Source organism: Ursus maritimus, unplaced genomic scaffold, assembly GCF_017311325.1.
Source record: "Ursus maritimus isolate PB19 unplaced genomic scaffold, ASM1731132v1 scaffold_15, whole genome shotgun sequence".
Taxonomy (NCBI): domain Eukaryota; kingdom Metazoa; phylum Chordata; class Mammalia; order Carnivora; family Ursidae; genus Ursus; species Ursus maritimus.
The window spans coordinates 31,648,092-31,895,597 of NW_024423897.1; the positions used below are offsets into that span (position 1 = coordinate 31,648,092).

The 247,506-nt window shown below is 39.3% G+C and overlaps 2 protein-coding genes and 1 pseudogene across 2 annotated transcripts; 2 read left to right on the forward strand and 1 right to left on the reverse strand.

Annotated features, from left to right (window-relative positions):
- Window positions 1-6,973: 6,973 nt before the first annotated feature.
- Window positions 6,974-167,871, forward strand: PLCXD3 (phosphatidylinositol specific phospholipase C X domain containing 3). Its single transcript, XM_008692591.2, has 3 exons — window positions 6,974-7,282; window positions 115,233-115,941; window positions 167,582-167,871. Exons 1-3 carry the CDS (start codon window positions 7,180-7,182, stop codon window positions 167,733-167,735), a joined length of 966 nt encoding a protein of 321 aa, XP_008690813.1. The 5' UTR covers window positions 6,974-7,179; the 3' UTR covers window positions 167,736-167,871.
- A 41,976-nt stretch (window positions 167,872-209,847) lies between these two features.
- LOC103664847 (40S ribosomal protein S4-like) lies at window positions 209,848-210,674 on the reverse strand. The gene is given in 2 exon segments (XM_008692758.1): window positions 209,848-210,623; window positions 210,626-210,674. Coding segments are annotated over 2 exon segments (825 nt in total).
- Window positions 210,675-230,170: 19,496 nt separating this feature from the next.
- Window positions 230,171-232,872, forward strand: LOC103664848 (annotated as a pseudogene).
- Window positions 232,873-247,506: the final 14,634 nt, after the last annotated feature.

Genomic DNA, 247,506 nt, shown 5'->3' on the forward strand with positions numbered 1-247,506 from the left:
CAGAACAGTTTTGAACCAACTCTTCCTTCAAAATATATTTTCAAAACTAGGTTCTAAGTCTTTTGGTACTCAGTGAGGTGCTAAAAGATAGGCATACTAAAGGAGGCTTATTGACATTGAGGTGAGAGATATAGCCTTGTCATTTCTTTACTCATCCATTAAGCTGTCATTTGCCACTTTCTGCTGGAATCAAGCTCAGGGACTTGCGGCTCTATCTTCTCTCTCTAAGACAGAGCACATAAGAGACACTCAAGAAATATTTATGAAATGAGGAAATGAATGATTATTATGAGCCCTTATTCCTTAGGCATTGTGAGAGGCATTACAGGGTATCAAATAGCACCATCCTTGTCCACATAATGCTTTAAGACTAAGTGAAGAATTGGAAACACACAAGATAGCTGTAAACAAACTGCGGTGGGCATGCAGAGAAAGAGATTACTTCTACTGTGGATAGGAAGGGGAGTTGCCAAGCTGAGTTTAAACAGGAAGAATTTTGCCAGATAAAAGCATGAAAGCGCATTCTGCAGGGGTAGCAAGAAGCGTCACTATAACTACAGTTTACTGAGTTCCCATTCTGTTCAATCAACTTAACATTCTCCACTTCATTTAAGCTTCGTAGTGCTTTCCATTTTTCCACCCCCGGGAGGAAATAATTTCTGTCCACACTTGAGTTCAGGAAACCAAGAAACATACGATAACTAAGCAGGAAAACATGGATTTGAACCCAAGCCTTCAGGTGCCGGAGCCTGTGATTCCAACCCCTAGATTATATTTAGTGGGCGCTAATTAGCTTCTTCTGGGCTGTCGCATAAGGTGCAGATGTGGGGGAAGAGAGGAGAGAGAAGACTGCCCACTGCAGGGTTAAGACAGTGGAGGGAAGTGGGGGTTATCGCTTCTTTTTCTACTTTGAACTTAAGTACAGAAAGCATTTTTATACTTGAAATACAATAAAGTTCTTTGAATGGAATATTGTAGAGAATAGTAAAACAGCATTGATTATTGATAGTTACTTTTACAAAGTTTCTTCATTCTTCTTTTTATATGCCTTTTCTTCAAGTTTGAGTCTATAAATGTATATTTTCAAACGTGTTTTTTAATGATCTGGCTGAGGTCATTAAACAGAGTTCCTCTTTTAAAATATTGCTCAGTTGAAATGTGTTCTAATGTTTTCTGACCTAGAATCTATGTTTTTCAGAACATAATTTGAGAACAATTTAATTGTAAAAATAAAACACATATATCTCCAACAATTAAGGAATACTGTGAACTACTGAAAGAAAATACATAGCAAAAAGCCATGTATATTTTTTCCTCTAATATATTTTACTTTCTTAATTGAAGTATGATTAACATAGAATGTTGTATTAGTTTCAGGTGTACAACATCTTAATTCAACAATTCTGTATGTTGCTGAGTGCTCACCATAAGTGTAGTCACCATCTGTCACCAAACAACATTGTTACAATATTATTTATTATATTCCCTAGACTGTTTCATCCCCTTCTTTATTTTATAACTGGAAGCTTGTATCTTTTAATTTCTTTCAGCTATTTCACCCGTCCCCCTACCTACTTCCCTTCTGGCAACCATCATTTTGTTCTCTGTGTTTAAGAGTCTGCTTTTTGTTGTTTGTTCATTTGTTTTGTTTTTTAGATTCCACATATAAGTTAATCACATCATATTTTTCTTTATCTGACTTATTTCACTTAGCAGAATACTTTCTAGTTCCATTCATGTTGTCACAAATGGCAAAATCTCATTCTTTACTATGCCTGGGTAATATTCTATTATAGTATATATGGTATAATATATATGTGATATGATATTACATTATGCCACAAATTCTTTATCCATTTATCTCTCAGTGGACACTGGGGTGCTTCATTTTATTGGCTATTAAAAATAATGCTGCAGTAAACATAGGCATGCATATATCTTTTTGAATTAGTGTTTTCATTTTCTTTGGTTAAATACCCAAAAGTGGAATTACTGGATCATATGGTATTTCTATGTTTAATTTTTTTAACGAACCTCCATACTGTTTCCCACAGTGGCTGCACCAGTACACGTTCCCACCAACAGTTGCATGAGGGTTCCTTTTTCTCTACCTCCTTATCAACACTTGCTATTTTTTCTCTTTTTGATGACAAGTGTAAGGTGATCTCTCATTGTGGTTTTGATTTGCATTTTCCTGATGAGTGATGTTGAGCATCTCTTCTCTTGTCTGTTGGCCATTTCTATATCTTCTTTGGAAAAACGTCTATTCAGGTCTTCTGCCCAGTTTTTGATCAGATTTTTTTTTATGGTGCTGAGTTGTATAAATTTTTTATGTATTTTGGATATTAATCCCTTATCAGATATATCATCTGCAAATATTTTCTCCCATTTAGTAGGTTGCCTTTTTGTTTTGTTGATAGTTTCCTTCACTGTGCATAAGCTTTTTATTTTAGCGTGGTTCCAATTAGTTTATTTTTGCTTTTGTTTCCCTTGCCTGAGGAGACATATCTAGAATAATGTTGCTAAGGCCAATGTCAAAGAAATTACTGCCTATGTTTTCTTCTAGCATTTTTATGGTTTCAGGTCTCACATTTAGGTATTTAATCCATTTTGAGTTTATTTTTGTGTATGGTGTAAGAAAGTGGTCCGGTTTCATTCTTTTGCATGTGCTGTCCAGTTTTCCCAGCACCATTTAGTAAAGAGACTGTCTTTCCCCAGTATATATTCTTGCCTCCTTTGTCGTAGATTAATTGACCATATAAGCATGGATTTATTTTAGGAAGAAAGAGCCATGTATGTTTAAGAGCGGAAGAGGATATGAAGTAAGGAAATGTTCCAAATAAGTAGTGATGTGTATAAACTGGGCATAGTATGATTTTAATGGAGAGCTAAAGATTGCATGAATAAGTTTTCTTAGTAGCATGAAACCACTGCAACAAGTCATTGTGCTCTTTCCCCTTATGCTTAAAACAGTTTTTTAAGGTTAGCTATGATTGACACCACAATTAAAAACCATTAGTATTTTCTCATCTCTGTTGCAGAGATGAAAATATTATTCCACATCTTGAGTTGTCTGGATAGAGTAAAAAAAAAAAGAAAAGAAAAAGAAAAAACAAAACAAAAAAACAAAGGAAATATTTTCATTCTTCCTCTTGCTATTTCCAGAAATTATACACATGAGAAAGAATCATAAAGGAAACCGAGCTGTAGAATAATAGAGTCACGGGGGGCCCTAGAGATCAGTAACAACTTCTAGTTTAGTTTACCAGTGGTTGTGATGGTTAATTTATGTGTCGACTTGGTTAGACTATGATGCCCAGTGGTTTAGTCAAACTCTAGATGTTGCTGTGAAGGTCTTTGTGGATGTGATTAGCATATATAGTTATTTGACTTTGAATAAAGCAGGTTGTTTTCTATAATGTTAGTGAGCCTCATGCAATCAGTCAAGGTCTTAAGAACTGGGATAGGTTTCCTAATTCAAGACTGCAACATAGAAATCCTACATGAGCAGGGGTGCCTGGGTGGCACAGCGGATAAGCGTCTGCCTTCGGCTCAGGGCGTGATCCCGGCGTTCTGGGATCGAGTCCCACATCAGGCTCTTCCGCTATGAGCCTGCTTCTTCCTCTCCCACTCCCGCTGCTTGTGTTCCCTCTCTCACTTTTCTGTCTCTTACAAATAAATAAATAAAATCTTAAAAAAAAAAAAAAAGAAATCCTACATGAGTTACCAGCCTACTGGCCTGCCTTTCAGGTTTTCCAGCTCTCACAATCACATGAGCCAATTACTTAAATAAATCTGTCTCTTCCTCCTTCCTTCCCTCTTTTTCCCCTCTCTCCTTCCTTTGCTCCCCCCACATATATTTATAAATATAAGTATATATGTAATACATATTTATTAATATTTTATATTTATTCATACCTTATTTTATTATATACATTTTATATAAATAACAAAAATAAAATATATTTATTATATAAAATTATTTATATTTTATATTTATAAAAATATATAATATATATTTATAAATAATAATATATATGTAATATATATAGATATTTCTCTAGAGGACCATGTCTAATACAGTGGAATAACTAAAGCACAGTGAAATTACATGATTTTCTTTATGTCTTTTAGTAAGTGGTGGCAGAGCTGGTAATAGAAAGATGGGGAAACTGGGTCATAAATTTGCCTAAAATATTGATTATAAGGCTAGGAAAGAAATTCAGAACTATCAACTTTCAGCCCTGTCTTTTCTGGTGGATTGTGTGCTGAGAAAAGTGAAATTTTAGGCAAAACCAATATATTAAAAATTCTGAAATTTAAAGCAGATAAAACAGGAGAGGAATTATTTACTTCACCAAGAGATACAGTGCCTTCCATTTTATTGTTTAATTAACAGCATATAGTACAACATCAGTCTCAGATGTAGTGTTCAATGATTCATCAGTTGCATATAACACCCAGTGTTCATCACATCATGTGCCCTCCTTAATGCCCATCATCCAATTACCCCATCTCTCCCCAATCTCCCCTCCAGCAACCCTCAGTTTGTTTCCTGTAGTTAAAGTCTCTCAGAGTTTTTCCCTCTCTCTGATGACTTTCCATTCAGTTTTCCCTCCCTTCCCCTATTATCCTCTGTGCTGTTTCCTATATTCCACGTATGACTGAAACCATATGATAATTGTCTTTCTCTGATTGGCTTATTTCACTCAGCATCATTCCCTCCAGTTCCACCCATGTCAATGCAAATGGTGGGTATTCATCCTTTCTGATGGCTGAGTAATATTCCATTGTATATATGAACCACATCTTCTTTATTCATTCATCTGTTGATAGACATCTCAGCTCTTTCCACAGTTTGGCTATTGTGGACATTGCTGCTATAAACATTGGGGTGCAGGTGCCCCTTCGGATCATTACATTTGTATCTTTGGGGTAAATACCTAGTAGTGCAATTGCTGGGTCGTAGGGTAGCTCTATTTTTAATTTCTTGGGGAACCTCCATACTGTTTTCCAGAGTGGCTGTACCAGCTTGCATTTGCACCAGCAGTGCAAGAGGGTTCCCCTTTCTCTGCATCCTCATACAATTCTTTATAAAGACAACTTTCCTCAACATTTAAAGTGGTTTCACTAAAAAAAAAAAAAAAAAGGCTTTGTAACTTTTTAGAGACAGGTAAGTTCAACATAAACAGGGCATGTTTTTAAAGTGTATCTTATTAAAAAATATTCTCAAGATCTAGTAATTATTTCATTCTCCTGAAGATGAATGCTCTGTGAGGATAGAAAAGGCAATAAACATGTTATCCTAATAAACATAAATCTCACATTTTGTATGATGCTTTGCTGATAACAAAGCTTTTTCATACACACTCTTTCCTGGAAGCTTCACCACAAATCTTTGAGTTATTGTCACCATTCTATAATGGAGATAACCAGGGCTGAGAGACACTAGAACACTTGCCCAAAATATTTAGACAGAGCAACTGATTCCCAGGTTTGAGCTCTCCTCTCGTGGCCCTACCATGATGCCGAGAGAGCACCAGCATTAGTCAGATGGGTGGTATTTGTAGGTCTCTTGACCTAGAATCTTAGAGTAAGCCAAATTTTCTCTCTAATCAAAAGGATTTGATTATTGGCTCCTACTGGGCTAGCAAGAATATTAAGATTTATCTTAGGAAAAAAATATCCCAAGACATTTCTTTCAAGATAACCCTATCTTGTTCTCTTGAAGCTATGAATTGATTCTAGGAAGCAATGGAAAATTTGATCACTAAGGATGAAGAGTGATCTCTTCTCTCCACCTTTCTCACAGTGCACCCCGTTTGGAGTAAATATTCTGTGGGCTCTGCATCCTCCTGTAATAAGCAAGCTTTAGTGCTGTATGGTTTACTGACGTGAAATGATTATTCCCAGGTTTTATAGCTCTCTCTCCTACCTTGTTTTCATCTCCCCAACCTAAAAGCACCTACGTTAGGAATAGGATTCACACATCACTGCATCTACATTCTTTGGGTTGCAAAGACCTAGCATATTTTCAGTGCGTTACTTGTGCATTCCTCAGGCCACCCCTGGACTCATCACATTTGTAAAACTTGATTTCTCTTCTCTTTCTCATCTGAGAGCAGGTGGACCAAGACAGTTCTCTGGAGGCTCAATGAGTGATTTCTCCTGAGAGAGATACATCTCTCCAGTCTGCCAAGGAATGAAAAATCAGACAATCTCATAAATCATTTTGAATGTTGCCAAATAAATTCCACCAAATGCTACTGGCAATAATTACAGTATGTCACTGGGAAATGTGATTTTCTTGTAGCGTCAGGCTTTAGCCTTGTCCTAAGTGCCACGAAAACAACACAGAGGACATAGGCAGCTCTCTCCTTAGCAATATCTGATTTCTCACGATCCAGGAAAGGAAGGGGTTGAAGTGCTTCTTTACCTTGATATGTCTAGAACAGGATACCAGGGATTAAGTAGGAACCACTAGAATTTACTGCTCTTTACCGACAGCACACTTGTCGGCACTACTCCAAAATTAGCACTACTCCAAAAATTAGGCGAAGTGGTGGTTAAAGACCACCATTTTGTTGTAAGTAGGGCTGTGGGCTCTGGCCGAGGAGAGGCACAACCTGTTGTAGCTTACAAAAAGGAAAGCTCTTTCTTTGGTAGGAATGGAAAGTCCTGAAAGCCAGTATAGAGAGTCTGCTCCCCGGGAAGGGAATAGCAACCCAAGTCTACTAGGATTTTAGGTTCAACCACAAGACTGTCTTTTATACAAACAGGATCGGGAAGTCACATCAAAGCGCCGAGCAAAACCATGGGCAAAGCAGCTGGGTGAGCCAAGTTAAAAAGAAGACAAGGAAAGCTGCAGAATGGCGAGGAAAGGCAGAGACGCATAGGAGGGATAAGACGGGAGGGGGGAGGCGAAGAGGGAGGGGAGAGGAGAAAGCCGAGCGCGGACGTCAGGAACAAAAGCTCCCGCGGAGTCTGGCGGAGGCACTAGGGGAGCATGGGGTGTTTGAATAATTATTAAAATTAGCATGTGTCTGCGCCATCCTGTGGGTGTGGCGCAGAGCGGAGTGTAAACTCTAGCGGGGCCGGAGCAAACATTGGATTAGCGGCAGCAGCCTGCCAGCCTGCCGAGGAGTGCGGGGACCAGCGCGCGGCACGCCGACCGGCACGATGGCCTCGTCTCAGGGGAAGAACGAGCTGAAATTCGCCGACTGGATGGCAACTCTTCCGGAGAGCATCCACAGCATCCCCCTCACCAATTTAGCCATCCCAGGTAGGCGCGCGGAGGCTGCCGACGGGGCGCTCCGCCTGCCCCGCCCTGCATTATCTGCCCCGAAGCGGTAACTTGCCACGCTGCCCGAGGGAGGGAAACTCGTCCCCAGGGGTGGCTCTCCGGCCAGGCGAGCGCGTGCCGGGGAACCTCGGGCCTCTGGCGTTTTGAGAACCTCTGGGGACCGTGGCGCGGCGAGTCAAGGTGACTGCCGTTGCCCTGGGCTTTGGAAGCAGGCAGGCTGTGCGAGAGGGCTGGGGCAGGGGGAAGCCTCGGCTCTAGGATCCGCCTTGCGCCCCCTCCCGCGGTTTTCCTCGCAGACTTGGGGGTGCAGGGCCGATTTCTGGGTTTGTGGGGTGACAGAGCGCGGTGAGCGCGAGCTGGTGTCCTGAGGGCTCGGCTTCGGCTCGTGGACCTCCGACTCCATCTCTGTCAGGGATGGAGCGGATTTGGTAGATCTCTCGGTTAGAACCTACCCGAGTCATTAATATTCGTCCCCAGTCTCCTTTAAAGAGACAAAGCGTTTCCCTAAGAGCGAGGAAAGTTCTGGGACCCGCGGCGGCGTGATCTCTGCCCTTGACCGGGAGCTGAAGGGAGCGAGGGGTCGAGGGCGCCGCTTCCCGGTCTGCGTGGACCCGGCGGGCTTGGCGGGGTGGTCACCGTCTGGATTCTGTTTCTAGTGCTGTTGGCTACGTGCAGCGCCGGGGTCAGGAAAGCAAACCCTTGCGGACCGTGCGTCTGTTGCTCGGGACCCAGCCCCAGCGGGGGAACCTGCCTGAGCAGCGGCGGAGGGGTGGGCTTCACAGGCAAACCAAAGGAGAAAGGGGAGTATGCGAGTGTCCAGACAGCCTAGAAGGAAGGAAGTCCGGGCAAAGCTAGGAAGAGACGCGAGGGATCCAGAGGCTTCAGCATGGCGCGCGCGGCTTAGATCAGAGGACTAGGCAGGTTTCTGGGGCGGGAGCGTGCAATAGCCCCTAGCTCAGGTGTGCGGGAGAGAGGGACGTTTCAGGGCGGAGTACTACAGTGACAGCTGGGGATACAGCCATACTTCGTTACCAATTTGACTTTCCACTTGCGCTGAGGGTGCAGATGCCTGATTCTCCCAGGAGCCGGCTAGAGGGCAATTTACCCACAGGTAGTCCACCCCCTGCCCCGGGCTCAGCTCGGTTATCAAGTTCAACCTTCTGGTCTGTCTCCTCTTTACCCCATCGAGCGCCCCCTCCCAGCCACTGGAGGAAGACATAATACAGAAGAAAGAAAAAAAAAAAAAAAAAAAGGAAGATAAGGGTTCCTTTGAAAAATCCCAACAGGCTCTAATCAGCAGCTCTGGAATTGATCAGTAACTCAAATCAATGGTCATTAGTCAAGTGGATGTTTGGCTACTATGACAGACACTGGCTGTACTGTGAGCGCCAACCCCTGAAGGAAGGGTTTGTTTCCTTTTGCCCTTCTTCAAGAGGTAGCTTCCCAAGAGTCCAGGTATCTCCAAGGAAAAGAACAAACCAACTTCTCCACTGTGCACTTACCCTGCTACCTGGGTGAGCCTGGGGATTGCTCTTTTGAAGGAGACAGTAGAAAGTACACAACTTTGTTGGCAAAATTTCACTCTCACTTCCACAGGTGTTCCTATCTTCTTTGCTTCCTTTTTATTTGGTTTTTAGACAGTTGCTTTCATAAGATCTCACCTGAGCATTTCCGTACACATAGAAAGTAATAAAAGCAAGGACTCTGATGCCAGCCTTCTGATAGGTGACCCGCCAGATACATAGGGAGTTAAGAAGCCTAAGTTCACATTGCTAGTTCTGAGGGATGGTATGATGCTATGTCAGAATCTATATTACATTTCTGTAATTTTTCACTTTTCGAAGTCCTAATATGTACACCAGATCACAGAACCCTTCCCCAAACCTCATCAAGGGGGCAGTGCTGGTACTATTAACTCCATTTCATAGGTGTAAAAATTGTAGCTCAATGAAGGCATATGATTTACCGTCAGTTCAGTGATCTGACCCCTAAAGTGGTCCTTAGGGAAAGTCTCTTAGGAATTTTCGAGGGAAATGCATTGGGATTTGTATCTGGATGGCTCAGTAGCAACAGCTACTAACCAGGGTGAGGGGACAAGGAACTAGGCATTAGCAAGATACAGGGCAATTTTCCTTTTCTCCCCATGGGACAAAGTGAAAACCTGAGGTCAGAGCCTTTGGTATTCTGCTTGTCTTCCAGTAGACGCACTGGGGGTAAGATTGGGAGGCTCTGCATGGCATCTACTTTGAGTATAATACCGAGAGGGGTTGTGGCATTGGATGCAGTGGGAATTTTCACTGCTTTCCCAGCCCTTCTTAATATTATATTCAAAGTGAATCCCCTGCAAAGCCTCCCATTCTTATCCCCAGTACTTCTGAGAAGAAGAAAAACAACAACAACAACAACAACAACAAAACAAAACATGTCTCACCAAATCCACACCCTTGAATTTTCCCATGATTTTGTAAAGTCGGTTTGGTAGATCCATAAATATAAATCTAGGTGTAAACATGGGTTTGGTACTTTTCTGCATTACTCAACTGTGAGAATTTTTGGAGGAAAAAAGACATTCAAAGTTTGATAGAGAAAACTAATTGGAGACTATTAAACACTAATGGAATAATTGCCTTAAAATCATGCTAATAGCTTCCTGGCTGATACATGTTTACTTGGCCAGTTGCTACAGCTTGAATTAAGTAATTATCTCCACCATTTAAAACCACTCCTGATGCACCATACAAGTGTTTCTGTGGAAGGGAACGACTGCTCGGTCATCCTCAAAGTTCAGGTTTTCTTAGGTGAAGCAACCAAAGAGTGAAGAGCTGCTTAATTACGAGGCCACCCCCTTGGGGCAGCTGACCCAGATTACCCAGGGCTAGTGCAAAGAACAATCTGCAGGTGAGTGATATTCCCCACCCCGAGTGCCATTCTGTCTTCTCTAAACATTTCTCAAGTGTCTGCATCTTGAATGCTTTCAGAACCAAATCGCTTACTGGCTGCTTTGCATTTAAATGGCCTCATGATTTGGTATTGACTGGCCTAACGAATTAAGTTAGTAATCTGTATTAGTAGTTTTACTTCCAGTTTATTTTACAAAGGCTTGGTGCTGTCAGACTACATCGACAGTTACTCAGATTTTCCTTTCCTTCTTCATTTCTTCCAGTCTCTGATGCCACCAAACTAAATTTTCATTCATACATGTTTTTTAAACAGTATCCTGGCATTTTGGGTTATGAGAGATGCTTCCTGTCGCTACAGGCAGGTGAGAGAATAAACAGAAATGGAAGCAGGAAGACAAATGGTAAAATTCAGGGGAAACCGAGTCTGATGAATTTCTGGCATCTTCGCAGAAGAGTTCTAACCCTATAATCATGGCGCCTCCAGAACCATGGCAAAGAGTTCCATCATGGGAGGAAGCGAGCTTATTGCTTGATCTAGGTAAGGTGTTGGTGATCTGGGTCTATGATAGGGAGTCATTCTGTGCAAAATCTGGAAAGATCAGGAAGGGTTTTTTTATTCCACGAGAGGGTTCTGCCATACATTTTCTGATAGGTGATGAAAATCTTTGCATAATACAGCAAAGTGACCATGTAATAATGAAAGATTGGCCAAAATATTGTGGTATTGGAACTCAGAGAGAGTGTATGTTTCCTTGGAGTTCATAGAGAGGCCAAGACCTCCAGCTGACCCTAAAGACAGACTCCAGCAATCAGAGGCCCCTCTCCCCCTCCCCTATCCTTGGAACCTGCATTCCACCCACTGTTCCCACAGCTGGAGGCCTTTCAAGGACGCTGCCTTATGAGAGTAAGTCGTTACTGAGACCATCTGGCGGTCCACGTGACTGAACCCAGGCACGGCCTCTGTATAAAGTCTTAAGGTTGCAGTTGGTGGGTGTGAAGATCTTCTCTTCCTGTGGCCACCCCGAACAAGCCTCGTATGTAAGTTTCCTTGCTTATTAAACCTGCCACCCACCAGTCTGGGGCGGCCTGCTTCTTTCTCTGGTCTCTTCATTTCCTCTGTGTACAGGGGTCAGTTTTCGAACCGACAGTTAAACAGGAATTGTTGATTGTGCTTTAGATAAGGGACACAGAAATGCTTTGGAAATCAATAATTATACCTGACAATTTTGTTCATTTTTTCAAGAAAATGCCAACGGCAATGAAAAAGAGCAGTTTTACTTAAAGAAACTAGATGTTTATACAGCTCTGATTTCTGTGTTCTTGTGTCTGCTTTTATTAGTTTTTCATTTCTTTCCTCACGACAATCTTTTCTTTTTCTTGCCAGTATTTCTGGAGCCAGCTGTCTTCTTCCTTTTCCTTCTAACTTACTATTTCTATTTTGATTGGGATGAGACCATCTACAGGACAAATCTACCATTGGGTCTAATTGTACAAATTTCTTTTAAAAAGCAGGGTTTTGGTTTTTGGTTTTTTTTTCACCATTTTAGTCAGGATGGTGATACAGAAGTTAATCTTTGAAAGCAACCAAAAAGTAACAAAATTGCTTAGGATGAATACCTTTTTTGTGTTGCCTTTCCAAGTCACAGTTTTGTTTTTGATTTTGCTAAGAAGGAAAAATTAAATATCTGGAACATCATTTATTCTAGGACTTTTTCTTGAGGAGTTGAACTGAATCACCACCTATTAATATAAAGTGATACTGATGCCATTTCACAGCTTACAAAATGTTTTCTCATGTACACACATGTTTTCTACATGTTCTGTCAATAAACCTCCAAGGCCTTGCTACTCAAAGTTGGTCCAGGGACCAGGAGAGGTAGAAATGTATCTCTGATTCCACCCTTCAGACCAATTTAATCATAATCAGCATTTAACAAGAGCCCGAGGTGACTTATATACACATTTAAAGTTGGAAAAACACTGCTTTAGGGTAGCTCTAAGGGGATCCTTTATGTAAGTGGCAGAGCCAAATTTAAATATACATCTTTGACTAAGCTCTTTCTTTTGGACCATGCAGTCTATTTATGAGTGTTCAAATTTATAATCAGGCTTAGAGCCAGAATGTGGGTATTTGACTCAAGGCTAATGGCCCAGGTTGGGAACATACTGAATAACTCATATTATAGTTCATCATGCACCTTGAACATAAATGTGACTTAATTGCTACCTAAGTGTTCAAATTAGGCCGCTGTGATAAATGTAAAACCTTTCCCCTCATTTCCTTAAAGTACTGCTATCAGCCATCAACAGCACTTAAAATCAGCCTATTTGGTGATGCTAGTGGTCGCTAATGGCAATTTAGGAAACATCCCTGTGTTGCTTCTTTGTCCATTTGGTCTCATTCTTTGTTGTGTTAAAGGCCCAGCTACTATTGTTGTATTTATAGGTTACAGAGTCATTCAATTTATCTATAAGCTAAACTTTTCAATATTGCTCTTGAGTAAAAGTGGTATCATGAAGGCAAAATCAGCATCAGAAAGCCATCAAAAACAAAGGTAAACAGTAAATTGATTTTTTTTTAATTAAAAAGGAAATGACCAATCTTGTTTGTATTTGCAAACCATGCCTCATTTATTTGAAGCATGGTTGACATGGAATGGAAACATAAATGTGGTTTTTAGCTCACTTAGTTGAATTTTAGTTATTAAGCATAATCAGTGTTCCAAAACAGTTAACTTAAAAAAAAAAAACCCTCAATTTGCTAAAATGGATAACACAATGTTTATATGTTGAGGCTTACACACTTTACCCTTACAAAAATGTCTCATATCTTAGAGTTTCTTATGCTTAATTCCAACCCCACCCAATCAAAATGGAAAGCGTGAATTACAAACAAGAGGAATGAGACGGTTGAGTGCCGTACATCAGCAGTAATATAGGGAATATTCGTGAGGGAAGGGTAAGAAATGAAGACACAGGGACACAGAAGGTAGGTTTTCCTAAACTCTGCCACCCCAGAGTAAAATCAAAATCATGTTAAATTGTCCATTTTTACCCTTCCCAAGCACTTCTTTAATGGACTTCCAAGTAGTTCTAGAAATCTTTGGACAAATTCTTAAGTATGCATTATAAGCCGATTTGGGGAGGGCTACCACATACCTGGTATCTGCCATTTTTCTTGCTTCCTGTTTTGAGGAAGCTTTGAGGAGTTGTCACTTTTGCTGATGGGACATCTAGAGGAACTGTGTTTCCATAATTTTTATACCTAAAATACCACTGCTACTGGCAGTCCCACCAGGGCCTGTGCTATATCTGCAGAGACCCAACATTGAGATGTCAGTGTGTAACAAGAGTCCTGGATTCCACCGTGGTCAAAGGCTCCCAGGGCTGGGTTCCACATTGTGGAAGCTGCAGATACCCACCTCTGCTGACCCTGTCTGCCATCGCTGCTAGAACTATGATTGCCAGCACTGACAGAACCCTTGAATCTTTTTGTGTAGGATGAATGTCCACAAAAGAGCTTTTTAAATTTATATTGATTCTTTTGTTGTTGCACCCTTACCCTAGGACTCAGGTATGAGTTTGTGAGGGCTGGATGGAGGATATTATGTAGAATAGACTTTGTTCTGTACTCTGAATTATTCTCAATTTTAGCCCACTCTCTATGTGCACATGTGTGTGTACATATAGTGTGTATTGACTTTACTTTTCCAAGGAACTTGTTTTCCCCCTGCCCAATAAATAGACCTCTGGTGGGTGCTACCTAATTAATCCTACCTCCAGACAGGTCCAGAGTAGGAATGCAGCTGGGGTCCGTATTGTTCCTGGTGAGCAGCCTGGGACAACCTAAATAGAGCCAAATAAATGGACATACCTAAAGTAATTGCTAACACCTCCATTGTTTGAAAGCAGAATAGTAGAGTAATAGATGTGCTCTGAGCCTTAAAGAAAAGGTTAAATCTCATGCATACATGCATATATATGCACAGATTTTAACTATTGTTGATCAAAGGGGTTAGCTCTGCTAATCTAGAAATTTTTGCCTATAACTACGGATGATGCTGCCTCTTACATAAAAGCATTCGTTTTGGGAAACCAGAGAGCATGTCACCTTAGTGGGTACTCAAGGAACTTCTAGACACAAGCATTTGTTACCCTCAAGAAGCTTATATATTCTCTTAGGTTAGGATTCGTCTTAGAAGATTGGAGGCCAGAAAAGTATCTAAATCATATATTCCAAAGGCAGGGGAGAGTGAGAGAGAAATTTACCATGTTTCAGATGGAATTTTGCTGCCAGAAGCTTTGGCCAGAGCCATATGCTTTCATTATGCTCTCTTAAGAGAGGAAGATGGGTCAGGAAGCGGGGCAGAAGGAGATGGTTAGACATTCTTGAGAAGCAGCCAGGATTCGTCACCTCCGGAGACCAGGTACTGAAACAGGTGGCACATAGATTCGTTAGCTGTGCTCTTGTTATGTCCCTATATTTCATCACAGACCCTGGAAATGGACAGCTCTCTTACCACTGTATCTTAAATGCCAGCTAATACAACGTTTCCCATAGAATTCTTCCTGTGAATTCATTTTTAGGAAGCAGCCATGTTTATGCTTAGTCAACGTTATAAATGACGGTTGTGCTTCTTGATTCACTTGGAGAATTTACTTCATGAAGAAAAGTGGGCTAGGATGAATGGCAATTTTAGTTGCCTGCTAGGCTTTCCTGGAAGTCCGCTCGGCTTGTGGGGTGGTGAAGAGGAAGATCCACTCAGAGGCATCCTAACGGGCAAATGGGAACCTATCTCAATGCATGTGTCAGTCCATATTCCCCTGTGCAGGGGGGAGGAGAAAGAGAAGTAAGACCAGGGCTGTCTTTAGCAGAGCTAGCTCTAAACACACTCCTGCCATGTCCTGCCCCGGGCTTCTCTCCAGGGGAGAGGGTGGTGAAAGGTGGTCAAGGGGATGTAAAAATACTGACTTGAAAGTTGCTAGAAGGGAAGGCTACAGAATTAAGTTTGGTTTAGTCCTTATCACCCCCTCATGTCCTTATTTCTCTTTATATCTGCTCAAATTCCTTGGGTCTGGCATTAGAGTCCCAGTCTTGAAAATATCCTTAATTCTCTTATCTCCCTCTTTTTTTGTTCTGCTTACCTGGAAAAACTTCAACTCCATTAGTCTCTCTCTCTCTCTTTTTTTTTTTACACCTATTCTAATATCAGAAAACTTCAGTGGCTAAACCTTACTGGGGGAAAATTACACAGCCTGGATGCCTCAACTCACTAGAAATTTCTGACCATATATCTTATTGCACATCCCCAGTAAATTCATTTTCCTGGTCTCTGAGATGACAATTTCATAGCTCTTCTTGCTCCTCAAATCAACACTCCCCCCCCCAAACTTACGATCTAACCTTATAATTTACATAGAAAAATACATACAGAGAAGAACTTCCTCGGTTTCCCACCATTAACCCAGTAACTTACCTGCATCTATTTCTGCATGTTCTGCATTTTCTTTATGTAAGAGAAATTCCCAGATCCGCTCCACCTTCGCCAGTTGGGGTCTGGCTCCCATCCACTCAAATCTCCTCAGAGTTTACTCCCAAATTCATCGCCTCTCTCTCGTGTCATTATTTTTCTTTACTTCTGCTGGATCACTTTAGTCAGTACACAAACATATTATTGCCCCTGTTTAAGAAAAAAAAAAAAAAAGGCCGTATCAGCCTTTCTCTCCACTGTACTAGATCTCTCTGATATTTGTAAAAACATCCCCTCTGTTTCCTTTTCTCTGGCTAGCCCATGCTAATCTCATTATTTCCCTACCACTGCACTAAAATCGTTTTTATCAAGGTGCTAGTGATCTGTATTTTGCTTAAGCTAATGGTTAATTCTTTATCATCTTATTTGATCTTTCAGCATCATTTGATGTGTTTGACTACATTTCTGTTTTTGTTTTTTTTTTTAAAGATTTTATTTATTTGACAGAGATAGAGACAGCCAGCGAGAGAGGGAACACAAGCAGGGGGAGTGGGAGAGGAAGAAGCAGGCTCACAGCGGAAGAGCCTGATGTGGGGCTTGAACCCAGATTGCCAGGATCACACCCTGAGCTGAAGGCAGATGCCTAACCGCTGTGCCACCCAGGCGCCCCTACATTTCTGTTTTTAAACATGTTCTTCCTTTGACCTTTTTATGACCCTTTAAAATATTGTGCTAAAAAACCTACCATGAGATTTACCCTGTTTTTAAGTATACAGTGTTATTAGTTATTAGTATAGGGTTGTATAGCATATCTCTAGAATGTTGTCATCTTGCATGACTGAAGCTTTATATCCATCAAATAACAGCTCTTTGTTTCCTCCTCCCACCAGCCTCTGGCAACCACTATTCAACTTTTTGCTTTCATGAGTTTAACTTCTTTAGATACTACTGAGTGTAATATTTGTCCTTCTGTAACTGGCTTATTCACTTCCCATAATGTCCTCAAGGTTCATTCATGTTGTAGCATATGACAGTATTTCCTTCTTCATGGCTGAATAATATTCCATTATGTATATTCCACATTATATGTATCTGTTCATCTATTGGTGGACATTTAAGTTGTTTCTGTATCTTGACAGTTGTGAATAATGGTACAATGGACATAGGAGTGCTAATAGCTCTTTGATATCCTAATTTCAGTTTTGGGTTTTGTTTTTTTGTTTTTTGTTTTTTTGTTTGTTTGTTTTTTTTGGGTAAATACCCAAATATGGAATTGTAAGGTCATATAGTAGTTCTGTTTTTATTTTTTTGAGGAACCGCCATATTATTTTCCTCAGCACCTGTATCATTTTACAATCCCATCAGTAGTAAACAAGGGTTCCAGTTTTTCCACATCTTCACCAACACTTGTTTTTTGTTATTGTCTTTGATGATGACCATTCTAATAGGTATGAGGTAGTATCTCACTGCAGTTGTGATTTTCAATTTCCTTGATGATTATTGATGTTGAACATCTTTTCATATACCTGTTGGCTATTTGTATGCCTTTTTTTGAGAAATGTCTATTCAAGACTTCTGCCATTTTTAAATTGAGTTATTTGGTATTTTGCTATTTGGTTGTAGGAGTTAATTATATTTGTTGGAAATTAATCCCTTATAAATATATGGTTTGAAAATATTTTCTCCCATTTCATAGGTTTCCTTTCTACTCTATTGATTGCTTGATTGCTTTCTTTCTGTGTGGAAGTTTTTTAGCTTGTGGTCCCACTTTTCTATTTTCCTTCTGTTGTCTGTGCTCTTGTTCTCCTATACCAGAAATTATTGCCAAGACCAATGTCCAGAAATCTAAGAGCTTTACTGTTTCAGGTCTTATGTTTAAATCTTTAATTCCTTTGAATTAATTTTTGTGTATGGTGTTAAGGGTCCAGTTTCATTCTTTTGAATGTAGATATCCAGTTTTCCCAACACAGTTATTGAAAAGCCTATCCTTTCATCATTTTATATTTTTGGCAACTTTGTCAAAGGTCAGGTGACTGTAAATGTGTAGGTTTATTTCTGGGCTCTCCATTTTGTTCTGGTGATCTATGTGTCTGTCCTTATGCTAGTACCATACTGTTTTGCTTACTATAGCTTTGTAATATGTCTTAAAACATGAAGTGAGTCCTCCAGCTTTGTCCTTTTTTCTAAAGATTATTTTTGCTATTTGGGTTTTTGTGTGTGTGTGGTTTCATGTGAATTTTAGAGTTGTTTTTTCTATTTCTATTAAAAAAATCATTGGGATTTTGATGGAGATCACTTTGAATCTGTGGATCAATTTGGATAGTTGGGACATTATAATATTGTCTTCCATCCATGAACAGGGGATATCTTTACATATATGTGAATCTTCAGTCTGTTTCACAAATGTTTCACAGTTTTCTGAGTACAAATATTTTACCTCCTTGGTTAAGTTTATTACTAAATGTTTTATTTCTTTAAATGCTGTTATATGGGATTGTTAATTTCCTTTTTGGATAGTTTATTTTTAGATACAGAAATGAGACTGATTTTTGTGTATTGACTTTTGTATCCTGCAACTTTACTTACTGCATTTATTCAAACAGTGTGTGTGTGTGTGTGTGTGTGTGTGTGTGTGTGTGTGTGTAATCTTTAGGGTTTTCTACATATTAGATCATATTATCTGCAAGCTGAAATCATTTTAGTTCTTTCTTTCCTATTTGAATGTCTTATTTTTCTTGCTTAATTGCTGTGTCTAGCTCCAGTACTATGTTGAATAGAAACGGTAAGAGTGGGCATACTTGCTTTGTTCCTAAGAACTTTTAGCTTTGAGTATGATATTATCATGGACATTTCATATATGACCTTTTTAATGTTAAAGTCATTTCCTTCTATTCCCAGTCTGCTGAGTATTCTTAACATGAAAGGGTTTTGAGTTTTCGTCAAGTGCTTTTTCTGCCTCTGTTGAAATGATCATGTACTTTTTATCTTTTATTCTGTTAATGTGATGTATCACATTGATTTTTTTTTTTTTAATATTGAACTATCCTTGCACTCTTGGGTTAAATCTGACTTGGTTGTGGTGTGTGATCCTTTTAATGTGCCGTTGAATCTGGTTTGCTACTATTTTATTGAGGAATTCTTTAACTCATCAGGGATATTGGCCTGTAGTTTTATTATCTTGTAGTATTTTTGTCTGGCTTTGACATCAGAGTAAATCTGGGCTCACAAAATGAGTTTGAAAGTGTTAGTTCCTCTGATTTTTTGGAAGAGTTTAAGAAAGGTTGGTGTTAATTCTTTAAATGTTTTGTAGAATTCAGCAGTGAAGCAATCTGATCTCTGGCTTTTCTTTGTTCAGAGGTTTTTGACTACCAATTTAATCTCCTATTAGATATAATTTGTTCAGATTTTCTATTCATGTGTGTTTCTAGGAATTTATCCATTTATTCTAGGTTATACAGTTTGGTATATATTGTTCATACTAGTCTTTTTAAGTCCTTTTTATTTCTATGGCCTCAATTGTAATGTCTCCTTTTTCATTTCTGATTTCATTTGTTTAAGCCTTCTCTTTTTTATTATTTGGTCTTGCTAAAGGCTTGTCAGTTTTGTTTACATTTTCAAGAAACCAGTCCTTAGTTTTGTTTTCTATTTTTCTATTCTCAATTTCATTGATTTATTCTCTAATCCTTGTTATTTCCTTTCTCCTAACTTTGGGCTTAATTTGTTCTTTTCTTTAGTTTCTTGAGGGTCTAGAATTAGGTTGTTTGAGACTTCCTTTTTTTTTTTTTTTTACATTTAATTTATTTGAGAGAGAGAGAGAGTGAGAGAGCACATGTGTGTGTGGGGGAGGGACAGAGGGAGAGAGAGAATCTAAGTAGGCTCCACACCCAGCACATGAGCCCCATGTGGGGCTTGATCTCACAACCCTAAGATCATGACCTGAGCTGAAATCAAGAGTCAGACACTTAACCAACTGAGCCACCCAGGCACCTTAAGACTTCCTTTATTAATGAAGGAATTTATTGCTATAAATTTCCCTCTTAATAATGCTTTTGATGTATCCCATGTGTTTTGGTGTGGTGTCTTCATTTTCCTTTGTCCTGAGATATTTTCTAATTTCCCTTTTAATTTCTTATTTGACCCAAATTAACCAAATTTCTTATTGGTTATTAAAGAGTATATTGTTTCCATGTATTTGAGAATTTTTCAGTTTCATTCTACTGATTTCTAGTTTTGTTCCATTGTAGACAGAAAAAACACTTGATGTGATCCTAATCTTTTAAATTCCTTGATCTGTTTTGTGGCCTAACATGTAATCTCTCCTGGAGAATGTTCCATGTGTGCTTAATAAGAATGTGTATTCTCTATTTCCTTACTGATCTTCTGTCTGGATGTTCTATCCATTCTCCAAAGTGGCATATTGAAATTTCCTATTTATTTCTCCTCTCAGTTTTGTCAATGTTTGTTTCATATATTAGGTATGTGTTAAGTACATGTATGTTTATAATTTGTATATTTTCCTTGTGAATTGACCCTTTGTGGTTGTATAATATCTTTGTCTCTTGTGAAAGTTTTTGACTTAAAGTCTGTTTTCACTATTGCAAGTGTGGCTACCTCTGCTCCCTTTTGGTTACCATTTATATGGAATATCTTTTTTGATCCTTTCATTTTCAGCCTATCTGTGTCCTTAAATCTAAAGTGAGTCTCTTTTTTTCAACAGCACGTTAAAAAGATCATGCATTATTATCAAATAGATTGTATTCCTGGGATGCAAAGATGGTTTAACATATACAAATCAACAAATATGATATACCACATTAATAGAATCAAGGATAAACATCATCATCTGATCATCTCAACAGATGCAGATAAAGCTTTGACAAACTCAATGCCATTTCATGATAAATTCTCTCACCAAATTGGGTATGCAAGGAACATAATTCAACATAAAATAAAGATCATATATAACAAAACCACAGCTAACTTCATACTCAGTGGTGAAAGCTGAAAGCTTTTCCTCTAAAATTGGAAACAAGGGTGCAAATACTAACCATTCCTATTGAACCAAGTATGGAAGTGCTACCCATAGCAATTAGGCCGTAAAGAGAAATAAAAGGCATCCAAATCAGAAAGGAAGAAGAAAAATTGTGTGCAGATGACCTGCTCTTATATACAGAAAATCCTAAGGGCTCAACTAAAACCTTGTTAGAACTAATCAACAAATTCAGTAAAATCGCAACTTACAAAATCAACACGGATAAATCAGTTGCCTTTCTATACACTAACAACAAAATTTTTGAATGAAATAATAAAAACAACCCCATTTATAATAGCACAAAGCACCAATAAAATACTTAGGAAGAAATCAAACCAAACAGATGAAAGATTTATGCATCGAAAACTATGATATTGATAAAAGAAATTGAAAAAGACAGATTAATGGAAAGGATAGTCTTTTCAATAAATGATTTTGGGAAAACTGGTATTTGCATGCAAAAGAATGAAATTGGGCCTGTATCTTAATCATACACAAAAACTAGCTCAAAGTGGATTAAAGACTGAAACGGTAACACTCCTAGAAGAAAACATATGGAAAAAGTTTCTTGACAGTAGTTTTGGCAATGACTTTTTTGAATATGACACCACAAGTATAAGAAATAAAAGAAAAAATGAGTAAAAATAGAACTACATCAAACTAAAAAGCTTCTGCACAGCAGAAGAAGTCAACAAAATGGGAGAAAATATTTGCAAACTGTATCTCTGATAAGGGGTTAATTTCCAAAATATAAGGAACTCCTCACAACTCAATAGCAAAAAAACAATCTGATTAAAAACTGGACAGCAGACCTGCATAGACATTTTCCAAAGTAAACATACAAATGGCCAACAGGTACATGAAAACGTGCAAATTCACTAATCATCAGGGAAATGCAAATCAAAACCACAATGAGATATCACCTAATACCTATTAGAATGCCCATTATCAAAAGTACAATTAACCTAGCTAGAGATTCTGGAGGCCTCTTAAACCTTTCTTTTGTGGAACTATCTTCTCTGGGCTTATCTTTGTAGTAGATACTTCATTAGAGGGATTTGTTGGTCCCTCCCCTCCACTCTGCCAGCATCTCATAATCTCTCACTTCCTCTCCTGTCTGTTATCATGCCACCCAGCCCTTGTTTTGTTCTCAGCAGTTCTCAGGCATCTAGAATGTGCCAGGTCCCATCAAGAGGCAAGCAAGGCAGCAGTCAGTTCCTTGGGCAGTACCTTGAAAAGCCAGAACACTGGACACATGCTCTACTCTTCTTTACCCTCAGAGGGGAAGGCTGCCAAGCTGTATTGGCCTCTGTCTGTGGTATTGCCAGTCCTCTGGAGCAGCAACAAGCCACCCAGCTTTCTTGTTCTCAGTGGCTCCCAAGCATTTCAAATGTGCTGGATTTCCATTAGGGCTCTGAGACAGTTGAGGCAGAAGGCAATTGTTGGGGCAGCCCCTCCCCCCAAAGTCAGAACATTGGAAATACTGTCCAATCTTATCTTCCCCTCTTCAAAGAGAAGCTGGGAGTTTACTCTCAATCATGTGGCACTGTGTTGGGGGAGGGACTAAGGCAAGAGTGTGCCACAAATTTTCCTACAAGCTTCAATGGCTGGTATTGCACTTGTGTGGGGTGTAGGAACCTCTGAACTGGTGTCTGGATTTCTTACAAAGGGAATTAACTCATGTATTGCTGAATTAGTGTCTCCAAGGAGGGAAGAAGGGTTTGGGGTTTCCAATTCTGCCATCTTGCCGATGTCACTATTACTATCTTATTTTTTCAACTTTACTGGCTATTTCCTTTAGGTCATCTTTGCTAGCTATGCATCCTTTTCTTTACATCTAAGGAAATGTTGGAGTACCTAGTACCTTAGGCCTTGATCTCTTTTTCTTTTTTTCTATAACTATTCTTTTCCCTAAGGTGACAATATATAAACCAATGGCTTGAGATAATATCTATGTGAGGATGACTCCTAAGTTTATGTTATTAGCCAGACATCTCTGCTGATCTCCATCCTCAGATATCGCACTGCCTTCCCATCATTTGCATTTGAAATCTCAAATTTAACATGACCTAAAAAGAACTCTTGAGTTTACCATCCATTGCCAAGTTTGTTTCTAATGAAGTTTTCCTCATCTAAGTATTTTGCATCACTGTCCATCAGTTTCTCAAACCTTGGAATGGTTCTTCATTCTTCCCTCCTCAAACCCTAAAACCACCCAACAGTAAATCCTGGTGGATCTTTCTCCAAATGTATGTCAAATCTTCTCATTTCTCACTGTTTGCACTATTACAATCCTAATCTAATTACTGTCCCCTCCCGGGGGAATTACTCCAAAGGCTGCTAACCCATATCCCTGCCCCCAGGGATTTGTCCCTCTACACAGAGTAGCCTTCAAAAGTATAAATCTGGTATATTATTTACCTGCTAAAAATCCTCTGCATGTACTTACTCAAATTACTGGTCCCTGTCTATCTCTCTGACCTCAAATCATTCCACCTTTTTCTTACTCACTGATCCTAGCCTTTATTTTTGTTTCTTTTTGGCCCTCATGTCCTCCGGATTTCTTCTTGTTTTAGAGATTTGAACTGTCTTCCAGATTATCATCAGTCTGCCTTCTTCCTCTTCTAATGATGTCTTCTCCTCAGGAGACATCCCTTGACCATGCTAGCCAATGCAGTTTACCTCTATCCTCATAATTTTTCCAACAATTGCTTGATCTATTGTCTTCATAGTGCTTAAGTGGTAACAATTAACTCCTTTAGTTATATATTTATTATATGTCAACTGCATATAATACAAGCTCCTCAAGAACAGGACCTTGTCAGTCTTTCCAGGTACCCAGAATGTGTCTGGGCTACAGTCAGTGTGCAATAAATATCTGTTGACTAATACATGACAGTATAGAGGGAGTCTGATTTTGCATGAAGACCTCTGTTCAGTTGATTTGAGAACAAGGCAACCCAACAAAAGTATTCAAGGCAGATCCATTATTTGAATTCTTTATAAAGTCCTGACCAAAAACAGGTTAATTTCAGCAAAGGAATGATCTCCATGAACACTAGTTAAGATTATACTGGGCCCAATCCAATGTTTTTGTGAATAGGACACATGACAGTTGAACAAAGTGAAATAGGAATTTGTTTTATATAGCAGTTTCTAGCCATTGCGGCACTACATGTTCAACCAGTTTTCTTCTATTTTTATATACTAAGTTGATTGGTTATAATAAAGACTTCGAAGAAATATCAGATTGGACTGTGACTTTAGGAAAAAAACAACTGTGCTGTCTTTAATACTGCTCAAGTTTCGGAGTTTTGTATTCTAATCATCCTAATCGTCTGTAAGTTGGTCACTTAAATATGATCTGTATAGTGACTTCTTTAACCAAACTATAGTAATAATACTAGATTCCACAATTACTTTGAGTGTATTCTTTATTAGCCTCCATAAGAAATTTCTTTTAAAATTTCTATTGGAAGTATTCAGAATATAAAGAGCATAAACCATCCTTGAAGAAAAAAAAAAGTATTCAAGATAGCCACAGGCAAAAAACGAGGATCCAAATAGGAACCAATATAACAGATTTTAAATGCCACGTACAAAAGATGTCAGAGCTGGCATTTAATTGCAGAAATGTGTCAGCATGGCTGAAGTCCAGAAAAGGCAGAGACTGAAACAAACAAGACAATACCAAGATCTCTCCTCACCATGCTTAGGAGCTAAATGTAGTACAAGAGAGCCTAGAACATTGCTTGGGACAGATCATGTAAAATTAACAAATGATTACAAGAAATAACCATTCCCTGATTCAGGCACAAGATACATAGTTTAAAAATTCAGGTTCTAGTTTGCACCCTGGCTTTGCCATTTATTAGCTCCGTGAATTTGGGGAAATTACTTAATCTCTCCATGCTTCCGTTTCCTACACTAAAAAGTACCATAGGTTGAGTACTTTATAGAAATAGTATTTCTTGGGTTGTTGCAAGGGTTAAATGAGGATACACATAAAGTGCCTGACAGAGCCTGACATACATGGTGCTACCTATTCACTTTTTCATACCCATACCGTAGGATAGAAAGCGTTCTCTATCATTCTCCCTACCCAGTTTAGACTGCCTTGTGCCTGACTGTGCACTCTCTCACTGATTTATGAGAAAACTCCTAGGTGTTACAAGTTGGTACATTAGGTAACAGAGCCTAAATTTTAAAATGACTTATAAACTTGAAGATTAATTGAAGTTATTCTGATGAGTTTTAAAAAGAATCAAACTAAAAAAAAATTAAAATATAAAATATGTAACAGTTGGTCAACAGAAACCTATGCTTTGTGAATAAAAGACCTAGGAAGATCACCGCTGGAAGCTAACTATAAATTAATAGTGTGACATGGCACCCAAAATATCTATACGTGCTTGGGCTGCGTGGCTAGCTAGAGTTTACAGAACTAGGGATGTGATAGCCCGGCTGGCTCTGACTGAACTCAGCCATGTGCAGCACGGTACTCTGTTCTGGGCTTCAAACTTTCACAGAGATTTTTGGAAAGCTGCAGTGTTTCGGGGTAGCAAAGGAGTGGGGATTGTGGGGAGCGCTTTACCAAGCCATTGACTCTGACTTTCTGGAAGCCAAACCCTTCAAACACATGAAGGAGAGGTCTCTGAAGTCCTAAATTAAAGCAACCATAAAACAGAATTTAGACGTATGAAGGTTTTGGCAAGCTGAAAGGAAAGGGGGGAAGCCTTTATCAATGTGACTTTTAAGTAGTGAATTTTCCCTCTCCAGTGTTAAGTATGTAGAGAGGCTAGACGTGTCATCTTCAAACATCTGCATTGACACAGAGTTTGGCCAGATGACCCCTAAAGCGTTGCCTGGTTCTAAGATGTTGTGTGGTTTGGAGTATGTTACTTAGTCTTTTTGAACACTGGTTTCTTATACGAAAATAGAGATAGGAGTAGGGCCCATCTTCATGTGGCTGTTGGGCAAATTAAGTGGAGTAATTGACGTGAAACATTAGCATAGTGTCTGACTGCTAGTAAGATCTCAATGCAGGGGTTGTGAGTTATATAAAGTTACCTAATGAATTCTTCACAGTCAGAATAAATCAAACCTTCTCATAAGCACTATTTCTACCTTATCTGTCCTCCATCTGTAGCATAATTTTTGGTCTTTTGCCTTCATTTTTTATAGTTTTACGTATTGTTTAATTGCCTAGAAGGATTTAGCAATCTCTTTTAGCAGGCAGGATATGAACTGAAAATTGAATACAGCAAGAACAAAGCCCATTTTAATTTAGGACCTGAATATTATTTCCAAGGCTATTAGATTAAGAACAATATTTTGGCATATCAGTAGATGGAACTTATTTTTCTCCTGTGTCAATGTAATTATTGAGACTGACCTCCTGTGATAGAAGATGTGCAGACTTAAGGCTGTGATCATTCCATTACCCATATACAGACTGGGATCTCCTGGGCCTTTCCTGAAGTCAGGATGCCAGAATGACCCTTAGGGCCTGACTTCGAGCAAAGTTCTTACAGGAGAAAGCAACAACCCTGACTTCAAAATTTTTGAAGAATGTTTTCCTCCCTAAAGCCAGCTTATTCTTCATTTCATTATGTTAGTGGACAATTCATCTAAGGGCCATTTAAACAATTTAATGGGGGCACACTATAGTATTTGGCAATGGTATTTGCTTATTCAATGTTGATAAAATGAAAGATTGGCAATAAAAAAAACCTGCCGGACTTGAGAGCTAGAAATGTATGAACAAATATTTTGCAAGAAGTTCCTAAAAAATAAAGGTGTGTGGAGGCGCCTGGGTGGCTCAGTGGGTTAAGCATCTGACTCTTGATTTCAGCTCAGGTCATGATCTCAGCTCAGGTCAGGATCTCAGGGTTGTGAGATCAAGCCCAGCTTGGGGCTCTGTGTTGGGCATGGAGCCTGCTTGGGATTCTCTCTCTTCCTCTCTTTTTGCCCCTCCCCCTACAACTCATGTGTGTGCATGCACATGCCTCTCTCTCTAAATCAATCAATAAAAAGTGTGTGACTTATGGAGACAGTAACTTAAACATGGCTCACCTACTTTGGTCTCAATAATTCAATGAATGTTCATGTAAATATTAGAATACTATAGTGTGTATGTGTGTGTGTTTTAGGATCTTAAATCACACATTTTATAGGTATCAAATATTACCACGTCAACCCGATTAAGCATTGGAAATCAAACATATAAAATCAACTTTCCATCCTTCCCCCACCATCCCATGCACCTGATAAAATGGGCATTACTTTTTTTGGTGACTGCTGGCAGTCTGGACTTCTGGGTGGAGCAAGTCACTCAACCTCTTTGTGTTTGTTTTCCTCCTACTTAGATGGTGATATGAATAACTGCTTTCTCAAAAGGAGAGTGATTCCATTTTAATGCATTTGAAGCTTTCACAAAATGTGTATGATAATACCAAGATCAGTAAAATTAGACTAAATAATTATGTGTGCATTTGCGGTGCTGACAGAATTTTGCATAGAGGAGGGTGTAAAAATGGCAATTCAAAATCTAAACACACATGACTATGAATTTATATAGGACAGTAATGTGATTTTTTACTTCCAAAATATATAATCTAATTGACCAATCATTTTTCAAGATGTAAATAGTGTTTTACAGATACATAAATTCAAAGGTTTCTACTTTAAAAATTATGGTAAAATGCACATAACACAAGATTTGCCATTTTAACTATTTGTAAATGTGTGGGTCTGTGGCACTAAGAACATTCACACTGTTGTGCAACCATCACTGCCATTCATCCACAGAACATTTTCATCTTACAAAACAAATGTATTAAACAATGAGATTTAAACATTACTTTAAAAATAATTGTATCTTTCACCTCTAAAGCACTTTTGAGATTGCAAAGACATAGTATATATTTTATCATATTTGTATCAACAATCTTTTAAGAAAGATGGGGACTCAAGGTTCAGAGACACTTGGTAGTTTGCTAGCTCTCACTCTTCTGACTAATTGGAAAGTCAGAACTGGAGCTCAGGACATCTGGCTTCCAGTGCCATATTTTTCCTGCTTAATCCATTAATAATGCAAAATGAACTCATTGATGTTTTCACCTGTGCTCAAGTAACTCGGCTAATTTTTCTTTGTGCTAACCCATTGTAAACTTTGTATTGCTTTCTAGGTTCTCTTTTAATCCCTTCTATTTGAGGTTTGTGTTTTTTTCCAATGAGATCATATTAGGTTCACTCTAATTGGGAGCATTTTTGCTTTCAATGATATATGTAGAACCTGATGTTAAGTGAACCTGCGCCGTGGATGGATCTTGAGAACATTATGCTAAGTGAAATAAGCCAGTCACAAAAAGACAAATACTATGATTCCATTTGCATATGTTATATCTAAAATAGTCAAATTTATAGAATCAAAGAGTGGTTGCAGAGGCCTGTGTTGGAGAAAGGAACTGGAGAGACCTTGGGTATTAACAGAGTTCCAGTTATGCAAGATAAAAAAGTTCTGGAGATCCATTGCACAACAAAGTGAATAGACTTAACACTATTGAACTGTAACACTTAGAAGTGGCTAACAGATGGTAAGTTTTATGTTGTGTGTGCATATATTTGTTGTTGTTGTTATTGTTGTTGCCATAACTGGTGGGGGGAGCAGAACTTGCCCAGTCAGATAACATTTTATAAGCACCTGGAGGTTCGCTCTGCAGTTTCCTGCCGTGTTGTAATTCTTTGAGGCTCTAACACCAAGAAACAGCATCTTCTTTAGCTTTGTTCCTGGCTATGAGACTAATAATTTGCTTTTCCCTCTTATTTCATTCACAATTTCACTGATTGGAGATGGCCAAGTCACATTACCTTCTTAGGTCTCTGTTTTAGTGTGATATCAGACTAATGTACTTTGGCGTCTTGAGTGTCCTGCTGGTAAGGATTAGCAAAATAATATATGACAAGCTTTCAAATTCTTTCCATTGGAAACATCTTTCTGAGTTTGTAAAACACATTAGGATTCACATTGCCCAGAGTTACCTACCAAGGACAATTTCTCTTCTTGGATGGAGTGACTGGCACATATTACAACTTGGACAAGGTCAGGATTCACTCATTTAGAAATAATCTACCAAATGATGTATCACAGGCTGTTCTCAGGGCTGGAAATGGAAGTCAACAAGCTAGATCAGGCAGTTGCATTCAGTAGTAGGAAGGAGACTGTAAACAACTACAGGGAAGAAGAGCCTTTGAAAGAATTGTCAAACAACTGTAAGTTGTAAAATAAAATGTGTGTTTATTTGGGGCCTTAGGGATTGCAATCCACCAGACAGACTCAACGAAAATCCAAACTGAACTGGAGGAAATAGTCCAAGATGGCAGAGGAGTAGGAGACCTCAGTTTTGTCTGATCCCAGGAATTCAGCTAGATAGCTATCAAATCATTCTGAACACCTGTGAACTCAACTAGAGATCTAAGAAAAAATAGCTTCAGCTCTACAAATAGAAAAGCAACCACTTTCTGTAAGGATGACAAGATGGAAAAACACCTCAAAAAAGGGAACAAAAGGCAGTGCTGACCGCCAGGAAACTAATCAATATGGATATAAGTGAGATGTCAGAACTAGAGTTCAGAATAATGATTATAAAGATACTAGCTGGGCTTGAAAAAAGCATAGAAGACACTAGAGAATCCCTTTCTGGAGAAATAAAAGAACTAAAATCTAATCGAGTTGAAATAAAAAAGGCTATTAATGAGATGCAATAAAAAAATGGAGGCTCTAACTGCTAGGATAAATGAGGCAGAAGGGAGAATTAACAATATTGAAGAAAAAAATGGAGAATAAAGCTGAGAAAAAGAAAGAGAAACAACTACTGGATCATGAGGGGAGAATTTGAAAGATAAATGATACCATAAAATGAAACAATATTAGAATAATTGGGATCCCAGAAGAAGAGGAAAGAGAGAGAGGGGGACAGAAGGTATATTGGAGCAAATTATAGTGGAGAACTTCCCTAATCTGGGGAAGGAAACAGACATTCAAGTCCAGGAGTCACAGAGAATCCCCTTCAAAATCAATAAAAATAGTTCAACACCTCGATGTATAATAGTGAAACTTGCAAATCTCAGAGACAAAGAGAAAATCCTGAAAACAGCTAGCTCAGGAGAAGAGGTCTATGACCTACAAGGGTAGAAGCATCAGACTGGCAGCAAATGTATCCACAGAGACCTGGCAGACCTGAAAGGACAGGCATGATATATTCAGGGTGCTAAATGAGGAAAAACATGCAGCTGAGAATACTTTATCCAGAAAGGATGTCATTCAAAATAGAAGGAGAGATAAAAAGTTTCCAGGACAAAGAGAGACTTAACGAATTTGTGATCATTAAACCAGCGCTGCAAGAAATATTAAAGGGGATCCTTTAAGAGAAGAGAGAGCCCAAAAGTAACATAGACCAGAAAGGAACAGAGACAATATACAGAATCAGTGACTTTACAGGTAATACAATGGTACTAAATTCATATCTTTCAATGGGTACTCTGAATGTAAATGAGCTAAATGCCCCAATCAAAAGACACAGAGTGTCAGTTTAGATAAAAGAGCAAGACCCATCAATATGCTGTCTGCAAGGGACTCATTTTAGACCCAAAGACACCTCTAGATTGAAAGTGGGGGGTTGGAGAACAATTTATCATGCTAATGAACCTCAAAAGAAAGCTGGGGTAGCAATCCTTATATCAGAGAAATTAGATTTTAAACCAAAGACTGTAATAAAAGGTGAGGAAGGACACTATATCATAATTGAAGGGTCTATCCAACAAGAAAATCTAACAATTGTAAATATCGATGCCCCTTACATGGGAGCAGCCAATTATATAAACCAATTAATAACAAAATTAAAGAAACACATTGATAAGACAAAAATCATAGGGGACTTTAACAGCCCACTCACTGCAATGGACAGATCCTCTAAGCAGAAGATCAACCAGGAAACAAGGGCTTTGAATGACACACCGGACCAGATGGGTTTCACAGATATATTCATAGCATTACAACCTAAAGCAACAGAATACACGTTCTTCTCTAGTGCACATGGAACATTCTCCAGACTAGATCACATACTGGGTCACAAATCAGGTCTCAACCTGTACCAAAATATTGGGATCATTCCCTCCATGTTTGCAGAGCACAGTGCTTTGAAACTGGAGCTCAATCACAAGAGGAAAATTTTGGAAAGAACTCAAATACATGGAGGCTAGAGAGCATCTTACTAAAGAATGAATGGGTCAACCAGGAAATTAAAGAATTTAAAAAAAATCATGGAAACAAATGCAAATGAAAACACAACTGTTCAAAACCTTTGGGATGCAGCATAGGTGGTCCTAAGAGGGAAGTATATAGCAATACAAGCCTTTCTCAAGAAACAAGAAAGGTCTCAAATACACAACCTAACTTTACACCTAAAGGAGCTGGAGAAAGAACAGCAAATAAAGCCTAAATCCAGCAGGAGAAGAGAAATAATAAAGATTAGAGCAGAAATCAATGAAATAGAAACCAAAAGAACAGTAGAACAGATCAACGAAACCAAGAGCTGGTTCTTTGAGAGAACTGATGAGATTGATCACCCCCCGGCCAGACTTATCAAAAAGAAAAGAGAAAGGACCCAAATAAATAAAATCATGAATGAAAGAGGAGAAATCACAACTGACACCAAAGAAATACAAAGAACATATTATGGGCAACTATATGCCAACAAATCAGGCCATCTGGAAGAAATGGATGCATTCCTAGAGATGTATAAACTACCAAAACTGAAACAGGAAGAAATAGAAAACCTGAACAGACCCATAACCAGCAAGGAAATTGAAGCAGTAATCAATACTCTCCCAACAAACAAGAGTGCAGGGCCAGATGACTTCCCAGGGGAATGCTACCAAACATTTAAAGAAGAAATAATACGTATTCTTCTGAACTGTTTCAAAAAAATAGAATGGAAGGAAAACTTCCAAACTCTTTCTATGAGGCCAGCAGTACCTTGATCCCAAAACCAGACTAAGACTCCATCAAAAAGGAGAATTACAGACCAATATCCCCAATTAACATGGATGCAAACATTCTCACCAAGATACTAAACAATAGGATCCAACAGTACATTTAAAGGATTCTTCACCATAACCAAGTGGGATTTATTCCTGGACTGCAAGGGTGATTCAACTTCCACAAATCAATCAGTGTGATACAGTACATTAATAAAAGAAAGAACAAGAACCGTATGATCCTCTCAATAGATGCAAAAAAGAAAAAGCATTTGACCAAGTACAGCATCCTTTCTTGATTAAAACTTTTCACAGTGTAGGGATAGAGGGAGCACACCTCAATATCATTAAAGCCATATACTAAAAGCCCACAGCAAATACCATTCTCAATGTGGAAAAACAGAGCTTTTCTCCTAAGGTCAGGAAGATGACAGGGATGTCCACTATCACCATTGCTGTTCACATAGTACTAGAAGTCCTAGTCTCAGCTATCAGACAACAAAAAAGAAATTAAAGACATCCGAATTGGCAAAGAAGAAGTCAAACTCTCACTCTTTGTAGATGACGTGATATTCTATGTGGAAAATCCAAAAGACTCCACCCTAAAATTGCTAGAACTCATACAGGAATTCAGCAAAGTGGCAGGATATAAAATCAATGCACAGAAATCAGTTGCATTTCTATACACTAACAATGAGACAGAAGAAAGAGAAATAAAGGAGTCAATCCCATTTACAATTGCACCCAAAACCATAAGATACTTAGGAATAAACCTAACCAAAGAGGTAAAGGATCTGTACTCAGAAAACTATAGAATACTCATGAAAGAAATTGAGGAAGACACAAAGAAATGGAAAAATGTTCCATGCTCATGGATTGGAAGAACAAATATTGTTAAAATGTCTGTGCTACTTAGAATAATCTATACATTCAATCAATCCCTATCAAAATACCATCAACTTTTTTTTTTTTACAGTACTAGAACAAATAATCCTAAAATTTGTATGGAACCAGAAAAGACCCCAAATATCCAAAGGAATGTTGAAAAAGAAAACCAAAGCTGGTGGCATCACAGTCCTGGACTTCAAGCTCTATTACAAAGCTTTAATCATTATGACAGTATGGTACTGGTGCAAAAACAGACACACAGATCAATGGAACAGACTAGAGAACCCTGAAATAGACCCTCAACTCTATGGTCAACTAATCAACAAAGCAGGAAAAAATATCCAGTGGAAAAAAGACTGTCTTCAAAAAATGGTGTTGGGAAAATTGGACAGCCACATGCAGAAGAATGAAACTGGACCATTTCCTTACACCACACATAAAAATAGATTCAAAATGGATGAAAGACCTAGATGTGAGGCAGGAATCCATCAAAATCCTAGAGGAGAACATAAGCAGCAATCTCTTCGACCTCGGCTGTAGCAACTTCTTGCTAGACACATCTCCAAAGGCAAGGGAAACAAAGGCAAAAATGAACTATTGGGACTTCATCAAGATAAAAAGCTTTTTCACAGCAAAGGAAACAGTCAACAAAACCAAAAGACAACCGACAGAATGGGAGAAGATATTTGCAAATGCCTTATCAGATAAAGGGCTAGTATCCAAAATCTATAAAGAACTTATCAAACTCAACACCCAAAGAACAAGCCTTCCAATCAAGAAATGCGCAGAAGACATGACCAGACATCTCTCCAAAGAAGACATCCAAATGTCCAAGAGACACATAAAAAAATGCTCAATATCACTTGGTATCAGAGAAATACAAATCAAAACCACAATGAGATACAGGCTCATGCTAGTCAGAATGGCTAAAATTACAATTCAGGAAATGACAGATGTTGGCAAGGATGTGGAGAAAGGGGAACCCTCTTACACTGTTAGTGGGAATACAAGCTGGTGCAGCCACTCTGGAAAACAGCATGGAGGTTCCTCAAGAAGTTGAAAATAGAGCTACCCTACGACCCAGCAATTGTACTACTAGGTATTTACCCCAAAGATACAAATGAAGTGATCTGAAGGAGGGCACGTGATGTAATGAGCACTTGGTATTATATAAAATTGATGAATCACTGAGCTCTACCTCTGAAACTAATATATATTAATTAATTTAATTTAAATTAAAAAAATAAAAAATTTGAGAGAGAAGAAAAAACTGAGCTGGGGAGAGACAAAAGAAGGTTAGAGTTTTTAAAGAGGAGAGAGGGGATTTACATAAATTCTTTTGAAGAGAAGGTAATTGGTGCTGGCTTATCTACAGTTACATTAATCTATGTGTGATTGGTTGCTGGGGCTAGTGTTAGGCAGAAAGTCCATTTATGCCCATTATATCATAAGTGGATGCCTTGGCTTTCAGCTGAATTCAGAAAAAAAAAAAAATCTAAGAATTTGAGACCAAAAATGTGCATAAGTCCCACTTCCTCAATGTCCTCTCGGCTACATTTTGTAAATAACTCTCTTAGCAATGGTTACTCCATTTTATTTTTTTCATTGTCAGAATTCACCTAAATCAGAGGATCATATTGATTTTTATCAAAATATCTGTGTTCTAGGTGAAAACAAGTCCTCTTGGAGGATTTCACTCATTTTCACATTAAAATATAGAGCATGGGCACAATGGTTGGGGACCCATACTATGCTCCCATAAGCACTCTTAGGTCATTAGCTGAGGCCCTGAATAGACAATTAAAGACTGAAATTTTCACTATCCTAAATATTTTCAAATATCCAGATGAAGGCCTGAACTTTTCACCTTTCTCAGGGATGTTTTTGTGGACTCACTCTGATCTTCATGCTGGAAGGTGGAAAAAGGGAGGGAGGCCGTGGCTAAGGTGCTCATCCCAGAAAGCTCTCTGTCTGCCTTTAGCCTCATTCCCCACAGGGTCTCAGTTTCTTTTAGTCTTCTTCCAGGCCTACAGACAGCTGCTTGCAGTCGTATTACACTCCAGTTACCTGCATCTTCAGTTTCAGGCCCTGACCACAGTAATATCAAAAGACAGCATCTGTTCTTTTGCCTGGCCCTTTTAGAAGCTGTCCATGTGGTTGGAGAACACTTGCTGAGTTCTGGGGTCACCCTGCTCAAAGAAGTTGTTTCAGAAGTGATGGAAAGGCAGTTGTTGGTTTTGTTCCTTATGTGCAAATCCAAAAGTGCAATGTGACTCATCTTCAGTAGGCTGGAAAGCTCTCACACAGGCAGAAGTCAGTTCTGGGAGGTCTAGCTAGAAGTCCTATAGCAGTACGTTCATAGGAAGAGATTGGAGTGATAGCTGCCGTTTATCAAAGGCCTGCCTTCTGGCAGCCACTTACATATATTAACTCTAAACTTTATAACAACCCTGTATGGTCAGTATTATTCCCATTTTACAGTGGTGCAAACAGAGATTAGATAGTTGGGCTCACAGAAGTATTAGGTGATGAAAACAGTGCTGTCAGATTTCCAAGTTCGGGTGTTTGGGTTTTTTTCTTTTTCTTTTTTCTTTTTCAATTAGGTCTTCTATCCTGAATAAAACTCCTAGGTCTTGAGTAGCAGTTCTCATTATTTGTCCAGAATTATTTACATTGACTTTTATAAATTACATTTTTCTGTGTTTTTCTGTTTTAAATAAAGAGCTTCTTTGAGCCCTTTTAAAAACAATCACTGTTCACATATTTTAATGTTTTAAAACTTACTTTCTCGTTGGGCTATAACTTTAAAAATGGACCTAGATATTTTCTTAAATCCTTAAACAAGTAAAGCACCAAACCTAATGGAATTAAATTCAGCAAGAGCAAGATTAAAAGTTTGCTTTATGCCCAAATTGTGTTTTTTCTTTACGCCCTATCCCTGGCTGCAAATGTCATCATACCATTTTCTATCAGATGAGAAACAGCAAATGTTATAAATGAGAAAAATGTTCAGTGCAGCTGCATCAGCCTCCCAAGTGCCTAAGTGGAACTTTAAATCCCAGGGTTATATTCGAAAGGACATTGCTGCGTAGCACAGCTCCGAGAGCCTCTCAATGGGTGATGCATTGGTCCTTGACCCTGAGAGATGGCATTTTGATTTTGATTACTTTTTTATGGAGAGTTTAGAACCTTTCCCAGAATATTGCTTTTAGGGGATTTTTCTTGGCTAATGTTTGGGCAAAAATCATTTTTATTCCCGCTGAAAGTCATCTTTTTAATCAGAATTCAGAACAGAATATGGCAAAGCTTTGGCTCCCAGCTACTTAAAATTGTTTGATTTCATTGTAACATTTGCTGATGGTCATAACAAATGTATTTTCCCAAACTTTAAGACAACATTTTAATTGAAAATTAAATGAAAGAAATGCATTTTACTAGATTTTTTTTCTTCCATTAAAAAAAAAGAAACCTATGTAAACAACATTTAATGATTACTTTCTATATTCTAGGCCATGTGTTAGATACTTAGCCACATATTGGCTAACATTTCTATGTCATGAATTCATGGTTTTTTTTTTTTAATTAGAGAATTTCTCCCTTTAAGGATGATACCTTGGTTAATTTCAACTATCGTGGACAAAATTTTTTAAAACGACCAGACTTTCTTTTTTTTCCTCTTTTTCTCTTATATTAAAGACCAATATGATTTTTTTTTTAAAGATTTTATTTATTTATTTGACAGAGATAGAGACAGCCAGCGAGAGAGGGAACACAAGCAGGGGGAGTGGGAGAGGAAGAAGCAGGCTCATAGCGGAGGAGCCTGATGTGGGGCTCGATCCCATAACGCCGGGATCATGCCCTGAGCCGAAGGCAGGCGCTTAACCGCTGTGCCACCCAGGCGCCCCCCAATATGATTTTTTTAAAGACCGATATAATTTAATCATTTTTATGGTACAGGATAATTATTAGCATCAATTATTGAGCTACGTACCATACAGAGCTATTTGGAAGAAGCTACAGGTATGTGCACTGCTGTTTGCACATATACTCACTGGACTAGGCATCTCTTTTTTCTTGCATTTGAATATTATAGTTTTTTAAAATTATGGTAAATAAACAAAACATAAAATTTACCATTTTAACCATTTTCAGGTGTAGAGTTTCTACAGCATTAATTGTATTCACACTGTTGTGCAGCAATCGCCATCATTCATCTCCAGAACCTTCTCATCTTCCCAAAACCCATTAAACACTAACTCTCCATTCCTCCACCACCATCCCCCGTTCCCTGGAAATCACCATTCATCTTACGGTCTCTGTGAATTTGACTACACTAGGAACTTCATATATGTGGACTCATGCAATATTTGACCTCTTGTGAATGGCTTATTTCACTTACTGTAATGTTTAAAGTTCATCCATGTTGTAGCATGAGTCAAAATTTCTTTCCATTTTAAGGCTGAATAGCACTGCATGGTCTGTATATACCACATTTTGTTTATCCTTTCCTTCATTGACCGACACTTACGTTGTGTCTACCATTTGGCTCTTGTGAATAATGCTGCTACGAACATGGTTGCATTAAGTGTGTGCACAATCCCTGTTTTCACTCTTTTTGTGTACATTCCCAGAAGTGGAATTGCTAGGTCATATGGTAGTTCTGTGTGTAATTTTTTGAGGAATGTGATTGCTATAGTTTTGGTCTCTCTTCTCTTGCTGCCATTTCTTTGTATGGTTAGGGTGCTTTTCTTTAGAAACCTTTTCCTACCTAATTACACCTCTTTATTTGCTGTTTATTTTCTCTTAGTTGAAGAGGGATTTAGCTAAATTGATTACAATTGTGCTTAGAATAGAAGTAAGTAGGCTCTGAGGGACATTTAATTAAGTAAGGTTCATCAGCTTTAGTATATAAATGTTATCACATCTACTTTAACACTGAAAGGTCCTTTTATATACTTTCAATGTATATAATTGAAAGTGTTATTGATGGTGTTTTAGATAATTAAGACATAGGAGTTGTGACTTCTAGATAAGCAAGCTATTATAGTTACGTGGATTAAGATTCCTTAGTCTAGATATTATATGTATTCTTATGATGAACCAAACATTGGATGTTATCCATAACAGAAAATTTTTTTGGAAATTCATGAATTATTATTATAGATGCTTATTATGTATTTATGTCAGTCTCTAAGCACAGTTTCAGATTAGCATGTGGAAATAGTCTAGGTCTTGAGTATAAAATGCAAATATAAGCCTTTGTGCACCTGCCAAAACAAAACAAGACATAATTTACTGGTGGTACAAATGACTTTAATAATGGCCAATAATTTCACTAAAAATAAATACATACCAATAAATAATACGGCCACATGGAAAGGGGATTTGTTATGACAGTCAAATATTAGATCTTTAACTATGATATATGCAAGTCATCCTAAGATCATTTCTCAATGGTGTGCTTTTTTGAGGGATTACCATTACTACTGCAGCATTTTGGCAAATTGTCTTCCCTGACTTCTTTCCTTGTTTAGGCAAGCCAAGCTACCCAGCCATCACTAAGCACCTCAAAGCCCAACCCTGATCAGGACCTTTATCTCGGAACCTGTTTTTTTGTCATCATTCCCACTTGTACTCTGAGTCCATGTTTCCATTTAAAGTCTATTTGAATTCTGACCCATTTGGTTTGTCTCCCATTTCTACTTGTTTCTCACACATGATGATGGGAAAAATAGGCCTCTGGAAAATAAATAGGAAGAATTATCTACATTAGAAACTTTATCAGAACCAAAACCAAAATGGAAAAGACTTTTTTCTCCTGAAATGGAGAAGCTTCTTTATTGAGGATTAGTAGTAGGAAATCAGTATACCCTTCCTCCTTCTCTCTCTTTCTCCCTCCCTGTCTTTCCTTTATCCAATGACCATTTACCTTAATAGAATTTATCAGACACTGCTGGGTTCTATGCACTTAAGTAGTTCATAGCTTTCTGGAGGAAGCACACATGTCAAAAAATAAAGATAATACAGTATGATTGGAACCAAAGTAGGGATCTGCCTAGCTTCTCTGTAATGTATAAGCTGTAGGGGGAGTGGATAGAGATTTACCATAAGAGGTAATGTTGAGGTTGAGTCTCAAGGAATTAGTTTTCTTTGCAGAAAAGGAAACCCAGAGAAATTCCAGGAAAAAGGGTCAATATGTGCAAAAACATCAAGGTGTCAAGTAATATGGCACATTCAGGAAGTCATTAGTTGTTCGACACAAGGAGACCTATTTGGAGATGAGATAGAATGGGTAAGGCCTGGATAAGAACTAGAGGGGAATGGGGCATTTTTAGCTAGAGCTGAGAAAGAAACATCCTGGCATCTATGCTTGGGGAACAATTCTAAGATAGTATGTAAATATGACATGGTGAAAAGAACTGCCAAATAAGCCTTCATATTAGAACAGCTATAAGTCTGGGGAATCCCATATTCCTGCATTCCTTGATCTTCAGAACTAGGACTACTCAGACTTCACTTTATAGTGTTCCTAGCTCCAGACAATTAATCCAAGACTGTCTTTGGGCAGTGGTGATATCTCTCCCAATGGATTAGTTACTTAACATTAATTTAGCTTCATTTCCCTGTACATTAATTCTCAATATAAAAGAGGCTTTGGATTGGCTTCTCGACCAGATTGGTGATCTCACTCCAACTTTTTGTACAAGGTACAAATGGGCTTCTTAGTACAGAATCCTAGAGTTTGCCTGGCTGATTCTTCAGGACTCTAATTGTCATAACCTGGCAGAGAGGGAAGCATAACACATTTCCTGGTAGGATAGGATGTCTAGCAAGAGAAATGGAAATGCTATATGTGATAGAGTCATTCCTGTGCCCTTGAAGGGAAGAACTGAGAAAGTAGGCATAGAGAGGAGGAAGGAATTTCTCCCCTCAAATATTCTCTGCTCAGGTTTCTATAGGATTTGAGTTTTGTCCTTCCATAGAATCTCCAGAGGACTTAAGTTATGCCTTGAGTCATGGTTCCCGTATCAATCCTGCTATCCAGTTGGACACCAGGAGACTGCTTTCATCTTGGCTTTCTTTACTTGCCTCCTATTTAAATTTCCCCTAATTGCCTTTTTGGTTTGTCTCAGCTTTATAACCTGTCAATAAAGCCTAACAGCCAAGTATTGTTTATAATGGATGATTTTACTCAATCTTTCTAAGCTCTTATTCCTTTAGAGGGCAGATCATGGTATGTGTGATTCATTGTGTGCAGAAAATGTTTCCTCTGGCTAGCTGTCCTTTAACTTCTCTGGTATTCAGAGTTCTTGTTTTTAAAATCTGAGGATTGGACTAGATGATCCTAGGATCCAACAGGCTATCTTATCCTGCAACTTCATAGTAAATTGAAATTTTGACCCCTTTCTTCATCTCTCCATTCATCCACTTGATATAGCCTCATTATGAGCAGAGGATACTTCTGAGAATAGGACAGAAGGTACAGTTTGCTAGTTCTGAGCCTAAGCTGTAAAGATGCCTCTCTCCTGCACTTCTGCCATGATTATGAGTGTAGCTTCTCTGCGTAGCCTGCCAGTCCCAAGACGAGGATGAGAGACATGCGGAGCAGAGCCACACAAGCCACCATTGCCTCATGTCAAGCCTTCTTGGGCACTTCAAATTTGTGAACAAGAAGTGAATATTTATTGTTGTGTGCCACTGAGATTTTGAAGTTTTTTATTACATACTATTATTATGGGAGTATCTAACTGATTCAGTCTATATGGCTGTAGTGTTTTGCATATAGTAGACTTGATAAATATTGATTGATTCTGTTATTGAGAATTGTCTTATAGTTTTTGCATGAAGTGCAATGGTCAAAATAAAATATCCCCTTCATTATAGGTATTATAAATCTAAACTGCAATGATTTAGGGATTCTTAAAAAACTTTTCTGTGAGAGGAAGTGGAGTAGTAGTTATCAAGTGCTATACCTTTCAGATACTTGTGAAAGTACTTTCACCCTTGCAACTACACCCAGCTGCACTCCTAGTCAGTACATGTCTGTTATCAGTCCTTAGAGACACCACTCCTTGCATGCTCCCTTCAGAAGGTTCTCAAGTGACTATGTAATTTCCCCAGCTGGTTGTGTTGGGCCATGCTGACCTAGATCATCTGGGGGAGAAAAGAGCAGCTGCTGAAGAGATGAAGGTTTATAATGAGACTCTTTTCACTGGAGTTTTTACAAATTAGGTCAGTTATAATCTGATAAAAGGAGGAGATAGTCTAGCAGATAACTAGGAAATTGCACTGAGATATAGGACAGCCTCTTCAAAATGACTTCTAATGCTGAGAAATCTAGAGTTTGGGAGTTACTTTGGTGTAAGGGGACTGGATCTTAGGTATCATGGAAGACACCTCTTGATTCTGAGTACCATTTGAGACCGAGTGCCTGAGAAAAGAGGTACCTGATCCTTTGAAGGACCCTTCAGAGAGAACCAGGTAATGTCACAGGCCTTTTAGCAATGAGAATGCAGAAACTCAGAAGGTAGGAAATTGACCCAAATTCTTCCTACCCTCCAGTGATACCCTGGTTGTTTGGTATAATGCCATGCTAATAAAGTATTTAAAAAAAAAAAACTGATTATCCACAGTAACCTCTGCATTGTACTAAGAGATGAAAAGATTATTGGATATTATAAAATCTACAACTATTACTAGTAGCAAGTACCATTTCTTGAGTTCTTACTTTGAACTAGATCATTGTATCTATAATATTGCATTTAATTTTTATAATTTTATTCTAAGGATGATAGTATTATTACCATTTTTCAAATGAGGAAATGAAGCCCAGAGAAAAGAAGTGATTTTTCTTCAAGTTCACAGGACCAGAAATATAAAACGTAGGCGCTTTGGCTTTTAGGAGATTGAGGGAGTTTTCTCGGGATAACAGGGCTAGAAAAATGATACGTGGGGGATGATAGCAGTACAAGTGGCATAAGATTGGCTAGGAGAGAAAGGCCTTGACATGAAGGGTCTAGAGGAGGATGCTCAATCTTTTTCTATAAAGGGCTTTGAGGGCCATATGGCTTCTGTTGCAATTACTCTGCCAGTAACATTCAAGCAGCCATAGATATATGTAAACTAATGGGCATGGATGTGTTTTAATAAAACCAGATATGAACACTCAAATTTGGATTTCTCAATTTTAATGTCACCTTGTATTATTCTTCTTTTGCCTTTTTTTAATCATTTAAAAACGTGAAGCCATTGTTAGCATGCAGACTATACACACACAGGTGGAAGGCTAGATTTGTCCTGTGGTCTGTAGTTTGCTGACCCCTGGTCTGGTGTCCAGAAGTATGTATGTATCCATATGTATATGGTTTTATTATTTACTGAAGCAGGAAATGAGAACAACACTGTCACTGAATACTGGTAAGACAGGGAAATCTGTGGAAACCTCACTCTGTAACCTTCTCAAAAGCAGTGGAAGATTGGAAGGTTCACCACTGTTACGTCCCCTAGAATCATCTGACCTTTACTAAAAGCCTTGATGAGAGCTTTGGGATTTCCTTAACCTTTCTGTACTTCAGTTTTCTCTTCTGTATAATGTGGGTAATAAGAATACACTCTGTATGTCAGATTCCCTGAAACCAACCCCAGGTTCAGCAATTCACTAGGAGGAATCCTAGAACTCAGCATTTGGTCATGTTCATAGCTGTGACTTACTATGGTTGAAAGGATACAGACCAAAATCAGGAAAGGGAGAAGGTACTTGGGGCATAGCTAGGAAAACCAGGTGCAAACTTCCAGGGGTTCTCTCTCAGTGGAGTCACACAAGACATGCACAATTCTTTCAGCAATGAGTTGAGACAACACCTGTGAGGTGTTGCCAACTAGGGAAGAGCATTAGAGATTCAACAGGGTTTTTACTGGGGGCCGATCACAGAAGATCCTCTGTCTGGCATGTGTCAAATTCCAAATACCCGGAAGGAAAGCAGGTGTTCGGTGTAAACTGTATCATTTGCACAAATAGTTTAGGCATAGTGAACTACTCCTATCATTTCTGGGAAAGATGAAAACCCCCTGAAACCCACATTCCTAGCCAGCCAAGTGAAGCTTGTAGGTAGGCCTTTCAAAGGATAACAGTCAGGCCTGTTACATTAACTCTCTTCTGTACATTTTCTCAAAGTGGTGAGGATTAAATGAGTTAATGTATTGTGCTTAAATAATGCTTGGCAGAGAATGATCACACTAAGCTGCACATTTCACTCTCAGAAGATTAACCAGGAGGCAAGAAGGCATCATGAGAAAGTCTCATAGGGTTGCAGATAGTCCACATTCTTTCATGGATATATTTTTGTGGTATGAATCATTATCCACTCATATAAACACATGGGAGAGTGTCATTAATTTTACCTCTTAAATTATAGCAATTAAGAATATGCCTCCCCCCAGTAATCTCTTCAGTGTTATGCCTTATAGGCCAAACAGATACTTAGAGAGGTCCACACACAAGAGACAATGTCATTCTGCTGTTCAGAACTCCTTTGATAGTGGAGGACACTCATGCTCATGGACTCCTGAAGATTTGTTTGAAATTAACAAAGAAGAAAGGGCATTTTGTTGTAAGTTTCCACTGAAGCATTGGAGGGGGCATCCAGATCATTTTACAATAGTAATTGACAAGGTTACCTCTATGGATTGTTCTACTATGTGCCTTTCTCTCTACTAAGGAAGCCTGAATGCAGAATGGTTCTTCTACTGCTTCAGTCATTGTATTGCTCACAATTGGTACCAAGAAAGGATGACAAATGTGCTATCAGTTTGTAGGAGGGAGCAAGTCATTACTTTGTTTTGTGCAGCAGAAATCCCAGTGATCATAAATTGATTCATTAAAGGCCTAAGATGTCAGAGTTCCTCTTTTATTCTGTTGAGATACTGTTAATCCTCAATTACCCGCCAATGCATTTTCCACTTTATGGCTAATTTAGATGCTAATTTTTAATACTGGGCAGAGTTTCCCCTGCCATCCAGAATATTTTCCTTTATGTGGAGATATTTTTTTAGATAATAAAAATGCTTTAAAAAGTAAAACACTTAAATATCTTCTGCATAATGCATCATATACATTAAGGAGATAGACATATTCTTTACACATAATAAAACAATTATCTTTTTATAATGGAGATGTTACTTAAGAAACATGTTAATATCTACAACGAGCAGTTCTTCCTTTTTTTAAATCTCCTGAGTGTTGAGCAATTGATACCAAGCTAAATATCATCAATTCTCTAATAACCCAGTGCTTTTCTGACAAAACCATAACCTTCAAACCATCATTACTTCTTAGAAAGCAGAGCCTTAAGCCCCTGCAGTGTTATCTCTGAAAGAGGACAATATGGCCTGCCCACTCAGGATGAGAATTCATATTATTTTATTATATAGAAATTATGGTCTAGATCGTTTCCTTTTGAAGAGCCTGCTTTAATTACTGCAGGTCTTTAAAAAAAAAAAAAAAAAACCCTTGGGTAAAAACTAAAAAATGTAGCCATTTCTGATTCTATCATGTACAATTTAATATAGTTTACAGGTTTCTTCGTCACCTTAAGTATCTTAATGAGTTTTGTAGGCCAGAGACTCTTAAGTCATGAGAAAAATGGTATTTAGTTAGATAAGGAAGACGATGCATAATTTACCCAATTTTTAGGCCAAACTCTATTTACCAAGTGGTTCAGAAACCAAGCAGGGCAGCTTGGATGCAGCTACTGATGCTTAAGATTAACTTGCCTGTTCCTGAAACGTATGGGATGACAGAAGCATTACAGTTAGAAAAATGAAAAGAGAAACTGCCTCAACAATGGATCTTCTATAACCAGAGAGGGTATCCTTTATGCCATAGGCTTGTTTGAAGCTTTAAATTGTGGACTCATTACATTTAGCAACTTAATTTTAAGTATGAAATAGATCCAGATTTTAATTCTGTGGCATTGTTCTGAGATTGGACCAGCAGTTTAAAATCTTGGTTGTCAAGGGAGGAGCAAAGGGGATGAGAGCATCGTTAAAACCCATCTACCCACAGTAAGTAAGACAATAGGAAGAGGGAAGGGTATAAGCAAATAAACCACCTTTTGGTTTTGCTAACAAACATTTCTATGTGTAGTTGTAGGAAAGACCATCTTTAGTTCTGATAAACAATCTTATTGGTATTTAACCTTGGTGACGAATGTTTAAGCCCAGCCAGCAATTCGAAGCTCAATCTTAATACCAGAACGTTGGTTAGTGAAGTAGGGAAGGGGTTTTCATTTACCTTCAAAGATGGGCTTGAGGAAATGTTCTGTTTTCATTGATTCAACTAGACTCATTGAAATGCTCATTTTATTAAAATTCATATAGGTTTTTTGCAGGTGTTCACTTAAGTTATCCAGTCAAAATCTGACATTAGGTTAACTTTAACTTTCAGTATGAACACACTTTGAAACTTGCTTTTACCAAGAGAGTCCACTTCTAGGAATGTACCCTACTGATATATGTGTACCTTTGCAAAGTGATGTTATGTACCAAGATGTTTCAACATTGTTTGTGGTAGTAAAACATTGGAAACAATCAAAATATCTATCAGCAGAGGTCTGTTTAACTTATGAACAATGAAATACTCTGCCAGCATTAAAAAAAATACTAAGACAGCTCTATATGTCCAATGTGGAATGATCTTCACGGTATTTTAAATGAAAATTATCATGCAGGAATACGTATTATGTGCAACCATTGGTATGCAAGTATATTTTTAATGCTTACTTATGATATATATTTCTATTCATGCTAAAAATGCATGGAACATCTTTGGAAGGATACAGAGTAATTGGTAACAATTGTTGCCTCTTAGAAGATGTAAAGTTGTTGGGAGTGGGATGAGAGGAAGATTTAAATTTCACCATATATACTATTTTATACCTTTTGACTTTTGCAATATGTGTGTATTATCCATGTAAAATGTTGTTTTAAAAAATTTACCTGCTTGGGAAAAGCAAATGGATTTGTCCCCTGTTCTCCAGAATACTTTGTTCATACTACTATTATCACATTTATCAAATTGTCTCCTGTTAAGAATTTTCTGTTGAATTCCCTTGCTAATTTGTGAACTCCTGAAGCTTAAATTGTTTTATGCATTTTAACATCAGATCTAACATATCTGGCATATGGCAGGGGTTTGATAATGTTTTAATGAATAAATGTACTTTTCTATGACATGATTTACTTTAGTTATCTTGGTTTTTACTTTGTTATTTTATGATAAATTGTAAACAAAGTAATAGTTAAATTATATGGTACAAAAAAAGGCTTATATTTTAAAAAGCAGAAGTTCCCTATCCCCATCCAGTTTTTTTCCCATAGAGAAAACTACTCTTAACTTCCTTTTTACTGCATTTTCTGATATTTACCTCTATACCTCTAAATAATAAGCTTATCTTGTTTCTTGCTGATTTGTCCATTTTAGGCAGCATCTGTTGACTTCTTGGTATAGTACTTGAGGACTTAACTCTCTTACTGACTCCTACCTCCATCTCTATCATCCTTTCATTATAATTATATTATGATTTTTGGTTAAATCATATAGTTAGTGTCTACATTCCTACAACCAGGTATCTGTTGTTCATTCCTATGACTGGGTATCTATTGTTCACTACTAAGCCAAATAATGTACTATGATTATATTTCATACAGTTTTTTTTCTAAAGCTAAAAATTGCATTTAAAAAATTGTTTTCTTTATGCTTATGGTGGTTATGCTCCAAATGCTCACAAAGATTTGTCATTTGCCTATAATAATTTTTCCAAATCCTTGCAGTTCCCAATAGTGCATAGGTTTATTTTTCCCTGGATACCTCACTCCCGAGCCCTTCAAGCTCCTGTTAAGTATGATTGCTCTCTAGGTAGATATGCAGCTGTCCTCTCTACTTACTTTTCTGACACTGTGTAGAATTTCTTATATCCTGGATTCTAAATTCGTATCTTCTGTGATTTGGTAAAGTTAATAGTGATCCTAATTAACATTTGTTATGTGCCAGGCACTGTTAACACGCATGGACTTGCTGAAACCTAATATGCTTACATTAGGTTGGTACTACCTCCTAATACTACCTACCGTGGTAGATACTATTACCTCCATTTTACTGATGAGGACATTGAGGTCCACAGAGGTTAAATGGTTTCCTCAATGGCCCACAGCTAGAAAGTGAAAGGATTCAAACTGAGGAATCAGATTCTAGGATCTGTGCCTAAATCAATTTAGTATACTACCTCTTGTTCTCAAGATGTGTTTTCATTATATGTGAAAGGGCATTTAGGAGGTAAACTTTTGAGTCCTTGCATGTCAGAAAATATAATTTATGCTCATGATTGATTGACACATTGGCTAGGTATAGAAGTCGAAGTTGAAAATCATTTCAACTGAGAATTTTGAAGGCATTTGCTTTTAACATCAGTGTTACTTTTGAGAAATAAAATGCCATTTGACTTCCCGTGTTTTGATCTGTTTGTAAATAACCTCTGTAAACTCAGAAACTCCTGTTTATCTCTAGTATTTTCAACTCTCATGATCTCTGATATCCTTTCATTCATTCATTTTGCTGGGTAATTAATAGCCCTTTCAATCTATTAATTTATGTTTTTAGCACTCAGAAATCTTCCTTTATTGCTTCTTTGCTAATTTCCTCCCTGTTCTTTTTGTTTCTTTTAAAAATCCTATTAGTTTGTGTCCTTAGAGTTCCCTTTTCTCATTTGTTCCTGGTCTTTTTCATGTTGGTGATCCTTGGATGTCCACTCATATGTAGGCGTGAGACCAGACGAAAGTTTATGGGAAGTTTGGTAATGATGGTGATGATGATTTGTATGTGTGCTGGAGGGAGATAGGGGATGCAGTTTATCAACTCTTAGGATTCATTTTAAGGTGATCAGATGGTAAGCATGACTGTTCACTGAGGTAGACACCGCCCCTTGTTGTTTTGTGGAAGTATTTTAAGGACATTCTAGGACGTTTTTTTTTTTGTCTTTTTGTTTTTGCTTTTGTTTTCTTTTTGTTTGTTTGTTTTCTTGTTTTTGTTTTTGCCTGTTTAGGCTTCTAACATCAGGGAAAATAGGCCAGTAAGGGAGCTGGGATTTCCATTGTTGAGTGCCATTTACCCACCTTCAGTTTTCGCCATACATGTGCCCCTCCTGGATCAATTTCTCCTGAGCAAAATCTTTGTTCTTCCACTTTGTGGAAGGAGAAATTCTTGTGCAGTTGTATGGGGTGGAGGAAGAGACCTAGGGGTCTAACTTCTGATTCATAGACTTTTGACTAAAGCTTCCCTCATTTCCACCTTGTCTCGTTGCATCTTCCATCATACTTAGTTCTTCTAGATCCTGTGCATTTTCAGGTGTCTATGGAAATGTCTTTCTTTCCATCAGTATCCTCTCTTCAGGCCCTTGGGTTTCAGCTTCCTCTGCTCTTCTAAGTCATTCATAAGTCATTCATTCATCCACTTTTTATCTTCCAGATATTTGTTGATGTCTCTTTGTTTCTTTTTACATTCTCATTATTCTTGTAATTTTTAAATTTCTTGGGGTTTTTTTGTTTGTTTGTTTGTTTTTTAATTTGGGGAGAGGGTAAAGATAAACACATATTTAGTTTGCCATATTTCCTAAGTTTATTACACATTGTCCATTTTTTAAAAATTGAAGTATAGTTGACATACAATGTTACATTGGTTTCAGGTGTAGAACATAGTGATTCAACAAGTCTATACAGTATGCTATGCTCACCACACATCATATACTTTTTATTGATACCATGGCTAGCTGCTGGTCTGGATCACACCAAAGAGGCTTTGTTGAGTTCTTCTTGAACTAACTCCTTTCAGCTCATAATCACCTTGGTCCCACCATTCTTATTTTCTACCTCCCTGAAGGAAAGCAGGGTATTTAAGAAGATAGAGATGGTAAATAAGGCCGTTGGTGCCTAAGACCTTTCATTAGGGTGAAAGAATATGGTAGATGAATTTGTGACTCACACCACTAAGAAAAGTAATGAAAACAGCATATGTTTTGATATAGAAAGAACATTTTCCTACCAAGCTAATATGTAAGTATCAAGATGAAAATATATCCTAATTTTTTTCTCACTCATTATTTCAGTGATGGTAAGTTTTTAAAAACATAATTACTGCTGTTTTATAAAACTCTAACTGTGATACCTTTTATAGTACCTATGCTGCTTCTTCCCACATTGCTAGATTCAGTTATTAACTCGACATCCATTTTTAGATCTGCTTTTTCTGTCCAGTGCTCAATTTTCTTACACATTTGAAAGTACTTTTCTTTTAAAAATTTTTCTCAATTTTTTTTGAGTAACATCTATACCCAATGTGAGGCTCAAACTCAAAATCCTGAGATCAGGGGTCACATGCTTTACTGACTGAGCCAGGTAGGTGCCCCTGAAAGTACTTCTTGGTGAAATCTTTAAAAAACTATTTTCTGACCCTCAAAATCTTTTTTTATTAAACATGTAATATTTTAATATCAAATTCTTATTATAATTTTAATTCTATTTGTAGACGACAACTCTTTAGGAGATTAGAAAAAGAGGGTATGAAAGAGAACAATACTTTTTAAGTGTTGGTTAATGAGATCCAGGGCACAAGATGAAAGAAGTAGGTTTCCTTTTGTGTTTGCAGGAGGATAAGGGAGAAGAAGAAAGAACAGACTTAATTGAGTAGTCTTTTTTCTTACTCAAGATCTTGTTTTCCATGGGTTAGGAAAATTTGGGGCTTAAAAAACTCTTAGCCAGTTTCATAGCAGAGGTATATTTTTAAATTGAATTGAGGGGAAAGGTCTTTTGAGGTTAGTAAGAAGCATCAGTAGGGAGCTGAGACAGCAGCTTTTACCCTACGCTATTTCAAAAGCCAAGAGCAAAGCTAAGAATAGATGTTTGTAATGGCCTGTCCAGTTTTCAGACCACAGATCCATGTTCCCTGGTCCCCCTGCCTGCTTGGAGTATCATTTTAGAATATGAAGTGGTTGGATATCTCAAAAGAGAGTGAGTCACTTGCTTACTCAAGCTCAATTTTTCTTTTACTCCCCTGGTTGGCTATTGGACTGAAAGCAAAGCTGAGGCAAGGACCAAGAACAAGACTTCTAGATCAAGAGAGTAAATTGAGAATTGAGCACTTGCTGACTCTTCTCTCATCTGCTTCAGGCTCATAAAAAATATTGGGTACATACTTAAAAAAATTAAGAAAAAGAATAAATTTCAAATGCTAGGAAGGGGAAATCTCTGGAGACCGTAAGCNNNNATGCTTTAAAAAAAAAAAAGAAAGAAAGAAAGAAAAAAGACAAGCTTCTATGGGGATGAGTGGAAATTGAAGCTTAGGAACATAAAATGCTGTTCTTAAGCTGAGTTTCTCTGACAAGTCCTGAGTGCTGGGCACTACACTGTCAACACTGGGGATTTCATGAAGCTGTATGGGGTTTACACAGAAGACAGTCTCCCTGAGTATCTGAGAAGGTCAATACAATGAAAAGCACATGGTACGTTTAGCAAGCTTAGGAATTTATATTTCCCAAAATGGGAGCATTAAACAATCTGAAAAACACTTTTAAGTAAATACTTTTTATGTCCCTTAAAAGATAAATAGCAGAATAGGGACATAAGAAAGTACCAGTGATTAAAAAAACAAAAACAAAAACAAAAAACCAAAAAAAAAACCAAGAATGAGTGACAATGAAACAAGCAGATGTATTGACATTAACATTAAAGTTCTTAGAACTTCGTAAAATTGTTATACAAATAAAAAGAAAACAGATACATTGAATAGAAGACCAGAAACAACTGAGAAGAGAATAATGAACTGAGAGAACACTGCACAAAGATCTAGAAATGGAAAGTATGAGATAGTTGGGAGACGTAGAAGATTCAGAAAGTCCAGCATACATGTGCTACAAATTGAGAAAGAAGAAAATACAAAAGAATGGTGTAGAAACTATTTCAGGAGATAATGGTTGAGAATTCCTCAGAACGAACATAAAAACATTCGGATTAGAAATGCCTTCTGAGTACCGAGCAAGATAAACAATGACCAGAAGAAAATAAAGGAGTGATTTTTGAAAGTGAACACTGAAAACACAATTTTTACTCATATTTATTATACCTCATCTCTTCTCTTTTTATTGTATGCATTATATTGTTCACAGTATACAAAGCAGTGGTATACACAAATAATTTTTTTTTGCTAATCATCGTGCATAGTCAATAAAGTTTGGAACTCACTGATATTTATATCTCATAAGTATAATCTTAGAATTTTTTAAATAAATAGGTAATTAAGATGAACCAAAACTGTGGGAACTTGATAAACGGGTCCTCATATGTCCTGAAACTACATCACAGAGTTCTTCATATTAAAGCTGATTGATAAGTCAACACAGTGTACACCAAGGGATCCTGTCAGACTAGAAAGAGAGAATAAGGGTCGTTTTGCATTCAGTACTGGGCATGATGTTGGACTCGTCTGTGAGTGGCAGTTGAATGGCTCAGTTATGGAAGCCAGGTGATCAGCAAGAACCTGACCAAAAGTGTCTAGACCAATGCTTCTAGCATAATTGCTAATAAAACATTTGCATTAAAAAGTGTTCTCACTGATTTTGTTGAGCTCCCAAGGATTTAGGAAGCCTAACCCTCCTTGAGAAGGCAAGTGTTCAAAGAGGAAGGGTAGTCCTGAATGTGAATGTTATGATTGGTAGAATAAGGAAGCTCAAGGAGAACCAAGCCAGCAGTCAATGCCAATGCCCAATACACAGAGGCATGGAGATAATAGTGCAGCAGCTAGTTAGGGACACCTGCCATGATCAGGAATGCAAGCCTTATGGTAGGGTCATTTAATTCTGGGGAAAATTTAACTCATGGAACATTTGCATCCAGATAACAAGATCTGGGAAAATCCCTAAGAAGTTGCAAATAGGGATTGAAGTTGGAAAGCAGACACTCAGACAAAGACCAGAAATGTGAATCTCCTACCAGTAGAAGCAAGTACAAATTCTTCTTGAGGTAGGATTGGTGTTTAGGTGAGACTACAGTTATTTTATACAATTGTTGTAAGACACACAGTTTATAAACTTTTCTCAAAGACAAATTTGCTCAGAGTTCTACACATGCTGTTTCTAGTTTCTGACTTTCCACTCATTTTCTCACTGAAGTCAATCTAGTTGCTGTCCTCACCATTCGACTAAAAATGCTTATTATTAATCACTGATAACTTTTGATTGGCAAAGCCAAGGCACACTTTTAAATTTTTTTATTTATTCATTTTGATTTTATTCCTCTTTATTTCTCTTTCAATTCTCTTTTTAAAATTATGTTCAGTTAGCCAACATATAGTACATCATTAAATTTTGATGTAGTGTTCAACGATTCATTAGTTGCGTATAACACTCAGTGCTCAACACAACTGCCCTCTTTAATACCCATCACCTGGTTACCCCATCCCCCCACCCCTCTTCCTTCTGTAACCCTCAGTTTGTTTCCCTGAGTCCAGAGTCTCCCATGGTTTTTCCCCCTCTCTGATTTCTTCCCCTCCCTTCCCCTGTGGTCCTCCACACTATTCCTTATGTTCCACATGAGAGTAAAACCATATGATAATTGTCTTTCTCTGCTTGACTTATTTCACTTAGCATAATCCCCTCCAGTTCCATCCATGTCAATGCAAATGGTGGTATTCATCCTTTCTGATGGCTGAGTAATATTCCATTGTATATATGAATCACATCTTCTTTATTCATTCATCTGTTGAAGGACATCTCGGCTCCTTCCACAGTTTGGTTATTGTGGACACTGCTGCTATGAACATTGGGGTACATATGGCCCTTCTTTTCACTACATCTGTATTTTTGGGATAAATACCTAGTAGTGCAATTGCCGGGTCGTAAGGTAGCTCTCTTTTAAATGTCTAGAGGACCTCCAAAATGTTCTCCAGAGCCTCTGTACCAGCTTGCATTCCCACCAACAGTGTAAGAGGGTTCCCCTTTCTCTGCATCCTCGCCAACATTTGGTGTTTCCTGTCTTGTTAAATTTTGCCATTTTAACTGGTGTGAGGTGGTATCTCATTGTGGTTTTGATTTGTATTTCCCTGATGGCTAGTGATGTTGAGCATTTTTCATGTGTCTGTTGGCCATTTTTATGTCTTCTTTGGAGAAGTGTCTGTTCATGTCTTCTGCTCATTTCTTGACTGGATTATTTGTTTTTTGGGTGTTGAGTTTGAGAAGTTCTTTATAGATCTTGGATACCAGCCCTTTATCCGTAATGTCATTTGCAAATATCTTCTCCCATTCTGTGGGTGGCCTCTTAGTTTTGTTGACTGTTTCCCTTGCCGTGCAGAAGCTTTTTATTTTGATGAAGTCCCAAAAAGTTCATTTTTGCATTTGTTTCCCTTGCCTTTAGAGATGTAATGCACATTTTTTAATCATCTCAGCATAGATTCACAAAGTTGAGCATATTTTCTTTCTTTTAAGAAGAACCTTCTCCCACAAGCTTCTGCTACAGGTACTCTCATGGATTTTCCTCTTACCTCTTAAGCCACTCCTGCTCAGCTGTCCTCTCCTATAAGATTTCTAAATGTTAGATTTCAGCTTTATCCTGCACCCTGTTCTCACCGCTCACTCTAGATGAGATCACTGAACACCACCTATATGCAAATAACTCCTGACTTTCTCTATTTAGTCAAGATCTCTCATCTGTGTTCCAGGACTATCCAACTCCCCACATGCTGTCTCCATTGGATGGTCTCACAGGTATTGCAAATATGTTCAAAACTGTACTTCTCAAACCCCATTTCCCCTGCAATATTAGAATCTGACCTTTGGTTAACTTGCTAGCTCTGTTCCCCTGGTAACCTGATCAGAGCAAAATGTCAACCATATTTTTAGGTAGAATTGCTTATGATAAAATGACCTTGGATTTCTAAGCTGAATCTTGACTAAGAACAGTGCCATACACTGGATGTGGTCATCATAGCTTTGGGCTTTCTGAATATGGTGACTCTTATAACTGGACATGTCCCTTGCAGAAATATGACAGTGACTTGCCTAGGCTAAACAGCTTGCTAAAGAACGAGCCTGAAATCACATGCGACCCTGAGGCTCTCTAAAGCTGCTCGATGCAGTGTTAATATTGTTAGTTTCTCAGGGCTGTGGATAAAACAAAGTTATTGATTGTGAGGCATGTACTTCTTCAGTGGATTTGAAACCTAAATTACAATCAACTCTGTTAATGTAAAACAGAGATATGGACATAATTTATCACAGCCCAATTTCTACGTAGTTGTCCCTGTGATAGGAGCGGGAGTCTGACGTGTTGGTGTGGAACCCACTTGGGTTCTGACCACGACACTGAATTTGGCTGCTGCTGCTGCTGATTCGGGAGCACAATAAGCTACTTCATCCCCCTCTTCTGAGCAGCTGCTGTGGCTGACGTTACCATCCTTTCCTTTCTTGATGGTCTTATCACTTAATCATTTGAAAGATGATCAAACACCTCTGAAATACTGTAAAAATAAAGCTAAAGTAGAAATATCAGTGTAGGTTAACAAGTGAGGCAGTGATGAATAAATATTTCTGTAACCCAGTGTCTTGAAAGAAAAGAAAGAAGGAAAGGAAGGAAGGAAGGAAGGAAAGAAGGAAAGAAAGAAAGAAAGAAAGAAAGAAAGAAAGAAAGAAAAAAGGAAGAACGGAAGAAAAGAAAGAAAAGGGAAGAAACCACCACAGTTGTGCAGCGTACTTTATAGAGGCGAGAAAACTAAATTCTCAAGTGTGCGTGAAACCAATTGCAGTGACTTAGAAGAGAGTCATTATTTCAAGAAAACTACATTATTCCTCCTCCTCTCCTCTTTTGCAGAATTTAAGAGGTAGGAGGGACAATTTCCTGCTCTTTTGTAGGATACCAGAAAAAAAAAAGGAAACTATTTCAGTCATGCGTTACACTGTTCCTGTAGGCTTCTCTAGCTGAGAATCCTATTGCCTTCATTCTTAATGCATAACACGCTAAGGTACCCCTTTTGGTTTTATCTCTTGAGTCAATGTATGGATTATATAGAAAAGTCTGTTCCAATATCGAGAAGAACTGTTTTGCTTAATTTATTTATAAGTAAACCGATATAATACTGAACTGTATTATATAATTTGATTATCCAATTCAGTTTTTAGATATAGTCCGGATAATTTTTGGTCCTTTCAGAATATAACAAGCCAGTGGTTAGAGGACAAAAATGTGACACTACTGAGAATGCATTTACTGGTGAAATATTAAAAAAATTCACCTTATACTGAATTTAGAAGCCAGACTTATTATAATCCCTTTGATCACAGACAAAATATTTAGGCAACAACAGTAATTGCACCAAGAATAAAAACCTGACAATTCCAAAACAAGAATAGCTTCAATAACTTTATACATTCAAAATAAGACTTTTAAATAACTTGCAGAATGCAGACTATAAGCCACTTGTTCATGATAACACATGAAATCGAATTATCAAAGATTTCAAATGAAATTTCATTTTATAAATACATTTTAAAAAATCTATCTTAAAGAGAGCAATAAATCTTTCAATTCTTGTAGGGTAAAGAGGACTCACTAGGTAAAATTGTTTGTGTGAAAACACATTTAATTTCTTGGTTCCCCATAGTACAATGGCACAGAAGTAGAAGCATACCTAAACCACCTGATTCCTTTCAGTGTGCCAGGCACTCTGTTCTAAATGTTGATGAGCTGCAAGAAACCCTGGCGTTTCCAAGCTGGGATTTGATCCCTCACGTTCTTATGTTTCTTCAACATAAAAAAAAAAAAAAAAAAAAAAAAAAAAAAAAAAAAAGTAAATCTGGTGAATCCCATGTCTTAGTCCATTAGGGCTGCTATACCACAATTAGAGGCAAGGTGGTTTATGAACAGCACAAATTTATTTCTCCCAGTTCTAGAGGTTGAGAAGTCCAAGATTAAGGGGTTGGCAGATTCTCTGTCTGGTGAGAGCCTGTTCCCTGGTTCATAGACTGTTATTTATTTTTTCAGTGTCCTCACATGCAGAATGGGAAGGAAGCTCTCTGGGGCCTCTTTTATTTATTTTTATGATTATTATTTTTTAATGTTTTTTTATTATATTATGTTGGTCACCATACAGTACATCCCCGGTTTCTGATATTATAAGGTCACTAATCCCATTCATGAGGCTTCTAGCCTCCTGACCTAACACCTCCCAAAGCCCCATCTCCAAAGGCCATCACATTGGAGATTAGCTTTCAACATACGAATTTTGGGAGTACATACTCAGTTTATCGCAACACATACTCTAACAGAAGATGAGGAACACAGATGTATTACCTGTGCACCTCTCTTTAGCCACATTCGGAATGATTGAAGTACAGTGCAGCAGGAGCAAAAGTGAGGTGTATTAAAATTCAACCAACATCATCGAGAACTAGCAGTGTGGTCACCACTGTGGTAGGCATTGGTGTACTGAAATGAAAAGCCCCTGTCTCTGAAAGGCTTGCAATGTAGATGCGGAAAGAAAGCACCCATAAAAGCACCTTTTAGTGGAGACTGGGAATTATTATATTTTATATACACATATCTTTCTCGGAATACATAGTTCAGTTAACTCCTTTAAATTGGAGTTCCTTTTCTCTCTGTTAAGCCTTTGTTGCATATGATCTTGACCTGGGTTTGTTTCTGGAAGCTATACTTTGACCTCCATCATTAGTTCCTCGGCAAGACTTGTATTTATATATCTAATCATTTCTCCTTCCCTTCTCCTCCATGACATCTTAGCCCACGCAGAATAGATGATCAGTCATTACTTGTCACTTGCCTGATTTTATGCTTGATGGAGGTAAGCCTTAAGTTGGGCACAAAAGAAGTTGGTAGGGAGAGGTCAGAATCTGACAGGTAGTCGAGAGTGCATTATTGGCAGAGAACATAATGGAAGATGGAGAAATTGTAGGAAAGTGTAAGATGGAATGGAGTGGGATGTGTTAGGAAGCAGTAAGAGATAAGGCCCTCTAACCAGCTGGCAGTCTTGAAGCCAGGGATATGAAGTCTTGCTATTAACTTTATAAACATGGTATTTTAGGAATATTCACTTGACATTGATATGCTAAAGGGACTTATGTAGTGTGATGTAGTTGGACATGTCCCATTCATTCATGTGAATACACCATTTTTTCAAAATTAGTGAGATTAAGCTGGATTTGTAGTATGTATTCATTGTGCTGGGGTTTTTTTGTTTTGTTTCATTTTTTTGTCTTGGGTTGTGTTGACTGATTCCTCACCTCCATTTATAGTAATGGAATCTAATTGAAGGACTTTTAAGCAAGCAGCTCTGCCACGCTGATGTGGGTGATTTGTTATAACATTTCTGAAATCCTGAAGACTATTTTTTCCTTTTATCTAGTCTGAATGCCATTTACATTTGGAAGAATCAAGACATGAAATCCTCCTAACCTCTTCAAACATGAAAGTGGCTGTGGATGTATTTTTGTTATTTGTCTTCTTAAGCCATATTTTTCTCTACAGCCTTGAACTTAAGTGAGGAGACTTAGAAAAAGAAGAGAATGTTTAATCAATAACTTTACTGTTCTTTTATTTAGTCATTTGAAAGAGTACTTGGCATTTAAGGGAAATATTTTTCTTTGAAAAAATAGGTAAGAAAGAAAAAACTCAAGCAATACTCCATGGAAATGTCTAAACAAAAGATGCTTTTCATAAGGAAATAAGTTGTAGGAACAGACACTCTGAAAAAAATATAAATATATCTTTTTTTATTTGAAAACGTGCAGCTAAAATGTAGCATGGGTGGCATGTGTGTGCCTAACACCACCCTGTGTTTCTGTATAAATTATTTCACGTTCAGATAAGGGACTTTCCCTGTTGAATGTGTATGTAGCTCCTGAAATAAATGCAGTTTATGTAGGTGACCTTGCATGTTTTCCCTCTGGACCCTTGTTTTTCACTTCCTAAAGAAAAGCGTTCATATTTCCGAGGGGAATATTCTGACCTCTCCCTACCAACTTCTTTTCACAGCCTAAAGAAAAGCATTCATATTTCCGAGGGGAATTCAGCATGCTGTGAAATGACCCGACCCTCTACTCTGGCCACTTGCTTTAATCCACTGCTTTGCCCACCACCGGATCCCAGCAGTTAGCCCAGCACCTGGCACAGAACTGCCGTTCAGTTAACACTTATTGAAGGAAAATTATTAAAGTTCCTTTTATTTGCCCCAACTTGCCTCGTCACTGATAAACTTCTGCTCTTTCTTTTTTAAAAAGATTTTTTATTTATTTATTTTGAGAAGGAGAAAGAGAGAGAGCAAGAGAGAAAACAAGCTGGGCGGGACGGGGGGGGGTGGAGACAGGGAGAAGCAGTCTCCCCACTGAGCAGGGAGCCCGATGTGGGGCTCGATCCCAGGACTCTGGGATCATGACCTGAGTCGAAGGCAGACACTTAACTGACTGAGCCACCCAGGCGCCCCAATAAACTTCTGCTCTTCAACGTAAATGACTATAATTTCTTATTCATCCTGGTCACATTTCCTCTTCCCTCTTACTCTGCAGAATTATTTTTGCATTACTTCCGGTTTTTTTTTCAACTTTTCGGTTTCACTGTCTAACCTTTCATTTCCACTGAGGATTCTCAGGCTGTTCACTGTGTCCTTTATTCCTTCTATATTCAGTTCTTTAAATATTGAGTCCCTAAAGCTTCATCCAGTTGGGTCATACCTAAATCTGTTTTCTAAATTATTGCACCAACCACCCTCTACCCTTTCATCTCTGATCTAGTTAATTTTTTAAGAATTGAAGTATAATCGGCATCTAACATATTAGCTTCAAATGTACAACATAGTGATTCGATATTTGTATTTATTTGACCTGACTAACTTTTACCACCATGGATTTTATCTAGAATGGGAAGATAGAGGAGGAAAAGCAACTGATGGCCTGTAGTTAAACATTGCTCCAGTGACAACACACATTTGTTCCCTCCCTTTGGAAGTTGTCGTGTTTCAAACATATTGTATATAATGACGGTTGATTCTTCCCTAAATTAAAGTTGCTGCCTCTTTTGGTTCTTTCCACTCATATATATACAGTTTTTCTTTGCAAACATCCGCAAACAGCATTATATTTCTGTGATTTATGAACCGTTTTCTTTCTTAGAACTATAGAACATCACTTTTTGGGAGAGTAAGCTGAAACACAATGGTCTACAGAGATGGGGAAGACTCCGTCTTTTTGGTTGTTACACAGCCCTGTGCAGAGAAAGCATCTATGTTCCACTGAGGAAATACGTTTAGTACCTAGTACATGCCCGGAGCTATACTAGTCTCTTTATAGAAACATAAGTAGTTCATCTATTCCTCAAGACAACCCTGTAAGATATTTATTAGCTCCATTTTACAGAGGAGACAAAGGTATTATTAAGAAATTTAAAAACATTTTGTCCAAGGTAAATAGTCCTAATGAATTATTGGACTAGGATTTGTACCCACATTTGTCTATCCTTAATGCCGTTCAATAGAAACACAACAAAGCAGACAAACTCCAGGGAAGTGGCTAGATGAGGGAACATACCTATGAAGAACACAGATCTCTAGGAAACCAGTTCCCATGTGGTAGGAGAAAGAAGATAGAAAATAGTGGGCATAATAGCAAAACATTCAGCCAAGAGTCTGTGACACTTATATCAGTTCTTAGTTATGAGAATATTTAGACTCTCTGGCAGGAAAGGGAAGGTCGCAGGGCTTGTAGACCAGAGTTAACTGTGGGAGCCTCAGAAATGTGTTGCTTTAAGTGTAACTGCTTTTAAATTTCTGGTATTTGCTGGGAGGGCCAACATTCCTCAACAAAATAATTAAGCATTGTTTAAATAAAGATGTCTCTGCCCACACCGATCTTGAAGTTGACTACACAGAGATGCCCGGGTGGAGGGCAGCTCAAGGATGTATCACTGCCTTGTGTGTCTACTCTCGAGATTATTCATCTGGAGGTCGTATTTGACACTATCTTTGTTGTTGTTAGTTTTTCCTCTGTAATCTGTGGCGTTGTCTCCTTATCAAGAGCTACACAGGTCTCTGGGACTGAGTTCCACGTGCTCTGGGAGATCGCGATCTACTCATTTTAGGTACTGCTCTGGATGAAAGCTTTATAGCCTCTATTTATAAAGTTTAGACCTCTCAAGTATGCCTTATAAGTTTGGTGAAAATCTTACCAGCTTCTTTTTATGAATGTAGATTTTTCTCAGAAAATTTCCCCTTTATTCTTCTTTAATACTTAGTATGGTTCCGTTCTTGTGAAAGTCTTAGGTAGAGTAAGAAAGAGAACCAAAGGAAGTCTTGTCCAAACTCTGGTAAGCAATTTAATAGGAGACAGTGCCAGCAGAATTTGGGAGAAGAGAATACCATGGGAAGGGCAAAGTTGGGAGTCCAAATCAGGGCAGCTCAGTCTGCTTTCCCCATCCAAGTCCTTCAGGTACCAGTACATTGGGCACTGGTTTTACTTCGATAAGGAATGTGATCCCCATGAGAGGAAAGAAGAAAACTAGGCTGACAGGACAGCCATCAAAACATCACTGTTTCTCAACATAGCCACAAAATTGTCCTCATCTGAGAGTTGGGTAAATATTCCACTTCACGTGTCAGGCAGGCTTCGGGAAGCCTGTACACCAACAAGAAAATGATATTTTATCTTACTGTTCAGTGAATCAGTTGATTATATTGTTTAAAGAAAATTGCTAGCTGAAATCTCTAGAATAAAGGAATAAATGTGAAAAAAGAAAGAACCCCAGGGAGAGTCAGTTCTTAGGGTACAACCTCCCTCCAGTGTCTTTCATTCAGTGAGTTCATCTGGTCCTTTGCTGATAACAAGGATTAGGAGTTGATGCCTGATGAAAAATAAAGGGAGCCCAGCTCTACCTGACAAAATAATCACTCTATTCCTCTTCTGAGGTGTTTCTGCAATGTTCTTGACAAAGCAGTGCTTCTTTGTCTCTGTATAAATGTTTGGGGCACACCACCTTTATTATCATGGTGGTCTATATGCATCTTTTTGGCTAGACTTTGACCTTGTTGACACTGGGGACAGTTTTGTGCTCACTTGTGTAATAATAGGCACATAAATGTCTATCAAATTGAATTGTAAGTATAATCCTACCATTTTCCTCCTCAAGCAGAGATCTTTTATAGCATTTCCCAACGATCGTCATATGGCTAATATTCTGTACATTTCTTCTGACAAGAAATCCACTGGCTTCCATGATATTCTGTATGTGTATCTCAGGAGCCAAAAAATAACAAAACAAATTTAGATGTGCACTTCTTTTCACTGAGACATCTTAGGATACCTTGAAGTATTTGGAATCTTTGAGCCTTTGGTAGCTTCTGAAGAGTCTGCCCCAGAGTAAAATGTACCAACAGAACATTATTTTCCCAGATTCCACTTATTTCATCTGAAGCTTACACCAGAAGAACATTGTCCTGACTCAGACCTTCTCCAAGCTAGAAACGAGGACACAAAATTGCATTCCAGGGTCATACTAATTTGGTATAGAGACAGCAGGAAGCTCCCCCTCCAGTTTTGCTAATTGGCTTCCTGTTCTTCTCCGTTTTTCTGCTTCTGTCCTCCCCAGGGTAGGTGGGTTTCTGCTGCAAATGATTTCCTTCCGTTTGTCTCTCTTCTCTCTATCCATCTGGGGAAACCTTTGAACGGAGAAGAGGGAATGGGTTGATGCCACCCTCTTTCTCTACATTCCTCACAGAAAAGGATCTGTATGCACACATGGGAAGTAGCCCAAGGATTCAGGAGACCTGCATTTAGAAAATGTGCCACTGATAACTGACTTCTATAGACATTTTCATCTCCCCTTAACAAGTAAAGGATTCTTGGAAGATGAGAGTTAAATGGGAAGACAGTAAATTTGCCTCTCTTTGCTAGTGGGGAGACCTGAAGCCTGAGGTCAGTTTGTGTCTTTGCAAAAAAACAAAAACAAAAACAAACAAAAAAAACAAACAAAAAAAACCAACCTGTTTCGTCAGTGTTGTAAGTCTTGTAAAGTCTGTGTAAACTGCCAACAGCTCTCCTGACATCCACGTTTCCTAGGAAGTGCCCAGAGAACTTCAGCTTTAAGTTGTTGAGGAATAGAAGGTTAATTTTTAATTCTCTGTCAATCGAAACTTGCCAATTAAAATTTCATGTTCTTTTCTCTTAAAGACTTTTGAAAAATGGAGTATAGAAGCTTCTCTAGAGATACTATAACTACTACCTGGCTTAAAGCTTTTATACATAAGATGCTCTAAATGTTAATTTCCTATCAATTACAACTTGTAAGAAATTCCACAGCTTTTCTGCTTTCTTTGCATCAGTCTTTTATATGGCATCTACTCAGGCCTATCCTCTACCCCCATCTTTACCAAGCTCCTCTACAACTTGATCCTGGGAAATCTAAGTAAAACCAAGGGCAGCTTTGCAGATTAAAGAAACGATGAAGTTCTGTAGGATTGAGTCACTTTTTGTTTTCAGGGTACCATTTCTGAATGTAGGCGTATTTACTGCATTGTTGCCGTCTTGCATACTTCTCCAAAGAATGCCATTGACATCTCCTTTAGAATGACAATTATGAAAGTGTTTGGTGTCAATACCATTTCTCTGCTAACAGTTATACTTATGCTTTAAGATACACTGTATAGCAGACACTATTGATGTCCCACATGTATCTCCCCTTGGCCCTCCCCATTCTGTGCCTGCCAATGGCTTCTAAATGCAAGTCTTCTTAATGAAAGTTTGATTGGGGGGTGGGATGCCAGCAGAGCTTTGATCAATGGCAAAAAGGAAGTTGGTAGATAAATATCCCAGTTCCCTCAACCACCACCATCCCCACTCTAGGTGAGACAGCTCTGAGGCATGTTCTATGTTATACATTAGATGGTCCCAGTGGGAGGAGGCTGGGGTCTCACAGTGAATCCTGCTCATTACTGCACCTTGCATTGGCTCCTGTCCCTTTCTTGTCTCACTTCCCCACTTTCCTCCTGGTGCTTCTGCGATTGTTTCCCACATAAACTACTTGAGCAAAATCTTAGACTCAGCCTCTGCTTTTGGGCAATCCAAACTCAGCTATAAGCAGAGAGAATACATTTTTTTCTTTGAAAGTGAAAATGTCATTGATAATGGTAGAAAAATCTGTGTATAATTTAGAAAATTAGAAAGTTATCTTGAAAATAGACCAGGACCTATGCTCTAAGATTTCTGCTTTAGAATCTCAACACAATCTTGTTTAGTCACTCTTTTAAAAATTTTCCTGAGCTTCAATATAAAAGATATTAATGCAAATTGCTATGAAGATATCAATAAATGTAACATCTTTTCCTATGTATAAGAATATTAGATTACACATTTGAAGAGATTAGGGAAAACATAAAAAGTTAACAGATAATAGATAAAATAATATGCAGAATGTCAAGGAGTAAATGTTAAAATGTAACACGAAAATGGAGACAATATATACCAGAGGAATTCAGAAAGAAGGAAATGTGTATGGAAAGTGTCCTGGAAAATACTATGGAAGAAGATCCCTAATGGGCTAAAGGATGTTTTACAGGTGCAGAGAGGAGAAAGTACATGTGTGTGGCATTCTGGGTCTGGGTGAAATGGAAGATTCTTTTAGAGAAGTGCAAAAGTTAGAAATACTTAGGTACCTTGTCCTGGTTAAGAACCTAAATGGGGGTACCTGGGTGGCTCAGTCGGTTAAGCAGCTGCCTTTGGCTCAGGTCAGGATCTCAGGGTGCTGGGATTGAGCCCCACCTCAGGCTCCCCACTCAGCGGGGATTCTGCTTCTCTCTCTCCCTCTGCCCCTCTCCCTGCTCATGTGTTCGCTCTCTTTCTCAAATAAATAAATAAAATCTTAAAAAAAAAAAAAGAAGAAGAAGAACCTGAATGTGTCTAAGGAGTTTGGAAAGTGAATACGATTTTTCTTTTTCTTTTTTTTTTTTAAATAAAGTGTTAACAATTTATTCGTTTTCTCATCTGTTCATTAAACACATACTGAACTGCTGTATTGAAAGGCATACACTTGCTTTTGTAACCTTGTGAAAAGAAGACAGGAGAAAAGGATGACTCAGATAATTTAAGAAGTTAGGAAATTTAAAAAATAATTGAGCTTGGTTTTAGACAAATTTTGTATTTATTTGGTTATTCACTAACTTTTCCAGAAACATTTAAGTCCACACTGAACCCATGTACCAGTCCCATCTGGCTTTTACAATATGAGAGGTCTTCTCAAATTTATCTTGTTCTCTGATTCTATCCATTTTTCTCAGTTACTTTTTGAAAAACCTAATTGGCACCAAGTCTTAAGATATTTTTCAAGGGATTATGGTATTGGCCAGTGGCCAGATTGGGATGTGGGATGCAAGAAGGCTCCAGCCAAAGTAATTCCCCCGAAGCTTGGCCCCTTTCCTCTCCTCTTCAAGGGCAGGTGGCATTTCCATCCTACTCAGTTTGTTGAAGTCCACAGGGTTCCTGGCTCGGGTCAGCTCCACAGGCTCCTGGAGTGACGGCAGAAATGGGCTCCAGGTGCCAGTCAAGAGCACCTTGTCAGATGCATTGATTTTACAAAACCTCTGGTGACTCTTTTGGTCCTGGAGATCTGGGGAAATATGACTATAGAGCCGATGTTTCAACATTTATGGCATGTGAAGAGCTATTATGAGGCTTTCAGTTACAGTTGCACTGCTGTCTGAGGGTAGGTTTCTCTCTTGCCTCCCCCCTTCTCCCTCATCATTTTGGTGTATGAATGATTGGTGATGTTTGTACTGTTACATTGCACATCAGCCGACAACAGCCAGAATGTTTCTGAATCCTCATTTAATTCATTCACAGCACTGTGTGCAACCAGAGGGTGATGGCAAGTTAATGGGCTTTGCCTTAATGAAATAACTACCTCCCAGGTTTGGAGGTTTATGCTAGTTTGTATTTGTCAGCATTATCTAAGTGGATACAAGCAGAAATTGTAGCTTTATGCTGACATATTATCAGGTCCATTTGCAGCGAAAGACAGATGTTATGGCCTCCTGCCACTGCTCTGTTCTTTGAGCCATTTCAAGTTTTATCCCCTTTCATTCCAGGCAATTAAATGCGACATCCCTTGGGGCTCACCTGTGTGGCTTAGATGAAGAGGCTATTCAAACTGTGTATTCCAAGGAGTTGCATCTTAATTCCAATATGCTGTTATCAAGCAGGGTCTATTAAGTGTACTGGCTCTGTCTCTCTGTCTCTGTCTTCCCCTTCCCCTGCCCTTCCTCGTTCCCTCTCTTTTAATCCATCAGCATTTAGTATCCGGGAAATAACATGACACAAAAACCAATGCCTCCCAAAGAACAAGAAATTGACAAGAGGCTTGGCCTTAGCTTTTTAGATATATTTTGACTTAGTCCTTTTTCTCTCAAATTCTTTTTTCTCCATTCACTTCAATTACTACTGAGTCTTTAACCCCGGCTAATGACTACGCCTTTCCCAGTCTGCCTTTCTGGTAACTTATTAATGCTTAGCAATGAGAAGAAAAGGGCAACAGCTCTATTAACACAACCAAATTGATTCATAATCAGACATGAACCAGGAATGGGTAAGAGTTTTACAAGCACTAAAGGTTAATAGAACCATTCTCCAGCCCATTTTCCAAACCAACCTTCCCGAGGTTTGCTGACCTCCACCCCCAGATATACAGCCATTGCATAAGAGCTTTTGGCAAGGGTGGCATGTAGATGGAAGTTATTTATGAACATTAATAGCTTTTTCAACTATTGTACAATTATTAGAGCACCCCTCCATGTAGCCCTCGCTAGGTTCAGAATAAAGCAATTATATAGTTAATTTAGCATTTATCTGGAAGACTGGGTTCCAAATTAAAAAGCTTGTTCAGTTGAAACTAGCACTTACTCATCTCATGGCGATTTTTACACAGCCTCTATTGCCTGTATGAAACACCCATTTGAAGCTCTTTTTTGGAATTGGCTGGTTGAGTTAGATCACAGTCCAATCAATTTCAGATTGAACAGCCAGTTGGATAGAAGCCATACTTTCCATTACCGGTTAATTGCATTGGTATGAACGTGATTGGCTAATTCATCGTCCAAAGCCAAGGAGGCTCTAAAATAGTTTGTATGTGGTAAATTCACTGGTAGGGAGGAAGCAAACAACGTCACTCCCCCTCAGCCACCCTATATATGCTATTCTCTGATTGTTCTGAAGAACAATTCCTCCCTCCAGCATCCCCCTCCCAAATATAGTTTCTCTTGCATTTTAGTTTTTGGAGATATTATTTTGTTGATCTTTTTCTCAAGAAAGACGGTGCCACGGTATCAGAGAGGAACTCAAAGAAGACTTTCCCCATTGAATTCAAGCCTTGCTTCCTAGTGAGAATCAGTGGCAATATTGCCATATTCCCATTGAAGGAGTTTTAAAGACTTTAATAATCCTTTACCTGCTGAATGACTCGCTTGTTGAGATTCTGTCATGCACTCGAGGAGTGATATTAGTTTTCCTTTGACTCATTGGATAAAATGTGGCATAATAAGGACACCCCAGTCAGCGTAATTCCTGTGTTTGGAGCTGGGATGATCTGGTCTATGTGCCCTTCCTTAATAAGAGACCCTGAACACTGGATATAAATAAATTGATACTTGAAAATAGTCTGTCGCCAGGAATTATTCTCCTCAATGCAATAAACCAGCCTTGTTATGAATTCAGTTGGCAGGATCCTAGCGTCACAAATCAAAATTGACCTTACCCCTGTCAACTGTGCTCAGCACATTAATATAAAGAAATGGGTTTCTCTTCAGGGCCGTGGACTTAGATCCTCATCAGTGGAGAGTTTTTCTGGAGCTATGTCCAGGGAGAGCATGTGACATATTTACATGTTGTTACTAGCTGTCTCTGTGACAAGAGCTTATTGGATAATCTCCTTCTCTTCCTTTCAGACTATGGACCAGTTATTACTTCCTTCTCTCCTGTTTAATTCTTTGAAATAGAATACCCAAATAATATACAAAAATACTAATTCCACTGCCAAAATTAATACCCATACCAATAGCAGACTCATATAGCACTTACTATATGCTACCGTAATCCAAAAGCCTACCAGGTGCTAATAAAATAACTTCAGGACAGATCGCCTATGAGTCATTTGTTTGTGTCTGTTTGCTTTGATGCACAAACAGTTAATGGGCTTCAGCCCACGATACCTATTTAAAATTGAACCAGACATTTGATGATTCATTTTTATTAATATCATTATTTGCAGTTATGAAACCAACTGCTTAAAAGGTGTCCTCTTTTATTAATTCATGTATTATTAACCTTCCAGCATAGTATTGTAGCTTAACTGGTATTCTAGGACCCTTGGGTTTGTTTAAGAAATTTGGACATTTAAGAAATGAGGACAAAATAAGAAGAATTGGGCTTCTATTTCAGTAGGAGGCATTTAGTTCAATTATAGGTAAACAGGCTGTTCTTGGCAGACAACGTTGATACTACTGCCCAGGTGGAAGATATTGGCTAATGCTATCTAAAAAACACTGAATGAGTCCCTGTCACCACAACCAAAAATGGGCCTCCACCTGTTTCTGCTGGTGTCTGAAGTGCTATCATTAGGATTTCTTCCCTTTGATTCTAACTTTGCCATCCTCAGACAGAAATGTTATAGGATTAGTTTCCTAAGAAAGCTTGAGGAGTCTTGGGGACCTGTATGATGAAAGCCTAATGAGAGGGAGATACCCCTGGGCCCACTATCGGACTAAAATAGCAGACGAATAACCAAATGGTTGTTATGGGAGAAATACGCTGTCATCACTGTTCACTTGGAATTAAGGCCACCAAATTACAGGGTGGAACGTAATACTGGCCTAGAGATGAGCAATAAAACATGAGAAGGAAATATATTCATGGACTGATTTACACTTCACTATCTTTTCCATTTAAAAGAATGCCTGCAATAACTAGGGGGGAAAAAAAGCAGATTCTAACCTCTTACCAACGAAATAGCTCAGGAAAAGTACTGAAACAGAACAGGGTTAAAAAAACAAAAACTAAAGGTGCAGGAGAATATATGTGGATTCTCAGACAGATTTGTTATTTTCTAGTACAGTCACAAGGTGTCCTAGTACTGATACCTAAGTATGTCTGCGCATCACCCAGCCTGCCCTGAAATATTTGTCAAAAAAGCTAATAATTTTGTTTTATCAACACCTTCCAAGTTTCCTTAAAGGGAAGACGTAGTTCAGATTTCTTCCCGAAGACTGCTGCCCTACTCAGCAATCTTGTAGCTCTCCAAGCTGTGCTCCTTCTAATAAAAAAAAATAATAATATATTGAATACTTCCTAAGTCCTAGGTCCTCTAATGACTGATTTTATCTATCTATCTATCATCTATCTATCTATCTATCTATCTATCATCTATCTATCTAAATTACTGGACAAATATTAATATGTGAGGATTCCCTGGATCGCCTCCTACTCATAATAAGGAGAATTCTGTCTTTGCTGACTTCATTTTTGGGACTCGTGCAGGTTGGAGCAAAGGGAAAGACAAAAATCAGCCATGGCATATTGAGTCCCACTGGAAGATAGAGAAGAAGGGACAAGCAAGACAAGAGGGGTGTTTGAGGGGTTTGTGTGAGGGCAGGGGATTTCGGGGCTGCTAATGAGCTAGGGAAAGAGGACTGTGCAGTTTTCTCCTGTGTGGTGAGTGGAAGCCCTCTTTGGCATTGTTTCGCCCCTACAACACATTTATGTTTTTGAAAGCTTGCTTAGTTTCATTGTTTTTGGATGTTGGAGAAGTGTTATTTCTCAGTGGTACCGTGCACTCAGGCAAGGCATTAAACAGCCCAATGATACATTATATACAGTTTACACATTCATTATCTCATTCATTCCTCTTAATCTTCACAATGTTGACTTTTATTTTTCTTCCATTTTACAGATGAGAAAACTGTGGCTTAGAAACATGGTGATATGGGCAGGTTGGCAGCAACCTAGTCCTCAGGTACATTATGATCTTAATGTGTGTCAGGACACATAAAGTGTTGGGATGCATCAATGTATAGCAGAATGTGCTAAGGAACTCTGTGAGCTTTGGAAAGTGTCAGTGAACATGGAAGGCTGTAGAATATTGTCAGCTAGGTCACACAGTGGGCCTACTTTGTGCATCCAATTTCCCATGAGCTAACATCTGTCTCAGTTGCTTATTCATTATTACATAGGGATTTAGAAGGTAAATTCACTATTATCCTGGCCATGGGAAGTTTGCTCTTTTTAATAGTTTGAGCTTATTAAAATTGCAATATGATTATCTAAATAAGACTCTGGTATCTATGCTGGTCTGCATAATGTTCTTTAAGGGACATCAACAATGGAGTTGACTCAGGGAAGAATCTAAAATGGTCTGTTACTCAAAATTTAAATTTCGTTTTCACAAACACAGTATGAGCGTTCAAAAAGAATAATTTAAAGCCAGATACAAGAGCTCCACAAAAGTTAGTTCTCATATAGATTTAAAGAATTTTTTTTAGATTTTAGAGTTGGTCAAAGCAAGCATCTGTGTCTTCTGTGTGGAGACACTTCTGTGTTGTACATTTCTAGCATACATATTTCATTTTATAGGCAGGGAGCTTGAAGCACAAGGTAAGATCATCTCTCATGTTCATTTGGCAGAACTGAGATCATCGATAAGGCTTGGCCGGGACTTCTCCTACAGGTGATACAAGGGACATGCAGAGAGACAAAAGAACGAAGAAACTGCCTTAGAAGTGTATGCTGCGGTCCAGATTATGTCAATGTACACCATACATGGTGATGCCTGTGGGCAAATGGGGATGTCCTGGAACAGCCTCTTGGATCCCCCAGAGAAGATCCCCCAAGAGAATGCTTAGAGAAGCTATCTCAGAGGAGGAACTTCTCTTGGCCATAGAAAGAGAAACTGGCGTTCCATGAGAATGCAGAGAAGGGTAAAAATCAGGGTAGAACTGTTGGGTTCTGATGCATTTGTACTTTTCCTTGTGAGAAATAGTGATCTTGCAGATGGTGGCAGAGATGCCTTGTCTCAGCTAGAATTGCCTCACATGTAATGAGTGGTGACATTGACGTTGCATGAATGGGTTTTCTAAACCAGTTCTTGTCTGTGTCTTAGCTAGTGCCCTTCCTTTTTGCCAGATGTCCATTTCTCTTACCTTGCACCTCTCTTTAAGACGAGTTTTTGGTCTGTCATCTTTTTGGGTAGCTTGAATGATCTTAAGTAAAAATGAATGAATGAACGGACAAATGGACAAGCTTTCATGTCAAGATATTAGAATAATTCATAAAACATGAAAAAATGTTCACAATCATTAGCCATCAGGGAAATTTAAATCAAAACCACATTGAGATACCACCTTACGCCAGTTAGGATGGCAAAAATTGACAAGGCAGGAAACAACAAATGTTGGAGAGGATGTGGAGAAAGGGGATCCTTCTTACATTGTTGGTGGGAATGCAAGTTGGTACAGCCACTCTGGAAAACAGTGTGGAGGTCCCTTAAAAAGTTAAAAATTGAGCTACCCTATGATCTAGCAATTGCACTTCTGGGTATTTACCCCAAAGATACAGACTTAGTGAAGAGAAGGGCCATATGCACCCCAGTGTTCATAGCAGCATTGTCCACAATAGCCAAATTGTGGAAGGAACCGCGATGCCCTTCAACAGATGACTGGATTAAGAAGATGTGGTCCATATATATAATGGAATATTACTCAGCCATCAAAAAGAATGATTTCACAACATTTGCTGCAACATGGACGGGACTGGAGGAGATAATGCTAAGCAAAATAAGTCAAGCAGAGAAAGACAATTATCATATGGTTTCACTCATTTATGGAACATAAGAAGTAGGAAAATCGGTAGGAGAAGAAAGGGAAGAAGGAAGGGGGTGGGTAAACAGAAGGGGGAATGAACCATGAGAGACTATGGACTCTGGGAAACAAACTGAGGGCTTTGGGGGGGGGATCGGGATAGGCTGGTGATGGGTATTAAGTAGGTCACGTATTGCATGGTGCACTGGGTGTTATACGCAAGTAACAAATCATGGAACATTACATAAAAAACTTGGGATGTACTGTATGGTGACTAACATAACATAATAAAAAATTTTATTAAAAAAAACTAAAGAGTAAACTAACTACAATAATCAGGCAACTCTGATTCTGTGGGCCTGAACTATCATTAGAATTGCCTCTGTTTTTGTCTCTGCATCTCCCTGTATATTGCCTGATCTTGTGTTTTTCTATGAGGAAAACCACACTGGGCAGAAGGAACATGAAGCCAGGGCCTGGGTGTGGGGCCCTGGAATGACCATATAGGCACAAATATCAGATGTTTAACCCTACTTGCAGGGCTAGTGAACCTGAGAGCATTCCAGAGGGAAGAAACAGGGAACAGGTACACACAGGTCCTCATCCAGGTGCAGGACCCACCCATATGAAACTGCTAGACCCAGCTGATGCCAGACACCAGAAGGGCCTTAACATGTAAGGGGAAGGCACTCCAAAGTATAGGGTCCCCAGAGGCACATGGCCTGGGGCAGTGGCCTTGCTTGCTTTGGACCACTGGCTTTTTCCTCTTAAACTCACTCACCAAGTCTGGACCCATAACTTCTAGGTTTGTCTCTTCCCAGTCTCCCTAAAAGAGGAGACTTCAGTTCTAAAAGTTGTAGAGAATACCCTTTCTGCCTTAGGTTAGGTCACATGTTTACTTCTTAGAATAATCAAAGTGGCCAGAGGGTGAAGTATTCTTTGGCCCAGCTTGAGTCCTCTTATTCACCTGTGAAATGATCAGGGAGAGAAGTACCATGATTACCATGAAGTATGGACAGATTGCCAAAATCAAGAGAGTGATGTTACTAGAAGATGTGTACAAATCAGAATCAGAATCATAACAGCTAACACCTATAGAACATTATTATATGTCACTATGTGTACTTAACATACATTAACTAATAGAATCATTACAACTCTCTGTAAGGTAGATATTACTTCCTCTATGTAATGGATTAGAAAACTGAAGCATGAGAGATTACATAATTTCCTAGGATCTGAACCCAGGTAGTCTGGTTCCTGAATCCAGGGACCTAATCATTGTATTCCGCTGCTCTTTATAAAAGGCCATCATATAAGCTGAGCCCATGACCCACCTGTCTATGACTCCTTCCCCTCCTATCCTTGCCCCAGCTGACTTACTCCTTTCCACATCTTGAAAGTCATAGTCACTGCTATCCAATTTAATACTAATTACTATTGGTTTTTTTACTCTTTATTCTCTAAATTCTCCCTGCCCACCTAGCCTGAGCAAATATATGAAAAGAGACAACGTTGTATGGTTCTTTTATGTCTCTGGAGAATCTAGTTCTTAAAAAGGGACCAATATACAACTCAATGGAAACTTGAGATACTGGAAGTTTTAGAAATTAGGTTTGGGGCATCTGGGTGGCTCAGTCAGTTAAACATCTGACTTTCCATTTCAGCTCAGGTCCTGATCTCAGAGTCCTGAGATCGACCCCGCACTGAGCAGGGAGTCTGCTTCTCTCCCTCTCCTTTGCCCCTCCCAGGCTTGCACACGCACACGTTCACACATGCACTCTCTTTCTTAAATAAATAAATAAATCTTAAAAAAAAAAAAGAAATTAGGTTTAGACATATGGGAGATTGTCAATTTAGGAGTAAGTTTCAGTGCATAAAACAGAAAAGAAAATTCAAATCATACTAGCTTAAACAAGATTTTTTTTTTCTTTTTGCCTGAAGGAAGCTTGGAGGGAATTAGTACAAAGCTGAAATGGGAGTTTTATGATGTCTTCAGGGACCCAGGCTTTATGCTCTGCCATTCTTAGTACTTAGTGTCCATCCTTAAGGCCACTTTGGGGTCAGATATTACATCTGCATTTCAGACAGCCCAGAAGAGGAAGGGCACTCCTCAATGGGAAAACTTCTTTTAAGGAGACTTCCTGAAGGTCTCAAATTATACTTTAGTTTACTTCTCACTGGATGGAACTCTTCATATAGCTACTCCTAGCTGCAAGGGTGGATGGGAAATGTAGTCCTTAATTTAGCCTATCAATGTGCCCACTTAAAAATCAAGGTTCTAGTAATAAATTAGAAGGGGAGAATGGATATTAGATTGGCAACTAGTAAGTTTTGCCACAAGAAGAATGAGAGTAATCTTCTATCAGTTTCTTCTCTGCTACCTTTTATTTTTTATGAAAAGATTTTCCATTCATGACCCATGCAAGAAATTAAAATGTGTTCTGGGCATCTCCTGGGAGGGGTATGGACACCTGCAGAGGAGCCTGGTCCCTTTTCTATGGAAACAGGTATCAGGAAATATCCCTGTGTGCCACTGCCAATCACTAATGGTGCTGTTTTTGTTTGCTTAGATTGTTAAAGATAAGGGTTTACTTGCATTCAGACAAGCAAAAAGTCTTGCAATTTACCTTGATAAGTGTACTTTTATAGTTATAGGAATGAATACATGTAAAACTTTGCTTTCTTTGTCTCTTTTCCAAAGAGAAAAACATTTGGCTGACCACTTAGGGTTTTTCTGATGCTCTGATTTTCATTGGTATAAATAGCTTGTAAAGTTGCTTTTCTAATCAGAAGTTCAATATTAAATAATCATTTCCGAAGGCCACTCCCCAAGTTAACAACCTTGGATATTCTTAACGGAGAGACTTGCTCCTGAGTTTGCGTGGGGCTCGTATTACCTTGTGTATTCATTAAGGTAATGACTAAGCTGTGGAAATAAGAAGCCCAACAATACTTTGACTTAAAAAGTGAGGAATTTAATTTCCCTCTCGTGTAAAATTCTGATGTGAGTGTTCTAAGTCAGCAGCAGCTTTGTACCACACAGTCATTCAAGGATTCAGTCATAATTGGTCTAGTGGTCACCTTTCCGGGCAACCTAAGGCAGAACAAACCAAAGCCCAGAGCTAGGGATTTCTTTCTAAATATTACTTGCCTCATATTCCATTGATAAGCAGTACCCATGGCTGTAAGAGGAGCTGGGACATGTCTTGTAGCCTTGTGTCCAAGAAGAAAAAACTAGACTTGAATGAATGGCTAGCAGTATTTATCTCAGATTAATGGATAGTAGTTAGTCTCCCTTCTTTCACATCTTTCTTCACATCATAACCCAGTCTCCCCCAATACCAAAGAGGTCTTTTGAAAAAGTAAATTAGATCACATGGTTCTTCTTCCAGTCTCTCTGATGGCTGCCCCAAATACTTGAATAAAGTCCAAGCTTTTTGCTGCTCTCTGCCAGACAGGGCATCATCTGGCTTCTGGCTCTTCTTCACCCCACCCCCTCCATTCTTGCATGGTTTGGGTTCTGCCACATTGGCTTCTTTCTTTTTTTTTTTCTCCTTTTTTTTTACCTCACCCAGTGCTTTTCAGCTTTAAAACTCGTGAATGTGCTGTGTCGTGGGTCTGGACCAGAATACCTTGAGATGATCACATTGTTCTTCCTTTTCATGATTTCACTTTTTCCTCAACTGTCACCTCCGCAAGAAGGCCTTCCCCAGCCACTTCCCACTACCACCAATTACTATCAGGAGACTCTCTCATTATGGTCTTCTTTAATACTTAATATTTTTTGAAATTGCCTTTTCAAAAATCCATTTACTTATTTGTCATGTTTGTTTATTTGCTACGTGTTTACCACCACTTGGAATGAAAGTTGATTGTGGTCAGAGTCTCTGACTGGCTCATAGCCCTTTCCAATGGGCCTGATGTCTCAGTAGTTCATATTTCTATTTGTTTCATGAATGCTGCCTTGTTCACTGTATTTAGATTATAAGCTCCACAAAGACAGAGGTGATGTCTTCTAGTTTAATTATGTATTTAAATTTCCAGTAGGGTGAGTTTATTAAATCAAAGATAAAAGGGAATAATATAGAAGATTTTAAAGAGAAAATGGCCCAAGGGGCTAACATTTCAATCAGAGGATCAGATTTTACACCATTTTCCTTTCTGACCTCATGAAATTCTGGTGACAAAGCTTATCCCTATGATGCTTAAGTAAAAGAGCTTTCAGAAAGAATTAAGGGGCGCTTGAGTGGCTCAGTTGGTTAAACGTCTGCCTTCAGCTCAGGTCATGATCTCGGGGTGTTGGATCGAGCCCTGCGTTGGGCTCCCTGCTCAGTGGGGAGTCTGCTTTTCCCTCTCCCTCTGTGCTCTCTTTCTCTCCCAAGTAAATAAATAAAATCTTTTTTTAAAAAAGGAAGGAATTAAGGTGACACCTCCTGTTAAATTCATACTTTTTCCTTGACTCTACATACTAAATATCCCAGAGGATAGAATCCACACAATAAAAAATAACTGAACTTTAGTCAACATGGATGGATGGGTATAATAAATATCTGTCTTCATTGAAATGATGACAACATTGTACACTTGTTGAATTAAAGAGATGCCCAGATTATTATTTATCATTATTTATTATTATTTAGTCAATATAGATATATTATTTTGGTTTTCAATACCTTAAGTTTGGTTGTTAAAAATCTCTTCTGAAGTAGGTTTATATCTTTTGTCCTGTACAGCTCATAGCAATGTGCGGGAGTTTTCTGCATTTGCAAGCTCTGGATTTAACTCTCTATACCTTCTTTCTGTGCACCTGCTGAATAATATTGGATTGAATTGAAAGATGTCATGTCTGCCTGTCATAGTAGGTAGTAGAAGGTCACAACCTTTGACTGTCAGAATTTCTTAGTAGAAAACCCGCTGATGCTATTGCAAAGAGACGCCTTATAAGAAGTTGTCAAGTAATTCAACAATAGTAACAGCTAAAATTTATTGAACATATTAAGTCACAAACTATGAATTTGTGTGTAATTTAACTATTTAACCAAGTCTCTGGTTGGAGATGAGTCAACCGAGGGTTAGAGACGTTAAGTCACTTGCCAATGATCACACAGCTGGTGAGAGATGAAGCAAGGATTTGAACCCAACTCAATGTGATAGCAGATCCCATTCTTTTAAACAATGCTAAATTGCCTTGTATTAGTAGGCATTTAGAGGGATGGTGCTCAGATATCTTAGAAAATCTGATATTAGGTAATTGCCCAGGTAGTTTTTAGGGTCGACATTTATAAGCCTAAACAGTTGTAATATTCAAATTATGTACCAGGCATTCAGTCAGAATGGATACTGAACTAATTTAAATAGATGCCAGCATGTCTTACCTGATTCATGCTTCCTGAATATCATTCCTGTTCCAACTACTCTTTCTATATTTTCCCCTTCCTCAGAGAATACACCGAGAACCTCTCACCCCTAATCAATGTGTCGGGACCGATTGGTATCCACAGGGCAGGCCGAGCTGTTAGGGGCAGGATGCCATCCAGAAGGTAGTATAGAGTGGCTTCAAAGGCCCTACAGAGGGATCTCTATAGTATGACGCTGAATGATGCTTCCTGTTTCTTCGTGGCAGAAAGGGAGTCTCCTTTCTCTGCTAAATTCCGAATAAGAAACTTTGTTCCTTTAACTTGTCTCCATACATATTATTTTCCAAAATTTACCCAGTGTTTTAAAACTTATTTTGCAACAGAACCATTATGTTTACCAAAGAACACCTATTAACTTTGCTCTGAATTAGTGTTGTGGGAAGTGTGTAATCTGCAAGTGTCTTCCCCTCCTGTGCATGACCAACCCTTCCTCCCCACCTCCACCACACCCCCTGCCCTGCCTCAGTCACCTATGACCAGAGAGGCTTAGTGACTTTTCGAAGATTTCTCAGGCAGAAAGTGAGACTCTTGAGTTTTCAGAGTCTTTAGCATCTAGCCCAGTGCACTTTCCACTCCATCCCCCTGTTTGCACACCACCGCTGCCCAGTGTCCATGTGAGCAGCGCCCGATGAACCGCAACTGTCAGATGGTAAAACCAGACGCTCATCTTGGGTGTCAATGGCAGGCTGACGTTTTCTGCATACTCTGGCTTCTCTGAAGATGTTGTTCAGAAGGTTACTAATAATAGTCAAAACTCGGAAAATAATATCCATCAACATGGGACTAGTTCTATAAATTCTGGTGTAACCATATAGTGGCATCCACCATCTTCACGGAAATGATGACAACAGTGTACACTTGAATTGAAGAGATGTCCAGAGCATATCAGAAAGGGATAAAGGCAGGTTACAAAATAAGATTCTCAGCATGATATCATTTAAAGTCGTATTGTATGTCTTTGTGGACACACATCTGTGTGCCCCCCAAATCTAAAATCTGTATGCCAAAATATTAATAGACAATTATTTGAATAGTGGCATTATATGTAATTTTTATTTTCTTCATATACCTTTTATACAGCTGGAAATATTTTATAAAGAGTGTGTACTACACTTTGCGAAAATTAAGAGGAAAATCTATGAAGCTCTTTTCATTCAGAGAAACAAAACGTTAGCTGCTTTTCATTCCTTCTTTACCAATTCCAAACCCACATATTGTCATCCCCCTCCCTCCGCCCGGTCCTCCACAGTGTAAGCTAACGCCTGCTCCAGGTATAACCCCAGGAGCACTCTAGAAACAATTCCTCCTGCCCCCTCTCTCACCAGCTTCCCTTTCCCCAGGTCCTTGATCATTGGTTTCCTTCTTGTCTACACAATGTCTGCCTCTTCACCTTTCACCATATTATCTCCATCCACCAAACATCTATCCATCATTCAGGGCCCATTCCAAGATTCACCTCTGGATAAACAGATTCTTGGTGCCTTTGAAATCATCCCATCTGTTGTATTTTTATGCTGCTTTTACAAGATTACATATCGGAGGATTGGATACAGGGCTCTGTGCTCATCGTGCCCTGCATAAAGCCATGTGATGAAGGGAGTGAGTAGAGAATGAAATCCAGGCTGCAATCTGATCACCAACCTGAGGCCCCCGAGCTCCGTTACTAGGTCATATCCCTCTGTCATTATAAAAGCAGTGACAGCCAAGCATTGTGCCACCTGCGACTATACAGTATCAATACTCATCTCTTCATTACCCAACGAGGAGACCGTTTGGGTCTGCTTTTGCTCACCGTCAGAGCCCAGCACCTAGTACAATGTCTGGCACACAGAAGGTACTCAATAAATAGTCACTGTGTGAATTAATAAATGAATAAAAGGTCAGTGACTTGTCCAAAAATCACACACAGGAATCAAACCTAGGGTGCTTTGTAATATAGCACCTTGGGTAGCTGCCACCAGAACAAATAGAGGTAAGCAATGATATGTAGGAGAGCCACAAGCGTTTCCAGCTTTTGGCAAGTGCCCCCAGGGACTTTCTTGAGCACTGTCCCCCTCCTTTCCGCGCAGGGGGAGAGGAGCTCACGGCTCTGGCACTGCTGCTGGATGTGTTTGCACGGTGTGGGCTGCCCTCAAACACTCCATCCCATTGGCTCCAATCACATCATATGACATCACAGCTACACAAGTGACCCATTCATTTTCTCTTCCCACCTCTAGGCTTTTGATGGAAACAGATCAGAGGAGGGGGAAAAACCAGATCACCTCGAGGGAGATGAGTCATTTTATGTTTTTGTTTCTGTGCATTAAAGAATTGATTCATGAGGTTTTAATGTATTACTCGGTTTTGCAGAAATTTTCTCTCCCTACTGTGAGGGTGCTGATTTGATCAGCTGAGACGAGCAAGGCTGCGTTCACACCACTTTAATCATTCTTAGGATGAGCATTTTATTTCCTGATTTCTACTGTCATCCTTGTGAGTCAGTAATAGAAGAAACACTTTGGCACCAAGAACTCAGGTCTTGTATCTTCTGTGCCTGAGCAAATATGGAAAAAATCTATAAAATTGCTCTCAGAGGTTACTGAGAAATTAATCTAGCTGCCTCCAGCTTGAGACTGAGGAAAGGGGTGTTTTAGCCGTTATTGAGTGGGATACTTTACAACAGGGAGATTTGGGGAGCCAATATCAGTCCATTTTTTTGGCTTTCTCATTACCACTACTGAGGCACGTAACAGGTGGAAAAAGGGGGAATAGGGAAAGAGATAAGGAACACTTAATGAACACGGGGCATATTCTGGGTGGCAGGTGTTAAGGATTTATTGTCATATAATCCTCAACCAGAGGCATGACGTTGGCGTGGTTGTTTTCACTTAAGATGTGGGTTCTGAAGCTCAGAGAAGCAGATTTGCTCCAGGTTACTTGGTTGGTAAGTAGCAGAGTCCAAATTCTCATCCTGGTCTGGCTCTCACAGGGGAGCAGCCACAGAGGCAGAAAAGGCAGGCTGGGGACTGTGCGGGTGTCATCCCTGCCCCCCCCCCCCGACCCAGCTCCTCTTTCCTGCGATGGTGAGAGCCCAGCTGGCCGGCCGGCCCGCCACCGAACATCGCTTCCGCTGTGCGACGTGACCTCACTAGCAGCACCCGCTCGCAGCTCCAGGACCTTGAAAATAAGGTCGAGTTCCTTGTGAAATAAGAAAATGATTCTGGGCTAAAAGAAAACTTGAGGCAAGACAGAATGAGATGAGGACAGAGTCGGCAGCCCTTTCTGTCCTTTCTCGGGAAAAGAAAACGCACCACTTAGTGGAACCTGTAAGCAGGTCAGCTCAACAAAAAGATCAGGAAAAGTCACCAGATTGCAGCGATTTATTGGAAGCATGACAACTGGTTGGTTACATTTTTTCTTTTCATCTACTGGCTGTGCTGTTATATTAAGTGGAATCTTGGTTGTGCTGTTCTATTAAATAGAATCTTCTTGCTCTCTTATTTACTCAACAAATATCCATTATGCACAGACAGTGGCAGATTTTGCTGGGTGCTGAGATACGACAGATGTGATGTCTTTCCTCTTGGAACTTGGTTCTCTTCCTTGCTTTTCTTTGGCAGATTGTGCTTTGGAAAGTCCAGTTTTAAAGTACTTTCTGGAGAAGTAGACATTGAAAGAACACCTTGCCTTTATGTCATTTATCACTGAAATTTTAAGACCTGATGAAAGAAATCAGGAGTAAACAACATCAGTTCAGTACATCTTCCTTCCTCTCCCCTCTTCCCCCCTCCTCTTTTCTTCCCTTCTTACTTTCCTTTATCTTTTGACCAAACTCTTTCTGGCCACCAGAAAAGTAGTGGTAGCCAAAGAACTGAGAGTTTTTCAGCTTTGACCAACTTACCCAAATTACACAATGGAAATATTTAGAAAGAAACTCTACTTTTAGCACCAGTATAAGAATTGCAATTTCTGCATTAAAATTGCTTTTATTTGGAATTACGTCGTAGGGTGAGGGAGGCTTGTAACATTATCCAGGGTAGGGGCCTTCCGAAAGTCTCAGTCGGCTCTGGATTATAAAGTCAGTTTAAACAATATCATAGCATCCAATGGCAGGAAACTAGGGAAAGTTGGGTCCTTTGTGGGGAGGCCCAGGGTAGTTAGAAAAAGCCCCTCTTGTCTCCCAGAGAGATCTCTCACTTCATCTTTCTGTCTCCTGTATTCTCTTCTGGTCCGACTGGCTTCTCCCTCTTGTTCCTCTTGCTCAAGGTCCCATGTGGCTGCCTTGGGCTTTTTATGTGCAACAAACCACACGGGCCTAGCACCCATCCTGGACCAGTTATAAAGAGATGGCCTTGAAATTGGAGGTAATTGCATTATTGTTCCTCTCTTGAATTTCTGAAAACAGAGTGTCATCTGAATCCCACCGAAATTATCTGCCTCTCACCTCCAACACCTTGTTTTTATTAGAGATTTGTGAGTACTGGCTCAGCAAGACAGCCAGGTCAATGAGACCTCCCTTTGTGGGTTTTAATGTAAAATACTCCACATTTAGTGTGAAAACAATCAAACAAAAAAGATGATTGGATTCTGTTCTACTAGTTTTCCTTTTGAGTGAAGAACAGAAAGGTGAAATACATAGACAGGCAGCCAGCCACTTAATGTTGTATCTAGTGACTAGTTTCCTCCCAATTCATGTTGTATGATTTCTAGGACCTCTAAATCTATAAAACCATCTGCCTTGTAAGGAAGATTTAGGATAAATTTCTTATGAAAGTGATTGTGTTATATGAATAAATCTATAACCTAATATGAAAGTCACCACCAAGGAATGTGTAAGAATTGGTAACTCTAAATATTGGGAATTTTATAGATACGTGTATGGCAAGGGTTGTGATAATGGTTTCACAGATATAGACTAATCTCCAAACTCTCCCAGTTGTTTTCGTTATATATGTATAGCTTTTTGTATATAAGTCATACCCCAACAAAATGGTTTAAAATATAAATATAAAAACATGAAAAATAAATATCAACAATTTTATATACTTGGTGTGCTTTTTACCTTTGCAAACTCTTAGCACAGTCTCTCGGATGCTCAGAGAAGTATATATAAATAACTTTTCCTGATTCCTATTCAAATTAGAGAATAAGCCAGTAGTTCTATGACCATTCTTTAATTAATTAAAATGCTTGGAATTCAAAACATCGTTAATGAGAGGAAAGCTCTACATAGAAATAAATTAATTTTCTTTAGCCTGTTGGGGGTTGGGCTTGGCGTGGATCTTCTCTAACTCTGACACTCTGTGCATCTGCTTGGTGACTCTTGCCCATGGTATAATGAGCTCTCAGTGAAGAATTTCTTTCTTGGGTATTTCCAAGTGAAGACAGTTTGGTCAAATACCCAGTAGAGGACAACCAATGGGTCAGCCATGCCTGGGGGACAATAGTGGTTCCTAGAGCCAGCTTGGATAAACAGCACATGGAAACATTGTAATGGGCTGGAGTGACAGCTCCGGGATAGCAATGTTTCCTCGTTCATGGTCACTTTCCTATTTCCTTTACACCTGACAGTACATTTTTAAGGATTTAAATATTTCATTCCCCCTCCCAAAGCTCGTAGGTAATTTATATCTTCGAATGATGTGAGCCTCAAGGACTACTCTGGCCCTTGAAGGTGTTCTGGAGAGAGACTGGGGAAGGTCAGCCACTCAACAAATAAGTGCGTACTTAGCACATATCAGGTCAGAGAATTCTCTTGTAGGCTTGCCAAGTTAATTTTGGAAAGGCAAAGGCCCAAGCAGAGAGGCCGGTGAAAACCTAACCACGCTTGTGAGACATTTTGTGTCTTTTCTAAATATTCCTGCCTCATTAAATTCCGTTTTTTCAGGAAGATGTGGAAATTTTTGCTGCTTCAAGCTGCGGTTATTTTCAATAAATCGAATTAGTGCTGTTTTCATACTTAACCTTGGAAAACTACAGACAGGTCAATTCTTTATAAGTTCACTCTTTTGGTTTTATAATCTCATCCTACCAGAATTCCAAGCAACTGTTTGATTCATTTCAATTTAGACCTTTCTTGGATTCATTCCTCTCTCATGGAAAGCGAATTGATTAAATGTATGTATTTACTTTATTGACAAACATTATACATCCTTTGCTATGTGCTAGAAACTGTTAAAAGTGCCTTATTAACTCATTTAATTCATAATAACCTATTGAGGTGAGTACCGTTATTATTCCTATGCTATCTGTGAGACAACTAAGGCACAGAAAGGTTAAGTAATTTGTTCAAGGCTGCACAGCTGGCAAATAGCAAAGCTAGGATTCAAACTCAGACAGTCTTGCTCTAGAATTTGCTCTCTTGATTTAGATCCCTGAGCGATGCCTTACCAAATTGGCATTAGGACCTGTCTTTGACATTTGCTTTCCTCTGATATATAAAACAGTATTTACAGAGTCATGAAGATTCATGAGAAGTTGAATATTGTTCTAACATTATTATACTGGTAATTAACTGGTGCTGAACGAGAACACTAAACATAAGTTAAGGGGCACCCGGGTGGCTCAGTCGGGATTGAGCCCCATGTTGGGCTCCCTGCTCAGCAGGGAGCCTCCCTCTTTCTCTCTCCTTTTGTCCCTCGCCCCATTTGTGTGCTTGCGCTCTCTCTCTCTCTCTCAAATAAATAAACTCTTTAAAAAAAAATAAACTTTAGCTTATGTGACTCCTTAAAAGACTTTTATAGATTTTTGGATCAATGTGGATGTGAAGAGATGTTATCTCTTAAAGAAAAGTCTCAGATCTGAACTTCTTTCTTCCTCATCCTTTTCTTTCTCCCATTCTCCTTCCTTACCAGGTTTGCTTGTTTCTCTTTTTGAAAGACATTTATTTCCTAAGACATCCACACATACACAGCATTCATTCACAATAAACCTGACTGTGCTCTTTTTTTTTCTTGTGTGAAATCATATGAACACATTCATATTCAAGATGACTTGGATCCCAAATTCAGTGACATAAAAATCCCAGTTCAGTAAGAGACAAATCCACAACATTCCCCTTATATCATTTGGCCCATACTCATGTTTAATCAATCTTTACAATTCAGTTGGACCTGGCAGTTGCTAAGATAATACAAGACAACATTACTGATGATCTCTCTCTTTCTCCCTTTCACTTTTCCTTCCATCCTCCCTCAACTTCCCCCAAAGTATCATTTCCAGATATTATATGTATCCATCCCCCCCTAGTAACAGTGTTGTCTTTGTCCCATTCCATTCAGTTTTCTGTCTCATCCATTGTCATTGGGGGATCACTTGGTCACTAAGCAAACCCTAGCAGAGAACAGGTCATGCATGAGTCCAGTGGCTTTTCTGAATGGGGAAGGTTTTCATAGGTAATATTGCAGTTTGTTTTGGTGATTGCTTATATGCCTCATGCGATAGATAGAATGAGTGATTTCCCCTTTGAGGAACATCCCGAAGTCTGGGCTGTTTGGGTGTATCCTGAGTGGTATAGATACAGAGACTTTCTAGGAAGCTGGAATAATTCAGTGCTTCTCCGAGGTAGAAATGCCCTCTTCCAGCTCTCCCAAGTCAATCTGTAGTCCGGCTATTCCAGTTTCTGGAAATAGTCTGAACTCAGGGAATCTTTGAAATAGTGTGTGGATAAAACTGGCAGTTCCTTTTTTTTTTTTTTTAAAGATTTTATTTATTTATTCGACAGAGATAGAGATAGCCAGCAAGAGAGGGAACACAAGCAGAGGGAGTGGGAGAGGAAGAAGCAGGCTCATAGCAGAGGAGCCTGATGTGGGGCTCGATCCCACAATGCCGGGATCATGCCCTGAGCTGAAGGCAGATGCTTAACCGCTGTGCCACCCAAGCACCCCAAAACTGGCAGTTCTTGAGGGCGCCTGGGTGGCTCAGTTGGTGAAGCATCTGCCTTCGGCTCAGGTCATGATCCCAGGGTCCTGGGATTGAGCCCCTATCGGGCTCTCTGCTTAGCAGGGAGCCTGCTTCTCCCTCTCCCACTGCTTGTGCCATCTCTTTCTGTCAAATAAATAAATAAAATCTTTTTAAAAAATTGCAGTTCTTTTACCCATCCTATGTATCTTACTGTGATACCAGTTTTTTAAAAACTACTTTTTGTCACCAACTGTTTGTTTGCTTTTTAATGGCATTTGAAGCCTCTATAAAGCATTTGCTTTGTGTGGAAAAGTGCACTAAATATTATGGAGTGGAAGTTGGGAGGATGAGGGTATTGATTTTAAAAATTAAGCAATTTCTGAAAATAATATCTGAGTAGACTAGGATGGAGATAAATGTGTTAAAACACTATAATGGTCTGCCAGGCTGTCAAAACAAAATAGCGCAGATGAGTGGCATCAAAAACAAATTTATTTTCTCATAGTTCTAGAGACTGGAAGTCCAAGATTGAATTGTCAGCAGAGTTGGGTTCTTCTGTGGCCTCTCTCCTTGGCTTGCAGATGGCCCCCTTCTTGCCGTGTCCTCATATGATCTCTACTCTGTGTGTGCTCACCCCTGGTGTCTCTCTTTGTGAGTCCAAATTTCTTCTTCTTATAAGGACACCAGTCAGATTGGATTAAGGCTCATCTTAAATGGCCTCATTTTTACTTAACCACCCCTGTAAAGACCCCATCTCCAATGACAGTTGCATCCTGAGGTTAGAGCTTAGGGGTTACAGCTTCCACACATGAATTTTGTGGGAACACAGTTCAACCTATAATAAACATGTAGGAATGCTCGTTGAAATGTAATTTTTAAAATATATGTCCAAGCTTAGAAGAAAGATGTAGAAATTCCTGTAAGTCAGAGATAAGAGGGAGCTAAAAGCTGGAGAAATTGTATTCCATTTAAGCCATGGCAGAATGGGGAGCAATGTGTGGGGGGAGGGATAAGGCTTAGGTTTGAATGTTTTCCCAGGGATAGAAGACAAGACATCTGACCCAAAGTGATCCCACAGAAGGTGGGAAATGGGTACTGAGACTCCCAATGAAAGATGAGAAACTTGAAGCATTTCTACCTGAAGAAAAGGGGGACTCCATGGATTCACTGCTTAGCTTGGGAAAAAATGCAAGATGTTTATTTCTTTTCTGGTGTTTGAATAGATCAAAAACGTGTTTCCATGTGCCTTTAACGAGATTGGAGCCCAAATTTATCTTACCTAAGTAGTACTCCAAACCCTACCCTGAAAAATTAACTTTAAAGTTGTTCCCATGTGAATGATACTCATGGGGTGAATAGAGGAAGAAAATCCCAAACTATTTGAGAGCAACACTTCAACAATCCAGGCTACCTTAGGGATGAGAGTCAAGATTCCCTTAAGAAAAACAATGCTTGCTTCAAATGACCTCCCAATAAAAGTCTCAAAACACACCTGGAATTATCTACAATGAACATGAGGCAGCAGATAATTAATTTGTCAGGTTGGCTGGAGGGTTAGCAACCAGAAAACTCAATAATAATAGACAAGTCACCTGAAAGAGATATTCACATAAGTAGAGCTAAAATTATTAAAAAGATTAAAATAACCATCAGAAAGGATGAATACCTACCATTCACATCGACATAGATGGAACTGGAGGGGATTATGCTAATGAAATAAGTCAAGCAGAGAAAGACAATTACCATATGGTTTCACTCGTATGTGGAACATAAGGAATAGTGCAGAGGATCATAGGGGAAGGGAGGGAAAACTGAATGGGAAGAAATCAGAGGGAGACAAACCATGACAGACTCTTGACTCTGGGAAGCAAACCGAGAGTTGCAGAAGGGGAGGTGGGTGGGGGGATGGGGTAAGTGGGTGATGGGCATTAAGGAGGGCACATGATGCGATGAGCACTGGGTGTTACATGAAACTGATGAATTATTGAACACTACATCTGAAACTAATGATGTACTATATGTTGGCTAATTGAATTTATATTTTAAAAAAAGATTTAGATTAAAATAAGATTGAGAAGCCCCCCCCCACACACACACCAAAACAAGAGTAAGGTGTTATTTGCCAGAACAAGAAAAATAAAATTCCTGTATATAGAATATTCTTCACTGAATTTAAAACCTGATATACTGAGTAAATATTGTATTTATATAGAGCTAAAGAAATTTAATGAACTAGAAAACAGAGCTGAGAAAAGTAACAAGACTGCAACACTGAGGGAAAGAAATGGACACCTGAATGATAGGGTAAGAGTCATAGAGGATAGAATGAGAAAATCCAAAATAAAGGGAATAGGATTTCTGAAAGAAATAGAATAGGGAATGAACAATATTCAAAGATGATGGCTGAGAATTTTCCAGATTTGATTAGCAACATGAATCCTTATATTGAAAAACCCCATGGGTCCTGAGTGGAAAAACAAAAAGCAAATCTACATGTAAACATAATGTAGTGTGATCGCAAAACAGCAAAGAGAAAAGTCTTAATAGCAATAAGAGAAGAGAGATCAATCCGTTACAAAGAATAGAATCAATTAGCAGAGTCTTCAATAAAATCATTACTGATCGGAAAAGAGTGAAATAATAGCTTCAAAACAGTGATACCAATAAAAGTATTCTAGAATTTTCTATTTAGATTAATTACTTAAGTGAGAACAAGATAAAGCCATTTTCAGAAAAACAAAAACTGAGGCAATCACTCAAAGACCCTCATTAAATGAATTGCACTAAACATGATATTTTAAGAAGCAATGGGATGCAGGAAGTAATGTGGAGCAAAGAAATTAATAAATACATATATAAATCTAAATGAACATTAGGTGCAAAATGTAATAACAAAAATGATAATTTGGGCAGAGGATTAAAAGCAAAAGGGAACTGGGGCACCTGGGTGGCTCAGTTGTTAAGTGTCTGCCTTCAGCTCAGGTCATGATTCCAGAGTCCTGGGATTGAGCCCCATGTTGGGCTCTCTGCTCAGGGAGGAGCCTGCTTCTCTCTCTGCCCGTGCCCCTGCTTGTTCTCTCTCTCTCTCTGTCAAATAAATAAGTAATCTTTAAAAAAAACTAAAAGCTAGATAGAGCTAAGATTGTTAATAATAACTGAAGGGATAATCAGTTTTCTAGTATGGTTTTCAAAAGAAAGATAGAAACATTAATGTTAGACTGCCTAGTTAAGTATGCTTGTTAAAATTTGAAGGATAAAGACTAAAATAGAAATAGAATAAATAATTTTCAAACCAGTAGAAGGACGAGAGGGAAATAAACTTAATACAAAGGAAAGTGGAAAATAATCAGAAAGAAAAAGTATGGCAAATAGAAGGCACAAATAAGATGGTAAGAATAAATCCAAATCATTGTTACAATGAATACAAACAAATTAAAAGACAAATAAGAAACAACCCAATTAAAATATGGGTCAAAAACCTTAACAGATACCTCACTAAAGAAGGTATATAGATGGCAAGTAAGCATATTAAAAGATGCTCCACGTTATGTATCATTAAGGAATTGCAAATTAAAACCACAGTGAGGTGCCGCTGCACGCCTATTAGAATGGCCAAAATCCTAAACCAACATCTGACAACAGCAGCTGCTGGTGAGGATGAGGAACAGCAGGAACTCTCGTTCCTCGGTCGTGGAAGTGCACAATAGTACGGCCACTTTGGAACAGTTTAGCAGTTTTTTACAAAACTTAACATACTCTTACCACACAATCCAGCAGTTATGCTCTTTGGTATTTACCCAAAGGAATTGAACACCATGTCCACACAAAAACCTATACATGAGTGTTTATAACAGCTTTATTCATAATTGCCCAAACTTGGAAGCAACCATGATGTCCTTCAGGAGAATGGATAAATCAACTGTGATACGTCCGGACAATAGAATACTATCCAGCACTCTAAAGAAATGAGCTATCAAGCCACAAAAAGACATGACAAAATCTCAGATGCATATGACTAATTGAAAGAAGCCAATCTGAAAAGGCTACACACCATATGATTCTAGCTATATGACATTCTGGAAAAGGCAAAGCTGTGGAGGAGTAAAATGATCAGAGGTTGCCAGGCATTAGTGGGGGAGAAGGGATTGATGGGTAGAGTATGTTTAAGTCAGGGGAAACTTCCTGTGTGATTCTATGATGGTGGGTACATGTCATTATATACTGATCTAAACCGATAGGTGTACACACCAAGAGTGAACCCTAGTGTAAACTGTGGGTTTCGGGTGATAATAATGTGTCAATGTAGGTTCATCAGCTATAACAAGTTTTCCACTCCGGTAGGGGATGTTGATGATATGGGAGGCTCTGGGTGTGTGAGGATAGGAAATATATGGGAAATCTCTGTACCTTCAATTCAATTTTGCTGCAAACCTAAAGCTTCTTTAAAATATAAAGTCTATTTTAAAATAGACTTTTAAAAAAAAGACCATTAGGAGGCAGTTTCAGAGGGTCTTGTTTTTATTATCTTCATGGGAGACACACCTGAGACATAAGGACATAGGAAAGTTCAAAGTAAAAGGATGGAAAAAATATACTAAGTGGATATTAACAACAGAAAGTTGATGCAGCTATGTTGATATCACAAATTAGACTGTAAGGCGAACAGCATTACCACAAGAGAAAGACAGTTACTACACAATGATTAAAATAACAATTCACCAAGAAAAAGCTTGAATAGCCCTAAGGATGACATACACCTAACAAAATAGCCTCAAAACATAGAAATAAAAGCTTATTGCATGCACTCCAGTAACTAAAACCACAATTTTAGTTGTGGAATATTTTTAGTATAATGTTCGTACTATGCACTCGATCATGCAGTTAAGAAATTAGTAAGGGTATGTATGATTGACAAGACAATGAAAAAGCTTCATATAATGGGTAAATAGAACAATGCTCCCCTCAAGGATACTTGAACCCTTAAAGGATACTCATTCTTTTCAAGCATATATGGAATATATTCAAATATTAAGTACATATTAGGTCACATAGCAGGTCTCAACAAATACCAAGATTAATTATCAAGATTATACTTACCAATTCCCTCATTTTCAATGCAAGAATAGAGAAAGAAATAACAAAAACATTGAAAAAGTGATTTTTAAAAACGCTAGGTCATTAAAAAATTATTTCCTGTGTTAAAGAAAAAAAGTAATGGACAGTGAAAGTAGGTATCAAAACGTGCAATAATAAAACTAAACTTGTCGTAAGAATGAAATTCAGAATCCTTTATGCATACATTAGAAAAGAAAAAAAATGGGAATTAATAAGCTAATCACCTAACTCAAGAAGTTAGATAAATAAAGGGAAATTAAACCCAAACAAAGGAGGGGAAAATGATAATGGCAGAAATTGATTAAATACATATCAGAAAATACAGAGAGACAACAAAATAAAAATCTATTTCTTCTAATAAAATAGACTGTCCTCTGGAAAAAATAATCAAGAAAAAAGAATATAAAAAACAAATAATGCTAGAAATGAGAGGGCATAACTATTGGTGCAGCAGAATTTTAAAAGTTCATGAATTACTTTATGCTAATACATTTGAAAAACTTCCCGTTTTAGAAAAATATAACTTAACTAAAGATAACTCATTAGAAATAGAAAATCTGAAAGGTTTTTTAATGATTAAGCATTAAAAAAAAAAACTTGAAAAAAAAAATCTTTCCTAACTGACAGATAAAACATTTGGACCAGACTATGTTCTAATCAATCTTTCAAACCAGCATAGAACATGTAACCCCTATTTCATATCAGCTGTTCTAGAGAAAAGAAAGAGAAGTTAAAATAATAAATCAAAGTCAGATAGGGCTTATATCAAGAATGCAAGGATATTTTAAAATGAGAAAATCTGTAAATGTTATTTACCACATTAACAGGTTTGAAAAGGAAAAAAAAAGTTCATCAGCTCACAAATACAGAGAAAGTATTTGATTAAATTAAACCCCCACTCATAATTTTTAAATATATAAACTTTTTAGAAAACTAAAAATAGAAAAGAGATTCCTTAACCTGATAATGTATTTACCAAATATCTAAATTTAGCATTGTATTTGGCAATGTAGAGACTCTCTTTAAGTTTAGAAACAAGGCAAAGATGCCCCCTGTCATTACTGCTATCCAGCACTGTGTTGGAGGTCCAGCGAGTATATTAAGAAATAATAAATAAAAACACACCTATTGGAAAGAAAGAAAACTGCTACTTTTTGTAGCAAACCAAGCTATAACATACCTGAAAATAAGTCTAATAAAAGCATAGAAACTTCATGAATAAAATATAAAGGATTAAGGACAAAAAAGAAGACTTGAAGAGTTCAATATGATAAAGATGACAATTCTCCCCAAATTGTTCTATCAATCAATGCAGTCCCAATCAAAATTTCAACGAGTTTTGTCAACAAGTACATTTCTAATGTATTCTAAAATTCATAGGAAAGAATGAAACTCCAAGATCAGCCAAGTCTATCCAGATAGGCAAAGACAGTGGTTGATAAGTTTCCCAAGACTAGAGTTTAGTAAAAGGCAGAGCTAGGATCAAATTCTGGTTCATACTGCTGCCAAGTCTACATTCTCACATATCATGATCCTCAATAACATTTAAGTCATGATTTACAGTTATTTCTAGGATTGAAAATGGATAATGTGTGCATAAAACAACAGTCAGGGCTAAGGAAGTTATTTATAAGGAAGAATGAGCTAATTAATTTGGCTGTGGACCCCCTGAATCTACAGTAATGCAAGCTTATTCAGAAATATAGAATTCTGAGTTTTTGCAAAATAATATATACTTTGTTATCTATAAAAATCCAGAATAAGGATAAAAAATACAATAAGCATGTTAAAAATAATACATATATAAGTAACTCTTAAAGCAAGATTGACAACTTTTTATGCATTATAAATATATAAAATACATATTTGCAAGAATCTAGGTTATTTATCCTTTTTGAGTAATACTGAGAATTATAATAAATATGTGAAGAAAAGCATGTCATTACAGCAAACTTGTTTTATTAATGTTTTATTAATGTATAACTAGGACATGAGAGCTCACTGCTCAGTATACCTGAGATGACTTGAATCTGAATTTTTGTTAAAATCAGCTGAAATTAGAATGTGCATATATTTAAGTTTTCCATTCATCTGGTTTCTGCCAGCTAGTTTTTTTTTTTTTAATCTGCTGAACACCCAACACTATAATACTCTGTAGACTCTTAAAAGAAATATAATTCATGGACTCTACCTACCCTCAAATACCCTGTATTTTAATTAGCAAGCTAGAGTCCAGAACACAATTAAAAAGGAATTAAGAATTGAGCAGTGTGAATCTAGCAATATATTTTATGACAGAGATGCACAAACATAAATATTAGTAGGGGAGAATTTAATACATTCTGTTTTTAGTGTTTAGTGTCCCGACACTAAATATATTTTTCTTTTTTTATGTTACCAAAAAACCTTCTGGGGCTTCAGAGCAGATAACGTTACTGGAAATATCTTTTGTTCACCTTGGGAGAGCAGAAGAGAATCAGGAGTCTACTTGGTGGGTAGGATTCAACTGAAATAACCAGAGAATACAGGGGAAAATGTCCAGTCCGTGAGCTTAATGGAGAGCAAGACTTGATTATCTGTAGCCTCACATGATGGAGTTAACTGGCCTCATGATTGTAGAGAAACTGCCTGAAAGAATTAGTATAGTGAAAACAACCAATAACTGGCTACACTGCAGAGGGGATGTGACAAAATTAAGGGGTGGGGGAAAGACTAGAAATGCAGAAATAGTGTCATTGTGTATCAGTATTCCATGGCCGGGCCTCTGCCTGTAATTATTCTGCTCTGAAAAGATAAATTCTCTCCTGAGTGTTGGAGGTGCCATTTGCCACAGGGGAGCAGGAGGAAATGCATGGCTAAGCCTGGCAGGTCTGGTAGAATCCCGGCCTAAGAGATGGAACCTATCTGCAGACTAGCCCAGGAAGGAGTTCGGTAGGCATAGACAGTGAAGCTTCTTTGCATCTTTTCTTGTTCCCCTTTACATTCCTAATAGAAAACGTGATTATCATTATCTTGTTTCATGTGGCATCTGAAGTTGACTGTTTGGGAGGACAAGAAACACTGAATTTGTGCCAATAATCTTTGGGTTGTTGCATTGCTTGGGCTAGGATTTCCTTAATAGCCATACGACTCTCAGAGATGTGCTCTTCTGGGCTGAGGAAAAGAGACAAACAGATGTAGTGGATTCATTTCAAACACTTAGTGACACCTATGTGTTTTCTTTTTTTTTTTCTTTTGTTATATTCTCTAATTGATATACATCCAGAAGTTCCTTTCTGTTCTATGGATAAGAATTAGATGTAAAAAGAAGTCCATTTAAGCCCTCATAGATGTGGTACTTGATACAGGTGCAATCGTGGTCTTTATTTTCATTTGTATTTTACACCCCCACATACTTTTTGAAAAGATTTGAGCCTATTATAGCAACAACATATTTGACACCAAATGGTTAAAAGAAAAAAGAAAAGGAGATTAGTAATTAAAGGGAAGAGAAAAAAGGAAGTACCACATATCTCCAACCTGGAATTATTTAGCTATGAAAGGAACTTGCTATAAGGACGCATAGAGATAATTTTCTGACAATAATCATAATCAAAATTGTAATATTTAATTCTGAGGCATTTAAGCACTGTGCTGAGTTCTTTACATCATTAATTAATTAAATGATTACATCATTTGATTCTGCTGGTGGCCCACTGAGTGAGGTTGGCTTATGGTATTTTCCCCATATCACAGCTAAGGAAACTAAGGCACAATGAGATTAAGTCATTTAACTTGTCACATAGCTAAGAAGTAGTGGAACTGGGTAATCTAATTCTAGAATCCATGTTATTCTCTCCAGTATGACCATTGATGTGGAATAACTAGTGGACAATAGGATAATACTATTCAAAAAACTAAGAATTTGGGGGTGCCTGGGAGACTCAGTTGGCTAAGCATCTGCCTTCGGCTCAGGTCATGATCCCAGGCCCTGCATCGGCTCCCTGCTCAGCGGGGAGCCTGCTTGTGCTCTCTCTCTCTCTCAAATAAATAAATAAATAAAATTAAAACAAACAAACAAACAAACAAAAAAACTAAGGATTTTGCCCTGGCTACATGGGGTTCAGTCTCAGAATTTTTTTAGATTGCTTTATGGTATACATAGAACAAAATGCTATTTACCATTATCCCCAAACTCCAATTATGTCTTGGCATCATAGAGATCTGTCTGACTTGCCACGTATGTTGTTCTCTATTGAAAAGAAAATATGTCCTAGGAAACCTCTTAAAACCTCCTCTAGCTCTTTGATTCCACTGTTCCAGGAAATTATTCTAAATAATGCATACATTGTATAGGATATTGGCCCTAATTTTTTCTGAGATCCTTTTATGAATCATGAAATCTGGGGGTAGGGAGTTTTCTATGATTTGGGGGAGACTTGTGGCTGCACAATCTTCAGCAGAACAGGGAAGGGAAGGACTCTTGCTGCTGGCTGCATTTTCCTATTTTCTTCTCCCTGGAAACACCATCAGAGGCCATTTTCCCTCAAAACGACTAACCCCCAGCCCCTGTCCTGCCCAACTTCCAACTTTTTTGTTTCCAATCTACACAGAAGGAGAAAAGGGAACTAATAATGACATAAAGTAAGACCCGTTGCCCAACAATCAGGGGTCATGGCCTCAGTCAATCCTCCAAGATGGCAGAACCTCGACCTCTATAGCCCGAGGCTCAGCCTTGGCTCCTCTCTGACTCTACTGCTCTGCACACACAAGGTGATTTTATAAGGCACAGTGTAACCTTTTGGGGGTGTGATGGTTCATCATTTCATTGTGAATTGTAGGTAATGACAAAATATTTGAGAGTTATATTCTTTCAAAAAAGATGAATGATTCAGTGTCATGTTGCAGTAGCAAATAGCTCAGATAATTTATGAGTAAATGTGTTTTCAGTTGGAAGCTGGGGTGGAAGGTGTGGGGAAGAGGTGTGGCAGGAAGAAAAGGAACAAGAAGATAATACTTCTACTTTAGGAATTCTTGATCTAGTCTAATTTATAAACTGGAGGGCTTGTGATGAGGTGATTGTAGTGTTCAACTATGCGTTTGGCTCAGTGTCTAGGATACTGCCAGGCATATGTCAAATATTAAGTAAAGTTTACCAAAAAAATTAACTCTTATGTATTTTTTTGTTTTCAACTTCTAGGTTTATAAAAGACCGTAAGGGTTCTTTCTGCTGCCTGTCCCTCTGTTTTCACATAGGGCTGTACATCAACAGAATTTCTTGGATTTTCCACCCAAATACTTCTAATGACTCTTTATGAACAGCAGCCCCCAAACCAGAGTGGGGACGGGGGTTTGTGGGTTGTTCAGAGCAGCCTGCCACAAGAGAGAAAGTTTTGAAGCCTCATGTTTTATCTTAAAAACAAAAGCAAATTTTGTCCTTTTTTTCTTGGGGTGTGTGTGTGTGTTTGTGTGTGTGTGTGTGTGTGTGTTATGAAAATAATCTCATTCTCCTTAAACTATGAAGCAAAATTGGGGGTGCCTGAGTGGCTCAGTCCGTTAAGCATCCAATTCTTGGTTTCGGCTCAGGTCATGATCTCAGGGTGGTGAGATGGAGCCTGGCGTCAGGCTCTGCACTCTGCCCTCAGCACTCAAAGCAAAGTCTGCTTAAGATTCTTTCCCCCTTTCTCTCCCTCCGCCTCTGCTCCTCCCCTGGCTCCCACGCACGTGCACTCTCTCTCTCTAAAATAAATAAATAAAATCTTAAAAAAATTTCATTCAAAATCGATGTTCTAGAAACATATGCCATGCTTATGCGTTGGCTTCTACAGCACCACCCTGCCATGTACCCTATACTGCAATTTGAAAAGACCATCTCAAGCCATCCTGGACAATCTTTTCCCCTAATAATGAAGAAGCAATTATATTTGTTGTCTGATTATTTGATAGGGCTTAAGTTCAGACACCTTAATATGTCATTTGAATTCTGAGCACTGATATATTGATAATCCCAAACTGTTAGTAAGTAAGGAGATAAACACCTGAGGGCATCTTTTCGTCTCTGTCCCATACATCTTAGGCTCCAAAAGCCTGGTTGGTCTGTTCAGCCAGTCTGACATGTGCACCAGATCCGGCTCCCCGGCAGGCGGCTTTCCCTGGCCACCTTGCCCTGGCGTCCATACCCTTCCCGCGGGAGTCCAGTCATCGCAGGTTTGTGCAGCACAGATCTGTGCCATGGCTTGACGGCTTTGTGATGGCAGCACTCTCCTAATTGTCGGGGGAAAGGTCGGGAAGCTCATTTGCAACAATTAGTGGCTGATCAGAGAGTGGTTAATATTAATGTGTTATTCTGTTACGGGATTTTTTTTTTTCTTCTCTTGGGATTTCTCCAAGGATTTCTCAGAGGCCTGACTGCCCCCCTCTGTTGATTCTTCAGTCACCAGCTCTGTCTTCTTGCTTTGCTAGCTAGAACAAGAGGCAAGGAAATACTTTTTCACAGTCTGATCAAACAGCAACTTGAGTCCCTTTCTTGGTATCAAGCCAAGTGTCATCATCTGCTTCTAGCAGTTAGTTCCGGGAGTGGGAAGAGAAGGAAGCTGACCCATGAATTCAGCTGAGGCTTCTAAGAAGACAGATTCCATCAACCAACTGCAAGGAGGAAACTCTTTGGAATGCAGGCACCAGTAATATAACCGTCTTTCAGGATAGTGGCCATCCTAAGGTGTAGAAATGGGTATTCCTTCCTGGTACCATTAGACAGCCCACAGTGGGTAATAATAACAACTGTCATATGCAGAGAGCCCTACAATTTACAAAGTGCTATTTCATTGTTTCATTTAATTATCATAATAGCCCAGTGAGGAATGTCTACAAAGGACTAATGGGCACCATTAGTGTTAACTACATATTTGAGAAGGAAAGAGAGAGGTCTAGTAGACATCTACTCAATCATCCTGAAATGTCCCCACCATTGTTCTTGTCATGCCTCTCTCTGCATATCTGTGTTCTCAAAGTGATGATTGGCCCTGGGAAATGTTTTTTGTTCATATAGGATTAATCGTTATCGCTGGGACTCTGCTGTAGTAGACTTCGAGGAGAGCTGCCTTCAAGCCCACAAATAAGTGTGAGTTTCTTCCTGTCTTCCGGTGTTCAGTTCCACCTCTGACTGGGCAGAGGTCTTAGGTGTGGGCAAAGGGACACCAATGGTTCTTGAACTTTTTCCTCCTGCGAGATCCTTTCTCACATGGAAGACATCTCACAGAGTTAACTCAAATTCTGAAAATTAGCATGTCTCTTTCAAATCCAACCAGATCTGTCTTTGGCTATGGTCCCATGCTTCACAGTGTCCGGCTTGCCATATGCTGGGTTGTGTCACTGTTTAGCAAAAGGGGATGCTGAATGGATCTGGTTGTTTGGAACATTCCACTCACTTGGCCCTGGGCACTACACTGGCTTCCCATCTGCTTCTGAGTACAGCTCTTGGATCTGATTCTAATTCTGAAAGTGGGAGATGGTCTGAGACCCACCCTCTCTGGGATCTGACTCAACCTTATGTGCACAGAGCTTCCTTCTTTTGAGAGAGTTTTTATTCAATTCAGTCAAAGTTATTAGGCATTTTGAGCAGTATGAGAAGAATTATGTTCTAGTTGGTAGTAGACTCAGAGTTAGGAGAACCCTATTCCAAACAAAGCTGTATGTTCGACATATTGCTTTTTTCCTTCAGATCTCTCTACCCATTCACTTGTCCCTGGGTCCTGACTATTATGGAATTCATCAATGGGCTCCTGCGTTCTCAAGTTCTCACTAGTTTGACTAATGGAGGTAACTTGAGTGGATATAGGAAAGTGATGTTGAGGTCTGGGGTATTTATTGCTCTGGGTCCCTTTCTGAGCTTGCTTTGGGATGGGTGAATCTGTTCACTAAAAGTTCCTCCCAAGGAGCTTTCATTGGAGCCCTTTTCTACCAGTTTTTGGTGGTACTCTTCATCCTTACCCTTTGCTGCCCAGCAATAATAGCAAAGTCTTCAACTGTTACTAGTCTTGAGACACTGCACTATAGTCTGTGGTTCCTCTATACCCCATTCACATGGTCCCATCATATATAAACTTTCCTTGAATTATCCTAATTGGATTGTGCCACGTGTTTTCTGTTGAGACTCTGGCAGATGCGCTGTGTGATTTGGGGCAAGCCCCTTCACAGAACTATTTAATCTCAAATGTTATGTGAGAGATTTAAAGCAGATAGCATCCATTCCAGCTCAAAATTTGCTTGGCAGTGTAGGGACTGAAAAGTAAATCTCTTCTTTAGGAGCTTCAGATCTCATTAAAGAGATAATCTATATACCACTGAAACACAGAATAAAACAAAGTATCCAAGTAATTAGGGTACATATAGCATTCTAAGAATTCAGAAATGGGCAAGGTCACTGTGAACTGAGTGGCCAAAGGAAACATATGGATCTGCCAGTAAATTCTGCCCCAACACCAAAGAACCATTTGTTGGTGGATTTTCTAATCTAGATCCAATTTGGATCTTGTATTCAAGGCTGTACCAAGCAGAAGGCCTATTTTGGAGTTATTCCAAAGAGCCCACACAGTATTGGTTAACCTTAGACAAGGCCTTTTGGAAATGATTTACTCTTGATTTACTCAGCTACATCCCACAATAAAATATAAAACTTCTAGGATTTCTTGAATTGAAATATTCTTTTTCAAAAAAAGCAGAAGATAGGAGTTGAGAGGCTAGAGTTCTAATTTTAATTGCCCTTCGTTAGCTCTACTCTTAAATGTTTTTTAATCTGAAAATAATTCTCTTTTATTTTATTTTTTATAGGTGAGTTTTGTTTTTTTCCTTGATTCGTCTATATTAAAGACATACACACTGATATAAGAATAATATAACAATCACCATCATTTCTATCATACAAATTAAAAAATAAAATATTATCAAATATACTTAAAGTCCATAGTATACCTCCCTGTTAAGATACTACTTTTTTCCCCACCAAGATAATTCCTACTCCCTCTCTCCATCCACCCACCCCAACCAAGGCCAAGATGGACACATTGCTTTCCCAAATGCCTTTGTGTAGGAAAGCCTCACTTTCACTGAAGATATATGGGTAGGTATACTTTTAGCCTCAAAGGATTTTAGCTTTATGTGAATGTGGCCCAGACTTTCTGCTGTGTATCTGTAAAAACCCAAAGCCGTCGGAGTTTACATCAGTAAATGTCCTCATGACATCCAAGGCTTCCGGCTGGCTTACCCTATTGGATTCTGTCTGCTCTTTGGTTCAGGTTTGATCATTGGAGATTTTCCTTATTTTCATACTGGATCAGCTGTACATTTTTTAAATAAAATATTTTAAAAATATACCTCCACATATTTCTTTTATAGTAGAAGACTTTAAAAAATATTTGGTTTACCACATTCTGCACCACAGTGCAACAGCGAGAACTTCTACTAAGAGTCAAAGACTACTCATACTGGAAGTTTGAAAACCCTTCTCCTATTTCATAGGCAAGATGACCATTGCCTAATCTAATTATGAAAATAGAAAAACTTTCATCACCAAGAAGCTAATTTGGCTAAGCCAAATCTTCCATAATTCAAATACACTATTAGAAATGAATAATGGCAAGTAAAATAAGTCTCTTCAGCAGTATTCTGTAGAACTTTTCACTTAAAATTTCTTAAAGGCGGGGACCATTGTTCTAAAAACTATTTATTTGAGTTTATTAGAGACAGGAATTGCCTGATATATTTTTACGTCTCTCATGGTGCTTAGCACCCCCTTTCATATTGCAGGTATTCAATATGTATTTACTGATTTGATTTGAGTTGAGTCTTTCATTTTCAGTGTGAAAACAAAATGGCCCTCATGTTTTCTCTTGTTTTGCCGGTCCTAACACTGAAATTGAGCCAGCTCCCAGCAATCCCTTCCGTATGTTCCAGAAAATTTGTGACTTTCATGATCTAATATTGGGCTCATTCAGTTGCAAAGTATTTGCTTGGCTTGTACAAAAATAAATAACTTTTGACTAGGGAGTTGTTTTTTAATTATTTGCAACCCTGTGTGGTTTGAGTGTTAACTCCCAAATTAAACATCTAACAAGCGTAATACAATAAATGGCAGGGTTTATTATAATTACGTTTCTTTTGTTTTCATCTCACCCTGGGATCATTAGAAATGACTGGTTGGTGTGGGAGATCATTCCATCTCTTGTTATGTCTTTTTTCCTGAGGAGACCAAAAAAAGTGAATAAGAACATGGAGTGCACATTTGACCACAATTTAAATCCAGTCTGAACAATTACTACCCAAAGACAACACAAATAGTCTGGTTCAATAAAAAGGCTTTTCAAAAAAAAAAAAAAAAAAGGAATTTCCTTAAGAAGTAAAACAATTGGTTGAGATGTGCTTGTTTCTGTGTGTGCTCTCCACAACGCATGTCCCAGTTTGGAAACTTTGAGGTAAGGCCTTGAGTAACTAGACATCGGAAGTAAGGACTAGCAAAATTAGAAGATAAGTGAGGGAATAGAGATGTGAAGCACGGAGGCTGAAACAAGAAATGTGGGTCTCGTGGGAAGACAGAGAAAGGTATGAGATTGAAAGAGGTTGTAGCAGGAGCGAGCAGCAGAGGAGCTGTAATTCTCCCTGCTCACACCTCCCATGACTGCACAGCCAGCTTTCGGTGTCCTTTACTTCTCTGAAGGGAGTGACACGACTCTGAGGGGAGACCGAAAGAATCAAGTAGAGGAGGAGGAAAGAGTGTGTTAAGTCCCAAAAAAAAAAAAAAAAAAAAAAAGACTACTGACTTTCTGAGAACCTATTTAAAAAAAAAAAAGAAATAAGAAGAGGTTCTCTTCAGTATAATTTATATGAGAGGAAATTCAGAAATGCATGCTAATAGAGGAATTATTAAAATATATGTTAGCACATGCAATATAATGCAATCATTTAAACAATGTTTGAAGACTATGTCATAATGATGGGAAAAGACTATGGAAAAAATTTGATGATATAACCTAGTGTGTTTGGTACACGCTGATCGAACTATGTAAACTATGAATGTGGATGGATGTATCCTAAAAGCATAAATGAGTAAATGGATGGTTTTCTCTAGGGAAGTTCCCCTAAGGTAGGAAAATTGCGTATCTTCCATATTTTTAAACTATTGCTTATTGTTGTTACATTTGCTTGGTAGCCAATAAAAACACCACATGTATGCTGGGGTGTAGAAAAGGAAGTGGGGTGAAGTGGTTTGGGAATATTTGTATTGGTTGTAGTATGTATGTGTGTTCTTGGATTTAGGAGACAAGATATCATGTAGCGGTAAGGTGATACTATTCAGAATCTTTTTAGGTTTAATATTGGTACCCGTATTCTAGTTTTTAGCAACCAGTCCGTATGTGTGCCCCAGATCTGTCATGAGTTTCGAGAGCAAAAGGAGGTATGCGGTTCTCTCCATACCCAGATTTCAAACCCCAAGGCTGGAGGAAGGGAAAGGGAGATTGGAAGGAGGACCAAAAGAATAAAAAATCCCCATGCCTCAAATACTTCTTTGATAAGAAAATACCCAGCTGTTGGCAAAAAGTGGTGTTTTGTGAGGGCATCATAGAATCAAAGGCTTAAATATCAAGATGTTCTCTCTGTAGCACAAACATGATTAAGGGTAATGTTGTCTTATTTCAGATTTTCATTATTCATAAAAGGAAAACCAGTAGTGCCAGATATGCAAGAACAAAGCTAAACAGGCTTCAGAGGCCTTCTGGCTCTCAAATCTAAGAGAATATAATAATTGGACTGTTTATTTGCCATGTTTCATATTTGTTTTCTTCTTAGAGGGCAAACACAATAGAGATTCTTTTCATTCAGAATAGTTGGTTTTAGTGCTAGGGATTGGGTTTTATGTAATCTGTCCCCTCCCTTTCCCCCCCAGGCCATTCATTCTGTCTGCCTAGGGAACCAGGGCTGCTCCAATGCTTACAGACATTCAGGGCTGCCCCCAACTCTGGAACCTGCCAGTAGAGGGAAGTTCTAGTGAAGAAACCAGTGGATGAGGTGACATTAAAAACACACCAGCATCTTAAAGAACTAGCTCCTAAAGAGGAGTGGGCAAGAATGGGTTGAGTGTCCGGTGACCACCTCTCCCTTCCCCACTTCTTCACCCTTTGGATGCATGTTACCAGAGTGTGGCTGAATTTCCTTAGCTTCTCCTTCAGTGGCTGCTCAGTTCTGGGTACCTGTCCCGAGGATCAAACTCCTTGGGGGAAGAGATAGTCATGGAGCAAGCTACTCTCCAGGTGGTCTGGGTTGAGGGAAAGCTGAGGGCTGTGGCTCTGGATATCAGGAGGAGGACCTATACGTGTGGTAAGAATCTGGAACAGTGTATTCATGAGAAGCAGAGCCTTCCAGCGAAGGCAGGTCTTGGCATTGCTGTGTCTGGTACAGGAAAGGAAACTCATGGTCCAGGGAATCAAAAAGAGAGAGGACTTTAAAACACACTTATCTATCTATAGCACCCCTAGATGCTGTGGCAATATTTTCATGGAGTAGTTCTAAGATTGTATGACAGCCATAGCGGTTATAACTTTTTGGTGCAATTCTCATTCATTCATTTATTCAGCCTATGTTTGGTGAGAATCTGCTGTGTGCTAAGCAGTCCAGTGCTCAGAGTTAATAATACGGAAATAATAGCTATTATTGATAATAAAAGCTAACATTTATTGTTTTCTGTGATCAATGTTTGGTGCTTATCATTTACTTTATAAACTTTATTTGTAGATAACACTATCAGTCCTATTTACAGATGAGGATATTGAAGCTTAGAGAGATGGAGAGATATTATTTCATGCAACAAATATTTATTGAATATCTTTAATGTGCCAATTGCTGTGCCTTTTATTTTATTTTATTTTTATTTTTTTAAGATTTTATTTATTTATTTATATGACAGAGAGAGCCAGCGAGAGAGGGAACACAAGCAGGGGGAGTGGGAGAGGAAGAAGCAGGCTCCCAGCAGAGGAGCCTCATGCGGGGCTCGATCCCAGAACACCGGGATCACGCCCTGAGCCGAAGGCAGACACTTAATGACTGAGCCACCCAGGTGCCCTTGCTGTGCCTTTTAATGGGGATATAGTAGTGAGCAAGACAGATTAGATTCTGATTCTCATGGAATTAAGTTCTAGTGAGGGGAGATAGACAATAAGCAAATAAGCAATTAAATGAAGTGAAATTGCAACTAGTGATAAATACTATGAAGAAAATAAAAGCTGATCATGTGATAGAGTCTGACAGGCAGCAGGGAAGGGTTGGATGAGTTACATGCTTTAGATGCAGGAAGGTTTACTTAAAAAGATGGCAGTTGAGTGGAGACTTGAACCAAAAGGTGCCAGCCCTAAAAAGAACTAGGGCGAAGCATTGTAAGCAGTGGGAATAGTGAGCACAAGGGCTAAGTTCGAACAAACTTAGCGTATTCAATAAGCAGAAAGAATCCAAGTGTAGCTGGAGTCCAGCCAGCAAAGGAAGAGTGACCCATCTTGAGTGACCGTGGGACCCTGGGCTACATACTACTGAAGACTGCTGGGAGCCCAGTTTCCTTCTACTTCATGGAGCATCTTAGGGGGCAGTGAATGGGGAAAGAACCACACAGTGTGCTATGGAAAACAGATTTTCTTCTTGCCTCTTAGATAAAACATGTCTCTCTCAGGTCCAGAATGTCTGGTCCTTCTTGAGCTGTACAGGCCCTTTAGGGGTCAAGGCAGAGCAGATTGCCAAAAGGAGCATGATTTTTTTTCTGGTTCTCTCCCAGATTATTTGCCAACAGATATGTCCCCTTTGAGTTTCCCTTTAGGCTCTGCTAAAATAAGCAAGACCAAGACTATTGACAAAATATGCCATTTTTCTTCCTAATCTTTGCCCCATTTCTTTCATGGACATCACCTCTCATCTTTCTTATTTAGTCATCCTTTCCCCTGAATCACTGCATCTGGTAGAGTGGCCATTATGAATCTGGAAATACAGACATTTGAAGAAATTGCAGCTTGGTGGCCTCAGGGATAAAAGGAATGAGACTCAGATCTGCTCTTCCTTTTTCTTATGGCCAGGGACTTGTATCAGTTATTAATTAAGATGTGCAGATTGATTTCCAGTGTTCATATGAGTATTAATAAGAAAATGACCTCAGAAAATTTATCAAAATATATGTTTTATTATAAAAATTTCAATAAATGTTTTATTAATAAAGAAAAAGATTAGTTCAGGTTTTCTTCTTTGTGACACAGCAAAGTATTCAATCAAGAACCCACAACACAGGCATTATGATATCTCCCCAAACTTCAAAAGCACACAAGCAGAAGTGTATGCAATTGTGTGTGTGTGTGTGTGTGTGTGTGTGTGTGTGTGTGTGTGAAGATAAGGGAACTGGGGAATGGGGAAGCACAGAAAAATGGAGAGAGAAGGCACTATAACAGCAGTTGTTGAGCAAGAAGAGGCCAATATTACCTTAATACCTCGCTATGCAAAGTGTGATCCTTGAAACAACATTGATAGTACCTGGGAGCTTATTAGAAATGCAGAATCTCATGCTGCATCCCAGACCAACATAATTAGATTTTAACAAGATACCTGAGTGATCCCTATGCATTTTAACATTGAAAAAGTATAGCCTTAATGATGGCATGTGTTTGGGGTTTTGTTCTTACCCTTTAACTTTGATTATTGATTATTCTAAAAGATCATGTTGAGCTCAGGACTGAACAATTATTTTATCAAAGGTATCATATATAGTTTATCATAGCATTTATCATACTTTATGATAATTGTGGTTTTCTTGCCTATTTCTGCCCATTATGATCTGAACTCCACAAGGACAGAACCCAGATGAGTCTTGTATCTGTTTTATTTCCTGATTTATTTATATCCCTGACCCAATGCATGGCATATAATAGGAAATAAATGTCAACCAAAAGCTTGGCCTGGCAGAGTAGAAGATGAAGCATAAGAAATAGAGGGATGGATAAAGAAGATGTGGGGTGTGTGTATGTGTGTGTGTGTAATGGAATATTACTCAGCCATAAAAAGGAATGAAATCTTGCCATTTGCAATGACATGGATGGAGCTAGAGAGTATAATGCTAAGTGAAATAAGTCAGAGTAAGACAAATACCATATGATTTCACTCATATGTGGAATTTAAGAAACAAAACAAATGAACATGGTGGGGAGGAGATTAAGAAAAACCAAGAAACAGACTCTTAACTATAGAGAACAAACTGATGGTTACCAGAAGAGAAGGGGGAGGAGGGATGGGCTAAATGGGTGATGGGGATTAAGGAGGGCTCTTGTTGCGATGAGCACCAGGCGTTGTATGTAAGTGTTGAATCGCTAAATTCTATACTTGAAACTAACATTACAGTGTATATTAACTAACTAGAATTTAAATAAAAACTTGAAAAAATTCTAAAAAAAATAGAGGGAATCCACTTAGTAAGTGCTGTTATTTTAATCTCTCCAACCCCTCCCCCACCTCTTCACAGCCATACGTAGAACTTTCATACTGTCTTGCACACAATAGGTGTTTGATTTATTTAATACATTAAATAAGAGCTAAACAGATCTTGTCCCTATAACACTCAAGCCACACAGAAGCTTCTGGAGTGGTGACGGAGATCAGCAAATCAAAGGTACCTGTCTGCATGGGTTTAATTTTAACCTAAAAGAGCTACTGAGTACCTTGAGAACTTGTCAGAACCATTGAAAGAAATTTTGAAGTAAAAATCTAGAGGTTAGTAGAAGGAAGTGCCAAAACCACATATTCTGTTGGGTTTTAAACAAACTCTAAAGCAATGCCTCATTTGTGACAGCTGTATTTAGACAGCTTCCGAATAGAATGGCGCAATGAGGAGTGTGCGACAGGTGAGTTACAGGTGTGGGGAATGTGGGCATTCTCGATGAAGCAGGGACATTGGGAGTGCTTGGTTCCTACCTCTGGAAATCGCTCCATCTGCCTGTATGGTTTCCACGAGAGGAGGCTTTCTCAGCCTTGTTACTACTGACATTTTGGGTGGGTTGATTCTGTCGTGGGAGCACCTGCTGCCTTGTTGGACGTGCCACAGCGTTCCCGACCTTCCACCCATGAGATGCCAGGAGCAGCTCCCTTCCGTTGTAACAGTGCAAAGTATTTCCACAGGTTGTCACATATCTCCAAGGATAAAATCACCACGGGTTGAGTACCGTTACTCTAGGAAAGCAGATGGGTCTATTGCCCTTTCAAATTACCCAACACTGATCTACTCATCTACTGATATTTTTTTTTTTAAAAGATTTTCTATTTATTTATTTGACAGCAAGAGAAAGACAGCCAGCAAGAGAGGGAACACAAGCAGGGGGAGTGGGAGAGGAAGAAGCAGGCTCCCAGCGGAGGAGCTTGATGTGGGATTCGATCCCCGGACTCGGATCACGCCCTGGGCCAAAGGCAGACGCTTAAAGACTGAGCCACCCAGGCGCCTATACTGATATTTTTTCTTAAATCCTTATATCTAGGTTATAGATTCTTGATTCTTTCTGGTCTCAGGACCCTCCCTTTTTGGAAGCTGCCCTCACTGAGGCTGTGTGGCCAGGCTTAGAAGGTCGGGATGCTGTCAGTGCTGGCTTAGCAGCACGGTATACACCGCAAAACCCCAGAGCTTGTTTCCACTGGACCGCGGCTGAGAAGAAGGGCCCAGATGGAAAGGGACACTGCAAGGCTGAGCTGGCTTAGACAGGAATCTCAAACTTCTCTATTTCTTGGGGCCTCTTTTAATTATTTTTCTGGCAGCCCTATTGATAGTCCTTAGAAAGAAATTCATATGAAAAGCAGGTTTAATGGTTTCACCAAGGGTGGCAGTTAGAATAAGCACTTTTTCCTGCCCCTTGACTGGAGCACCGCTGCTCTTAGACTAGTCGCTGCAGGCTTATCTATTGGTTTAAGGCAACAGCACAGCAATTTTAAAGAAATGGTGATGAATATTGAGCTTCCGTACTCCTGGGAAGCATCAATGTAATAGGGCTTCTCAAATTTAGCATCTGGGTTCCTGGATCAAAAGACTTAAGTGAGGAAACCAACCTCCTTTACTTCAGCTTACTGTCTCAGAGGTGTGCTGTGGGGCGCCGGGAAGGCGGTACACGGAATTTAAGATACAGATTTAGCCAAAGATAAATCACGGCATGACTATTTTGATCACTCTCTTATGAAAGGATTCATCTCAGTGTGCTGCAAGATATGTCAGATTTATTATTTGAAAAGGTATTTTCTGTACATTTATTTTGTCAAGTGAAGTATACATATTACCAGTGTGTGGTTTTTAATTATCTGTTCAATTCTGGAAGTGTTTTGGTTTCTGATCCGTATTGTCCATTATCTCTGATGATGCAAAATCTCTTGTATTTTCCACAAAGACCCGGTCATGTGCTGGCGGACTGAGGCAAGATTATGTGCTGGGAGTAAGGAATGATCCCTTTTCTTCAAGGTTCGGTCTTTGTCTCCAAAAAACTCCCAGTACCTGATCAGTTTAATTAATGGCGTAAACAAAAATTAATGAGATTAATTATAGGTTGTCAAGTAAGAACCAGCTGATTAATTTTAAAGGTGGTTTTTTTTTCTGTCAGATTGAGCATCACGTATTTACAGTGGAGAGAACCGATTGACTTCCAAACCAAGTAAAAGTGACTTGAGAATTAATATTGTTTTCATAATCTCCTCCATGACAGTTAGAAGCCAAGAGTGGATTTTATTTATTTTGGGTACTCTCAGGGATGGGGCAGTACTGATCTATCTGCAGAGAGGACCGTGTGCTGATGTCCATATGCCATCAGTCAGGTTTGCAACCTCTCGAGGCCAGGGTCTGCACAAAAGGTGTGTTGAGGGATTTAGTACAAGGTAACAGGGAATGGAGCTGGCTAATTAGTACTCTGGAGATAGCACTGAAGAATATTAAAGGAATACCACCAGGCAGACAGACTCAGCAGATAACCAGGTTCTAGTTACCACTCTAGCATTTAGGGAGGCGGTTTCAGTCTCTTATGGGGTGGCAGGGGGGTTACAAGACCAGATAATTCCCCAGAAGAGTTGGACACTTAGATATCTAAGTTACCGAGTCAAAATTCCTGTTAATGAAAATAAGACAGAAAGCAAGAGGAACCTGTTGATGAATCCCAGTGTATTTAGCTGGAATCAATTATATCTTTTCTCTAAGGTCAAATCCATTCTAGAGGCCGAGACAGGGTAGAACCCTTGAGGAGGGTGGAATGGTGGCAGCTGGGATGAAGGGAATAGTACCTGAAAGCTATTTCAGTGCTCCCAGCAGGAACCCAGGCCACTGGAACAGAAAAGAAGCACATTCGAGAGAGGATTTGAAGGTCAATACAATGGGGCAGTAAGACCGATTAAATGTGAGGTTTGAGAGGCAGGTAAGAATTGAAGATGAACCCAAGGATGAGATAGGAGGATTACAAGATAATTAAGTTTGTTACAGGGCACATGAAAAGATGAACCCAAGGATGAGATAGGAGGATTACAAGATAATTAAGTTTGTTACAGGGCACATGAAAAGGAGCAGTTCTTCCTGGAAGAGGAAGATGCTAAGGTCCGTCTGGGACATTTTAAGTTTAAGATTCCCATGGAGTGATGAAATTCAGTTGCCTGGTAGGCAGACGGGGGTATGGAATGCAGGTCAGATGAGATGGTGTCCCTTCACGGTGCATCTATTAAAGTTGTGAGGCCAGAGAAGTAGATGAGATTACCTGAGGAAAAAGCACAGAGCCACTTGAAAGCTTGAACAGAGCTCTGGAACGTCCTCATTTAGGAGCCAGAAGAACAACAAAGGGTCGTGAAGGAGACTGAGAAAGGACAATCACACAGAGTGTAGAAAAACTAGGCAAGAGCCATGTGCCCAAAGCCAAAGAAGGAAAATACTGCAAGAAGGGAGCAGACAATGTCAAATGTTGCAGAAAGGTTGAGCACGATTCTCTCATTTGCTTATTCAACAGCTGAACTGTTGCTGAGTTACAACGGTTTCACTAAACACCTGCTGAGTTCTGTGGGAGAACTTCGGAATGAGGTCACAGAAGTGGCTCATGAGTTTTCTGTCGTGGTCACCAATGATGTTTCACAGAGGATTCAAATGGTGGCAACAGTGATGGTCTGATCACGGTGGATGAGAGAGAGAACCAAAGTCAGGGAAACAGAGCCAGGCTTTGTAGACCGATCTCCTGAGATATTTGAGGGGAAATGGTAAAGAAAAATGGCCTAATCTGTAAAAATGGTTATTAGCAGTAGTTATTTCACTTTTGCAGCATATCCTGTATGAATGATTTTGACCCATTGACTTCAAATAGTTTTATATTCGTAAAACCGGGTGCAGTAGTGGATGCAGAATTACAAGGCCTAGGGTGTTTTTTTCTTCTTTTTAGGAAGCTTAAAATCTGCTTATAGTGTGTGCGTATATGTGTGTGTAGAGAGGAGGGTTTGCAGGTGGAGAGCCAGATACAAAGAGAAAATATTTAATGAACACGATGAGTGTTAGTAACAACATCTAATAACAGTTCCTAGCTGATGAGGGGGGACTGCAGGCCAAAAGGACTATGCATTCAGGAGAAAGGAAGGCCACCATGAGTGAAAAAATCCTTCGCCACAGAGAATGGAATACACATGGGTCATAAAAGAAGACTAGGATTAAGAATTTCCTAAATTCAAAAATTCTGAGCACCTGGGTGGCTCAGTCGATTAAGCACCTGCCTGATCCCAGGGTCCTGGGATCAAGCCCTGCATTGGGCTCTCTGCTCACTTTTCCCTCTCCCTCTACCCCTCTCTCTCTCAAATAAATAAATAAAATCTTAAAAAAAAAAAAAAAAGAGTCTCACGAGGGGAAGACAAGAGGGTAGACTTCACTCCAGAGCTGCATCTCTTCCCATGGAAAGTAGAGATTGTGCCACCTGCCTATTTCCACCCCAGAAAAGGGCCTCAAAAACTAAATCTACCCTTTCAGTTCCTTACCCAGCAGTTTTCTCTTGGTTCACAGGTGGAGGGTACATATGCTTCCCCAGTCCTGGGGTGTTGGCCTTATTAGCATAAAAGGTATCAAAGTATCAAATATGCAAGAAACCTGCTACCAGACGGCAGGAGTCTTGAAAACCTCAGCACAGTGCCAACCGACAGGAATAAAACAGGCAGGGAGAGGGAAGCGTGGCATGCCATAGATAAACTTGCAAGCAAGCTCAGTGCTCTGCAGAGCAAGGAGGGGAGCAGTTCCTACTGTGATGGAGTGGGAGCCTGAGTTCTAAGGTCAGGATAGAGATATTGGAATTGCACACGCATGGCCATGTCCAACCCTAGCCTCCTGTTCTGAAGGCCTTTTGTTCTGAAGGTTCACAGATGAAATTTACTTGATACATTCTCTTTCATGTTTATTAAACCGATAATTTTGTAGAATTTGAAATGGAACTGTGGCCAAATCAAGAGACCAACCAGAAGTTCATCCCAGAGAACTTTTATAGATAAAACTGGGAAGATACTGAATGCAAGAGGGTTAGTATTTAGTATAAGTACATAGCAGAATGTAAATATTTAGTGGCTGTTCAAAGCAACAAGGAATGGGGTAAATTTTATTGTTCCATATCTGCTAAAACCTTAGACAAATGGTAGATAAGAATCTTGTTTTCAAGAAATATTTACAAACCTAAATCCTACAATTTAAATCATTTCCCTTCTTGTCCTCCCTCCCGTGCGAGCTTGCACAACCATCCCAATGTATATTAATCTAGGTAATGTTTTCTTGGTCACAAGTGAATCGATGTTTCGTGACTAGGTATACGACCCTAAGAAAATAACCGTAATTCAAGGTTTATAGTCCTTTTATGGAACTTTTTTGAACATGGTTTCATTTATTCTTTGTAAGAATCCCGTGAAGTAGGTACGGAGAGTATTTTAATTTGGCAAATTGGAAAGTCCAAAGCCAGAATGATTAACAATCTGATGTTAAATTGTGAGTTAGCGACTGAGCTTGAATTTGAGGCTTGTCTCCCAACACCCACTCAGGGCTGCTGTCAGTGCACCCACCCAGCTTACTTTCATCTGAAGGCCAGACCGCACCAGACTGAAATCGAAGTGTTGGCCACGCTGTGATCTCATCACCTGAGGCTGAAGCTCCCCTTGCAAGCTTGCTGCTTGTTGGCAGAATCTAGTTCCTTGAGTTGTGGTCCTCAAGCTCCACGAGGCTGCCCGCTATTCCAAGGGTTGGGAGGAAAACGTTTCCTCTCCCAGTTTGGGTCCTGTGACTGACAGTCTGAAAGTTAATTGATGATAGATAACAGGAGAAAAGACAAGGTTTGTCCATGTGTGCGCAGTGTACAGGCGGAATCACTCACAGATGAGTAACTCACTGAACAACCAGGAAGAAAAGGCTTGTTGTTAAACTTAGCCGAAGGGAGGCAGATGGGTTTTCAATGGGAGAGTATGGAAGGTGATACAATGAGCAGCTGAATTTTCACCTCCTAGTGCTAAGAAAGAGTCCGTCTTTTCCCAATCAAGAAACTCCTTGGGAGAGAGGTCAGTGGCAGCTGTATTTTCAGAAGCTCTGCTTAAATTTAGATAAATATTTCTTTTTGTGGCTGCTGATTGTTCAGATGTTTTCAACTTAAAGTAGTTTTCATACCACTTTGGTATTAATCCCATCAACTACCATACGACCCTCTCTATAACATTGCATTTTGCTTTTTTAAAATTGACAGAACATCTGTTGCTGCTTGTTGTCTCTGTTTTATGGGCTGACCTGCTTAGGTCAGGCCCACCCAGGATAGGATAATCCCTCTTTGGTTAACTCAAAGCCAACTGATTGGAAACCTTCATTACACCTGGGGAAAAAAATTTCCCTTCTGTATACTAGATGATACCCCATCATATTCACCACACTCAAGGGGAGGGGAATTATACAGGGCATCTGTACTCAGGGTGTGGATGTTTTGTGGCCATCTTAGAATTTTTCCTACTGCATCACCCAATAGGATGAGAATCTAAGTCTTCTACTACCGGAGACCATAAAATGAGATTATCACACATATTCCTTACATTTTTGAGTTAATAAAATGGATGTTGCATGCTAGTCAGTTGGACCAGATGACATCAAAGATCGTCCATGACAGTATGCAGAATGGAATAACTCCATTTGTACATTCAAGAAGACCTTTTAAACCAACTTTGTTTCTTTCATTCTCTTACCTGATGCATTGTTTTCAAGTACAGAAAGATGCACATGAACTTTTTTTTTTTTTTTTAAAGAGAGAGAACATGAGTGGGGGGTGGGGGTCAGCAAGGGGCAGAGGGAGAGGGAGAGAGAGAATCCCAAGCAGGGTCCATGTCCAGCATGGAGCCTGACTCGGGGCTTGATCTCTTGACTCTGAAATCATGACCTGAACCCAAATCAAGAGTCAGACGCTTAACCGACTGAACTACCCAGGTGCCCCTGCACATGAACATTTTTAATTAATTTCTCTTCATTAAAATTTCACAAATTTCAGTTGTGTGTCCACTATACTCAAAATGTTACATTAGTTTCGGGTGTATAATATAGTGATTTAACTCTATATGTTATGCTATGCTCACCACATAGGTAGTAAAATTCTAAGTTCTTATATTAGGCAGTTGGGTCTGTAAACCTCAAACCCCTTTGTTAACACAAAAGAGTTGTTATAGCCTGTATTAGTTAACTGTTGCTGTGTAACAAATTATCACAAAACTCAATCACTTAAAATACCACATAGTTTCTATGGGTCAGGAATCCAGGCAACACTTAACTGGATTCTCTGCTTTAGGGTCTCTCACAAGGCTACAGATCAAGATCTTTCTGGGGGAGAATGTGCTTTCCAGCTTACCCAGTGACTATTGACAGGATTCAGATCCATGAGGGCTGTTAGATTGAAGGCCTCATTTCCTAGCTTGCTGTTGGCTGGAGGCCATTCCCAGTTCTTTGTCACGTGGGCCTCTCCAACATAGCATTGTTCTGCATCAAAGTCAGCATGGGCGAGAGTAGCAAGATGGAAGTCGTAATCTTTGTAACCTAATCTCAGAAGTGGTATCCCATCCTGTTTGTGTTATTTAATTCATTAGAAACAAGTCACTAGATTGGGCCCATACTTGGGGGCTAGGGGGAGGGGTAGTGAATGCCAGAGGGCAGGGATTGTTGGGGTCTATTTTAGAACCATGCCTACTGCCTGAGTGAAGGAATGATTGAGCAGACTGAGGAGAAACTGATAAAAGTGCTTGTTTCAAAGAAAGGAAAAAGAAAATGACCTCTACCACTCCATTCACTTATTCAGAGCCAGAGTAAATGAACTTGATTGTTGTGGGTTCCTGATGGGAGTGGCCAGCTCTTCTCTGAGTAGAGAAGGCAAATCAAACCCAAAATGAGAGGCTAAGTTTAGAATCAGGGAGCAACATTAAGCATCAAGTCCAAATTGGAGTTTGGAGCTATAGACAAGAGAAAGATAAGAGGTGCGGAGCCCAGGAATACTGAGCCCGTGTAGAAGCAAAATATTAGACCAGATAAGGCAGAAAGATTATGGATGTAGCCAAGAGCAAAGAAATAATGCCTAGCACTCTTGTGGGCAGGGCTCTCTGATTTTAAAGAACCAGGGTGGGGCCAGACTTTTCCTCTGTTACGAACAGGTCATAAAATACTGTTGTATTTTTGTTTTATATTCAAACAAATAGAAAACTTAATGGTTTAGTGAAAATGTTGAAATTGGGGAGGAAGTACTATTCCAAATGAAATCAAAAGCCATGAAGCGATTCCTTTTTTGGCCAACGTTAGATTATATATTTTCTCCCTAGATGCAAAGATAGTGTTTTGTATTGATCAATGATTTAATTCTCCTCTCCAAGTATTTGCACCCGGTGCATCATTCTGCACGAAACGCTGTGCGCGTACCTGACGTCATCGAGCTTAGAACAAATAGTCATGGGGGTACCGATGGTTTCTTCCGACAGCTGTTTTTCATTTTTAGTTTAACATTACCTTATTTTGATCTTATATTTTCCTGAAATGTCAACAAATAATTTAATCTAGAGACTAATGTTCTTTTGTAGGATTTTCAGAATTGGTGAATTTCCTAGGCTTTTTTTTTTTTAATTTGCCAGATAGCCACATGACAGAATAGTGAAACTACAGTCGTATTGAAAGCAAAGAAGCACTCATTTCTGGAAAAAGAAATCTAGTCATATTAAATTCACTTTCTGCTTGCTTCCAATTATGTCTTCTGCTACATTCTAGAGGTAACCAGTCATTTTCATCCACCTTTTTTTTTTCACATGCTTGAAAATTAACTTTTAAAAATGTTTAAATTTTATAAATTAACCCTTCTCTTGAAGGTTTATTTACTCATTTGTACCTATTTTAATCCTAGAACATTCGATGATAGCTCTTCCTAAACTCACCTTTTTCTTTCTTTCTTTAAATGTATTCTCTGTGTATATTGATCCACAGTAGCGTTTGTTTAGCTTTTTCATTTATATTAGCAATTGGCTGAACGGCAACTAATAAATCAATATGCAGCAATTTAAATGCCTGTTAAAATTTGCCAGCGCCAGCTCCAAACTGCCAGTTCTGCTTATTCAGAAAGTGCTGACATTTTCTTCCCATACCATGTACTCAAGATAAATAGATCAGACAGTCCCAGATTAAATTAAACATGACATTTCTCTATTTGGGGGTTACATTTCATTGTTTAAAAAAATCTAATAATTCTGAAGCGTTAGCTGTTCCAGATCTTAAAGGTTATCATTTTTAAGGTATTAAAGTATTTTTCAAAATATTTTCTCTAACAACTTACAGACGTGTCTGCAGTTCATACTCTTGTGATTCGTCTCAGCTGTTTAATGCTCGACATGGATAGATAGATGTATATAGAGAGATATAGATTGATGTAGATATGGAATATAGACAAAGATAAATATTGCATCACTGAAAAAAAATTGCTTCCAATAGCTTATCAGGCAAAGGGCCTGAGGTGATAGATGATAAACATAAAGGGGAGTGTGTGTGTGTGTGTGTGTGTGTGTGTGTGTGTGTGTTGGCTGGGAGGAATGTAGGAACTAGAACAAGGCGTGTATTTTTTTTGTTTCAAGAGAACTAAATCAGGAGTAAGGCAACACAGTCTGAGGAAGCCTGAGTAACAGATGGGGAATGATGACATCTGCCCTTTCTAGCATGTGAAAAGTTCAGGATACATTCATTTCATTTGACCTGTTCAGTAGGCTGTGCCCAAGAATTAAAAGAGGCTTTAAAAAACAAAATTAGAATTTAAAATAATTTCTCTTCATTAGGTCCAAATAATACTCTAAATGGCCCTCTATACTTACCGGCAAATTGTGCACGTGTTCATTGCTACATTTCTGGAGTTCTGGTCTTTGTAACAGACAAAAAAATAATAATCATCATAATTAAATGGGTTGACCTTGTTCTTCCTTGGAAGAAATTCTTCCAAATTTGGAAGCCAACTCCAAAGAGAGCTTTCAATGTTGAGAGAAAATATTTGTGAAGAAAATACTCTGCCAGTTAATTTTTTAATGCTTTTAGTTTTGTTAACTTAAAAGAAAAATTGTTTATTCTATATATGAAAAGTACTTGGCCTCATCTAAGTTCATCATTGCTCAAATGCAGCGTCAAGAGTGCTGTTAAATACATCAACATTGTACTGTCCTCTTGCTTATTTCTCCCTTTCTCTAGAGGGCCCTCTTCTGCTTTCCAAAGTGTTATGAGGTACCAATTCGCATGCTGATCATCTGCCCATGAAAAAGCCTCCTTTATTCATTGAAACAAGCTCTCTACCATTAAAATCAACTCAAAGTGAAGGGAAAGGGCAAGATAGTAGACAAAGTATTTGGGAACCAGTGAAGCCTCATAAATTACATTTTATGAATGGTCACTTATGCCACTTATATGGAAAGCCAATCCTATCTAGCACATTAAATTCTTAGTTTACAGAAGTAGAAGGTGATCAGTTTTATTTATAATATTGATCAGAAGGGATTTTTACACCCTTTTGTAATCAGTTTGATCTGTTGAAATGCTATGTGTACTTCAACTTAGGACCCTCCTAAGACCTGAGACTGAACTAAGTAAATATTGCTTATTATTTCCTTTCATTCATTCGAGGGAGAGATATGGACACTGCAAGAGGGAAAGAAGTTGGGAAGAACAAAGGACTGAACCATAACCACGTTATGCCTTGTTATTTTTCTAGGGTCTCATGATTCCTTCAGCTTCTACATTGATGAAGCCTCACCAGTAGGGCCTGAACAACCAGAAACCGTCCAGAATTTTGTCTCTGTATTTGGAACTGTAGCCAAAAAGCTGATGCGGAAATGGTTAGCCACTCAGACAATGAACTTCACTGGTCAGCTAGGCGCCGGGATCCGTTATTTTGATCTTCGAATTTCCACCAAGCCCAGAGACCCCGACAATGAACTCTACTTTGCTCATGGTTTGTTCAGTGCCAAAGTCAACGAAGGCCTTGAGGAGATCAATGCATTCCTCACAGACCACCATAAGGAGGTAGTATTCTTGGACTTCAACCATTTTTATGGGATGCAGAAATATCACCATGAAAAACTGGTCCAAATGCTGAAAGACATCTATGGAAACAAGATGTGCCCAGCGATTTTTGCCCAGGAAGTTAGTCTAAAGTACCTGTGGGAGAAAGACTATCAAGTGCTGGTCTTCTACCACAGCCCAGTGGCTCTGGAGGTGCCCTTTCTCTGGCCTGGCCAGATGATGCCAGCACCCTGGGCCAACACCACAGACCCAGAAAAACTGATCCAGTTTCTTCAGGCGTCCATCACTGAGAGAAGAAAGAAGGGCTCGTTTTTCATATCTCAGGTGGTGCTGACCCCCAAAGCTAGCACTGTGGTCAAAGGAGTGGCCAGCGGCCTCAGAGAAACTATCACAGAAAGGTAAGTGTCCTTAAGGTATCAGATACAAAGCTTAAGGAATTGAACATACGTCCATATAGCCAGTAGCAGACAGAGCTAAAATGCATACTCATGTGTATTAGTTTCCTAGGGCTGCCACACAACACACCACCAACTGGGTGGCTTGAAACAAAAGAAACTTACTGTCTTCCAGTTCCAGAGGCTAGAAGTCTGAAATCAAGGTGTCAGCAAGGTCAACTCCTTCTGGTGGCTTTGAGGGAGAATCTTTTCTATGTCTCCCCCCTAACTCTGGCGATGGTTGATAATCCTTGGCATTCCTTGGCATGTAGATTCATCATTCCAGTCTCTGCCTCCATCTTCACGTGGTGTTCTCCCCATGTGTCTTTGTTTTCTCTTCTTATAAGGCCAGTCATATTGCATTAGGGCCCACCCTAATGATATCATCTTAATTATGTCTGTAAACACCCTGCTTCCAAATGGGCCACGGTGATGGGTACACGGGATTAAGACTTCAACATATTTTTTTCTAGGACACAGATCAACACATAGCACCATGTATTTTGACTCCATGTCCAGTTATCTTTTCATAGCACTCCTTTTCACATTTGCTTAGCACTTTGTAGATTACAAAGCCTTTTCTCTCCTGCTCACAGACTCTTTTTATGTACCTGATTCCATTTGATCTGCACAACAACCCTGGGAAGTAGATACTGTCTTACAGATAAAAATTGAGGTTCAGAGAAGTGAAATGTTTTGCTTAAGGCCAGTTGGACAATGAATGAGGAAACAAAGATCCGGATTCCATTCTTCTCACTCTATATTCTGTTCCTTACACTACATCGTAAGCAAGGATCACCCTCCAGAGTGTGGGTATTCCATTTGTCAAGCCCAGTCATACATGTTGGAGTGGTGATTACTTGTGAAGTATATAATTTGAGCAATCACCAAAGATCTCTAGCTCTTTCCCATGAGTGTAATACAACGTGCAGAATTGTACATATTATTTATTCTTTTGAGTTAAAGTATTAAATAATGCAGGGATGCCTGGGTGGCTCACTCCATTAAGCATCTGCCTTTGGCTCAGGTCATGGTTCCAGGGTCCCTGGATCAAGTCCCGCATCGGGCTCCTTGCTCAGCAGGGAGCCTGCTTCTCCCCCTGCCTGCCGCTCCCCCACTTGTGCTCGCTCTCTCTCTCTCTCAAATAAATAAATAAAATCTTTAAAAAAAAGTATTAAATAATGCAGATATGGTCTGAAGAGAAAATATAATTCTTATCAGACTCTTATCTTTAATTAATATTTTGAATTATGGTAAAGAGATATACCATACATGTTTTGCTCAAGGTGTTTGTAGGGAAAGACAAGGCTATGAGGGGAAAAGATTAGAAGATGAGATGGTATGGATGCCCTCATAGCACAGCACGTACAGTAGGGAATGGCAGGACTTGACCAGATCTGCATTTAGATCATTGGTGTAGCTTGGAGGCAGAGGATTAGAGAGAGTGGACAGGGAAGAGGTGCTTGGAACTGTTTGGGCATGGTAATGCCAACTAACCTAGGAAGGGAGGAAATACAGAGGGGATGGTATGCCGCAGCAAAAATTAAGATCATTTGATGACATTTAGCTATGAGGTATGATGGGAGAAAGGAGTTTGGGATAAACGTTTCTTCTTGAGAAGTAGAACGAGTGATGCAGACATTTACAGAATCAGGGAACAAAGACACAGGGACTTAGGGAGGAGGCAGGGAGGCTTCAGTCAGGGTTACGCATCCAGTAGATGTGGCCAATTGATCATTAAGAATATAAGCCAACTCAAGTGGCAGTTATTGGCATTTTTTGGCAGTGAAAACCACAAGCCATTGGAATTGAAGGGTTCCTCCATACAGAATCATAACTTCCATCTGTTATTCAGATATTAGCTGAATTCAGAACAGCTTCCTGTTCTTCAAAATTTTAAATGCAATCCCTAGCTCTTCATTGTACACTCTATGCAAGTATAAAGCCTTCGCTAGGATTTCTGCTCATGTCTATATTTCTTACCTTCTTATGGTATGAGCCCGCACTGCTTCTGGATTACATCGTTTTCCATAAGGTGATGGATTTGATTGTCCCATGTGGCTTGTCCATGTCCCTGTAGAACTGGAGAGACATGAAACTTGCTTCTTGCCCAATTTCCACAATGGTTTTTAGACTTTATTGAGGATTTGAGGCAACAGGGTAGGTTTTATAATTATAGTGATACATATAATTTAAAATTGAATTTTAGAATTGTCTGTGAGTATAAACATTCTGGCCTGGGATATCTTACCCCGATGGCATCTATATCATTTTAACCCCATCCTCAATTCTTGTGGCTGAAACTTCTCTTCCACTTCCTTCTTCTTGTCTTTTTCTCATCTCTTTTCTTCCGCTACCCCCACATTGTCTTGGAGATTCCCCATTCTAGCTTATTGTGCCAAATTATTCACCTCTCTTCTGGTCCTGAGGCTCAGCTAGTCCCATCAGAGTATTCACCAAACCAAGAAGGCTTTCTGTGTAATAGCACCACCTTCTACAGAAGTTCATTGTTTTGATAAATAACAATTTACCTCCTCTCTTACACCCTTAAAAATGAGGGAGTTATAGCATATACACATAAGAATGTGTTGTTCTCAGCCACACCCCACACAGGCCCCAGATTTTGAGGAATTCCTGAGGACCCATTAGAAGTGGGGAAGAGGCAGGAGGGGTCTGAGACTCAGCCAACTCCAATATTCTTTATTCTCACTACATCTTTAATGAAGGAAGCTTCCTTTCTAAAATTTCACACCTTGGGCATGAAAGGAGACTTCCCATAGCCCTCCCAGCTTTACCTTCTGTTGCCTAATTCTATATTTAGGAAACATTTTCCATATAATATGCCTGCTTTGCATTTGGCCAAGAACCATCCCTTGGTATACCAAAGGTATGCCAAGGCCATACCTTTACCTGTGTAGGGAATAGCCTTTGGGTAGTCAAGAATAAAAATCTACGCAAGGAATAGATGACTTTCTTTTTCTCTCTTATGACATTTCATGCAGCTAGGTCTTTGCAAGTTATAAGTTGAACTGCTCTTTGATTACTTATGCTATAGTACCGGATTAGTAAAGCAGGATTTGTGGGGAAAACATCAAATAAGAAAGTGTTGAAAATTATATATCTACACAACTCTCTCAAAATATTCACAATCTTTAGCATATACAAGACACTAACAAGCATTTTAGTGAAGAATCTTATTTAAATTGAACTAATGCAATGTTATGCAAGCACTTAATTTTTTTTCAGATAGCACTTATTAACAACCCATGGAACTCATTCTGAAAAACTGTCCTCAGGCATCTGCTCTAATTCAGAACTTTTCACTTGCCTCTGGCTTTCTTCTCTGGAATAGTAGAGCTACGTCACTGAGAAGAGGAAGAGACATTGAGGGTGGGGGAAATGGTAGGAAGAAAAAATTTAATAAATTCAAATGAAGACCCTATAGGTAGAATCGATTTTTTCTTCTCTCTAGGATTACACAAATTACTTGCAAACGATTTGCAAATATATCTGAACCTGGCCAGGATGAACAGAGTTTATCTCAGAAGTACTAGAAAGACCTCCTTGTAAACAAATTGCCATGCCTGTATTCTGCACGTGGTATACCAGTGAAACTCGGGTTTTGTTTTGATTTGATTTGACATATTTCAGCCTTCTGGGTGAGGGTTATAGGAAAAGGTCATTGTCAATCCTTGGATGGTGCCTTGCAAAGGTAATTTACTTAGTCTGAAAGAGTCAGTGAAAGAACACTTGATTCCCGAAGGACATAGTGCTTCTCTTTTCTCATCAAGTGATAAAGCCCACGAAGATGACTTTCTGTCATTTTCCTCTTGCTATGGTGCACGAAACTGCTCATTCAGAAAGTCATATGTTAACACCAAAAGATGTAATGAGACTCTCCTTTGCCACCAAAGGAGAAGTTACTAGATGATTTTAAGACCTCTCTGTTCCTTAAGTATTTTCATCTGCAAAATTTGGAGTTTGTACTAGACTATCTCCAAGATACTTTCCAGTTCTAAAATCCTACAATTCTAAGATCCTGCATTTGACTAGTTTCTTTATAATTTTTTATTAAGCCTAATATTTGGGCTAACAAAACTGTGAGCACATGCATTTAGAAAACAGTGTTTGAAGGTGCGAGTGGCTTTCAGGGAGACTAGTCAGCCTGGATTCAGGTAGTGTAGCTTTCAATCTGGCCACTGGGTCCAAATACTGCAGATGCATTTTCCACATTTTAGCAATGCCGAAAGACACAGATTTTTATTTCTTAAAGACCTATTTTTAATTTATTTTTCAAACACCAGCTTTTGCACCTCACCCCCACGGAATTCACACATTCTTAAAAAGAAGGTGTGCAACTTGAGTCAAGTCCTTCCCTAATTTGTGGAGGTTTATTAAATTATAGGTTTTGTTAGTTAAAAAAAAAAAATCGGTTAGACCACCTGTCAGAATATTCAAGGAGCAATGCATCCTGGCAAGTAAATTGATGCTGAATTAATTTAGACAACGTTTATACAGGCCAACAATTTAGATGATGATGATGCTGATGATGCTGATGATGCTGATGATGCTGATGATGGTGGCGGTGATCATCTATTTTAAGTGTTCCATATCTGTTTAATACTGTGCTAACTGCCCTGACCATTTTCTCTCATCATCACAGTCACTGCCTTGAGGATAAGGTAGAATTTTCAGGATGTAATTGTTGTTGGTTGGTCGTTAATAAGCATCAATATGACCCAGCTGGGAAAATGAAGGCAACTCTATTTGTTAAGCTCACATCATATGCCAGGCAAGGTGCTACGTGCTTTACATGAGTTGTACCCATTCTATCCTCATCCAACAAGGTAGGTACTATTAGATACATTAGAGATGAAAAACTGAGCCTCAGAAATGTCTAGTACCTTGCTCAAAATTCCCATATTAGTTTAGCAAAGCCAGGATTATTATTTGGGTGTGTTTGACTCCAAGTTCTATGGTTCCTCCTGCAAACCAGGTAAAATTCACATTTCTTAGTAGTGGGTACATGTAATATGTTATCTGTCTTCTTGGAAGACAGAGTTAGGTCCAAGGGTTTGGGAAGGTCAAGTATGCCACAGTTGGGATGGGCAAGGCTATGAGAAGAGCAGATCTGAAGTGTGTGGCTTTTCCTCAAGAAAGCAAACCCAGGTAGAATGCTGTCATGGGGGCTCATGGAAGCAGCACCACCAAATAACAGAAAGGAAAGGAACTTAAAGTGACTTGGCTTAATCCTCCTTGCCTTGTGCTTACTGCGCATTTGACTGTTTCCATCGGACAAGGAAATTGAGGCCAGAGTTATGCTAAGTGATTGCTCAAGTAACAGAGGTAACTGGCGGCAAAAATGGGATTAAATCCAGGTCTCTCAGTTTATAGGCAGAAGTCTGTCCTCGAGACACCTTAGGGAGGGATGAGGACAGAGGATGACAGGAAGACTGGAAAGGACCAGAGAACATCAGGCTGCAGGAATCAGCATGGGGCTTTCAGTGGGCACCAGGTGCAACATAACAAGGTAGCCTGGAACCTTGCCTGGAGGAGTCAGAGGTTGGGCCTGGAGATGGGCCATGGATTTTGTGCGGGTCTGGCCTTTCCTGGGCTCTCTCTGCCTCATGAGCACAATAAACTCTAATATTTCTATCTAATGGGGACACATCCCAGTTCACAACCACATCTCAAACAACACTTATGCTGTCCAGTTTACCCGGTCGCTGCCTGAACCCAGCAGATGTGGGCTGGTCTCTGGTAAGCTGTTCACCTGCAGCGCCAGTCCTCTCAGGAGTTTTAGGGAACTCACGAAGGTGGAGATTCAGCCTGGTTCAAAGGCAGCTCAGGTTGATGTGAGAGAGCTCCTGTCTCCATGAGGAGAAGCTTCCTGGCTCTGCCCCCCGGGCCATGTCCCCAATAGGTCAGTGCACCCGTGGAACAGCTGATAATGGATTAGGCTGTTCAGTAAAAGGGAAAGCTGCCTCCTCGGGCTACGTATGCCTACAGAGAAAGAATATCAAGGAGACTGTGGAAGATCAGTATTAGGATAATCCTTGTTTGTAAGATGCTTTCAACATAAGATTTAATTTCTTCAACATGTAGTTATTGGAAGCCTCATTTGTTCAACAGGTATTTTTCTCAATTTGCAATTTAAGAAACTGAAGGTGAGAAATGCTAAATAATTTGTTCAGCTGAGACTTGAACCAGTGCTACGATCAATTCAAAATCTAGGTCCTTTGAACCACTAGAAAGAGGAGTTTGGCTTGTAAATCAGAAGGAAGCTCCAGAAAGCAAGCCTTTTCTGAGCCCAAGGCTTGGCAAAGGGTCTGTGCCGATGGAGAGTTTGTTCAAATGCAGGTTCCTGGGCACTGCCCTAGAGATTCTGATTCACGATTCTGTGGCTCAGGGTTTTAAATTTCTTTTTTTCCCCCCAAGATTTTACTTAAATTCAAGTTAGTTAACATATCATGTAGTATTCGATTCAGGAGTAGAATTCAGTGATTCACCACTTACATATAAGCATCACAAATGCCCTCCTTAGTCCCCACCCCCCACCCCCCTCCCCTCCCGCAACCCTCAGTTTGTTCTCTGTAGTTAAGAGTCTCATGGTTTGCCTCCCTCTCTGTTTTTATCTTATTTTCCTTCCCTTCCCCTATGTTCATCTGTTTTGTTTCCTAAGTTCCACATATGAGTGAAATCATATGGTGTTTGTCTCTCTCTGACTGACTTATTTCACTTAGCATAATACATTCTAGCTCCAGCCACATCGTTGCAAATGGCAAGATCTCATTCTTTTTTTGATGACTGAGTCATATTCCATTGTATTTATATATACCCCATCTTTATCCATTCATCAGTCAATGGACACTTGGGGCTCTCTCCAGAGTTTGGCCGTTGTGGACACTGCTGCTATATGGGCACGTGCTCCCCAGTGTTGATAGCAGCTCTACCAGAACGTTACAGTTCTAACAGACTCCAGGCGAGCCCTTCTTTGAGTAACAAGCTGCACCTCAACCACCCCCAGCAACACATAAACTTGGTTTTAGGAAACCTGGAAAGAGTTAACCCCAAGGTTTATCAGTCCCTTTCCAACAGCAGGTTCAGGTAATTCTTCCTTAAATCTCAGCCATGACTTCTCTACCCACAGACCCCGCCAGATTGGTTCTGCCACTAAAGCAGAGCTGCCCATCACTGATCTCCAAAAACCGATCCCCTGCTGTTCTCTCTCGTGCATCGCCTCTCCCATGTCACAAAGCTCCCTCCTGGCATGATTGTGCTGCAGGAGCATGGCCAAGTCTTTGGGGAGGGAGTCTCCACTCCCCTGGGCTCAGAAGCACATTCCTTTGCAGAATCCTTAGTAACTTTGAGACTCAGTGTCTCCCACCAAAACCGATGAATATTACAGCACTTTGCAACCCGATGGCCTCCCCAGTCCTGATTTCAAACGATAAAAAAGAAGATTCTGTAACAACTTCCCACAACGAGGCCATGTGATACAAGAGTGACTTCAGCCTGGCTCCTGCTGGGGTATGTCAGGAGGGAGGGCTGTCTATAACTCTCTCTGTTTTCACAACTTTTGACCTAAGAACTTTTAAAGCCAGAGTTTACATAAAAGCTCTTTCTCTTCTTCAATCTGCTGATGTTGTGTGATTAAAGTACAGGTGAATACAGGCAGGCTCCTTTCATCGTCTGTGTCAGGAGAGTCAAAGACCAGAGAGAACACCAAGCTGTTGGGAAGTCAGATGCCCATTCAGTGCCTGGTGAGGGTGTGTGTGTGTGTGTGAGAGAGAGAGAGAGAGAGAGAGAGAGAGGGAGGGTGTATGTGTCCAGCTGCATGTGTGTGAGAGAGAGAGGAAGTGTGTGTAGGGAGGAGGGAGGGAAAACATATATACTTTTCTAAAAAGCATGGCATAGGATAGAGGTTCACCCACTTTCATCTCTCTGGATATCAGTTTTCTTATGGGGAATTGCTGGGCAGATTGAGTTTAACATCTGAAAAGGAGCTAGCCTAGTGAGTAGCTGGAACTCACAAAAAGCTGAGAGCAGATGGGTTGATGGCAGGCAGATTAAGATGGAGGGTCCAGCAGCAGGGGTGTTTAGTCAGTCAGGTTGTCGCACAATCATTTGGGGACCTCAGCCAGCGCCTGAGGGGAGAGGGAGGCTTGTTTCGGACTTGAAATGAACCTTAAGATGTATTGTCAGTAGACGAGCCAGTAAGTGGTGTCTGATTCAAGGAGAGAGGAGGCCCGGACGTGGGCAGCACGGGCCACCTACTCAGGTACAAAGATGAGGACTTCGGAGCCCGCTCTCCCTTCTCTGTAGGGCTAGGGAGGATAAACTATAATCGTAAAGGAGTAGCAGGCTCGTTTATTTCAGTCTAGAGAGGTAGGTGTTTGGTTACTTTGTGGGTGACCTTGTTTTTGTGCTTAGACAAAATTACAAAATATCCTTTTTTATCTCCCTGTCTCAGGATCTCAAGTAACCTTGTCAGAGACCCCTATTCTGGGAGATTGTTCACGTCCGACAGGAGAATAATGGGGCCTCGGTGTGAGTGTCAGGCCAGCTTCCTAATGTCAGGGGTTGCTTTTAAGTTTTTTTTGCCCTTTCCAGTACAATGCAAGGAAGAAATATCACTTGTTTCCATTTGCTTTGAAAGCCTTTGGTGTGAATTGGGCTTTCCCTGTGCTTTTCCTTTGTTGTTGTTTTTCTGAAACCAACGAGGGAGGCTATAACTGTGCCGAAGCCCAGACCATTTTGATAACGAAGCCAATCGAAGAGTTGGTGACACCCTAGCCCAGGGCTTGTCTAGTGAAAATGCAAACTCTTCACATTGAGCCCTATTGACAATCAGCTTAATACTCTTCCCCTGGAGTCTTGAATTTCTGCCTAGCTCTCTGGGCCAGGGTTGGAATCCCAGGTGGTAGCTCTCAAAGGGGGTGGGGGTGAGAAAGAAATGTGAGAACACGGCATTTTGAAAAGGGAATTGCTGAACCCTTAATATCTGTGAACATTCCAACTTCCCAGAATTCCACAGCTCATTCAGGGCACAAAGAAGCAGGAGGTGAGAGTCAACTGTCACATTTACAGATGAATTGTTTTCTTGCCCTTTTTGGCAGGGGGAGGCATATTTGTCTTGGCCTTGCTTGAATGGGTGCCCCTGAAGGCTTATTTGTGTTGGCTGTTCTTGGTAGACCCAGCTTTGGGTGACTGATCTACGCATTACCGAGGGTGACTCTGACAAGTATGAATACCTACCTAAGTGAGGTGTATAAGCTAAATCCTCTCTGTCAGAAGACAAAAGGATGCGGAGCTGCTTTCCCCGCGCCCCACCCAACCGAAATTGTTACATAAAGTAACTAACACCACTCTAGGCAATGACGTCGCAGCTTTTAATTTATCACGTTCAGTTGATAAAATAGTTTCTTCCATTATATTTTCAATATAATAACAATTTAAAAAGCTGGAAATATGACATTTTCTCAGACTATCTGGCCTCGGCATTTCAGAAGAAAATACTATCTTCATTGGCTGCAGGCACTAAAACGCGGCTTCGCGGTATAGAGCACAAATCTTCCGGCTCTTGATCTGTATGTCTGGGATTATAGCTTCACTAATTAACTTATTTTAAAGTACTGAAAATAATTAGACAAGAATAGATAGAAACTTGCTTGTCATAATTAATTTTTTTTTCAGAAATCACAAGTATAGCTTGCATTTTTACTTTAAAATATTCCTTCCTCCCGCCCCCTCATCACTTATTTCCCTGTGGTCTCAGCTGTTAAAAGAAAAGAAGCTTACGAGTTGTTTCTGGAGCTGTGACATCCTTGCGTGAAGGAGCGGTATGTGGCAGTGAGACTGCAATGTGTGATTTCATTAGTGAATGCTAAAAGCACAGGCTGCCCTTTGGAAATGTATGGGAGATTTGGCCAAAAAAAAACCTGAGCGAATTCACCTTGTAGCTGCCTCTTATGTGAATACTAAGCAAAAATGCTATTGCCAATGTGACTTAACTAAGGTTCAAAAACGAACCAGTCAGGAGAATAAATAACACAATAACGAGTTACTCATGAATGTACATTTTTCAGACTTTTTGGTTCATCTTTGAAGAGTTGAATTTAGATAGCCTGTTTCTCCAGGTAAAATACTTGTAAGAAGTAGCTTGTAGTGAATCGATTGTAGGGAAACTTGGTTAGATCACTCAGTCTAAGTTCAGTCTGTTAACAGACACCATATGCTGATTTGGGGGAGATATGATAAATCTATTGCTAAAAAATAGCCTGGAAACTTAGTTTTATTCCTATCTTGGTTTTACATTTACTGGTTAGCAGTTGAAGGTTTATTTAATAAGTTTGACCCTCAGGCTGAAGAATTTCACACCTTTGTACACACACACCTCATTGCCACTGTGTGCTTACACTTTACCCACGCGGCTAAGCAGCCCCCAAACGGGATATGGCCAAGGACCCTTGTATCTGATAGTGACTGAGAGACTCCTTAATGCCATGAACACGTGTGGGAGCATTTTGATGTCTCCGTGACATGGACTGTGCAAATAAAATCTTGTTCAATGTTCTACCATTTTCTGCTCCAACTAGCATTAGGTAGCCAGCTTTAGATTGAAAAGGTGGGGTGTGTGTGTGTGTGTGTGTGTGTGTGTTGAGAGGGTAAGAAAGAAGTAATGAAAGTAAGTAGAAATCTGCTTTTCTCTCAGCACCTGTGAGAGTACATTGCTTTATTCCTGCTCCATGAGAAGAGTTTCACATGCAATGTGTCCTTATCTTCCAGTTGAGGGTAGAGAAAATGCTCAAATACCAAATGTATTCTCTCACCTAATTTCAAGATTGTTCTGGAACATGCATTTACATTCTTTCAGCTTGCTCTAGACCTTATATTTTCTTTAGTGTTGTTCTTGAGGTATTTCTTTGGCAATTTAGTTGTGAAAAATTTTTTTTCCTGTCCCAACGTTGCATGGCTTATTTTATTTGTGATATTTTGAGGTTTTTCTCTGTCTATGACTCTTGCTAAAAAATTCAAAGAGAGCTTAGATATGGTGGGATAGAGAGGGGAAGAAAATTGTGTAACCCACTTGGTGAGTAGGATGTGTTTAGGCTATGGGTTTAGAGAATTTTAATTTCTATTTTTCATGGTGGACCAAAGTAGTCTTTCTCAGAGTTCCAGCTCAAGAATCCACCCATCCTTTGAATCCAGCCAGTCACTCCACCAACAAGAACATGTTAAGGTCATGCTGTGGACTTGAAGTGCAGATAGGAGAGGCACGGTGTAGTGTCTTATAAAATATTGACTCCTGATCCTTAGGTTACAAGGCAATCTTTTTAGAATTTGAGATTTATATAAGAGACAGAATTAGAGAATGGTACGTGACAGAATTTGCAACTGAGTACGAACATTTTGACTTGTAGATTTCATATGCCATAGGAGCTCAAAAGAAGGAAAGATGACAGAAGTGACTTACCTGATATCTCAGGACAATAACACACTGACCTTTCCCGCCCTTTTCCGTTCCTCAAAACGTTGCAATGTTGTGCTCAAATATCAAAAGTATATCTATTTTCTTTACTCAAATGTGATCTACTTTTGTGGTTCTCCAATTATTGACCATTGACAATGGCAAAAGAATCTTTTCTAAGGTAAAAAATTCTGCTCGGGTTTGAGAACATTTCCAGATAATAATGTTCAGACTAGGCCAACAAGTGAGAGTTCCATGACGGTTTGAAAGACCCAGGCACAGACACTCAACGCTTTGCGTGTTTATCGGTGTTAGTGATGGCTGTTTTTGAGAGAAGGAAAAACAAACCACTATGTGAAAGGATTTTCTTTTGACCACAAAATTCAGCAAGTCCCCTGAGAAAGCTTGTAATGACGTGTTACATATCTTATTTTAAAAATTTGAGGTAGAAAAATATGCTTTTAGGCTTGACACTCTGTCCTGTCCACTGTATGCGCCAAGATATATTCCTTTGTTATCAGAAGTACGTATCAATGGAGTACATTCCTTCACTTATTTGAATTAACTTGACAAGGGAGCCACCTTTGGGACTGACTTCTGAAAGACAGCTGAGAAGCAACTTCTGACAACTATGGTTGGTCTTTGCACTATTTTTTCCTCTCTTCCTTCTCAGTTTTGCAATGAAAAGGGACAATTTTATAGCAACTTGGCAAAACGGTAGTGCAGGAAGTCCCAGCTGTTCTTGCCCCAGCTGCCTGCGAGATCTAATAACATAGGGTGGGAATAGCACATCTCCCAGAAGAGTGCACACATTTTAGTTTGCTTTAATTTTCCTGCCAATTAGACGTTTAAGATGCCAAATGTATCTCCAGGCAACCTCTGTGACAATTTAGTACCCTTTGGTAAAGGCGCCGAAGGCAAAGAAAGATTTTCAAGTGGCAAATAGCACGGAAAACATTTACTCTTTCATCACCAAAGAAAGGGCATGTGCATACCTATGGAGACACGAGGACACAGGCAAGCTTAGTAACACTGCCACTACTGAAGGCTGCGAAAGAGCCCGGGAGTCAGAATTCTCAGCCAAGGGCAGAATTTCTTAGCTCAGAACTGGCATTTTAGACAGGGTAGTTCTTCGTGGGGAGGGAGTGTCCTGTGCGCTGTACAATGCTCGGCAGCATCCCTAGCCTCCGCCACGCGACTCCAGTAGCACCTTGCCCCCCAGTCACAGCAGTCCAGAATGTCTCTAGATATTGCCAAATACTACCCCCCACCCTGTGTCCGTGTGTGTGTGTGTGTGTGTGTGTGTGTGTGTGTGTGTGTGTGTGAAAATTCCCTCTAGTAGAAAACCACTGGCCTGGAGCAGCCATTGCACAAACGATCTGTGAAGTTATTTTTCCTGGAGCTCTATTCCTTTCCTTGTTAAACAAATGATACCAACTGCTCGGGGATTAGGGAAACATAAAATATTTAGTTATATGGCTTGTGGGGTTTTTTTGGTCTAAACGAATATGCCAAAATTTATACATTTTCAGGGTCTGCTGCCTTCAGATTAGTCACCTTGGGAATTTACGGATCCATCCAAGGGATACTGAAGCACTTTTAAGACCAGTTTTAGTGGGGGTAAATCTTCATCTTTTCAGGGTGAATTGGTTTTTGAAACCACCTAAACTCAGAGCCAAGTTTAGTAAATAAGGTGGGTGAGCACAGCTGATGAATGCTGTTTGGAGTCAAAATCCAAGTGGTACAATAATGAGGTTGATTTTTCTTCTGTGCCTCATGAACATACTCTGAAGGTAATTTGAATAGAAGAGTTATAAAAAGATTTTGAGTCATCCTACCATTGATGGGCTAAGTGAACAATCATCTCCACAGGTAACAATTCTGAATGATGGCTCACTTTCAGCTTGTAAGTTCTAGGGTGTGTGTTATAAAAAGAACATCCCACGTCTTTAGAGTCATACCTCATAGAATAAAGTAGTATAAGAGAAAATATTCTTGATTCTTGAAAATGTCTTTAAATATGTTTATTATTATTTGTATTATGTCGATTAAACCATAGATCTTTATAGAGCGTTTACTGAGTCTGTGCTAAGTGCCTGACTTCAGAATGACTAAGATACAGTCCCTGGTTCTCAAGGGGGTTACTTTCTAGTGGGGAGACATATTCATGAGCAGTTTATTTCAACATAGTGTGGTAAGTGCTAAGATAAACCAGAAGCAGATGTTTACTGGTTTCTGAACCCAGCACTGCCACTTACTAACCAATTATGTCAGCTGAAAGAAGTCAATTTCATCTGCCTTCAGGTTCCTGATCTTGTAAAGTAAAGACATCGACTAGCCTTTTTCCCCTCTTCTGGCATCAACACTCTAATTCTATGATAACAGTGACAATTTCCAAGGGCATACGTATTGCAATATTTTGTAGGGGAAATCTAATACATATGGTATCTACACACTAACCTTTAGTTTCATTTGAATTATTACTAAAACAGGAAGAAATTCCCAATTCGATGTTCATGAACACCAACTCTTGGGAGACCTGACCTGTTACGGGTAGTTCATTATTAAAGAGTGATTGTAAACCAAATGAATTATACTTTCTTTCTCCTGAACTGTGCAGGGTTATAATGAGCTATATGTAGCTGTGGTTGACCAGAAGTTGCTGTATCTTAGGAAAATGGTAAGCTGTGGAAAGTGAAGTGAAATATTTATCTTTAAAAATAAACTCCTAAATCCTTTGTTATTCAAATCAATGCATTATTAGAAAAAATGAGTGCCATCCATAAACCTAGGTTCAAGTTTGTGTGATTTTCAGGGTGTCAGTTTCTGACCTCAACATTCTCAACTGTAAGATGAAGTAATTGGAACGAGAAGTTATATTTTTGAATAACTATAGTAGACATGTCTGTTCTCATTTTAGGCCTCCTAATGTTGAATGATGCAGATATTTTCATTTCTATTTTATATGTGGAAAAAAGGAAAAAAGAAGGCTTAGCAAAGTAAACCAACTCACACAGCCTTACACAGCATCTATGGCAGAGCTGGATACAAACATATGTCTGCCCGATTTCAGAGTCTGTGTTTCTTTTTTAAGCCCCTACACATCACTCCACGTTCTAAGTTGTTTCTGATTAAGTTCTGAAATTGTATGATTTTTTTCACAAGGAACCCAAAGCAGTCATATGAAAGTACCATATTTACCAACAAGTGCAAAATGAAAGAGAAGAAAATGTTTCCATCTACTTCCAAATTCAGGAATTTTAAATAACAAACAACATAAAGTCCTGTCGGAAGAGTAGCTTTTCCCAACATGTGAAAACGGCTTCCAGTGAGTACCATTGATTCCTACCCAGAATATTTTAAATTTCCGATGCTTCAGGGATCAAGGAAAAGGCAATCCAATTTTCAGATTATCTCCTTTGGCTAGTGTACTAACTGACATGCTAACATCAAAATAAGCGTGGGGTTCTGTTGGGTGGCTTGCCCAAAAGGCAGACACCTCCATCTCCAGTTCTAAACTTTCATCCGTGAGGAACATTGGTGATTCAAGTGTTTGTATATTACAATTGTGAGAGTTAGTTCAAGATTAAAATAGTCAATTAAATGAAATATCCCTTTTAACTATGTTACTTTTTATGTTGTAGGTTAAGAAAAAGAGTTGCAGTGAATTATAGAGCTAGGAATTAGCAAGAGCCCTCAGATGTGGCTTCCAGCAGAGAGTGGCAAAGCAGTCTATCCATTCACTTCTTTATTCCTCCATTCATTCTCCATCCAGGGAGTGAGATAGATTCTCTTGTTCATTCCAGTAGGCATCTTGTTTACGTTTCCTGTATAATTTGAGTAGCTCAGAGAATTTACTTTGGACACAGAGTTGAGCTTGTCCTGATTGCCACTTGCCATGTATGATCTCAGGCAAGTTCTTGAAACTCTCAGCCTCAGATCCTCCTCTGTAAAACAGAAGTCTAAATACACCTGTCTCAAAAGGCTACTGCAGGGGCGCCTGGGTGGCTCAGTTGTTAAGCGTCTGCCTTCAGCTCAGGTCATGATGCCAAGGTCCTGGGATTGAGCCCCGCATTGGGCTCCCTGCTTGGCAGGAAGCCTGCTTCTCCCTCTCCCACTCCCCCTGCTTGTGTTCCCTCTCTCTGTCAAATAAATAAATAAAATCTTAAAAAAAAAAAAAAGGCTACTGCAGAGCATTAACATGATAATTATGCAAGGTGTTCAGCTCAGAGCCTGGCACACAGTGAGAGAGAAATAAATGGTGGCTTTCATCATTATTATTATTAACAACAACATGGCATGCTGCTAAATTAAAAAAGTAAATAATTTTCTTCAAGAACCTAATTTCTTATGGAGAGATTTCATTATTGAGATTAATTAATTTGACTTTAAATAGAACCTTATTGTAATAGAGCTTATTATTATGATTTGGATTTTCCAATAGATGTGGATACACGTACACTAAGTATCAGATGTTATATGGCCATCTTGCAGCATATATCTTGGGGTTTTGTTTTTCTCTATCACTAATATTACAGATTTCTATTATGTTTCTCATTATTTTTATTTTATAATCATTTTTAAAACGAAGCTTAACTCTGTTACAGTGATTCTGTGCATCAGAATTACCGGTAGGACTTAACTATCTATGTGTGTTCAGGCCCCTTCTCTGGAGATTCTGCAGTAGGCCTGGATCTCAAGGTCATTTTGGTGTTGGTCAGCTTTGAGAACCACTGATTATACCATGAGCTCCTCGAAGACAAGGACACCACCTGTTCAGTTTTGTATACCCTAAAATGGCTTATAATAGCTATTAGGTATTTTTTGGAGTTCCGGAGGTCAGAGATCATAGAAGATAATGAAAAAAGAATTGAGTTACATATTCCAAAGAAACCAAGTCTTGCATGCTTTTAGAAATGAATTCATACTTAACAAATAATTGACTAGAGCCACCTAAAATTATTACAATAACAACTTTTAATTGCTATCATTGTTTTCTAAAATTCAATCTGTAGTATTATTCTGACTTCTACATTGGTTTATACCAAGGAGTAAAGACTAGCCACAGTTAACAAATAGCTTAAATGCCCGTCCTTCAGGGATCTATTGACAGATTGGGCTAGCTAGATAACGTTGACAAGAAACTGTGCTGAGAAAGACATATTGTTGCCGCTGATCACATTTCCATTGCGTAAATACATCAACCAATGCAGTAGATGCTGTTGCAAGTCAGCATATATCCATCTCAGGGTGAGGTCAAGCGTGTCTGCACAGACATGGTTGTTATAGTAAACTGAAAATAACTCAGTAGGTCTCTTCTAGGATCTCTGTCACCCTTGGTGACAATTTGGTGTGACTGGGGTAATTGTGCGGCTAATTATGGCAGCTAATGGTGGGCCCCTGGGTTGTGTAAGTTTTCCACATCCCCATGCCGCCCTCCCTGTTTGCCATGTAGCTTGAGAAAACATCACGTGACCCTCCAGATGGTATGGTTTAGTGAGACTTCCCCACTTTGGCCCTATCAGCAGAACGATGGGAAGGGAGAAAGATTCCTTCTATCTCTGGGTGTCACTTCCCGATGAGGTTTTGGAAAGGGTTCATAGCATGTGTTTCAGAATATATTAATATCACAAAGATTTGTTCAGACGTGGTACTCTATAAACTGGGTTAAAGTGAGAGGCCATTTTCATTTATAAAAACAGGGATCCTCATAGTTTGGGAATTGTTGATACCCCCAATAATATAAAGCTTAATATTTGTGCTAATGAAAGAACAATCTAAAGGAGTGACCCAAAAGTCAGTTAATAATAATAGCATCTCAACAATTGCTGATGTCTGTGATCATAGATCCACACACCTGAAATGATTTGCCCAGAGTTGCTTGCTAATTTTTACTTAGATCAAAATCTCCTGTAATCATACCCAGTTTTCTCTCCATAATACAAGGTCATCTGTTGGTAGTAATGCCCACCATTGTAGTAAATTTCTCAGGGACACAAGATGCCCAGTTTTCTTGGAGAAGGGATTGGGTAGTAAAGATAAATGGCCTGGTTTTGCAAACAATTATTTCACATAAGTTAAAAATCGAAGCCAAAGGAAATCATTTGATGTCCAAAAGAAAAAGATACACTAGTGGAATGAGAAAGAAGGCCTGAGGTATGGTGAGCAGGAGTTATTTTCTTCTTCTCCTCATTTTATCCTCACCTATTCCAATCCAAACTTCAGCCTGGCCAACACCCTCCACCACCACTTTCCAGATCTTGCATGCAACCCAGTGCTGTGATTAGGACAGCATGGATCATGGATCAGGAGAAAGACAACATTTGGTAAATGAAAACAAGGCAGGGGCACCTGGGTAGTTCAGTCGGTTAAGCATCTGCCTTCAGCTCGGGTCATGATCCCAGAGTCCTGGGATGGAGCCCTACATTGGGCTCCCTGCTCAGCAGGGAGTCTGCTTCTCCCTCTCACTCTGCCTCTCCCCCTGCCCTTGTTCTCTCTCACGCACGTTCTCAATAGTTCTCTCAAATAAATAAAATCTTAAAAAAAAAAGCAAAGATACTCATTTCCTCTAAATGTGTATAATACGCGTCAAACCGATTAAAGAAAAACCCCTAGGCGCAGACTTCCAGCTTCCTGAGTGGACAGGGAGGTCCTCTTCACCCCTGTGCTCAATAGGGGTGGCAGGGAGAGAGTCTGGATGGAGTGTAAATGAACACTGACTGTCTGTGGCATGACTCTGTTATGAGTTCAAAAACAGGTGGGGCTTCAGGCTGAAACAGGAGCATGGAGGTTGGAGATGTGGATTGTGGTGTTCTCATTTCAGATTAAGTGCTGTATTGCCTTGGAGGGATCATTATTCAATCTATAGAGTGTTCTAGAGTGCATTGTCCCTGTTCCTTTGAAGAGGTATTGCTCCAGGTATTATATGGCTCTTCATAGCTCTGTGCATTTTAAAATATGATCTCCAAAGACAGGATAATAATTTACATCGCATAATAAATTGTGAAGTTAGGAGTCGTGATACCTAGAACTCCGAGGGCATGTTCTGTCTGGCATAGACGTAAGAGGCTGCCTGCTTCTACGCTCTTAGTAGGCTGATGCCTGGTGTCCTGGTACGAGAGGCAGGAGGAAATTGTAGTGTAGTGAGATGTCTTGGAATAAACATGGACACATTGGGGTTTCCAAAGTCCAGTGTGTATCTGTATTCTGCTAGGAGTTGTTTCTTTAGACATATAGAATGGAATGTGCTTACGGGTAAGAGAAACATACAATACATTAGGGAAGTTACAAGGGGTTCTGTATTCTGTAACATAGCATTTGGAATAAGAGCAAGAAATAATTCTAGTGAAAGAGAAATGGTGCACGTGACAAAGGGTCTTCCTTGTATTTCATGCTAAGAAATTTGAGGTTCCATGAGAACTAATTGAAGGGTTTTAAGCAGGGAAAGAGTATGATCAGATTTAGGCAAATCACTCTACTTACAGTAGAAGGAATGGGTTCAAGTGGGGCAGTACTAGACCAGAGAGGAGACAGGGGACCAGAGAGGAGTTACCAGACCAAAATTCTCTTTGGAACAGGAATTTTGTCTATTTTTACACCTCAAGCTCTAGGTGTATAATAGGTCGTCAATAAATGTTTGTTGTTTAATATAGCTGCGGTTATAATTTAGATACCATATGGTGATGGACTAACTAATATGGTGGCCTCAGGGATTAAAAGAGGTGGACAGAGATTTTGAAAATGTTGGTGAGGTAGGCTCTACAAGGGTTGACTATTGACTTGTTATAGGAAAAGGTGAGGGGAAGGAGTTGTGGCAGTCAAAATAAAAACACATGTTACTGCCTTGGCTCATGATGTCATTCACTGAAGTCAGAAACACCGGATGTAGAGCAAGACGTGGAGAGAGAGATGACAGTTGGCTTCACATATGTAGTCTTTGAGAGGTTTGTAGGACATCCAAGTCTTGACAAACATAAAGCCCTGGCTGGAAGAGTCTGAAGGTCTCAAGAGAGGTCTGGGCTGTGAAATTATTTGGAGAGGTTACCACCATATTGATGGGAATTAAAGCCATGGAAATAATGAGATCATCCACGGGTTGCAGTGGGGAGGGGGGCGTCCCAAAAGAAGTGGGCATAGTTCTGACAATCACCAACATTTTAGGTTTGGGCAGAAGAAAAGCGGTTGTAGAAATAGGCAGAATGTGTGCAAAAGAAGGAGCACATATTCTAGCACTGAAGATATAAAGATAAAAGAAACATAGTCCTTCCTGGCAGAGGTTTGAATTCTGGTGAGGGAGGAGGCAAGTAAGTAGATAATTCAGAGCCATTAATACTCACAGCAGAGAGCGCAAGTACTGCTGGAGCCCAGAGGGGAAGTGTCCCTACCAACCCCTTGACTCCCGCCCTCCCCCAAAACAAATGCAGAGCTAGAACGTGAACAATTGCCTCCCCAGTGAGTGGTTTCAGAGCACAGCAGGACTCCGTCTTTTACCTGCTAATTTGTTTATTATGTCTTCCTTTAATAAAATCGAAACACTACAAAGGCATCGTTTTTTGTCTCTTTTGCTCACTTCTGTGTTCCCCGTGCCTAGAAACGTGGATGTTCAATAAATATTTGTTGAATGAATAATATGAAAATCATGCATCTGGACCAGATCTAGGAAAGCCTACTTCTATATAATTCCCAAAATGAATTTATTTTCTTGTGTTTGGCTCTTTCTCTTAAAAGCTGAATGGTTGGGGAGCCTGGGTGGCTCAGTGGGTTAAGTGTCCAACTCTCGATTTTGGTTCAGGTCATGATCTCATGGGTCATAGGATCGAGCCCCGTATGGGGCTGTGCAGTCACAGGAGAATCTGGTTGAAGAGTCTCTCCCTCTGCCCCTCCCCTACTCGTGCACTAGCGCACGCACATTGAAAGGGTAAGAAAGAAGTAATGAAAATAAGTAGAAATCTTTTCTCTCAGCACCTGTGAGAGTACATTGCTCCCTCTCCCCCCCCAAAATAAATAAATCTTTTTTTAAAAAGTTGAATGCTCAAAATACTGGTTTGGACTCAATGTTCACTCAGTATGCAGTATTTTAGTTAAACAAGAGATTACACAGTGTCATGAGGATATTTAATGCCTCTAGTAAACCTCGTTAGCCATGATGTGCACTATCTCTAAATCATATGATAAAATCTTTGTATTTTCTTTCTCTTCAAAACTTTTCACTAAGAGGATTCTCCTGCAAGTAGGTCCAACTCTGGGAAGTACAATGTGGTGGAGGGTCTTTTTTCAAATTAACTTTTCTCATTTAGAATTCTCTTGGAAAATTACCTGAAACTTAAAAAAAATTCACAGCTCCAAAAGAATGACTTGTTAAAAAATGATTTATCTCATTTTAAGTTCTCTAAACAAAGCATTTTTCAGCTGTCAAGAATTGTTCAGATGTATGTTTGTTTTTTGCTTGAATAACTCAAAGACATCTGAGTCTTAAAAATATCAGACTTACTAGTGCAGAGTTCTGAAGAGTTTGGGAAAAAGTAGTTTGTAAATGGATCGCTACCTTTATTGTAACCAAGTACATTAAGAAAAGCAGGTGGAGATTTAAGACAAGGCTCACTATCATTCGTTCTTATCTTAAGCACCTGCTTTTGTCAGCGTTTGCTAGATGTTGTCCATTTAAAGAAGATACTGCCCCTGCCGTCATAAACCCAGAGATTTCCAGAAAAACTTCATAGAAAAAGTGGTTTTTGATCTCAAAATTATAATCAGTAGGAATTTGTCAGATGAATCTGGGGAGAAAAGAACTGTTAAGGCAGAAGGAATACTGCATGCAAGTTGTAGGAGGTGTTTAATAGGCAAGGATGTTCGTGTGAAAGATGCACTAGGTAGGGGCGCCCCGTGGCTCAGTTGGTTAAGCGTCTTACTTGGGCTCAGGTCATGACCCCAGGGTCCTGGGATCGAGCCCCATGACAGGCTCTGCGCTTCTTCTTCGGGAAGGCTCTTCAGGAGTCTGCTTCTCCTTCTCCCTCTCCTTTTCCCCTCCCCCTGCTCATGTGCTCTGTCTCTCAAATAAATAAATAAAAATAAATAATAAATAAATGCACAAGGTGTTTAATGGGGTTTGAACTTAAGTTCATGTGGACGAGGGCCAGATGAAGTAACCAGAAGTTTAAAAGAGGTCAGAAAATGGGGTGGGTCTGTTCTGCTTAAAGCCTTTCAATTGATAAGGGAGACATAGTTCTTTATTTTATGTTTTTAAATACATGTAAGTTTCGGGAGAGTGTATCTGTGGCTATAGCTCATACTGTGACCAGTTTTATCGTCAGCCAGGTTCTCTGGATCTGGCCATTCTTGGAAATAGACCATTTCCAGTCTCATTAAACCCGCACAACTTAATGTTGCAGTAGGTAAATTAGATAGAAGTGACCTAGTTCTTAAATGTAATATTCACCATGAAATGTAATATTCACCATACCAGAACATCGTGATCATTTTGCTCCTTCTTTCAAATGTTCCCTCAAATAAATAAATAATTAAATAACATATTTCTCACGTGTTTCAAAGCAGCAAAGTGAGGCATGGAATTTGAGGGATATGACTTAATTGAAAAATAATATACACTGGATTTAACGTCGTAAGACCAAGATCTGGAGATCCTTAAAGTGTAATGGGCTGTAGCAATATCATTAACCTTATTCATTGAACGAATGAATAAACAATTTACTACATTGACAACAGTGAGAAACCTGGAATTTGAAAACTGGAAAGGATCTTAAGCTCTCCTTACAGCAATTTCACTTAAATATATGAAAACTGAGGGCTATAAGTCAAAGAGCTATTTAGCAGAGTTGGTCCTAAAATTCAGGCTCCTTGTCTCCCAGGCCAAGGGCTCCTTCCTACTATATGTCTCCTGTCATCACTGAAGTGACGTTTGAACTCCCTCTGCTCTGCCAGGAGCAGAAGTAGAAAGGAGAGTGGGAACCTCACTTTACTTGTATACGTTCTCAGACCTCCTGCCTCATTCTGGAAATATAAGGATGGATAAAAGGGGAAAGGGTCCCTACTAGTCTGAAGCTCATCCTTCAGTGTGAGTAGATTTTAATGAGAGGCTGAATAAAATCACACTGATGTGAAATGACAAGCTGTAGGGAATGATGAGTGGGAAAGAGAAATGTATGTTCCAACAGAAGCCCAGATTGGAGGGACCTTGTGAGTAAGGGTATCCACCTTGATTTTTAAATTTCCTTAAAAATCCAAGAAATCTGAAAGTTAGAGCAAGTTTGCCTCCAAAAAAGTAGTTTCTACAGCACTTGGTATTTCTCCAATAGTTTATGAAACATATCATCACCTAATTCAAATTGTTTCCAGTCCTTGCCAAAAACAGTAGTATAAAGGCTGGTTTGGTGAATTTTGCCCACTACAAGAGCAGGGAGCAATTCTTCGCAGAGCTTTCACATCAAGGTGGTGGTAAAGGCATTCAGTTGTGAAACATAGTTACCAGTCTCAGATTCCAAAATAATAATAAAAACACCAAGATCTAAAAAGAACTTTAACAAATAAGAGATTCTGATTTGTTTATGCAATATATTTATCAGACTTAGGCAATTATCTGACGAAAAATAATGTTGTTTATAATTACTCTACTTCACAGACCTCTGTGGGACTTTTCTCCCACTAAGTCTTCTAGAATGGATACCCAGGAAAATTTTCTTAATCTTATCTTTGGACAGATTGTACCTTATTTTTCTGATTCATCTTTAATGCTCAGGTCGCCCTTGTTGTTGTATTCTTTTAGGTATGATTTAAGAAAGATGAAATTTGTATTTAATTACTCAGTTCTCCATTGCTGTGACAGCCTTTTTAATGCAGTATATTTATGCTCTAAAAAGAAACATAGAATCCGATGAAAATTCATAGTATCCTCTGCATAAAGGCAATTAGGACCTAGTATCCTAAGATTATTTCCCCTACTCCTATAGGTTCAGATGGAGAAAAAGGAACAAATGGAGGACAAGGGCGAGTGAAGAGAAAGTCTCCAAGAGAGATGGGGCGTGTGGTAGATGTGGGGTCGAGTAGTGGGAACTGTAGCAAACAGAGCTCTCCCACTGCCTCCCTGATGGGGTCTGCAGTGGGATTGGCTGAAACCAAAATGCCTCATTCATTTCCAAGAAATAAATAGGAGAAATGAAAAAGAATAAGAGAACCAGGCCCTTCAAGAGAGGAAAGTGGAGGAAAGCCTCAGCCAGGCATACAGTGTTTCAGGCCTAGTCATTTCTAGGAGTCTCACTGTGGAAATGACCTTGAGTCTTTTAAAGCAAGGGCACTCAACCAGCATGTTGTAAAACTGCACACTGAGCTGTCAACTTTTGATCAATGTGTAGAATTTACTTAGGCTTTGTTGTGAAAATAAAGAAAGCAGACAGCAAACTGCCCCTGAAGTTTATGACATGAGGAAGAAAAGACTTAGCAGATACTCAGCCCAGAGGGGAATGGTTTGGCTTTTGAAGTCTCTTGGGACCTTGAAATTAAAAATGTTCTATGCACAACTACTTAAAGACATGAGCAAGAGGGAGCTGTGTGAGGATTATGGTATCTTGTGGAAACTTCTGGCATGTGAAGTATGACTGGAATCTTCATCAGCCTCAACCATTGTGTAGCAACCAGCAGGCAGAGATGAGCTCAACCGAACAGGCTGGGCAACACACAGTAGAACTGGATACAGTTCTCGGCAACAAAATGGAGCCAAGCACTAGGAAAACATAGAGCCTGCAAGTTTACTGGGACGTGCTGGGACTTTGCCTGGGGAGTTTACGGGTACAGGTACGGGATTAAGTAGGTAGAAGAAGCACAGAGCTAAAGGACAACGAAGAGAGACAACCGTTAATGTAGGGTGCTTTATACTCATCATGATACCATGTGATCGTGTTGTAGTAATTGTTTGTTTAGTGCTTTTTTTAGTCAGCTGGGCGGCAGAGTACTCTATAGCATCTCAAAGTATCATTTGAATCTCCAAAGTATAAGAACCACTGCTTTCAACCCTGGGACCCCGTCATGTGGGCAAAGTGTGAGATGTGGTTGACAAACCCTCACCTCTAACTCTCCCCTTCCCCATGAAGCCAGATGTCCTCTGGTTGTTGGGGCTTAAAGGAATGTTGATGTCTTGGGGATACTATCCTTTTATCACATTCTGGTAGAATTCGTTAAAACAAAATGTTAAAGAATTCCATACGCTTTTCCCAAAAAGAGACATCTCTGAATTTGGGAGAAGTTATTTTCCTGAGAAGGTCAGCCCTGGGTAGGAGCTATTTATCAAAATGATATTTTTCTTCCAGACATTACACTTTGAACTTGTGGTCGCTCCTTTGTTCCTAAAGTCATATTTAGTATCCTAACTGCCTCTAATGAGCCCAGTCATCCTTTTAAAAAAATTTTTTTTTAATTTAAACTCCAGTTAGTTAACATACAGTGTAATATTAGTTGTGTGTGCATAATATAGTGATTCGGGAGTTGCATACAACGTTCGGTGTTCGTGTCAAGTGCATTCCTTAATCCCCAGCATCCATTTAACCTATTCCCCACCCACCTCCCCTCTGGTGACCATCGGTTTGTTCTCTACAGTTAAGGGTCTCTTTCTTGTTTGCCTCTCTCTCTCTTTTTTTCCTTTTGGTCATTTGTTTCATTTCTCAAATTCCACATATGAGTGAAATCATATGGTATTTGTCTTTCTCTGACTGGCTTGTTTCGCTTAGCATTATACTCTCTAGTTCCATCCATGTCATTGGAAATGGCAAGATTTTATTCTTTTTTTTGGCTGAGTAATATTCCAGTGTGTGTGTGTGTGTGTGTGTGTGTGTGTGTGTGTATGTGTGTACTACATCCTCTTTATCTATTAATCAGTTGATGGACGCTTGAGTTGTTTCCATAATTTGGCTATTGTAGATAATGGTGCTATAAACATTGGCGTGCATGTATTCCTTTGAATTAGCATTTTTGTATTCTTTGGGTGAATACCTGGTAGTGTGATTGCTAGATGATAGAATAGTACTATTTTTAATTTTTTGAGGAACCTCTAAACTGTTTCCCAGAGTGGCTGCACCAGTTTGCATACCTACCAACAGTGCACGAGGGCTCCTTTTTTTCCACATCCTCACCAACAGCTGTTGTTTCTTGTGTTGTTGACTTTAGCCATTTTGACAGGTGTGAGGTGATATCTCATTGTAGTTTTGGTTTGTATTTCCCTAATGATCGGTGAAGTTGAGTATCTTTTCATGTGTCTGTTGGCCAACTGTATGCCTTCTTTGGGAAAAAAAAATCTATTCATGTCTTTTGCCCTTTTTTAAAAAGATTTTGTTTATTTATTTATTTTAGAGAGAAAAAGAGCATGAACAGAGGAAGGAGCAGAGGTGGGGAGAGAGAGGAGGGGAAAGAACCTCAATCAGGCTCTGCGCTGAGTGCTGAGCCCAACACAGGGCTAGATCTCACGACCCTGAAATCATGACCTGAGCTGAAACCAAAAGTCAGACGCAACTGACTGAGCCACCCAAGCACCACTTCTGCACATGTTTTAATTGGATTATTTGTTTTTTGGGTGTTAAGTTGTATAAGTTCTTTATATATTTTGGATACTAACCTTTTATCAGATATGTCATTTCCAAATACCCTCCCCCATTCTATTGGTTGCCTTTTAGTTTTGTTGATTGTTTCCTTCACTGTGCAGAAGCTTTTTATTTTGATGAAGTCCAGTAGTTTATTTTTGCTTTTGTTTCCCTTGCCTGCAGAGACATATCTAGAAGGAAATTATAGCTGATGTTGAAGAGGTTACTGCCTGTGTTCTCCTCTAGGATTTTTATGGTTTCAGGTCTCACATTTAGGTCTTTAATCTAATTTATTTTTGTGTTTGGTGTAAGAAAGTGGTCCGGTTTCATTCTTTTGCATGTTGCTGTCCAGTTTTCCCAACATCATTTGTTGAAGAAACAGTCTTTTTCCCACTGGATATTCTTTCCCTCTTTGTTGAAGATTAACTGACCAGCCATCCTTTTAAAAAAATAAATCTTTCTTTGGAAACAGAAGAACACGCACAAAAACAATTTTCTGGTCACTTAAACAACTACTGGATAGAATTAAGGGTCTTCACCTTGCATATGCAGAACTGGTAACATGTAGGTATGCGGGATCTTTCTATTTTACCCTATCAGCCATTATCTGTTGATAGATATTGCCAACAAATCATAGGAAAGATTAGTAGGTCACATTACAGTCACCTAGGGATTTTGAATTATGTTTTATATCCAGTTGCCAGATCATTAAAACAAATATCTGGATGTGTGATTATTTGACCTTGTTAGTTCCTACCATTCTTCACTACCCTTGGCAGACTTTCCAGAGCTCAGTGTTTCTATATGTTAAAGGTATAGAAGGCAGGTTAGAAATCACTGTTCTTTGCCAAACACTCATGGATCAACCACAGGTCTTGAACTCTCCCAAAGCCTTTTCCTTAGTGATCCTGCATTTTAGGGACTGCCAAGCATGTAATGTGTTTACCATCACCTCTGGCCCAATTCTGTTTGGATATAAAATAAAACCAGACCAAAGCCCCAATAATCTGCTCTATTTGTAAGTCATCATTTTATGTGGTGGTTATGGAATTTCTGGAAAAAGTCCCTTTCGAAGTTAGAAAGACCTTTTGTCCTTTAATTTGCAAAGGCCACTTTATCTTGTTAATTAAGTAGTTAAGTTAGACTAGTATATACTGACATTGCAAAGAAACACCAGAATGGCTGGAATTTTTTTTACCCAGTTTCCCACACCAACTCAAACTCCTATTTTCATTCTTGTGACATTAGATATAAAGATACAAAAAAAAAAAAAAAAGTTCCTGACAGGATTTCTCAGCTATACTGTGATTACTTCTTCTTATCCCCCTACCTACCTGTATTTTAAGATAATCATGTGTTGGGGTCCATTTGGAACCTCTGTTAGACCATAATATCACACAAATAGTCATGCCTTTGTTTTGAAAATAACACCCAGAACAGCTTCTCCCCTAACTCATTTTGGAAATGAGGCTAATACCTTACAAAGTGAGAAACACTTTACAACAGAGAATCCCATGAAGTGTTAGATAATCATTTGAAAAAAGTGTTTGTTTTCCAAATACCCACTAAAGCTGCCAGAGAACATCTCTAAAAAATCTCCATCGAGCCATCTTTACTTAATGCTTTGGAGAAGCAGTGAGTCGTGATGACAGGATGCCCACCATCACTGAAAGAGTGGCGGCTGTAGGAACGCCTGGGTGGCTCAATGGTTAAGTGTCTCAGGTCATGATTCCAGGGTCCTGGGATTGAGTCCCGCATAGGCTCCCTGATCAGTGAGTAGCCTGCTTCTCCCCTACCCCCTTTGCCTGCCACTCCCCCTGCTTGTGCAGTCTCTCTCTCTCTTACAAATAAATAAATAAATAAAATCATTAAAAATAAAAAAAAAAGAGTGGTGGCGATCACAGAGATGCTGGTGTCACTGCCTGGAGAGGTGGGTCAGCAAAGGAAAAGAGCGGTAAAGCCAGCAACTTTCATTGTCTTATGGACTAGTTAGCCCCTTGGGGAACCACTGTGGCTTTCTCCTGTCTTTTCTCTCTGGCCCCTACTTAGTGATGCTTTGAGTCCTAGTGCTTCCACCTGGTGGGTTATTGAAACAGGGAAAGCCGGGGGCAATTGCAACGCAGGGCAGACTTATCAGAGAGAAGAGAGTGAAGTGAAGGCCAGCAGGAGTTTGAGTTGGTTTCACGTGTCCCCCACTAATATCTGTCATAATCAGGAACAACTTAAGCTGATAACTGCCACATACAGACTGTGCTTGGCCCAGAGATGCAGACCCAGGAACATGGAGCTTCCTGCCTTTGGGACCTCAAAGTCCAATGAAAAAGGCTGGCATCACAAGAAATTGTCACGGTGTAGTATGATAAGCAAGTAATGTAAATCTGAACAACATGCTGTAAGAGTTCAGAGGAGAAATCAATCATCTTGCCTTGGAGTAAAAGGTTGCTGAAGACCTGTGAGACTGATCTAGTAAATACCAGAACAGACCAACTCTACTGGGTGGCACACTTCACCAGTAATGGACCAGAGATCATTTAAACAGGTGAAGCGTTTTGTTTCTGGTTTTGTTTCTTACTGTGCTGAGGTCTCTCTTCAAAGTCCTGAAATACCCACTTACTAAACAATGAGATAGCACTGCACGCCTATTAGAAAGGCTAAAGCCCAAAACACTGACACCAAATGCCCCACCAAATATGGAGCAACAGGAACTCTCATTCTTTCTGGGTGGGAACGCAAAATGAAGCAGCTATTTTGGAAGACAGTTTGGCAATTTCTTAAAAAGCTAAGAAATTAGCTTTGTAATTATAATTGCAATTAATTATTTTTGTAATTATACAACCCAGCAACCCTACTCCTAGGTCTTTATTAAAATGAGTTGAAGCCTTATATTCACACAAAAACCTGCACATGGATGTTTATAGCGGCTTTATTCATAATTGCCAAAACTTGGCAGGAACTAAGACGTTCTTCAGTAGGTGTCTGGATAAACTGTGATGCATCCTTACAGGGGAATATTATTCAGTGTTAAAAAGAAATGGGGCATGAAAAAACATGGAGGAAACTTAAATGCATATTGATAAAGGAAAGAAGCTGACCTGAAAAGGCCACATAGTGTTTCCGACAAAATGACATCCTGGTAAACGAAAATGTATAGAGACAGTTGGATGGTGGTGATGGTTGTACAACAGAGTGAATGTATTTAGTGACCACTGAACTGTACACTTAAACATGGTTACAATTGTAACTCTTATGTTATGTATATTTTACCCCCGCCCCAACTATAGGAACAGTGAAAGATCAGTGGTTGCCAAGGGTTTAGGAGAAGGGAGGATGGGTTGAATGGGTGGAGCACAGCATTTTTAAGGCAGAAAACTATGACACTGTACTGGTGGATTTAGGACATTATGCATTCTTCAAAACCCACAGAACTGTACAACACAAAGAATGAATCCTAATGTAAACTATGGACTTTAGTTAATAGTAATGTATCAATATTGGCTCATCAGTTGTAACAAATGTGCCACACTGATGCAAGATGTTAGTGATAGAAGAAGCTGCGTGGGGGAGAGGATATATGGGATTTTACTATGTAATTTGCCTGTAAACTTAAAAGTTCTCTTAAAACTAGAGTCTATTCAAAATACCCATTTGCCACAAGTATATGGCAAAAATTAAACATGGATTGGTTTTGATTTGAGCAAAAGAATAGAGATCTATAAAAGTTAGTGGCCTTAAACCTGAAAATATATACAACATACACACACACACATGCATGTACGTTCATGTACATCATTTAGGGGAAAAGATGAAACATGATAAGTAATTGGAAACTTACCAAGAAATTTGGTTGTATGCATTAGCCGGAGCTAAATGACAGGTCGTGTTCAGAAAACAATTGTTACTTCATGATACTCTCATTCTCTAGCCTCTCTTACCACACTACTGGTTCAGTTATTGTCTTAGTGCATCAAAGTAGATAACATTAGATAAACCACACCCAGAGGGGTATGGATGAGAGGGATGCACTCTGGATGGGATTTTAGCATAATGGGGTTCCAATTTCAGCTCTGCCACTGAGTGAAAACAATACAAGGACAAGCTACTTACCATTCTTCATGCATAGTTTCTACATCTATCCAATAAGAGGGTTGGACTACATACTCTCTGAACTCCATTCTTGCTCTGGAGTTTTTTTGTTTTGTCTGGTTGAATAGAGCCAAAACATAATTTGGACAATCTCAAAGAAAACCCATGTCTGCAGAGATAATTTCATTTTGAAACAAATCTAATGTTGACTTACTTCATCAATTACTTATTTGGACTTTAAAAAAGAAAATACTCAGGGCGCCTGGGTGGCTCAGTTGGTTAAGCATCTGTCTTCGGCTCAGGTCATGATCTCTGGGTTCTGGGATCAAGCCCTGCGTCTGCCTCCCTGCTCTGCGGGGAGTCTGCTTCTCCCTCTCCCTCAGCCCCTCCCTGCTGCTTGTATTCTCTCATTCTCTCTCACTCTCAAAATAAATAAATAAAATCTTAAAAAAAAAAAAAAAAAGAAAAAGAAAAGACTCAAGTTGCTATCCTGACTGCCCTAGCTAGGTCAGACTTACCGTATTACATGCTTTTATAGAGCCATTCAACTTCCTTACATGTCTCCCACCACAGTTTGTACTTACACTGTTATCTTTATGATCATCTTGTTAATGCCTGCGCGCACACACACACACACACCCACACCCGCCAGTACTGTAGCCACGTGAGAGCAAGGAATAAATGGATTGTGTTCACCATCAAATTCCCAGCACTAGGGCCCAGAATAGGTGGCTAATACATATGTACTGAATCAATCAATAAATTAATCAATGAATGATTCACTAGATTAGTTTAGTGCAATAGAAATATGTTTTAATTATATGAAGTAAAAGAAAATTATGATATTTAAAACATGATTTAGTCTGCACAAATTAGGAAGCTTTTCCTAAATGATACCAAACACAGGTTGCAGATTTGAGCTGAAAGTTTTCCCAACAGAAACTTAGGGGTTTTAATTTTTAGTACTCAGTGGTAATTTCTTTTGCATAAATGATCTTCAGTTAATTGATATGAGCCACAAGCATCAGTTGCATTTATGTATTTCTTATCTAGAACAATTTCTAGGGGTACCTGGGTGGCTCAGTTGGTGGAGCATCTGACTCTTGATTTCAGCTCAGGTCATGATCTCAGGGTAGTGAGATCCAGCCCCCAGTTGGGCTCCCCAGTCAGTATGGAGTCTGCTTGTTCCTCTCCCTCTGCTCCTCCCCCTCTTTGCTGTCTCTCTCGATCTCACTCTCAAATGAATAAATAAATAAAATCTTTTTTAAAAAAATAAAACAATTTCTAGGCAAACTAATGAATTAAAGTTATGAGCAAATCAGTGTGAACTATGCTGAACATAAAACTTATAACAAAAATAACTATTTCCTCATGTGACAAAATGGAAATAGATTTTTATTTTAGATGCAAATATTTCTTCAACTGATGATTTGATTATTTGGAAATGCCTGAAGTCCTACCTTGTATTTGAATGAGAGCTGAAGAAATCTGAAACCTTAATTATTGAAGTCTACTCTTTCTAAAAATAAGTTGCATTTCTAGATGGTTGACTTAGTGCTTGGTCTTTTGGTCAGATATGTCAATAAAATATTGGACGGACTACCTTTTGCCTTATTCTTTCCTGTGTTCATGGAGATGATTTTAAATGCCAGCTTAATGCTTGCCTTTATGTCCAATTTATTATTCATGTTTTAGAAGCCCATCTGAAATCATTCCTTTTAAACATGTCCATTAATTCAGAACATCAACTTCGAAAGATTATTTCTTCAGTCCAAGATAATGTTTTTTTTAGGTGAATGGAGAATCATAGATGCCATTTAAAACTTAAAGCTAATACAAAATGGTAAAAAAAGCAATATAGCCTGTTGTTAGGTATCTGAAATTGAAATAGATGCCTGAGGTGTAAGGAAGACTTTTTCTTTTCAAGCAAATGAATCATCCAATTCAGCTTAAGCAAGTAAAAAACACAATTCATGGAACTGTTTGCCTTGTATATAGCAAATATATGCTTAGGCTTTGGGGGGAAATGTTTTCATATGGCTTGACACTGAAAAACATTTTCATTAAGAACAGAAAAACGTCAGAATGCACTATTAGTTGATGCCATTCTTTATTTTGTCAGGCTCAAGCATTTTAGATTTTTATTTTTATATTCTTAGTCTAGACATGTGTTATGGTTTTAAATTATGTCAATCCAATGTTCAGGACGTAGAGACACACTGAGTTTAGTGATTTCTGTGACGGCCGACATGGCACCACCTACTGAGGTTAGAACTTTTGACTTCAGAACGGAATTGACCATTTATTTTAGCCAAAAGAAAGACACTGACTTTGCATATGAACAAAGTTAATTTTCCTTTTGCTGAATAGAAATTCATTTTCAAAATAGTCATTGGATATTTAGAGATATTTTGCTTTGGTTTTGGATTTTTTTTTTCTGTTTATGGAAAAGGTTTTTGAAGCAAAACAAAGTAGATTTCAAGTAACATAACATCTTCAGATTGAGTGATCAAGGATAGTCACTCCATTTGAAGCAAAAAATATGATTTTAATATCTTTAGTCCAATTTCCCTATATCATTTTGGTGTATTAAATGATCATCATGTACCCACACCCTTAGAAGCCCAGTCATCGGGTAAGGACTCAAGGGCAGGAAATGTGAAGCTACCTGGGTTTAACTCTGAGGATCCTGCAGCTTGTGGGAAGTTAGAGCAGCTTTGACAGCGCAGGTGTGTTGACTGATGAGTTAATTATCATTAAGCTTTTACATGCTTCAGATGAAAGGAAAATCCATGCTCACGGTACTCACATTCAGGTAAGTACAGATTTTTGAAGCTGTCAATTTTCCACTTTTGAGACTATGAAGAATTCCAGGACCCATCCAGACACCCACCAATCCACCATTATTTTTATTTTTGTCCCCAGATACTATCCTTAGATAAAATGCAAAAAAAGAAAAAAAGAGGAAAAAAGGAGGTGCTGTAGCTCATGTTTCTCTATAGGTGAAGCAACAATAGCAACTTACTGAAATAACGAAGTACATTACAAAATCTTATATATTTCAGTTTTAGAATGAACCAGCTCCTTTTCTATTGCCTATGTTTACTTTTATGCTACCCTTGTGAGTTTTACTTTTGTTTTGAAATTTTTCTACAACAGTTGCTGTTGACTTGATATATTAAACAGAGATAGAGGATGAGATGTTGAAGCTGGTAACTGAATTTCAACATAAAATTTACAAAGCATTCTGGGCATCTTATTTTGTATGTTCAATAAGACATATTTTGTGAACCTTCATCTTAATCATCAAACTGCCTTGTGACTTGAGCTCTTTGGGGCCCAGATCTTCTGTACCATTGTTAAGGAGATTGGTAGACAGAATCAATAACATCTAACTAGTGCATGAAAGTTGAAGCTAGGGCCATTTCCTGAATAAATGTTTGGGTTTTCTGGTTTAAACTAGAAACTTTTAAGGTCTCATCTCTATATACTCTTGTGAGTTCACTCTTCAACACCTAGAACAGTGACTGTCATGCAGTAAAATGTGGTTTAAAAGGATTGAATGAAAACTATGGCATCACTAGCCAAAAGGATCCAAGAGTGTTAGTTACTGTTACCATGGCTTGATCAATTAGAGGATATATCGATTACCCTGTGAGGGACAGTGCCCTCAAAATCACATCTGTTTGTTGCCGTGCTCATTTCCAAAAGGGAAAGATCCTTTGCTGGCTACCCAGATTTATGTTTGAATAGATAGATAAGAAGACAGGGGTTTACCAGACTTCAGCCCCATAATCAAGTCTCAGTTATTATAATGAATAGAACAAAGCTTTCTTGTAGATAGTTGAAGCTCCAACTGAGAGGGGGCTGTGGTCTTGTATATTAAATAAGAAAATGTGGCTAAAAATGGGCACCTTTGCAACCCAGATGAGTTGTTTGGTCCCAAAGCAGTATGCTAGAATCTCAGTTTATAACCTCTATGTACCTACAGAGGTACATAGTAACTAGAAGACTCCAACTCCATTCTAGATTCAAGTTATTTGAGATTAGCAACATGAGGGAGATTCTAAGAAATGCAAAAAGAGTGATAGAAACTCTCTTCTCTACCACGGCCTTGACTACTTCCCCACCTCCCTTATGGCTTCCAATAAGGAAAGAAGAATGACGCCTAGCCAACGCAGGTTGGGGGAACAAACATTGAAAACCCAGTGGCAAGCCATTCCATTTACAAGTGAAAAGTTCAGCTGAGAGCAAGGAGGATTTTCAGTATACGGAATTCCAAGTAATTCATTTAAGTGGAACAACTTAAATTTGTAGGGCTCTTTGCAATTTTCAAGGGTGTTCACAGTCATGATTGTATCTGAGCTTCCCACTAACTCTGAGGTGGAGTGATATATTTCCATCTCACACACTGCACCGACAGAGCCAGTCATTTGCAGGCATGGCTCAAGTAGAGTTGGTTTCAAGAAATACTTTTTCAAAGTCGGGGGGAAGCTTCATTCTGGACATAATGTAGCAGTGTAGAAACATGATACTGATGGTGTTGTCTTCTTTAGGCTGCCTGTTAGTGCTAGAGCCAGGTTCAGAATCAAGGATTCATAATTCTCAAGTCAATCTTACTGATTTTGTTTTTTTGCCACGCACTTACGCTAGATATGATAGTACGATATAGCTAAGAAAAATAAATGAGCATTATGGGACTTCTTCATTTGTTATCAGAAAATAGTAATGTAGAGCGTTTAAAAATAGCAAGTATTTTATGAGCAATGATTTTATATTTATGTTAAACAGCTTACTTCAGTAGGATATGAAGAAAGGTTTCTGTTTGTTTTTTAAATATCAACCCTAAAATGGAATGGAATACCAGGAATAAGACCTGTTATAAAATACATCTTATTATTAGTAGCTAAGAAAGACACATTTGAAGATATTTTCAAATGATTTCCACTTAATGACTTCCAGTGGGACATGAGTTCCTAATAAAATTAGCAGCATTATTCTTTAGGTTCTTTCCTGCTGATTTGAGCTTTTAGTTGAAAAGTATTCATTAATTCTTTCACTTGAAACTAGCGCTGTCCCTGTGAACTTCCCTGTCAGACTATTCCACCTTGAAGAAGAAGGTTCTTCCCTGGCCTTGTATCTTTCCGGGGGGCAGGGCTGGTGAAACTGATGAACAGCGGGCCCTCAAGTCATCACAGACAATGCCCATCACTAGCACAGCAGTCTCATTCAGCACCAACTGCCCCTTGTAAGTTCCTTTTCAAAGTTGAACGTGGGTTGTTTGAAAGAAAAGTTTCCATTCTACAGTGGTGAGGATGTATGGGATTTTTAGAACTATCCTTCTTGCCTGGAGCAGAGAAACTGAGACACCTAGCATTCACGTTATTTGACAACTTTTGGTTAATCGATGGATCAGTTAATTGACGTGTCAGTTATATATAAAATATATTTTGTTGTCTCTAGGGCAGTTTTGATATTTTAATATAGTAGTTATTTAATTTTGGAGTATCATGTTATCTGTTTTCAAAGACACTGTGTGCAGTCAAGTTCAAACTTCAGCTGTAAGCAAATACACTGATAGAAGGCAGGTTGCAGTGCATGCTGGTCACTTCACTCCCTAAATGACACCGCTTCTTCATTATTTCACAGAAGTACCGCTGATGGAAGGACCCAGGAGAGCAGCACCTGTATAAAAACATGCAGTTAATGCAGTTGTAGGAGTGACTATAGAATTTTGGAAGTTAATTGATATTCCAGAAACACACACAGACATCAGACCCTCTTTTCTGAATTTTCAACAACTCCACATCCCTAGCAGAAGTCTCTCCCCACCTCTCTGGCCAGTGTCTTTCCTTCTATTCCAGCCTGAATCAATCTTATAACAATGTTCAAAGTCTTATTCCTGAAGACCTCCTCTCAGATACCCCAGGACTGGTCTGTCATGAGGGAGCATTTTATTTCACCTTATTGGGGGGGCATTTTTCTAGCACGCCCCCGATACATTTATACATTAAAAGATTCTAATTAAGGAAAAAGTGTAGCAATTGTTCTTTTAGGACCACATTTTCAAACCCTTCCCTAAAATTCAACCAGACCCTGTTGCTAACGCTCATCTTTCATACAGCACATTCTGTGTTCATTGACTCTTAGAATCACTAGCTAGTGAATTAATGACTTAATTAAGGCTAGAGTGAGCACCAGCCCTAAGGAAGGGCAGCATTACTACCACTAGTCACCTTGCCATACCTCACCTCTGTACGTGCTAAGCGCAGACTCAGGCAGGCAGGCTCAGAGCATTTACATGGCCACATAGTCACGTGCATATGTGATTGAAATTTTTGAAAAAAATATATTATTTCAAATTTCTCTGTATCTGTACAAGTTCTTCTGATGTTGCTATCTGAATTCTAAAACAACCCAGAGGAGACTTACCTGGATGGCTAACATTCCCTGACTAATTCCATTGCTACTGCCCGCTGGAGCTATCTCTGCGAGGATCGAAACTTCCATTTCTCATCTGACACCTTAGCCTCCAGCCACTATTCTAGCCTCACACCATTCTCAAGGGCTTTCCTACAGTTCTGGTGGGAGCTCAGCTCCTGCATCCTTTATATCTTCCTTGGCAACAGAGAAGAGATTCCCTGAGTCAAACCAGGAGAAGAATGTGTAAGGTAGCAAGCTTGTGTTGACTCTTCTAGAAGCAGAGTTCCTTCCCCTCCACTAGCACTGCCTAATATCTTCCTGCTTCCTTCAGAAGAAGCTATTAATTCCAGGAAGAAGGTGATGATGCAAAGATCTTAGAAGTATTTAATGAGAAATAGTCAAAATAATCTTTGACCATGATAAGAGAACAATAGTATTCAGAATGAGGGTGGGAATACCCCATTATACTCTACACCCAAGTTAGAAAATTACATTATTTCTCTTTTGGATGAAGTATAGACAAATGCAGTGTTCAGAAGAGATTGACAAATAAAATAAGAATGTTCCAAACTGAATTATATAAGGGAAGTAAATGGGATGTTTCAGATGGAGAAAGGGAGATCCAGATGGAGGGGCAGGAGAGTCCTAGTTATTTCCAAATATTTAAATGAATGTCACGTGGAAGAGGAATAGACTTGTTCTGGATGAACCTAAGAAAGACTAGTGGGTGGTCAGAAAGAACCTTCTAATAGTGGGAGTAGTCCAAAGATGTCTGCCTCAGGAGGCTGTGAGAATTTCAAGTCCCTGAAACATATGGCAGAGTTGAGCCCTTGAAAGTGAGGCTGTAGTGCAATAATTCGAAAACAGTGTTCTATAGAACATTAGATCCACCAGATGTCCATTGGCAGCTTATGGGAAGAAATAAAAAGGGTGTGTGTATGTGTATACGTGTGCGGGTTGGCAGTTGTGGGACCGTCCTTGGGTCAAATAAGTTTGAAAACAGGGGGAAAATATTTTTAACTTATTTCAATAATATCTCAGTGTTTTTAATATGATAATATGCCCAATATGTTACTATGTGTATTGTGAACATCAAAGAGGCTTCAACATTACCTAAATATATTTGACCAAAGGAATATTTGTTTGTCTCAGGAATATCATTCAATACCTCATGAAGTCTTATCCCATGGAACTCAGTTTAAAAAAACATTTTATAGAGAATGTGGCCACTGTTTATAAATGTCTTAAGGACATTTTCAAACCTGATACCCTCTGTCACTTTTCTAAATGTGGCAAGGAGAAAATAGGCAAGGAAGAGGGAAAATGTATTAACAAATGATATACATATATGATACCCTATATGGCTCAGCAATATTTGTTGTATATTATTAAGTTTCTAGGAATTTTCCATGTTGTCAAAGAATGCTAAAGTGGATAATTTAAAAAGTGTCAGGTAACATGATTGCCCAAAGATATAATGAACAGATAACACAACGGAAAAAACTCTTCTCAGGCTAATTGACCTAAAATTTTCACTCTTTTGGTGCTATTAAGACTCTGAGGGGTGCCTGGGTGCCTCAACTGGTTAAGCCTCTGACTCTTGATTTTGTCTCAAGTCATGACCTGAGGGTCCTGAGATCAAGCCCCTCCGAGGGCTCCCTGCTCAGCAGGGAATCTGAAGATTCTCTCCCTCCCTCTCCCTCTGTTCCTACCACCCAACCCTCCTCCCCACTCCATTCTTGCCCACTCAGGCGCGTTCTCTCTTTCTCAAATAAATAAATAAATCTTTTTTTAAAAAAGACTCTGGGGGTGCCTGGGTGGCACAGCGGTTAAGCGTCTGCCTTCGGCTCAGGGCGTGATCCCAGCGTTATGGGATCGAGCCCCACATCAGGCTCCTCTGCTATGAGCCTGCTTCTTCCTCTCCCACTCCCCCTGCTTGTGTTCCCTCTCTCTCTGGCTGTCTCTACCTCTGTCGAATAAATAAATAAAATCTTTAAAAATAAAATAAAATAAAAAAAGACTCTGACTTAGTAAGACCACTGTCAGGAGGAAATTACAGAATTAATAGCATAATGGATATTATTCCCTTGCAGAACAGATGACATATTCCTCTCCCCCTTGGACCTACAGTTGTCACTGATTAAGGAGAAAAGGCCAAAGAAATCACCCCTGATAATTATGCATGATTACATGGACCTACAGACACATGAACACATTAGCACCTGGGATATTATGATCAAATTAAATTCTGTGTGTGTTCATTCTACCTGTTAGCATTTTCTCTAAGGAAAGTGAGATTTCTGAATTTGGCCTTTTTTTTTTTTTAATTGAGCATTTGATTTGGATGCTCTAACCACATTCGTCTTTGAAAGAATGTGTCAGGGAAGTACTCTTCACAAAAGGCTGTGATGATGTAATAAATGCCCCCACCCAGCTTCTGCTGAGCAATTTGGATTGGAAAAGTCTTCCATTAGAGGGACCATGACAAACGTTTTCTTTAGAAGCAGGTTTAGATTTTCTGAGCCTGATATATTATTCATAGCATAATGGCATCCAGAGGAAAATTCTAACAGATAATTAAAATAAGACTATGTGGTAACTGTTTCTAAGTAGTCTGATTTTTGTGGCTTTTCTGCTTTACCAGAAGAAGTAGAGGTCCCTATGTGACTCTGCACTTGCATGGCCCTAAGCATAAATGGAGTTTTCCTCAGGTGATCCCCTCCCACCCCTCCACCAAAAAACTCCCCTCAAACCAGCCTAAGACCCACCCTCTTTGTATTTTGGAAAAGGAAATGTAGTTTTAATTTCTCTGTCTCATTAAGGTTCCCAGAAACCACTCTTGATTTCTACTTGGGTTGAAAGAGAAAGCCTACTGATCACAGAATTTCTGCCATCTAAACTGGGAACTTGTAGGTTGGGTTTCCCAAGAAATACACTCTGAGGTGCTGAGATTTGTATGCAGAAATTTTGTTCTGGAGCTCCCTTGGGGTCCATGCCTATGAGAGAGTGAAGGAAACAGGATTAGGCAAAGGGAGAAGCTAAGCTATTCTCAATAAAGGCCTCAGCCAAACCCACAGAAGCTCTGGAGCTGGAATGAACTTTCAGAATTGTCCCACTTTGAGGCAAGTACCTCTGTATACTCCTCCTCAAAGACCAGTCACTGGATTCAAGTTGTCCCCAGAGAGGATGTATCACCTTGAGTGAGGTGGCTTTCTTTGCTTGGGGGCAGTTCTTGGACAGAAACTCAGCTGAGAGCAGCTGGGAGAAGGACTGCCCTCAGTCTGGAAGGGGGGGTGTGGGCACTCTTCACAGCAGTCACCCTACATTCATGCATAGAGAAACTTTTTCAGTCACTTGCCTTAAAGTAACCTAAAACTAGGAAAAATGAAAAAAAATTAAGGTAACTAACATTTATTTATTGTCTACTATGTATTGGGCACTTTAAGCATTAACACTAAAAATGGAGTAGTAGCTAACATATACGGAGTTCTTATCTCTCATGTATTATGTTAAATTTTATATGCATGTTATTCCATTCAATCTTCACATTAGTTTCCTCTTCATATTTTGTTTTATGAGCAAGGAATCTAAAGCTAGAAAAGTTTTAGTGACTTGCCTAAAGTAACACAAGCATAAGTGAGAGTGCAGGATGTGAATTCAGAGTCAGCTCCGAAATCTTCACTCTTCACCTCTGTGCTCTAGCACCTGTCCATATCGTGTCGTTTTATCTTACTCTTGCAAAAACGCTATGAGGCATGTACCATTATTATCCCCGGCTGACAACGAAGAAACTTCACATTGGGGAGGTAACATAACCTTTCTTGAGGTCACACTTCATTAATAAGTCTACTACGGCTCTGCCTGATTCTAAAGCTTCTGCTCTTTCTACTGCCCCTGTATCGATTGTAGGCAGTCCATTAAAACTCGATAAATACTCACTTAACTTATGAGTCCTTAGAGAGTAGTTTTTATTTAGCCTCATGAATTTATAAGAGTCTATGGAATGTTTCCATTGGAATTAGCGTGAATGTCAAGAAAGAGGCCAGCAGCTACTTCTTGAGGCCAAAAGAAGCTTCATGGACATCTCCATTTGTTTCCATGCATTCAAGGCTATTCAAGGCAATTATGCAATTTCTATTTGTAGCAGTTCAGGTAATTTCAGAATGAGTTCCATCATTAAGGCAAAGACCATGTTCCACCCATCCCTGTAGCTGTCCCAACAACTGTCACATGATAAGTACTCAATAAGCATTTATTGACGGTAGGAGGGAAACTGTAAAGGTGATGGACACCTGTGGTTCCCGGGATTTCGCCTTGAAGGACTTTTTTTTACCACATTTTGCCCTCACAGAGCCTGTCTCCTCTTAACGTATATTTGATAAGTAATAACTTATCTCCCCGTTGTTGAAATTAAGTGCATACAGAATTCCACTAGAACTTCCAATAAACAATAGGTACTCAGTACCAAAACTGAATGGATAAAATGATCCTGCCTGGCAGTCAGGAAAAGTGGCATGTCCGTTCACTTGTGCCACCACAGTTCACGGGTGACTGATTTCTGTCGCAGACTTACATTACAACCTCTAATATCCCTAGTCCAGGACCCCCCAAGTTGGGAATCATTGAGAGGCAAGGGATCAACCTGGAGAGTCCTGGAGCTGTTTGTTCCAAGCAAAAGCAGAAATGTCAAATTTACTTTCAGCGCAAGTTCAACCACAGCTGGCTCTTAGCAAACGGAAATGTTTCCAAAGAGCAGAAAGGCAGGGCAGATGCCCGCAGATAGAAACTGTATTGAATAAAGCAAATTGCTTCTGAACTTGGGGTAGCACACTCCCCGAACGGGGCTGTGAGTGAGGGGCTGTTTGGTGTGGAGAAACAAACCAAAGCGAGCACACTTGACCCCACGCGCAGACGCACTCATGCTCTTGAGGCCCCACCCTCGAAAGAAAACCCACCCTGTGCCTCCGGGCAATCTCAACCTCCGTGTACGGAACGTCTTTGTGTTTAGAATTTGCCGTGCTTTCTTGCTTGCCTGCTCCCTTAGAAAATTTGCAGACGGAGCGTCCCTGCTCGCGGCAGCTGACCCGCTCACCTTAGTGCTCCTGGCTTAGGCTGAAACACGGGCGGGGAGCAAATGCTGAGCCTGCAGACGCGGTACGGTTATGAACTCTAAACACCATTCTTCTTGTAGTTGCTATGATCTTATTCTAATTGAAAATGGATTTTTAACGGATTTCTTCCACACCACAGTAAAAAGGGCTCCCATTGCCAGCATCAAAGGAAACGCACGGCGTCCTTTGCTTTGATTTGACTGCATTGCTTTTTGCTAAACAAACACAAAAATAAACTAAACAACCTGCCCGGCACAGGAAGGAGATGAAGTAGCTTTCGTGTATTCCTGAGGACTTGGACTGTGAGGGTGACAAGAAGGTTGGTCGGTGTCCTGCACGATATGCCTGGTGTGACACAGCAGCTCTCGTGTCCTCCCGAGGCTCCCAGAACGTGTCTGCCGTCACGGTAGAAGCAGCCCTGGACCTCACATGGGAAGAGTACCCTCATAGATACCATCACTTCGCGTGGGGGTGTGTCTACCTCCCAGTGCTATTATCCCCGATTGTATGATTAGGGAAAATGGGGACGCAGAGGGTTTGCACAATTTGTGCAAGATTATAAATAAAACACATTATTATAGTCAGGACCAGAGCTGAAATTTCTCTTTTAACACCAATCCAGTTTGTTTGTTTTCTTGTTACTTGTTTGTTCCTTAGTTTGTTTTTAATAAATCCCTTTCCCCTACTAGACCGCATAGACCAGGAGAGCAAGGGCTGCGTCTGTTCACTAGTCCCACTGGTCCTCAGCACACAGAGCAGTTCGTAGCTCGTGAGAGGTGCTTTATAAATATCTGTTGAACAGACGTCGTTATCAAGCTACAAATGGAGCTTAAGCAGAGAATCCGGGAAAGTCAAGGAGAGAGGGATTTCTTCCTTTCTCTGCCACGGAGGGAAAAATGCAGACCGCTATGTGTGTGGTTGTGCCTTTAATTACTTTCTGTTTCACACGTAATAGTTGCAGGAATTTCATTCCGAAAGTATATAGTGCCGGTTACAGGAAGCCGTGAAAAAGCTTCAGTCTCCCACGGAGGAGAGCTCAGGTCCTCTAAAACCTCTGGAGTGCTTGTGAGGGCATTCGTTTCACAGATAATTCATATGACTTCATGCTTTCTCTGCGCTCAATTTTAGGGGAAAAAGATTTTTTTCAAAAATGAGCTATTTTCATCCGACGTAAATCAGATATGCTGCTTCCTGAACAGAAACAGGTTTAGCAAAAAAAAAAAAAAAAAAAGATAAGCCTTGTGTTTTAGGAAGTTAGGATTGATGAGATAAACCATCTGTCTGCCTGAGGTTAAACCTACAGGGTTTAAACCTACAGATGGAAAGGTCCTGCCTTTTATCACTGTGCCCTTTGGTGAGTAAAATGCCAACGTTTTTGGCAAGGGCCTCTTTGTATTTTGTCATTCTCTTCCTTACATTTTTCAAGTGCAATTTCTAAGCTTTCAGAAATGACCAGACTAACTGGGAATCACATTTTAAAATATGTCAGACTCGATTTTAGTTAGTTGGTCTGGGTGACTCAGTTGCTCAGGGAGAGAAAGACCTATGATCATAATTTTAAACTTTGCTGATCCACAAAAAATCAGGAGCGACTGGGTCTGGGACAGGCAGTAACAAGGCTCTGACATTTTCATCTGTAATCTTTCTCCCCAAGGGCATCAGGCAGTTGTGGAAAAATTAATGAACTGAATTTGGAGATTCTATTTCATTCAGTAAAAGAAATGTGTCATTGTTTAAATGAAATACGTTCAATTAAATTCACTGAAAGATGCAAATGTTTTATTATCATTCATTCGTAACTGCAAAAAATCACAGTTCAGAGAGGTTAGAGAAGTAGCGTATATAAAATGCATTTGTGGTCAAGGTATTATGTATACACACACACACACTTGAATATGACTTTGACATGGATTCCCAAAAAATTTGAATCTAATTCAATGATAAATAATTATAATTAATAATGAAAAAGAATCCAAAATTGATAGTAAATAAAGAAATCTGATTAAGTTTAATTCTGATAAACTTTATTCTTCTGAAGGTAGTGGTCACTACTATCATTATGACACAGACGCTCCTGACTCCCTATGTATAACCCAGGGAAAGTCATTTTGCAAATTGACTGGTCAAGCTAATTAAAAAAAAAAAAAAAGACCTCACTTTCATTTAATAAAATAGCAGTGAATTCACAAACCGAAATCTGTGGCAGTAGCCACCGTGAGAAAAACGGGGCAGTCTTTTCACGAATTACGGAATTCTGTTCCTGCATACATCTCTGTTGGAAAAGTGATGTAGGGGCACCTGGGTGGCTCAGTAGGTTGAGACTGAGGATCCGACTCTTGATTTTGGCTCAGGTCATGATCTCATGGGTTGTGGGTGGAGCCCCAGGCAGGCTGCACGCTCCTCGGGGAGTCTCGCTTCTCTTCTCCCTCTCCTTCTGCCCCTCCACACACACTCTCTCTCTCTCGCTCTCTCTAAAATAAATAAATCTTTTAAAAAAATTTTTAGATAAAATCTGTTTATTTACTCAGTAAATATTTATTGGATACTCCGTCTATGCCAGGCACTGCACCAAGCACTGGGGATGCAATAGTGGGAAAGCAAGACAGCTTGTCTTCAAAGTGACTGCCGTCCAGCTGGGGTGACAGATAGATATTGATCACATATAATGACAATTCCCACCGGTGTTTTGAAGCGGTGACGTTTAAACTATCACCTGAAAGATGAGGGAGTTGGCAAGTGAAGGGGCATAAAAGATAAGTCATTCTGGCTAAAAAACAAGCAAACAACATTTACAAAGTTCCCTGAGCAAATAGGCCAGTCGAAGTTAGCAAGCTTGAGGATGTGGCTAGAATTCATCGAGGGGAAGGATGACCAGAGACAGAACGGAGAAGCCACAGGGGGGCCATTGTCCAAGACCCCAAAGGCCAGTGAAGGATTTTTACCTTTGTGCTAAGAGCACAGGGAAGTGATGGAAGCATCCTAAGTAGGAGTCAGACATGAGTTAGAAAGTCAAGGTCAGCACACTGAGAGTTACTTAACTCAGCACTTTAAACTCCTGAGTCTTTTCCTTTAAATCTTTTCAAAACCAGTTCTCAAAGCCAGCACATCAGAAGACCTCTGGCTCCTCTCTTTCCCCTCCCGTTGTTCCTTGGAGGGAGGGTTTCTGATTCCTGCAGATGTGCCTGTTTCTCTCCTAGGAAGCCTGCAGTCTGTTTGAAGATGCCTTTCCTCAGGCCCAGGAGAGTTCCACGGCCCAGGGAAGGGCTTTGAGGCTTCGCACACCAGGTTTGGGTTGTGAGCCTGCCTGCTCTTTCGCTACCATCATTTATTTAGCAGTTCTGAGGGGAGAGGCGGATTAGATGTTTGCCCCAACTGTGTTCCTGGAAACAGAGCCCTTCCAAGAACATTTCCCTAAGAGCCTCATCACCAGTCCTGCCCTCGTTCTTTCTGTCTTTGATTGGATTTGTGCCACTTGGAGAGACATCCCACAGGCTCATTTTTACATCACAACTCTATTACGGCTGGGTGCTGCTCTCAGAATTTCCTGCGGCCTTCCTTCTTAGAGAGTCTGGAGGTGGGAGGATGCTCAGTACAGTCCCACTCAGAGAGAGCTGGGCACTCATCTTAGCACTTTACACACGCTACTTTAATCCTTGCTATTGTGTCCATTTTCTAGATGGTGAAACTGAGGCTTAGAGTGTTAACTAACTTGCTTACAATAAATACGGGTGCTGAGACTTGAGTAGAAACAGCTTGGCTCCAGATTTGACTCTAGTGCTATGATTTTATTTAAATTTTTATTTATCTTGAAGTGATTCTCCTGGTTATCAGGGTGGTCTTGTGACTAAACAGTCTAAATCTACACTATAAACCCAGCATCTAATGAAAAAGAGAGATTAAGAAAAAAGGTGGCATTTATAAGATAACTTGCACTGTTTATATAGTCACATCTTTCTTTACCATAAATAAATAGTAAAATATTAATACACAGATTCAAAGGAAATTCAATACTCTCTTCAGAATATATAACTTTGCTATGAAATATTTTCCTTCATAATACTAGTGAATGTTATTCAAATTTCCACTAGCAACTTTTTGGCTGCATGGTGGAAATAATATGAATGAATGAATGAATGAATGAATGAATGAATGAATGAATGTTAGGATCTCATAACAGTCTGAGGACAATCTGAGAACTTTCAAAGGGAGACAATGTGTTCTTTATTTATATGTGACAAAAATACAAGTTTCGGTGTGATTAGATGGCAGACTTTGTATGAAATTAATAGATTCTTCCTCACATGGGAAAATCAAAGAACCCTTCTTTAATTGGACAAAATTAATGACAAACATTTGAGTGCACACAGAGTGAAGCTCAGACTCCACAGGCCGTCAAAGGAGGCTCTTAACTATCTGTGCCTTCCTGTGCCTTCCTGTGCCTCCCTTGCAGGTGTGTAATACAGGTGTTCCCCTTCTGTCCCCACACCTCCATGGCCCCTACTCTCTGGTCACCTTGTCTTTCCTAATCACGTCATCTTTCATGCCCATATGCTTCTTCCTAAATCACTGTGTTTAGGTCTGATTGACATATAAAAAGCTGTGCATATTAATGTATACAAGTCGATGAGTTTAGGGATAAGTACATACCCATGAAACCATCACCATCAAGGCCACAAACATATCCATTACCTCTCAAAGTTTGCTTCTGCCCCCTTTATTACTGTTATTATTTTTGTATGTGTGCGTAGTAAAGAACACTTAACATAGGACCTACCCTCTCAGCAAATCTTAGTATACAGTATGGGAGGAGGACATTATGCTTAGTCAAATAAGCCAGACAGAGAAAGACAAATAATGGATCGTCTCACTTACGTATGGAAATGCAAATAGTCAAACTCATACAAGCAGAGGATAGAATAGTTGCTAGGAGCTGGGGAGAGGGAGGAGGAATGGAAAAAGTGAGGGTTAAATGGTACAAAGTTTCAGTTTCGCAGGATAAGTAAATTCTGGAGATCTAGCAGACAGCCCCTATGCTTTTGCATGTACTGTTCCCTTTTCTGGAAATGCCTTCCTTCTTTATCTAATGAGTCATGACCAAGTTCAGATGTCTCCTGTTTCGTGATGTATTCCTTAAATTCCTCCTTAATTTCTGCTAAGAGACATAAATTATTTCATCTCACATGCTCCCACAGATTCCTATGCCCATGACCGTTGTACCATATTGCATTGTTACAGTTGGTTCACATCCATTCTGCTTGTTAGACTTTGTGACATCTGAGACCAAGATTTCTAGTTCAACATTTAAATTCAACAGATGTGTTGTTTTTCTTTTTGGGTTTCAGGGATTGTGGTAAGTACAGAGGATATATCGGTGACTGTGATGTGATTTTTGTTCTTAGAAAAGTATGCACTGACAGAAATAGGCATGGAAATGGATCGAGTCAATGCCATGTGCGATGCACAGTCAGGCAACTGTACTTCAGGAGCGTAAAGCGTAAGGAAAAGAAAGGGTTCTTCACCCAGCCTTGGATGGGAGGAATCGAGATAACATCTGAGCCAAACCTTGGAGGGCAAGTAGAAATTAGACCAAGAAAGGTACTGAAGAAAGAATGGTATTTCATAGAAAGGAAAGCCTGAAAAAAATACTGAGCATGTTGTTAGGGGAAAGTACAAGCCTCTCAGTATTCCTGGAGAACAAATCAGCACGTAGGAAGTAGTAACGAATGAGGCCAAAGAGGGATCTGTGTGGTAGATGGTGTGAGGGAGATAGGGACAGAGTCGTCTACACTGCTGAGAGCTAGGTGTATCTTGTAGGAGAGAGAAGACCTTATGACTGTTTTTGTAGAGGAATAAAGCATTCAGGGGGAAAAGGTTGTCCTGACTGTAGTGTAGAAAAAGCACAAAATGGAGTGTGTGGGCAAGGCTATGGCAACATTTCTCCAAGAGAGAAGAAGACGGTTTGAACTCCGAGGTGGCTCTAGGGAGCCGCAAGTACAATACCATCCTCCATAGGTGTGCAATACCTTTGTTGAATGAATGAATGAATGAATGAATGAATGAATGAATGAATGATTTAAAAAGCTAACTTAACTAGCTTATACCACGGAAATTGTTATATCAAAACAATACTTTATTACCACAAGAGTAGGGTTTTCAATTCACTCTATTCAACTAAATGTCATCAAAACTTGGCAATTAGCTATAAAGTTGCATTGTCAATATTGATATGGCACCCAAAGTGACAAAACTTCATTCTGAGGGGGGCAAATAAAAAATTTACTCTTCTTGTATATAAAACACAGCTATATAAACAGTATATCAGCAGAAACACAGACTATCTGTGGTATATCATGGACCAGGAGGGATAGCAGAAAAAAAAATTTTTTAAGGCTCCATAGGGGGACAGTAATGAAAATGGGTTAAGAAATGGCCCTCTAAAAAATTATTATAACTTCAGTAGCATCAGCCAGTTTAAATCCAGGATATTGACTCTTCTTGTTCCACATAATTCTACTTAAGACCGTCTGCGTATTTGAGATTCAACCTGGCATTTTTGCTTGTTTTGTCTTTGGTACCATACTGACTTTAGGAAAGTATATCTGAACAGAAAAATAGAAATAGTCCCACGACTCAGAGAGAAGGCATTTTAAATGTAAAACTCATTTTTCATCTAAGGCCCGCAAGCTATTCCTAAAGGATGTCTCATCGATCCTCAGAGCAATCTATTTTATAGGGAAACAGAGCAGAGCACTCTTACGTTCTAACATCTCCCTATGGAGATGATAATTAGTTGCTCTAAATTCAGGCCCAGGAATCTTAATCTTAGAGTAGCAGAAGGCATCCGAGGAGCTGTTTCTGTGGTGGTCGTTGTTCTAAGATGGAAACTGGTTGCTCTGGACCCTCCTGTGACCTAGTACCTCAAGGAATCTGATGAACCAGCTACCCAGTTAAGGTCAATGCAGAGTCAATGCCACGTCCTACCTCCCACCCTTTCTTCCCAGGAAATGCCCAATTCTGATGCTTAGTCCACAGAGAGTCTGCCTTTCCTAAAATGCCAAGGTGATAACTGCATTCACAACACAGAGATATCATCTGCCGCAGCAAGGCCAGAAGGAAAAGTAATGGAATTCAAACCCGAGCGGCTACACACACGTCGCCCCAGCGTCTGTCTTTCTAATGACCTTGAACACACTTGCTGAGGGATCCAGATTTTTCATTGTAAGGTAGAATTATCTTCGGAAACTGTTGCTGTGAAGACCAAGTCTCTTCACCTTCCAGTCGATTCTCTGAATGCATTTAGAAGCGACTTTTAGAAGCGACTGGATGCTCCTCTCTCTGTGTCTAACGGGAAAATGTACATGCTGAAAAACGTGGGTCAGAATTTTCACCAGGTTGATGTAGTCCAAGGCAGTAGAGCCAGTTCCGCCCGGATGGCTCGGGTTTGTTAAGACTAGATTTGCTTGCTGACATCTGGAGAAATGCACATGTACTGCACCCACACTTTGGCTTCACAAACCAAAAGGGGCATGGCTTCCTTTTTGTGCTGATTTTCATGATAATTACATGCTCCTGGTTTTCCTTTTACTTCTATGCCTACTTCTCTTTTTCTTTTCTTGAATCAAGTTTTCCACCCAACCCTTACATTTCACATTTTCTCATCTCCTTCTATAAAATCAGATAATCTTATCCACTCTCATAGCTCTAACTATGCTATGTGATGGCTCTTGACAGCTCTGTGTCCTGAATATCAGATCTGCCCTTACGTACCAACTGAGATCTCAATTCATATGTCCCAAAGCCACCTCAAAGTCAATGTCTCAGACCAAACTTAGCACATCCACTGGAAAGCCTTCCCTCCTGTCTTTCCAAGATTAGCGAGTGATGTCCACCTGCCAGAATACTGCTAGCAATCTAGGCATCCATCCAGGGCCTCTTCCCCCCTCTCCTTCTCCATCCCACCCACACTAACCAAACATCATTTTATCTCCTCAGCCCTTTCAAAGATCTCGATTGCTGCTGGTGCAACGCCAGCTACCACTGCCTCTGTCAGGATGACTTTGACAGCCCTCTAATTGTTGCTCCTGCCGCTACGACAGTTCTGTCCCATTTACTGGCCCATACTGCAGACAAGCCACTCTGTCCAAATCACAAATCTAAGCATACGATTTCCCTAGTTAACAGCTGACAGTTCTACATTCTGAAAGCCCTCTTTCATCTGGTTCTTATCTCTTCTCTCTCCAACATAAGACTTCCTTAAATTTAATGATGTAACTGCTCTGAGATTCCTACCCACCGCCTCGTTCTCTCTCCCCAACCCCTCCTCTCTCCTTCCCTCTCCATCTTACCCAGGCATTCAAAGTCTGCATCGATTTCCTCACACTTCCTTTGTTGTGGCTCCGTCAGCTCTCAGGGCTGCTTGTGTATCCATTTCCCATGTAAACCTCCCTTCCTGACCCTGGGAGTCAGAGTCGGTGTCACTTCATGTGCTTCAGAGGACACTGCACAGCGTCACTAGCATCACCTGTGTCTCCCTGCCCACATGCCCTGCTACTAGGCACACACCATACTGTCAGAAAGCGAGGACACGGCATTTCCTACACGTGACATGCACTGCATCATCCTCCATCACCTGTTCACGCCTTGACCTGGCTTATCTTCCTGATCCTCAACATTCAGGGAGCAGGCTTCTGGAAAGTTTTCCCTGACTTCTCAGGCCAAACTCAGTGACTGTCCTGTATGCTTTCATGGTAATGAGTCATCTTTTTTTTTTTTTTTTAAGATTTATTTATTTATGTTAGAGAGAGAGAGTGAGCTCAAGCAGAAGGAGCAGAGGGAGAGGGAGACAGAGAATCTCAAGCAGGCTCCATGCTCAGTGCAGAGCCCAGTGCGGAGCTCGATCGCACGGCCCCGAGTTCATGACCTGAGCAGGAACCAAGAGTCGGAAGCTTAACCGACTGAGCCACGCAGGCACCCCTGTAATGAGTCATCTTTTATGATGAAACTCAGCTTGTACTACTCTTCCCTGCAGGAAGTTCCAAAGCCTCCCTGTTTCACTCAAAGTAGCCCTCAAAAGCCCTTAAAACGGGGCCCTGCAGGATCTGTCCTCTTGCTTCATCTTTTACTACTCTCCCCTTCTTTTTTCCAAGCAGGCACGCTACCTGTTTAGAGCCGTGGTGTAACTGAAAAGCTTTCCCTGGATATTCACATGACTCGCACCCTTGTCCCTTTTCACTTTTGCACAGATGTCGCCTTATCGATGAGGCCTACTAACCCACCGTATTTTAAGTTGTAATCTACACCACCCCGCTCTACCTGCACACTCCTAACCCTTTTCTGTCCCCATTTTATAGCACTTACTCCCTCCTATCAAATGATATCATTTATTTGTGATTATTATTTAGTATTTGTCCCTCTTTGTCCTGATTGTATTATGTTAAAATTTTTTCTTTATCCACTTGCCTGCCACCAAATCACCTCCTCTTCGGCTGCAGGGGTTTTGTCGTTGCATCTGTTTACAGCATCCAGCACATTTCCTGAAAATAGCCGGCTCGTAATAAATGTTTGTTAAGTGCATGTATTCATCTCTGACCTCACCACCCCATAGCTTTGCAGGGTTTGCAGTCACACCATGCCAAACTAGAATGTGAGTGCAAGAGTGTCGTTTTCTTAGTGAAAAAGCTGCACTGTAAACTCTCACACATCTGAGAGCTCCAAAGACAAAAATTCCACTACGGACCGCTATGGTGAATGCTTCTCCGGCAGAGTCCCTTCAGAGGTTAAAAATTTACCATTGTCCATTTGGCTTTTTTCTCTATCCTGCGTCTCTAATTGGGGGATTTATTTCGATATGTTAGAAAACTAAAGGAAAGCCTGGGTATCCTAAGCTTGAAAAACAGTATCTTGCCTTCTGTGACTTCTCTTTTTCTTTCCTTTCTCAGAGCTCTTCCTGCCATGATGCAGTGGGTCCGCACTCAGAAGCCAGGAGAGAGTGGCATCAATATTGTCACTGCTGATTTTGTAGAACTGGGTGATTTCATCAGCACTGTCGTAAAGCTCAACTATGTCTTTGAGGAGGGAGAAGCCAACACTTGATAGGACCATTTGGAGCAGCCGCGAGTAAGATAGAGAAGACTCATTGTATTAGGCATATTATCTCTAAACACTCCGATCTTCCTATTCCACTGGTCTCTGAGGGGATTAGGCTGGTAGTGGGTGGGAAACGGGGAAACCATTTCTTCAGTGATTATTATCGTACTGCATTACTATAAATATTTCATTCCCATTTGATGAGCAAAATCTGCTTCTAGTGTTAAGGATAAAAAAAGACCAGTGAATTTTGTTTTTCAGATTTAGTCTTTGCAATGTGTAACTCATGAGTGTTTACTTGACTGCGTTTCTGATTTCAGCCTAGGGCTCCTACACTGATTGCTCTAACTGAACCTTTCCACTCCCTCTCTCGCTCGCTCTTTTTAATCAGATGCCGTATGGGACTCAAAATAATTGAATGCCCAACATAATGTGTATTACACTGTCGTACTGAAATTTGTTTTTGTGAGACTTGGTATAATATAATATTCTGTAGTCATCTGCAATTGATGGATCATTGCTAACTTTTGGTCGTAGAAAATATGCATCAAGTCAGTTTCCCTGCATCAGTAATATTGGAGGACGTAATCAGTGATCTTTGTGTTATATGAAAATAACAGTGTTTCACAGTATTTCTATTTAAGGCAGCTATAAATATAGTGTAAAAACTTTTTTGGAAGAACAATTAGTGCCAACTCTGTAGTGAAAGGTGGCGGAGGGGGAAGAGATAGATGCCATTTTAATTCAGGAATCTCTTAAACAATATCGCCCTGCAAATGCTCAGTAAATGAAAAATAATGACAAATGTGTTAAAATCGGGAAACTCTGAAAAGAACTCTTACAAAAATCTCCCCTAACAATTCTCTTGATTTAAAAAAGAAAGATAGAAAAGGAAGAAGAAATAAATAAAAGATTGTGCAAGCTTTCCTACAAGATTGGGATCTCCAAATATGTAATTCTAAATCCCAGATTTTGAGGAACATATTTTGAGAAGCTTCAATTCAGATTTTTACCTGAAGTTGAGGAAAGAGGAAAGATGGCAGAAAGAATTCGAGTTTTTGAAACAATGTCCATAAAATCTCAAAGATCCATGAAATGTCTTTAGGGGATTCTTAAGTACACGTGATCTGGGCAGACGCACTGAAGATTAACACTGACCCATCATTTCTGGATTCTGTCCTACCCCAGGATCGAGACGGGGCAGAAGCAAAAGTTTCACAGAACCTTTCAGTGTCCCAAGATTTGATAGTCCGGGTCTATGGTGAAGAAAAATGGTAACAGGACTTTGAGCCTCGCTTCCTCCGTGATGTCTTTGTGATATTTGACAACTCTAAGATAATTTTAAGAGAGCACGATAACCCTCAACCATGTGCCTCACAGGAATATTGTGAGGCACTTCTAAAAATCTACAAATTGCTGACATTCTTATAATTATGAATTATTTTATCTTCATGTTTAGAAATAATTGCTCCTCAGTAGTTCCCTGGGAAAATGCGGTCCCTGCAAAGTAGGGCCATAGAAAAATAAAAGCAGGCCCTCAGTTTTTAATTAATTTAAACATAGGACACGTGGTTTAATCTCTTAGACCTAGGCAAGGGGGTTGATTATGTCAAGATTATGAATAATCAAGAGCTGGTTACAAGATTATAAATACTCATTGTCAAAAAATAGTACTTATTAGCAGCTGCAGGGAAGCAAGAGAAATTGTTTATACTGAAGAGAATGTTTATGCAGAGTGTGTAGGTCTGCTCAGTAGACCCGGTAAGATGCATATACACGCAACAGTTCCACAGTCCAGTTGTGTGTCTATGTCTCGCTGCACACAGTATGCCAACGTCCACCCACTCCTGCTAGTGGACAGATACAAATGCGCACAGACACACAGACATGGGCAGACACAGCCACAGTTATTTTCAAGCAAAAACATTGATGATATGAAATAATTTAATTTTGGGACTGAAACCTTTAACAAGGTATGAAAACAGTGATAAGACCTTAGAAAGTAGAGTGGCTGACCATATTCAGATATTTTTGTAAAAATATTCTAGCTGGGGACTTAATTATTTATAAATATAGTTTTCTTTCCACCTTCCCTCCCCTTGCAGTTTATTGTCTTTTTAGCTCTTTCATCTGCTCTTAATGTGCAATTGAATATGAATCATTTTTAAAGGACTCTGGATTATTGAAATCTTCGTCCTGTAAATTTGCTTTGTGAGCAGATTTTCTCTCTGATGATTCACGATTCATCCCTCGGGAGGATCTTCAGCCAAGCACACTTGCAATGACACAAGGATTTAACTTATAAATAGGACAGAAAACAAATCTTTCAACATATTAATGAAGAATGAATAAAATATAGAGGTAACTATGTTGTATTTTCCTGACCTTAGATGCTTTCTTATAATGTTTGCTTAGAATTAGCTTTGTCATATTTGTCATTTGGGTGCTGGAAAAAACAAACATGCTGAAGCTTTAGACTAATTGTGCAGTTTTTTAACTGGAGAAAGCTTGTTATTGCTATTAATGATATGCACACAGAAACCTTGTTTGACAAAAAGTACTTTCAAGTCAATGCTATGGTTTCCATGTGGACATACAGTCCCTCTGTAGCAGGCACCGAGAGTAAATGGACTTGCCTTAATTTCTAAAGGAGGGAACAGGTAGAAGTGAACTATGGGTCCTCCAGCTAGAGGGAGAGTCACCAGGATGGAGTCCTTGGAAAAGAGAATGGAGAGAAGGCGACTTTGGCTGTCTTCTGTCCATTGACCCTGCCCTGGAGCACATTTAGGGAGCAGGCTGTGGGCCTTCAATAAAAAGTGCGGGTGAGGACTAGTATTATGCAATCAGAGCTTACCCTCAGCCTCTGCTCCTTTGTCTTAGGGGGGCATTGTCTTTCCCGAGAGCTAGGAGCACAAGGGCTACAAATAGGCCCCAAGATAGTAGACGATACATCTTGGTGCACTTTTTTTTTTGCTTTCTTTTTTCTTTTGCTTTTTGCTTTTTCTTGAGACTATATCACAAGTCCTGCAAGGCAAAAAACAGAAACAAAATCCAACTTTTACCCAATCTGCAGCAGGAAATCAAAGGAGTGGGTAGGATGAGGGAAAGTATGCAAAGAATATCATTTTTTGGTTTGCTTTCCCGTCTGTAATTTTGAAGGACCAAAATGGTGAACACTCCTGCCATTATCATCTATGTCTCCCTTATTACTACACGATCATATGAATGCAGAGAATGAGGAGGCATCTTTTCAAAGCCTTAGGATATTCTATATGATGACCTCAATATTCACTTTCAGCCATACTGGGAAAACTCACTTTACAGGGAGCGCCACCTAACAGGGAATGTACTAGAGCATGAAGTGTTTGGCATATATGCACCTGTATGTGTACACACATGCAAACACACACACGCACACACACACGGGATGCACATCTCACACACACATTATTCAAGTTAAAACTGCACTCTCTAATCACTCAACTTGATTCTATGCCATTTTAACTCTTAAAATCAATATTTCCTACATTCATAGGCATAAACATAAATTCAGATATTTAAATATTAAAGAGGAGAAAGAAATCACTGAAAACCAGTGAAAAATGAGACCATCATAAATAAGAAATGCCTAGTATAATAGTCTAAATACGTCAATTACACTTCAACCTGGAGAAGTGAAAATGGACTTGAATATAAATTACAAACAAACACTCATCTTAAAGCTGTTTTAAGTTCTTTGAGGTCCGGGCATGTTTTAGCCAAGGTTGCCTGTTCAGTTTCTCCCCTGTTAGCAGTCCAGCCTGGGAAGTTGGACGTCTCAGGAAAGGCGTGTGCTCATGAGTTTCCAGTTCTAGAGTTTCACAGATCCAATGACACAGTCTCCTAAACTTTGGTTACTCATCCGAGTGAGAGCGCCATAGGCTGAGTGCTTGAGTTTTGAATTGCTAACAGAAAATAATGCACAGTGTCCCTCAGGATATGCCAAGCAAGGTTTTTAAAAGTATTTTATTTTACAGCACTCTAGTCTCTTCAACTAGATTTCAGTGACACGATGGTGTAAATGCTAATTTGCCATAACTTCTTGGTGGCTCCTGTGTTACATACAGTTTTAAATAATGCTCTAAATGGTTTGTTTTCCCAACAACACCAATAAAATATTCTGTAGAATTTGTAAAATGTATTGATTGAGTCTGTTGAAAACTGTGCAGTTTTGATTTCATTTGTGATACTATTTCGTAGATATTAGTTCTAAATGTATATTTGTATGAGTCAAAAGTATGTGCTTGTATGTGGTTGGTGTGTTAATATATTGTATCTTATCAAAAATCAAACTTATCCTAAAGAAAAAGGGCACATTATGACCAGCCTTAATTCATTGCCATTTTTTGTTGTCGTAATTTGGGATCAAAATTTAAAGAGAAATTACGTTTTTGTTAAAATAGCCTTTTAAAAAAAATCATATGAGGAATGTGCTTTAGAAATTATCTGAGTTCCCCCAAGCAAATACTTAAGCTTGAAGAGCACCTGAAGCTTCTGGAAAGTTTCCAGTGTCAATCATTTATTAACTTCATTATCATGCAAAAAAGTTAGATTCATGTTTGTTTCCATCAGCAACAGAACCAGTGCACTTCTTCCAAACACGGAACCATTCTGTTTGTGAGGATAAATTTTCCAGGAAAAAGTGTTTTTTCAAACCATTGCTTCTTAAAAATTGGATCTTCTCAGTTAAGATGAACTGCCTAGGCTCTGTGAGAGTCGCTGAAGACCCATCAACATTAGGTGGCATACACACAGGCATACAATATCCTTTTACACCTTTGCTATCTGCCTACGTGTAGTCTAGCAATAGAAAATGCATGACTAATTCAAGGATCTGCATGAGTTGTCATGCTCAAAGCAAAAACGTTGTAATCTTCCTTGAGCCTGGGATCTGGGTGTGGAATATTAATCAATCTTCTTATTTCCTCTTCTTTCTCTATCGTCAGTTATTTCTTTTCCATATTTAGGCTTGCCAGATAAAACACAGGACACCCAGTGAAATTCAAATTTCAGATAAACAGTATTTTTTAGCATAAGAATTTCCAAAACATTTCATGAGACATACTAAAAACTGATTCATTGTTTATCTGAAGTTCAAATTTAACTGGCTGTGTCCTGTATTTTTTCCTCTGGCAATCCTATCCATCTTGACTCTCTCTTTTTCAGTTGGGCTACCTATAAAGGGTGAGATCCTACCTCCTTCTAAACCCTTATATTAATATATCTCATGGAAATCTATAGTCCCAATACCCTTCGTGAAGGAAAATGTTGGTCCATACCGAGTTCCACGGATGCTTTACAAAGGACCAACTCAAATAAAGATGGCATAATCAATCAAGCAAGTGCCTCTGTATGATTAATGCCTCCACATTCAAAATTTCCCTTTACCATCCCGTTGCAAGATCCAGAGTCTCCCCCACTAGCCCCTTAAGTAACATTCCCCAGTAACTGGGACACCCAAAAACACACTACACGTTAAAAATGTCCCTGGGAAGTGGTAGCACCTTCCAACTCAATGCCAGCACCTCTTTTAAAAGTCAATTTCCTCTTCATTCGGAGAGGTAACAAACTAATCCGTTAATCCCCTCATTTAACTCCCCACCACAAATTACTTTTATCAGTTTAGAACTGATCATCTATGGAATTATTGGACATAGAAATTGGACATAGAAAAAAAAACTCTCTTGATTGCTGAAAAAAGAGAAAAAAAGAGTCCGGGATATAGATACAGCCTTGTCAGAGCCACCTCAGGAGACTGGGTTGGAGTTGGGCAGGGGATAGAATATGGACCCTGACAATGAACCGGTACCTGCCAGGGAGATTTGCCAAAGCAAATTATAACAACCAGCCTTTTTTTTTTTTTTTTGAAGGAATTGAAAACTCAAGACACCCCAGGGTAAGAACAATGAGATCTAAGGCCACTTTCTAGAACAGTTTGCAGAGAATAGAATTATGTTGGAATTCCTAAAATAGAGTTTTCAAAGACCATTTTATCCAACAGTGAATCCTTGACATGGCCTGAATGTGGATGGAGTTTTGGAATATTTTTGGTACCTACCGCCTCTTTTGAAATTCCTGTAAGTGACAAGAAAATCCAGATTCCTTAATATAACGTTTCCATCTCATGGTCCCTGCTTGCACACGTTTGTATTGATTTGCTTCATTTCTAAAGGATGGGAGTTTGCAGAGCTGGTGACATTTCCTTCATCAGACACCAGAAATGCACCAGAGGGAGACAGATCTGTGCCTTCTCTTTTTAGGATCTGGTCATTGATACTTTAATAAATGTGGTGTAAAGAAAATACATGCCTACCACTATTCTGTTTAGCAAATGTGAATTTTTTGGATAAGATTGTTGTTCTTAATGTAAAAAATAACTTTCTTTGTATCCAGTGAAATGCCTAATAAAGTCCTGGTACCAGTTATCTTCATTTTTTTATTTCGTATTTATCAGTGCTTCATTATAAGTCCAAAAGTAAATCTCTTAAATAGAACATGACTCAGAGCACGAGCAAATATAATTATTTTTTTTAAATATGAATCATCATATAAGGATTTCCTCTGTGAAAGGATATATTCTTCACCAATAAGGCAATGCCATGAGTACTTCCATTACATCAAAGTTAGGTATCTCCAGAGTCTGATGCTCTTAGCTTCTGATATTACCACACAGAAGACCAATATTAATATAGCAATATTACATTAATTCAGTATTATTTTTATAAAATGCCATTTTTGAGGTTAAAAGCTTAGGGTGAAGGAAATCTACTTTTGCTGAACCTTCGCTATGCTCAATGCATGAAACACTATTTCAAAAAGGAAATGGCCTTTGTATTTCACCAAATAAACCCTATGTCCTGGGGTTAAATCAGCCTTCAAACAAAATGTAAACATTGTGATAGTAATTTAAAGACAGTCCAGTAAACAAAACAAAACAAACACACAAAAAACATGTGGTCCAAGATTATTTTGGGGGCTGAACTTGGGCGTAAGTCCCCCCAAAAGTTCTGCTTGTTACACACATTGGTGGGTTCATGACATTAGAGGATTTCTATTTATAAAGTTGTAATGATTTTGACATTTGCGAAACAGTGTATATCTGCAAATAATACTCCACATAGTCACGTCTTTGTCCTTAAGATCATATTGCTGTAGTTTATCAGAGCCATTATTCATTTAGTCAGTTATTTAGCAAATATTTGCCAAATACCTACTGTACGGTAAGCTCCCCACTAAGCTCTACAAAACATTTTTAAAATGTTCCTTAGGAAAATGGATGAAGCACATCTTTGGTACTTTCTCAATGGAGCCAACATTTGGCATCATTTTGTCTTTTAACAAATAAACAACAAACAAACATCCATTTATTCTCAATGAACTTTTCAAAATAATATCCCCAGACAGCAAAGCTTTCAGGAACAGTTGTTCCTGAAAACCTAGGGGAAAAAGGACTATTTCTGCAGTAAGTCTAATTGGAAAGAGGTTGGTCAAGGCCATGTGTTAATGAAAAGTGGACGCCCCCTCTCCCTGCCACATTCCCTGTCGCCGTGCACAGGAGCACGTGGTACAGACGTGTCTGCCCCATGCTCTCTGTGCCTCTAAAACAGCCAAAGCAGAGGCTCCATCACTTCTCCCTCCTCTCCTCACCTCCAGGACGTCAGATGAAACTTTCTCTTGCCGGGAGTTGCGGACTTCATAAAGTAAAGCAGACCCCATAAGGCAGTGTCTCTTCCACACAGGGTGAAAATGGTGACGCTTTCTCGATCCAAAGAGTGAAGACGTCATCTGGAATTGGAGGAAATACCTGTTTTAGAGTAGAAAATAAGACTGTCCCTTACTAATACAGTGATGGACGGTTTCAGCATTGGCTCCCTCAGCATGCAGTTCACCAAAATCCTGAGTCATAAGCCATAATACAGGCTGCGTTGGAATCAAGTTCGAGAAGCAAACCTCAGTGTAACTAGGCTCCTTCCACCATATTCACCCTTCCGTTGAATGGATAGATGTATTCCCGGAAACATCCAGAGCTAGCTATTAAGTAAAGGTGAACCACATTAAAACCACATTGAATTCTAGAAAGTGGGATTTAGTGCCCTAAGTGACAGGCAGAGGAGAGAGGTGAAGAACACCAATGCTGGCAGTTCCTGAAGAACTTGTCAGAGCCCTTATTCTCCCCTCACACTTTTTACCTCATAGAAATGTGTAAACTTATCCTCCTGGGGTTTTACTGAGAAATAATTGAGAGAAATCTTTTGCCTCAACACAAGTGCTCAGCTATTATTAAATTGTGCTCTTTCATTTTGAGGGGAACGTGTGTCTGCCGACTGGTTTTTATTTCGGCATGAGGAAAAGGCAGAAAATATTAATATAGAAGCAATAATCCTTTTCTCGTTGAACTATAAGATGATGAATCCTTCACTTAAACTTTGACAGGAAGAGGCATATCTTAGCTATTTCTGCATTCCCGGGGCATGGCAGTTATTAAAACATGTTTGGAAACAACAAAATTAAATTGTGAGTAGATGTGACCCAGTCAAATGGTAGACAAATGCTTGAGAAGGGCATGCACGTGCTGAGCCCCGTTCTGCGGTGAGGAGGGTTCAGAAAAGTACCAGGCAGTGTCCTCCACGTCTTGTATTCCTTGGAGAAATACTAACAACATTGGAGGAATTTAGGGGAAAATATACTGTATGTTGTTCACTCCAAGCATAGAAAAACCCCATCTCTTAACCACAAGGTCAACTCAGTTGTTGCAAAGAATATCCACCCAGGGGAACTGGCTTATGATGCATCTATTTAAAAAAAAGCTGGGAAAGGGTGGGGGAAGGGATTACCTTTTTTTCCCCATTCTTCTTCTTTTTTTTTTTTTTAATGTTCAGTTAGCCAACATATAGTTTTGTTTTTTGTTTTGGGTTTTTTTGTTTGTTTGTTCTACATTTTGAATTTCTACAAAATCTCTTGCACAATTTTCCTTGCTTCTTCTGCTTGTAGATACAAGTGGGGTTGCCCGGATACAGTAACTAGAATTCCACAGACGCCTGCTTCTACACAAGACCTCTGCTCACACACCCTTTTGGAAGACTGTTCCCTTCCCCACACTCACCTGGGTCCCCAGAAGATGTTTCCTGTGTGCTTAATAAAAAACTCCACATTTTCCGGCTGCCGGCTCTTGTTACTTCCTCATCTTGACACTCATTTCAGCCTCCAATCTTGGCCTCTTTTCTACCAGACCCAAGAATCTGCCCAGTAGGCACTGCTTATCCCCAGCCGGGCATCAGTGCAGAGCTAAAGCCCTCAGGTACCAAAGCGGAGACCAATCATGGCCGAACGCAGGCAGGTGTAAAATGCTTCCCTTCCCTCTATGTTACATTCAAATAGAGAGACTCTGGCATCCTGATAGTTACCCAATATCAGTCCTTTCTCTCTCCTTCCCTGCCCCTCACCCCATTATCTATGGACTTGGGACAGAAATTAATTCCAGTGACAGCCACCATGCTGTTCTCAAAGTCACATGCTAGTCTCAAAGTCACTACTCCCCTCTGAGGACCATGCTTCCTTTCTGGTCAAATTTATCTTCATGGCTTCTCCTTCTCTCAAGAAATTATCCTAGGAATGTTCCTGGTTCTTATACAAATAGGCCTCTGATAGACCCGCCCTCTTGCTTCTGTTATTCAGACCCATTCTAGGACCCCAGGTGCATGTACCCTAAAAGAACCAGCAGCTCCTGCCAGCAGCCGTCTCCATACAAATGACGCAATTGGGTAGGGGACTTCCGTGTTCAGGTTCACAGCTTCTCTTTCGTAGGATTCTTCCTTTATCCACTGCAAACAAAACCTATTCCCTCACAATCCGATGAGCTCATTCACAATGAAGTATCAACAGGGCTTAAAATAGTGGTTTTCAAATGTTTCTTCTTTATAGAAGCACTTACAGAAAAGGAAAAAGTAAAACTCACAAAATAAAGCATTACAGGATTGCTCATAAGGGAGAGGCCAAGAGCTTTGTGCCCCTACTCCACTGGTGAGTTTTCTTGGGAAGCCCTATGAAGACTCCCTGGAGTTGCACTTCTCAAATTTTATGGTGCATACAATTACCAGAATGTTCATAAAAGACAGATTCTGATTCAGCAAGTCAGGGATGAGGCACCAGATTCTGCCTTGCCAGCCGCCCCCAAGTGCTGCTGATGCTACTGGAACAGGCATCCCACTTTGAGAAACTACCACGGAGCTCAACTTTAAAACAACTGCTTTGAAGTCTCGACTTTTCCATGAGATTGACTTTGTGGGAAGAATATATGACTGGATCTTTAATTTTAAAATCAATTTGGGTGCAGGAATTACTACTGGAAAAAAAAAAAGGCTATCATAATTAAAACCCTTTTGTTTCCTAAGCCTAGTCAACCTGACACCACCAGCAACTACCTGTTACTGGTTTCACAAATCAGTTTTATGTGTTTAATCAGTTTAAGAAATCAGATTTATTTGCCCATCGATATGAGAGAGACCACGCAGGAGACGAAACGTGGGTCATCTCACCAAACAAAGGAGAACAGAGAGCTGTTACAGAGTTCTGTGTAAGATGGAGTTTAGATGGAATTTCAAAACAACACTATTTTAATATGATTGCAGCAAGTACGGCTGTGAAACAGTCTGGATGACAAAGTGGACCCAGTGTCCTATTGCCTTTGGCCCTACAAAGAAGGTAGCTGGTGAGAAACCCACTTCTCCAAAGCTCTGCTCCTGGGTTGTGAGCAGAGGCTGCTTTCTTGTATCCGAGCGACTCAGATCCTGCTTGCAGGAGTGGGAGGTCTCATTCTTACTGGTAGAATTTCAAGTAGCCACAGTCACTCAAGACGGTGTCCTTAGGATACTTTAGAGCCACAGCGTGTCCTTGGGAGAAAGAGTGTTTCCTGTTCACTTTGCCGAGCAGGCTTTATCTCTGCCTGTTACTCCAGCCGGATGAATGGCCAGGCAGATTTTACTTTCTCAGTCCAAGCTAATTCTTACCTTCTCAATTTGTAAGTGATAGAAATCCAACTCTAATTAATTTAAGCTCCCCCCCCCAAAAGGAGGGGCTACTTCTCAGTCTAATGGAAACCGAAACAGAAGCAGCTTTGGGATAACTGGATCTGGGATCTCACACAGTCTCATGAGGGCTTGATTTTCCTCCATCTCTCAGCTCTTCTTTCCCCTGCATTGACTATATTTAAGTAGGGTTTTCTACACTGAGTCAAGATGACCAAGGAACACTTTTCTTTCCCAATAACTTCAAGCAAGAAACAGAATCGAGTCTGACTGGTCTGAGCTGGGGCTGAAGTCAATTTCCCAATCAAGCCCTGCACAAAGGACAATGGAGAGGGATGGGAGATAGTCGCTTACAAGGAAAATCGAAAGTGGGCTATGAGGCGTGAGAAGGTGCTCCTGTCAGGCACCGATACCGATGTCCTCCACCAAGGCTTTCCCATCACCTCTGAGATCAGGCCCTGGATGGGGGCACTGCCTTCCTTTCCTCCTCAGGTTGGCCTTGATTGCTCTGACTTCAGTTCTGAGTCTCAGAGGAGTTAGGAAAGAAAAAACTAACATTACGTAGATATTTAACTTTTATGTTTTAGAAGGGTTTTTTTGGGTTAGTTTGTTTGTTTTACTTTTTTATTTTAAATGATTTCAAACTTACAGAAAAATTGCAAAAATATTAGAGAAAACTTTCATATGGACTTTCTTTGGAGTCATTTTTAATTAATTTCTTTTTAATGTTAGGCTCTTATCATCTGGGAAATAGTACGTTTTAAGGTGTTATTCACATTCCAGAAGCAATTGAGATGTCGGTACTGAAAACTTTAAAAATCTATATCCTTGAAGCCATTCATATAATAAAGTAGGTCTTCATTCAAAATGCACGGTATACTAGAGCACCGTGGAGAATATAAAAATAAAGTCAGGGGTTCATATAAAAAGAGGAGAGAGGAAAATCCCTAAGATGTAGAATATACGAGAGGATGTTAGGTGTGCTGTTTAGTCCAAACAAGATGCAGGCTAGAATTCGTGCTGTGGGGAAGTGACAGGCAATTCTGAGCAAGGCCATTTTCGGAAGAAGGTAATACAGTGAAATTAATGGTTTTATAATGGGAGAAATTATAGCCTTGGTAGTTCCCAATCATTTCTCCCTAATCAACACTAATCGCAGGAGGTCCAGAAGTCATCAGCTCTGTCCTTGGGGTCACTGTGGAAATTATGGGCTGACCTAAAGCTACCTGGTATCTGAGAGAAGCATTTCTGAATTAAGGAAGTGAATGAAGTAGAGTGTGGGTTGAGGATGTCAATGTTCAGGAACTCCGTAGGATTTTCTGCAGGATTTCCTCCCAAAAGTTGGTTACTAATGACTGCATTGAAAGCTTATTAGACGCCCCCATCCTTTAAGACTCTCCACAAGGCCACATTCCAATTTTTGGCTGCCATTTCAGCAGCTACAATTTCTTACAATGCCACAAAAAGAAAAAGTCCCTCCGAATAAAAAAATATTATATAAAAACAAGCTTTTAAACTATCAATGGAAATATCAAAAGATGACTAGCAGCCATGGGGACATGAATGGTTTTTGTTTTATACCTAGCCCAATAACGGTGTATTCGTTTCCTAAAGCCGCTCTAATAGCCTGGGTGTGGCTTAAAACAACAAATTTATTCTCACACTTCTGGAGACTTTAAGTCTGAAATCAAGGTGTTGGCACATTTGGTTGGTTATTGCAGGAAGATTTGGGATGGGAAAACCTATCCTATGCTTCTCTCCTAACTTCTAGTAGTTGTAGGGAACCCTTGGCATTCCTTGGCTGATGAATGAGTCACTGCCTCCACGCTCACATTGCCTCGTCCTCTGTGCTTATGGCTGTGTCCTCTCCTCTTCTTAGAAGGGCACCTCTCACTGGACAGGGGACCACTTTAATCCAGTATGACTTCATTTTAACTAATTACATCTGAAAAGAGCCTATTTCCAAAGTGGATTGCGTTCTGAGATTCTGGCAGACACTCTTCAACCTACTACCAATTAGCAGATATCTTAAAGAAATGCTGGAGCAACCACAGTGGGTTTAAAAATAATAGCAGTGTATCATCCATCTTCCTTTTGATAAATTCCCCTATCGTTCAGGGGATGGTTTAATTGTTCAGTAGATTTAATTTAAATCAAAACAGTGTCAAATAAAATTCAAATGACTAGTGTGTAAAACCCATTTGGAAGTGTTTTTTCTTATAGACTGACACTCTAGGAAGGCCTGGACACCAAAATCAACATTCTCACATTGTTACTATGTAACTCTAAAACATAACGTTCTGGCATACTCTGTTCAAATAATGTGTCTTTTTCCTACAACCTCCCCCCTATGACATGTCTCTGTAGATGTCTTCCCAAGTAAAATGACTACATGACTCATAATCCTTTTATCCTTCTTTATTTACCATTTTTGGTTGCACTTCAAGAGATAAACTTGTGTTAACAGGTTTACAGAACGACATCTAGATAGAACAGATTTGTTGTCGCATGGTCCCATGTAGATACTAATAAACCCTGGTGTACCCATGGGGATCAAACAAGGAAACAAACCCCATAGTCACTTGAACAGGGAAGGATTAACGTAAATAATTATTAACTATAACAGGAGCTTGAAGTAATAGAGAATTGGCTAGCATGAAGTACGGAGAACTAGAACTCTAAAGGATATAGAAATAGCAGAAACAAGGAGCAGTCTCAACCTCCAGGTCTGAGACAGCATCCAAAAAAGAGGTCCTCCCAGAGTGAGATCCGTATCTTCTTGGGCATTGCTGAGATGCTCTGTCACTGAACTTGGCGGTAACGCACCCTCCAGAGAGCCATCCAGAGGGAGCTCTAATGCCTCAGAACCCATCGCATTTTGCTCAAGTGGGTGTAGGGGCAATGGGCAGAGCTGTGCCCCAGCCGAGAGTCTCTGCTGCAGGGCCATCCCTGGGGAAGCTGCTGGCCAGTGGGGGTTCCCGAGCACCGCGCATGGCAGGAACCCAGCACTAGAGCAAGCATTTGGCAGGAGGCTGGCAAGAGGTACAAACTGGGGCCAGGAAGACAGTAACACTTTCTTCCTTCAGCTCCTGTGATATTGTGACTGAAAAGAAATGTATATACGTGGTTCTGGTCCACAATTTCCTGCTCACAGCTCCCAAAACCCTTGAAATTTCCGAAGTGTTGACAGTGATAAAGGTGTCTTCTGTTATGTTAATGCAGTGACTTTCGGACCCCCACCTAGGAATGGGGGCTGGTTGCCAATGGAGCCGATCCTTTGAAGAAAGGGTTAGAACTTTCAGTCCTACCTCTAGGCCTCCAAGGAGGAGAGAAATATCAGAAGTTGAATCAATCACCAATGGCCAATGATTTAATCAATTGTGCCTATACAATGAAGCTTCTGGCTTAGAGAGAGTATGGAAGTTCCTACCCCTTTTCCCATGCCTTTCCTTGCGTACCTCTTCCATCTGGCTGTTCCTGAGTTATGTCCTTTTATAATAAACCGGTAATCTAGTAAATAAAATTTTTTCTGAGTTCTGTGGGCTGCTCTAGCAAATTAATTGAACCCAAGCAGGGGATCTTGGGAACCTCTGATTTGTAGCCAGTTGGACAGAAGTACAGGTAACAATATGAACTTGCTGCTGGCATCCGGAGGGTGGAGGACAGTCTGTAGGACTGAACTTTTAACCTATGCAACCTAATGCTATTTCTGGGTAGATAGTGTTAGAACTGAGTTGAGTTGAGGTGAATTCTTGGACACCCTGTTGGTGTCTGAGAAGTGCTTGATGCTGTATCGGAAGCCCTGCCAACACCCATGTTGGAGTTGGGTCCAGAACCATAAAGGGTTTCCCTCCAATGTGCTCTATCCCTAAAACAACGTTGTGACAGATGACAAAGGAAATCTATTTAAAGGACCCAGCTGTATTTTCACAACACAGGCAATGAAGTGCTGGTTTGGAGCTGTAAATTCATAACTGGCACATCTGGACATCAACTTCCTTAGTCTGCAAAGGGAATTTAATTATCTCTCCATGGCTTAATGAAACATTCTAGACTGCTAACTTTAAGCAGACTTTTGTTGCTTAATGAGATATTCTGTACCGCAAGCTAACTTTTATGGCGAAGAGCGAGTTTCTCTAAATTATACAAGTGCTAAGAGAACACCATAACCCTGGAGCTCAGATATCTGAGGTGTCCTGTCTGTGACATTTCAACACAGTGATGTTCAATGCTGGGCCAATTACAAGGCTTTTATCTTTAATATGAATAAAACTGAAATAATCATTGCATAAAATTATTATTTTTAATTTAAAAGTTGAATTACTTTAAATTATTTACTTTGTGCTTTTTTAATACTTTATGACGACGTTGTTTCTTGATAACCGTTAACATGGGAGGATCTAGCCTGTATTACACATCTTTTATGTGCTAGTACTTTCTTTCTCTCATCTTATTTAATTGTCAATATTGACCTTGGAGTTTAAGTATGATCATCTCCACTTTCTTTATTTAAAGAAAACAAGACTTCAAGTTTAAGGACTATCTTAATCCTACATAAGCTAATGAATGGTTGAACCAGGATTTAGATGCAGGCACGTCAGGATCAATGACTCATCAGGCCCCCACATAGCTCCCAGAAGAAAATAATACTAATATTAAGAAAAAAAATTATAAAGTAGTCGTACCATTGCTACCGACTCTTTGGCTCTTTTTCTCTTCAATTATAATGGCAGAGAACATTATTGCTTCTTGCAGAGTTACACCAGATAAAGCAGATCAATGATGATTATTATTTAATAATATGCACCATAACTTATGATGCTTATTATGTATGCTTATGGGAACTAACTTAAGTCATTTTTTTCCACTTCACCTTTTTGTTTCGACATCCCATTTCACTCAGAACCTTGTGTCCACAGGTCTTCTTCTGTTATCACTGTCTGACTCACAGTAATTCACTGCTAACATCCAGGGGAGGGTGGAACAAAGAATGAACTTATCACCAATCCTTGCAGTTATTTCCATAGAGATTTAATGGAAAACATCAATAAAGAAAATTATTGAAAGGCAACTTAGAGAATAAAGAAGCTGGACAAACAAGCGTCCTGTACGTCAGTGGACATTAATGAATCTTCTCCTTCATTAACCTGTTTTAGGACCTGCCTAGGAAATATTCCTCGTTCTCTTTGAATGATTAAAATATTTGATTATTTGACAAAATAAGCATATGATCTACACATTGATTAGAATGTTCTATATATTTAATTCGAGTGTATCGTGAAAGCTTACAGTGCCAAAGACCTTTTGTAAGTGATTCATTCACTACTTGTCAAACACATACCATGTGCTAGTCTGGTAATACAACCATGAACAAAACAGACAAAAATCACAGCTGTCCGAGAGCTTAGAGTCTAGTGAGGAAGACTGACAACAAAATAAGTGAGTAATTTTAAGGTTTACTGGAAGGTAATATGGGAAAAAAAAAAAAGCAGAAAACGGGTATTGGGAATACGTAGGTGGCTACAACTGTAAAAGGGAAGCTGAGGAAAAGTCTTACTGAGAAGGTGGCATTCGAGTAAAAGCCTTCTTTGCACAAAGGAAGAGTGAGCTATGTCAACATCTGGAGAAGAGCACTCCAGGCAGTCTATCAGACATCTCTTATGCCTCCCTGAGATCCTCTTGGCCTCATCTGTGTCTTGTCCCAGTTTTGCATGGACTTTGATGGATATAATTTCTTTCCTTCTGCCCCAGGGCTTCTTGTTGATATTGCTGCAGACCCTTGGACACCTAAACTCACACTGGCACAAGCTGGAATACAGAGGAATTAATGTCCATGTGCCTAAAGTTTAACAAGGCAAAAAAGGAGCCTGTGGATAAATTCTTCCCCCTTAACGTTCCCAGAAACAGTGCTGCTTAAAAGTGCAGTCTACTGAATCAAACAACAAATTGCACTAAACGGAGGCCAGTTCAATGTGTCCTTGCATCGTGTCTCCCTCCTTTTCGGTATCTTTCTTCTCTTCCCTGGCACTGGACTCCCTGAAAATATCACATAAACCCTATGCCTCTGTTTCTGGGTAGCCTAAGCTAAGATACAAACTGAAAAAGAAAATCTACCTCAGATTTCTGAGGTAGAAATCTGACCGGCACCGTAAGAACAGCAAGAAGGCCATTGTGGTAAGGCCAGATGGGGCAAAGGAAGAGTAAAAGGAAACTAAGAGAGGTAATTGAGGACCAATCACGTAAGGTCTTACAGACACTGGAGAATTTTGGCATTGATTCTGATTGAAATAGAAAGTTCTTGACATGAGCTGACTTATGATTTAACAAGATCACTATGAGCACTGTGTTAACAAAAGAGTAAGTGGAGTTAGAGTAGACATGGAAAACTGCTTAAAAGTCTTCTGTAGTGGGGCACCTGGGTGGCTCAGTCGTTAAGCGTCTGCCTTCGGCTCAGGGCGTGATCCCAGGGTCCTGGGATCGAGCCCCACATCAGGCTCCTCTGCTGGGAGCCTGCTTCTTCCTCTCCCACTCCTCCTGCTTGTGTTCCTTCTCTCTCTGGCTCTCTCTCTCTCTGTCAAATAAATAAATAAAATCTTAAAAAAAAAAAAAAAAAGAAGCCTTCTGTAGTAATTCTGGTAAGAAATGATAGTGGTTTGGGCCCGTAGCAGCAGAGGTGAAAAGATATGGTGGATTCTGGCTGTATTTTAAAGGTAAGTATATCAAGACTTTCTTTATGAAGTTAGAAGGAAAGAGGAAGTATAGATGACTCCAAGGAAACTTGATTTGACATAAGCTGTAAGGAAGAAGACATAGAAAGAGTAGGTGTGAGAAGAAAGCTCAAGAATTCAATTTTGGACATGCTAAATTTAATAAACTCATTAAACTCCAGTGCAGATGCCCACAAAGGAGTTGCATATATATGTCTGGATTTTGAGGGTTTACGTTTCAAGTTTCAGAATGGTAGTCATCAAAGTGTTATTAAGATTTAAAGCCATGAGACTGAATGAGATTACCATGGAAATGAGTATAACCAGAGAAAAGAAGGGGTATAAATCCTGAGCCCCAGGGATACTCCAACATTAGTTGTTAAAGTGGGGGAGATAGAGAGGAATCAGCGAAGAAGACTGAGGAGTGGTCAGTGAGGATGATGAAAACCAGAAGAGAGTGGCATCCTGGAAGTCCAGTAAAAAATAATAATAAATAAATAAACAAAACAAAACAAAAAGCACTTCAAAAAGAAAAGAGAATAAAATGAAAGAAAAGAAATAAGTGATTTATTGTGTCTAATACTGTTGAAAGGACAACTCGGATGAGCATTGATATTTCACCCTTGGATTTAGCAACTGGAACTTGTTGACAACAGTACTTTTATTGGAATAATAGAGGCAAAGCATGATTTGAGTGGGTTCAAGAGAGAATGGCAGAGGAAAAATAGAGGTAGTGAGTAAAGACTACACTTTGAAGGGTTTTGCTGTAAAGAAGAGTAAAGGAATTGAGTGATTACTAAAGGGAAAGTGACGGGAAAGGTTTAGTGGAGATTGTTAAAATAAGAGCTTATAAGTAGATAATGAGAATAATCCACCAGGAAGGAAAACTGACGATGCAGACGAGTATTACTGGGGAAATAGCCCTGAGATGTGAGAACAGCATCTGAGGGACAACTGAAGAGGTTGTCTCTGCTGGGAACACAGCAAGAGGGAGGGCAGAATATAAGGGTTCAAGGGCGCCTGAATGGCTCAGTCAGTTAAGTGCAGCACTCTTGATTCCAGCTCAGGTCATGATTTCAGGGTCGTGAAATAAAACCCCACCTCAGGCTTCCTGCTGGGTGTGGAGCCTGCTGAAGATTCTCTACCTCGTTCCTCCCTGTTTCCCCGCCTCCCCCCTTTACTTGTTCATGCTCTCTCTCTCTTCTTCTTTCCCTCTCTCTCTCAAAAAATGAGAAAATATAAGGGTGCAGATGCTGGCCAGTGAATAGCTGTAATGTGGGAACTTGTGACCCTTCTCCTGCGATTGCCGCCCTGTATTCTGTAAAACTGAGAGCGAATACATCAGCTGAGAGTAAGGGTGGGTGAGTAGGTGTTGATGGTAAGAAAAGAGAGGAGAGAGCATGAAATAGTCATCTAACATCCTTTCTGTTTGAGAATTCTAGCTATCTACTCCCATCTCACCTACCCCAACTACCAACGTCAAATGGTAACCAAAGTAGAATTCAAGGAGGAGTTTCACAGCGAGCAGGTAAACCACCCTCAACTCCTCCATGTTCCCTGAGCCACTTGGTATGGGGCCAACAGTGGGCTCTGTTTTTAATCACTTAAAATATTTTTAGCAACAACTAATCCATCTTCATGTCCCATCCCAAAGGTTCAAAAGGTATCAGATTAGTTCTGTGGGTGAGGAGTCAGGCAAAGCTTCTTTTCTTGTATGGAATGACTTCTTGAGGAAAAGCTGAACCAACTTTCTCTGGTAGTCATCTAGGGGATTCTGGATATTGTGATGAGGCAGGATGAATCCAAAGTTTTCTTCCTTTCTTCTAGGACCGTTACCAGAGAAGTAGGAGTTAGAATCTCTGTGCCCCAGGAAATTCTACGAACTGAACAAATACTGATCTCCTTTCTGTTGGTCTGCTTCCATTTGGCTATTCTTCATTATATTTTTTCCAGATACATAGTCAGACCCTCTTTTTTCATGTCTGGATTATGAACTAAGCTTTGCCTTATCTTATAAGAAAAAATAAATTACAAGAGTCAGAATGCTTTCCTTCTTAAAATAAATTTTACACATGCACTATGTCTTTCATACTCACAAAAAACCCTATCAGAAATGTATCCAATTTTGTAAATAAAGAAACTGAGGTTTTTAATGGTCTATTCAAATTTGTGTAGCTAATGAGCAAAGGATGATTTTTACCAATGTCCTTTTACTACAGATCTCATAATTTTTCACTAGGCTACATTATACTTACCCAGCTTCTCTCTGCCATCTACGCAGTTAGAGCACTATACCAACCCAACAAAATCCTAGATGAACTCAGCTAATCTAAGCTTACAATATCCAACTAGAAATTGATTAGCTGTAGACATGTAGCATCCTGAAGAAAGATTCTAAACTCTCCAGTCAATGGAAACAGATACTTCATCAGTAAAAATAAAGAAATAGAATTTTTCACTAGTTACTAATATGCTTAAGGAAGGGTTAAATTTCCCTAAGTTACAGAATTCTGGAGAATCTGCAGGCTAATATTTTAGCCAGTCAATACCCTGGAATTAAAAGGTCAAGAGTCTCACAGACCGGGAAGACTATGACAAAAGAGTTGGGGTAAAGAAAACAAAGAAAGAGAAAATCAAGGGATAATATGTGGAAAGAGAAAACAAATATTTACCCAGCTTCTGTAATCTGCCAGGCATTTTATAGCAGGACCTCTCAAAGGCTAATAATGTTCATAACATTGCAAAATTTGTAATTAGGATTTCAACTCAGGACCCCTGACTCCCAACCTCATGTTCTTTGCACTAAAATAAAAGGTATAAAAAAGAAAAAGGAAAGGTGATTTTATCCCCAAGGGTCCTAAAAACCTTGCCAATAACAACATGGTTACAATAAATGTATTTAAGCCTAAAATACATTCCAAGCGGCCTGAAACAGGCCAGACAATATGAAATCTAACTACATTACCTCTTCCTGCAATTGATCTTTACTATCTTTATTGATTTGATTTGATTGCTCTGCATTTTTCATTGACAGTTGCTTAGTGGTGGCTCTCAGTCATTAACTACAGCCTGTGTCTGTCCAACAAGATATAAACACGTGTATAATGAAGCACTAAAACAAAAGGACAAGCACTGAAACACCGCTCCTCAGTGACGTGCCAGCCTGAACAGTTAACTAACACAGATCCAGAATCACAAGAAGTCCTGTCTTGAGACGCCTGTGACAGAGCCTGCTATCTTCCCGTACATGCTGTTTTCAAATGTGAATAGCTTCTTACGAAGGCAGTGAAAAGGAAGGCAATTTTGCCAAAAAGAATAATGTGTAATCCAATGTTTCACCTGTATTCATCGGTTTAGCCACACAGATGTTAATTGTATGCCCAAAACCAAAATAAGTTTCATAATCTCAATAAATAATAGACCTCTTATAAGAAAGAGACATCCATGTGTTGAATGAATATGAAAAACTCCTATTTTTCAGGTATTCTCCTATATCCTATAGATATAGAGGCGAACAAAATACAGACATACTCGCTGTCATGGAATAAACTTACATTATAACAGGGAAAGCTAAAACCAATTTTCATACAAATAATTATAAAATCATAAATGTAATACAATATATGGAATGAAATTAATGAGTTGTGAATGTACAAAAAATTACCTGACTTATTTTGGAAATCACAGCAGGTTCCTAGAGGAAGTGATACTTTGAGTTCAAAAGGGCAAGTAGGTGCTGGCTAGCTAAAGAGAGAGGAAAGGTCAGGGAGAGCATGGGGAGCAGCAGTAAGTGGGAACATGGAATACTCGGGTATCAGAAGGAATTCCAGTAACGCTCGCGGAGACTGAGGAGGGAGGAGCCTGAGTCAGAGAAAAAGAGGTTATTCAAGGTCTTGTGGACTGTGAGAAGCATTCTGGACTGTATTTTAAAGATTGTATTTATTTATTTGACGGAGATAGAGACAGCCAGCGAGAGAGGGAACACAAGCAGGGGGAGTGGGAGAGGAAGAAGCAGGCTCATAGCAGAGGAGCCTGATGTGGGGCTCGATCCCAGAACGCCGGGATCACGCCCTGAGCCGAAGGCAGACGCTTAACCGCTGTGCCACCCAGGCGCCCCTGGACTGTATTTTAAAGGCAATCTAATACTGTTAAAGAATTTTAAGCAAGAGAGGGAACTAATCATATTTGTTTCTTAAAAGATTTCTCTGGATGCTATGTAAAGAATAAATTAGAAGGGCCAAATAAAAATATTTTGCAAGAATTCAGGTGAGAGATGATGAGGGTTGAACTAGAATAAGGGCAAAAGAGGTGGAGAAAAGTAGGTGGGTTTGAAAACACAAGAATTAGCTTTTGACTCGATAAGGGGGTCAAGAAGAAAAAGGGTCTGATATTATTTCCATGTTTCTAACTTGAGAAAATCAAGAAATTGTGCTGATTATAAAAATTGAAGAAATCTCAGGATGCACACATTTGGAAAGATGCGTCATTGTTCAAACTTTGGGCATAATGAATTTTAGACACTTGTGTGATGAGGAGGAGCTCTTAAGTTGGCTGCTGGGTAAACTGGCTGAAGATAGAAATTTGAGGACAAGGTGAACATCTCCAAATCTACTTAGGTACAGAGCCTAGATTGGAACAGGCTCCCTCTCAATTATTTAGGTTGCATTGCATGATGACAGCAGGACATAGATATGAGCAAAGGAGAAACCAGTAACAGATACCCGTTGTGACAAGTATTCTCCTCCCATGTGGACCCTCAAATTAACTGATCTAATCAGCTTTAATTCTTCCTCATCTAAGTGGCTTTCTTGTTTTAATTCCGTTGGGCTAAGATTTAAATCTCAAAATCAAAAGATTTTGAGCCATCAAAAAATGGAAATGAAGATATGAAAGCAACATTGCCAGAACTTTATGCCCTAAGAGGTAGAAAAGGTTAAAATTTTAAGTATGAAAGGACATATTCAAAGATGAAAAATTTACAATGTAGCTTAACAGAAAACAGAGGTTAATATCAAGAAAGAGAACATAGTTCATCAGTGATAAATTCTCAACACTAATCCAGGTGGTATACAGGGTATTTAAAAAATACTTGCTGTCATCGAGCCTTACATAGGAAACCGGGGATGTACTGTATGGTGACTAACATAATATAATAAAAAATCATTAAAAAAATATTTGCTGTACATCATGCTTGTGATTAAAGGTAATGATTCATAGATGAAAGACATTTAATTATTAGGCAGTATAAGTAAAAATTTTAAAAAGATACTTCAAACATATGGTGTAGGTTATTTGTTCAGTCAATAAACACTTGTTGAGGAACAATCATTTGACAGACCCTGTGTTGTATTGTATCTCAAGATATAGAGAAGAATAAAATATTAGTTTCTTGAATTGTGGAAAGTCAAGTTTTAGGGAAAAAATACTTACAAAACATAAGTGCTAAAAATAAATATGGATTTCCACGGGAAATTCCATGGGAGCATGTAAATAGGATCAATTAAATTGGTTGGGGGTAATGATATTTGAGTTTGATATTAAAGGGTGAGTGTGCCAAATTGTAAATGGTGGAAGGGCTTTATAAGCATAAGGCATAGTTTGGCAAAAGCATTCTTTTGCCAATGAAAAACTGTGATGGGCTCAGGGGCTGATATACAGGCATCTGTTGGGAACTGGTGGAAGGGTCTGGAATGGCAGATTGGGGTTCTGTGTAGTGTGCCACAGTCTTTATCCTGCAAGTAATAAGGAAACATCTGATCTATTCCCAAAAGGGAAGTGAGTAATGTTCCACATGGAATCTCGTCTGGACATGGAACCTCTAGAATGGTTCCCTAAGGTGTCATAGCACTATTACAAACCAAGTGCAAAAGAGAACACAACTGTCAACATTAAGAAAGCCAAATCTGTCAAGTGTGAGGGGTGAGCACTATAGATGAAGTGTATCACAAGGCAAATGGCTGCAGGAATGGGTTGACGACAGAAAGGGTAGAGTAAAATAAAAGGTCCCAAGAGCTGGAGAACAACAGATTCATTTAATTGGCTTCTGGCTAGGACATGGACGAATTTACCTGATTAAAAGGCATGCAGGTTGGTGAGCTCTCACATAGGGAGACACTGGTGATTGTCACACAAGGAGCTAACATAATCAGACTGGTATTTTGGAAGAATTGCACTGAGGTATGGTAAAAGATGGAGTGAAGAGAAACAGAGGTCAGGAGAGCATTCTTTTCTGAAAGTGAAGGAGAGATAGCCTTTGATGAAGGTCTGAACTAGTTTATGGGCTGGAGTAGTTTGATCAGGAAGAGGAAAAATTATATGATGGCAGAGTGGTTGGGCAGGGTGATTGGCAGGATGGGTAGAATTTAGCTTGACCGTGAGGAATGGGGAAGAGACTCCATATTTGGAGGGAAAGGCAGCAGACCTTACAGGATAGCAGATTTGGAAAACTCCTGAGCCAGACCCCATCTGGCATTTTGGTAATCATACCTGATTCCTGATATGAGCTCTACCTTTCGGAAAGAATTTGTAAGTGTCCTCAGTACCATACTGGTTACTGTCCAGTGGCTTTCTGCATCAGTCACCTTCAAATGTTTCAGCCCAAAATCCTGTGGTTGGAAACCAATACAATAATAGTTAATCTGTGGACTCACATTTCTTTAGAAGTGAGAGAAATTTCCAAAGGTCCTCAGCTGTCCATTCTCACCATTTCCAGAGGATATGAACCCTTCTCACATGTGGCTGACCTTTTACGTAAGATTATGTGCCGTGGTAGAATGGAAAGAACTTGAGCTTTAACCACATATTAGCTAAATGATTGATGAAAGTTGTCTTACAGTAAGAAAAGATGGCTGTCTATCAAAAGAAAAAATGATATGGCTGAAGTATCTGCACATTGAGCGGCAATCAGAGACATTCTGCAGACTGGTCAGTGCTTTTTAATGATTTCATTGACGTCAGACAGTGTCTAGCGCAACCAGCTATTTTTATATATCAGTTGAAAATGCCGCAGCTATCTCTCCTCTGAATTAGATCACAGAGCAGCAACGAAACACTGGCTCTGCCATAAGGGAGATGAACGGGCACTTCTGGGTTGTGTTAGAGACAATATGAGTTTTTCTCTATCTGCCCTGGAGCAGTGGTTGCAGTTGTCAATTGTACAAATCACTGGGTACCTTTTCTTCAAGTATTTGTATGAAAGGAAGAAAGGGAATATTTTGCTTCGCTGATCTGAGAGTAACTACAAGAAAGCTGAGCCTAGTGAACACAGCAAACCCATCTTTAGGAAAGCAGCAAGATTATCAATGCCAGACCAGGGAAGGATGTCCTTTTCTCCATCTTAATACTGATTCCTTTAATGAAAGGGAAATTGGAAGATCAGGTTCAGGTCCAAGGAGATTACCTGGGCCCCAGGACACTGAGGGGCTAGCGTTCCTGAAGAATTTCTCCAACTGGATCTATATTCTGTTGCAGCTGTTACTGAAAATACCTCCTGATGTTGTCAGATCGGAATCTCTGGACTAGAAAACCTTATGCATAAGCACACAGCAGCAGCGCAACTGTGATTGGTATTCTCAGCAGAATCCCCGAGTAGCTCCGAATATGTTTTCATGTGCTATCGTACTTTGATTAGAAATAAAGCAAACAAATGATCAACAAACATCACATGATACATGTTCAAGAAAAGACTCATAACCATGATGACAAAGGTCAAAGTAGATTTTTTAATCTCCCTAAATACGATCAGTTTCTTGTGCATGCAATTTTGCTTACTGCAGAAGGTAAAAACTCATTATTTTATAAAATTTGGGGGCTGAGGTGGGGAGGGATAAACATTCGAATTCAAAACCATCAGCTTTTTGTGACTCTATGTTATTTCCCAGATAAGGACAGACATTTCAGCAAGACCTTTGTTGCTGGGCAGTATTATATGACCGTACTTTATAAATTCTGAATTTTAAATTACAGATGATAATATCAGCTCCCAAATGTCAGACATCATGATGAATTGGCTTTTCAACTTCTTAAGCCATTCGCTTGCCTTGCTTCCGAAATGTCAAATGTAAAGGCTCCTGATAACAAAGCTGTGCAAAGCATGTTATTATTATTATTATTATTATTATTATTTTTGCAACAATCATGATACTTAATGGTAATTCTTCCAAAGTGTGTTTCATATGTGTTCTTTGCTTCATATTCTAATTGTTCAGACTGAGTCAGCCTTGGAGTAAATTAATCAAGAAAATGTACCTCCCCCAATACAGTGCATTCGAAATGATTGTTTTCAGCACTTCTATAGCACTAAAATTGTGTTTAAAATGTCAATTTAATGCCTAATTAACCTCTTATTTTTAATTTGTCTTTTGTTCCAGACACACAGGTGTTCATTTTGCCCTTTTGGAAAGTGAAGGTAGAACAGCTAAAAAAAGAATGCCAAGGCTCGTGGATTTTTCTTCATTAGCATCTTAGTCTAGCAAAACTGACATAAGAATTGCACCTCATAGGGGCGCCTGGGTGGCACAGCGGTTAAGCGTCTGCCTTCGGCTCAGGGCGTGATCCCGGCGTTGTGGGATCGAGCCCCACATCAGGCTCTTCCACTATGAGCCTGCTTCTTCCTCTCCCACTCCCCCTGCTTGTGTTCCCTCTCTCGCTGGCTGTCTCTATCTCTGTCGAATAAATAAATAAACTCTTAAAAAAAAAAAGAATTGCACCTCATAGTTCATGGAATGTTGTTATAAAGCAATATTAAAAACTGGACTGTTACGCTTTTTCTTCTATTTTTATTAAAGCTAAAACGGAAATCCTTCTTGAAAAGTACAGAAATTAAACTGTAGATTGTTTGGTGGGTTGATTCATTTATAAATGTACTCATTTACTCATTCATTCAACACCTCGTTATAGAGTATCTAGCAAGTCCTAAGCACTAGGTGAGGTAAGAAATCCAAGGGTAAATAAAACACAGTTTCTAAGTTTGAGGAGTTGGAATCTACAGTGGGAACAAGCTATACCATAGCCATAGATAACAAGAACTCAGGAGGTCAAAGACTATTCATCTCTTCTTTCTGGCCATGACTTTGAAATTTCATTCCTGAAGTTCTGAAAATGACTATTACACAATAATGCTTCAAAAAAACTAACCTAAACTATAATCTAACATAGTTCTAAAGAATCCTCCTGCTGTGCTTAGGTCCCATGGCATTCAGCTTTTATCCTCTTATTCAGTTATGTCTCCTCGAGGACAGGAGGCAGGTCACAGTGCCCCTACACATTCCGTAATATAAACAAATCCAGATTTCTAACAGTGACCCTCATCAAATTGATTGTACCTATTGCTCCATTTTCAGCAAATTATTTCTCTATTTTCTTTTGTATCTCTCAGGAAAATGAATTGCCAGTCTAACCAATTCGATGATCGCAACCTTGTTTTTATTACAAAGGAAGCGCTTAACTTTCAGATAGCTTAATTGATAAACAGAACTGTTGACACAGGAGACTCAAACAGCCTTCCTCCGTATTAGCCATGGAAGAGAATAAATACAGTCACATCCTATATGCACTAAACATCTCTGGAAGGATATACAAATTCAGATTCTGGAGGCCTCTATATTCAAATTAAGACTATTCTGAGCCACAAGAATAGAAAGACTCAGCATTTCTCTCAATGAGAAAAAGCATCATCAACGGACCATCGTTACTCTAATAATAGCACCTAACGCTTACTGAATGACTATCAGGTACTTACTGTCATTTGCTTTTCACATGCCTCATCTCAGTCCATCCTTACAAGGGCTCTCACTTCCACCGCTACGAGCCTCAAAACGGCCCATGGACCAAAGATAGCCCGGTGCAGGCACGACACCTTCAAAACCTGCTGCGTGTGATCACAAGTGCCAACCAGCCCTGCCGTTCGATGGAACTTGAATACGCAAAGGTAACTTTGGGGGTAATGACCAAAGACAGCTTTATTACTTTATATATGAGAAGGGAGAAGTAAGCCAAGTTGTATGGAGCTGAGAAGGGATCAGAAGGAGAGGAAATGAGAATGACGCTCCCAGTGGTATGTGGTGGCTAAAGGACTTTTCACCTCAAAGATGTCTACAGTTTAATTTTAATTTGTTCTTGTATATGTGATGCTACATTTGTACTCTGACAAACTTCAGGAAAGTCTTCTACTCACACAAAATTACCTTGTACAGGTAGGTGTATATTTATTTTTGTTGGTTAATTCAGGGGGGTTGCATTTTTTTGTGTATGTGAAAAATAAGGAAAAGATCCAAGTCCTACCAAAAGGTTGACACAGTCTGAGAGGAAGAACATGAGTAAAACAGCAAGTCAACTCATAACGTCAGAGCCAACTGTTGGAAGCAGGTACCTGAAGCCAGAGGTGACGGTGAGAACACAAGTCCCTCTGGAGTTCTTGGCAATCTTGGAAAGGGCTCTGGTCTTCCACATTCCAGGGAATGGGGCTCAAATCCATCTTTCTTAGACCTGAAGAATTCGGGAGAACTCCAAACACCCAGAATACATAAGTATTTGCTTTGAACAAAGCACTTCCCCCACAGTTATTACAGAGGCTGCAAACAAAAGATTTGTGTATCTATTGCCTGTTAGAATGCTAAAGGAATATAAGACTCTGCATTGATTAAATCTCCTAACAACTAGATTTCTGTCTTCCCTATAATAACTCATTTTTAAAAAATGGGTTGGTACCTAGAGAAGTGATTCCTTGAACTAGAGCCAACACATTAAACATGTAATTATTTCTCTGAAGCTCCAGCATTCACCTCTCTCGAGGAAGCCTGGAGACCTAGGCTAAAACGGTGTAGATGCATCAATATTTTGAGGTCATTGGACTTTGTTCCCTGGTCTCTTATAACATATTTCTATAAAGGCCACATTTGAATTTTATGTAAAATGGCTATTGAAACATTCTCCATGTTGTCATTTCCTGTCTGTGGCAGAGACTACCAATTGCTCATCAGCTATGTTTAGTGGAGTATGCCTACCCTGACGAAGACTACACTTCCCAGCCAACACTGCGTCCTTACCTGATGTGGCATGTCATTAAATTGGAGCCAATAAAATAGGTGCAGAAGTGGTTATGTGAGAGTTCTGGAAAATTCTCTTAAATAGGAAGGGACAAATAATTTGGGGTCTTACTCCTTCTTGCTGACAGCCTGAAATTCAGATGTGATAGCTAAAGCACCAGTAGCCGTGTTGGACCAAAAGATACTTTGAGGATGGAAAGCACAAATCTTGAGGATGATGGACCAGAAAATAAGAGCCAAAGTCCTCAGTGACACCATGAAGATTCTCCAAAAAAGCTTGGGATTCCTTCTTTTACAAGAGAGAGAGATAGTTGCTCATTTGTTCAAAGCATTTTTATTTGGGGTTTTCCTGTTTTATGCGACAAATCTAACCATCTGTCTCTTGCATAAGGATTTGAATTATAAGTTTCTTGTAGAGTTTATTGCCAGGAAAGGCTACTTCTTTCATAATGGGTTGACTTTATATCTCACTGCCTTTGTTTTTTACGGTCTTGTTTACCGTGAAGAGCAGAGTTAGATTTCGTGGTTGTTGGCAGTGATGATTCTCGTCTTAGGCTGTGGTATAATGATTTCCACCCCGCCCCAAGCCTTCCCACATCTTCTGGTAGTTTACCTCCGTCTCAATTAGTTCAACTGCATATCTTTATAAACTTCCTGAAAAGTGTTTTTAAAAATATATAATCATAGGATTTAATATGATCTGCTGATTAGGCGACATTACATTTTAGGAAGGAATGATCCAGGAAAAGGGAACTGTGGCTTGAATCACGGATATTTAAATCCTAAACTGCTTAGTCTCCCTTAGCTAAAGGATATCCTCTCTTTGCTCACCAAACAAATCGAAGACAAACAAGACCTATGTATATTTACAAAAACAATTTCGATTATAAATATAGTTCTTACACTGTTGCTTCCTTTGTACATACAGAACATGGGAACCCAAGACAGGACTATTTATGAGTACTAAATTGATCGATGTGGGATAATGAGGTTTTATGCGAACAGCTAGTAAGTGGCAGAGCCAAAAATGAGACCCGGTGTCTGTCCTCTGTCCATAGTACCGATTCTTACTTGTGGAAAACAATTATATGGCACAGTCTCGGGGCAAAAAAATAAAGCTAATGCGCTAACAGCCACCATCTCCTCTCCTCTTCAAAGATTCTTGTTTCTTTTTTAATTAGAAAGAACCGATAAAGTAACAGAATATAAACCTCCACGGATTACACAGTTACACCTCGGCCACCAGTCTGAGGTGCTGGCAGCTTGAAATCAGTGACCTGATGTTGACACACCTCCTGCCCCTCCCCCACCTGTTCCCTTGTTTCTTCCAAGACTGGAAACTTCTCAGATCTGCAGGGAGTTGCTACAGGTATAAGCACATCGGAGAGAAGTGTAGGGCGATTTTCACCACACTGTATAAATAAATGCAGAAAATAGAAGCCTTGTTTTCATTAGAACGTAGTTCTGACTGCAATCTCTTTTGTGGGTGGATAAAGTTGGGCACACAGTAAATGATTTTGCTGAACTTACTGTCAACAAGAGAATAAAGTTAAATTCCCTTCAGGCAATTTCTTACTTAAACACAGAGATTTTCTTAAGCAGATTATTTGGAAAACATAACTCGATAGAGCAAAATAAAGGTATTCTCCCCCCAAAAAACCTCTTAAAAGCCCAGAGAGAGAAAAGGCTTAACTCCTCGTGGACAGAGGTTCAAGTTTCTAGATTCTACTGGTGCCTCTGTCCACTCCTCCACCAGCACTTGCTTTAGGACAGTGATGTTATGTTTGTTTCCATCAGAATCCCCCACTTTTGACTCTTCTAAAGCAGGGACGACAGCACAGAGACAGGAAAACATATAATGGGGACTCAAGGCCAAAATGAAACGAATTTCTAATTTAAATCTCTCTTGCCAGTTCCCTGTTCTTCACAGAAAGAGATCTGCTCATACTCACACTTAATCTACTCTTCTTATTTGAACTTTTACGTCCTTCTTTACATTCTCCTCTCCAAGCCACTTGTGTTTAATTGTTATTCTTTCCTAGTTTATTGTGGTACTTGGTCTTTTGACTGCTCCATTTCCTTTGAATGAGGGAGGAACTAACTCATTCCTTCATTGATCAACTACGAATAGTTCCAATAGCAATGAAAATAGGGCCTGCTGGTAAAAATGTCAAAGAAGATTCAGCAGCTGTCCTAGATGGCTATCTCCCAGAAGACCTGGTCTTATCACAGTGCTCAGGGCCTAAAATCGGGCTCCACAATGCACTTGCCATTCTGTTATATGGCATGCATAAGGCATGGTTTGGTTTGGTTTTTAAGATTATTTATTTATTTATTTATTTATTTATTTATTAGCAAGAGGGGGAGAGAGAGATCATGCACAAATGGGAGAAAGATCAGAGGAAGAGAATCTTAAGCAGACTCCTGCTGAGCATGGAGCCAGACGCAGGGCTCAATCCCACAACACAGAGACCACTACAAGAGCCAAAACCAAGAGTCAGATACCCAACCGACTGAGCCACCCAGGTGCCCAAACATGGGTTTCTCTTATTAATCAATTATTCTAATTCAGAAAAAAAATAGTCTAATTAGTGTTTAAATGGATTGCCAATTTCCCAAGAATTTAAATACAATAAAATATAATAAGTTTACAAAAATACATCATGCAGATATTTTTTCAAAATCCAGAAAGATTTCAAGATTGCATGTGGAGCATTTTGCCCCACCCTTGGAACATACTAAGTTCTCAACTTTGACTGGAATCAGTTTTGTATTATAATGGAAATTGTTATGTTCAGACATCTCAGTAAACAAAAAGGTATAAAGAAGTCTATATTTAACCAGCCTTGAAAAGTGGTTTTGATAACATCTTAAAATCAGATTGGGTGGGGAAAAAAAAAAAAAAAGTTCTCTATGGAAGAACCAAGCTGAGGAATAAATGACTAGGTAGGTACCTATTTTTAAAGAACCTCATCCAATAACAATGTATGAATATTAAGATATCAGGACATCCAAGACACTGAGCTAGAAACTCTGCAGGAGTAATGAGATATAATATCTATATTCTACCCTAAAAAGGCTTGAGTGATAAGCTACTTGTGGAAGAATAGTAAACTAACAGTATAAGGCAAACCATAAAAGCAAAATTACAAGAACAGCTATAGACTCTTTATAGGTCAGAGGCAGAAGAGGTTTCGTCTCAAAGCAAAATTCACAGGCCACCTAGGAAGGTTAAGTAAGTCAGCCTAATTAAGCTCAAGTTTCTAGGAGTCATTCTGTCCTTTTGCCTTATGTTCCTATTACCACCTTCATCCCTAAACTCAGTCTTATTCCCTTCTGGCTCTCACTGAACAAACCGATTTTATTTTATTTTGTTTAAAGATTTTATTTATTTACTTATTTATTTGACGGAAAGAGAGAGCACACAAGCAGGAGGAGCAGCAGGCAGAGGGAGAGGGAGAAGCAGGTTCCCCACTGAGCAGGGAGCCTGACATGGGGCTCGATCCCATGACCCTGGGGTCATGACCCTGGGCCAAAAGCAGACACTTAACCGACTGAGCCACCCAGGCACCCCTGAACAAAACATTTCTAATCTCCCAAGGATCCCATCCAGAACTTAGTGGATAACAGAGTAAGCAAATTCTTATCTGACACTAAATTCCCAGCCTAATATAAAGGGCTTGTGTCACAAACTTGAGATGGAAGTTTATTAGATAGTGCTCCTGGGTTCAACAGTGGGGAAAGAGAAGGAATCCGTATTGGAAAGAAAGAGAATTGGGGCAGTGATGTGCTCACATCAAGCCCTTAGCCAACTCCAACAGAAGCTCCAAATTGCTGGGATTCCTTAAGAGTTGTTTGAAGCTGGGTCAATGGGCCCAGGCTGTTACTTGCCCAAGTCAACAAGTTGGAGCAAACAGCCCTGGGAAAGGATTGTGGCAAAGTTGGCTCTCTCCAAGGCAATCCTGAAAGAGGGCAGACGGCTGTCCACAGCTCTGGGAATAAATCTTTCAGGGCTGGAGGGGGATCAGAGTGGCACAGACCAACATCCACACAGGTTACACATTTTTTTTCCATTTAAGTTTTCCAAAGTCGAAATTGTGTTTACTCATTTTATGCATATATGCAATTCACTGATATCCCCTGATTAGTATTATAATTACCAATTCTGAGTAATAAAAAATACTATAAATTTGTAGATGACTGTGATATTGTGACTTATACTAAGAAATATGTATTTATACATATTGGTCTTTGTCCTGTTTCTGGCTCCTATAACCCTTGGAATATCCTAAGGGATGAGAGCAATAAAAGTCTTTCATTATGTTAATGTTGTGACTTTTGAATCCCACCTAGGGATGGGGCTGGTTGCCAGGAGAACCAATCATATGACTAGAGGGTTAGAACTTTCAGTCCCACCCTCAGACCTCTGGTAACGGCCAAGGGGCTAGAGATCATTGGGATTAATTTCCAAAGCCATGACTCCCTGAACAAGGGTGAACAGATTCTTTAGGGTTTAGAGTGAATTTTCGGAAGGGAATCTTTGTCATCACATGTAGAGGTGGGTATAAGGTCACTCATGCATCTTAAGGAAACACGCTCATACATACATTGTATGTTATGTTAAAGAGGTTTGTTTCTCCTTGGGAGGAGATTTTAACATTACAGTGAGGTAGAGGTACTGTGGGACGCTCCAGGGTCCATCTGCAAGGGGTGAGCCAGTGGGTAAGCTCAAACTGGTCTAGGCCAGCCGGTGTTCTTGCTGTTGTTTACCTCTAAAAGATAAGGTTAACCTTCCTGTGAAGAGGAAGGGAGGAGTAGGGGTCTTGCTGGTGACACTTCAACGTTGGTGAACATACGGAAGTGCTGGGAGAGTGGTGCGTCTGAAGAAGGCATGGAAACTCCCGGTCCTTTCCCCATGCCTTTCCCTGTGCACCTCTTCCATCTGGCTATTCCTGAGTTATGGCCTTTTATAATAAACCAATAGTCTGGTAAGTAAAATGCTTCTCTGAGTTTCTGTGAGCTGCTCTAGCAAATTCATTGAACCCAAAGAGGAGGTCATGGGAACCTTTGATTTATAGCTGGTTAGTCAGAAGTACAGGTAACAACCTGGGCTTATGACTGGCATTTGAAGGGGGGGCAAAGAAGAGGATTTGTGGTCTTATAGAAACGAACCTTCAATGTGTGGAACCTACTTCTATCTCCCCATACATAGCTAGGGTGTTGAGTTGAATTTTCAGACACCCTGCTAGTGTCCAAGAACCGCTTGTTGGTTGTATGAGAAACACCCCCTCAAAACGCCCCCTCCACACGTTGAAACTGGTTCTAGGAACTCAAGGAACGATAAAGTTTCAAAGCACTGAATTAGTTATAGTGTTCATACCTCCTTCTTCAAATAGAATAGCTCTCCTTTCTCTCTTGCCCAGCTGTTGCCAAGTAATTTACAACTCGAGAAAGGATCGTGGAGGTATAAACAATGCACAGATGTCTCTCTGATTTCCTTTATTGTGGTTCCTCTGGGAGGCATTAGGGAAATCATTCTTCGGCTTTGCCAGAGTTCGTTGAGGATGTTGGTCATAGTGGGAATGAATAAAGGCATGCAAACAAAGCAGCCCTGTTCTTCTCATTAGAGAATGTGATTGGAGGTGCTGGGTCAAGATACCATCAGAAGTTGGCCTTCTGGAAACTTGTTTCATAGACAATTTAACTATGATATATAAACCGGCATTTGTATCCTAGAATTTGTAAAAATATGATAGAAGCTGGTCAAGTTTCTCACTTTATAACTTTATTCATTCACCAACAAATTTCCTAATGGGCCCGCGAAGAACTTTGGAGCCACAGTAGTAAATACAACAGATACAGCTACTGCTTTCATGAGAACTGCAGAACAGTGAAGTAAATAAACCTTTTAACCAAGAAAATACAACAAAATCCAAGGTGTCCCAGGGGCATAAGCAGGAATTCTAATCTAACCTAAGGAATTACTATAGATCCCCAAAAGGAAGTGACATTTTTAGCTGAGACCTGAAAATGATTTGGGCTTAGACTTTGAAAGAGGTCAGGGAAAAGTGTTCTAAATGGAGGGAGCAACTTGGTCCCAAGGAAAAAGTATGGTGTATCTTAGAAAATAACCAAAAGAAAATTGGATGTTGAAGGGAAGGAGTGAGGGGAAAGGAGCTGGAGGTCAAGGGGGAGAATAGAACTAAATTATGAAGGACACCATAACACATGTTAAAGGGCTTGGATTTTATTGTCCAAGGGACATAAGGAAGCCATTGAAAGATTTAAAGCAGAGAAAATATATAACCCTAGTTCAATTTTATAAAAATGACTCTGATGGCAGTGTGGATTGGGGAGAACAGGACTGTGGGTAGAAACCTGGAAGGAGTTAAAAAAAAAAAATGACACACTTTATCAGGGTATTGGAGATGGAGATGGAGAGAAATGACTAGATTTAAAAGATAATTAGCAACTAGAATCCTGAGGGTTAATGATTGCTTAGATAATGTGAGGAAGCATTGGGAAGTCAGGGAGCTCTGCCAAGCCTCTGACTTGGGCAGTTTGGTGGAGATTAGTGCCATTTATTGTGTCAAGGAAGGCTGGAAGGAGAAATAACGGAACTTACAAGTTCACTTACACACGTTTAACGTTGAAGTATCTTTGAGGCATTGATGGGTAGAGTTTCAGTAGTGATTGGACTTTGCTTTGGGGGCTTCCTAGGCTAGAGACATCCATTAAAGCAATCTGAAAGAATGATATCGGCCATGGAAGTTTGGAGACCAAAAAGAGTAGCAGACTTAGAACAGCACCATGAGGTAAGTCAATGTTTTAGGACTGGGTAAAGAACAGAGTCACAAATGCATCTGAGAAAGAATATGCAGAGAGGTAGGAAAAAATGAGAAGAGTTTGTTTGGCAAAGATTGTTATCTGAGCACCCGTCTGTCTCTTCTTCCTTCTAAAGCATTTTCCCCAGCCTCCCGGGAAATTCTGTGTTGCCACATGATTGAGCTCTAACTATTGAAATGGGAACAGAAGTTGATAGAGGCCACTGTGAAAGCTGGTGCACAAAAATCTCCCGAAATGATCTCTCTTCTCCATCTAATAGCTCAGTGTCAACCCCAAGAGGAAGCCAGAAACCGTCCTCATCCCTTAGGGGAAAGCACTATTGGACTTTACATGAGTGAGAAACACACTTCTTTTGTGTTAAGCGACCAAGATTTGGGTCTTTCTCTCCTGTAGCAGAAGCATCACCTTCACTCATGCAGTGTGGACTCACAGAAGCTAAGGGACGAGACTGTTCCAAAAACGAAGGAGTGTAGTCAGCGGTGTCAAATGACTGCTGAAAAATTCAAGCGAATTAGGTACTGAAAAGAGTCTCTTAGATTTAGCAACATATAGGTCTCGAGTGACCTGCATGTCTCACTCTTTGCAACTGAAGATTTTTAGGATAAATGTAAACATATCTCTGATCTTAATGGTGGTGGTTGTTTTAAGGCATCTACTCACTCATAAATCAATTCAACTGTCTTGACAAATTCTGTGTATAAGTGTTTTAAATGTCATTTTTCAGTCAAATAAGACTTCTGCGATTGGTTGCACAATTGGATTTTGATTTATTGACTTGGTCCTTAGTCTTCAATGGACTGAGTGGATTATTTAATTCTCTTGACTCAATTTGGATGAAGAAACAGAGGCTATCCACAAAGTGTCTGAGCAAAACTTGGGATCTATAATAACCAATCAATCAATGGTTGTTTTGCTCGGCTGAAATAATTACACCTATTGTGAAATCTCTGAATTTTCTAAGTCAGTGATTAAAGCTAAATTTTATGTATGTATAAAAGACATAGGTCTTTGTTACAAAGTAGAGGCCTAGAACCCCACATTGACTATTCTAATTCAGTAAGTAGATCTTGGCACCAAGAATTCACATTTTTGTTAACAAGTACTTCAGGTGATTGTGATAGGCACGGACCTCAGCTCACACTTTGCTCAACACTGATCTGCATCTACTGGGATGCTTTCAAATCCAAATTTGTTCTCAAAAGAGGAGCTATCACTAAGCCTCAGGTACTTGGCACCAGAAAGAAAATTTGAAAAAGAAAAAAAAAAAACCAGAAGAACATTTTCGTTACAAAAGAATGAAAAGTAGAATTATAAAAAGCAATGTCACACTTTTTCTTTATAAATTTATAGGCATTATCTTCTCCATTTTTATACATTCTTGCCTTGTTGTGAAATTTCAAATAAAATGGTAATTCAGTGATGAAATTTGCTCCTTTCAGAGCCCCAGAATGCAATTAGCAGGAGACGCCGTGAGCTCCTATAGTACTCCGTTGCATTATGAACCCGTTATGAAAACAAGAAGGGTGTTTACTAATCTTCAGACGCACAGAAAGGCAGCTGAGGATAATATCACCTATTACATTCTGCTAGTGACTGAAGCCCGTGCCTTAGGCAGCTTACACAATGCCTGTTTACCATTAAAATTTCATTTACTCTCATTAAATCAATTTCTGAAAGAATTTCTCTATAAGCGGCAATTTCATATGTAGAAAAGTAAGCAACTGAGCCTTTTAAAAGCTTGTGTGCAAGAGGTTTATGGGGTCTCCATTTTCCGTGTCTATTCTGATTTTGTGCTGACCTCTCAGAGGAAGGAAGGAGGGAAGGAGAGAGGGAAGGAGGGAAGGAAGGAGGGAAGGAGGGAGGGAAGGAAGGAGGGAAGGAGGGAAGGAAGGAAAATGGGAAGTTGCACTTAATCAGCTCCTCCCAGAGTAACCAGGGCACTAACTGTAGTCCATTGCACACAGCATGGCATTGCTTCATGTGGAATATCTATTGACAACTTGATTAAATGCTTGAAAAGAGTAATATGTACCTCATTGAGTTAAAGGGGGAATTGGTTCTGTATATTAACATACGTGGAAAAGCCTGAAAGCCGGTTCTCATCAAGTAAGGTTATACGCTACCTGTGTATAATAGCCTCATTCTAACAGAATCTGATTTCCCAGCAAACTCACCTTTGGAGACAGCCCTCCCACTGGTATAACTTAAAGAATAGGACCTCTGGACCTCTCCCTCCTACCCCACCCGGATGCGTAGCCACTTGGAACACTCAATATTCCGCTCTCCATTGATTCTCTCCGGATGTCAGTTTCCTCCTTCGTAAAGACAGGATTGTAATAGAACCAACCTCATTAAGTTTGAGAATTAAATGAGATAATGCAAGTAAAATGCGTAGAAAATGTCTGGTGTTTTATAAGTCTTACACAAATGTTGTTCCAGAAAAATACTAGCACAGGTGTTTCTGCCATACGACCGTACATACGCGTTTTTCACTTCCTGCAAAAATCACACACTAAACCTAACAACTCTCATTGGATAAAACAGGGTTAGGGGCAGATCCTCAAAAGCCATGGCACTTTTTAATGAGGTGCTAACAAAAATGATAAGAATCCTGAGGATACTAAGATGGAGCTAAATCCCCAAGAGCTTTGCCCTGAAAATCTGTCAGCCTGCCCTTTGATGTCTCAAAGCCTGGAACTCAGGCTTCCCCTGGGGAGATACCGGTCTTTAGCAGCAGTCACTTTGATACAGGACAGCTCCATCCAAACTAAAAGTATGACTCAGAAGTTTGTGGGGTTTTTGTAGTTTTGTTTTTTGTTGTTGTCTTGTTTTAATACCTGGGAAAATACCTTCCCACGTTATCAACTTCGCATTTACAGTTTCTTCGGGTAGTTTAGCCTAGTGGACAATATAGCAGGGACTTCAGGCTACTAAGCCAGCCCCTTTCTTCAACTGAAGGAAGATATTTAGAGACTTTCCAGCTTTTTTTTTTTTCAAACTCTTCAAATACCATCAAAGTTTTGTTTTATTTAACTGTGAAAAAGCTTACATGGTGGATCGCTTCAGACAGCGAACACACTGGGAAAAACCATGTTTGGTCCAATTTGTTTTCTGTGCTGTGCTGATATCACTCCCCTAATTACCAATTGCATATGAGTTGATTTGCATTTTAAAACACATGTTGCAGCAGAACAGACTGCAGATGTGATAAAAAGAAATCCAGAGGATTTGAGAACTGAGCTATAATAAACAGGGCCTTAGCGATGCAACGCCCCAGCATTCTTTTCAAAAGTGACTTGAGTCCAATTATTAAGGGCTAGAAACGCTGATCTTGTTAGAAGTCTGGAATAGGGTGAGCATCGGTGCACCCTGGCGGTGAGCAAAGACCATCAGGCTTGATGAATTTGGCTACTACATTAACCAGAGAAGGCAGCTCTACTGTTTAAACTCCGTTTCTATCTCAGCCAGTAGTAAACAGACAACTAAAACTCAGCTCTGAGCTTTCTCACAGGACGTTCTTTGGTTGGTGATTTTTTCCCTTCCTTTGGTCATTACGCATTGCCTATTTTTTTCTTTTCTCATTTCTCCTTCAGAACAGGTGGAAAGTAAGTCTACTGTTGTGCTAAAAGCAAGAGCTGTTTTCCTGAAAGCCTGGAGGAGCTAGCTGCTTTGAGGGGAGTACTGGGAATGTGCCATTACAACAAGCAGCGTCCTCCAACGCCGCGGACCCGCTTACACTACGGACGCTCCTACGAACTGCTCGACACACCCGCTCTCCGGCGCTTTGTTAGGAGACAGCATCACCAGACAAAAGAGAAACCACAAACCGTTGTGGATAAGGTGTCAGCTGCAGTGCCAGCAACAAGACGACGAGCCTTGTGATGTCGCCGCCGTTTGTTCTGCATCCACATGGCGCATAATCACATTCTAAAGAGCCCAGTGGTAGAGAACTCACAATACAAAACTTAGCTCAATTTACCCCATCTCTTCGTGGCCCCAGGTGACCCAAGTTCCTTTAAAAGGTGAAGTTTTCTGAAGTCCTGCATCCAGTCTTTGAATATATGAACAGTAATTAAGCGAAGTGGGGACTTGCTAAGTGGTACACTGAGGAAGTCAGTGGAACATTAGCAACGGGGGTTGTGATCATTAATGAAAGAGAAGGCAGCAGATCTCAGAAGAATGCAGAGTTGGATTCTTCCCCAAATTAGGAGAAATATGAAATATGTTTTGAATTCCCTCATCCTTGCGGCCGTCTCCCCCGGTCCCACTGGCTGATAGGATAAGTCATCAGTGTCTGTCATATTTCATTCACCTTGTTTTACACACTCTGTCATCTCAGAACTCCTAATGAGATGTCTAGACTCTGGCCACATGGCCTCTGAGACCGCATTCTTTCTGAGGTCAGTAAATCCAATGGATAAAACCAGGTTCTCACGTGGCTGACATGTCTACCACGTTTGGCCTAACTGTGCAATCCCACGCCCTCCTCTCAGAAATGATCTACCCGTGGCTATTTTCATGGGTCTCTATCTCTCTCTCACTCTCGCTTTCATTCTGACTGCCTGCATCTTCATTTCTGCTTCTTTCAGTAGGACAGCTCCATTTTCTCGCCCACAGACTCTGTAAGTCCTGTAGCATTGCTGATGCCTGAGACATTCACTTGCTTGTGGCTCTGGCTTGCCAGGAGGTCAGAGTTGACCCCATGTCTACATAGCTCTTGGATCCAGGGTACGCTCCTTGTGATCAGGCAGAGTCTCCAATCATACCTCTTAAGGCAAATGTCTGAGATAGAGAATTTGCTTGATTACAGTCAAACCAAAGGATGAACTGACTTTGGGCCGGGTGTACGTCTCTGGTCTAATCAGTTGTGGGTGGCGGTGGTCATGCTCCCCACCCAGTAAGTCTCACAGGGAGCCCTGGGTGAAGGCCAATTGACTGTGAGTTCATGGCATAAGAGTTCTTCACTCTGTGCCCCCCACTCCATCTCTATCCATTTTTTATCTTTTGTTAGTCCCCTGCCCTCCCCCATCAGTCCTTTGCTACGTCCACAACAGAAATTTTGCCATTTTTGCCTTATTTTCCTCCCTTTGCAAATGTCATTCTCTCTGCCTGAAATGTCCTTTACCATTTCTTTGTCTGCAATTTTTTTTTCCTTGTCTGAAAAATTTATCTTTTAGCATCCAACTTCACGTTCTCTGGAACTTTCATCCTACTTCGTAGGCACTGCTGCTCATCTCTGAGTTCCCATTCTCCTTCATGCTTACTGCCATTTTAGCACTTTCTCTACCCTGGGGCCCTGTTTAGTAGTGCGCTTGTCTCCCCTGACTGAATGCTTGCCCTTTGAGGTACAGTTCTTCCTCTTAGTCTTCATGGTTTCTTCACCAGCGCTTAGGATCATGTGAGGAAAGCAGTAGGGATTCAGGAAAGGTTTCCCGAAGGAATCCATACATAAGTGAGTAAGGTACTTGAAGTGAATGTGGAAATAATAAATCAGAGATTAGTAAAAGGGAAAAAAAGGAAATGAGGGTACTCATTTTACAAATGACAGTCATTCTCTCTCATGCTTCTTGTCAAACACATACACCTGTGCTACGCCAGGCAGATTTTTACTGTTTCAATTGATTTTTCTATAAAAAGTAGAACTACATTTATGGGGAAAGAAATTGATGCTATAGCTTATATACCATGGATCCCATTAAAATGAACTTCTTTGCTGTAAAATAAACTGTAGCTTTTCTTAACGTTGACATGCTGGGGAAATTCTTACCATAGCAAAACTTCAAATTGCTCGGTACTATTAAATCTTTCTAACCTGTGTTAATCTGGGGTAAGAGTAGGAGGTAAGAAAAGAGTTTCATTTATAGAAAATGTAGAACTATATAACTTTTAAACAAAGAATTCAGTTACTTATCACTGCAAATAAATGACCCCAAGATTAAGTGGCCTAAAACAACAGTCTTTTATTATATCTTAAATTTTATTAGCCACAAATTCAAGTAGGACTCAACTGTGTGATTCTTCTGTTTCATGGGTTATCCACTGTGGTCACTTCGTGATAGTTAGCTGGACGGTTCAAGACTGCTCTCTCACACATCTGGTGACTGGAAGGGGACGCGGAAAGACTGGGCACAGCTGGGCTCCTCTTCTCTCTCTGTCGTCGCAGGACCTTTTCAGCACTGAAGCTGAACTTTATGTATGACAGCTACAGGCTCCAAGAGACCAAGGCAAACACCATCATCATCCTAAAGATCGGGACCAGAACTGACGGAATGTCACTCTCGCTGTGCTCCTTCGGTCAAAACAGTAACAGGCTAGGCTAGATTCAAGGGTGTGGAGAAATAGATTTCATCCTTTGATGACATGTCATACAGGCAAAGAAGAAATAAAGGTGATTGTCAAGGATAACCACAGAAATAGAACTTTATTACTTTTTTTTATCATGTCGTATTATCTTTAATTAAGTATAAAGACTTCTAATTATGTCATCTAGAGACCATTTCACCCACTGCTGTTTGGCTGTCAGTCTCTTGTCTCTCTCTTCAGCAATGGTGAGGCAGATACCCTTTCCACGGGGAAGAGAAGTCCACTGCTGCCTTTGCCAATAAAAAAAAATGTTGGAGAGTTGGGTGGCAAAGCTGTTGCCATTGGCATCTTCCACATGAACTTCATCAAAAGAACCAGGGTGTCTCTCTCTGCTGATGATCACACCAATTCTTTCCAGGTTAGCACGTCTGCTTATCAGATTACCAGTATCAAACTTGATGAAATCAGTGATCTTTCCAATCTCCAAATCAGTCTGAATGGTGTCATTCACCTGGGTGAGGGGATCAGGACAGTGGACGGTGGGAGCATCATGGATCACCAGATGAGAGATTCCTTTTGTCCCCACAAAGTTCTTTCTCACTTTGCACAACTTATACTTGGCCTCCTCAGTGATAATCCAATGAACAGCAAAGCAACCCTTGGTGTCATCAATCAGATAGAAATTCTCTCCAGTCTTGTCAGTGCTGATGACGTCCATAAAACCAGCAGTGTAGGTTGATAAGTTCTGGTAAGTTTGGGCCTTGCCATCAATCTTAATAAAACACTGCATACAGATCTTTACTTCAACCCCTGTTAGGGCATACCTAAGTCTATTCCTTAGGAAAATGATGAGATGAAGACACACTCTCAGCTTATGGGGACCAGCAGATGGGTGAGGGGCAAACACACTGGTCAGTTTATCCAGCATCTATGTTTTGGAGCTGCTGCACACTTCAGATGCTTCTTGGGACCACAAACCATGGCTACTCTAAGCACAAAAAGATAACATTATTACTTTTGAGAAGATATGGTAATTTGATTCAAGTTTAAATCAATTGATGAATAGCTATTGGATATTTATTATGTGTCTTGTTCTCCCTTTAATTTTATTTGGCCTACCTTAAAGTCCTTAAAAGACCTGTTTTCATGGAAAAGATACCATTGCCAATGATACTTTTTGAAAAAAAAAAAAAAACTTTCTCAATTTGGTCTTAAAAGAGAACCAGCCCTCCCTGGATTGGGTCTCAGAAGAGGCACAAGCTCCAACCTAGCTCCCTGTGGGAGTTCAGGAAGCTTAGCTGAACTTTTCAGAGTTCCTGGTTCTTTATCTGCAAAATTTATTTCATTAATCTTTATTTAGTGTCTACTCTCTATCTGTACTGGTCTAAGTACTGATGATACAAAGAAACACAAGACTATTTCCTCAAAGAATGCACAAGGAAAGGGGCACATTCACAAATAATTATGATGCAGTTTTGTAACAGTTGGTACTGACTGCTAAGATCTCTTTCATATCTAAAGCCACGTGACCCTATGAGTTTTAATTAACTTACAGATAATTTATATGTGAATGAGCATCTTTGAAGAATTTATTGTCTTAAGGACTTAAAATATGTGTCTGTGCAATTTGTTTACATTTTTAAATTGTAATTAACTGCATTTTAATCTCTTCTTACAGAGTCATAAGACTCTATGGCTGAAAGTGGTTAGGAATACATCCATTCCAATCCCTTCTTCTATAGACAAGGAATCTGGGAAACAGAGAGCCTAAGGGACTTGTCTTCCATCACACAGCTTGTCATTGGCAAAGGCAGGCCAGGCCAACACGCTCCACACTTCACGGACCTGCTTGCCTATAAAGACATTTTAGTCCAGCATCTCTCCCCCGACTGAGGTGCTAAATTCCAGAGCCCTGTCCCATTTATTGCATTTTGTTTATCTTCTGCAGAACTCTTGTGCTGTTTCAATAAAAACAACTTTAATCTGTCTACTTCACAACTTTCAGAAATTATATAGTGATATGTTGACACGTACCTCTTTGGCCATGGAGGAAAGTTGAACTAGAGAAACACTAAGACATACTGGTACGAGTTCTATTTCCATTTGCTCTACGATTCTCAATTGGAGTAAGCTTAAAAAACACAATTGTTCACAAAGACAAAAATTTCTTCATTACTCAAACCATGGTATCATCCTAATTTTTTCATGACTTATAATGAACAAGACATGTTCTAGAGACATGGTTTTCTTTCTCTGAGCTGTCTGGAAGAAGCACAGATTTCTAGAATATTGGCACTACAAGGGATCTTAAAATACTTCTAAGTCAAAAGAAAAAAATCCTTCTAAGTGAATCTCCACATTTTATAGATGGGAAAGATGAAGCCAAGGAGTCAACAGCCTTTTCAAGGTCCCAGACGGCCTTACCCAAACTAAACCAGAGTCTAGCGTTCTGATTCCCAGCTCAGTGCCCATGTCTAAACGCAAGAGATTTGCTGAAATACTCTCAGAAAATTGTATTCTCATTTTTGATGAATGCAAGGATGGAATTCAAGCTGTTCTCCTCCAAAAAGAAGTGTTAATGTTTGCTATACGTCAGAGAAAAGCTCCAAAATCTCTCCTGCCCTCTCATTCACAAAGACATTTTCCCCTCAAGCAGTTCAAATGGTCTACATAGAGATGCCCTGGATAATCAGTAAATATTCAATTTGTCTTAATGAAAGTCACACAAAAGGAACAAGACTTCCATGTTTGCCCAGGTGATTTTTGTTGGTAGCAAAATGGTTTGCTATGGCATGCCTTGAGCCATTGTTTTCTGCCCACAGATGTTTTCTTCAAAATTTCCCAAGTTAAGGAAACATCTGTGTAGACGCACTATAAACTAGAGCAGAAACGAGCAGGAGACAGCCGCCCCTCACAGCAGCGCTGAGTGCATTGTTGCTGGGTAGTGATGCATCCATCTTTCTGCTGTTTCTCTTCTGTTAGCCCCAAAGACCATCAAATCTTCCTAAGTTTCCTTCATCTCTGTTCACACTCCCCTCTATATACCTACTCCTTATCTTACTGTGGTCTTTCTTGTGTTTTCTTTTTTGTAGGTATTGGTCCAAATCTATTTGAAGACAGAGCAATGTTCAAGCACACAAGCATTTATGTCACAGAAACAAATCATCTGAGGGAAAGAATGGATATTTCACTTTTATTCTTTATGTATTGATGTTATACACACATAGCTTGACTCCAGCTGGACTTTGAGTTGAATAGGAAGCCTTTAGTTTATTTTAAAAATAGGCCCCCACTGAGTAGGCTCACCTCTTTTGACCTAATTATGAAGAAAACTCCTAGACCTTTCAAAAATTTTCTTATTCTGACTCCCAGACAGAACTGATATTGGATTAATTCTGACCTTTGGGGCACAAACCCCTGAGGCTATTCAGTTACTCTTTTCAGTGGGATTTGCTGTTATTTTCCTCTGGTTCTAATGTAGCTTAAAGTCATGTTTTTAAGACAGCTTTTTAAAAATTAGAGCGGAAGCAAAAAGCTAGCCTCAAGGCAAAGGCAAACAGTCCAGACTCATCCCTTTGGCAGGCTGAGAAATCTCCATTTGGTTGTGGCAGCAAGCCTAATGAGAAGAAAGCCGTTCATTAAATAAACAAAACATTGCAGTTTGGTCAGAGGAGGGACATAGGTGGCCGCACATCAGCCAACTCCCGGCCGTTTCCAGGACAGAATTACACACTTTGTAAAGAGTTGGTTTTGTCTAACCTACTGCAGACACTTCCAGAGAAAGAACTTCAGAGTGTATGCTTAGGAATCGTCGAGCTTCTCCTATACTTTGGCTTCATCTCAGAGGCTAACGTTAACTGTAGTGTCTTGGTTGCATCCCTTCCACATGAGGAGAGACTAAAAGAATGATCTCAATGTCCAGGCTTTAGGAGATACATAGCCTAGAGCAGTCCTCTTGGCTCTTTGCTTAGATGACTTCACTTGCTGGCTCCTATACCCTTGGTGTCTCATGACCTACCCTGGGAAATTGGGACCACCCCACTCGGGGTCCTGTCTTCTCTCCACTGCACTAGTCGTGGGGAGCTGTATGATGAAAAAAGCCCTGAGTGCTGTTCTTTCTCTGTTATCTGGTCTCTAGCACAGCTGTGCTACCTCACTGGAACCTGGCCTAATGGTTTTATGCAGTCAGATAATTATTCACAGGACTTATCTTCATTGAGCACATGCTGGGGAGAAAAATAATAGCAGGATACAGGAAACATTATCTGCCTCAGATTCAAAATTGGCTTCCAATGACTTGATTCTGGTTTATGTTATGAGAGGGAAATGAATAGTCTTCCTGTTGTCACTATGAATGTTTTTGCTGAGTCCCTACCCCATAACTTCACAAGCATACATTAGAAAACACAGGTGTTTCATGCTGTTTTCCAGTGATGGGGATGAATAATAGAACCATCTATATTGCCTCTTTTGGTCCTTGTTGGGAGCAATGGCATGCTTTTGTGCCACGATATTGGAGGAGGGGAGTCCCATCTGTATTTGACCTTATGTGTTGTGGTTTCAGACGACCTTTGCTAAACATAGGAATATATCCTGGAAATGGGACGTACTGACCCCTAATGAGCACTGTAACAAGTTTGATTAAGATTAGGTAGCTTGGAGTAAAAAAAAAAAAAAAAAAATCAGGTAGCTTGAATCCAAAGCCATAAAGAGAGGCAAGATTTCGATAGAGGAGAAAATTAAGAAAGATTTCTTAGAAGTTGTAGGTCGTAAAATAAGGACACAATACTCTAAGGATCTATCACGCAAGATCTGGATCCCCAGGCAACACTTAGAGAGAAACAGCTGGGAGATCCTGGAGGAGCGGAGCCACGGGTAAAGTTGGGAGGGATGACAGTGATGAGAAATTAGACAAGACAGCGCCAAAGGCAAACCTTGAGGGAAGCTCACCCTTGATTTGAGTGTGAACTTGGAGGAATTCGTATGACCTTAAAACGAGTAAATATTGTTCCGATATATTACCTCAGATTTGTATTTAGACTTTTAAAAAAGTCAAATCATCTTAAAACAGCAAACATCTTGCAGCCAACTTAAAGTTTTGATTCATCCTTCTCAAATGAAACAGTGGGACTACTGGCCTGTACGTTACCAGCGCGCTGTCACTTGTTCTGTTGGTCCTGCCAGAACAACCGGTACTTCCGTGGTCACTGCGGGGGAGGTAACTCCATGAAACCACCTTCGCTCCACAGCTCCTTTTCCAGCGAGGTCACTTTACTCCCTCGCTAATGACTCCATGCTTCAATTCAACCCCAATTACAAGAACAAAAACCACACTGACTTACATACTCGAACATTTCATATTCCAATAACATTCTTCCTTAGGTTGTGGCCAAGATGAAAACACTTTAGCCAAAATGACTTGAAAGATAAAACGTGTTATTTTACCTCCTGATCCATGGGTAAAGAATCAAGGACATCAGAGGAATATACTTCCATTTGAAGGAATGCTTTTCAGGCAGTGGGCATAACTAATTCGGTTTACGTTTATACCTTCTACTGGGCATCCAAACATATTATCTGGTTAAGTCTTTTCACAATACTGTAAGGCCTGTTTTCAGAGTGACTCCAAACAGCAATGACGTATGAGGTTCAGTCATGACCAAATGGGTCACAATATACAGAGAAGTAAAATTTCTAATAATATCCATTGTCCTAAATCAAAGAATGTCTTCCAACTTTTTGGTGATTACCAAGAACGGGAACATAAAAACTGAATTTCATCCGCAAATTGGCAAATGAGTTATATGGGCCCTATCCAGCAGCATGCATGGTCTTTAAAATGGCTTTTTAATTCATCCCAGGAAACTCAAACTTCCTGTTTGCTGCGTGTGTGCTCGGAAGTCCTCCAAGAGAGTGAAAGAGTAATAGAATAGAGGCCCTTCCTGAGGAGAAAGGCTGCAGGAAGCAGAATGTGGAACAAATGGAAAGGCAAATTGGTTTCTGGTGGTGAAGGCCTTCCTGATTTTCACACCACAGAACAAACCTGGGCTCCTGCTCCATTTCAAATTACTTCAAGCAGCTTCCCATCTTGGGGTGGGAGCGTAGACTATAAATTCTCTGTTTGCTGTGAATCTAGCTCTCTTCATTTTCTGTCTGTAATTTCTTCCTCCTCCCTGTCCACCTTAGTTCTTCAATTCCAGTTTTGTGAAATACACTTTGGGAAAAGTGGAATCTGAGAGAAAGGAAGGACAAGAGAAGAAAGAAAGAAAAAAAAGAAAGGAAAAGAGAGAGGAAGGAAGGAAGAAAAAAGGAGGGAGGGAGGGAGGGAAGGAAGGGAGAGAAGAAGGAAGGAAGGAAGGAAGGAAGGAAGGAAGGAAGGAAGGAAGGAAGGAAAAAGTGGAATCTGCTTGCTCAGTTATCATATATTGACAGGACTTCCCCCCCCCCCACCCGGTTGTTTTTCTTGCCCACAAAGAACATGTCTTGCTTGTTACAGGCGTTAGTATGTTTCATTCAGTTGAATTTCTGTATTACCAAAGTCAAAAATAGAATTTGAAAAGTATTTTGAAAGCAGGAAAAGTCACCCTTTCTGGTGTAGTGATATTGCTATTTTTAAAAATCTCATTAAAAATGAAATAAAAGGTCCTGAAACTAATACAACACTGTATGTTAACTACACTGGAATTAAAAATTAAAAATTTAATTAAGAAAAGAAATAACAGATTTAATGATTTTTGGACTGGTAAGCGAGCATTAAACAATTCTTTTTTTTTTTTTTTTTTTTTTTAAGTAGGCTCCACACTGGGTGGGGCAGGGCTTGAACTCACCACCCTGAGAGTTCTGCCCCAGCCAGTGTGGAGCCTACATTAAAAACACTGAGAACTAGAGTGGGACCCTTAAGCAACCAAGCCACCCAGGCACCCTGAGCATCGAACAGCTTTTAAGCTACTGTTTTTTACCATTTGAAAGGTTTTAATTGTAAGATAGATTGTAACTATTCAGACGCAACTCCAATGTTCTTTTCTGAATTCATGATCGTTAAAAATAGAAGTAAAAAGTTATTTCATGTTTAATTTGTATTTGTTGAAAACAGAAGTAAAAATGGTAGACAGAAAACAGAACAACAGAGTTGTGCCTCTGTCTGTATTGCCAAAGGTGCTGTGGGTGCTCTGACTTGTTCCCCTGGTCCAGAGGGACCCAGGGCTGATATAGACCCTCCCCTCCCCCTGCATGGAAGATTCACCTCTGCCCAGGTTTTCCTCACACCCTGTCCTGGAAGGAGAAGGCTGGTGGGGGCTGCTGGGGGGCCGGAATCACACACACAGACAAAACCTGGGCTGGATCTGGCCCATCAAGAGGGACTTGTGTCTTGTTCTCAGTCCTCCTTCCTAATTCTGCTGCTTCTGCTTTAATCACATTTAAAAAGAAAAAAAAAGTTTTAAGAAACTTACGTTGCAGGATTGGGGTGTTCTTGTCTCACGGAGTCAAAGAATGAATCTCGTGGACACAAAATGATGAAGTGAAGTAAAAGTTTATTAAGTGAAGGTGAGAACAGAAAGGAAAGAAAAAGCTCTCTAGACTGAGAAGGGTCCCGAATAGGTTGCCACCGAGGGCTTTCAGTGGCCGGCTGTGATTTACTGAGAAGTGATGGGGGAACTTAAATCCTGCTGACCTCTTTCCCACTGATAGTACTATGTTTACTTTTTCTTTGAAGTTTGGTAATTTTTAGTGGTCCAGCTGCAACTGTCATAGAGAAATCTGGTCTCTGACATTGAAGACATATCTCTGGTTTTGAACGCCTCAGCATTTCTGCACATCTGGGATTTCTGTGAGCCTGGTCACCGTGCCTCCTGCGTGAGCCTCGTCCCGGGGGAGTCAGGGGCCTCCTATCTCTCCCTGCCTGGACCTTAACCCCTTCCCTACTCACCAGCCAGCACCTGTGGGCAGAAAGAGTATACTGGGATTATGAGGAGGGACTGACTGTATCCTTTTTAACTAGTGGGGGTGAGGGATAGCGCGAGTCTCCAAGGAATCTGGGGGCAAGGCCTTGGGACCCTGAGGGGCCAGCTGCTGCCAAGATAAGGTTACTTTTTAAACATAAAGGCACTAAGGCAGCCACGAGTTCCTTGAAGAGGGTCACGCTCTGTATGTTTCAGGTATCTTTCAGTGGGCTGCCCTCCTAAGGAGATTTTAATTTAAGCTACATTTCTTTTGCCTTTGTTTCCCACGTCACTTAAACACGGAGACATTTTACCCAGGTTTAGAGTTTATAGAGATTTCTCGCTAAAATATATGTGAGTCTCTCTTAATTTTATCTTCAACTTAACATATATTAAGTTTTATTTTTTATTTTGTTTTTTTGGGGGTTGTATGTGTGTGTGTGTGTTGTTTTTTGTTTTTGAGAAAGAACATGTGCACGGGGGAGGGGTGGGGAGGAGCCGAGGGAGAAGAGAGAACTTTAAGCAGGCTCCAGGCCCAGCGTGAGGCCCTCCCAGGGCTCCATCTCATGACCCTGAGATCTTGACCAGAGCTGAAATCAAGAGCCCAACGCTTAACCAACTGAACCACCCAGGCGCCCCATTTTAAATTTTATTTTGAAGGCGAGTCTTAAAAACTAGACTGTTTTTGAAGAGAAGTGCATCTCGCCTAACCATTTCAGGCCGGATTGAGATTCCTGATGAGAACCCATGAGGAACGCGAAGTTTCTTGCGGCTTGGCTGTTGAGCTGAAGTATGTGCTCAATTTCTTAAAGTATTTCTTCAAGTCATAGGTAAATGGTAAGTTCTCCACTTTTTTATTATTCTCTTTCCTGTATTGGTGGGCATCCCTATGAGGTTTGTGTTTCTCAGAATGGCTGGTTAAAAAAAAAAATTCTAGATTTAAATGGATCAAGTCAGTAACCAAGTGTTATAGACTATGTTTTATAGTACATCCGCACATAGCGTCCTTTCTAATACGAGCTGGCTGTGAGACAAGGTCTTACATGAGGGGAGTGGAGATTTTATTTATGCATTTGGGAAGGCAAAACTTCTCGTAGTATCTTGTCATTACTAACTGAAGTGCAATCTTGTTGTCAAATCTAACTTGTTAATATTTTCATTTGTTCACTCCGCTTCCCCTTATTCATGCTGTTCATCTTTAGGACTGGTGTTCGAGACTAGAGAAGCTGTGGAGGGGGGTCGTTTTGCGGTAGTGAACAATTCTGGGTTTACTGAAAGAGGAATTCTGAAAGTACTGATTAAGCGGTTTGATGTCATTATGTTTGTAGGCCAGTTTATCAGTATCCTTTTCCTGCAGAAAATTATGTAACCAAGTCACAAAGCTGTTGTGTGTGTGTGTGTGTGTGTGTGTGTGTGCGCATGCACACACATGCCAGTTCAGTCACTTGGTAACCACATGGTAACCACTTCATTTGCCCAGACTGAGATTTAAAATATATCTGAGTTTTAAAATAAAATACATTTGAGTTTTAAAGCTTATATTAAGCTTGTGGTGGATTAAAAACAAAGTATCAGCCTGATACTTTTGAAAAAAATTAAACTATAGGAAACTGCCTATAACGTGTGAACAACCTAGAAATCATTATCTGGAAGTGGATAATAAACAGATGCATTAAAAAAAAATCAGTTTTCCTCTGAGGTTTAGGTTTTCAGCTGGGGGTTGCTCCCTAGAGGACATTTGGAAACGTGTAGAGAAGGGTTTTGATTGTCACAATGACTGGGGACAGCGAGTACAAGGCCAGAGATGCCAAATAATCCTCGATGCATACGGGACATTCTGGCTTAATGAAGAGCTCTCGCATCATCATTCCAACAGCAGCCCTGTTGAGAACTGATGGTGTCCCTATTCTTAATAGGTATGACATATGGGAAATACTAGGAAACTAGACTGGATAATCTTCTTTTTTTCTTTTCCAGCGCAGACTCGGGCCAGTAAAATGAACTAATTAGGAAACAAATTTCCTCTTCCTAAAATTATAGTTAACACCCACTGTAAGCAATTGGTAATTTAAATTCTCAATGTTTGTGCCAAGGGGTTCGATGATTTTATGTAAGGTGGCAATGTACTGGAAACAGTTTAGATCTTATTGTAGGAAAATAGTGCTATTATCTAAGAAAACAAAAGATTTCTTGTAATTTCAAGTGCTCAAAATTGGGACAACTGGAGATTTAATCACTTTGGACCTGAAAAATAGGATTTAAAATTAAAGTTGAACCTGGGAAGAGCCTAGACATCATTGTTTATATCAATGATGGAATAAACATAAGAAACTCGAGAAACCTATACAAATACCAAAGAACAGGGTAAAATAAGCTATGTATTTTGGTCAGCCCTGGCCAACTAAACATTTTTGTCCTTTGTTTTCTCCATCAAGAAGAGCTATGGTTGGATTCATATCTTTTTAAATATTTCATCAAATGTTTAATTTAATAATTTTTAAGTTGAACAAATAATTTTTTTCAAGTCCATTAGAGCACTATTCCCTAAAGACAACATCATTTTATTACATTCTTTTTTCAAGTTTTTAAGATGTCATTTCTCAGCTGTGATAATGACCCAGGCTCCAGTTCTTTCTTATTGAACTAAAACCCATGAACATCTTGGTTAATCTCGTATATGTGTAGATGTGTTTACTTTCATGCAACAAGTCCTTAGCTTTAATACCTGTTTAACATAAAAAGATCTCTTTTGAGCTTTCAAAAAAAATTTTTAATCTTCTGTGGTGCAGCTGGGTTTTAGTTGTGTATTTCTCTGTTTTCAACTTCTTGAGTTATTGCTGGAAAGCAAAGTAGATAATAGTTTTTAATTACAGTTGACCCTTGGGGCACCTGGTGGTGCAGTAGGCTAAGCATCCAACTCTTGATTTTGGTTCAAGTCATGATCTCAGGGTCCTGAGATCGAGCGGCCTCATGTACTCAGCGGGGAGTCTGCTTCTCTCCCTCTCCCTCTTCCTCTGCCCCTTCCCCCACTCACACTTTCTCTCTTTTTGTCTCTCTCTCTTTCTCTCTAAAATAAATAAAATAAATCTTTAAAAAAATTACAGTTGGCCCTTGATACAACATGGAGTTAGGGATGCCAAACCCCCACACAGTTGAAAATCTGTGTATAATTTTTGACTCCCCAAAAACTCCACAACTAACGGCGCACTGTTGACCATTGACCAGAAGCCTTACTGATAACATAAACAGTCAGTTAACACATATTTTGTATGTTATGCATATTATATGCTATATTTTTTCAGTAAAGTAAACTAGAGAAAAGACAATGGTGTTAAGAAAATCGTAAGAGAAAATCTCCAAAAAACTTTCCAATATATTTATTGAAAAAAATCTGCATATAAGTGGACCAGGCAATTATAACACATGTTGTTCAAGGGTCAACTGCATTTGAATTTTGGCTATGTTTAAGCTATTACATTACAGTTAATTGTATTACACTTCAGTTCTGTGTTAGAGAAGTCTTTGACATTATCTTAAATAATCCTCATAACAACCATCTAGGTTCAGTGCTATTATTCCCAAATTACAGCATCAAAGCACTTACATAACTGGGTCCCAAGGTCTAACATGTGGAAAGGAGCCTTCTAGTCAGAAGCTCTTCCTGTAACACTATATATTCTTCCTATTTTCATTTAAATGTGATTGCTTCATATTTTAGCTAATAAAAACATTAAATAAAATCATGAAATTACTACACTGTTGAAACGTGAACCTAAAAAATTTTTAAATAAGGGTCAGAATCCTTTTTCGTTCCATGTAGAATAAAGAAATTCATAAAATTTGACATTATAGGTCTCCTTTGGGACTTTAGGCTCCGTGAGGCAATGTAAAAATAATGGTTTTCAAATTTGTTTTATCTTTCATCTTTTGTTTCTTTTGATAATACATTAGTAAGAACTTTAAATCAAGATTTGGATGATACTATAAATATGTTCTAAAGTGATCAGGAGAATTAAAGCAATTTAATTTTTTGCTTATGAGAACCATCCCTCGTGGTGTTCTTTGTTTTTTAAAAGTCATATTGAATTTTATTTTTTTATTTGTTTTTTGTTTTGGGTTTTTTTTTAATTTCTATTCTTTTATTTTTTAATTTATTTATTTTTATTATGTTCAGTTAGTCAGCATATAGTACCTCATAAGTTTTTGTTGTAGCATATTGAATTTTCTGACTTAGTAGAAACTGTACTTTATAGAAAGAGATGTTAACATCTGTGGTGAAATATTTTCTTTTCTTTTCTTTTTTTTTTTAAAGAGTTTTTTTATTTATTTATTTGACCGAGAGAGAGAGAGATAGCCAGCGAGAGAGGGAACACAGGCAGGGGGAGTGGGAGAGGAAGAAGCAGGCTCCTAGCAGAGGAGCCTGATGTGGGGCTCGATCCCAGAATGCCAGGATCACGCCCTGAGCTGAAGGCAGACGCTTAATGACTGAGCCACCCAGAAGCCCCTGTGGTGAAATATTTTCTTACATGAAGTCTTAAATCTGATTTAAAAGTTTTAGGCTGACAGTTTTTATGCTTGTTTCTTTTTTTAAAAAAAATCATTGTATCTGTCACAGATAAAAGATTGACGAAAAAAGAAAAATTGACATGCAAATAGGAGACTTTGTGTTTTGCTGAAAACATAATCAGAGAAATGGGAGGGTAGCTAGAGGTTGAAATAAGGGTAATTGTTTTCTTTTGGTTTGGTTTTAAGATGGGAGAAATGGGAGCACATCTATGTGTTGATAGGAGCCATCCAACCGGGACAGAGAATTTGGTGATTAACAAAGAGAAGGGAGATATGTCAGAGGAATCTTCCTGATTCAGACAGGAGCAGCAGGATCTGGTACACTTAATTCCACTTCGGATTTCTAGGAGACAATGTGGAGCACATCTCAGACTTAGTCCAACTGAGGGGAGAGAAAGTGTGAGTATCTTTTTACCAAATCCCCAGCTGTCCAAGGCTGAGGACTACTCCAGGAGCATTAACTCTCTGGCATTTCTGGCTTGACTCTTGCATTGGCTGATTCTTCCCAGGGTCATCAAAGGGCCTCAGGTAGGGAGTAGCAGAGATTTCATGAAGCAGGATTCTGTGTGTAGAGGTGAGCTATGGGGCTATGGCAGGCCACCCATAGCTATTGTCACACCCACACTCTAGACAGGAGATACACTAAGTAATAGCAGTCATGTCTAGTTCAGTACTAGTCATACTTTTCCCAAAAGAGCTTTATAAATCAAGAAGAACTTAAAATACATATATACCAACTGAATTCAGGACCTTCTATTTAAAAGCTTAATGCATTATTATGAAGTCCTCTATAAGCTTAAAAAGGCCAAGAACAAAAATTTCTTTAACTTAAGTGAATAGTTATTTGTGACATCTGTAATGCCACAAACCAAGAGAAAAACAATGTTCCCATAAATCATAAGATATGTTAACATGAAAACCATCCAATCCGTTTATTTTTTTGCTTGCTACCTACTGTGATAATGAGGCACCTTCCATTTATTTTTTTATTTTATTTTATTTTTTTAAAGATTTTATTTATTTATTTGACAGAGATAGAGACAGCCAGCAAGAGAGGGAACACAAACAGGGGGAGTGGGAGAGGAAGAAGCAGGCTCCCAGCGGAGAAGCCTGATGTGGGGCTCGATCCCAGGACTCCGGGATCACGCCCTGAGCCGAAGGCAGATGCTGAACGACTGCGCCACCCAGGCGCCCCTCCATTTATTTTTTTAAATGACACTTAGTCTAGTTAGTGGTTTGCCTGAAGCTTGAGCAACTTCCGGCTCCATCACTCTTGGATATATTGGACTCAAAGATCATTCCTTTTTCTGTTGTGGGTAAAATATGTTACACTTTAAACAAACCCACTTAACAGCCTTCACACTTCTTTGTCTGCTGTCCTTAATAAAACCAGGCTCTCTCCTGACCTTTCCCCAGTAGTAGCTGCTACTTACCAGGTTTACCAGAAGGTCAGGAAATAGAAGTTGGTGTCCTTCCTCTCCTGCACTCCTGACCTCCTACCTTCTTCTTCTAGACCATAACTCCTGCTTTTCTTCTAAAATTCTATCTTCTTCTGGGGATTAACTCAGCCTCTAATCCCACAGATTAATTTTTAGGCCATTCCTTTTCTCACTTCCCAACGGAAACCTCCCTGATTCCAGACTCTCTGCCCCTGCACCTGCCATCCTGTCCTTTGCCTTCGTTACACTGTTAATGATTGCGATTATAATAAAATTACAAATTTATCTATATATATTTACTGTCGATACTTTAGATGGCCCTCTAAATTCCAGCAATTTACGTTTTTAAATTTGATTCTCATGCAAACTAATTTTATTCCAAGTTTACAAATGAAGAAAGTGAGGCTTGCTACGGTTAAGAAACTTGCCAGTATCATGCAGTTAGAAAGCTGTAAGCCAGTCCAGTGTCAACTCAGGTAGCCCAACTCCAGAATTTGCTCTTCTACCCACACTGCTTTACTGCTTCCAGGGTATTTTAACTTGTTTTCTCATTATTGTTTATCTTCTTGAAAGACTCTAGGCTTTTGAAAGAAGGGATCATATGTACATTGCCACCAACCTAGGTCCTAGACTCATGCTCGACAAAAAACTAGCGTCTGATTTACATTTGCTGAGTAAATGAATGAATAAACCAGTTGATACACAATTCTGTATCACAAACTAACTATAGGGGTGGTTGATAGGTTGGTGGTGGGTCAGTCATTTTATTTTCCTGTGATAAAATCAAGCATATTGACTAAAACAGAATCACAAAAATAAACTACTTCATACTAATCCATAGCACCTGCGTGTAGATTTCTATTTTTGAAAATTGTCATTTGCACGTAAACATCTCCATTTAGACTGGATGGAAAAAGGCCAGTTTCAATTAATGCAGTATCCTTAAAGGGATAAAATTGTATTCCCCAAATGTATATTGCAATAAACCAAGACAATAAGATTTGCTTAATGGATGTAAATAAATAAATAGCTTTTTCAATAAATTTTTTCAAGTATTAACACATATGCCAAGTGTTCTAGAGAATGTAAAAGGAGAAGATCTAAACTTTGTTCTTAAGTACTTTACAATCTAGTTTGATATATGAAACATAAGGAACAGACCAAGAAAATGTCTACTCAATGATATTTTATATGATACAGATTATGACGTTATAGATATTCTGAACTAGAACTTGTGCTTGTGGGGTGGAGAGGTCAAGAAAGTTTAGGGGAGGAAATGCGCTTTGGTTGAGAGAATATAGGCTCTTTCTGAGTGGGTTGAAGGGATTTTAGGCCAAGGGCAGGGAAGGATAGAGAAATAAGCAGACAAGTGGGGAGTTAGAGAGTACAGCAGCAAGGCACATTGCTTGCCATGAAAACTGTTTGTGATAGGAAAGAATCACAGTGCTCTGTTAAAAACCAGCTGGCTGATGGAAGAGAGTGACGGCCAAGCTGAACATTTAGACTCAACATAAGAGAGCCATTGTGGATGAAGAGGTTACCAGGAAATGAAACCAGCATTATTTTAGAAGGATGAAGAAAGAGCAGAGGCTGAAAGTAGAAAGATCCACTAGGACACAAACATAGTTACTTAAACATGAGGTAAAAGGAGCCTGGATTCTAGTTAAGACAGGAGGAATCAGAAGGAATAAAGAGATATGAGAAAACCCATGGAGGCAGAATTGAAAGGGCCTGTTGACTGACTGGGCATACGGGTCTGCCAAAAGGAGGAGATAGATGGTGACATCCAGGTTGTAAGTCAGGAGAACTGGAAGCTTTAGACACACTGCTCTAGAGGTGACTGAAAGCATAAACATGGGATTTCTGAAGGCTTTTGTAAACACGAGAAAGAAAATGTAAAATCTTAGCTAGAAATATATTTGGGAATAAAACACAATATACAAATTATTATTTTACATAAATGATTATTGAAAGATTTTTTAAAGATTATAGAGAGGTTTTTGAAAAAATTTCTTAAGTAAGGAAACATTCTCGTTGCAGGTATGTGCTGACTATGGAGGAATTGGTATTTACCTGCTAGAACTCAGATGTACCTCAAAAATGTAACTTTGTTTTCTGTGAGTTCTTGCCTTTCTGCCCCAAACTCAATGACTGAGGAAAAACATCTTAAATTATCAAATTAGTATTATTGTGCAAGGTAAACATTCAGTCAGTTCAAAATTTAAATTCCCTATCAATATTGGCTTTTGCTCTGTCATAAGATTTCTATTCTACCTTCTGTGTTTTAAGATTTATCCAAATACTCATAGAGGTGGTGGGGTGGAGCCTCTAATCCACAGACTGTCATTTCACACCATGCTGGCTGCCACTGTGATGGGCTTTGTCGTACTGACTTGCTCAGCGCCTACCACTGGTATTCATTTTGAACTAGTCTTTGCATTTGGTCTTCTAAGGCTTTATGCAGATACTCACTATGAAATGTGTTCCTTGTCATAGTATCTGCTCAAGGCCTTTTCTGTTCTGTCAGTTTTCTTATTATCTTCTTGTTACTCTCTCTAGGCACACAAGAGCTATGGAGACCACAGATAGGCTTCCCACAGCTGGTAAAATGATCCCTACTCCATTTACTTCCTCCAATGCTGCTGCTTTCTTGTTGACCCACCATATTGTTTGTGGCACCATTCTGAATCCAGGGCTTCTCTGCAAGCTTTGTAATCTTTTCAGACCATGTCCAGGGTATCAGAGATCAAGGTCTATTATTTTTGGATTCCCCACAATGTATTTGGATATGTTTTGCTGTTCCCTGGGTTTCAACTCTGGGAGAAAGAGTGGTATGAAGATTTAGTGGTGTACTAGAGTCAATTTATTTATCCCAGCTCATGGAAGTTCAGAAAGGTTGCCGGAGAGTTGTTAAACACGGACTTTATTTTAAATTAAATTCTATGAACTTGCATTTAAGTTAATTAAAAACAAAGGTAATAAATACTCCAAATCATCACATCCTAATGATCTTAGTACATTTTTACTGATTTTATTAGCATTTTACTAATAAAATAGACTTTACAAATACCTATGTCTTTGAAGTCACTTATGTATATTTTCTCTTTCTAACCCTGCACTCAATAATATCAGATTCATAGCTTGAAATTGTCCGTAATGTGAGTATTTACAAACAGAAACTGACAAATGGTACAATTGTTAAATGTTTACCAGCACACCACTACTCAGGAGTATCTCTTGCCTATTTACTTCCTTAAACTTTTCATCTCTTCTTCTCCTCTTCTTTTCAGTGGTCTAAGGGTTTTATTACTACTGCTTCCTGTGTGACAAGACCTGCTTTTGCATCTTCCTCTTCTACTGGGTCAAAAAATTTAATAATGATGTTTATTATTTATTAATAAAGAAGGGCAGGAGAGAGCCTAGATTTTAAAAACATATATTATCCTTATTGCTTGACTACTAACTTACTTTCCAAACTCTGTCTTTGTAATGACAGATCTCATCCAAGACTCCAAATCATCCCAAACTCCAAATTAATACAGTTGCATTAGTAAGGATTTATTACAGCAACAAGTAGCAATAAATTGTCTATCTTGAGTTCTGAATAATTCACAATTGCAAATGTGCTTCTATATTTTACTACCTTGGCATTCTTGAGTTCTCATAACTTTCCAAGTTTCTCATGGTAATAAAGCTGATTTAACTAGTAATTAATGAACAGAAGTAATTGTATTCACTTGGCATCTTGAACAAATGGAATCACCTTAGTACAGCAATGTCAAAGCAGAGGGAGAAGATTTTCTGTGCTTCTTTTTCCACAAATGGTATGAAGGAGGTAGAAGATTGCTTCATTAGTCACTAATAATCATTTATAAAATTGGAGAAACCACAGGCTAATGAATCTTTCAGCTTCTTCTAGTTTCTACACTCAGTCCTAGACTAAGTCTCTATTTTCTCACTCTGTTGATTAAATGGCCACTTTGCCAGAGAGAATTTAAAAGAACAAGCATTTGGGAAATATATTTATTGCCAAATTCTCTGATGAAATGATTCTAGTTCCAGAGTAATGCAACATTTTCCAAACAAAAGAAACTTAGAATTATAAAGTTTCAGTCTTGGGAAAATACTAGAACACCCCCCTCCCCAAGAAATTAAGGGAAAGTGGAATTTCTGTTATGGAGACATGGAATCTAGTTACTTTGGTACTATATTGGTACCTTGCAATTATATAGTGGTATTGTTGGGTTTTTTTTACCTTAATTCTTCAAAATAAATAATGTAAAGTTTACCGGAAGGATCATTCTTGAGAGAGGGCATTATGTAGGTGATACTGTTCACCTAGTTTTGCAAACTCTGGCTACCAAAACCTTGACTCTAACGGTTAGGCAGAGCCTACTTATCCAGGTATCACATATAGCAATACTTGAAGGTTTTAATTTAATCTCAAGAATTTATCGAGAAAACAGAAATATTTGTGGTAACAACTGAAGCAATATTCAGTGGGGATAATGCTGCCATATGTGTATGATAACCAAAAGAGAAAAATAAATGAATTTAATGAAAGAATTAACTAAACTGGAAAAGTATACATTGATCAGGTTCTCATACCACCTGCCGATAACCCCGCATAGTTAGAAAAAATGATCTGATCGCATCTGGATTTGTCTCACAGTGATTTTCTTTCAAATCTTGTAAGATACGAGAGCTTTTTTCCTTCTCATCCCTTATTAATAACTGCAATTATTTCTTTTGGCCCATGCACTCACTTAGAAGCAACGGAGTGTTTATTACAGTTCTGCAGATGTTTGCCTCCCTCTAAAGTGCTCTACAAAAAGCTAATTGCCTACTTTTCTGTAATAGAACAAACTGCATCTTGTTTTAGCTCTATGCTGTTTTCTTACCTAATCGCTCTATGACACTCATCCCTCTGCCATGATGTAAACATTCCACGTGGGAAGAACTTCTCTGGCCATGCAGTCAATAGAAAGCATTACATCTTCCTTAGAGACCTGAGGTGAACCTGAATCTATCACATCACATATGGTCCCAGTGGTCTTTTTGTAGACAATTGACCACGCAACAATGGTAGCAATAATTTAATCCCTCATTGCTTAACTATTTCTTGTTCAGTATCTTTTATGCCATAATTTCCCTGCAGATCTGTGGGCTTATTTACTTTTGACAATTCTCCACACGAGTAGGTAGAGCAATTATCATCTCCTTATTTTATAGATGAGGAAACGGAGCCCTAAAAATGTTAAGTGACATGCCGGAGGTCAAATAAGTGGTGACTGAGCTATTATTAGAAGACAATCTTCATATGGAGAAATGGTTATGATATATCATCAAATGAATTTTAAAAATACAGAAAATGGAAAATGCATATCGAGATTATATGCATAATAAAATATTAATTGAAAATATACACATATATACATACAAGAAAGAAATACTGCCAAAAAGCACATTTTATAAATATCAAATAGGCGTTAATAGATACTATGTTTACAGACAGTAGCAGACATGGTCTGTGCCACACTAGAACTAATAATCTAGTGAAAGAAACAAATGCTAATCAAATAAATACAAAAATAAATCTATAATACCACATCGTGGAAAAAAGTGTAAACAAACAACAACAAAAAACCAAGGTGCTATGAATAGCATCTAATTTAATATAAATGAGGGTTGATTAGACTCTGAAGAATTTAATTGAGGCAGAAAACAGAAAGATGACTAGGAATTAGCCAGGTGAAGATGTTGGAAGATTTTTTTTAATTTATCTTTTTACCTCCTGACTTTCAAATTTCTATAAAACACAGATGTTACTTTACCAAACAGAATCTGTGCCTTTGTGACTTTGATTCTCTCTCTGGCAGAATACTTGCTATCAAACCAAACCTCCTCAAAAAACAACTCTAAATGCTGAAATTACAAAGAATAATAAGGACAAGAAATACTTAAGCAACAAAGGAACCCAAGAAAAGGAAAATCCACTGTAGTAAGAGAAATTCTCTGCCACTTTTCCTTTTAAGGACTTTTCTGATATGTGAGTGCTGTGGGCCAGAGCCCTAAAAAAAGCAGCAGATCAGAGCTTTTGCTACTTTACAGTGCTGGGGGGAGACAAAAGCTCGGAGGATGTTGAAAATAGATGGAAGTCAAGGAATGGGTACTGCCGTTGGAAGATTTTAATGCACTTCTCAACAGTGACAGAACAAGCAACCAAAAAACAGTAAAAACCTGAAAGATTGGAAGGACACTCTTAATAAATTTGGCCTAATTGAAATAGATAAAAGACTACAAAACTTCTTCATACACACTTTTCAAGTGCATGCGAAACATTTACCATATGCTGGTAAATGACCATATATTGAGCCATAATGCAAGTCTCAATAGTTTAGAGGGACGAAGATAGATAAACATAATTGCAAACAGCAGTGGAATTTAGCTGTGCATAAGTATTCTAAAATAGTTGGAAGCAGAGGGCACGCATGTGCAGTGGGGTGGGGAGGAGCAGGGACCTGGCCGCAGGATGCGAGGCTGCCAGAGAGCCGAGAACCCAGCGGGCAGCGGGCGTGTGCACCATGCAGGGAATTCAGGCACCAGAGGCTTCAAGAAGTCAAGCCCTAACTGCAAGCTCGAGGTGTACCTGGGCAAGCGGGACTTTGTAGACCACCTGGACAAAGTGGACCTTGTGGATGGCATGGTGATTGTGGACCCCGACTACTTAAAGGACCACAAAGTATTTGCGACCCTCACCTGCACCTTCCGCTATGGCCCTGAGGACCGGGATATAATAATATCCCAGAATCTGCCCTGCTCTGTCACTCTGCAGCCAGGCCTAGAGGACACAGGGAAGGCCTGTGGAGTAGACTTTGAGATTCGAGCCTTCTCTGCCAGTCACTAAAAGCGAAAAGCCACAAAAGGAGCTCCATGCGTCTGGTGATCTGAAAGGCACAATTTGCCCCAGAGAAACCAGGCCCCAGCCTTCAGCAGAAACCACCCACCACTTCATTTCTGACCAGTCCCTGCACCTTGAGACTTCCTTGGACAAGGAGCTGAACTACCATGGGGAGCCCCTCAGTGTCAACGTCCAGGTCACCAGCATCTCCACCCAGACCGTCAAGATCAAAGTGAGACAGTATGCCGACATCTGCCTCTTCAGTACTGCCCAGGACAAGGGTTCTGTGGCTCAGATAGAAAAAATGACCAGGTGTCACCCACTTCCACGTTCTGAAGGTGAATACCATAACCCTGCTGCTCAGTGACAACCGGAAGAAGCATGGTCTTGCCCTGGATGGGAAGGCTCAAGCACGAGGACACCAACCTGGCTTCCGGCACTGTTGGGAAGGAGGGTGCCAACAAGGACGTGCTGGCAATCCTGATGTCCTACAGGGTCAAGGTGAAGCTGGTGGTGTCTTGTGGTGGGCATGTCTCCGTGGAGCTGCCTTTTGTTCTTATGCACCCCAAGCCCCACGACCCCATCACCCTTCCCGGGCCCCAAGACAGCTGCTCCTGAAACAGACGCCCCTGTAAACACCAACTGTGCCACAGATGATGATATCGTGTCTGAGGAATTTGGCCGGCTGTGGCTGAAGGGGATAAAAGATGAGGACTACAGATCAGTTGTGCTAGAAGGGGGCTGCAAGGAGGGGTGGGGGTGGGGAGAGAGGGAGAGTCTCAGCCCCTCTGCCCTCCCTCCACTCAGCAGCTTCCTCAGCCAACCTCCTTCCCTCCCTCGCCCGTCACCTCCAGACATGCACTGAATCCATCTCCTTGAACGTGGGCATTACTTTTTTGACTCCAGCTGTGCCTCCTCAACCCCCCAATGGGTCGCAAGCTGAGTTCAAACCTATAGTTTTGGAAGGGGATGCTGAAAAGAGGAGTAACTATACAGAAAGTAGGGAGAAAAAACTCCCACTTTCGACCTCACACCAATAGCCACCCCCCCTAACACACACACTTCCTCCCTTTTCCTTCAAGAGGAGATCCTCTGGGGGGGAACAAGGCCAATTCTTTGTTTCTGAGCATAAAGAAGAAAATAAATTTTTAATAGGAAAAATAATAATAAAATATTTGGAAACAAGTAGTACATTTCTAGGTTATCTATGAATCAAAGACATAATAAAAATAGAAATTAGAAAATAATTTAAATAAGAAATGCAACCTATCAAACCTTATAAAATAAAGTGAAATCAGTGTTCGAATGGAAATTTAAGAACTTTAAAATGTATGTGTTAAGGGGGAAAAGGCTGAAGACAAGTGATATAAGTTTATTAAACATTTTTTAAAAATTTAACCTAAACTAAATGAAAAGAAAATGATAAGGTTAAGAGTAGAAATCAATAAAACAGAAGACAAACACACTAAAGAGAAAATACACAGACCAAAAATTAGAGCTTTGAAAAAACTAACAAAATTGAGAAACCTTAAGACACAGAGAATAATTATTAGTTATAAAAATTTTAATAAGAATGATTTTAAAAGATACTAGCTTTGAAAAAACTAACAAAATTGAGAAACCTTAAGACACAGAGAATAATTATTAGTTATAAAAATTTTAATAGGAATAATTTTAAAAGATACCACTAGAGAGCCTACAGAATCTAAAAATACCTTAGAAGCATATTTTGAGCAACTTTATGCCAAAAAAAGAAGAAGAAGAAATAGACAAATTACTAGGAAAAAAACAAAACTTAACAAAAATGCCACAATTGAAGAAATAGATAATCTAGAAAGTCCTATTTCTATTAAATTGATTGTATATTTTATTAAATCCTTTACTCCTTAAAAACTCAGATTCGTATTGGACTTACTGGTAAATTTTTAAAAATAACATCAATCTTAAACAAACTCTTCCACAATTTAAAAAAAAGAGCAAACAACCTCTTTAATATGGCCAACCTAAGTTTAACACTGAAATTTGACAAACACATTTCAAGAAAGAAAAATTACAGGCTAATCTTTCTCATGAACATAGAGACAAAAATCCTAAATATATACTAGCAAATCAAATACAGGTATTCCCAAAATGCACTTCCTCTCAAAATGCAATGATGATTTGAGATTCAAAAACCAATTAATGTCATCTCCAGATGCGACACTGTCAGACAAACCCAAAGGGGTGAACATTCTAAAAGTAGCTGGCCTTTATTCTTCAGAATTGTCGATGCCACTAATGACAATGAAAATGTAAAAATCTGTTCTTGTATCAGGGGAGGCGATGATGACTAAATGAAACATGATCTTGGGCTGGATTCTGTACTAGAGAGAAAAAGAAAAGCAATAAAGAATAATATTGAAACAAGAATAATGAAATATGAAAAATGTAAACTATATACTAAATGAAAGCACTATAACAATTGCTTCTCAATTCGGTAACTATATTGGATCAACGGTAGACTGGATACAAACTCATAGAGTAGAATGGTGGTTGTCAGGGACTGAGGGAAGGGGGTAATGGGCAGCTATTAGTCAAAGGGTACAAAGGTTCAGTTATACAAGATGAATAAATCCTAGCGGTCTGTCCTACAAAGTCTACAGCATAATGCCGTAGTGAACAATACTGTATCGTATACTTAAAATTTTGCTAAGAGAGTAGAACTTCTGTCAAGAGTTATTATCACACACAAAAAATAAAAATGAGTGTGGGAGGAAACTTTTGGAGGTGATGAGTATGTTTATGGAATAGATTGTGGTGATAGTTTCACAGGTGTATACTTCCAAACTCATCCAGGTGTAAACATTAAATACATACAACGTTTTGTATATCAATCCTGCTTCAATACATTGGCTTAAAAAAAGAATAGACTCGATAAAATGTGAAATTCCTATGATGGGCTTTGTGCTCCTTCATACTTCTAAGCCTGAGACAACACTGTTTTTATTCAAATAGACTGCTTCACCTTTCCTATTAGAAAAGATAGAGCCAATGCAATCTCTCGAAAGGTCAATTAGACGTATTCCATAGTGTCAATAAATTTTGAAGTCTCTTTTCCTGAAGGGTCGGGCTATGTCCACACCATCTTGAGGGTTTTCCTTGGTAATCTAGCACTGGGCATTGCTTACCCACCCAGCCTAGTAAGTTTTGTCCCCCACAATTTCCTCTAGTATCACTGGAAAGAAGAGCAGAAAAAGCACTTTTATTCAAGCAGTTTCATTCAACCGTCTAGTCCTTGTAGAATAATGAAATCATCACAGTTTTGTAACTAATTCTCTGTTACCCTCTTTGTTTTCCTGCCTCCTCTGACATATATCTCCCCAGTGCCCAGTGGGGTAACAATACCTGTTAATCCCTGAATGTCAGCTTTGGAGAAACCATAAAACCAAAGCATTTGTTTATCATAATAGTACTCCAGGCAAGTTCAGCTCCAAGCCGAATACAAATCTTTCCCTCACAGTCTCATAAATTGTATTCTTTGTATCTGTTATCAAAATAGATTGGGAAGCTTAATTTACAGAAGAAATTCAAAAGGATTTATGCATGTTAAAAATGTTTTAAGATGGGGAAGAAGGCTAGGGAAAGTATCGGTTAAATGAATATGGTTAAAAGATTATATTTGTTCCTATCTAGGAAGCTACATGAATTTCTACTGAACATAGCAATTGGCCATATAAATTTATTTCCTCTATCTCCATTATAACAGGAAAGAAAGACAATATTGTAAATCCAAAAGGACAAGAAAAACAAAGACATCAGTAGACATAATATTTCAATAACTTTTGGAAACAGAAAGCAGATGGACGAATAGTGTCTGACTTAGAACAGAGCAAGCTATATGCTAAAAGGCACCTGGGGTGAACACTCAAGAGTCACTTTTCAACCTGCTGGACACTGTGAGGCAAAGGCTTTGGAGGCATCAGGTTACGTCACTCCAGACAAGCAACCACCTCCTCATCTTCTCCAGGTGAAGACACGAGGCCTGGATAATCAAATCTTACAGATCGAAGATCAGAAATGATAAAATTGTGGATATACATAAAGAAGGAATTATTTTTTCCTTTTAATTTCTTTGAAATGCATATGATAGTTTAAGTTTTACAACCTTTTTTTCATTATCCCTCCCTACGAAACTTTTTCAATTATTTTTTCCAAATCACTCATCCCCTGCAATGAAATTTTAATACCCATGATATATTGTATACCTGCTGATATGTTGTATGCATATCTATACTTTATACATAAAAAGAACTCTTTTTGCTCAACACAGGTTTCAGAATGACTACGCTTTTAAAAGTTAAAGTATTAAAAAGCTAGTATCATGTAACAACTTCAAAACTGTGTGATTATTGTACAGTAAACTTTAATATAACTTTGGTTCTATAAATTATAATGTATGAAATTTATATGCAAATTAGCAACATACACAATACGCAGTAATAAATTTTGAAACTACAATTTTTTTAAGTAATTTATAGTTGACCCTTGAACAATGCAAGGGGTAGGGGTATCGACCCCCTGCACAGTAAAAAATCCATGTAGAACTTTTGATTCCCCTAAAATTAACTACTAGTAGCCTACCATTAACCAAAAACCTTATCGATAACATAAGCATTCAATTAACAGGTATTTTGTATGTTATATGTACTATATACTATTTTCTTATAACAAAGTAAACTAGAGAAGAGGAAATGTTATTAAGACAATCAAAAAGAAGAGAAAATACATTTATAGTACTGTACCGTACTTGTAAAAAATTTTGCATGTAAGTGGACTCATGTAGTTCAAACCCATGTTGTTCAAGAGTTAGCTGTAATTTAAAAATTAAATTTCTTAATTATTTTTAGTGAACTCAACTTTTAGTTTTTGCTTGATATGAGAAAATAACTTTTAAATATTCATTTGGATATTGTCAACATTTTTTATTCTTTTTAGCACTTGGTATAATAGACTGAATAACTCATAGAATTGAATGAAAAGTATAAACTATTTTTATTTCATTCTCAAGACCTAAGTCACAAATTAAAAACACTGAGGATCACACATGAACATCTCATGATGTTGCCTCCTCTTGCAATATGCCTCAAGACAGAGCAAAGAATCAAAGAAAAGAAGTCACCTGCTCACCACAGGTTTTAGCAGTGACCTTGTATACGTTCTTCCATAAACTCCATGTCAGTGCTGCTTGTGTGATTCCCAAAAAACCCAAGGAGAGAAGCTAAATTCTAAGGAATAAGATTCTACCAGGTAGAGCTAACCTTTACAGGGCTACAGACTATTGTAATATCTAAGAATTTTTCACCACCCCCACCAACAATCAATTTCCAACCTCTTGAGGGCAATGTTAGCCCTCTTATGAATGCGTAGTTTACAGCAAAAATTATAACAGTGTATTATGGAGTTTACACGAAAGCTATAACAAAGAGACCTGGGACTGGGAAAAATGGAGTTATATGGGTACTAGTACTAAGAAATACAAAGGCAAAAAACAAAAAAGAGAAGAAAAGAAAAGAAAAACAAACCAGCTCTAATTTGAAAGTGACTGGTCCTGGAGAGAAGACAAGAAGTAGGAAAGGGTAAAGTAGTGGCGTTGTTTTGCTGCCTTAAAACTTTGAATTCTGTTTTTTTAAACAATATAAATAGATTACCTTAATAAAATAAAGAAAATAGTTTAACTAAATATTAAAATTAAACTGCCAAGAATGCTTATTAGATCCTTGTTCTTTTTTTAGATCTAGTTTATAAAAAGGCTTTTTTTCTGATTATACTCAAAACATTAGCAAGTCTATTAAAGTAAAATAAGCGGAACAGAATGGCTTGGGTGGCCATGGGAGTACTGAAAGCTGATAAAAAACAAGGGGAAACAAATTCCACTAGAGAGCAGAAGACCTCCAATTTCCCTTTTACCATTTATTTGTTGTATTAACTTGGCTAATCGCTAACGTTCCGAGAGACTTAGATTCTCCTTTATTAAACATACTTTAACTGCATAAAGACGAGAGCTGTACAAATGACCAACAGACACATGAAAAGGTGTTCAACATCACTCAACATCAGGGAAATGCAAATCCAAACCACAATGAGCTAACCACCTCACGCCTGTCAGAATGGCTATTATCAAAAAGATGAGAGATGACAACTGTTGGCAAAGATGTGGAGAAAAGGGAACCTCGTGCACTATTGGTGGGAATGCAAACTGGTGCAGCCCCTCTGAAAAACAGTATGGAGTTTCCCCCAAAAATTAAAAATAGAACTACCCTATGATCCACTAATTCCACTACTGGTTATATATCCAAAGGAAACGAAAACAGAATCTTGAAGAGATATTTCCACCCCCATATTCTTTGCAGCATTATTCACAATAGTGAACATATGGAAACAACCTATGTCCATCAACAGATCAATGTATAAAGTGGTGTGTGTGTGTGTGTGTGTGTGTGTGTGTGTGTGGTGAAATATTATTCAGCCATGAGAAGGAAGGAAATCCTGTCACGTGTGACAACGTGGATGAAACTTGATGGCATTATGCTAAGGGAAACAAGCCAGATAAAGACAAATACTGCATGGTATCACTTATATGTGGAGTAAAAAGAAACAGTCAGACTTTTAGAAGCAGAGAGTAGAAAAATGGCTGCTAGGATCTATGGAAAGGGAACAGGTGTACCTTACGGAATTCAAGGGAAGGAAGTGTACCTGAGCCTCATCAGGGACAAGATTTATACTCTGGGCACATTTCTTCAAGTCCCCACTTCATTCTTCTGTCCTTTGCAGAGAGGTGTTCTCTGCTTCTCCTTGCATATGGCTGAAGTAAGGTTCACGTTATGTCTCGCTGGAGTTCCCAACCGTAACCTGGGCACATAAGATCCAATTGACTCCTGCTCCATCCTGGGCCATCAGCCTTGCCCAAGAGGCAGAATCATGAGACCTGCAGCAGGTCCTGTAGGATTAGATTTTCTGAGACGACACTGGGCAGATTTCCTCTAAGAAAGCTTAGGGGCAGGAGAATGTATCCTTTTAGAAGGATACAATATTTTAATAAATATTTAAGAAATGCTACTAAAAAACTATATTATTTGCTCATTTAGTTTGTTTTCTCTCTCTTCTGCCCAACAGATTATAAATTCTATGAAGGCAGGATTTTTTCCCCCCGTCTAGTGCCTAGAACAGTGCCTTACAGTAAATTTTTGCTGAATGAGTGAACAAAAAACTTTAAATAATGATGATGGTAATTATAATAAATGCGAGCTAAAGAAAAGAGAATAAATGGCTACATGCAAAAAAGAGTTTATGCTTTCTGGGATAAGTTTCTTATAATTTTCAGTACTTCTCATATTCATTTTTTCCATTATCTTAATATAACAAAATATTAAAACTTAATATAACTAAATGTAACTAAAATATATATATACAATATACTAATATAAATATAACTAAATATGTGTATATTAATATATATTATACTAATATAAATATTACTAAATATGTTTATATTAATATATTATATATTATAATATATTATATTAATAATATAATACCAATATAAATATAAATACAACTAAAATAAATATAACTAAAATAACTATTATTATCTTTTAACTAAAGTTCTTGAAAAATTAACCAAACTCATTCATCTTTTTCTCTTTAAGTCTCAACATGTCTGGTGTGTAACAGATGCTAGGTAAATATTTATGCATTAATCAGAATAGGTGAATAGATGTCACTGCTCCTATGGCACTTTGAAAAGTGCTTTGCAAGCCATAAAATGCTACCCAAATATCAAATTGTTATTTTCTATCGTGATGGAGCTTCAGAGTGAATGTTTACATCTCCCCAAATTCATATGTTGAAACCTAATCCCCAGTGTGATGGTATTTGGAGGTGGGGATTTGGGTAGTGATTAGGTTGTAAGAGTGGAGCCCAATGAGTTGGATTAGTGCCTTAAAAGATAAAAGAGATCTTGGAGAGCTCTCTTGCCCCTTCTGCCATTTATGAACCAGGAAGTGGGCCCTCACCAGATTGTGCACCTGCCAGCACCCTGACCTTGGACTTCCCAGCCTCCAGAACCGTGAAGAATAAATCTCTGTTGTTGATAAGCCGCTCAGTCCATGGCAATTTTGTTTATGACAAAAAACAGATTATGACAGAAAACTTGGTAATAGTGTTCAAGATGCATGGGACAACTGTAGGTCATGGAGCAAACAAGGAAGCCAATTCAAGAGTTTGGTCAAGACTCCTTTGACCTCAGTCACCTTTTTTCTTGCCTTTTCCCCGAACGCCTTGAATTAAAATCGAATCCAGATTTCTCTGTAACCCTAAGAGGGGCAAAAAACTTGCAGAAGTTTGACTTGTTTTATCTCAAACTATATTTCTATTCTGATCTATATTAAACCAATTTTAGATTTAAGAGTCTAAATAGCAGTTCATTTTCTTTGCATTCGAAAGAATCGCCAAAAGGTTTTTTTCAGTTTAATGTCATCATTATGCATTGCTCAACAAGTCAGTAACTATGTAAGTAAAAACAATTTTTGAAGCCCTCTGCTAGGGGAAAGACTGTTGGCTCTTATGCCAGATCAATGGGAACCTGCATAGTGGAATTTAACTAAGGGCATATATGTATAGACATACTGTAAAATTCAGCAATTTTCTTGCAAATTCATTGTGTGTAGACAACTCAACTCAATCAACATTTACTTCTTTTTTACTCAGTTATGAGGATGAATATATTATTCAGGCCCTGTTATTAAAGAAATTTGAACATATCATATGGAGTAAGAGAGTAGGTGATAATACAGCAAACGAATAATCATAATGCCTGGCAATAACACCTCCCATACAAAAGGTAAAAATAAGAGCTATGTAAGCTTGGAGGATAGAAGAATCGTGTAGTTTCTGATCTTAAGAGTGAAAGTGTTTATGAAATACAGAAAGGTTTAAGAAAGAAATACATTTGGAATGGCTCTTGAAGAAGAGATACATAATACACTAATATTTCAGAATATAAAACTGGGGAAGAAAACATTTCAAGAAAGAAGGACAATGACAGGGGATGCTGTAGCCCATTTTGAGCGATTGTCCAATTTGGCTGGCTAATGGAGTATGCAAAAGGAAGGAGAGAAAGTAAGTCTACAGGGATAATATGGGATCAAATTGTTCAGGGTTTCAAATATTAGGCATTAGGACTCTGTTCCTAATTCAGTGGTCTTCAGAAAAGAGCAGCATTGACATTTTGAGTAGATGTGCCACTGAGAGGTGAGCTCCAGACTGACTAACCAGCAAGAGTAGTTTAGGAGGAATGACAGCACCACTTAGGCCACTGAAGGAATCTTCTAGTTGTGAGTTCATCAGGGCTGGAAGTGGAGCTGTCGCTATAGACATGGGAAGAGGTGGAAAAGATGAACGTGCATAGACAAGAGACACTTCAGAGAGCACGGCACAGGATTTAGCACCTAGTAGAATTCAGGAAGTAGGGGGGGAAGGATGCCGTTGCCGTGAAGTGGTGTTCTATTTGGATACTATTAGTAACATTTGAATATAGTTGACCCTTAAACAGCATGGGTTTGAACTGCACGGGTCCATTATATGTGGACTTTTTACAGCACAGTACTGTGAATGTACTTTCTCTTCCTTATGATTTTGTTAATAACATTTTTTCTTTAGCTTACTTCATTGTAAGAATACAGTATAATAATACATATGACATACAAAATATGTGTTCATTGACTGTGTTATCAGTAAGGCTTCCAGTCAATAGTAGGCTTTTAGTTAAGTTTTTAGGGACTCAGAAGTTATACGTGGATTTTTGACTGCATGGGAGATCCACACACCTGATTCCCATGTCTTTCAAGGGTCAGGTGTACAGACACTGGTGGGCTAGGATGCGATCAACACAAAGGTAAAGGATAAGCCCGTGGAAGTAGATGAAATATCTGGTGAAAGAAAAGAGGCTGAGGATAGAATTCCAGAGAGGAGTAAGAAGAGAACCATAGAAAGAAAGAGGAATTTCCTGAGAAAAACAGGAATCGTAAGATACCCCAGAAGCCAATAGCAGATTGAAAGGTGGTCCTTCGGTCTGACAATTAGGTTCCTGGTGGTCCCTGAGACAATAGTTCGTGTAGGCTGTTGTATTTGTAACTCCAATTGCAAAGAGCGACGTTAAGGAAGAATAGCCATTAGGAAATTAAATAAAGTCATTTAGACTATCCCTGAAATAATTTTAGTCGTAAAGGAAAAGACAAAAAGAGGGTGGTAGCCTGAGGTCCAAAACTAACTTCTCTTTCCTCCATTTGAGAGTTTTGATCTCTGATTCCCTGAGTGAAATAATTCAATTTGTAATTTTACTTTATCTACTCACACACTGACTGACAAAGTACACTCGAAAGGGCTGGGAAAATACATGGGGTCGTTAGCCTTGGCTCTAATGAGAAATTATCGTATTTTTCCTATAATGATAAGTTGGCATGTGAATACTTAGCATATGAAAAAGCCTTCAGATAGTCAGCAGCTTCCACTGTTCATTATCTTATGTTTTGGGGTTATTTTCTTGGCAGAAAATATCATTTGGCTGTGAATCTATCATCATTAAGAAAGGAATAAAGATTTTTAACAGGATACATATTCTCCTTGTGGAAAAATTATAATTGCTCCATTTTAACTTTCCATGTCCTGGCTCTAAATTTCCTCTACACCCTTCTGTTCCTTTACAATAAAGGCTTTTTCTGCCGGTCAGTCTACACACTTAAGCTCAGTAGCAAATTTCTGCTTTATACAGATATAGAACATTTTATTGAAAAAGTATTCCATGTCACCAGCCAAGACTTTAGAAGGCCTGCAGGTGCTGGAACAGTTCAGCTGGCGAATTTCATAGGATGCTTTGTTTCCCCGCAGCAGGTGTCCAGATATTGCTTAGAGAGCACTCGCATTTTGCTCAGAACCATACCTGGGCATCAGCGCACACATGCAGGTCGTAGCGCTGGAGCAATCACCCATTCATCAGTAAAAAACCTATTTCTACCTCTACTTCTCAAAGCCAGTTGGACACTGTGGCTGTATTGATCAGACCAGAAATCTCTCCCTCTGAGTTTCAGGGTTCGGAAAACTTTTTCTGTAAAGGGCCACGCAGTAAATACTTCAGGCTTTGCAGGGTATATGGTCTCTTTTGCAATGACTCAACTCCACTGTTCTTATGCAAAAGGAGCTGTAGACAATGACTGATCGTGTGGCTTTATTCCAATAAAACTTTATTTGCAAAACAGGTCGCAAGCTAGATGCGCCTCTTTGGCTGTAGTTTGCCAGTCACCGCTCTAGAAAAAGACCTTGAGTGCGATGTGTCATTTGGCCATCCCTAGAGACTCAAGATGGAGAACCCGCGTACATCCTTGAAAAGATACCAGCTTCTCAGTTGATGCCGGGTCAGTTCTAGTATTTGAATCACAGACGTTTGCACTCCATCTCAACAATTCCTCCACACCACATTCAACTCTCACCACCTGTGTTTTTCCTGCGCTGTGGCACATGACCTTCTCATTTCTCTGTCCTCCTCAAGGCCCACATTACTTAACAACCCCATTTAGGCTCATCCTATTGGCTTCTGACTTTTATCTCTCAGGTTATGACTGCTAGCGTTTGCCCTTTGCTCCAAATACCATGACCATAAGAAAAACGTATTTAATTTTAGGGCCTCAAAGAACTAACTAGAAAAAGAAATGTATATACTTAAATGGTGTATTTTCTTGCCCACTCACCATATATTTTTTCTCCTACTTATCTTCACAGATACTGAAGGGTGAAACCCCTAAAGTGTGTTCAACAGAGGTCTACAGCACACCACTCTGTTTTCCTTCTTAGCCTGAAATCGCGAGCTTCCAAGTGTCAACACCGTACAGGAGAAAGAAAACAGACTGAACCAGGTACCTGTATTCAGGTTCTAACTTACTGTGGTGTTGGCTAAGTTACCACCGTGCATGTTAAAGCATGTTACCTCGGAGCAGTGGTCTCCCCACTGTACTTCAAAGAATCTTTCGACCTGCTCGGATAATCGTTTTTCACGTGGGAATATAAGTTGTTTGAGAAATATTTATTGTAGGTGTTTTGCATATTTGGGATATAATTAATACTTCTTAAAGTTTTCTACCATTTTGAAAAATACTTATTTTCAAAAGAGAAAACCATTTCAATGAAGTAAAGTGATTTGCTGAAGATCACAAACTTGCTTATTGAAGAATCAAGAGGAAAATAGAAGTCTCCACATTCTCCATCCCCATGGTTTTCTTTTTTCATTGCACTGTTTTGTGCGTCACCTTAGCATAAACTCCATGTTAGCCCATCTCAAGCTATGCTGTGAACTTCTCGTAGAAGCGTGATCATCCTGATGTAAAGAGTGCGCTTGCCGATGCTCTTTTAAATCTTTGCAGGTTAGATTTTATATTTGCTTTTGCTGGTTTAGAGACATTTTTACTATACTAAACATTTCTATAATAAACTACATCCAGGAATCTTACCAAAGTCATTTATTAACTTCGATATATCTCTGTAGAGTCTTTTGAATTTTCTATAGACAGAATCATGTTGTCCATAAGTAATACCATAGGATCTCTAGTACAATATTGAAAAGAAGTATTTACTCCAAATATTGGAGTGATTTTTGTCTGCTTATTAAAAATGATTTTAATCTCACTCTTCACACTTTTCCATATTTTCTAAATCTTCCTCAATAACTATTCTAGAATCAGAAAAAAATAAGAATCAATACATATTTTGGGGCATCTTGGTAGCTCAGTTGGTTGTGTCCGACTCTTGACTTTTGCTCAGGTCATGATGTCAGGGTCGTGAGATGGAGCCCCACATGGAGCTCCATCCTGGGCATGGAATCTGCTTAAGATTCTCTCTCCCCCTCTACCTCTGCCCTCCACCCCCTGTCTTTCTCCTTCTCTCTCTCAAAAAAAAGGGAAAAAAAGAGTCAATACATATTTTAATTAACTGGACACATTCCTAAAGGGGAAGGCAATTTCAAGCAGTTTATTCTAAATAGTTTTTAAAAATGGAGTCAGAGATTTCTTTTCTTTTCAAGAGCAATGCCTATTACAATCCTTTTAATGGGAAAATCATTGAAAATTCAGGACCCTGTGTAATATCTCACTCAGCTTCAGGGTTACTGCTGATTGAAGCAATCCTTCGCAAAATCCAGAGTTTCCACAGAGTGTTTATTTTGACAACACTCTAGGTATTGTTAGATCTCTGGGATAGGGTCATGTGTTAGTTAGCAAGAGGAGGGGAACGCTTGTTTGGATTATCATGTAAACCGTTTTCATTCTGAGAGGGACCTATTGTTTTTTCAGCCATTTGCAGCAAAAACTCTGTTTAAAGGTGACTGATATAATGATTTCATTCATAATCTTAATATTTCAAAGCTGTGGTTCGAGTTTCCAACAATCTTACCCTTTTGTGCATGAAAATACACAACTCAGGTTATAGCCATTTATTTGCCTTTTTTTAAAATAAGAAATAACTACTTTGCTTACATCTCAAAAGAACTAAAGTTTCATGTTTCTTAAAGAACTGTCCTTCCAGAGAACTACCTTGCTGAGATCAAGTTTTTTCTATGAGTTAAACTAGAGTTAAAAAGTAAAGCAAACATACCCTTTAACCGAAAGATGAGTCATGTGCCTGGACTCCCCAGCCTGTCCTAGCAATGGTAAATATCATTTTTTGAGACTCTGGGGCATGCGCAGAAGAAAAAAAAAAGAAATAAAGAGATTCAAGAAATGTACAAGGAGATGGAAAGGAAGGACCTGCCTCTGGGGGCAAATGAGAGCGTCCTCTGAACTGTCGGGTAAGAGACGCCCAGCTGCCTTACAGACGGACGGTTCCTGTGAGGCAAGTACATCGGAAGGTGACAGATCAGAATGAGATGGACCTCGCTCTACACTAGAATTCTCGAAATGCTCACAAAGCCATCTGCAGTGGGATCCTGATTTCCAGAGTCCAAGAGAGCTGCACAATTGCTGCTCTTCCACGATGGCAGCCCCGCAGAGGAGGCTTCCTACCTTTCCTACTTTTCCTACTTTGTTCCATATTTCTATGAAAACTGTATGGTAATGGGTAAAACGCCCACCTGTCATTGTAGATATTTTCGAGAAGCCTAGAGATGTTGAAAATTAATAAATAAGGAAACATTTGATATTATATGCTGGGTCATGGTAATAACAAAATGAGAGAAATAATTATCTTTATTTAAATGAAAATTATCCTTTTAACATAAAACAATTTTCCTCATAAAATCAAATGATATAAAAGAAGATACCAATTAGTTCTTTTATTAGCATCTCCTCAAATAAGAAGCGTTGGCATTACCATCTTTATTTATAACATTTTCCAAATCGCCTCAGAATAGTTACAGCCAGAGAAGCGATCGGAATAATTTTATGAGGGTTCTGTTCTTGCAGTTTTTGCTGTAAGATGGATTAAAGTCCATCTATGCTTTTCAAACTTTTGGAAGTGGAAGGAGATATTGTTTTCTGAGAACTGAGAACTGGTAGTCTCTTGTAATTCAGCTTCCCCCAGTCATCCACGTGCTGATGCAGCAAAATTCTTTAAGAATTTGTTTTCTCTACAATTGAAGGAACCCTTCTGGAAGAAAAAGATCTCTTCAAAATCTAATAAGAAAAATAAATAAACAAACAAACAACAACAGCAGCAAACCCTCTCCTGTTTAGGCTTCCTCGTTGAAGCAGTTCCTCTATGGGAAGATTCCCAGTTTGGGGGTTGGAGGTGGGGAGGGGGTTGGTCTAGTGGCTGCTTACCAGGGAAACTTCACGTTGTGTAGCAGCCTCGCTCCTCAACCAACCCTGAAGCCAGTGAAAAACCACCCAGTCTGGAGTTTGGGTCTGATGTTTAAGACACGCTATTCTGTCTGATTACAGGCTAAATTCTGTCCGGACACTCTTTGTCTCAATGTCCTATGGTTCCGTGCTGCTCAGGAAATCCAGGAAAGGTGAGTTCCTTACCAGTGAATGAAAATCAGCAGTCAAGCTCAGCAATCTTTAATTTTTATGATTCAAATAACGCAGGGCAGTAGCAGCCTAGAGATAAGTAGCGGCTTATCTATGCATTGCAGAAGAAAAGCTTGGATCAAAAGCAAGGGAAGAAGCTTCAGTTTCTGTCTACCCTCCCCAGACAGCGATAATGGGTTCTGTTCTTTCTATCTCACTCAATGCCTAGCGGTACACAATGGATACTCAAATGTATGTCAATTCCATTTTAAATTGAAGGACATTCAGTCATATGTCAATGGTTTGGTTGCTTTTATTCTAGCATTTTTCTCTGAGTTTGTAGGGAAATGCAAAAATCTCACTGATTTATTAAGAAGGAATGCTGTCAAGTCTGAGCATGTTGGAGAAACAATTTTTATATCTGATCTCATACTCTTGGTTTGAATGAAGACACTCTATTTTGGGGGCGGGGGGGCTGAAGTTTTTTTTTTTTTTTACCCCAACTGTGAAACATAAAATGACCACATTAAAATATAATCAGAAACTTGCCCTCTGGAACATTTGAGGGAGCCATATTTCAGTAGGGCAATTTGGCAATACCTATTAATATTTTAAATTTCATATCATTTGGCTAAGCCATCTACTGCTAGGAACACACCACTGATCCCATGGATATACAACGAAAGTATATGAAGATACAATTCAAAGATGTTTATTGCAGTGTGTGTGCACACTAAATGTTTAAAATTAGGATAATAGTTAAATCCAATGTAATACATCCAGAGGGTATAAAAATGTGCAGCCATTAAAAGAATGACGAAAGATCTTCAAAGTGTATCAATGTAGAAAGATCTTCAAAGTGTATCCCGCTGGTTATGTGACTATGTGTGGGAAGAGTTTCCAGCTACAGGTAGAAGCGAACTCCAGCCTTATATCTTTCTTTCTGTTCTGTTTAAAATTTTCAAATATAGGCATGTGTTATTTTTGCTGTTTTTGAATGTCAGCAGGAATTTTCTGGTTGATGAAATTATAAACCATCTTAATTTTCTTCTTCATACATCTTGATACAGTTTAGAACTTAATAAATGTTATCAAAGCAATAAGAGGAGGACTAACTAAATGACAGGTGTTTTAAAAAGAAATCTGAATCTCAAAAGGTGTAGAAAAATATTTTTTATTTCAATCAACTATTCCAACAAAGCTGAGATAAAGCACTTATGCTACAAACCACCGGTCTTGCTAAAACAATGGAAGACAATCGAACAGACAAGTTCATTTCTAAAGTCTATGAAATACCTTTAATTTGGCGGAAATTTCAAGATAGTTTTACAAAAGTGGCTGTAATTATAGACTCACATTATGATATTCATATTTCATAAAAACTCATTTCTAAACTATTTCCTAGACTCAATTCAAAAATATTTATTCATTATATGCTATTCTGGCTCTCATTCTTTTAAATGCTGAAATGAATAAAACAGACAAAAGAGATCAAGCACCACCGTGTTTACATTCTAATGAAGAAGGAAAGAGGAAAGAGGAGATATTTATTTGCACTTCAGTAACAAGTTGTATATCAAGAGGGGATATATAATGAAGAAAAATAAAGCAGTGAAGGGGATAGGAAACACTGGTGGGAAATTACAATTTCAAATAAAATGGTCAGAGATCTGATTTTATTTGTAAGATGAAAAGTAACTAAAGCCATATTTCTAAACCGTTTTGAATGTGAATAGCCTTATTTAGTATCAAAACATAACTTTGGCCTCACATGATCCTTGCTTCAACTGAGGAGTCCCTAATTTTGGAAAATGCGTGAGCAACAGCTACACTTAAATTTGTAACACTCTTAAATGTTATTACTAACTTGAAAAACCAATTTTTATTGAGTGATGATTCCATGCCAAGGATTGTTCCAAGCACTTTGCATGGACTTTCTTA

Excerpts from the sequence above, each read along its gene's own strand:
- PLCXD3 (XM_008692591.2), top strand. The coding sequence starts at position 7,180 with ATGGCCTCGTCTCAGGGGAAGAACGAGCTGAAATTCGCCGACTGGATG. Across the intron at positions 7,283-115,232 it reads CACCAATTTAGCCATCCCAG|GGTCTCATGATTCCTTCAGC; the intron begins GTAGGCGCGCGG and ends TTATTTTTCTAG. Across the intron at positions 115,942-167,581 it reads AGAGAAACTATCACAGAAAG|AGCTCTTCCTGCCATGATGC; the intron begins GTAAGTGTCCTT and ends TTCCTTTCTCAG.